Below are 201,977 nucleotides of genomic sequence, written 5' to 3' on the forward strand. Positions count from 1 at the left end.
TTTTACATACACACCACTACATCAAAGTATTTCCATTCTTTTGAAACATTTAGCTTCACAATTAAATTTGTCAAGCTCAATGTTTGATTTCAGGACTGTAAATTAGCTAACAAAATTGCTTTATTCTTACACCAATCGCAAGGAGATATAAAATAGCAAGTGTACAGAGCTCTTCTGGCAAATGAATGTTTATTCCGACGTTTCGACGTCCTATACAGTTTTATTTACCCTGATGAAGGCGACCTGTATAGGACGTCTAAACGTCGGAATATAATTACATTTGCCAGAATAGTTCTTTAAACTTGATGTTATGCCTGGCAGCAATAGCTTAGATATAAAATAGATTGAAGAGGATATGGTCTTCACAAAGCCTTAATGTATCTGTCAATTCTATGCAGTATTACCATTTCAAATAACCTGTTTTCTATAAATGTCTTTAGAACCCGACACAAAAGTCAAAACGGTCTTCCTGTCCAGACTAAAATCTTAATTAGTCTTTAAAGTTGTACAGCTCTACATCTAAACAAATTCACGCTACAATAAAAAAAAATGACTAAAACGCCACAAATAACCTGAAAAGACTTGAATGGCTTAACCTACAATAACTCTTTGTAGTTATGAAAACCGACAAAATTGTTGCCAATAATTTCATGTTAAACTTAGATAAGCAGCTGCCATCTCCAGGCGGATGTTCCTTAATAATGGAAGGTGAGCAAACTTTTGTATGTGGGAGCCAGACAAGTAATAATATTGCGCGTAACATGACACACGAATGTCGGCTACTCAACTGTAAGTATTTGCTCAATGTGAACATGTACAATTGTCAAATAAACTTTGGTACCTGCTTGCTAAAACTTTAACAGTGGGCAGGTTAGGTTACCAACAATCAGGCCCAACCACATTTACAACACAGTCCAAAGGCAAGCGCGCGCACAACAGTTTTGTCTTTGTACTAACGATGTAACAATATTCTTAGTTATAACTGTCAGCGTTTAGTTTTAAAACTATTTGGTGTACAAAAGGAACATAACGCATAAATTCCATCCGGCTGATGAAGAATAAAATACGAATTTTTAATGCGGTTACGGGCCGGACATGAAGCAGTTAGAATGCGTTCGCGGGCCGCTCAAAGCTGAACTTATTTAACAAATGTATTAATAAAGCGTTGATTACGTTAGCCTCAAGTTGTGTTGTTGTTTAAAGCAGTTTGCAATGTAATGGAAAGACCACACAGTTTGTATGTCTATGAGACTGCTTGCTATGAAACTAACTGACTTTTTGAACTTCGCTTTAAACTTTTGGATTTTCTACTACAAAAAGTTTCTTTATAAGGTGTTTAAACATCGATAAAAACATTTGTTGGAATGTTGTCATTTATTTTGCTTTACCCCACTTTTACGTTTAGCTGCTTGGTTAAATCGACTAAAATACGTAACCTACATAGCTAGTAATGTATTATGAAATAGCCAAGCTTTATGTAAACGCAATTTACCCCGCCTACTTAAGAATATGCATTCTATTCCACAAAGTGAAGTCGCTCAAGTTTCTTGCTCAGGAAAACACAGGCGACCAAGGTAGGATTAGAACTCACAACCTCGTGAACACCCAAGGCGGTTGCGCTAACCACTCGGTTTGTATGAAGCCTAGTTGTTGAATCTGTATTCCTTCTTATTTGGAAAAATTCAGTGAACTGTATGGTTTGGATAGCGCGTTGCAAGTTATACATCGCTATAGTTATTTATAACTTTGCGTGATTTAGGGTAGCACGTTGAGCTCGTATTGACTTGCTAATAATGCCTCATCAATAAAAAGCAGGCAAATTGTGGGAAACAAATTGAGGACATAAATGATTGAGGGCGAAAAGTAATATGAAAAGTATAAAGTACAAGTTAAATAAAAAAACACATGGACCGAAAGAAAGTGAAATAAAAGTAAATATTTGTAAAGTTATCAACTAAAACGTCGGTACCAGAAACAGCGTGCATAGCAGTATAAAAAAAGTCTACAAAATAATTGCATTCAAATTTTGTATGGCAACAACATTCAAACATATTTACCAGTCTATACAGTACAAATTGTATTATAAATGTGCCAAATTATTAGTTTTATTTTAATAGATCAATTTATATCAAAACCCATTATTGATTAAACACAAAAGACAACACAAAGTATCCATGTTTTTGTCTTTAAAGCACAGATTTGTCTTCATTAAAACTTCAAACAAATATAAGATTAAACCAGGGGTCACCAAACTTTTTTCACTGCGGGCCGGATAAGTTTAATACTGATTCTCGCGGGCCGTATAGTTTACATGTCTTTCCAAACTCAGCCCGCGAGGCTATTTTTACAGTGGCGCCAAGTTATGGTCTTTCTACAAACCTATTTAAAATTTGGTGTTGCGACTATTAAATTGTGTAGGTCGCCTTTTCTTACTTGCAACGCTTGTATATTACGTCACAAGTAACAAAAGAAGGCAATTGTTTGCGTACAATTAACACTTTTAGTCTTGTCTGTGGCGTAACAAACTGGCTTTAGATCAATCCTGGGCGTTGTGATCCCCGAAACTAGGTAATATCAATTCTACTTATCGCGACAGGAAAACTTTTGTAAGGAGTAGATTAATTTTTGAATGTTACAAAGCTATCGATACGATTTGACAAACCAAAAAATGTGGTGGCGGGCCGGATGAAATGACCTCGAGGGCCGGATCCGGCCCGCGGGCCGTAGTTTGGTGACCCCTGGATTAAACGATACAACTTGGACAGCATAATAAACAATAAAAGTAGAACACGCTCTTTCACTATTATCACGTCATAATTTTAAAAACAGGTGATTTTTTAGCACATTTTACCCTAAAAAATATTTTCAGATATTTCAGTGAAGAAATCCTACTACAAATCATTGTCCCAACCAAAACCTCGATACATCACTGGTTGTGCGTATTCTTTAACCTTTTTAGCGGGATAAAAACCAGTTTTTCTGTTTCTTGCGTTAGTTCCAAAACATCTTTGATCACATTTATAATATGAAGGATTGATGTGCACGATATCTCCAACTTGTAGTTCGATCTCATCGCTAGCGTTTGTGGGTTTGTGTTCGGTTAAAACTTCTTGATATCTCCTAATTCGTTTATAATACATATAATCATCGTCCAAACTGCAAACTGTTAGTGACTCTTTTCTTGACTTCACCAGCATAAGACTGTACACTAATCGACCAACCTGAAATGAAAGTAGCAATAAAAGTATTTAAACATTTTTTTAAACCAAAGTGACAGAATAAATCAAGTCATTTACCTATATATATATTTCCTAACCAAATCTGCAATTTTATCACATCACTGTTAAAAGCTGCCATGTTTTAGGGAAAACATTATTTCATTTTGGTGTTAACATAAAAATTTGGTAGAGCTACTAACACCGGAACTCACAGACTAGCCTGCTAATTTCCAAACGTTGGCGTATAGGCCTTACCTATGGCAATAATTGCTGACTCAGCAAATTGCTGAGCAATTGCCATAGCAAATTGTGTGGAAATGCTGACGGTTAAGGCTATTAGGGTTTAGGGTGAGGTTTCATGATAATAATAATAACAATAAAATCAAGTTATAAACTTATAACTAAGTTCCTATAGTTAAATTTAGTTGGTAACCCTATCCCAGACTCACTGTTAATTTAAATACCTGTGCTCTTTGGAACCTATATAAGAAATTAGCTAAAGTTTTGTGGGTTCAGTTTTTTACGCTATAGTAGCTCTACCGAAATACTTGACTTGTGCTATACAAAGCCCTCAAAGTAAGGTAAGTTACAATATTACTTTATCGGAGCTTGTTTAGCCAAACAACACCAATACACGCTGACAAAAAACTAATCGGGTTTCGTCCCCGTGAAAATATATATGTCAATGTAAGCTCAACATTTGTGTTCACCCACTCACGTTTGAACTGAAAGTCCCAACAAACTGATCACATTCGCTAAGAAGTTGAAGGTCATGAACAATTCCAAAAAAACTTTCCTGTTTTTCCCGCTTCCATAAAGCGGATAAACTGTTTTCATGGATGGTCATTATGTTGTATGTTGGATATCTACATAGGAAATATTCAAAGCATTATTTTCTATTGGACTCTTTTCTCGAAGTGACAGCCTTTTAACAAACTGTGCCTTGCAATGCCTCAAACAAAGTGTAATACGCAATTCCTGTACCTTACTAATTTGTTACCTTATTAATTTGCTATCTGTTTAGCATTAATAACCGCATTATTTTAAGTCACATGTAGGCAACCTCATCACAGTGTTGGAAACTATAGAAGTAATACGTATCCCCTTTTTAAAACCACTTTACTTACTTTCTTAATGCTTCTTTATAAACGCTCGGGTCATCAGTGGCAAGAAACACATTCATCCGGGAATTCCCCGCACGGTGCAGCCCCAACAAGTTGGTCACGTGATACATGTAATCTTCCAGCGAATAGAATTCGGCCTCGTTTATTATTTTGTCGCTCCGGCGAATGTGAAGACTTCAAAATAAATCCGAGAGGTTGTCAATTCGAACTTCGCGACTCATAGCACTATGACGTCACAAACAACATACATTGTGACGTCAGAAACTCACCCGACAGCAGGATTCGAGAAACCGAGTTTCCGCTTGAGCTGTTTCAGATCGACTTTCACGGATGGCTGCACACGAGTGACGTAAGCGAGCACGTGACCGATCCACCAATGGTGTGGGCGATCGTGAGCACCATCCAGTGCCGACTTCAATTGAGTGGGAATAGTTAGAGGGGCGAAGTTCGTGAATGGAATAAAGGCATCTTCTATTTCGAGTTTTACAACCTTATGATGTTCGGTTGTTTCGTGTGAACCATTTCCTGCAAGAAAAGTTGTAAAGTTTGAACTGAAGGTAATGGTTGCGCAGATTTTATTTGTTTGATACAGATTAATAGCCACAGCAAGATCGTAAAAAGGTAATAAATTTTCGCTTTAACTTCGCCAGATTATTGAATAAATTTTTTTGTGAGGCACTTGTAATCAGTAAACAATCAGCATTTCTTTCAGTTGCGTTTCACAGGTTTATGACGCAACAAAGATTATTATCTATAGATGGTAGCTATTGTTGTGTAACATATTTCCAAATATAAGTGGAGCAAGAACCCATTTTTTAGGATATCGGTGGTACGCGAGCACTGCACAAATTCTCCATGTGTTCTAATGTTAGGTACTTAACATTAGAACACACACAGCTATAAAGAACATAAATGCAATGAAACTGAATACTGGGATAAGATAAAAATTAATAAATGACCAAAACAGAATAAATACTGGGATCAGCCCTGAAGCGTCGATGCAGAAAAACGATCACGGCAAATCATTTTTACATCATAGTAGGACAGGTCTAATAAAGACGAGTATGTCGCCAAGTATTCCCATATGGCAGTGGTTCTCAAACTTTTTTTTGTTGCGGCGCCTCTGGAAAAGTTTTCTTTCTGGACCAGCAAATAAAAGTTAATGAGAAACCTTATTATTAAAGTTGTGTTTATCGATAAAACCACCAAAAGCCACGAAACGGAACTATTCTGCGACGCCCTTGGAAAATTGAAACGACGCACCAGGGCGTCGCGACGCACAGTTTGAGAACTACTGCCAAAAGGCAAGGCACAGGCTAGAAAAAATCGAGCCCGGTTGGAAGCCTTTCTGGGACTCGCACTCTACAAGCTGAGCTACACAGGCTTGATAGCCCTTGGCGTACTGTGGTATACTACAGAATTTACAAGTTAAATAAACATGAGCCTAAAACATCGCTCATTATGCAAGGATCGTAGGGGGAGGAATATAAAATATTCGTTAAGAACCGCTGGGTAAACTTTATTTTGAAATGTGCCAAGATGTAGACAGAATTGGAAACTCGAAGACACAATACATTCAGTTTTCTTCCTACAATCCAACAAACCTTGCATTGATGGCGATGTTGCAAGTTCATGTTCATCAACTTCGTTACATGTTTCACTGAGCGGGAGGTAAGCGCTCTCAAACTGATCTTTCGTGTAAGTCGGTGTGTCGAAGTGGAGCTGCAACGTTCGGTTTGTTCCGATCGCCAGAAACAAGCAAATCCCGATATGGTGGATGAGACAACCGTGCCCGCATCCACCAGCAAGCAATATGCAAATGAGCTTGCGAGCCGATTTGCATTGTTTTGGATTCTGTTCGCAAAGAAAACAACATTTAAGACTAGTTTTTTTGTTCCTTGCCGGTTTTGAAGTAATAAAACAAATGTATCTAACTTAGAGTGGTCCAAATCCTGACACGCGAGCCGCATGGCGGGTAGCTTTCGTCCGGCCCACCAAGGCTTTTTGCATGCAATCATCGAAACATTTGCAACAAAGTAGGATTAGCGTATTATTTAGGCCTATGTCAACTGCAATTTATATTAGGCCTGTGTCTACTGCAAATTAAAGTATATATAAAACGCAAGTTGTCCTTAAATTTGTAAGCGATAAAGCCTATGGAGCCATTTTGTGTCCAAATTAATACAGCTGGTAGGCTATAGGCAAAAACACATAAATTGTCTGATTTTTACAAACTGGACGCGAATTTGATAGGCCAAATCGTATAAAACTTTTGAATTCTAACATTTGAGCGCAAAAACGCACACTGGATGCAAATATTTAAAGTTTACATAAAAAAATAAGCGGCCAAATTTACATGAAAAAAGCAATTTAGCTTGAAATATTATACGCTAAAATAATAGAACCCGATATTTTTATTTAATTTGGGAAATAAAATTCGCGTTTAAGCTTTCCAGTTTGTAAAAAAAGACATTTTGCGTTTTATTTGCTATACCCAGCCGCTTCATCGCGTAGAAATTGGTTGGACAACTTGTGTTTTATATAGACTTTAATTTGAAGTCGACACAGCCCTAAATAATACACTTATCAACAAATAGCAGGTCAATATGAATCGATTGTGAGGTAACAAAAGGGCGTTTGCGATATTTGTGTCAGCATAAAAAAGGTGACTATTTTTTTGTTGGAAACATCGGCATTTGCAGAAACTTTAAAGAATTGTAAATGAGTGTTAGCGGATGTGCGTTGTAGGTATTAAAATCGATTAGAATAGCTATTTTCTTTGATACAAAAGAGTTTCTACTTTGTGCCCCCAAGTATTTATTAAACCCCAATGTAGCCCTTAAATCTCTTAGTCTTGGGCCAAACTGATTTTAATTAACACCCAGCCCATGCATTTCAGCAACAGGCATTTGATAATTTTCGCGCCGAAAAGAAAAAAAAATTGTCGAAAAAATTTCCTCGTTTTCGCAGTAGCTTTTGTGGGTGAAACCAAATGTTACCTGAAGTTTATAGATAATTTTCTCAACTTTTTTCCCAACTTTAACCGTCGTTTCAGGGTTCTGACGAACTGTTGTGCATTGGTAATTTTCTGCAAAACCAACCAAAATTATTTTTTAAGTTTAATTGGACAAATAAGATTAAAAACTTTTTAACAAATATTTTTGTTGTTGTAAGTTATTACTACAAATAACTTACGCAGTTGTTTCGTAGTTTACCCTGTGTGAAAAACTAGATAAAAAAACTAAACATTTTAGCATGAAAAACTAGATAAAAAGGCTATACGTTGCACCATAATAAAAAATTAAATTAAAGTTGCAACGATTTGTTTGTCTTGAATTAAAAAATGTTGTGTGACGTAATAACCACCTAACAATAATTGGTAAGTTATGTGTTGTAACTTTCTTTTTTTGTTCTTTTGTTAGGACCAAAATACTGAAAAAGACCGTTATAAATTTATTTCGGTCAGACCGGAACGGAATAAAAATATGGGTCTAGGACGAACTACACAATTTGCCCAGAACGAGTTATATGAAATACTGATACAAATAGGCAAAAAGGTTTGACACAAACTTACTTGGAACGACTCTTTGTGGTGTTTCGTGGAACCTACATTAAAATTTGAAAAAATACCTTTTAAGATTTGTCTGCAAGTTAACCAGGGAGTCAAACCCGAACCCGCGAACCGGCTTTAGCGGTTTATTTCATTAAACCAAAATTTCATGATTTTTCATTTCACCGTAATTCATTACACCCGAACCGTAAATTACATTCTCCTAAAAAAACGAACCGGAGTTAAACCGCTTGCCATATTGATTCAGGTACAGTTCGGATTTACTTGTTATTGTTTATATTTTAACGGTTTCAGGTTCAACGCCAAACAAAACGTAGGGTGGAACCGAAACCGGTAAAAACCTGAACCGGAAAAATAATAATAAGTAAATGCGAACTGAACCTGAACCCAACATAACACAAGCGGTGCGACTCCCTTAAACAAACGAATTTAAAGTTAAAACTAAAGAAGATTGTGAAGGAATTATTACCTCTACTAAAATACTTTCTACACTTACAATAAAAAACGCATTTTTATGTGTGTGTATTCAAGGAGACAACAAATTAGCTAAAAACTTGAAAAAACGCGACACAATACTTACATTTTGGCGTTGTATACGATCAGTGCAAATTGTGAACCAAAAAATACGAAAATTATCACTACAAAAATCGAGGGAAAATATTTTTTCCATCTCATAATGCTTGTGCATAAATCCAACAATCGTTGATCTGCCTGGTAGTTCCAGATATTCAAACAAAACCAACGGTTTTATGTGCTAAGTGAACATTAGCACATGTTGAGTATAGGTCGCAAATAAAAACTGATTATTTTGAAGTATCTTTAATTTGCCTTAAAATAGTTACATACTGTCAATAAAAAAGGGTTAAAGATTTGTGAATGCTATCAATTCAACATCATACACAGTCAACTAGCAATCAGTTACAAAATCAAACCGTTTTGTACGAATTGTATTACACTGCCGATCATGCTACACATAAAAAGAAGTGAACTTTAGACTAGAACAAAAGGGCATTCCAAAAAGCATTCTTAGTTGCAGCTACTATTTGAAGGTCTTTCCTGCTGTCTAACTGCACCAAAAACAGCAACCTTGCACTTTACCCCATGCTTTAAGCTTAGATAAAAGTGACGATACCCTTAATTGGTACAATGCTACCACAAAAAGTTTAGAAATCACTGCAATAAGCTTAGGTAGAAAAAGGTAATTTAAAGTGACCGACGTTTTCCATTCATCTACTAAGGCCTTTGTCCATCAAACAAAAGAAAATAGTGCCGTCTGAATCGAAGCTCACAACGACCGTTTGTTTACATAATCACCGTTTGTCCATACATTCCTTTCGGCCAGGGAACTGAACCGTAAATTCAAGCCTGGCCAATCTCCCAAGTCCAAACAGTGCAAGCAGCCATTTTCTGACAACAATTTTCTAACTTCTGGCGCGATACGAACAAACTTTTTCGAAACTGAAGCTGATAAACTGATAAATATAAACAAACAAAGACATTAACCTGGACAGAAAGTATGAAACAAGACTTAAAGTTAAGAAAGTTAAACTGTTAGAAAGTACTCCTTTTATATCTGCCTGCTACAGAAATCTAACTCTAGTACAGTTACCAGTCGAATGATTGTATTACACTGATAATTAAAACGTTTTTAGACATTTTTAAGTTTACTTTTGTCATTGCCTTCTGTTACAGTAATTTGCTCTAAGTAGATAAATATTATAATACATGCTACCACCCTGAAAAACACAGCTTTTATTAACATGTCCACTTTTGCTGAACCATGCTGTAAATTTTTTGTCGATACTGAACGTAAGACAATCGTTCAATACTAACAAGTAACCACAGCCTCGCCCCAAAAACCGAACACAACCGCTGACCGAAATTTTATGGATGGACTGGTTTACTGACCTCGTTATGCATGAAAAAATTTGCGCAAATTCGGTTCTAAACGGGGGTTTCGGAAAAATTTGGAATAAAATCTAGGCAAAATTTAAAGGCAAGTGCTAAACGCTCAAATATGTTGCACTACAAATGCAATTACGAAAACTAAAAACATTATTTGAAATGTTTATTTTTTATTCCTTGCCGTATTCACCTCCCAAAAAAAAAAAAAAAAAGTAATGCAAGTGGACTCCAAGATTTATTGAGACTCAAGAATACTTTTTTGTTACCACAAACAGTTTGGAACCACTGACTTAGCAGCAGACGTGTTTCGCCAAATAGTGAAACCAAACCTGTCACGGTACTTCGCTCGTCGCTTAGCGAAACGGCTGGTAGCACAGCAAAACATTAATATAAAAACTTTTAAAAGCAACGTTTTAAAGCGTTTCCTTAACGCTTTCTAGCCACCCGTAGTACCATGAATACTCCACTCTACAACTTTTCAAGCATATGCAAACATATGAAAGGTTGAAAACAATTTGTGTTAAAAAGTCTGCCGTACAAACGATGCTATTCTTACAACGGTATGATGCAAAAAAAAACAGCGCAGTCAACGCATAAAAAACAGCAACTTGTTATCTGGCAGCAAGAGATCTACTGGTAACCTGATTCTGGCAAAGCATTTAGGATCTTCACCAATCATTAATAAGAAACACGAACTCTATATTGTCTCATGATATGATATCTAGTTTAAACAACTGGGATTCTAAGCCAATATGTGATAAAGTACTTTGGTCTAGTTCTAGTATTAATATTGATCAGGTTTATATAAGTTGTTGCTGCCAGGCATAACATCAAGTTTTTAGAGCTCTTCTGGCAAGTATTTGACGTACTTGCGTTTAATTATTTTTCCTTTGTTTATCGTGCACTGTACTACGCGCATGCAGTGTTATTTACCCTGATGAAGCAGAGTTGCAAGTCGGGCCGGGCTTTTCGGGCCGGGTTCGGGTTCGGGCCGGGTTCGGGCTTAGGTATTTGTGAGAAAACGGGCTTAAAACGGGCCTGACTTTACGTTCCGTGTCCGCCATTGTTTTTTAAATAAAATCACTCAGCTAAGTAACAATTCTCTGGCTTTGACCTAACGCCCACCCTACTCTAAAACGTATTGTTTACCCCATTGTCTATACTATTGTTCATTGTGTTTGTTATCTTTCTCTTTTTTCTTTCTCATCCTTTGTTGCAAGGTTTTCTTGAATAGGCCTGTCAATCAAAATTTCGGGCCTAAACGGGCTTTGCAAAAACGTTTCGGGTTCGGCCCGGGCTTATACTTTCGGGCCGGGTTCGGGCTCAGATTTCGGGCCCGCTTGCAACTCTGTGATGTGGGCGACCTGTATAGGACGTCGAAACGTCGGTGTAAAAACACAATTGCCAGAAGAGCTATATAAACTTGATTGATCAGGTTTTTATGTTTCTATAAGTCCTTGTATGGGTTGTGCTCAATTCAGACCATATGCCAATAAAAAGTTTTGGCTATCTTGTTCATTACTGACATCCAGCGAAAGTAGATTTAAGCAAAACTACAAAGCCACGTGTTCAGTTCTGCTCCTCTTTGAGGTAATGTAGAAGCGCTGGGTTGTTTAACCCATGGGTTGTGAAAGGATCTGAGATTCAGGACCGAACATAAAAGTATACAGCCCAAAACCAGCCCAAATTACACCCGAAATTTGAAAAAATCAGAACACAAATGAGCCTTAGTCAGGAACTCTGGTTGAATATGTGCTTCCAAAACTTTGTAATCGCGATTAACTCAATAAAAGGAATTTAGGCAAGTTTAATCGCAGAGAATTCGGACAGAGTTCCATCAGAAACTTTTCAAGCGACTACAAGACAATAAATATGTAATCTGTGATTTGTGTTCTAATTACCTACTTCTAGGAGTTGTTTCTAGGTTTGTCAAAAACCACCACAGTAACCAACCGCTTTGCAATCATTACTGAAACTCACAACAAATTTTAATTTGCCATTACGTATTAGATCTGTTTTCCCTCCAGTACTCAGTCGCGCAAAGAAATCATTGTTGCATTGCTCACCACACTCTTCAGTTTTTTGACTAAAATAGGTACCTTTTTTTTTGTTATGACAAAATAATCTGTACGCTTATGTCAGTTGGTTTCAAACACCGGTTTATGGCACTCAAAATGTGCTACCAACAAATCAAACAGTTTCATGAAAACTTGTATTAAAAGCAGCAACATCGAATATAAGTAACCTGTGTAAATAAGTGAACAAACGATTAGTTCTATAATAAACAATGACATTATGAGGTCACAGAAGTTAACGCGTTAATTGAAATTTGTCTGCAGAGAGTTTTAAGTTTTTGTTTTCAAGTTCTTTTACATTTTCCGAGTTTGTCAGCGATGCTTAAATCTATATTCGATAGAATAAAAATTTAGAACGTTTTTTTTTTCTTTCAAACTTACAAAGCCATGGACAAAATAATGTGAATTAAAACTAAGAAGGAAAGGATTGTATAGATTGAACCTTTCTGACATATTGCGACAGAGTAACAGAAAATGTCGCCATACCCAAAATATTGCACCAGGCAGACACCGAAAATTCAGATAAACGTCAAATAAAGCAACGATTTGATGCCCGGAAAAAGTCTATTTATCGTTGAAATGCTTATTACAATAAAAGCAGAAACGGGTATAGAGAATTCTTGTGGACTTAATTTTAGTTTTGCTAATCTCAGAAAAGAGGTTCTCCGGATGTTTAATTCAAACTTTGGTTTTAAATTGATTATAGTCAAAAATATCTCCATGAAAGCTTCTGAAATCACCAGCAAACCAATAAGTACAAATACTAAGCAGTTAAAGCGTCACCCATTATAATTTTTGTTAAACACTTACACCAACAATAACACGCGCGCTTTTGTTAAAAAAAAACGTTACTAAATAATTCACTTTAGTACTTTCAGTTTCGATAGGTTTAGTTCACACAATATAGCATTTCATTCATTCTTCTGTAGTGTTACTAATTGTGACAAACCAAGACTGGTAATTTTGCGTGATGAAGTACATAATCACTGACTGAACCAAGGATAGTGCGGCGAACAGTTCCAAGCCCTCTTGATCCTGTTACAATCACATCAACACCCAGCTGTCCAGCCTTTTCCACAATACTCGACCCTGGACTGCCACCTCGTGTCTCAACGGTCACTGTTATTTTACCCTGTAGGTGTCGGTAAAGAGCACAAAAATGAGAAAATTTCGAGTTTTAAAATTTAAACTCAATTTTTTGGTTATTACAAACAACTTTTGGTGTTAGGAAATACAACACACACTTAAGATTAAACCCATTCTATTGCGCGAATCCGGATTTAGTACACTATCGTAACTAGAGTTTCGGAGCAAAATGATACAATTCAGTATTGTGTGTAAAACATTGCAATGTTTCGACAGTTTATATTGTCATCGTCATGTAAAATAAAATTAACAGAAGGAATGCAACTTAGTGTCGCACAACAGTAAAGAAAGTGGCGACGCAATGTTTAAGATAAAAGTTGCGAAGTTTTAAACTGAAATATTGCCTTGTATCTTTTTGCTCTGAATATTTAGTTAAACATGTACATTTCGTACCCAGAGATAAATGGTTTAAATCAGGGGTGGGCAACCTTTGTCACTGTGGGGCCAAACACAATTGCGATGATTAGATCGTGGGCCACACCTTTATATAACACAAGGGATTTTACTTGGTTGAATACCAAATATGCAACAGCCCACCACAAGTAAAATTCACACAACCTTAAATCAAGGCCCGCAGGTTGCACACCCCTGGTTTAAATAAAACGAAAGAAAAAATGATTAACAGTTCCAACTAAAGACAACAACAACAACAACAAAATTTTGATACCGGTTCATTTTTGGTGAGTTCTATGTATTTATCTTCCAATTCTTTCACAGCGCAGTCATGTTCTATTATTGTTCTCTGCACTTCTTCAGCCAATAACACAGCCACGCCTGTTGGTATATTAAAGTTCAGGCTACATTAAATATTAAAACAGTGGTTTTCAAAGCTGCGGGTCGCAGACTTGATAAATTAGTGAAACGAGACAGTTGCTGCAAAAGCTAGGCTACAAAGAGAAAGCACAATTGTCAGTTGTTTCGTCACAAAAAATTGTTATGTCGACTTATAAGATTGCTATTTGGGGTCAGCGTTTATTTTTTTTAGATGTTTCAAACGTTGAAATGTCTTTGTATTCATAAAGGTTGCATATGTTAATATTAGAAACATTATGAAAAAAAATACTTTAAACACCAGGATACCTATTTATTTCTTGACGAACAGCAAAGATTTCGTCAACAAAATTACTTAAACTCTTTCGACAACAAAAATATTACAACTATTTCGTAACAAAAATAATTTTACTGTCGTAGACTATCGACAACCATCCTGTCTCGTACCTCCAAAAGCAGAATTTGGAATGTCAGGTTTTTTCGCGTGACTGAAAATATATACCTCGTTTTCGGGTTTGTGAATTGTTTCGAAATACCCTGAAAACATAAATATGTAGTTTAGTAACTAGAATTAGCAAAACCGAAAAAAATCGAAATACACTACGTTTTAGCCGGTAGAAACCCTTTCTTTGTAACGTGATTGTTTTGCAAAACAAGCTACTAAAAACTGAAATTCAAAGTATTTTTTTAAACAGACATTTTTTAGCTTTAGCGTCGTTGTAAAAATATTTTTTAAATAATTAAGTTCCTTTTGCAATATTCATGTCAAATCTGCATCGAAAAGCCAAATCCAAACGTGAAACTTACATTTGCAGCATTTTTCTGCTCCTGCGCTTGCATCGACCGCTATCAGCACCTTCATTGTATGGTTGTGATTCACAAACAAATAACGTTACTATTTTAATGCTACAAATGATCTAGAAATGTAAATAAGAAGGTTTGGGATATTTTTTTCATTAGGTCTACAATACTTGATTAGCGACTGCCTCAAAGATATAGAATTTTTGATTTAGAACCAAACATAAACTAGACAACATAAACATCGTATTGTATTGTAAAATCGTAGTAACTCTTTCCTTAATAATAATGAAATCTCCGTGCAAGTAAAGCAAAGGACTGCGACGATTCTGGGTCATTAATACATGACCACAGGGAATTTTAAACAAAAACAGCGACTGATTTAATGTTTTTTTTTACTCTGAAATTTCCTGCGTTGTTACAATTACAAACAACAAGGTTTCTTTTTCCTGCTGACGAGTTTTACCCGATGTTTAAGCCCATAAAACTGAACAAACCACCACACGTAAAGTCCATAAACACACTAAAACGATATCAATAACCGTGATCGGTTTTAAAGTCGTGAAACTGTTTACATTTAACGGGTAGTTGGATCATATACAGTCATCGCGTACTTTAACATGTCGACCTCCAGTCTTACAGCTTTAAGCTTATTACCTCAATACAACAATAAGCTTACTGCCAGCTGGACTTGGTGTAGTGCAAAACAAACTAAAGTTGTCCTTGAACTTGACTGACACCACTTAACATTGTTAAAGTTGAAACGTGGTGGTACTGATAACGAATATAACGGCCCAAATATATGTAAAAGCGACATGCTACTGTTAAAACGTTTCCGTAAATGCTCATGTAATCATCAGTATGTTCATTTTGTTATTCAAAAAACTAACACGCTATATCGATTCATAGTTATGCATTATCTCAATGATACTGTCAAAAGTATGTCCAATTAACACGTTTTTTGCAACTTCATTGGCGAATTTATTTAGTAAAGCTTTATGAAAGTCCATGTCTTGTACACCTTGCACACAACTAAATGATCATACGCAACGTCGAAGTAACTTTTGAGTATGTTTCCGACTTCATCATACTGGGACCAGTGGTGGCTCTTAGCATTACTTGTTACTGTCAAGTGTCAATGGACTTTTTGTAACAGAACCGGCTGAAAAATATGACTTTTGTGATAGAACCGACTGACAAAAAATTTGAATCCCATCACTGACTGTAACCAAAGCTCAACCGTTCCCATTTGCACTAAGCACCGCCTACATTCACACTAACCGCTCAATAACTCCTCTCTAACTTGGCCGAAAATCGACAGGAACAGGAAATTGCTACCCTGTGCAGACCGCGATGACAAACAGTTCACGAAGCGTTGACAGTTGCACCAGAAAATACCAGCTACACACAAACGTTAACCTACTTTAACACAAAACTTCGAGCAACAATAGGCTGCACGTCAGGTTACAGGTACAGGAAGAAATTGAACAGCGTCTGCTCAAGCGTTGAACGTCTGCAACAGACAGGAGGTTGACGAACTGCACGTAGCAACTAAGAAAAAACGACAAGCGATACGGTCTACTAAGCACGCGCACGCCCGCATAACAAGTCACGTGATTATACCGGCTTAAAAACGTGACTTTTGACACCGCAGGGAAAAGGTGGTAAACAAGTTATAGCGCGTTATAATGATCGTTGTAAGCAAGTAGGACTTTATATTTTTTCATGTTTTTCGCTTATTGGGACAGTGTTGTAATTAGGACCGGCTTTTGCCTGACGGGTTCGGGCTTAATAAGTAGGACTTGATTCGGGCCTGTCTTTACACTAGGCCAGTGTTTCCCAACCTATGGGTCGCGACCCAAAGTTGGGTCGCCTGACAATTCTGTTGGGTCGCCTGTTTTTGTGGCAATAAAAGCATCTACTCCTTGACTTCGTTTCGTAGCGTTATTTTATTATTTCCCAAGGCTATAAATTGTTGCCCAATAATAATTTCATGACAATTTAGCGTGGTGTTTAATTCTGATTGTGACGTCATAATGTTTGTGTGAGATCACTGTTAAGCGTTGTCTGGCTGATAATCGTTTGAGCCAGAGCAAAGTTGGTTAAACATAAACGAATATTATTTGTTTGAATTTTCAAATTGGCGCAGAAATTTTCGAAAAGCTTCCCTGATTTACAAACAAAAATCATAAGAAATAGTAAGAATGTATGTTTATGGGTCGCAAGAATCCACAAAACCAAATTTTGGAAAGTATTTGGGTCGCGACAAAAAAAGGTTGGGAACCACTGCACTAGGCCACATTTGTGTCGTAATCCCCTATTGGCAAGCTAAAATTTCAGTGCTTTCTTTTGACAAAATTTGGGCCTGGACCTCCGGACAAAAGTTCTATTCCAAGCCCACTCATTATTCTGTATTCAACATGGAAAAATAGGCATACAAGGTTGATCAAGATAGCCAAGCAACTTTTTCTGGTACTTAAATGTTTTTGTAACTAAAATGTACATGACGTATACGATGTTGTCCCCCCAAAAAATTGGAAATGCAAAATTCAAGCAGCCGAAATTGTAGGTTTCATAAAAGTGCTACGTTGGTTAAAAAAAATTCAAGAATCTTTAACCCAACATGAATTGCAACTTGAAATATAATCATAGCCAACTTGTTTTCATTTTCAGCTGGGACCTTAAAATATACCAAGCCTACATTGGATGAGATTTGAACTTACAACTCTATGTTGTTATGATGAATACAACTAAGATTTTTGCTTGACTCGGTATAATGGGCCTGGTGTAGTATGTTGTTATGTCAGAATTCCATGTGTCGAAATGCAGCCTACCCACGTTTTGAAACATTTTTTGTGTATTTTGTTGAAAAACGAGTTTCTTTTATTTGAAGATTGCTGCACATATTGAAATTTGCAGTAACATGAAAATCACCACGTTAAAACGAAGGCACGTTTAACGTAAAAATGGATTGAAATCATCAATGCATTTGAATCGCTACACAATGAAACAAAATCACACATATTGAACGGGTTAGTGGTCTAATCCTTTTAGTCAAGATTATGTAAAGTACATGAAATTTGCTACCAAGTTATTTTTGAAAATTTATTCCAAAAACGTATGACGTATTTCAGCAAAAATCGTCATCGCCCTTGAGCTATGACGCAAGCATTTACAAGTATGACGTCACAAACAACAAACTATAGCGTGTGATAAACACGGTGGTACTGATATGAGTTTTGAATTGGAAGCATGTTGAAAAATGGAAGGTCTGTTTTTTCGGGAGTAACAGTTTCTCTAAACTTTGCATGCAATGTGTTACAAAAACTTTAATTTGCACGAAACGTCCCATAAAATTAGAACAAAAAAATAACATTTGGCCACTTTTCTTCAACAAAACATAACATTTAAATGAGAGTAGGGGCCACAAAAATACAAGTGTTGCAAAATATAACGTAGGTTAAAATTAGACGAGATGTGAGCACCATGTGAAAAACACTAAATTTATTGTCTTTTGAAATCGTTGGGTAATTAAAATTGTATCTTGTATCTTGACAATAACAACAACAATTGTTACAATGTTTCTGTACATTTGTCACCTGAAACTAGCTTTCTCGTAGTTTTTCTTTTTTTGATTTCGACGATTTTAGGTCAGTGGCGGGTAATTGCTACAAATGTCCTAATTTCGGTTTTAGTGACAAACTGTGATTGGAATTTTCGAATGGTGAATAACGTAATCACTGACGGAGCCCAGAATTGTGCGTCTGACCTTTCCCTGACCCCGTGTGCCTGTAACAATGAGGTCGGCTTCGAAATCTGTAGCATGTCGACAAATCGCGTGTCCAGCCCCTTCGTCAGTTGTTTCAACTTCAGCGATTATTTTTTCCTGAACAGTGAAGTCATAAACGAGTTATTTTGATTGTACAGGTTTACAATGTTTTAAGCAACGAAAACATAATGTACAGCAATTGCGTTTGAAAGGCGGTTCTTAACTGAGGAGTGCAAAACCTGTCCCCATATAAAGGGTACAAGCATGGTTAGCTGTTAGGGTATGAAATGAAAAAAATACTTTCTCGTAAGTATAAAAGGGGATTGCCAGAACTGGTAGGTGCTTTTAAAGAAGTGTCGACCCTAAGGTTAGAAAGAACTGCATTAAACTATGGACGCATTAAAAGAAAACCCTTTCCTCCTAAGACTGATAAGTCGAGTTACATAGTTTATCGCATTTAAACAAGGACTATTTAAAGGAAAACGATTCAGATGTTTGTTTAATAAACAAAATAGCCTCCCCTTACCCCATAAGCCTTGCATTTCGTATTCAGCTCTTCTGTCAGTTTCAGGCATTTTTCTCTGTGTTCTTTGATCATCATTTGTACCTCTTCATACATTAAAACCGGAACGCCTGTCACAAAATTTAACTTTCACAAAACTGAAAAGTCACTAAAAGTTACTAATACGTATTTAAATACATTTTACACAACACTATGTCCAATGGCGGGATTCAATTTTCTTGTCAGTCGGTTCTATCACAAATGTAATATTTTTCATCCGGTTCTGTTGCAAAAAGTCATTGACAGTAACCAGTAATGCTAAATGGTTCGCTGGTCTCATAAAATTTCGTGAGACGGTTCTATAGAACCGTTGCGAACCGGCTGAATCCCACCACCGCCTATGTCATAAATTTTCTTGTCCCAAGCCATATTACATTTTGAAACAATGTGCACTTTTTAGAGCTAACTTATTAATATAATAGATGTTGTTGTATTTTAAGCTATATTACAAGTATTAAGTATACAACCTAATTCGTCACCTCCAAACAAAGAAGTTGGAATATCCGGTTTATCCACGTGACTAAACACTTTTACGTCATAGCAGTCTTTGTGAAGGTTTTTGAAATACCCTGAAAAAACAAAAATTATTTCAAACATCTGTTGAAAAACTTTGCCGACAATAGTGCTTTAAAACCGTACAGCTTGGTCACTAAAGTAAATATAGACGACTATAATTTGAACTAATGGATAATATGTACATTTATTTAAGATATAAATGTTGCACGATTTACTAATGGCTGCGACTGTAAACTGTTAAGTTTACTCTTGCCATTTGAAAAACAACTTAGCTAAAACACATAAAGTTTAACTTGAAGTATATTTAATTTGTTGCATTTTAGAAAAACTTACATTCAAACGCTTTGTCCGCATTGGCGCTGCCATCGTATGCCAGTAAAACCTTCATACTTATTGCAGAGAATATATTTCGTTTTCTATCGAAGTTACTGAAAAGCCCTTAACAGTTCTGCTTCACTGGAAAATACGTTAAAGTTATACGGCTGCACCAGGCACAGACTGCAAGTCAAACATTAACCAAGCGGATATGGCTGACGAGACAGTCAAACAAGGTCAAGTGAAAGAAAAAAGGCCCTAAAACCTGCTGCTTTTCTTTGTAAAATGTGGAGTACTGCGAACTGGTTTTGACAATATTAAACGCATTTGAGGCTAAAATAAGCTAAAAACGCAACTTTAATGCTTTTACAGTATGTGGCAATTGGTAAAATGGTAACGAACTACCAAGTTACAGTGACTTTTCATCTGCTAACAGCTACTTATACTTTATACAAACCTATGTTTCACATTACTTTTGGCGCACCTATACAGTTACAGTAAATTGCAGCGCTTTGCAGCTAAAACTTAGTTCCAAAGGCTGTCTACATGACCTGTTGGTAGCAAACTCTCATGCCCATTACTGGTTACGCACACGTGTACACTCTGGTTAAAAACATGTCTGCCGTTTCAGTTGCTCCTTGAAACCCCTTTTTTCTAAAATACAAACAGAACTAAGGCACCTACAAAATCAGTACTCAAGACTTTTCCAGCAAATTCTAACCTCATACTGTATATTTGAACACATATAGGGCTACAAACTTTTGCACAAATCGCAATTAAAGTCACAAAGTTCAGCAATTAGCTAACGCTAGCTGACAACGTGGTGCTCATTGCACACTAGATATCAGTCACCTCGCCCACAAAACGCCCAATTCTGTTCCTGTCAATCGTCACAATGGGTCATTATATAGCGCCGGGCATTCGAGAACAGCGTGTTCAACCGCACGTAGGCAAAGCGCGAATGCCCGGCGTTGTTGACAAAATTGCTGCACTCTACAAAGTGGACTGAGCTGTTGTGAAGTGTTAAACGTTCATTCTGTCACGTACGCTCTTTGTTCCAACAAAACATGTTTGTGACGTAAAAATTCCCTGTGTGATCTGCTGATGTTTTGTTGATGCTCAATTTTTATTGCTGACTTGGTCCAATATTCAAGAATGCCTTGCTTTTTCGTTTAAAACGGCCTTTGGACATTTTTTGCCATGTATCATCGTGCAAAATCCAACAAGCTAGGCTTACTTGATTTATCCACATGTGAACAACAAAAAATACAACCAGAAACATAAGAAAGTCTGTTACATAATCCAACACATACGCATTGACAGATGAAGTAACCTGTTTACACCAGCAATCTGCCATTTCTTTACTTCGCATTCTGCCCTATTTATGCAGATAAAATGATACGCTGCTGTGAATTCCAATCAATACGTTTCTGTTTCTTTTTTGCTGCAATCTGTTTGCTACAGTTAATATGTTCACAACAGCAATGAGAAATTAAATTACAGAACTAATTCTGTTCGCTACTTTTTTACGTTCTAGACTTGAAATTGGTCTCTACTAAAACCATAAACACACCAAAAATGTTGCGACATCTACTAAAAAATGTATACCCTTTTCAAAATTTAAACTGACTATCAAACGCATTCGAAACGACGGTTTCATAATGTTAGTTCCACACAAATACGAAATCTAAAACGAGCATTGAACTCCAAAGCCAACTGCTGGGGCAACCGCCTTCCTCAGTATTTATATACAAACCGCTTGGTGTTGTTTTTTCGTGGGTAAAAACCTTTCATAGAAATACTACCAGTATATTCGGAGAAAACACATTTCATAAAATTATCAACCGAAAAAATCGACACCCACTTAGACAAAACTGGATCTTTTGTCAACAATCCAATATCCGTTTATTTTTAAAATCCTAAATAAGCTACAATAAACAAACCCGAAAACAATCCGCAATGAAGTACATTTCTGGGAGACGTTGAATAAGCTTAATTACTAGTTTTTTTTTACTTTTTGGTTAGTTTGGAATATTTTATCAGCCAAGTTAAAAAAAAAGTTTTTGCAAAGAATGGCGAACAAAAACTTTTTGTATCTGCAACCTGTAGGGTTTTCTATAGGCTACACGTAAAATTTAAAACAAATAATTTACATTTTAGGAGTTACTTTTAAGTTATCAAGCACTGTTTTTGCTCAATAAAAACCACGAACACACGTTTTAACGTAAACTTAGCGTTTTGTGGGTAAGACAATGGTTTAATGCAGTGGTTCCCAACCTTTTTTGTTACATTCCTCCCTTTGCTTATTTTCAAACTATTCATTCCTCCCCATAAGAAGAAAAACAAATATAACATAAAAAATTATAGCAATTTGAAATAGACCTTATAATTAGGGATGTCCATTTCAGAATCCTTTACAACCAGTTCCAAATGTGAACCGGCCCAAATTATAATGAACATAATAATGTAGATACAAAAATATTCCAATGTAATTTTTTTACAGTTTTTATGAAATTCCTCCCCTGAACTCATAAAATTCCTCCCTGGGGAGGAATTCCTCCCCGGTTGGGAACCACTGGTTTAGTGAGTGTCCCAAACAATAAAGATAGGCCTACTATCTAAACTTGTTTTTATCACAGCAAATTGACAGTGAAACTTCCATGCATACTTGAAGTGCAAAAACGGTACTTTTGCTATGTTTGAGTAAAGAAAAACGAAAACCCATTACTCTTGCCGTCATAAAGCGATGACAAAAGTAATACATCGTAAAACTCAAGCGGTTAAAAAATGTAAAACGCTTTTCATAATAGCCCCATTGTAGTCTACAAAGAGAAAAACAATTTGAAAAACGTATTTACAGTATTCAATCAAATACGCCCGACCTACAAAGTTCTGGTCGAATCACTATGGATTTCACTATCGGGCGAAAAAAAAACGTACGAAGTAAGCTACAACACAGTTTTGCTATACATCTCAGTAGGCTAAGTGTGCTGTAAAATTAAAGACTTTTGCACGAATACTAACAACAATAATGTGTTGCATGACGACTTTTATTACGCAAAGAAACGACTCATTGTTAATTGCACCAATATGACACCAAAATAATTCGAAAAACAGTTTGCATCTTACAAACATTCAGTGACCAATAAGAAGACTGCAAAATTTCACAAGTAACAAACACAATACAGAAAAATTTAGTAATGTACTTTCGTTAAACAGGTTTCACAAACAAACAATTGCTTCATTGTGTTAACGATACACATTTAATGACGAAGTAAAAGCCGAAATAGACGTAAAAAGCAACAACTAATCAACAGATCCGTGTTTGGTGTTACGATGATTTGTTCTTTACAATAGGGTAAGTACCGATAAAAACTACAGCATATAAATCTACAACAGTGCTTCTGTAAATAGGATTCACAAACTACGAGGTCTTTTTTAAGAGTTGTAAGTTTAACAATGCTTCATTGGTACCGATTTAATTTTTTTAAGCAAAAACGCGATGGTACAATTAATTACAAGTGGACGTTATTTAATAAGTACGTAAGATATTAAGTTCAAAATGCAAAACAATGTTATTTTGCTCTTTATGAACCCTACAAGTCTGGATTTACGTGTGACAAATAATAACAGGGATTTTAGCATGATGCAAAACATAATCACTAACGGATCCCAAGACGGTACTAGAAATTTTTCCAAGCCCTCTGGTTCCAGTGACAATAAGACCGGCCTCTGAAGACTCTGCTTTTTTGATAATGTTGCAACCAGCACCGCCGTCCTGAGATTGCACTGACACTGTGATATTGTCCTGTGAAAATTGCACGTTTACTAATAATATTTTTCGCAACAAAATTAATTTCTGTATGAAGACCAGCAACCCTCGAGTAGAGTTTATTTCGCCAGGCAAATCGTAGCAGAACAATTGCGGTAAAATATTCACCAAGCCGGTAATAGCTGCGGAACGTTCAGACGTTAAAAAGCGCGACAAAGTTGAGGATACAATTGGTGGATAGATGGTAGATGCGCTGCAGCTACACCGTTACTACAGGCTGCTGCAACGCGGACAGTTTATTTTGCAATATCCTTCATCGCTTGCAACGTTGAGAGTTCAAAACCCATCCCAAGCTAAGGCAACTAAAAGTGTGACAAAGTAAGTTTTGATTTGCAGCTTACCCCATATTGTTCACATTTCTTTTTGAGTTTTTCTTTCAAATCATGACATTCCTTTTTGTGATTGGCAATAAGTCTATCTATCTCCTCGTGTGTCAACATTGGCATGCCTGAAATAATATAGAAATCATAATTCAATGTTTGACTTTTATAAATTGAAAAGTTATGAAGCATCTACAAACCTCCCAGCCATGTTTTCGGAATGCCAGGAATTTTTGCATGACTGTAAACAATAACTTCATTCCCTTCTTTGTGGATGTTTGCAAAGTAATCTGAGAAAACAAAAAACAATTTGAAATCTGTTAAACAAGTAAGTAGGACATAGTATTTTTTTTAGTTTTGCAAATGTGTTTTTTCTTTTTTTTCTAAGGAATTTTTTTAAAATTAACCAAAAGTATTTAACACTAATGTGCGCATCCCCAAAACCCAATTAATCAAACACTACCTTAAGAGAACACAGTAAAATAGAAAACTTACAGGTAAGGGCCTTGTCAGCATGATCACTTCCATCAACAGCAAGTAGAACTTTCATTTTCACAAATTTTGGCAAAATCTACCACTTAACACAATTTCAAGTTTTTAAGCTTAATCTGAAAAACATAAATTGAACACTTACAGAAAGTTTGCAATGGAGGTGTAGATTAGACCACAAATTTACACTTTTACACATTAAACACTTGCAAAGCAATTTTTTGAACATGGTAGTGTATAGATTGCACAATGAAACATGACGAAAATTTGAGCAAGTCATGGGCACCAGCATTACTCAGCAAATAACGACTACAATAAGTCAATCAACTGAAGAAATACCACAACGATTACAATCAATACATTAGTATTAGGCATTAAACACTTTGTGTGTTACATATTAGGCATTAATTTTAGTTTTTACTAACAACTTATATATCCAATACATTGTCAAACTAATAACACCATTTACCAGAATCTTTACTAAAATCAATCCTTGATGCATACAAAAAATTGATGATTTACACAGAAAACAGTAAAGGTTGTACTCACAATTAATCTACGTATGTACTATAACCCTACAACACAACACACCAAAACCTCTATAACTTAATCCTTAAACACAATTACTGGAACTTGCACATGATGCAAAACATAATCACTAACAGAACCAAGAATTGTTCTTCGAATTGTTCCGAGACCTCGACTTCCAGTAACAATTAAATCAGCAGAAATTTCTTGAGCTTTCTTTACTATGTTTGATCCCGAGCTTCCGTCGTCAGTTTCAACCAACACAGTTGCATTTCCCTAACACATAGAATTAATATAAGTCATATGTTTCCTTTTTGGAATAATTTACAATATGTATAACAAAAACGCCATAATGTAGCTGCATCTTATGAAAAATAAACTAAGAAAAATATACTATAAAAAATAACTTATTCTTTTAATTATAAAACAATACCACAGGTCACAGTAAATGAGGGAGAGAATTCAACATCCTCATTTACAATGCATTTGTATTAAGAGTTTAAATTGTGTGTACAGGTCACTTACAAAAGTAAAAATCTTGTAATCACGAATTAACATATTACTAGCCCGTTTTGCATTTATATTAGCAATAATGAAACAGAAAAATTAAAATTGTAACATAGCGAAACAAGTATTACCCCCCTCCAGTTCATACCGTAAACACTTTGCATTTTTCAGTGAGCGCCTTCTTCAGATTGGCACACTTGTGCTTGTGATCTTTGATCATCATATCAAGTTGGGCAGCAGAAATCGATGGCAAGCCTGCTCCGGGTACAAGATTAAAACCTGGGTAGTTGTAAAAATACAGAACACCACCGCATACAAATAACACCGTGTAATTTTACATGCACATGACAATTGCAGAACACTGCAAATTAAATTGCAAACTAAATTGAACAACATGCTTAATGGAGTGTAACTTTGAAACTTATATTTAATGCAATGTTTAGCTGGCAAGTGAAAAATTACATCACACATATTGCATTTAAACACAATTATGGAAAGTAAAAATTTAGGAACAGGATTCTGTCGGTTCTGTCTAGGTCAAAAATATTCAGCATTTTCAAGGCAATTAAGCATTCAAAAAAGTGTTTTGTTTTGGTTAGTTGATTGTACTTGTTAGTAAAAATTATTTTTTGTATTAGTTGGTTAGTTAATAGTTGCAGAAACTGCTAAGTTTTGAATCATAAATATTGCGTTACTTGTATCACCATATGTGTTAACTTAACAGGCAAACGGAAACAGGACCCAATTATGTGGCAATAATTTCTAAATTACCTCCCAATGCTGTAGCAGGAACTTGCGGAGGATCACAATGGCTGTAAACGAAAATTTCGTTTTCCTCTTTGTGCAGATTTTCGCAATACCCTAAATTCATTAATTTTTAAAGGTTATAAACAAAAAGGAACAAAGCATATGTTTGTACCATCATTAAAACTGTAGCAATGGTTTTGTGCTTAATATTACTATTAAAATACATGACTTTTAATTTTTACTAATACAATCTTTACAAAAAAAATATCGGAAAAGCGCCGAGTCATTACTTAGGCCTTGAAAATTACAACAACGTTTTATTGTCACATCATACTTACAATCAAACGCCTTGTCAGCGTGATGACTGCCATCCATTGCAATAAGTACCTTCATTTTTGCAGAAGATTTAGTGAAGTATATAATTGTTCTGTAAAATATCTTCAAAAACACGATATAGAAGTAATTTAACTGCTTTCAAACTTTAACTACCTGCAAACAACTACCGAGCACAAAAAGTCACCGGCGGCCACTGCAAAGAGGCGATCTCGCCATTAAATATTAGCTCAACGAACCGCCCCAGCTTTCAGACTTTGCCTTTTTATGCAGACTGCTCTCGCGTTTGAAAACAAGACGCACGTGTTTGGTCACGTACTCAACGTTCGACCTGTATGAACCTCGTGCGTTTGCACGCGCGGTCGCTCAAACTTCGTGCACATGCACGCAGCTTTGCTTGAAAAAGAATGAAAACGCGTTGTAGGATTTCAAGAGGTGTGTCAAACATATGGACAGTATCACACGTAGGCACTTTTTGCCGTAAACAACCACTCGTAAAACTATGCAAGATGACCCAATTTAAACGAATTTTCGCAACGGTAGCTGCTTTGATTTAACGTATTTTTGACCAAATGATCTTATAGCCATCTTAGTTAATTCATTGGCGACAATTCGTCTTTATCAAAAGAAAGTCTGCTTATTAAACACAGTTTACGGGTTTTTACATTTTGTTTATAACTCAACAATTAAATGATATTGCAACTGGCAGTAGTGCCCTGGAGAGGAAAAATTGTGCTGGCGCGAGACATATATGTTCTGATTCTGACCTACTTCTGTCTGCATGATAAAACGTAAGTTATTTAGCCGTTTAATTGTGTTGACTGTTAAAAATTAGTAAATTTATTGCAGTCATATATACACTCTGATGTTGCATAAATTACCAAAAGTTAGTAGGACGAACACTGCTCAAAGTCGATTCGTCGCATGATAAGTTTCCTTTATTCATTACATAGGATACGTTTGACAAATCGATTACTCACTTCAAACGGATCCGGCAACTCGATATATTTGACTTGTTGCTTACTGAGGACATCTTACGGAAAGGGTAATCAACAAAAGTTTTTTTTTAGTGGATTTTAACAAAACAAACAAAACAATGTAGAAATCAACGAAAACGAAAACAACAACAAAGTAAATAAATCTGGTGATGACTAAAGATTTTTATGATAGAAACGATTTAAAAAATAAGAACTTTTTTCAAATTTACTCAAAAAGGAAAGAAACATGCAGTACAAAGAGAATATTTTGCTTGGTAAAGGAATGGAATCAAAATTTGTTACAATTGTTTGGTGCGGTAATTCTGGACTCTGGAGTTTAATAAAAGGAAACCAAAAAAACTTTTGAACCAAATCTGCGGGCCTTAAATTATGACGTCATATAGCGTTTTCTCTGCACATCTCCATTCCATTCTCGATCTCGTTTATTGTTTTGATCGCGATTTGGAAAAGGACGTTGGATTGCTATGACATTTAGATAAACGGTAGACCGGGTGGACAATGTTTTATTGAATAATTCAAACAAACTATTGCCATTAACTGAATAGTTAAAGACCATCTTGGGATTCTTGGTGTTATTTACTCAGCCATGTTTCATTCGAGATTTCAAAACACGACTCCATACAATTTAACAAACAGGAGACTTACCACAGAGAAGAGACAAAAAAGGAGAGGAGTCAGTCCAAAGTAAGTTTTGTATTCTACAATTAAAGCAATGTAGGAGATAATTGAAAACAACCATTTCAAACAATAAAAAATCTGATTTCATATTTTAATTGAATTGGCTTTTCATTTATGCAACACTCCTTTTGTGGACTTGGTTAAAAAAACAAAATTAAAACATTTTGAAATGCTTGATAGATTATATCCACGAAAACTGTTGATCACTGAAGAAAAAGTAGCAGCAGATTTGTGCAATCTTTGCATCAATGAAAAGTGGCAGAGGAACCAACATCAGACAAAACTGAGAAGAAACTCATATCGGCAACGTACTGTGTCGGAGATTGAGGAAGGGTATGAAATATCAACTGGTTCTAGATTGAAAAAGAACCAATAAGCTGGATTTGTTTTCGCTTTTATTTCATTGTTTATTGTTTAATGAACATTGCATGCAAGATTGCGGTTGTTGTAGCTGCATTATTGTTGGTCCCTGAAAAATTAGCTTTTTTATGATGCAAATACTGTTTTTAAAAAATATCAGTGCAATGCTTAAATTTATTCATAGGTCTTGTGTGGAATGTACTCAAGTTTTTATTTATTTTCAAATATTTATGCCATCATTGGTGCAGTGTTTTAATGCTTTCTTTTTAGTTTGGAGCTGAGCTCAGATGAAGAAACGCAGACCAACGACATCAAGATAACTATTTCTGATGAATTTCGTAAACAAATAAAGACTTTCAAGCATGACCTACTGGTTAAACAAACCAGCCAAGACCTTAAACTACCACCGACTGTGAAGTAAATATTAGCAAGTTTTGAATGAATGTTGATGTTGTCATTATATCATGTTAAAAAAGAGAGTACTTGCATTAAAAGACTATGTTGTTACGATTATATGACAAACACTAAGGGACATGGCTGATATATATATCGAAAAAAAGATTTATAGACCCCTTTTCTATTTTATCTTATTAAGAGTTAATATTTTTGCATAGCAGGCTCCTAATCCAACAAACTTTAAATATGTTTTTTGTTTTTGCAGGCCCGATTATTCAATGGCTGTAGTTTTATGGAAACCACCAAATGGAATTGTCCCTGACCTTATAAAGCACCTACCTCCAGATGTAACAACTAATAATACTGAAATACCTAACACTGATAAAATGATCGAAAACAAAATGATGCTGGAAGAACAATGCACAGAAAATTCCTTTTCAAGATTGCATTCCGAACATCAAATGCCGTATCAAAACAGCCCAAACTGGCAAAACAACTTTTTTTCCTCTAAACAATTTGATTTATTGCATAATAATGAACTTGATGAGGATATGATGGAGTTATGACATCACATGGTCAATATTTTTGTGAATTTTGCCGTTATGTTTGTCTGTACTTGCTTGTCCTATTTCTTTTTTGCAAAAGAATATTGCTTTCTAAAAACACTGCCTGTTTTATAATATAATTGAGCTTAGAAAAATAGTAATGAGGTCATAAACCGTTAACCAATTTATCACCCAAGTTATTAACTGGGATTCAAGGGGATGTTTTATTTACCTAGTGGTTAAGGGAGACAGAAAAGTAAAAAGGTAAAGAGTCCTTGTTCAACTGAATCCCAGGTTTGATAAAGTTGTATTAGAAATTCAGTGGCCATCTTACGAAAGTGTGGAACCTCAAAATGTTGTTCATTATGTTCACAATAGCAATAGCTCTCACTTTCTATCACTCCTTCAGTTGACTGTACCAAGTTTTTAATTGTAACTACATATATATTTGCATATTGAACAAAAATTAAACACTATAGCTTCGCAACACAAATATAAGTAACAACGTAAACATCACAATAAGACTTAGAAATTTTACAATCCGTTTGTAGGAGGATACTTTAGGTTGCACAGCTTTCACTATCTCATTGTTTCGCTTGAAGATGTCAATTTTTTCTTGCACAATTGCGTCTTTGCATTCACGAGATATTTCCATTTTGTTGATGGAGCCTTTGATGTGGTTTTTCATTTCAAGTCGGGTAACATTAGCCGGCAAATCAAATATTGCTAATCCTTCCTCTCCACTTATTCCAAGAGTATTTTTTACAATTCTCCGAATAATGAATCCCCCACTGATGATAGCTGTGTAGGAAGAAATGATGTCATTAATATAAACTCAACAATTTAGACTCAAAACATACAAATTTGTACATAAACTATTTACCGTTCCGTAACAGTTTGAAAAACATAAAACCTAGGTATGCAACATCATGTTGTCTTATACACAGATCTTGGCTTGTATTTTTTATGAAGATGTACCACTACAGGTTTTACTGCATCTTTGCAGAATCCAAAGCTACATTTGTTGGGTGTAGAGCAGTGGTGGGATTCAGTCGGTTCTATACAACCATCTCATGAATTTTATGATATCAGCGAACCAGTTAGCATTACTGGTTACTATCAATGGACTTTTTTTAACAGAACCAGCTAAAAATATGACTTTAGAACCGACTAACAAAAAATTTGGATCCCACCACTGTCTGTAAAGTTATTCAAAACTAGACAAAGTTACGAGACTGTTAGGTAGCAAAGACCATAAGTTTAGTTTTGAATCAAACCAAACATGCATAAATTACAATAAACATGGTCAAATTTTATGCAAAACAACGAAAAACTTCCTACCCAAATACATGGTATGAATATAGGCCACAAGAAGCAATGGATTTGTTTTCGAGACTTCCTGAATCCTTGAAACATAGCGCAAGACAGGATCACTAGGTTTTACAAACTCTCTCCATCCAAGTCCACAATAAAACCCCAGATCTTCCTCAAATGCTTTGCTTCTTCTCAGTTTCTCAGTCCATAAACTAGCGATGTAGTCATTTTGCTGATTTGCCTGCACAGCATCTTCTATGGCTTTAAAAATACAATAGAAGTCTCCAAGAACTTTAGCATACAACTTGGTATCGGTAAGCACCACTGCAAGTTTCAACTGGACAAGACGATCAGATGTTTCGTGAATTTTGCTTGATTTGGCCCGAAGTTCTTCACAAAAATCCTTAAATTCATTTGGGTTTTCCATTTCATGCCACAAACCAATTTTATGACATTTTTTAGGAACAGAATTAATGAGACAATAATAAACTCTGGTATAAGACAAAACAAAATGTTTGACATTGCAGGGAAAGACAATTATTTTTGTTTTAGGGACGTTTTTAACTCGCATCGAGAGTTAATACAGCCTGGACAGCAATGTAAAGTTTCATGTATAAAAAGGTTACAGTCCAAGCAAAATATAAAACCACAATTTGTGCAAGTATGTGCTGTCGACAGTGCGTGCTGTGCGAGGGTTTGCAAGCATGAATAGCACTTGCTTGGTAAATTTGCAAAACTGTCATTCACTTTGGTTTCATTGAACGAGGGAAGGGGAAATAGGTGATGATAGGAGCGAGCTAAGTGTGGGGCAGATACAAGGGTCAATGAGCATACAACACATTGAACAGGTAAATCAGAATACTTTGATTGACATTGGGGGCAATAATACCCACCAAATGTGAACTGTTTTGTCGACATGCACATTGAAATTTTGCCAGATTCTTTCGATGAAACATGAGCCGGAAATCCCATTTTAATCAAAGAGGACTCTGTCAACATGCCACTAGGTGGGGATATATGATCATTGAGCATGTCCCCAAAATGTGTTTCATCCAAAATCACCCCAAATGTTCCTCCAGTGCTCTTAGTCAAATGTTTGTAGATGTGAACTTCTGCTGAAAGGGCAATTAGACTGCATCGAATGTTTTGCTTTTTCATTCTGTCAATTGTGTCCTGAATTGGACTCGGATCGCAAGTAGTAAGACTTCCCATGATAAAAAGTACTTCACGGCTAGTATGACTTGGCATGTGTTTTAAGGTCTTCTCGGCCAAATCTAGTGAGTTTTGAATTGAAGGCTCACCTGTGCAGCAATCTGAGTTGTTTTTCAAAATTTCATTTGATAATTTTCCTAATGCTTTTAGGTGACTCTGTGATGTACCAGACATTTCACTTAAAATTTCAGCTCGTTTCGATCTGGTGATAATAAAGCCCAATTGACCGATTGGGTTTTGATCAAAAAAGTCTCCCACAAACTTTTCGGCTAGCTTCAGGGTGACAAGACCACGACTGGGTTTCAAGTCTTGGTCTGCCATTGCTTGTGACATGTCTAGGACCATGTAAATGTGGCGCATCATGCCCAGACGAACATTGTGTCGTCGTTTTAGCAGTCTTCTCTTTTTTGCTTTGTCAATTTCATGTTCGATACTTGCTTGTAGCGACCCACTTTCATCCTCTTTCAATGCTTCCCATGTCTTTTCGTAATCCCCCTCCCATCGATAAGCCTTTTCATTTTCGTCCTCCATTTTTCACCACCCAAGGTTTTATACTGGTCAAAATAATATTCCAGTGCAAAAATACAAAGATTGTATAAAGGCTAAATTGGAACTGTAAAAAACATGTTTTTTTACCGAAAATAGTCTATTGGGACTCAAATAAACTGTTTTAAACTGTTCAAACTAAATATCCCAATGCAAAAATACCAAGATTGTACACAAACTGAGTTTTAAATGCATAAAATACATGTTTATTACCTAAATTAGTGTGAGATTTTAATAAACTTGGTTTAAACAGAACAAACTAATTTCTATATCATGCAAAGAGCAACAATTATTGCAAAACAAAACCGAAATCAATGGTGGGATTCAAACTTTTTGTGAGCCAGTTCTATTACAATATTCATTATTTTTTAGCCGGTTCTGTTGCAAAACGTCCATTGACAGTAACCAGTAATGCTAACCGGTTCGCTGATCTCATAAAGTTTTGTGAGACGATTCTAGAACCGGTGCGAACCGGCTGAATCCCACCACTGCCCGAAATATATCACAGACAAACGTTACGTAAACAAACACCTATTTGTGGATATTGACATTTGACAACGTGTATTTACTGTCATTGCATTTACTAAAACCAGGTTTGACAAAACTTACATTTGCCTTTTAAAAAAAAGGCGTAGTAAAACTTATGACATCATTGGCCAAACACACTCGCAAATGACATCATCAGAATGACGAAACACTTTTCCGTCTATGGCGTAATTTAGTAGTTCAAAGAGCGTATTATTTGTATTTTAACAGGTTTAATATATCAAGCAGAAATTCTGTTTAGGTTTTGCAATTTATGTAAACTTTTATTTTGATTTGATCTTTTTGTTTACGCGGACTTTATATCACATGTTGTAATTTAAACAAAATAGTCACCAAAAGACGGTAAACCAAACAACAAATGTAACAATTTATGTGGATAATATATGTATAGTGTGTCTATAATAATATAATAATTCCCAAAGAATATTATTACAAACTTACAAACCTCTCTCAAAGCAAAACAAAGTGATAGGTGTACATCGCATGACTGCATAATATTTCCCACGTGTTCCAACAAATAATATCCGAACTTTCGTCCATTCTATGACATCACTATTTATTCTCTGACGCAAACGTTGCGCAACGCCTCGTGATGTCATATCCCGTGATTTTTGCGAAATCGTGACATCACTGTGACGTAACAAGGACGAAACGGGCAATCGTGTTGTGACGTCACACAGGGTTGTGAAATATAATCGCGTTTTTCCTGTTTTTTCGCCGGTTGAACCAAGAAAGAGATAAGGGCGAGAGAGCGAGTGCGAAAGTGTTGTTGTACTGTCAGCTCTGAACTGTGAATGCAAAACTCTAGGTTACTGTTTGCATTTTGTTTAAATAACTTAATATTTTTTAAAGGTTTTGGGTTTGATTTAAAACCATAACTCACTGTCTATTTTTATCTGCCCAAATTATAGGTTGCATAGTATTTGGTAGTTGGTTTTTTTTAGAAGGTATTTTATTTTTTTGCAAGTTATGTAATTAGGCAGCTGCGCTAGGGTATTGCATTATAATTAAATTACAATATAAGGTGTTACCAATATTTCACCAGTTTTGTATTGAACAAAATGGTTTGTGCATAACATTTTAAAAATTGCTGTTGCCGGATGAACTAATTATAATTTATCTTTTTATCAGTGAAAATCTTTTTTGAAACAAGCTCACAAATAAACAAAGTGAAAAATGCTGTGTGCAAGAATTGTTCCAACTACTCAAGCGATTCTTCGAAGCGGCTTCAACACGATGAAGCCATCAAGCTTCGCTGCAATGAATCCTTCTCTAAACGTGGTTGCATCTCGTAACATCCAAACCACTACAGTTCAGAAGGACATTGATTCTGCTGCCAAATTTATTGGCGCTGGTGCTGCAACTGTCGGGGTGGCTGGATCCGGTGCAGGGATCGGATCTGTGTTTGGAAGTCTCATCATTGGCTATGCCAGGAATCCTTCCCTGAAGCAGCAACTGTTCTCCTATGCCATCCTTGGATTCGCTCTGTCTGAAGCTATGGGACTGTTTAGTTTGATGATCGCGTTTTTGATTCTATTTGCTCTTTAGGAGACTTTCAATTTGTCTCCAAAAGTTTCTGATTGTTTTTGTTAAACTAAGATTTTTTTTGAAAATTATTGAGTTACCATTTTGTTGAAACTGTATTTTATGTTCTGTTGTTTTTCTGTTAAAAAGTTCAAATGAATATGAAATTTACAAGCATTTAAATTGTAAGCCTACACTTTCTGTACAGCTATACATGTCTACAGTCATTTTTTTCTGTTGCAAAATAGGTGAAGATGCTTACCAAAAAAGTTGCATTAGGGCTTAGTAAAAATATTCTAGCATTAAATTGTGACAGCATCATTGGCTGTGTGATAGCAGCACGACGATTTTCTGAAAATAATTTTGACATACTTTCTGACGAGGAAAAAAATCGCAAGCAACTCGTGATACTTGGCACAGGATGGGGAAGTTACAGCGTTTTAAAACACATCAACAAACTGAAATATAATGTTATTGTGGTCAGTCCACGGAACCACTTTCTCTTTACCCCACTCCTCTGCTCCACGACTGTAGGAACTTTAGAATTCCGGAGCATAATTGAACCAGTTAGGGGTGTTCATTTTCGCAACGCTCAAGACTTTCATTTGTCCTCTGCTTTGTCGATTGATACGAAGCGAAAGGTTGTGCATTGTCAAAGCGAAATTCATCCTAAAAAGGAATACAACATACAGTATGACAAACTTGTTATTGGTGTCGGGGCTGTAAGCAATACTTTTGGAATTCCTGGTGTTACTGAACATGCTTTTTTCTTGAAAGAGTTAGTCGATGCCAGAAACATAAGGGACAGAATTATATCGAACTTTGAATTGGCAACACAGCCAGAAAGCACAGATGATGACAAAGACCGACTTCTACATGTTGTCATTGTAGGCGGTGGGCCAACTGGAGTTGAATTTGGAGCCGAACTTTATGATTTTCTCACCGAGGATGTTTCACGACATTTTCCTGTTCTGCAGCATAAAGTTAAAGTCACACTAATTGAAGGAAATAAAATTTTAGGCTCATTTGACAAACGCCTGCGTGAGTATGCGGAGAAGAAAATTACCAAGAGGAAACAGTTTGAAATTTTGCAGGCCTTTGTTGCAGAAGTAAATGAAGAGAATGTAATACTTAGTGATGGCACCGTGATACCTTGTGGACTGGTGGTGTGGTCAACTGGGCTTTCACCCCGGACATTCACGAAGCAACTTCCATTTGAAAAAGACAAGTTTGGGCATATTATCACTGACAACAAATTACGCGTTCCTGGCATTGCAGATGAAAGCATTTTTGCACTAGGAGACTGCGCCGATATTGATGTCATGCCTTTGCCAGCGACGGCTCAAGTTGCTGAAAGACAAGGACGATGGCTTGCCAAGTACCTCAACGGACAAACTGATAAAGAATTTGAATTTTCCAATATGGGAATGCTGGCATATGTCGGAGGTTACACAGCTCTTAGTGATTTTAAGCCAAAAGCTCTAAAGTTTACCGGCTTTCATTCCTGGTTGCTATGGAGATCAGCATATCTAACAAGACTTGGAAATTGGAAACTCCGCCTCCAAGTTCCCGTTGATTGGACAAAAACTTTTATCTTTGGAAGAGACATTTCTAGGTTTTAAGTTGGATTGTCCTCGTTAAATAAATATCAGTTAAAAATCGTTTCTGACAAATATTACTAATGCTTTCAATCATATTTTAATGTCCAAGCATGTAAACAGAGTAGTTATTGCACATATGAAACCGTTAGCATTTATGTTTTGGGATGCACTAAACAAAATAATACATTGCTATGCATTTATATAAGTTTTCAAGTGTTTTTTGGATTTATTTCTGAATGATGCACTCATTGCACTGTATATAAAGGTGTTGCGTTATTCTAGTGAATTATTTCTACAGTACTTTTCTTACTTATTACATTTTAATAACTGTTAATCCCTTGCATTAATTTTACTTTAGACTTTAATTTATATCTTGTTTATTGTATACAGCAAAGTTTTATCTGGTAATATGACCACAAAAGTTTTCAATGAAACACCAAGGTAACATATATAATCTGAATAAAATGAATCTTTGTTAGTTCATGCCGTTTTCAAATTTTGACCTTAAATCACAAACAAACACATAATGATATAAATATCAAAACAAAGTTTGTGTGATTGCCCAAGCATTTCCCACATTTTAAAATAAACTATAATAGGTACAGTCTCCTTAAATATGTTATTCACCATTATTCCACATAATACGTAATTCCACATAATTTGTACAGTTACCCATAATATGAAACCAGTCAGTGCTTTTTTAAGTGTTTTCTTTTTGACAAAATACAGGATTTGGTTTGAAGTATCTATACAATTAAACTAATTCATTTGTAATAGTTAGGTTTTATTTATAAGGCACAATCATAGCATGCCCTGCTCATTGAAGGCATTATACCGAATTAGCTGGTCACCAAGCACTCGCAAAGCCTGTGTAGCTCAGTTGGTGGAGCGCGAGTCCCAGGAAGACTCCTTTTCTGGGTTTGAATCCCAGAAAAATCTAACCTGTGCCTTGCCGTATGGGAATGCTTTGGAGACCAGCTGATTCGGTACATGCTTTTAATGGGCCTTACTATAATTTATCAATTTGTATGCCGTGATTGCTGGCCTGCATTGCTGCTTCAGGGCTGATCCCAGTTATGAATTTATGTTCATCTTAATATTTATAAGGCAGGAATCATTTGTAATTGTGATCACTGTAAGGCATATCTTCTCCTGTAAGGCTATTAATAATGAACAAATGTTGTATTTAAAAAAAATATTTGCTCGTTCAGGTTCTGTGAAGCAGTTGAGTTGATCAACGGATTAAATGCTGCAAGATTTCCCAAACTTTTGAACAGAGTTGCTCAGAATGTTCACAACAAAGACTCAAGGGCCTTTTCCAGTGAAGAAGAAGAAAAATTGCAAAGTGCTTTGGATCTGACACCGAACAATCTCAATTTGTTACTGGAAACTCTAGAATTTATTTTTCAACAGGTTTGAAAATATTGTGTGTAAACTTGACACCTAAAACATAGATTATATTTTGATAAAAACTAGGGATGCCATTATATCCGCAAAATTGATTTGAATCGTTACATTGTATACAACGAAAAACACAGACTGATTTAAGAGTATTTTAAGTTTTAGTTTAGTATGTTTTAAACAATTTCTAAGCACAGTTTTTATCATACTATTCATTTTAATTTAGATTTTTTTTACAAATAAAATAAGTCTAGTCCAATAAAACCAGACAGTCTGAAACAAATAATGTTACATTTTTGTATTGCCTAATAATAAAACCATACTACCCATCTTGTTTAAAATTAAACAGTCCTTATTGCCACAACTTATTTTTAGGCTGCTTACTATGCAATGAAGCCCGCAGTCTTACATGAACATCTGCAGTCTGTAAACGTGGAATCTGATCGATCAGAGGCCATCGTAAAAACATGGATGGCACATGGCAAAAGTACGGTGGAAAAGTTGAAAAAACATTCATTCGCTCCCCAACAGGTGAAACCCTAACTGTTTGCTTGTGCTTTATATTTTATAAATTTAACAGAATTCTACTTATTTATCTCATATATTTTTTGTATTATATGATTATGTCATGAATCACTTGTATTAAAAAATCACTTGCTTGCAATTCTTTAACAAGTTTCACCAATTTTTTTCTGTGCTTCGTTTACTTGGTGATAAAAACTAGTGTTTATCAAGAAAGTCAGTGAAACATACCAACAAAATGTAAATCTTCGAAAATGTTCAGTTGGCATTACTACATCTTTTTTTCATTTTGTATTGCATTTAAAGTCAGTAAAACAAAAGTTTTATTTTTTAATTATTTCTTTACCATTTTTCAGTTGGATAGTGTGGCGTGGAGTTTCAATCTTCAGCTTGGTCAGAACTCAAAATCGAACATGAAAGAAACAAACGCAGTGTTTCATTTAAACTTATCCAACAACAACACTCAAAGTGTAACAGATAAAATTGTGCTACAATTCAACCATAAGGAACTGCTAGAGTTTCACGAAAAGGTTTGTTTGTGTGCAGCAATTATTTTATATTTCTTAGTAGCTGTATAGAGAACATAAACAGCCCAAATAGATGTGAATACAGCATTGAACCCACCTCAAAAAAGGTTGCAGCTAAAACTAAATATATGGCTTAAAAGGTTGGGCAAACCTTTTAGCAGCAGTTTTTAAGGTGGGTTCTGTACATCACTTTTTCTTACATTTATTGGGCTTTTTGCGTTATCCTAATGGCTACCAAGGCTGCTGTCAAAAGGTTTGGCCAACCGAAACTTTGATGCATAAGTATAATATGATGTCTATTGTTTTGTGAACATTTCAGCAAATGCTCATATCATTGTAAGTTTGTGTATAAACAACGCCACGTTTTAGTAGAAGGTTTACCTACTAATGAAACTACCGTATTTACTCGATTGTAAGCCGCATGTTGAGGTGCTAAAAAAATAATGCTAGAATTTTTGATAGTATTGTTTCCTAATACATCTTTCTGTTGTTACATAGCATAACTATTTGCCCATATATGTTAGTTACGTTAATAACTGTACCCAACAAAACGTATATCGACGTATAATCTGTACATGGAGATGGATACATGTTTTGAACCCCAAATAATTCAAAACGTTTGAGTGTAGAAATAATTTCGGTATAAAATTAAAATGTAAGCCGCCCTCGATTATAAGCCGCACAAACGGCAGCTAAAAAACAATATAAGCTGCGGCTTACAATCGAGTAAATACGGTAATTAGTCTGTTTTCTGACATTTTATTGAACATGTTTTATGTTTCAGTTGGAAACCATACAAAGTCAGTTGGATTCATTAAGTTGATCGTCCACTTATTCTGCTGATGATGATTCCATGTTTTTAAGTGCAATATTTGTCAATATTTACGCATTTTCATTTCTTATTGTCTGGTTGTGTTTTTGATGTGAACAGTCACTTAAATAAATATATTACAATTTTTGTAGACTTCTGAAAACACTGTTTTTCTATATTGTCAATTTTTAGATACCCTACTTTATGTTGCAACACATTTTTTTAAATACTCAAGGAAATTGCTTACCCAAAATTTACATCAAGGATCTGAATTAGGCAAAAAACATAAGTTTTAACATCTTTTGGGAGTGAAGAAATGGTTTGCCTGATTTGATCTGTATTGTTTTCACTCTGTCACACTGTTGTCATACTCCTAGCAATATATCTAATGAGGATCTTATGAAGATGATCAGGAAACTTATAGAGAAAACAACAACACAAGACAAAGTACCAAGAGCCATCAGATTCATATAGTATTGTGCATGGGTGGCCAATTTGTTTGTCACAGAGATGGATGAAAACTTTCTTAATCATTCACAATCGGTAATAACTGAGCAATTTTCTATGATGTGGTTTATATTTATGATTTGTAGTCCTCAGTTGCATTTCCTCAATGAATTTCAATTGTTAATTTGACACAAACACATAAACTGTAGTTGTTATACATACAGTGCTACCAAAGTTATAATCATTTTTGGTCATAGTTCACTTCAGTGATGATTTAGGTCACCTGATATGCTGTTTAAATTAATATTATTTATTTGTTTGTGAATGAATAAACAAATAATTTTCTAATGGAGAATTCAGTGGCGATCAACCAGTCAAGTGTGATCGACATGTTGGTCACACGCAAGGTTGGAGGTATGTAAAACCTAACAAATTACTTTGTTTCGACCTCGGACTTCATTGAGTAAAAAAGTCAAACTAAGCAAATACATGTCTTCAACCCAAAACTTTTGTAAACTTGTACTTAATATCGCCAAAAAATCAAATTGGGAAAAGTTCTACCAGGAATAGTTTTTTTTTTATGCTGGGCAGATAAATTAGGTAGTGTTATGCAACTAAGCACAACACTATATTTAAGTACTCGGTATCGAAGGTATATACATGTGGTACTCACTTTAAGATCTGGTATCGTCCCATCACTAGTCTGATGGGTCGATTGTGATTGACAGGTTAGCCACACCTGGTATAGTTTGTTGCAATGAGACCTCAAAATTTCTCCCCAAGTAAAACAGGCAAACAAACAACTTTGGTAAACGTGTATAACCAAAACTTCCCAATTTTATTGTGCAAGCTTAACCGGTAATTGCACAACCAAGAGCTAAACTCAGTATAATTTGGCTACAAAAAAAAGAATTAATTATTCCAACAATTAAACAATATCTGATGTAAATCAAAGCATTTTCGTCATTTCTGGAACAGCTTTAAATAAATCTTCCACTAATCCAAAATCAGAAACTTGGAATATTGGCGCTTCTGGATCCTTGTTAATGGCGACGATCGTCTTGCTGTCTTTCATCCCAGCTAGATGCTGAATTGCACCCGATATTCCAACAGCAATGTACAGTTCCTGCAAAAATTAACTTTTGTTAGAATGAACATAAATTGATAACTGGGATCAGCCATGAAATGTTCATGCAGACCAGTGATCACAACACACTGTTTTTTAAATCAGGCACATTAAAGGCCTATTACTAAATCAGTTGGTCACCAAGCATTCACCACATGACAAGGGGTAGACTAGAAAAATCTAGCCTGTGGTGGGATTCCAACCCACAACAGTAGGCTTTCCGTTACCCTAGCTACACAAGCATTTTTCTTTGGGGGAAATTTTCACATTTGTTTCGTGTAAACTACTCAGCTTAATGTACAACGTTAAAGCTCAATCTAAAATGAGTGGCACAAATTTAAAAGTAAGGATTTTGAAAGTAGTGTGATAGTTTGTGATCATGTAAGCAAAAATCACACCCATTTCAAGCAAAAGCTGACCATAGCCTCATTATACCCAATTTGTGTGTGCAGACGGTTATATTTTGCATCAAGAATTTTGCAATATTGCTGCATTTTGTAAATCCCAAACACTTTATATGTAATGATGCTGATCATTAATGGATTGTCTTAAATTTATACATGGGTATAAAAAATTGAATCGTTAAAACCAGTTTCTTTAAAAGTCAATTACTTACGGGTGCCACAATTTTTCCTGTCTGGCCAACTTGCATGTCATTTGGGACGTAACCGGCATCAACTGCAGCCCGGGAAGCACCAACTGCCGCACTCATTTTATCAGCTAAGTCATACAGAAGCTGGAAATTCTCGCCATTTTTCATTCCACGACCTAACATGATACAGAGAACAGAATTGTCAAACACAAAGAAAATACACCCAAGTATTGCTTTGTAATGGGTTGCAATACAACCATGGATATCAACAGTGTTTAATGTTTCAATTACTTTGATTTTTACACATGGTTTGTAAATAGATGTTTCATCTCTAGGAATATGTAAAGTTGATAAAAGACCCAATTTTAAAAGATTTTGATGTGGTTTAACATCTACTATGTAGTCTATTGGGGAGAAATGAAAATGTTTTCAATTGTCAAGGGTGGAAATTCTCGATAAAGGCTAGGTTTAAACAATCACTCCAGTTAACAGGTATGTCACATCCAAAATAAAATACTAAAGTGATACTTCATTAGTGATGAAAGCATGGATAAGAACCTCTGGCACATTAGTGATGATGTAACATATTGTTTACTGCACACAAGATAGTTATGTAACACCGTACCTCCAGATATAACGACCCTGGCAGCCGTGAGTTCAGGTCGGTCACTTTTACTCAATTCTTGTGAAAGCCAAGCTGACAACGAGTTGGCTTCAGTTTCTGGGGCTGCAACAGAACATTTAACAACTATAAAATGTAGTAATGTTGTGTGTAAGTTAACTGTCGAAGGAAACATTCTTTTTCAAATTTTATCAACTTGGTGTAAAAACAAAGAACACCTAAAAATGTGTAACTAACAAAAACATTACACAAGCTATTGCTGCCAGGCATAATATCAGTTTATAGAGCTCTTCTGGCAATTGTATTTTTATACCAACGTTTTAACAATCATGCACTGTATTACGCGCATTCAGTGTTATTTACCCTGATGAATGCGACCTGTATAGGATGTTGAAATATCAAAAAAAAAACTACAGTTGTCAGAATAGCTTTATAAACTAAGCAAAAACTATTACTGTGCTTGTGCAGTTGTGTTTGCAAAACAGATGGTAACGATAAAAAACAATTCCACACAACACAAATACCTTTTTCAACAACACCGCTGCCTCCACTTGTTTGTGCGGCTTCAAATGAGGTTCCACGGACTGTAACAACTTTCACATTTGCACTTGATTTTACTGTTTGGATTGCATTTCCTGAAGATATATCGAGTAAGATAAATCGAAATTTATTTTCCTGAATATGAATCTAAAAATCAAATAGCTTCAACCATTATTATGTAAATAGTGAAAAGATATAGCATTTAATAATCATTTTACAGCTAAGATACATATTTCCGTTGTCTGTGGAAAATATTACAAAGTTTCATTAACAAGAATTGTGACCTACCTAAAAAATTGCATTGTTATGAAGTGCCGTTTAAATTCTGAAATACAAAACTTTATCCAAACATTACCTGCATAGATTGTTCTGACAAAAGTGTCGGCTGACTTAACTCCAATAATATCGCTAATTGGTTCAACGTCGAGTTTTGCTGCCACTCGAGGGAGCAAACTTTTGCCGAAAGCACTTGCACCAGCGAGAATGTGAGTAAAGCTCGATGACGACTGCAAGTTTTGGACTAGTGGTGTGAGAGCTTCTGCCATACATCCCTTGTAATTTCCACCTTCTGCCACTAATACCTTTGAAACACCCTCGACTTTGCTAAGAGCTTCAGCAGCCTGAAAAAGTATTTCAAAACTGTTTTATCACTTTAGAAATATATAAATAAACGGGTTAATATTAAAATGTAATAGTAAAGAAAATAAAGAGGCCTAAATAAAAATGCTCTTCAGCTACAATACAATTACAACAATCATGTTTGTTAAATGTAAACTAAATGCTTATTTTGTATATTCTTATGTTTTTGCTGCTTGTGCATTTTTGATTGTGTGCTCACAAAATTTCATTATTTTTTCTCATTCTGAAGAAGAATCCCCACTGGACCTGGTAGGCAAAAGTCAGCAAAAAACTCTTGAAAAACATCTAATACTTTGATTAGTATTACACCAGTTGAGTGACAATTTTGTTAAATATGCAACCTGGTTGGACGAAACACATTTAATATTTTCTATTTAAATAGTATCAGCAAAAAATGTTACTTACCTTAGCACAATTTTCTCCTGCAATGAGACATGAAATATTGCCACCAATTTTCTGGGCTGCAGAAACTGCGTTAAGGGTAATTGGGGTCAACGAATCATCTGATTGTTCAGCAATCACCAAAGTGCTTTGAAATCGTCGACAAACGTTAATTAACTGCAATATAAAACATAAATAACTTTGCTGTTGCACGAATAGCAATTATTGCAAAATGTTTACTTACACGAGATTGGTGAAAAGAATTTCTTGCTAACGCAGGCAACATTTTCGTTTTCAAACTTGCAAATGCAAACTACTTTATGAGAAAATAAAATAAAATGTGTCCCCTCAACTGTAACATGGAAATCATATTTTGACACCTTTATATCGGATGAGCTGAAGACTAAAAGATTATAATTTTTTGCCATTTTGTAAGAAAGAAAAGTAGAAAGTGAGAAAAAATGTTGCGTCAAAACAACTTTTATACATTATCTAGCTTTTAAAGGTAATGTTTTTGTAAATACAAATAAGTATTGCTTCCTATTATAAAAAGACTATATAACAAATATTTCCATACCTTAAATTTACTTTATGATTTTGATCGGTATTTTTTGATTAATTATTGTTGTACAAAGCACAAAAAAATTAACCAAAAACAAAAATATTTTTATGATTTTTGTGTTTGACTGCTAAAAACACATGTGACGTCATAATGCCAGGGCGATTGTTTTGTGATCAGCTGAGCGATTCTCTCTTGCGTCATCAGTACGTGGGTTGAGGTCGTTCCGTCACAAACAAAAAACAACTCAGGCTTGTGTAAATTTGGTGTCTGGAATAATGTGGGATTCTGATTTAATGAGAAGTTTCCGAAAGAGCATAATTATCAATCAGTTATAGGTTTAAGAGGAACTCTTTAACAAAGTAGCAACTCATATTTACTGAGTTTTTATAATTGTTTTTGTGTGAGTTATTTTCAAGCCTTAGCCTTCCAGCGTTTAGATCAGGTTAAACAATGTGTAACTATGTTTTTCAAATGTGTTTTGTCTCAAAGACCAAGTTTGTACCAAAGGAAATGTTTTGTGTTTCAAAAATGTGTGATGATTTAGTTCAATAAGAAGTTGATTGTATTTTCGCAGATAAAAACTGTAAACTTGTTGATGAACTTTAAAATGATCTGTGGACATGAGAAAGACGTTGGAAAACTACAACTTACAATATTTAATGCTGCCAAAGAGGGAAAGTTAAAGCAAATCAAAGTATGAATATAATTTTTTTTAATTTCAAGTTTTATTACATAATCACCAACAAAGCCATTAATTATAAACAGGTTTTGATAATGATGTGATTAACAGTCATATCAATAAAGTGCTTGGTGCGATGGTTCCTTTAAATATCTGTTGTATGATATAAACATAAACAATTTGGTGTATGTTTCAACAATGCTTGAAATAGTCCAAAAATGAAGAATAATTCTGGCTAGTTAGAACAGAATACTACCACAACAAAAGTTAGTCACACATCTCTTTAAACATTTAACAAAGGTAATTTGGGAGTGATACAGAATAAAAACTCCAAAACAATGGCATGCCACCCATATTTTATTATCATACTTTGGAGTTAATATTTTTATTTTCTTAATTGATTTGTACCCATATATATATATAGTGTTTTAATTTTTACTTAAATCACAATAGCATTACTTTATTTTATAATTAGAGTGTTCTGGCCAGTCTTCCAATTTCGAAAGTGAAAGCGGTAACATCGGCAAAAGTAGAAGGTTCAACTGCTTTAATCAGCGCTGCACGAGAAGGACATGTAGACATAGTGCAATATCTCATCACAAAATGTCACACAGACTTACAGCAGTGTGGTTCTGTTGTGTTCGACGGGGAAACAATAGAAGGTATGAAACTTGAAAGTTCTGTTTAGTTTCAACCAAACCATATATGTAGGTTCCTCATCTATTCTGTATATAACAGGAAGCAGCGATAGAGTGTTTTTGGACCAACTTTTACTGTGTGTAATAATAAAGGACACAATGTATTCTTCCTTTAAAGTGTAGCCAAAATTACAGTGTATGTAACTAAACACAACAGGACCTGTGTATTATATGACTACATTATAATAGTGTATGTATAATGTGAATGGTTATAACTGTATGACAAATACCTGTATAACATATGTGCTTGTGATTCATTACATTTTTGCTTGTAATACTAAAAGACAGCCATTGTGTATTTAATAACTTCTCAAAATAATTTGAAAATTGATATATTTTTATTTTTAAACAAACTAAATCTTTTTGGGAATAGGTAAGGAAAGTTAAAACCTCTGTTGTACAACTTAAAATAAATAAATCACATTATATTTGTCCCTTAAGTACACCCTATTGCATTATTTGCATGTTACTTGATCTTGTAAAAAGTTTGGTGACAGAATTTCATGTGATTGTTTGTGCGATATTTTTAGATGCACCTCCGTTATGGTGTGCAGCTGCAGCCGGACACTTCGCTGTAGTGAAATGTCTCGTACAACACAAAGCAAACCCGAATTGCACCACCCAGACTAATTCAACGCCGATGAGAGCAGCTTGCTTTGATGGACATCTTGGAATTGTAAAATACCTCCTTGACCACAAAGCAGACATAGAAATTGCTAACAGGTTAATATTATACTGAAATGTTTATTTGCACTAAGGGTTGGTCTGTTGCTTTAAGGAAAAAATTTCAAAAATGAAAAAAAGTGACATTTCTTAAGTTTTACTGATTAAAATATTTCACATTCTTGTTAGTTGCAGACAGTACACACTGTTTCATGTTCTATAATTGTTGCTTTGTAGTTGGATTTTTAACACATACAAAGTTTGGCAATTGTTTACTTAAACCTATATTGGTTTATATACTTGGTACGGAACCACTTTGGTTTAAAATAGTTGAAAGTAACCAATGTTGTTGAATCCACATACAGACACCAACATACTTGTCTGATGATCGCCTGCTACAAGGGTCACAAAGAAATTGTGCAGACCTTATTAGAAGCTGGGGCTGGTGTAAACAGATGCAGTATAAAGCGAAACACAGCGTTACACGATTGTGCAGAGAACGGCTCAGTTTCAATCGCAAAGTTATTACTGAAACACAATGCAAAGTAAGGATTACCGTATTTACTCGATTGTAAGCCGCCCTCGTTTATAAGCCGCCCTCGATTGTAAGCCGCATGTTGAGGTGTTAAAAAATAATGTAAGCCGCCCTCGATTGTAAGCCGCACGCTGGAATTTTAGATACGATTGTTACTTAATACATCTTTCTGTTGCTATATGGTATGAATATTTGCCCATATCTGTTAGTTACATTGATAAATGTACCTGACAGAACATCTATCGACGTATAATCTGTACACACATACATGTTTTGAACCCCAAATAAATAAAAATGTTTGAGTGTAGAAATAATTTCGGTATAAAATTAAAATATTAGCAGCCCTCAATTGTAAGCCGCCCTCGATTATAAGCCGCACGAACGGCAGCTAAAAAAACAATATAAGCCGTGGCTTACAATCGAGTAAATATGGTAAGTAAAACTTTGAAGTGAACTTACACAATACCAATTATCTGTAACATATTTTTTGTTTCTTTGCAATGCCACTACTGAAGAAATTAATAATTTTTGATTCTAAAATATCTTAAATAATTTTATAACCTTAAATATGCACAAATTAAACAAAAAATGTAATGTTGCTTTAGTTGCAGTATGCAAGGCTATTGGAGGTTATTCTGCTACGATTGTCAACTGAAATTTTATCATTGTATATTGTTTTAGGATGCAGAAAGACAGCCATGGCATGACACCCTTAATGACAGCGGCAGTCGCCGGTCATGTTCAACTTGCAGACTTTTTCTCTGGTTTACCTGACACACCAGCAGTTGAAAAAATCAACTCCAATGAACTCTTGGGCGCCACCTACCTGGATAAAAAGCACGACTTGAGCATGGCTTTCAACTTCTGGAAAAAGGCGCTCACATTAAGGTGTGTTTTAAAAGTGGCTGGAGAGGTTAACTGTGTCTAGAGAAACTAGATCTTTTGTGGCCTTGTCTTTTGTAATGGACTTGTAGCGATAGTCACTTAAATATCAAGCGAACTTCGCTTGTTTTATTCAACTTACCAACAATTTTTTATGTCTATTTAAGCTGTTGTTTTTATCAATATGCGTAGGAAAATTTCTCTATGTAGTGTTCTAAAAAGTTGTTTCTTGTCTTTGATAAGTGCACATATATCTCATTCAGAGCTCTTTCCAACACTCCACTTCGAACTGATGAGTTTGAAACGATAGCTGCGTATGGAAATGTGAGGGAACCTACTACAGTGGAAGAACTCGAACAATGTCGTGCTGATCCGGAGCGATCAAGGATGATTTCTCTACTTATCCGAGAAAGAGTTCTTGGCCCGAAACATCCGGACACTTCATATTATATAAGGTAAACAAATAATGTACATAATGCATCGATCTATTACATGATACCTAAGCTGCAGACAGTGCACACTTTTCTTTAAACAAACTGGAGTGCTATAATGTGGCTACACCAGCCTATACAGCTAATGTTTTGGCACCAGTTGCACTAATTTACTGGACAAAGCAGTATTCACTGTTGGCGGTAAAAACATATTAAAAAGGTTTTTTAAAAACAGTAGCTTGTCTCGCACTTAAATATAATTATAAGTTTAATTTCGGAAAACAATTGTTCTATTTATTTTTATTTTTAAAGCATTTGATGTTTGTTGCTATAATATAAAATTGCCAAATAGGTTGTTGTTTTTTTGTTTGTGTGGATGCTGTTATTCATACAGTACGTAACTGTGACAATATTTTCAGTTTGAAGTACATGAAAATCATATTTTGTTCGCTGGTAAACATGTTATTGGCAAATATTGTTGAGTGTCTAATATTGACATTCGTGGGTTTGGGTTTAAATGAAATATCTTGAAAACATTTTTTTCTTAGAAGTTTGATCATAAATTAACACAAGTGTGTCAAAGTGTTAATTTGATGAACATATATATTATAACTAACAAACTAACTTAGATGTTAAAAAACCCAGATGTTTAATTAACTCAAAGAATTTCTCAATATTTTTTAGAGTATAAATATTTCAGTTCGTAGTACAAATGTTTGCAAAAATTATATAATACCAGTGAAGAAGTTGCTGCCATAAAACATAAAATGGTTTAATTTTAAACAAAAATAACAAATAAACATTGTTTAGATATCGCGGCGCTGTGTTTGCTGATTCAGGCAACTTCGAAAAGTGCATCGGATTATGGATGTATGCGCTCGACATGCAAAGAAACAACCTTGAACCATTATACCCAATGACCTTGAGCAGTTTGCTTTCCTTTGCCGAGCTATTCAGTTTTATGCAACAGGTATGACAACAAAATATGTTTCATAAAATTTACTTTTTTTCCTAAAGGAGATGTATTATGTAAATATATATTTTTTTGAGTTGAATGTTTTTGAACACGATGAATTAACCAAACTGTGAAAACAAGCAAAATATTTGTGTTTTAATATTTTCTGTTAAACGCCAAAAATTACACAACATTAATGCATAAAAAATGAGGTATGAGGTCAATCAAATAAATCAGTGTTTTTTTTCAAAAAAAAGCTTACATCACTTTATTGTTGTGTAAGAATCAATTTAATTTGGTTAAATACTGATAGCCAGCATTAAAAATGAGTTACTGCCACAAATAAGAGTGATTTTTCTGTGTTTTACGTGTTGTGCAACATCTTGTCATTGGGCGTCAGTTTTTTATTTAATTTTACAGGGAATTCAAAGGAATGTTTGTTTAGAGTCAAATATATGCCTAAAATTTGGGAGTTAATGTATTTTGCAGAAATACTGGTTATATATAAGCACTTGTGGGTCATAAAGGCAAATGTAATCGAATCATATTTATTTAGTTTTGTAGCTGTACAATTTTGTGCTGGAACAAAAACCTAGACAAGAAGTTATTATAAAGTGCATTACTCTACTTGATTCTGTTGTAATTTATCTGAATTACGTCATTTAAGCATTGACATGACACCGAAAGCCTCAAAAACAGCTTATTAATTGTCACAATACCAAGACAAAGGGCCATTATTCTGCAATCAATTGCAAAGGTTGTATGAAATGCTTCGATGCAATTTTGCCCAATTGGTTTTAATTGGCATCAGCGGTTTTCAATCTGATGCCAGTATTACGTGATTTGACACATCATGCGGTCATTTGTGGTGACTGATATGAGTAATCATGCGCATACCAACCAAGTTTTGTTGTAACTTTGTACATTGGACGCATGAATATGTTTCGTTCATAAGTCTGTATGATACAGAAATAGTTTTGTCCATCTTTAAAACCATGTTTTTTACCAATTTGTTCACATCCACTTTGTCATCCTAAATGAAAGTCAATTTGTTTCGAAACATATTTTTCTAAATATTTTTTTGTTATTTGTCCACACATGTTTGGCAACAGTTTTAAATTGTCAATTAAAACATAACTGTTTGTTTGAACATTTGAATTATGCTGCTTGATAAGTTATAAATGATTGTGTTGTCTTTACAACAAATTTAAAACAAGTCCACTGTAGGTGGGATTAAATTTGTACATTTACATTATTTCAGACATTAATTTCAGAGCAAAAATTATTTCTTAATAGGCCAAAAATTAATAAAGTATTATAAATATCCATAATGACTTGATACATACTAACTAGAAAAGGTTTTAAACATGGATGTGCTATTACATAATGATGTTGCTATACAAGTTTTTAGCATGGCCCATAATCAGTCATATATTTATATTACTGGTTTAATTAGGCCGTGATTACTGTCAACGACTGCTGCAGGTTTTATTCCATGAAAAACTCAGACTGTGTTGTATATTTTTAAAGTAAATGTCAAAAAGCACTGATACCTGATACCCCATGTACCTCTTATACATATCTTTACACTGTGATTAGTTCTATAGTTAAATATAAAATCAATTACAATATTTATATAAAGCAGTTAGGTATTTGACACCTGTATTCATTTAATGACTACATAAGTGGAGATCATTTGGTAGTTTCAGACCATAAAAAAAGTTGTGCAATTCCTGTATGAGCTTTTTTAGGCATAAATTGTAGCTTGTTGTCATTTAACATAAAAACAGTAAGCAAAGTTTTTTATTGTTAGTGATAGGATTGCAGGTGTAGAGAGCTTTTAAAAAATGCAAATTATGTACTATGATGGACTCATTTTACTATATATATATATCAAAAAATTGTTATTTTTTCGAAACAGTACACCCAGGTTCAAATTTTTGTTAGAGCTTGATTAGTGTTTTAATGTCAGTTATGAGAACGAACCTTTTGGTAAGATTTTGTGCTTTTATTAGTATTTTATCTTTATTTAATAACTATTTGTGAGAGTTTTGATTCAATTTTAAACAGCTTTTTTCTTAACTTTTCAACTTAAAGTTTTCTGTTCAAATTAAATTGTTAGGAAAGTAAATAACATTATAATGTTGCTGAAAATTTACTTTTGCATTCTCTATTTGATATCTGTGAAATTACAATCTGTCATAAAATGCTGTAAACAATGACAGAAAATGTGTGGATTTTGGTTTTGTATTGCTGGCTGTGATAGGCAAACATATCATTAAGTTTCTATTATTAGCACTAAAACACATCACATAGTGAATTTGTAACTGAATAGGATTTCCTCATAACAATTTAACATACAAATGTAGACAACTTGCTAAAATACCTTTAGATACTTTAAAATAAAATGTGGGCAATTAAGTTCAGTTTACAGCTAAGGCATTTTGCTTTTAAATCACTTTTGGGCATAAAGAATAATTTTACAGCCCAACAAAATCCTACTAAGCCTGTTAAGAGTTTTTATAACCACAAAATTTGAGTTTTGTTGTTTTAACAAATTGATATCATTTATGCACTGCTTGTCTTACTTTCTATTGGCCATTTAATAAGTTGAAAACACATTTTTGGCTTTGTTTTTATCATAGTCAAGGTTAATTTCCCAAACCTTTTTGCCACAACTAAATTCTTTAATTCATTTCAGGCACGTACACATGACAACACGTCAGTTCCGAAAGCGAAACACAAACAGATTCTGGAAGTTTTGAAGCGAGCAGTGAGTGAAATTCTCCTCGGGCATCGTGCCATGTTGGAAGCAGCCAACACTGAGAAAGGTAACTGACAGCATTGTGTGGGTGTTGCGGTGTCATGTAACAAAGTTTAAAGGGCTGTGGCCTGTTATGAGTAATTAGTTTCCATTCAGTTGTTCAATAAGGAATGCTTTGTGGTGTTAGTTTCGAATTACATAAGGAATTACTTTCAGTTTTTATAAACAGTGTGGAACCTAATCGTTCTGAAAATATTAACAGTTGTGTTGGATTATGTACAAGTTGTTTTTTTGGGATGTAGTAATTAATTTATAATCAATGGTCGGATTTAAATTTTTCGTCAGCCGGTTCTATCACAAAAGTTATATTTTTCAGCCGGTTCTGTTACAAAAAGTCCATTGACAGTAACCAGTAATGCTAACCGGTTCGCTGATCTCATAAAATTTCGTGAGATGGTTCTGTATAGAACCTGTGCGAACTCGCTGAATCCCACCACTGATTATAATGTTTGTGGTAGTCCCAAATATTTAGCTTTAGTTTCTAATGTGCATGGACGTGCAAACATTGTGTTTACTTTTGTTCCTGTTAAAGTTAGTTTGAAGGCTACATATCATTTTCAATATTGAAAACTACCATTGTATTAGATTTGTTACATGTTTCTACTGTCCAAACGTTTTGTAAAACATTCTAAAAATTTCAGACAATGACACAACATCACCTAAGAAATCACCCCGTCGCTCACCGACAAATTCAGAAACCCGTTTGCTCTCCGCTGCCACCAGCACATCATCTGCGCCACCTAATGGAAGTGTACCCAGTCGCCAACAGTCACATCGACCGAATCCCGCCGTCTGCTGCTCGATGTGCGAGGCAAGCAACCAGAGAATTTACCGAGCTATGGTTATTACTTTACACTTGACCGCACTGTCTGAGATTGTCCTCAATAAACAAAGCGATTTAAGTGAAGAACAAGTAAAGCGTGAAAAACAGGAGCGCGGTGCTTTGTTGTATCAGCTGCGAGAAGTTAAAGACCATTGTGACAGAACACTGCTCCATCTTGCTTCTTGTTCTCGGGCTTGTTCGCTTGGCCGATATCCCGTCACGCGCTTTCCTAACCACGACATAGTTGATGTTTTACTCCGTTGCGGTTTCAACCCGAACTCACAGGACAAAGACGGGAAAACTCCAACACATTTAGCAGCTGAAACTGCCCTGAGTTTGAAAATCTCACCATCAGCGATCACCGTAATTGCTCACCTTATTAAAGGAGGAGCCCACATGGATTATGCAGACAAGAAAGGACAGAACGTCCCGGGTATTTTAGGCCCAGAACTTGTTCGAAAGATTAACCCTGTCGGTCATCAAAACCTTCAATGTCTTTGTGCTCAAGTGATTAAAAAACACAACCTCGATTATCAACAGAAAGTTCCACCTTTGCTTGCTGAATGCATTAGCAAGCATTAGGAGTAAGACATTGCAGCTTTTTGTGTTACTTCCACCAGGAGTTGAACATTTTTTTGCATGTTATTTTTGCAAAGTCTACAACTAATCCCGTTCTATCCCATGCTTCTGTTATAAATTGCTTTCAAACTCTTTTGCCAATCCGCTTTGCATGAGTTTAATGGTGAAAATAACGGCCCAAATAGACGTAAAAAGCGACATGCTTTATTGTTCAAACGTTTCGGCAAATGCTTATGCCCTCATCAGTGATATGAAGGCCACATTAGTTACACCTGTTATATACACTTAAACTTTGAATGGTAATGCAATAACAAAACAGAAAATACAGTCTGGTAGGTACAAGCCCAGTTTAGGACCATAAACTAACAGCAACACTAACTCGCTTTATGTTAATTTTTGGCTTCTGTAATGTTTACAACAATTCAAACATCATGAAATATTGGGCTTCATGCAACAATCATGCATCTGTATTGGTTTCTACACAATTTGATTTGCTCGTATTTCAATGCTTCCAAATTTTTAACGCAAGAATGTTCATAGCAAAGGTGGAATTCATTTAATTTTCACCTTTTATTAGCTACTGACACTGCTTGTATGGTGCTTCATTTTCAACGATTGCTTTTGCAGCTGAAGTATTGGCTACGAATGTTTTTTATAGCAAATGATTAAAAAGTCACACCTGTTTTTTAGGTGTTGGCAGATTAAAGCGTTGTACTAAATTTTTGTTGCAACACGCTTTGTTACTTTCGATCAGTTTTTGCTTACAGCTAACATATGGACGAACATTTTAAAACTGTTGTCCCAAAACACAATAAATTTAAATATACAAATAATAATAAAGTGAGTATAACAATAAGTTTTAAACATCCTAGAGACTAAGGGCACTTTCCTTGCACAATTATCTATCGCTTCACATTTTGCCTGTGCCAGTGTTGAAAAGTTCCACTATTTGATTTTCTCATGTACTACTATCTGTTATGTAACACTTGATATGTTTGTTGGCAAACAATGCTTCTGTGTAACTCCGTTTTTTTCGCTGGTCCGAACATTTATTGCCAAGTTTTTGGGGTTAAAACTTTATTTTTCTTTAATGTACTTGTCTTTTTTGTGCACGAATTTTTTACAGTGCTCGGTAATTTGTATTCGCAAATCGTTTAGGTAAATTCTGTCGATAACTGGTTAAAAAGTTTTGGCAAATTCTTTGATGATGCATTGGGTGTCGTTATCAAATAGTTGAAAACCATATGTAATAGTAAAACTGGCATTGGTTTGAACAAAATATAATCACCTAAACTATATGGGAGATTTTAATTTTGTGAACAACTGTTCTATAATACGACTTACCTGTTGAAAGTAACAAGTTTTTGGCCACAAATTTTGGTACTGCCAATTCCAAGATAAAAATCATGCTGGATTTTTATCATTTTAACTTGTAATATTAAACAAACAATTGTATTAGGAAGGTTTAAAATGTCTACATTATGTACATTTCTTATTTCTCTGTGCGATACTGGTAATGTTACCGCAACGACAACGATCAAGCTTTTCACTTTGACTTCCGTGTTCTTTTTTGTATTTATGATTTGTTTTGTCACATGGTGTTCTCAAATATGAACAAAGAAACTAATGTTTTGTGTTTTTGCCAGGAAATGAATGGTTTGTAGAGGGTCTATTACTCTGGTACCTACGATTTTGACACGTTTATTTTTGCGTCCACACACTTTTATGCAAATTTAACAAAGAAAAACACATTGCATTGCTATGTTACAGATAGGAAAATGATAAATGAAAAACAAAAACATAATTATTGCTGGTCAACATAAGTGCTAACATTTACAGCATTTTTTTAATCAATTTTATTTTAAAGTTTAAAAAAAAGTCAACCAAGTATGTGGAATTAAAACTTGGAATTATGCAATTTTTGAGTTAGATTTTAGTTAAGCATCACACACACCTATATATAGATGCAGAGAGGTTTTTCTTGTTTGAATGTTGTTTGGCACGAAAAATCAGTTTTCTATTTACAGTAATTAAGATTGTTCATGATTTTACAAACTTGCTAATTCACACAAACTCTATCCAGTGGTTTTCAAACTTTTTTGGTCGCATACCATTGAAGGATTTTGTAATGCCACCTTGTTTAACTACTTTCCAATTGACAAAGTGAAACATCCCACAAGATGAAAATTTTAAATAGGGAAATAAACAAACAAAAGAAATGCTACATGGTACACTCTTAAATTTTATCCAAAGTTGAAACCATTTTGGGAGCTGTGAATAAAATGTATATTTTGAGATAATAAATAACTGCCCTCTTATGCCACTAGTGGTATGTTGACCACAGTTTGAAAATCACCGTCTTTTGAAACATAAAAAGGTCAAAAATTACACACTGCCAAAAATCATGATAATATGAAAATTTTGCAAAATATTTTACCAGATTACAGTACACTGCTAAAAAAAAAAACGGTTGCAAAAATTGGAACTAACGTAGGATTGCAATGAAATTATACAAAATCCTGAGTCCTTCTTTGATTTTTCATTTAAGCAGCAAGTTGATATTCACCAATCTTCTGTTTGCAGTTGCTCATGTATTGCTTGATCTAAAGATAAGCATAATTTCAAGATTTGACCGTTTTTTTTAATGCCCACAATAAGTCCGCAAAAAAATGTCTGTCTTTTTCCAAAAATGTTTGATCACTTTTTAATATATATATTTCTTTACAAAGTCCAGTGGTCAAGGTGTAAATAAAATTGACAACATTTTGTGCTATACAAAGCAGTTGTGCCCATCCACATAGGTTGACAAAGATCGGCATAAAATTGTCTAATAGAGAATGTGATTTTGACTGGTAAATTTCCAAAACTGTGGTATATATACAAGTATGAAAAGAGCAAAACAAGAATTGCAAAAGAATTTCCCAGCATACATTTACTAGAATTTATTTGCCATTTAGCAACATAATTGCTTCTTTACTCATATTACCTTGGCAAGCATTGCTTCGTTCATTTTTCCATACGTAACAGCAATAAAGATTGAAAGTGCAAGCTGGTACATGGCACATGCTGAAACTATCATGTGGACTTGGAAGGTGGTTTGCTGGAGCAAAAAAAACAAACATTTTAAGCAGCAATAAATGCGAATCAATGTTTGAAGTTAGGCTCTAAAAACCTTGGAAAATAAGTTTCGGTAAGATAATTTGGTAAAAAGCAATAATGTTGTCAGGAACATACTACTAACAAACATTTTAGCATTTACTTCATTGTAATAATGTGTTTTCATGGGCAGGTCATTTTTGATATTTCAACATTTATCACGTGTAGGAGCTTTCCTACCATTTCTGGGTATTCCCCCTGATACATAAGACATTGCACAGCTGCCCCGACCTCAACACCGAGTTCGCATGTCGCAAAAACGCTTGCGATGATTCCAAATGCAAATGTAGCTGTGATCTGCAAATCACGATAGCTTGTGTAAGTTAACTTAAATCACTAAAATGACTTTCTTAACCCAAAGCCACAGTGGTTATATTAGGTTAAAAATATTTTAGGACCCAAACACTAAACCAGATGAAATGCATGATGTGTCATATTGCACTAAAACAGAGGTTCTTAAACTTTTAGGGACAGAGCTATTTTCGACCACAAATGGTTGATGCATTAATTTAAACACATCGCAATTTCCAATGCGATGAAATTGCAAGAAAATAAAAAAAACTACACCTAACTGCAGTACAAGTTCCAACTGGACACTTAATTTATGATGCATTTACTTAAGTTTGATCCCCAAACAGTTTAAAACCAACTCCTGTACTAAATAACTGTACAAGATTCATTTTTGTGCAAACTTTGTTTAACATGACACCAAAGACTTTTTACAGACCTGTGCGTTGTTCTTGGTTGGAACAGACTTGTAACAAAGCGCTCCTGCAACTAAACTCTGAAAAAAAGAAGTGTAATTTCAGTAGAGACAAATACTGATGGAAACAAATCTAAGTGGAAAATAACTCGCAAACATTGATATTGGACAACACTAAGCCTTACTTTCAACAAACTAAAAAGAGGAATTGGTCATCAGTACACATGCTTTAACCCCAGGCTTTTCGGTAAATGATGATGTCATAAACACTTGCTTTGTATTTGCATAGAGTTTGTATTTTTTAGTTTGCTATATTTAATAATGGAGGTAAGTTTTATCTTTAGAAAGCCATTAAGAGTTACAACACAAAAAATGAGAATTTTTGTTCTAAAGGCTGAGTTGGGATTTAAACCAAAAACCTTTCACTTGCATTAAAACTCGTACACAAGATAACCACTCTTTCCAAAACCATTTTTACAAGAGCCTTAGCATAAAATTGAAACAAATTTCCTTATATTTTAAGTTACAAACTTACCATTACACTGCACCATATACCAGCCCCAACCCTTGCAAGGTAAGTGTAGTCGTAAGGTTCACCATATGCGATGTAAACAGCAGGGATCGACAAGGCAATTGCAAGGACACTGATCTTAACCAATGTTGCCTGCAAGAATCACAAAATGTTAAACTTAGGGGATAATTAAGCCAACATGTTGAGGAAAATATTCATGTGTATTAATGGTAACAAGTAATGTTTCATACAGGAAATCAAATTATCTGATTTGAATCACGAAATTTTGACCTTGACTATTGCTTTGCATACATTTTGAGATTTTATGTGTTTCCCGCCTACATACTAGTTCATCACAGTGACTATTTCCTATCATAATCCCTTTTCTGGCATTTATAAAAAACATCACCTAACCAAGGTATGGGGCAAAATAATGCAAAAAGTTGTCATAGAATAGAAAAACCCTTTATTTTAACTATACTTTAAAACTGTTCATATCAAGGGTATGCCTTGTTTTTAAACCTGCTTTTTGGGAGAGAAAAACTCAAAAAGCAGTAATACAAAGCAAAAGCTAGTTGTTCAGTTTAACATATTTTTAGTTTTTTTTTACCCCAGTGTCAGCAGAAATAGCCGTCATATCATTGAAATATTCTGGGTTATCAGCTGAGTTTGCATTGGAGCAGAGTCGACCAAACTTCTTTGCGTTGTGAACACAGATGAGTAGGAGAATGAAAGAAGTAACCAATCCCACAGAAATAAATGCATAAGTCACCTAATACAGAAGTGTTGTCTATAAAGCACTTGCCTGTGACAGTAGGTGTTTCCAGGGCAAATGTAATAAAAACAAAATTTTTCAACTTTATTAAAATCTGTCAAATTTACACAGAAAAATATTTTTTTAAATGTGTCAACTTGTGCTGAAAAACATTTAACACTGGTTACAAAACCATACTTGACAAAAACTATGGGTCTACAATAGGATTAAGTACACTTTGTTGAGTAATCAGTAAGATCATATCTATATGACAGTTAAATTTTTAGGGAAATTCTTCATGCTAATGGTTTCCACTTTCCATATACACATGTTTTTTTCAACTTACGAAGGTGGTTTGAAAATCTTTGCCAGCAATGAGCAGATGAGTGAGCGAATAAACCTGGATGGCAACGACAAAAAATTGAAAGAAACTTGCTGTCCAGTTTGTCACATTGCTCCAGAAAAGCTGTTGAATAAGAATAGAAGAATATAACTGGGTTGAAACATTTTTTACACATATATAAGCTCTATGATGAGCAGTGCAAAATTAGGTGTACACAATATGGAGTGCTAGTGTGTAATAACTTGGAGGAAACATTTTTGCAGCATGTAAAGCAGGGGTGAGAAACCTTTGTCACTGTGGGGCCAAATACAAGTGCGATGATTAGATCACGGGCCGCACCTTTACATAACACAAGGTGATTTTACTTTGTTGCATACCAAATATGCCTTACTACAAGTAAAATTCACATTTGATTCTAGCAGCATATTGTCAGGTCGCAGAAAAATAGCACCAGGCACACTAATCTGCTCAAAAAAATAGGACTCGTTTTCCAGTACATTTAAAATCCAAGCGTCTCTGCGGGCCGCACAACCTTAAGTCAAGGGCTGCATGTGGCCTGCAGACCGCAGGTTGCCCACCCCTGATGTAAAGTTTCACCATACACACTTTATTACTGACTGTGTTATTGCCACACTCCAAAATAGCTTAAAACTAAATATCACAAGACTTCAATATGTGTGAGTAAATGTTTGCTCAGACATTATGAACTGCAGCCAGACAAAGCAAGGTGTTTGCTGGTTCTTGTGTAAGTATTTACAATCATGACGTTATTTACTTACTTTCGTATAAGTTGGTTTGTTAATCGTTGAAAGGACTTTCCATGCAGCTGCAAGGGCCTGTGAAAAGCAAATACTGATTGCAACTGTGATTCTATGCCAAAGGTTGTGTTTTATTACTTTCAGATTAGCATGCAAACAACAACTCCATATTTGTAAAATGCTAAAACTTGCATTATCCAAAACATATGAAGGAAATTGGATCTTAATAATGCAAATGACATGCTAATTACCCCTTCCGTTATGACACCATTAGATAGTCATTGTATGTTGAAACATTTAGGGGAAGATACAATTTTTTATTTATTTCACATATCAGGACTTCATTCATATTCATGAGTTTTGAACAGAGGGCTGGGTTTGCTAATTACAAACATTAAAGAATGGAAGGGCTTTACTTGTCTGTTGATGTACAATATGAATTCAGTTTATTCAATTGGTATAAGCATGTATAGTGGCCCAATTACACTAAAACAATCACCAAACCAAAAACATTAAACTGCTATGGAGCACAAAACAGTGAAGGGCACAATTGGTAGATTATGACTGAACGCTCCGCAGATGCACCGTATTATAAAAGCATTTTGTGAGCTCCTAGAGAGTCAGTTTGGTGCACTGCGAGTATAATATAAATGGGGGGAACAGAGGAACATATTCTTTGATGTAGTGTAATTATGTTGCTAAATTATGTTGACTTCTTTCAACTAGCAAAACAAACTAGACTCAACAATAACTTACAAAGACACTGCACCATATGCCAGGTGCAACTGTGTCCATCAGATAAGGAACGTCACTCCCATAAACTTTTGTCAAAACTCCAAAAACAAAACACAATAGAGATAGCAGTAACTGGAAAATCTAAAAACAAAAATACATAGTAAATGACAGCTGCTACAAAACAACAAACACAGGTTTTCAAAATTGTTTAACTTGCAAAATTTAAAATGCTTAAATATTAAACTATGCATTTATTTTTAAACTACTATAGAAAAATGAGGTAAAAGTTTTTGTAATATTTTTTACATGATATTTGCACCATAAGGTTTTTCTGTTGATTATGTAGTTATTAGAAGATAGATGCAATATATTTTTAAATGTTATTTTAAAAATTGTAATTGCACTAAAATATTTTTTTAAAGAAAGTGTATTATTGAACTACTAATATTTACCGCAATAGTTCTTGCATGGGCACCGAACTGATACTTCATCTTTTTTTCGATTTTCAAACAACGACAAAAAATTCAAAACCCTTAAAAATAATCTTTGAAACAAAAATATATTTGCCAGTTAAGGGACAATGCTAACTTCGTTCAAAAAGCTTAAAAACAAGCTCCCTCGTGTAACACTTCGCCCCCGGAAGCGCAACGCACGCACAAGAACTCAACAAAACTGAACGGAATTATTATTTTGGACTTTGTTTTCAAAAAATTGCAAGACAAAGAAGATGGGGAATTCCCCAAACCGTGATAAATTCATTGCAAGAAAATACCCTGAACAATCATTCGTCCATCAGGTGGCATATTTAACAAATTTGTCGTTCAACTGGTGTAATGCTAAACAATACTAATTGTTGTTTCCAGAACTTGTATTTTTGCTGACGTTTCGCCCACCAGAACGGTAGGGGATCCCGCTGCGCATGTTTGCTCGGATTAGATCATTCATTGCTCTGAATATGCCCTACCGTTCTGGTGGGCGAAAGGTTAGCAAAAATGCAAATTCTTGAAAAACAACTAGTATTTTGTTTAGCATTACACCAGTTGAACGACAAATTTGTTGAATTAATTACTGTCAAAATGCTAAATTTACTTAATTAGTAATAGTATTGACAGTTTTCGCGCAGATATTTGCCAGAGGTTATCTAAAACTGTCGGCTACTCGTCGCATAAACAAAACCAGTTTGGAATGATAAATTTATTTGCCATTTTTGTAATATACATCTTTTACACCTAACTTGGGCTAAGTGCATATTTTTGCAAGAAAAGAAATGGAGTAGTTACAAAAAAATTAAAAATCACACATAAGGCAACTTTCAACAAAATTAAACACACAATTGCACCACAAGAATAACAAGCATTTGAACATTACAGAAAATGTAATTAACCGTTTTCGTTTTTAAAATGATTGCCTGCTAAAGATTGTGTAGAGAAATATACTATTAAAAAACATTGGAATAAATGGACAAAGTTATTCACAACACTGATAACATTGCTCATGAGAGTAAAGAAAATGAATGAACTCTAAAGAATAAGCCAGTAATGAACAGATATATACAAATAGTTCATGTTGATGGTTGTGTAGAAGATAGGCAATGTTTATCGTGCTAAAGTGATTGCAATACTTATTGTAACAAAATGCCAGATGGCACCATTTGTGTAAACTACAGTGTTTAACAGACACAAAAACCCAAGTGGCCGATACAGGATTAGAATCCACAAACTTGTGAGTACCAAAGTGTATATAAAACACAAGTAGTCTAACCTACTATTGTTACATAATAGCCTCATGGACGCCATTTTGTGTCCAAATTAATACAGTGGGTATTGGGAAAAAATACATAAATTGTCTGGTTTCCCTAAACCATAGGAACGCGAATTTGATGGGCTAAATTAAATGGAACTCTTTGGTTGTAACATATGCGTGTCACAATGCAATAAGTTTACATAAAAACTAAGCAAGTAAATTTACAAGAAAAATAGTAAACTCTGAAATTATAGAACCCAGAATTCTCATTCAATTTGGTGAAACAAATTCATGTTTAGACTTTCCAATTTGCAAAAATCAGACAATTAATATGTTTTTTCCTTGTATCTGCTGTATCAAACAATGGGTTGGGCAATTGTGTTTCATATAGACTTTGGTGAGTACAAGGCATTTGAGCACACCACTAAGCCAACTTTTAAACTGTCAGGTTAAGGATTTAAAAAAAAGATTCACACATGTATAATAACGAAGAAACTGTTTGAACTAAATTGTGGGAAACAGAGGCATTACTTGTTATATGGAATGAGGATTATCTCGTTGCTGAGGTTTTAAAATCTTGAAATAGATGGAAAGCATTTATATGAAACAGCAAAAACGTATGTTTACAAAATGACGCACCAGTATACTTTATGCTTGTTGGTCTCCAGTCATCGGATGATACAAAACTTGGTATCCATTTCTCTGCAAAATGAACAGATTCAATTTAAAGAGATTTTTACCCACTATGAGCAAATCTATAAAAGCATGAAGTTTGGAACAATATATTTTTACGAGATACAAAATGACTTTTGTTCATTTGGAACTTTTGTGTTCCATATTTTATGCAAAAGCAAAAATAAATAGTTTGCAATCTGTTGTGGGCACAAGATACTACACTTGGCAAGCAAATCAAATTATTTGATTTTCTGGTTGTGTTTTTTAACAGAGCTAGTAATTTTCAATCTACTGCTTTACATTTTAAACAAGTTGTTAATCTCATATTTTTGTCACATTTTATTACTTTTTAACAAAATTATGAGATGGGTTGCAAGAAATGTATTTAGAATCTGCAGATATAGCTACTGGTTTACAGCATTTTGTGACTGCAGAATAAAATAGAGGGACCACTGAGACTATCAAAATTCTAAACTTTAAAAATAGCCCACACATAAAACTAATTTGCCAACAAAACTTACCTGGGGCCAGCAACAAACAGACCACATATCGCCACATGTCAGCGGTTCAGAGTTTGAGCAACTTATTTTTCCAAACCTTATTGCAATGTACAGACTCAACACAAACTGTGGAAGTGTAATGCCAAACAATCCAAGGTGAAAGAATGTTACACCACCCTATAAACAACAACTTTTTCAAAAACTTAAAAGTCTCATAAAGTCAACACATTCTGCATATGTTTGTGACATACAACGTTTTGATAAATCCCAGAATTATAAATTCCTCCACAAAACGACATCGCCATGGTGACCAGAAGCAACACAGAGGCAACCACAGACCATGTGAAGGTCCATATCACCTAAACAATGTACAACAAAACGCATCAGTTAGTGCTAAAAATAGGGTGCCGTATAAAACTGTGAGCCTGCTTGGCCCACTTTGCTTACACTAAGGCCGCTTAGCCTGCATAAACCCTTTGGCCTGTTTTAGTCTGCTAAGCACTTGGTTAGCCACTGTTCTGGACCTATTTAGTACACTAAGCCCTTGTTATGGCATGGGCTAAGCGGGCTTGCAGTTTTAAAACTTACCACCAAAATAGAAAAAATCCTCATCAAAAAATTGGTTCAAACACAGTTTTAATAGTTTGCACATTGTGAAATTGTGTTGATTAACTCTTAAACATTGTCTTAAAAAATGTACAGCAAAAAAGTATATGCATTGAAAAACAAACATACCAGACATGGAGTTGCTTTTCTCGAAGATAAAATCAGAAGAACACCGAGAGGAATTACCTAAACAAGTAGATTAAATATGAAAACAATTGTTTTTGTAAAAAGTCGACAACACTAAATATGATTACAAAACACAATGTTAAAATTTTTAGCAAAAGTGCAAAACATTACAAAACAATCATTTATGCATATTTTGATCTTAAAGCTAAACATAATCAGTGGTGGGATTCAGCCGGTTCGCATTCTGAAGAACTGTCTCACGAAATTTTATGAGATCAGCGAACCGGTTAGCAACTTAGCACAACTGGTTACAGTCAATGGACTTTTTGTCACATAACCAGCTGAAAAAAAAAAGACCTTTGTAATAGAAAGGACTGACAAAAAATTGAATCCCACCTCTGAACATAACCCAAACAACTTTTAATATTTGAGTTAATATTCAGCGTTCAGTTTAGTTGCATATTCATACCAATAAACTGCACCACACTCCTGCGCCAACATCTAAATATGGGACCCACCAATAACGAAATACTACCAAAGCAATAATTGTAGAAAGGATTGAGATAGCTGACAGCACAATCAATGTTATCTGTAAATACAAGCATAATATTAAAAAAATATTTGTGGTTTGTACGGGTAAAACAACATACTACTGCACAGATTTATAACCGAATGCGTGCGTTGTCAAAAAAGTTTTGTTTTAAAATTACATACCCCAATACTTTTGAATGTGTACTGTATATCCTGACGTTTCTTTAAATCATTCTCTCGATTAGTGACGCTAGTGACATTTTCGTCTTCCATTTTCTTTGTTTTTTGTCTTTCGTATCACGTTTAAACTTGAGTACAAACAGAATTGTGAATTCCAAAAAATTATTGCAAAACAATTCCCCTGATATTTGATAATAATAATTTATTTTCCTCTCATTGGATCAATAGAGACTACGAGTTTGATGTTAAATTATTATTTTATCTTTGTCAGGGAACTCCAGAAATTTATTATTTAATACGTTGCTCCAATATTGAACTGAGATGAATAATGTTTCCCCAAAGCCACGGAAAAGTGGATACGTTGTGATGACAAGCACCTGGCCACCGGACGACTTGTATGTTTGATTGACTTTATCTCGTTCGGTGAAAGAATTTGTAACAACACAATTGCATCAAAACAAACTCCAAGTCGTAAATTGTTGTACATTGATAAAATGTTATGAGCGGGAACAAGCAGTGCGGTAAATGCTGAACGCAGTGCAGCTACTACAAGGCGTTTATATGGCACGAAAAGAAAATACAGTGACTATAGGCAACGTTGCCATATTTCAGTTTGTTGGGTCATTTCCATGTATTTTCCGAGTTATGGGTTCCAACCATGGTCAAACATGGTTGAGGGCAACAGTAGCGTTTCTTGCTTAGAAAAACAAACGACCTTTGTGGATTGTAATCCATATCTCTGCGTACGCTTTGTCGTCGCGCCGAACATTGGGGCTTTGTAACGTTTCGCCCAACCGTCGTAACAGAAACAAAACGACGTTTGGCGTGGTAAGGTATAACCTATGAGTTCCAATCCTTTGTTTTAACGGTGGGAATCATGTGAGGCTATCGATCGCTTTATTCACTTCGGTGTTGATGTGCGTCTCCTTTTCAGAAAGCGACGCGATATCGTCTTTCATTCTTTTCAGATGTCGACGCCGCACTCGTAGGTTAAATAGAAGGGCATCAGTATGTGTGGGTTAATTTTAGCAGATTTAGAATCGAGTGTGTAGTGTCAGACCTGTTCGAGTCAGGATTATAAGTTTATTTTCAAGTTATGTTTTTTCATCGATCATGATATACAACATGTTGGATAAGTGTTATACCGTATTTTTTTTATTGTAAGCCGCCTTCGACTACATGAAATTTTAGTTACCAGACGTCCAGAATTTGGACGTAAAATCTGTGTCCGAAATTAACGTTTCAAACACTCGCAATGTCCGGAATTCTATGATCAAGTAGCCTAAAATCTTAATCCACAGAGTTCTTACAATTCCCTTCCTGGGGCCTTGAAGGTTTGCATTTTAACTGTCATTTGTGTTGTTTTTATGCACGGTGTTTATGATGCACCTTCATTCATGCGAAACGACAAGGCAATTTGGTGATATTTTGGGTCTCGAAGTCTGCAATGCAACAATAATTTGATATATTGACCATTTGGAATAATGGTGTTAACCGTAATGTCTATTTTAGGCTACAACAAAACGCATCCTATTTGAAAAATCTGCAAAACAAGTAACAATATTTAGCATGTAACGCAAGACGTACGAACGGCGGGGATAAAACTTTATAAGCGGCGGCTTACAATCAAACAAATACGGTAACCAAAGTTAGTTTAGTTGTTTACTTTAGTACTTGTTTTATTAATTCCGATCTTGGTGTTGTTACACTGGTAGAGTAAGTAGAAAGACTTCATTAGTAGAAAAGTTGGTTACGTGCAGGTTCATTTCAGCAGAGTTCTCTAGGTTTGGCGTTGTAAGTGATTTAGCTTTTAATTCAAATTTGTTGGTGTAGTAAGAAGTATCGCCTAAAAACCATATTACGCCACGCTTATTGATGGTCCAATCGAATCAGGCCGGTCTTCCAAGCATTCCCGTATGGTGTTTCCCCAAAAAGCTGACATGCGCAGCGTACGAGGCTGGCAACGGCGCTTTTGTAAATCGTAGTAGTGGAAATTACCACTAAAATTACACAATCAGGGTAGTAGTTTACCACTAAAATTACACAAAATTCAGGGTAGTATGGCTAAATCAGGTAAGAAGCTCCACCCATGAATTCCACCATCGTAGGTCTTTAGCCTAGGCCAGTGGTTCCCAAACTGTGGGCCATGGCCCAGTCACTAGGCCACCAAGATATTTTCAATAGACAACAGAGCCATTTGAACAGATTCAACTGTTTTGTTATACTGTAGACATTATGCGCTTTGTTTTGAAAAACATAATATTTGCAAAGAATCCTGAATCTTGTAGCCAAATTTCAGGAGCATGTATCTTATTAAAAATAAATTGCTAGAAACCATTTCGCTTATTGTTGAGTTTTTTTTTTGTGCCCAAATTTACAGAACGTGGCGAGCCACGAATCGCTATTAAAAAGACATATGGGCCACAGACCAAAAAAGTTTGGGAACCCCTGGCCTAGGCTAATAGGTGGTAACCAATATTTGCTCAGCTATTTGCTGTTGTACCTTAAACGTTTCTCAAATAAGTCAAAGAAATGCAGTGTTATGCAACCCCTGGCACGTGTGCCAACGATATACTTTTACACAGAATAAGCTATTGCTGTCAGGCATATTATCGCGCAGCCATTACCACACGGAAATAACAAGTTATTCGGAACACACGAATTAAAAAGTTGCCGAACCCTGTTGTAGACTGCAGACTCTGAACGGCCGACCTGCAAGGCTGAACCTAACAAAAGGGTTTGTGACATTGAATCCCACCCCGCCCTTTTCCACACAAATCACACTTTCCGAATCTTTTGTATTAATCCACAGCGACAACAACCACAGTGTCTTACACAAACAGAAACTGCACTGGGACGGAAACGGTTTTCTAAGCAAGCTAACCAAACACATTGACATATGTCAACGCACAAAAATGCCGTTTAAATGACCCACTCACCAACTATTTTGCGACGCAGGTCAACAGGCACAGTACACGTATCAACAGTTGCAAAAACAATGGTTGCGCGCAATGTAGGAAAACACAGCATGCCGTAAGCCACATGTAAAAAACATGAATTAATTAAGGTAATAAGTCAAATTAAACACTCACCGACAATCACGGGTAACAGCCTTCATTTGAAGATTAATTAGTCAGTCGTCACAATATTTAATTTAGCCTTATTCGTCCCTAAAAAATGCAATGCATTGACGTAAAAAATATCAGAAAATATGAGTAAACCTGCAAAGCGGTAAACTGAGTTGCACAACGCTGCAAGATTTCCTGAACTTACTAAACACTTCACGTTTCGGTCTCCCGGCGTAAACTTTTGCCCTTATTTCTGGTACGCCTCCATCAGGTAGAAGGTTGTGCCCCAGCTTCTTTCGCTGCACATATTTGATCAACTACAGCAGCAGCGTTCAATTATTCAACCGACAATGATCCACGATTCTCCTTCAACTTGTCACGCCGAACACGCAACAGTAAAAATTTCTTAACTTGAAAAAGCCAGGCGATACTCTTTTTTAAACGATGCAACGAAGAGTACCGATGGATGATCCTCTACAACGGACTGCTTCTCTACAACCATATGTATGGAGACTTACTGCTTTTTTACATGACTGAACTCAGCAGGTAATTCAGGTAAAACAATCAGACTTACATGTCGGTGATCCTAAGACTCAAACAAAAACTGCTGACCCCGCAACCAGCATACGTCAATAACGCTTCCGACATCAACCTACGTGACTCCGCGCCCGCTGGATTAAGCTCTGAAGAAACATATGTCTCTAGCTTGAAGGATCACTTTGCATTTAAATCTTGGCGATTCCATTGGCAACGAACGTAGGGAATCATTTTTTCGAGTACCTGATGCTCTGTAGGTAGGCATTGGGGTCTGTCCAGAACACAGACCGAAACACTGGTCTGAACCAAGCTCTCGCCGCATTATTTCATCAAGTTTTACAGATAAAATCGCCGCTGTTCCTATCTAGGCATTGACACTGTTTTCAGCGACGCTAGTCGTCACTTGCCAACAAGAAACACGCAGTGAACACGCGAACCAACGTCGACCACCTCTGAAAAGACACAGCTCTGCATGCCACGGAAGAAGCATCTCCAAAGTGGTGTAACTCCCAACTTGGCTCGTCGCCGAAATTATCGGGCCCAAACCAAAAATAAAGACACAAATCACGAAGATTCAGTAAACGCCCAAGCCTATCTCTCCACTGTTTTCCGATTCGAAAATGCAGTCGTCCCAGCCCATTCTACGCTTTCTCAGACCCCGGAGTAAAAGTTTAGCTTTAAACATGTACCTTGCAACAAATCGTCAGAAATGTCAGCAGTGAGGGTCGCAGTTTCCAAATCAAACGAATTGCCTTAGTTGCCACGAGAGGCCTGCGGTGTTCAAAGTAAGTAATGTGAAGTGACATTACCAGTCTAAACACGCCGACACCTTAGGTAGGTAGCAATGTCGGGACAACCCGGCAGCAATTTTCACGAGGGCCTGGGGCCTAACGTATATATCACTAAGGCTAGTTACGAAGTAGCTGTGATGATAGCTAAAGATCGTTTAAAGAGGGTGCGTTTGTCAAAGTTTGCGTCATGAAAATGGTGGAGAATATATGTGCCCTGATAAAAAAAAAGACACACTGATTTGCAGTAAAGTTAGCGAATAAGAGGAAATTCTTTAAATTATACTGCATAATTTGTCTGTATGCTCTCTGCGTAAAAGTTCTAACATTTGATCACGTTACGGAAACAGTGTTAAAAGCAATCATGCAATGATTTGCGTTTAAGAGCCCTGCGCCACCGCCTGTTTCAGCAGTTTTTGCTTGACATCCAGACAGAATGCAGAGATGTATTTTATCACAACGATGTTAGGTTACTTAGTCGACGGTCGGCAATGCAGAGATTTATCAGAACCTGCGTGGCTTACAGATTTGTTTTTGTTTCGTTGACATAACAGAGCATCGCACTTCAAGGACGAGATGCAACTATTTGACACATTTATACTCACATAAAGCCTTCCGCCTTCAGAACTAAGTTGCATGTTTTTCGAAGACACTTATTTTAAACAGAGACTTGCACCGCAGACTTTCCAGGTTAAAAAAGTTCTTGACAAACTTTCCTCACAACAGAATGTGTGTACTAATAGCTAGGTTTGCAAGAGTTGTAGCATCTTTTTCTGATGAATTCTCCATTCGCTTTTGGGATTTTGCGGCTGTTGAAAAGAAGTCATGCTTTTTCCTTCTCCCCTGACAGTAGATCCAGACGATGTTTCGTCCCAGTTGGAGCTCATTGAACTGTAATGTGATTAGCGAAGAACATCACAAACTTTCTCGCAGCTAGATAAAAGAAAATTTCACACAAAAAAATCCAAAATTTTTTTTTGTTTGGCTCCACGTATTTCCGTGAGCTGACATTTTCGGTAATAAAGTTGAATATTAAGATCAAGATATCCACTCAAGAAACGTTTTACGAATCCACTGACTTTCAACCCGACGTGGAATTTTAAGGAAAATTTAAATCAGAATATCACGCTTCTCACAAATTACGGCGGCAACAGTTTATTAGCAGAACTGAAAGACTGTATTATAAAAAAAAACTGTCTAATGTCGTGAAAAATGTTTCTTGTTGCGTTAGTTAAACATTCGTTAAAACTGTTTGCGCAATAAAACGCATTACCTGTTTTGTGTCATTGTTTATTATTCTACTGCTTTTGTTAGCAGCTTTGAAAACAAAACGACTTTTGTCCAGTCGTGTATTTGTGTTCTAATTCTACGGTTAAAAACTTCGCAAAAAATGTTGTCCCGCGGGCGTCTTGACCTGATAAAGATTGGCCCCTATAAAAAACCTGCAAAATACAAATAACTGACAAATAACTTTGAGATATAAGTCAAAAACATTTTGTCCCTGTTTTACTCCAGGTTTACTTTTTGTCTCTCTGACCAAGCGTTGCTGTCAATAGAATTTACAAATTAATAAAAAAATAAAAAAAGCTGATCAAACTTGCCTACCTGAACAAAATAAAAATGACGTCAGCGAACGAGGTAAGTAAATTCTAAGGATAATTTGTTGCTTTTTTCACTTAGTAAAAGTTAAAAATAAAAAAGTCAACATTTCGTGAAAATGTCGCCTGAACGCGTTTTTCTCTTAATTTCTTTGAGGTATTTAAATGTTGTGTAGACCACTTGTCACAAAACTTCTAACACCGTAATTCATATTTGATAAAAGTTTATTGTTTGCCGATAGTTGGCGTAAAGAGCAATTATTAAATTAAACATTTGGAAGGAACAGTGGTAAAGACCAAGTTTTAAAAGTAAAACTAAGTTTTTTAGTTTCTTATTTTATTAATTTGAAAGATCACTCGCATACTTTGTCTCATGCGAGTGATAGTTTTTGTAAATTCTCCTGTCATGGCATAAATATCTCGTGCGCAGTTACGAAAATTGGACTGTGGTGACATCACTTGCAACCTTGATGAATTCGTGGCCGGTTCAGGAGGTTTCGGGGATGTTATCTTTGGATACCACAATGGGTTAAAGAAGGAAGTTGCCATCAAAGTATTTGAGGTGGCTGGTGGAACACAAAAGAAGTCACTGGCTACGAAAATGTGAGATTGACCAAATACAGAAATCACAATAGCCATATTTATCGAAATATTTTTAGGATTAAAGAAGAAATGGAACACTTGTTAAAAGCAGATCATGAAAATGTCGTTCGAATTTTCGGCTACGTCCAATGGTCTTTCTCAATGGGAATTGTGATGGAATACTGCAAAGGTGGAGATTTAGAAACACTACTAATGGATACATTTAAAGAATTGGGCCTTGCTGTACGCCTTCGCATTTTATACGAAATAGCATCAGCATTGGCTTTCTGGCACAATTTGCCGGACAAACGTTTAATTCATCAGGACCTAAAACCTGGAAACGTTTTGCTTACCAAAGAACTAAGCTGTAGATTGGCTGATTTCGGGGCCTCCGAACTGGCAACTTATAGCATTTCGGCAACTGTGAATCCTTTGGCACGAACTAAGAAAGAAAGGCCACAATACACTCCCTATTACACCGCTCCAGAAAAACTGAAAGACCCCACCATGAAACCAAGGAAGCAGCATGACGTATATGCTTTCAGTATGTTATTGTTTTGGGTCTTGACCCGTAAAGCACCCTATCCACGACTGGCAGAAGAAGAGCGAAAGGAGTTATTAAAACTAATCAAGAAAGGAAAAAGACCAGACTGTCAGGAAATACAGGATTGGATGCAAACTTTGGTCGGTGAAGACAAAGAAATCGTAGAGCAACTCCAACTACTGATGAAGCGATGCTGGGATCAAGATCCCGCAAAACGTCCCACAATGACTGAAATAAAAGAAGAAATAAAAACGTATTTAGACAAACAAAAAACCACCAAGCTACTTTCTCAAGTTTTGGCGACTTTGAATCAAATGAATTTAGACGAGCAACCGAAAGTCAGCGAATGTCGACGCGTTTCTCTTCAGTATTTTTCAACGCGGCTCAGAAGTTTTCAAGGTAGCTTTACATACTAACAGATGTTAGGTTTACACTGATTTTTTAACATATTCCTAAAAACGGATACTTTAATTCGTAGGAACTTGTAGTCATCCTAACCTTTGTTGCGTTTTGCTAATATATTGTTTTGTGTCCGTCTTTTTTAAAGAAATCTGTCACTTCCTCACCAGGCCCAGTAGTTTTTGTGGTAATTAGTGATGTATAGTACAGAAATCTAACTGAACCACTGACGATATTTCCTTTTCAATATTTTCTGCTTTTAGTTCCCTCTACACCAGGTCGCACTGAAGGACAGTCAAGCAAACCAGCAGAGGGCGCACATGTATATCCGTCATCTCAACAAGGGGAAATCCCCTCCTCTAGCAGACAGCAAAAAACAGGTAGGAGATATATTGACACTTGTAGTTTAACTAATACGGCAAACATAAGCATTGCTGACAATTGTTTAGTAATAAACGTTTGCTTTGAAAACTGGTCAAAATGAAAACATTTTCACGCTCCCTTACATTAGGCAAATGGTTTAAAACACATTAACTTGTCAGTAAAAGTGAACATTTTCGCTGTTTTTCATGCAGCCAATGCTTAACTCCACTTGCAGCTGTTTGAAATATATGGAATCTTACGCACATTAGTTTGGTGGAAAGGCAATATTTGTTTAGCGGCAACTGAGACTTAAAACAAAATCAATCAGCAACAGAATTAGCTGATGATCTCTGTGTATTAGTAATCTTTTTCTAATAAAAGCAATACAGTATAAATGTGTAGTAGTAAACCATAGATATTTTAGTTCCCTCCACATCAGGTGACACCGATGAACGATCAACTGAACCAACAGAGGGCGCACAAGACCATCAACAGCCTTTCACCAAAAAAGGAGAAACTTCCGCCAACACCAGACCGCAGCATATGGGTATAAAATGCATTGACTGGTTGAAACTCGTATCAGTTGCATAACAGTGATGAAAATTACATTGCTAAAAATATTCCCTTTTATCGTAAAAACAAATAAATTTACATATAATTTTGTTTTGTCTAGATTCCATGAGACACCGTGCCGAAAGACGTTCTTCCACACTACGAAAAATAATAGATCGTTTCAACGCCACATCACAACAAGAACCAACAGGTAAACCAATCACAAAGTCACATGTTGCACAATACGATTGGAGATCGTATGTTGGAATTTATGCGCATCACCTTGCAAATGCTAATTGCAATTTTTCATTTTCTGTACTTTAACCTAAGTCAGTTCTAAAATCATAATACGACGAATCGTAACTGTTGAGCCCAAAGATGGAAATTATACTTAAACGGTTTGGTGCATATTTTAATTATATTACACATTACTAAACTGCGTATTGTTTTGTAAAAAAACTAAAACAAATTCAAGTCGTTGTTATAAAGCAGACAATATAAATCAAGTCACAAGCGTCTGCTCCTGGTTAGTTTGAAAGTCAATATTTGTCTAGCGCAGTGGTTCTCAATCTTTTACGGATCGCGTACCACCTCGCAACTGTTTCTATCGCAATTTACCACCTAAACCAGTGGTTACCAAGTTTTTTTGTAGTTACCGATCCCTTTTATAAATGTAAAGTCTGCGGACTCTTAACGCAATTTAGCGCAGATCTTTTTATGCTTCACATTTCTTGCATTAGATATTATACGCTTTTAAAGCATTTTAATTTGCATTCATAGTTCTACTTTGGGGATCCGCGAACCACAAGTTGAGAACCACTGACATAAACCCTGTTTGAATAGATAGACTAAGAAATATGCGTATTTTCTCGACCTGACTAGCATAATTAGCAATTGTTAAAGTGAGTCCAAAACACGAGTTTCGCCCAAACCAGGCCTGATTAGTTGGGTTTGCCTAAGTTGCAATTTTAGATCGGCTCTAAATTAGGTACCACAAAAAGCTACTCGCGGGTTTAAATTAAAGTACTGTAGGTTAAATTAAATGACGTTTGTAAAACTACATATTTTTAGTGCCCTACATATCAAACAACACCGAGGAACGATCATCCGAACCAACAGAGGGCGCACATGAGGCAGAACAAATTTATATTCAACAAGGGGAAGAAAAAGGTATGAGATGCATTGAACCTCTTCAATGTATAGTTACGCTGTTAAAATTGCATTAAACCTTCAGCTATTATTGACTAATGCAAGTGTGGGGGATTATGCTTATACATGTTTTTTCTATTTAAGACACAAAACGCTAATATTATAGACCGCACTTTACAACCAAACAATCGCCAGTTTTACATACAAGAACGAGCAAAAACGTTCTTGCCGTAAAATAGACACTCCGATTTAAGCCGTAAGCGTCCATATTTGTGTAGCGACAACCAACACCTCAAAATATTTTTTATGGTAAAAGTAAAGTTTGTCACTAAATCTACTGGTGTTAGTTATCATTCACTTTAAAAATAAAACTTTCGAAAAACAAAAACAAATCAATCTTGTAAGTTATTTGGCATTTGCGAAAAATTCAACCACGGTACGTGCAATCATGATTATGTGTGCACACATAGCGGATGTTTGACACATTATGTTCCTGTTAAATCCAAGTTTTATGAAATCGTGAAATTCTGGTATGTTTCTGGGAAATTGGAAAAACGCGACATGCAGGGGTGATTGGCATGGCAACATTAGCAACTTTGCAATGAGGTTTGTAAAACTTCAATAATATCTCGCGGCACCCTAGTCCAGGGGTCGCCAACCCGCGGCTCCGGAGCCGCATGCGGCTCTTTGATCCCTCTAATGCGGCTCAGTTTTTAGAACTATCTAATCTTTACAACATTTGATTGCAATATTTGTGATGAATATTGCCACACACAAAGGTCAAAAATGTCAGTGCAATATACACTACTGGAAGTTAGCTACAACCGCGCTTTAAAATCATAAAGTCTGAAAGAGGCAAACTGGCGGTTCGCAGCGTGTGTGTGCGTGCGAAACAATACTTATTAAACAAAGAAGTAAAATTGGGGAAAAACAGAACACTTAATGCTACAGGGGGGTTTAATCTGCTTTCACTGCTAGTAAGACTGGTTTACCAATGTTCCTAATGTGGGGAAATGAGAAACTATAGAAAACAACAAAAAGTTGTCGCGAAAAAACGTTTTTGATGTTGCAGCTCCTAGTGTTGTATATATACTATGTGAAACTGGTCCGAATGGCTCTTTGAGTGGTAAAGGTTGGCGACCCCTGCCCTAGACCATTTCAATTGGCACTCCGGTTGGGAAACACTGGTCTAACGCCACGTTTTCTTTAACCAAGCGAAATAATCTCTACTTAACTCAGCTTAATCACAAATCCTCACTTTGAACAAAATAGTTCGTGAGCTTGAGTTTGGCAGCGGGGCATCAAGCGTTGATGCGCTCAGCAACAAGCGCAAACATCAAGGGCTTGGCAACAAGCGTAAATTTGTTGCCCATGCCTTAAACTGGTGATGTACCGAATCGGCAGTTTGCCAAATAAATCGAATCATTTTTGACGTCCCGCGAAGTCGTCCGCCAGGGTATAAACATAAAACATGAGCTTAACTATCAGGCAAAGAGTAGTGTTACTGCGATAGGACAGTTGTGTTGCATTATGATATTAGTTCAGTGAGATGCTTCTTCCGTCGTCGCCAGCCTACAAGTAAATTACTAATCTTCTGGTTTGGTTGGACAAAACGATAATGAATGAAAACAGCTGATTCCGTCGAACAAATTCGGCAAACCGATTATCAAAAACATCACTGCCTCAAACCAATGTTTTAACATATTTTGAGCCACAGAACACATTACGCAATAAATGATATACCTAAAAGTAAACCAACATAGTTTTTACTTCCGTTGGAGCAACTGCAAAATTGATACAGCAGGTATATTAAAAATCTTAGTTTTATAACTCACGACTTAACAAACGTAAAGGCGTTTCGCTCAGGTTTCAACTTTGTTTTTAAATTCACCCCAACTCAACTTACAAATTCACGCGTTGCAACTTACAAATTCACCCATGCCTAAACTAGTCATATACATAACTGGCAAACTGGATACAAGCCGAAAACAACTGGTCGGCAGCTTTGGCCAATAAAATCGGTCGAATCAACTAAATTGAGAGTTGCTTGGTATTAGCAGAAAAAATAAGCTCAAAATTATTTGACATTCGTTTTTGGTTGCTTTCGTTTCTACACATAGTTTTAAATCAAGCGTTCCAGATTTGTACAATAAAAACGTTTTTCAGATATTCCACCATGTGGGTTCACCTTATTCGTTTCGTGACAACCTAATCATTTACAAATAAGAGGTCGCTAAGTGTATGAAACGAAGGTGCATTAAGCTCGTGTATGACATCTTAAATATTTGATGTTTAGCTGTCGTTAAATTCGACTTCAAAGCAAGAGCACCAGATGAACTGACGCTTACTGAGGGAGATGTAATAACCAACATTAAGCAAGCGGTAGATGCTGGGTGGTACGAGGGAACCCTGAAGGGAAAGACTGGAATCTTTCCTGGAAACTACGTCACGGTAAAAATACAGGCTTAACTAAACAGATTTTCGTGCCACGCAAATTTTAAAATAATATAAAAAATGTTACATTTTTCTTCACCTCATTTTTTTACAAAATTAGGCAATTTTTTCTGGATGTGATGATAATAAAACGCAATTGAAATTAAACCTAAAACACACTTAATTCGTAGTAAATGTTTTGCCACAAGTTACTCAACCCCGTAAAAAGTCGACTTGGTCTTGTAATATTTGCACTGGCTTATCTTTAACAATAACTAAACAGTATGAGTGAAAGGTAAATCTAAACAATTCAGTGGTTAGATTTAACTTTGCCGGCACATTACATCGCAATAGTTGACATTACACCACGAGTATTACACGCGTACGTATCACCGGCAAATATCTTACCAACTTATTTTCACAAATGAAGCAAACAAGCGGTTTATGTCATCCACTGGTATGTAATTGAGTTTATCACATATGACCTTTGAAACGAGTTGTCAAACGAAAACTACAGATAACGTAGATCTACTTGTTAAATGGGTAGTTTTTGCTTCAAACGTCAGAAATAAGTTGATAATGCTTGAGTATGCACATATTAAACTAGGCGTGTCCAATCCGTGGCCCGCAGGAAGGTTCTGAGTGGCCCGCGTGGTATTTTTTGAAACGACTCATATTGGCAACTTAATCGCCCACGTATAATTTACGGCGAACTCTCATTACGAAAATTTGGCAGTTATTGTTTGCTTTATTTGTTTGTTAATAAAGTAGTAATACACAATTGTACAAGTTACTTTTATTGCGTCACAATGCGCATTGTTACGCATCACAATTTCTACATTGTTACGTCACAATCTGATTCGTGCTTCAAGAGTCAGTCGGTAATGTTTCTTGGTTCATTGAGACTCGCGCAAAACGCATTTAGCAGTAAAACATCTTCCGCACTCTGCAGTGATATAGATTATGAAACAAAAAGCAAAGAACGCAAACAGAACTTTTCAAGAAATGTTGCCATGTGACTTTAAATCCCCTGTAAGATCAGTAATTTCTGACAGCCATATGGGAAAAAATCGCTTCGCATTGCTCCATCGTCCATCTCACTGAATATTGCCAAACTTGTTAGAGTAAAACAGTGCCAAACTTCACATTGAAATGTCGACGAGTGGAAAAAACTTTGTTGATCTTGGTATGTTTAGAGAAGAATTTCGGTGAGAGGATTTCACGGGTTGGGTCAATTAGAAATTAAAAAACAGCTATTTCTAAGATTCCAAATTAGCAGTAACACTCAAGTGGCCCGCGCAATCATTCGTAAACCGCATGTGGCCCTTTGGTCAAAAAGGTTGGACACCCCTGTATTAAACCTACATAAAACAAATCCATTTTTGCAGATGTGTGAAGCAAACGAAGTAAATGAGAAAGGTACGTGTTTAAGATACATTAGACAAAAACATAAAGGTTTAATTTACGTGTATAAACAAGCACTTAAAAACTTTCTTTAAGTTAAATAATTCTCCTCAAAGTTAAAAACAACAACTTGGAACGCACAAATCAATCAGTGTTTTTTGCCACGTTTTTAAAATCTTAAAAAAGAAATTGCACAACAAAAGTAACTGCGTGTGACAGGTCGGTGAAAGGCCAATCACAGGCCGCCAAGTCATTCTAGACAGGGACAATCGGTCACCTGGAGAAAGATTTTAGGAGAAAAATTACTGTGTAAATTACACCAAGCGCAACAGAAAATAAACATAGCAGCGATACAAGAAACAAAATCGAGAGAATAATTTGGGACGAATCGTTGTATAGGGCAGGGCTTCCCAAACTTTTTTGATCGCGACCCCTTTTAATGTCTATAAATTTTCCGCGACCCTTCACGGATAATATGATAAACATTCAAAAATACGTTTATTGCATTTATTGAAACGACTAATTCGAGGTAAAACTAAAAAACAACCTACCGGTGCAGGCGATACTTGAGTCTTCTACTTTACACGTTTAAACATCGATACCTTTTACGTGCTTTAGCCTCTAGTTTCTGTCACATTGTTTTGCAAATAGGCACTTATCATCTTGGACCAAGTTTAGGCCGTTGCAGTGCTTTGCAAACCGACATTAAACACTGCTTAGAAATATTAAATTTATTACTTATTTTCATTAGAGAAAGTTATTGCGCCACGATAATTAAACGTTAGTCTATATCTCTAAAACTCTGCATGTCATCTTTATGTTGCATTAAAATGCCTGTGTATTTAAAAACAATTGCAATTGTTGCGTTTCAACTGACGTTTGCTCGATCAATGTCGTTACTACAAGTTTGTTTGCGCTTAGCTGGAAACGTTCAAAAACCGACGTAACTTGAACAAAAATGACATTTTGACGTTATACAATAGTCAAGGCCGGAGTAGTGGGGCACCCCGTACTCTACCCCAGTGTATGTAGTACTTTCTGCAAAATTGGTACAGCTCCCTGCGACCCCAGTTTGAGAAGCTGTGGTATAGGGTATGCACATGATTGTCATTGGTCAAATTAGCGAAAATAAAAACAAGGCCAGCAGCATGTAAGTTAATTGCTTGATTGGGCACAGGTAAGCATTACCAAAACCATGCAAGTATTTATTAATGTGGATTATGTTATGTTAGTACTTGGAAGTAATATTTTGAGTTTTTTAAGCCTTAACGTTGAGGGTTCAGTCCTTGGACAAGTGTATGTGTTCAATTGAGAAATTATCGGCTCAAATAGACATAAAAAGCGGCAAGCCCCTAAAGATGGCATGAGCATTTGCCGAACGTTTGAGGTTTACGCAATCACTTACGTTTTAAAGCAACACTATTTACCAATGATTTGATTTTCTGAAACTGCAAAACCTTTTTTTAAAAGTGACCCCTAATCCAAAATAGATTTTTCTTTTCCTTTTAAGTGCGTCAAACCCTTTTCTGGCTTACGCATGTATGTTCCAGTGAAGATTCTTTGACGAGAAAGCATTTGCCAAGTTTTTAAGATTTTTTGTCGAAAAGTCTATTACTTTTCCCTTATAAATTTCACAAACAAAATACTGCTGACATAAAATATCAGATTTTGCACCAAAAATAGTATGACGAATTTTAACTATTTAGCTTTTTGTTGGAAATTCACTTCAACTGTTTGACGTCAATATTACGTCATATTATACACTGCTGATGTGCAAATCATTTTGTAGAAAAGCAAATGTAAGTAGCAAATAAAAATTAAGGAACAAGCAGCTTTTTTATGTCTTTGTCACTTTACTAGAAAAGCTAAACAAGACTGTAGGTGAATTAAGTCTATTTTTGAAACCACAAATGTTTTAGTGCCCTCCACATCAAACAAGTGTTGGGAACTTTTTGTTCGTAAGCAATTGGCATGAAACAATTATTCGTTTCTTATGCAGGCGGAATTAAAGTTGTCAGGTATAGAGCAACTGCGTTCTTGTCCTAAAGTGGGCAATGTAATTTAGTTACCATTTACTTCAGAATAAAATTATCTTGATTTGAAAAAGCAAATCAATCTTGTAAGTCGTTTTGACATTTGCGAAAAAATCAACCACGGTGAAACCGCAGTTAGCAGATGTTTTGACACATTATTTTCCTGTTAAATATTTTAGTTTGATGAAATTGTGGAATTGGGTTTGTTTCTGACCAACTGAAAATACGCGACATGCAGGGGTGATTGCCATGGCAACACTAGCAACTTTGCGGTTTATAAAGGTGCACCCCATGCATAAAAACAGTCTTGCCACGTTCGTATATGAAAGGGGCAAATAACCCATTTACCGGTTTCTGCTACCCATCGTCCCAACAAGCAGCAGAAACCAAGAGTGCATGTCATATCCCCCATCAACACTCACCTGACAGTTAAAGGACTGGAACTGATGTTCACTACAATTCTTTTTTGTTTACCGGCTTTGCAGCGACCACCAGTGGCTAAGAATAAAACAGGTTTAAATAATCTTCTGCTCAAACCACCAAAAATCACCAGAACAGCATGCGCCTTGTTGCTCAGTCATGGGCAAAAAAGTGGTGGAACTTTTATTGTGCTTGAGTGTTACCTCCCTTCTATACGATGCAGAGTTGTAAGTCGGGCAGTTTTCAGGCAAGTTTCTTTAAAGTAACGGGCTTCGTTTCGTTCCTGACTTTACACTCTGGGTCAGGATTTTTTTGAAATAGTTTAACTAGCTGAGTAGCTCGTTAGCAAGTCAAACTTCCGGACCTCAACGGGCTTTTTAATGATTCGGGTACGGGGTCGAATTTCAGGCCAGTTTGCCACTCTGATACGATGTCTTGAACAATATGACATTTTGCTCTTTAATGAGTCAGATGCGTTTTCTTTCACATTTACCTCTTCTCATTCGAAAGAGGCCGTGACCGTTGTCGATCTTACACTTTCTAGCTTGAAAATGCGATAAAGTATCGGGCAATGAAAATCCGTAAAGATATTTGACAAAACTGCACTTCGTAAAACCTATATAGGAACGACGGAAAGTGAGTCATGAAACCAATTTGTACAAGCTGACTGTATTCATACACGGCAAATCAACACCCAAACAAGCAAAATGTTGTTGTCTTACTATTTCTTCCATCTCACAGCTTGGTACAAAGCAGTCTGGCGCCGCAGCCTCACATACAAATTGCTCTGCACGCTCCTAGACAACAAGTCTCCAACACGCGGCCCGCGGTCCACAATTTTCTGTGGCCCGCGGCGTTATTAGCAAATAAAAAGTATATTAATATCTTGTAAAATATCAAGTTTTTTTGTTTAATTCACCCTCAAAGTGTGATGCATTGTTGTTATTGTGAGGAAATAATGCGAATTTAATCTGACCACCGAAGCGTAAGGTTCAAAATCCGTTAAGTTATTTTTGTACACTGTATTTGTTTAGCCTAGGGATAGGGAACGTTTAATTTTGTGAAGGCCAACCAACATTATATTGACACTTATGTAGGCCCTTCTGACTATTTCAGATACCTGTATGCCAGTGGTTTCCAAACAGTGTTATTAACATAACAGACGTTTTGTAATTTTCCGCGGTCCAAGATGAATTCAATGCTAAGATCAATAAACAGCTTAAGTTGAAAAAAACTGACAAGTTTATTTTGTACGCAAAACTAATTTTTTTTCCAATCAGATACCAGGTTACAGAAAAAAAATCCCCAATGCAAAACAAAAACAAACATGCAACTGCATCATTACTTAGCATTGCGTCGTCACAACCTAGTTATTACGTCACACAGACTAACAGCGTAGTTTTGATTTAAATTTTAACACGCAATCGTTTTTTAATGATTAAAATAAATTAATTACCAAAATAATTGTTCCTTAACACTCAAAAACACATTTATTTTTTAAAAAACTTTTGATTTACATGAACCGATGTCAAAGTATAATAGACTGTTTTTTTTTCATGGAACTTAAAATAAAAACATCGTTTTTTATTTCCCTGCAGATCAAACTGACGAATTCAATCAACGCACACAAAAATATGTTGATTTATTAAAAGCAAAAAAGTATGGCGAAGCAAAAACGACAAAACAACAACTTTCAAGGTCAATCACAGGTCAACTGGGGGTCACTGCAGAAAACCTGGAAGAAAAAGCCATAAAATTTAGAAATGAAGGCAAATATTTGGAAGCCATTTTGTTTTTTAGCATTGCAGCAGATTTCTATGTGAAGAAAAATCCCGACTCCGCTGTAGCGAGAAGTGTAGCGGGTTGTGCTTGGGAAATTCGAGAAACAATCAAACTTTTGATGGAAAATTCTGATTCATCTTCGAAGTCGAGAAACACAGAAATCGTGCGCGATCACGTGATCTCACTGATGCATGACATAATTCAGCAAATCCGTGACCTTCAAATAAACGAGGAAATTCGGTGCAAACGGGAGGTTGAGTGTTTGCATAACATTGAAGTGAGTCAACATCACATCGGGGATTTGGCATCGCAGGAAACAACAATAAAACTTGGACTTGAACTTATGGAAACAAAGTTCGGGAAAGAAAGTTCAAAGTATTCAATCCACGGTCACTTGTTGAACAATCTTGGTTCTGTTTGCGGTAAAACTTCACGAATTAAAGAAGCAGCCGAATATTTCACAAAATCAATCGAAGTTTACAAAACAGCGGAGGATTTAACTGAGGAAGAACGAGGAGAAGAGATTGCAATAAGTGAGGAGAATTTACAAGATAACAAAGCAATGTTGAACAAGTGATTAAGTTTGCTGCAAAACACCGAAACTTTTTGTTTGCAACAATTTTGTTTGTGAAACAAATGCTCTTTTTGATTGTAAATAAATGTTATGTTTAATTTGATGTTTTTGGTGCAAAATCGCTATATTTTAGTGACGATTTTTTGTACAAATGTAAAAATTAAGTTTACCTTTAAAACTTTGGTGAGAATTCAAAAATTTCAGGACTTTTCACAAAAGATCATGTTTCAGTTCAAATCTAAAGACATAAAGAATTTGTCAGAAATGCAGAGTTTATTAGTTGTAACAAAGTTGCAGGTTTCTTAAAACGTAGAGCATTTGTTAAAGTGACGAGGCTTCGGTGTAAAAATAAAATATATTGTCCATATAGTGAAATATAATTGAATTTGTATTAATTTTTTATAATATCTTTTTATTAGGACCGCCATTGAGGATAACGTTAAGTTAATATCGAGAAACAACAACCCTTATAAGTTGTATTGGACCAAACACAACCATCTGTGTATTTTTAACAAACCAATGAGTTTCACAAGTAAACTGCAATGCTCCATAGTTGTCAAAATCTCAGATATAGTCACATTTTTCACCAATTTCCATCATGGACCCAGCAAAATTTACATAAATTTAATATTTACACCACTACGTGAAAAAGTATTGCTTACTTTAGTTTTGTGTAAAGTTTTATCATACAAACACAGGTAATTGAGCCAATCTTTTAAACAAAAAACGACATTTATTCAAATAATCAATATATAATATATAGTTGTATAGTTCTTGGAGGCATACATGTGCGAGGAAACAGGTGTAACAATTCTTAGCAACTTCTCAAAATAAAACTTGTAGATAGTCACAAACAGATGTGGTTTTGCAAATATAAACATTAGCATGGTAATACAGAAATCCTTTTTTACATATGTGTTGTAAAACCATAACTTAGCACTTGATAATGAGGAGACTGTCCACAACCAAACATGTAACAGCTTGATAATGTAAGTTTTGTAAGTGTTTTTTTGTCACACAGATCATCTATAATGATGAATCAAAAAAGCACAAATAATTCATTTTTACACAGCAGTTATAGCAAAACCCAACCTGGTTTCAAGTTCTTGCCTTGACTCTTTCTGTTGCTTAATTTTTTTAGTTGACATGACTCCAAATTCCAATTGTTTTAATTCGTTTTTATCACTGTGGACCAAGAGCTTCGTCTTATCACTGTAGCAAGCAAAATAAAACACATGGTAAACACGGGAAAAATAACGCACACAGTGGTGACCGAAAAAATAACGCACACAGAAAAAACGTAACCATTTAAGTGTTGCATTTACTTGAAGTATGATGTCACAATCATACAGTTAATACTTGTGACATCACAACACAATTACCCAATCAGACCTAAAAACCTTACTTTGCTTGATTTTGAATTCATATTACGGTGATTTGTAGCTTCGTTTGTAGATATGACAGTTCCTGAAAGACAAGTAATTAACATTAACAATCCACGTTTTTTTTACTGGCGTCTCTTTCTTGTTTTTCGGTCGGTTAGAAAGCATTACTCAGCCATTTTCTTTCGAATAGATCGGATGAGGAAACGGGTTGTTTAATAATGGAAAAATGATCAGAAACGAAAGCAGAACGTTGTGGAATTTGTGTACTTGTAAAGCCAAATATTTAACTTATAGTCGAGGACGGCTTGCATTTCTATGTCATACCGATAATATTTCCACATCCATGCTTTTTGATTAATTTTCAAATTTATTTTGCATGTAAGCATTACAACATACGCTCTGCAAGGGGAAACTATTTAGCAACATAAAGAAGTATTATTAAACAATAGTACTTAACCTCACAAAACCGCGGCTTACAATCGATGTCGGCTTATTATGGGAGAGTAGGTTTCTTCAGTGAGTAATGGTATTGTGTAGCGGATGTTCAAGTTGTTTGCGCAATAGATTGTTTGCACAAGATACCAATTCAAAAAAGCACATTTAAAACAGGTGAAAAAAATCCCAGCAGGCAGTCAATAGACAAACAAAAGGCTTCTACACCCTGATAAATATTCCAGGCACAAAATTGGGCGTTTTGCCTCTGGTGCACCATCTAGCGAAATATCATTAAGCAGTACACCAACAGTTAGGGAAAAACTGAAATATACTCTGCAAATTAAATAATTTGTTTAGCAAAATTTTACTAGGTACTGCTACGAAACACAATGCCACAAAACAACTCCCATTAATCACCATTCGACAATAAAAAACATGCATGACGTCAGCAAATTCCCGTTTATGTTTTCTGTTTTGTCGTTCTGATGTGTTAATTAAGAGACACAATTACACACAGATTTATACAATATAACTACAGCACAACAAAAACAAATCGTAAATAAAAGCGAGCTTTTGAAACACTTCTAAAGCAGTTTACTATCTGCTTGAAATTCGTCCCTTTCGTTGATCGTGTTCAAGGTTGCTTTATTCTGTACATTCAAATCAACACTGTAATGTGGTTTAAATCCTTACTAATTGTTAGGTAAATGTTTCAATTTCCAATGTTTACAAAGATATTCATAGTATGGGACAGAACACTTTCGACTTTCATAAATAATATTTCAAGCAAGTATTTAGGCACCCAAGCCAGTGGCGTAGCCAGGAAGGGGCCAAAGGGGCCATGGCCCCTCCCAAATTTTGAAAGTTGTATATTGAGAAACGTTAATTTAGTGTAGTTTCGTCCCTCATCATTGTGGTTTCGTCTTTCAACTATCAAAAGAAAACATAAATTAACAAAAATTACTGTTGTTACCAGGTTGTTAGCTGGAATCCATGCTTTTTATGTTTATATAGACATGAAATGAATCAATAAAGCGTTTGGCTGTCCCGTCGAACCAAAGTTTGGCAAGTCACTGGTTTGGTAAAAGCACACCTTACGCCGAGCACTAGCAAAATGTTGTATCAGACAGCAAACGATTTGGCCCCTCACAAGATTCTTGTCTGCCTACACCACTGACCCAAGCAGAAAAAAAGAGTTCGAGAAAATGTTCCCACGACCCCAGAAGTGTTGCTAACAACAACGCTATATGAGTGAACCAGTAAACAAATCCTAGTAAGGCTTATTTTTTAAACTTTGGCTTATGTCTTATTTACTGAATAATAAACAAGTATTTTTACAGAGCTACTCTAAAATACGCAATCTATGAATAAATGCTGACGGTTAGGGTTATTAAGGGTCGGGTAAGTGTTTAAATTGCCATGATATTATGGTTCAATCAATCCCAGCTACCCGTTTTGGGCTAATATTCCCACATGCGATAACATGCGGTGTTTAGTACCAGCTCATGTTCGAATTTTAACCAAAATGATCTAATAATGCTATTGTAAAAACACCTTTCACCGAACCCTAACCATCCACATTTTCATAAGTTTCTTACGTTTTACAAGTAGATTTCCTCTTATAAAGGAGCCCTTACTTACAACGTAGCATAAAATGAAGAAACAAATAATAAGTTAACTTCTGAAAATTCAGTTCTTCATTCACGTTTTTCATGCATTTCATGCTAAGACCAATAAAAACTTTGAACCCCACTGCAGTTTCTTATCAGATCACGCGATACCACTGATCCATAACATTACTTATAAAGTTACTGATGCGTAACAATGATTTTAGTGCCTTTATGTGCGAAGTGTTGGTGTTATTATATTTCAGGATTCTCTACGTAAGACCATCTTACATCCACAACCTTCTGCTGTGTTTAGCCACTAGACTAGTGGTTCCTTAAATGTGGAACACAAAAGATTTTCATGTGGCACACGAGGTTAGTATACTCGGCAAAATATTGAAATATCTAATCAGAGACTACTTGCACACAAGCTTACTGTAGTTAGCAAAAAAAAATCGAAATATCTAATCATTAAAAAATAAAATCGTGTAATTAGTTTAAACTCGTTGAAAATATAAACCTGCGCATTCTAGTCACCACGATACCACTCGCATTGAAGGCGTTTATGATACAACAAACAGTACTATTTCACGATGTTAGTTGTTGTTGTGAAAAATACTTTTTGGGAATGGATACGCGAATACAGGACAAATCTCCTAGTGGAATGCAAGTAGAAAACGTTGGTGTAACAGACGTTTGGCTTTTTGCTTGGCCATTTTTCCGAGAGCAACAATTCATGAGCGTTACTATCAGTCAGAACTTGGTCCCATAACTAATTTTAATAAAGCCTTTGACATCCCAGCCCATAGCGCGTTCTACAGTGGCTGGCCCGACGAGACATTTATGGGCTTCGTGACGTTGTACACTAGAACATACAAAGAGACAGAAAATACCTGCTGTACGAACCCGCACAAGTCTACAAATGGTGACTGCCTTAGGGCTAAGTATCTGTACAAGTGCCGATTTTTCGTTTAAAATTTTGTTGTACTCAAACCAATAATTATGTTTATTGATTGGTGAGTTGAGTTTATTTCGCTTGATGAAAGAAAACATAGCAACACAATTGCACCAAAACAATCACCAAGCCAGAATTAGCTGCACAACGTTGAAATGTTATGGATGGTAAAACAGTTTGGTGATTCATGATTAAATGCGCTGCAGCTTCGCCGTATTATAACGCGTTGTGTGACGGGAGCTCACAAGAAAGTGAGTGCGGCGTGCTGTGAGTATAATTCGACAGGGGGAAGCATTGGTGGGACCAGTCGAGGGTGCTCTACAAACTAACCACCCGTGTTAGGGAAAGATGGTGGGGTTCGACAGGAAAAGAAAACCTGTCTAATAGTTTCAAGCGCCGGAAAAAAAGAACACACCACAAATTCCTAGTCTGCTTAGTTAACTTTTGACATATATGCAGATTGCCGATAATTGGGCGCTGATAAGGTTCTTTACAGTAAATCAGGATACTAGTTTAGTCACTTGAATAAATTAAACCAAAAAACAAAGCAATGTATGAACATTTAATAAAAAAACAAAACAATGTACAATACTACACCACTCTATAACAAGAAATGCTGTTTTTATTTAAAAAAATGTGAGAGAATAAATAAGAACACTGCAAGCCTGTGGGTAAGAGTTGTTTAACTCGAACAAAACAAAAGGTGACAATCGTAAAACATAAGGACTTGTGTTACAACGCAATGCCATAACCGAGTCAGCAAACGGTGCAAAAGAAAAACAGTATAATGTGCAATTAATGCGGCAACAGGTAAATATAAACGCCATATTATTTATTTCGTGGTGGAAATAATATCATTTGTGTATGTGAGCATGCCAAAAAGTGCAAGCGAAGGTGCAGAAAAATGTTTTTTAAAACTCGTGCAAACCTAACGAAGTGACGTTGTGATAAAGTTTGCATTCCTAAGTTGGTCGGGGATGTCATTCCAAGCTTTTGAACCAATGTATTGCATTGATTGCTGATTGACACTAAGCTTATAATAAGGTTTAAAGTAGTTTGATTTGGCATGTGTAGTAATATTACCACAGAAGAATAAAGCAGAAACATAAAATGTTAACAAGCATCATTAATTTTTATTGCGCGGTGTTGGGTGGGTAATGTAGATATACAAGCATTCACATTAACCGGAAAACCACAACAGTAAAAATTACAGGCTATCAAGAAAATTTCTTCCTGTGATTGCAAGCACAATATCACACATAATAGCCCTGGTGCACCACCTAGCGGAATAAAATGCCAGGGTATAAGTATTTTTGAAAAACGCAGGACTAAGAGGTGACGTTTTGTAAATATAAGAACGGTGCTTTGAAACAAGGCTGGTTATCCCACGATATACAACTCAGGGGAAAAATAACTCCTGAACATCCAGAAAAAAATCTCACTACTTCAAACAAGTTTTTTGGACCCTTCGAGTTCGCATCTTTTGCAAAAAATTTCTTCCGTGTCACATATTCGTCGATTTCGGGCATGAGATTCTGCCTGTAAAAATGGTCAGGTAATAAAAATCCAATAGCTCGGTATCCCTGTGGAAACGTTTTATTAAATTTATACAGGATGTGCATGTTTACTTTATGGTCGAGGCAAACAAGTTGATTATGTGATGCAATGTTTACTGGCGGATCTGAAATAACAAACATCTTATGGAAGGCGATTCCGTCTCTGTGAAGTTGGACACGCTGGATGAAGCAGTCGTGCCAAACTCACTCACAGCGTGAGACAGAATGTCAGCGACCACTGAGTTGATTGTCGTGTTGAAAAAATTCCTTGTGGTCCCAGAGTCAGATTCGCACCAGAATAAACACTGGCCCCGGTTGTCGTTGTAAGGCGTCCTTATCTCAGTCGGATATTTATCAAGGCCGCTTGCTGCTTAATAGGACATTATAAATTGATTTGGCAACGTTACACCGAGAAACATTTACCACGAACATTGAATTACTTGTGGCGTCACAAAATAACAAAGAGAGAGTTTATTTGAACAAAATCTGCCTACCGGCCGTTTAGATACGAACATTGTTTTTCCACATATTTCATACGCCCAGTGTTGTCCCAGAACTGCACACTGTGGGTGATAAATGTTGTGTTATTTGCCGGCGTCGATCACAAGTCAAGTAGAAGCGGCGAACAAAATCCGCCAGTGGACGCGGTTGACTAAAGATTTACAATTGGCCGAGGTATTCCCTTTGGTTCATTCTAAGTCAGACACTCGTAGAGTGCGCATCTAAATGGAGAAGGCAAGTGCGAGCTATGCACAGGCGACTGTGAAAAGCGCAGGGAGTGCGCTAAGAAGACCAAACTGTTTAAGTTTCAAAGCTGATAGAATGCTTAAACGTGAGGATTTATGGAAATTATTAAAGGAGATAGATTTTCCAATCAAAAAAGTTCTGGGAATTGGGGAAATGAAAGGAACGCAGGTCGATGTGACCTGCACAACTAGACAGAACGTCTTGGAACTGCAAAACAAGCTCGCTGAAGGAGAGTATATAAAAAGTGTTCGACTATACGAAAGTGATGTTATCAACATTGGGATTGGATGGGTTCCTATTCCCTTCAAAAACGAAAAAATTGCTGAGGCACTGAGCCAACGGTATGGGGAAGTTAAAAAAATGACCCACAGGAAAGACAAAGAAGGACTACTTTCAGGTATGCGTAACCTATCATGGACAACAATTCACGTGTAAATATTGTGGGGAGGTTGGACACAAACAAGTCAATTGTGCTAAACGGAAAAACGATTATCCAGAACTACAAAACAAAAATAACGCACAGAAGAGAAATCACGAAAGGGAGAGAAATGAAACTGGGTCAAACCTTATCAGGACCAGTTCACCTGCGCCACTCGAGCGCGTGGAGCCCACTCCTGATAAGAACTTTCCAACTGACAGATTACAGGTCGTGAAAGATAAAGAAATACAAAACAAACATGGAAACTACGCCAACAACGAAACTGAAACTATCACAGGGCATCTCTCCCCGAGGGTTGAAGATAATAACCCGAACCTTCTACCAATCTTAAAAAGCGAGGTAGAACAAGCCCCGAGATCTTGCCCAACAGCAAGTCGCAAAGTTTATGCGAAACCCCGATCCCACTTGTATGCCCTGAATGCCACACCGAGAGTTTCTTGCCTCCTTTTCTTTTGCTACAAATGCAAGAATGATTTCAGTATCGTAAAGGCCTGTTGCGACGAAGAAACCTCTGCACTGGATCCCATCAACGAAAAAACAATTAACTGTCCAAAGTGCCAAGGGATCATGCGATGGATGCCCTGCTGCCATCAGTTTCAACCGGAGTCAATTCGAATGTGTACAATGCGAAAGGTATTCGATTGCATGTGTGTGTAAAACTATCAATCTCGTTCCACATCTTACAATGAGCAAAGAGTGCTCTAATTACCTTTGTAAATATAAATTGATTCACAGTAGTTGCGGAAAAAAAATCGGCTGAATGCATCGAACCGAGCAAACCATATAGATGCTCATGCGGGTTCGAGTATGAATGGGACATGGACCTAGGGGTGGAACGGATGTGAGAACTGGACTGTTTATGTAGTTAATTTGTGCTTTGTTTGTTTCTAATGTCTATCACTGTCGCTTCTTTTAACGTTGCTGGAATCCGTGACACACCTAAACGAAAATCAATCTTTAAGTACATTAGAGATAAAAAATATCATGTCACCTTTATACAGGAAACTCATTGTTCTCATAAAGATGAAAAACTTTGGCAGATGGAATGGGGTGGAGAAATCATTATGGCACACGGTACAAATCGTAGCAAGGGTGTGGCCATATTATTTTCGAAAAACCTAACATATTCAGTGACTGTCCATGCAGCTGATCCGAACGGGAGGTTTTTGATTACATCGGTCAAAATCGGAAATAGAAAATTAACGATAGCAAATAATTGTTGCTCGTTGGTGGGTTGCTTGGTGGTCGTTTTTTTTCTCAAACTATTCTCATTCCCAAGTTACCCAGCATCTGGTCAATTTAAACCTCCCGAAGTTAAAATCGAAACAGGTTGGGACAAACGACAACCCTATATTACTCAAGAAGAAATTTGTGATGTAATTCACAAAATGCCAAGAAACAAGTCGCCAGGCCAGGATGGTTTACTGGCCGAATTTTATCATATATTCTGGCCGGATATTAAACCCTACTTGCCGATGCCTGGTCCTACACTGAAAAAAACTGGTAAATTTAGTCCAAGCCAAACCCAAGGGGTCGTTACACTTATTCCCAAACCGAGAAAAGGCCCCCTGATAACAACCAATTACCGGCCTACCTCCTTACTAAACACCGACTATAAAATAATATCAAAAGCCATTAACAACAGGATTAAATCTCATATCGACATTTTAATTAGCGAAGATCAAAATGGTTTTATGAAAGGAAGGTATATCGGCGATAAGCTTCGCGTGCTCTTTGACATCATGGATAGTTGTGATTTTTATCAAATTCCAGGGGCGGTACTTATACTAGATTTTTTCAAAGCGTTTGATACCCTGGATTGGAATTATATTTATTCTGTATTAAATGTCTTTGGGTTTGGACAGAATCTTATAAACTGTATAAAATGTTGTTACGCACGACCTACGAGCAGAATTGTTAACAACAACTTCCTATCGTGGGAGATTAGGATCAAAAGAGGTGTAAGACAGCAGGGCGATCCGCTATCTCCAACACTTTTTTGTTGTGTATAGAATGTTTAGCTGCCGCCCTGCGCAATGATTCCTATGAAGGAATACGACTAAACAATCGTGAATTTAAAGTTTCACTTCTTGCTGATGATACTTTAATTTTTTTAAGAGGAGAACCATCCGATTTCGACACAATATTTCGCGTATTAAACACGTTCTCAGGGATGTCCGGCTGCACGATTAACATGGAAAAATCGCTAGCGTTCTATTTAGGATCAAAGCGCTTGTCCAATCAAAAACCCTACGCGGACAAAGGACTCTCATGGCCTCAAGAATCCTTTCGATATCTTGGCATTGAAATTTCCATTAATGACCCCAAACAGTTGTTTTCTTTGAAATCGATAAGATCAGCACAATTTTAAATATTTGGTCCTCACGTGGTTTGACTCTCTTGGGCCGCATCTGTATTTTAAAAACGGTTCATCTAAAATATACAGGATCGCTTGGATCACTTGGATGGCTTGGTGCATTGTTAACACAGCTTGGTGCACCTTTATACCACTTGGCGCACCTGTATAATGCTAGATGCACCTTTACCTAGCGATATAAAGGTGCGCCAAATGGTATAAATGCGCACAATGCGAAAAAAATGCGATTCAACCGATATAAGGGTGCACCAGCTGATATAAATGCGCACAATGCGAAATAAAGGTGCACCAAGTGATAAAAGGGTGAACCAAGCGATATAAATGTGCACCAAGCGATATACAGATGCACCAAGTTATTTTCAGGTGCGCCAAGTGGTATAACGGTGCGCCAAGCTGTGTTAATAATGCACCAAGCCATCCAAGTGATCCAAGCGATCCTGTATATTTTAGATGCACCCTACGCAAACTAAAAACTAAACTGTTTCAGTTTCTGTGGGGTTCGAAATGGGAACGAGTTAAACGAAAAACGCTTATCGTAAACCTGGAACAGGGAGGGGCAAATATGTTAGATGTAGATACTTACATTTTGGCTCTAAACCTCAAATGGGGGTCAAAATATTTCGACAAAAACTATAGCGCCCCTTAGAAACACTTGGAAACAAGTGTCATATCTAAAATGGAGTTAGAATGTTGGTTTCGAGGCAATCTGCCTACAGCATCAAAACAATGCTCGCAGATTATTCTCCTTCGAACAGTTAGAAAAACCATTACTGATTGCAGAAAGCTAATGCAAATAATGGAATCAGCCAAACCCTATTCTAGATCGCTATGTGGGCCAGCAAAACCGTTGCTCTCAAATCTGGAACGTTTTATGTAAAATCGCTCATTAACGCCGGATTTCTGGATCACTCAAACTTATTACATAATGCCGGAGAATATCTATCATATGATGAACTGGCGATACAATTTAATTTTACCCCGAACAATCACGACTATAAAAACTTTATTAAAATGATAGCGGCTCTGCCACCGAATTGGGATTGAACAAATGATAACTCCAGCGAAAAACCAAGTTTGGTAAATTTGTGCAACGAGTTCTTTCAAACATTTCACTCTCTTAAAGCGGTTTATGGCAAAATTAAAAACTATATGACGATTCTCCCTGAAAAGCAAAAACGCAGCTGGGAACGGGAGTTGGGTATTGCGTCAAATACAACCCAGTGGGAAAAACTGTACCAAATCAACTACAACTCGACAATGGAAACCAAATTGCGCTCCCTCCAGATAAAACTGAATTTACGTGCCGTTGTGACCAACGATGTTTTGTATTCATTTGGGGTTACAGATACAGACCAATGTGTTTTCTGTGAAGGGAAACCGAAACGATGAGTCATATATTTTTTACGTGTAATCATGTGCAGAGTTATTGGGAAGAGGTCTTTGCATGGATCTCGGCGAAATTTTTAATTCCTCTTAAAGTTAATCCTGTATACTAGTGATGCACCGAAGTTTCGGTTGGCCGAAACATTTCGGCCGAATCCGTTGTTTTCCAATGTTTCGGTTTCGGCCCGAACTTTTTTGAAAATTCGGCCGAAACCGAACTTTTTTATTGCGTGGAATTAAGGCATTAAATTTCATTTTCGCCCATACGAAACATCATAAATTAACTATTTGTTGTATCTATAAAATACGAGCCACTGTGTCTGCAAAAACTTAGATGTTTAGTAAATCTTACACAATGTGAAAGTGATTTTAGTTTGTCAAAATTGAGTTCACTCGCATCAACAACACAAAGTTCAGTTGAAAACATCCATAAGAAAGGGGATTTTAGGTTCGGCCTGATTCGGCCGAAATTATTCGGCCTCATGGCCGAATATTCGGTTTCGGCCCGAACCTTTTTAGGAGGGTTCGATGCATCACTACTGTATACGCTTTATTTGGGATATTTAACGAATCTAAATTATTGAACTGTTTACTATTGTGTGCACGCTTTGTAATTTATCTTTGTAAGTACGCGAAAACACTTCCTAGACTCTCGTTGTTCCACCACACTGTGAAATCAGTCAAGAAATCTGAATACATTGCGGCTTTAAATAGCAAAAACCTTCAAAAAGTATAAAGCAAAATGGGCAGGTCTTTAATTTTTCGTCGCTACTTATCTATAAGTGCTATTTATTTTATCGCTAGTTTACCCTTCCTATTGTGTATGTTTTTTCTTCCTTGCTAATAAAAGCTCATAAACATAAAAAAAAAGATTTCTCGTGGTTGTTTGACTGCAAAATCTGCCTTTCATGAATTCATCACAATTCTCTGTGAGCAGCAAGTGCCGTCTCGCTACAGTGATTCCTCCTACTAGTTGGTAGTTGTTTTGGAAGGTAGGACTGTAAGCGAAATGGCGTCACAGTATGGGTTGTAAAGTAAACATTTAAAACTTCACCAAGTAAACTGTTTATGTCATCCATGCACATATTGAGATTTAAAATTGACACAAGATTAAGTTAAAAAAGACTCAAACAACTAAATTAAAGTCAGAATGAATCCCACAACAGACTATTAGGTACAAAAAAGTAATAAAAAAACAACTGGTAGATACAAGGAGGTCATTGCTAAACACCAATGCTAAAAATCAATGTGTAAACAAACTGATTATGTTGCTAAATTTAAGGTCATTGTGAAAACAAACTGATTGGGTGTGCAGAAACATGAAACATAGGACCTATAAAAACCCGTACAATATAGTGATTTTAACAAAAAAAACAAAAAACAAAAAAAAAATATGCATCGTATACTGTTAAAGAACAACCCTTGCCCAAAATTGTCAACTTACAATGTGTTTTACAAATTCAAAGACCTTAATATCTAAATATTGCAAACCTTGACTGTGCTGATACTAGAATAGAATGAAAACAGTTGTAAGGTTTTTAATCAAAGTGCTGCTCTGTATTTTCAATGCTGCATCATCCTGCAAAAACCTGTTTGTTTTTCAAACTTATGTAAACAAATAAATTCAAGAATCAAACGTAATAGCTGCAACCAAACCTGACTAAACAACACCAAGCTACACCAAGTAAACAGAATATCCATCACAGATAATACAGGAAAGAATGGGTTAGATTCAAGAACTGAAATGCCCTAGTAAATCTATTCATTTACCTTAAATTTGTACGCACTTGTATGCAATTTATGTATGACATCATATTTATACAGTGCATACTTGTGACATCATAATGAACCGATAGAATCAATTAATTGTTTAAAGAAATATAATGGATTGGTTTTATATGATAGGTTAAAGGTACAATATAAAATTTGTATTACCTGTAAACATAAGTTATTCCCATAACCAAAAATTGCTTCCCTTTTTATTATTTTGTATTTCTGTGCAACGTAACGTTTTTTAGTTTTATCTTTTCGCTAACGCAGAAACTTTCCATTTCCAGTACAAAAATCCCATGAGGGAACATAATAAGTCAGAATACTTTCGCAAGAAGTTAATTGTTACAAATAAAAAGTTTTGAAGATATGTAAAATGAATTTGGGCAGCGGTTACTCGGGTAAACTACAAAGGACCCGCGAAAAATAAGCACAGTTAACGTAGAAAACTAAACTGTAATTATAATGCAGTGATTTTGACAGGAAACTGCGTAATAACTCATAAGCACATAGCAATTAGCAGGTCTCCGCAGTATTTCGTATTAAACAGTTAAATTGAGATACCGATGCAATGACGTGCGCATCCGACAAGAGTAAAGGCTACATATCAGTCAGTGAAAGATAGACAAAACAAGAAGCTAACGTTGCGAAGTATAGGAGGGTTAAAAAAATCTCGCCTAGCACAATGGCTAGCATAGCCCTTATTAGTGTTTCTGTAGGTATTGGCTGGTGAAAACATGCTCATAAAAAGTTGATTCACAAAATTTGTGGGATCATTTTGGTAAAGCAGCCAATAACATCACCCCTTTTCAAAGCAGGATTTTTTATCGGCCAGTTGTAACGTTTTTGTAAATGATGGTTGCATATTAGAAGTTTGTATAAATTAGCAAGACCACGTTTACTTTACATGGTGTAACTTTAACAATTGGGGGCTTTATTAAATTATTATTGCTGGTAGCCTACTAGTCAAAAAATTTTGACGTTGCTAACTGTGCTTGCAATAGCAAAAACGCTGCTTTGTTTGCTTGGTATACGATCCATAGAAGAGCTTGATAAACAAACGTTGGTGAATGCTACGAATCTACGACTCTCACTTTGACTAAGCTTTGCAAATATACGGTCTATACTTTATATGGAATGTTGAGCTGCAATCCAGTGTTATTAATACTTACCACAAACACGCAGAAGACAAGTGTGGACTTAATTCTATTATTAACGCATCCCAGTTTGATTAAACCTGTTGCTCTGTATATTTGTGCAATGGTGCCGCCATACGATCGATTTAAAATGCTCCTCATACATCATTTGTGTACAGTGGATACTGAAACGCTTCTAACTTATAATTAGGAAACTATCTTAGCTGAAAAAGCCATATCGTTTCACAAACCGCACTTTCCATGTTTAAGTTGTTAGGTTTGTCACAAAACCAAACTTCAACGCAACAACAATTGTTCTTGTTTTATAGCAGGTTTGTGCTTGATTTAGGCAGAAAACGTTTAACCTTCAGCCCCTAGCCCTGTACGGTGAGGTGACAACTAATGACGTGACGGTCTCAGCGGGTACGTAAAATACCCATTGTCTTTTTCGAGTGCCATAAACAAGTCGTATCAAATGTGTGGTGTTGTAGGCGCAGGCTTGGTTTAGGCCAGTGGTACTCAACCGGAGCCCATATTCAGGTGCCACGGGTGTAGGGTCACTAGAAACATTCGCCAAAAGATAATAAGCTATTTTTCCATTGTAGCGTAAACAGAGGTGGGATCCAAAATTTTTGTCATCTGGTTCTATGAAGAAAGTCATATTTTTGCAGTCGTATTTTTTGCAAAGTCCATTGACAGTGACCAGTAATGCTAACCGGTTCGCTAAACTCATAAACTTTCGTGAGACGGTTCTACAGAACCGGTGCGAACCGGCTGGATACCACCACTGGGCGTAAACCTTTTGCTTTCGAAATGCACAGAATTAATATCGCTTTTGTCTGGTTTTGCCGTTGTTCCTTGCTTATTATTTTAAGGTTTTAATTTGGGAAAGCAGCCTTTAATTTCAGCAAGTTATGGACAAGAGGTAAATGTGTCGCTGACAGCAAAACACTTTTTTGTGACACAGAAATAATGTCCATTTGTTTTTATACAACAACAGCTCGTGCATTTAGATATATCCTTGCTGAAATATTTTCTCCATAAACTGTCTTGGACATGAATTCGCCAAAAGAGGTGAGCAACTTCTGATAATCTTCTGTTTTTGTTTGTTCCTTTGCTTATTAAACAAAAATGTGACTTAGCAGATTTTATTTATCTGCCCTATTCTGCTATGTAATACCTGATGATATTAGGCCGAGAGTTACGACTTAGGGGGATTCCCTAACGTGTTTTAATTTCTACTATGCTAAATAACTTTAGGGTCGGAAATTGAACTAAAAACCCTTTGTGTGCAGTAGTTGCACAAATTTCCAACGAAACTTAAATCAGTAAATAAGTAAATTGATTGATTAAGTTCTTGGGCTTAGGTGGACCTTGATAAAAAATAGGTTGGCCTTTAAGGGTAGAAATTTAAGGTTTTGTGCCACAGTTACGAGAATTGAATTGTGGTGACATCACATGTAACCTTGACGGATTCGTGGCCGGTTCAGGAGGTTTCGGGGATGTTCTATTTGGATACCACAACGGGTTAAAGAAAGAAGTTGCCATCAAAGTATTTGAGGTGGCTGGTGGAACACAAAAAAAGTTATTGGCTGTGAAAATGTGAGATATGTCACATACAAAACAACATTAGCCATATTGATAAAAAATATTTAGGGTAAAGGAAGAAATGGAACACTTACTAAAAGCAGATCATGAAAATGTTGTTGAAATTTTCGGCTACGTTCAATGGTCTTTCTCAATGGGAATTGTGATGGAATACTGTAAAGGTGGAGATTTAGAAACTTTGCTAATGGATACATCCAAAGAACTGTGCCTTGCTATGCGTGTCCGCATTTTATACGAAGTAACATCGGCAATGGCTGTCTGTCACAACTTGCCTGACAAACGTTTAATTCATCAGGACCTAAAACCTGGAAACATTTTGCTCACTGAAAAGCTTCAATGCAAGGTTGGCGACTTTGGCTCCGCCGAACTGGCAACCTGTAGTATTTCGGCAACTGTGAATCATTTGGCTCGAAGCAAGAAAGAAAGGCCTCAATACACTCCCTACTACACCGCCCCGGAAAAACTGAAGGATCCCACCGTAAAACCCAAGCGGAAACATGACGTGTATTCATTTAGCATGATAACTTATTCGGTTCTTGCTCGTCAAGCTCCTTATGTATATCTGGAAGGCGAACAACGAAGAAGGCTGTTACAACTAATCGAGAACGGAAAAAGACCAGACTGTCAGGAAATACAGGATTGGATGCAAACTTTGGTCGGTGAAGACAGAGAAATCGCAGAGCAACTCCAACTACTGATGAAGCGATGCTGGGATCAAGATCCCACAAAACGTCCCACAATGACTGAGATAAGTGAAGAATTAAAAAATCTATTGGAAAAGCAAAACCCCGAAAACCTACTTTCTCAAGTAGAAAGTATTGCCAGGGAAATGGTTGTCAACCAACCATCCACCAACGAAAGTCGACGCGTCCCGCTACATAATTTCTCACCAAGGACTGGGCGTTTTGAAGGTAAACCTTCATATTAAACAACATTAACAAAAGTATTTTTTTTTAAATATTCTGTTAAACTTTTTGGTACCGTTTACTATACATCTGATCGCATAGTGGAACGAATCTTCTCAACAGCCCAGATACATTGAATCGTTGGAACTTGTCGATATCCACATAATGTTGACAGTTGCATTGTGACCGATAATTTTGTGATACATTTTTAGATTATATCAATAGAACAGAGGGTAGGGAGGCCAATACATCCATAGAAATCACACAACCAAAAATATCAACTGTGGAAGTTTCAAGGGAAATCCCCCAACCTCAGCACCCGGGTATAAGAAAATGAAAACCTAATCGACTGTGTTATGAAATACAAACACATATACGTTTTGAGCGCATTCTGAGGTCGCGTTTGTGTTTAGATTCCAGCAATCCTGCAAGTGCCGAAGTCCAACGCTCCACTGAATCTACAGAGAAAAGTTCCCATTTCAGCAAATCACCACAGCAACACGCTCGTAAACCAACAGGGGGCGCCCAAGAGCTAGTATCATCTCCTTCTCAACAAGGGGAAATTTCCACCAGCAGCGGATCGCAGCAACTTGGTAAGAAAAGTTACCAAAGTTGAACAGAAATGTTTTTGAAATTTTTGTTGTGTTTAGATCAAACAAGACCTGCAAGAACCCTGGTCAAAGAAATTCCCCATTCCAGCAAATCACCATGGCAACCTGCAGGTAAACCAATCACAAATAAACACGTAAAAAGTATGTAAGGCATTTGTTGTAAAGGTGTTACCTCAACTTTGCGCAAAGCTAAACGAAGCCTTCGAAAGCTGTTCGGGATTAATTCGGGAAAAAATCCAACTTCAAGTAAAAGCGCAGGTAATACTCGGCTTACTGGTTTGGAAGAATTTCTTTTACACTGTAACGTTGTAAGTCAATCTATTTGATGTAACACACGCCTACCCATCATACAGTGAATGTAAAGAATCAATCACGACTCAGCATCAAAACATATTATCTTACAAAAACAAACGGTTAGCACCACATACACAGAGAAATAGGAAAAGACAAATTTCCCACACAGATTAAAACTAAAACATGATTCTATTTTCTTTATTCGTGACGCTTTGGTCGAAATTTCTGGCTTTTTACAACAAACCTTTTAAGTTTGACTAAAAACAGCGTAGACCTTTGATCAGAAAATCTTGCACATTTTTGCACTCATTTAAGTGTAAAATTAAATTGTTTGTTAAGATTTTAAGCTGGTTGAAAATACAAAAACGAGCGAATTAAAGTAAATCCTTGTTAACAAGGGAATTTCCAGCCAGTAGAAGATCACAGAAACCACTTATGAGATACATTGACTTGAACTTGTAATTACTGTTGACAGTTACATTGTTGGCTTGTAGCAAATTTTTGTTGAAAGGGTCAAAAGCGACTTAAATATCATTTTTTCCAAATAACAAGTTTTTATTTAGCTTCCATCAAACACCTTGACAAGAAACGCCCCACTTCACCAAGCGAGGAAATTCCACATTCTAGCAGCACATCACCACAGCAACCTGCAGGTAAACCAGTCACAAACAAACACGTAAAAATCATTTAAAAGCCTTTTTGTAAATGTGCCGACTCAACGTTTCTGGTTTTAAACGAACTTCTTTTTAATTTGTTGACAAATATAATGAAGTAAAATGGCATTCATCTTTTTCTTTTTAATGAAAATAGGACTTTTATAGTTTGTCATAAAAATCTTTGCGCGTTGGAACTAATGCGTTGGGTAAAACAAATGAAAAAAGTAGAATGGGGTTAAAATCATTTTAAGTGCATTGTCAGTTTCTCCACCCTGTTCCTGTCTAACTGCTAATTTAAGAATTTATTTCATTACATCAACTACCGGCATTTAGCGAATTTTAGTCTGACGTGGATCAAGTTGTCCCTAACTCGTTCGTTTTGTAAATATTTTAATAAGTTCTTTCTTTGAAACAACACTTTGATTTGATTTCAGATGGAAGCGGCGACACCAATCAACGCATTCAAAATTATGTTGATTTATTAAAAACAAAAAAGTATGACGAAGCAAAAACGACAAAGCAACAACTTTTAATAAGCTTATCATTCAAAAGTCAACTATTGGTCACTGCGGAAAACTTGGAAGCTGAAGCCACCAACCTAAGAGATGACGGCCAATATTTAGAAGCAATTTTGTTTTTCAGCATTGCCGCAGATTTTTATGCGAAGAAAAATCCAAGCTCCGCTGTAGCGGGAAGTGTAGTTGTGTGTGCGCAGAGAATTCGAGAAACAATCGAACTTTTGATGGAAAATTCTGATTCATCTTCAAAGTCAAGAAACCAAAAAATCGTGCGCGCTCACGTGATTCCACTGATGCGTGACATAACAAAGATAATCCGAGACCTTCAAATAAACGGAGAAATTCGATGTTTAGAGGAGGTTTGGTGTTTGTGTAACATTGAAATGGGTCAAGATCACATCGGGGATTCGGCATCGAGCGAAACAACAATAAAACTTGGACTTAATCTTATGGAAACAAAGTTCGGGGATGAAAGTTCAAAGTATCAAATCTACGGTGTTTTGTTAAACGATCTTGGTCTTGTTTGCGGTGAAACTTCACGAATCAAAAAAGCAATCAAATATTTCACAAAAGCAATTGCAGTTTACAAAACAGCAGAGGATTTAACTGAGAAAGAACGAGGATATTTTATTGTAAACAGTGAGCAGAATTTGCAAATATACAAAGAAACGTTGAACAAGTGATTAAGTTTGCTGCAAAGCAAACAAAGTTTTTGTCAGTGACAAAGTTATTGTGGAACAACTTCACATTTTCATTGTAAATAAACTTTCTTTGATTTTCCTGGCTTTGTGCACAATCGTTGTATTTTAGTGATGAATTATTTGTTCAACTGAAAAAAAAAATCTCTGCTTAAAATGCTAATTTAAATTAACGGAGCTCACATGCAATCACATTGACCATTAATTTCCCCATGAACTCTGCAAAAGTAATTTGTAAAATAAATGTTGCAAATTAATGCGATTGGTTCTAGACCAGTGGTTTCCAACCTGGGGTTCACGGACTCAGTGGAGGCAAACATTAATACCACTATTAACCAACAGTACAATATTTTTAAGTTTCCAAACTTTTTTTTTACAATCCTGCATATAAATGCAAACTGTTTATCAAACTTTTGGATGAGGAAAACTTACTTTTTTGTGATTGTTACCTCCATTGTGACATCATAACACACATGAACAAACTTATAGTGTGTAGTGCTTTATTTCAAGTATTGTACACCAGAAAATTTATTTCTTTGTTGCGTTGACTGCTACAGTACAGAACTTCGTTGAGATTTAAGTACTGTGAAGATTGATTAGAATTCTACCCCAAAAAGCGAAAGTACAATAACGTATAATGCAGGAAACGAAAAACATAACAAGCCTAAATTGTGTTGGGGGTCCACGGACCTATAAAATTTATAAAAGGGGTCAGTGACTACAAAAAGGTTGGGAACCACTGTTCTAGACACTTTATAATCTACAAAAAAAGGTAACAGTGAAACAATGTTGGACAATCATTGTGATTGGTTTATGTTGATTATTGTCACCAACTTTAGCAAGGTTACAATTTTGAACTTATTGAACTAAGTCAAACCCGGATAAAACTTGCAAGTGCTATAAAAGCAGTGGCAGTTTTGAGAGGTAAACACTTGTAATGTTACTGTGTCCGGAAAAATAAACCAACCAGCCAATACCACATATAATATTATGCATTATACCGCATGATGTGTAAAGTGTGAGAATATAAATTACAAACCTTCACCTAAACACCAATAGTTTTATAACAAAAGAAACCAGAAAATTATAATGTACAATAAGGAAATCCCGGCCCAAACAGACGTAAAAAGGGACACGCTATATAATTCAACCATTTTAGCAAAAGCTCATGCCATCATCCGTGATACGAGGGCCCCAACAGTTACACCCGTTTATAGGCTCAAGAGTCACAAAAATATTGATAAAAAAGTGCAAAACAAGCATTGTGTAAAAATGATAGAAAAAAAGATGTCCTGCTCCCGCCCAGTTCATCTTTCTTGATGGCTTCGACTCGTTTATCCGACCAATGTATGTTTTTGGTGAGGGAGTCGATCGCTATCGTCGCTACCTTCTTTCTTTTGCCTGCACCAAATTCAATAGCTCAGATCCACTATTACATAATGACGTAATATACCGAGTGTGACATGTCTTGTTAGTGTAGACCAGTGGTTCCCAAGCTTTTTTCTTTTAAGGCGCATTTTAGAAAAAACAAAAATTATTTGGCGCACTTCGAACATTTGAAGGCACTAACTATGCTGACAAAGGCACTCACTATGAGGTCATAAAGCCGCTATACAGGTCACTCTCATAGTTAAATAGCCTAGTTGAACATCTCAGAGACGTGGAGCATGTTGGCCTGGTGGTCTAAGCACCTGGTACTACTACTCTACTTGATTGATTTTAATTTCAATATTTTTGCGGCACACCTAATGACATCTCGCGGCACACAAGTGTGCCGCGGCGCATAGTTTGGGAACCACTGGTGTAGACTGTGGAGCAATAATATTTGTGTTAATCGTTAATCGCGTGGTATTTAAAATCACTTTGGGTTGCATGCCATCAAAAGTGGCGCAGTGTTAATGTCATATGTGATGCTCAAAAATAACTGTCACGTGAAGTTGTGGCGAAGTGTAAACCACCTGCTTGTGTGCGATGTATGGCGGACAAATGCAGAACTCTTTACAAATGGTGTAACTGCGTGGCCCCTCATATCACTGACAATGGCAAGAGCATTTGCCGAAACATTTGGATAATAAAGCATAAAGCACTTTTACGTCTGTTTGGGCCGATATTTTCCTCATTAAACTTATGAACATGTCAAGTGTTCTAAACAATGTATAATTATATTTTATGTCACAAGAACAGTCCTTGAATTAATCATCTTCCTTTAACTTTTCTCGCACTTGTAAGTTTTCTCACGTTCCAATAAAAACTTTTCCACGTTTAATAAAGCCTCAACTAACGCTGGTTTGTTATACGTGTTTGGTAAAAAAATGCATTACATTTATTCAAATTTATACAGATATTAGTTATTGATCCAAATTTGATTTTCCTGAAGTTTGACCCCGAATGACCAAAGTTTAGATGGCCACACCGAACAGGGCCTCAAATAAAACAAGTTTAATGGAGTATAAAAAGACAATAACATTAGATAACAACGGAGCCCCTTTCAACGTTCCAATACCATACAAAACAAGATCACAACGCTATAGCGTTACGTTTTTCCACCGCACGCATAGCACTATAGGAACAACACGAGACCCAAGCGAGAAATGCCTCAAACTGAAAACGAAACATGGGAGTCCCAGAGTCACGTGATCCTAAAGACCAATCACTTATTATCGCGTGATAGAAAAAGCTTTGTTTCGTGCAAAACAGATAGCTTACGAATTTGCGTGAAACTGAAGTCATAAAAGATCGGTTGATTCGGCCGAATTTATTCGGTAAAACTGACGAATATTCGATTTCGGCCGAACCCAAATTTAGCCGATTCGGTACATCTCAAATAAATATGCATTCAAGTAAAGCATAAATAACAACGCTATTAGGCACACCAACTTACCGGTAAATAAACCGGGTTGCAACAGTATAATGCACAACACAACGTTTGCAGGTTCACCTTGGGTTCGCTACAATATAAGACAACGTGTTGTCAATAACTGGTACTGAACAGGCAAATCGTAATAACATAGAATGCTCACCAGTAACTCAAGTCTTTACACAGCTCAAATATCACCGTCGACAGTTGGCATATTATCAGCAAACTTCCTTCTTTACATACAAAAAAACACATACCAGTTAGTTACCTATTACATAATCACTTTCACGCGGTCAGCACATAAAGCAGACACTAATAAACGCAAACCATGCGGTCTCGCACAAGGTAATTGCGCCACAATGGATTTGACGTCACAATGTCATTGTTGCGTCAATAGCAATGCCAGGACGATATTTCTGGCACCCGTATATAACAACTTCCACTAGAGGCAAGAAATCTTACACATAAAAACATTCACCCGATGCGTGGTTCGAAAGATTCTAATCCCGCTCGATAAAAAGAGAATATTTTGCGTAACACAGCCGATCTTAATCGGGGACATCGAAAAGAACCGGGTAAAACAGTTTTTTGCCCTCCTCGCTTGATTTTAATTTGATAACCGGTTGAGGGAAAGAATAAGATTACGTAAAGCAGGTGTGACAAACTTAAAAAAATAATTTTGAACCCAATTTAAACTATATGTGTTGTGTTTAAAAAGAACGAAATCTATGCAGTCGAGTAATGATGTTTTGGCAAGTTTGGCAATGTTATTACTATATTTGCTATTTTGTGTAATTGAAAGAAGAAAAAATTAAGTTTTTTTTTCACTGCCTTTAAACATCCTTTTCCATAAATCTCTAGCTATTTAGGGTAATATTTTTTTTCAAGGAAAAAATGTTTTTTTTGTTTCAAAAGATATGTTTTTTTGTTGTTCAATTTTGTTAAATGCACAAAATTAGCATACGGTACAACTTTTTAAGATTTCTGTGTTGGACTGCTAAAACACATGTGACGTCATAATGCCAGGGCGATTGTTTTGTGATCAGCTAAGCGATTCTCTCTTGCGTCATCAGTATGTGGGTTGAGGTCGTTCCGTCACAAACAAAAAAACAACGCAGATTTGTGTAAATTTGGTGTCTGGGATAATGTGGGATTCTGATTTAATGAGAAGCTTCCGAAAGAGCATAATTATTAGTTAGTCATAGGCTTAAGAGGAACTCTTTAGTAACTAGTAGTAACTCATATTTACTGAGTTTTTATAAAAAAAATTAGTGTGTTATTTTTAAGCCTTACATCGTTTAGATCAGTTTAAAATATTTGTAACATTGTTTTTTTAAAATATTTTTGTTTCAAAGACGGAGTTTTGCCATGAACCACGGTTCTTACTACCACGTAGGTACCACCTGAGCTCTGAGCCCTTGTGTTGAAGAAATTCCCCTGCAGGCAAAATTTATTCCATCACAATAACTGGCACCTTGACAGTGGCGTAGCCAGGTTTTCAAAATTTTCAAAGTTGTATATTGAGAAACTTGAATTTAGTGTAGTTTCGTCTCTTAACTATCAAAGGAATACATAAATTGTCTGTTGTCGTCAAGTTGTTAAACGAAATCCGTTCTTTATATATATTTGTGCAAACATATGGCCTTTACGCCGAGGGTTAGCAAAATCGGTATTGGATAACAAATTATTTGGCCCCCAAAATTTTCGGCTGCCTACGCCACTGCACCTTGACGTGGTGTGGTGGCTTTTTACTAAGATCAGTTCCCTGTCTCTAATTAATGCTTTATAAGTTTTTCTTACAAAAGTGACGTTCCAAACACTGAATTTTGAATAGACCAGCCCCGGAATTATTAAATGTTTTAGTGTTTGTGAAACAATTTGTTTCGAGTTATCCAATCTTTCGTAGTTATTTACATTTGAAATAGCGGGCTTGGATAAAGATTTGAATAGTTTCCTACAATCGCTTTGAGGAGACTTGAAATTTAAAATTTAATTGAGTTCAGTTCAGTGGAGTTTATTTCGCCTAGGAAAATCGTTGCAGTTCAATTGCGCTAAAATATTCACCAAGCGGGAAATAGCTGCGGAACGTTAAGACGACAAAGATGTGGACACAATTGATGGATGTAACTTAATCACGGCAAAGCAAACCTTCAATATTTTCCTGGCTAATCTAAACCCTCAAAAATGAAACTGCAATATACGCGTAAATACATAAACCAACATTTTCTTTCTTCGCTAACTTTATAGGTTGTAAGCAAGTGGATTTATGACATTACATAATAATCAAAGTTGCATTGACTATCTGATTTATAAGTTAATTCCACGGGAAGCAAACAGGATTGTTGGTCCGCATGGATTTTAGGCTGGCTGGTTAGTAAAATAAGAAAAAATGGAATTAGCGAATAATATGGTAAATCTAACAATAAATAAATTTATTTATACAAGCAACGACAAGTGCTACGGAAAGTTTACGGCTAGTATCTCAGGTGCCGACACGGACTTTTCCGGGAAGACGTATACTATAGTCTGGCGCTAATGTAGGATGAACAGTACAATGACAGTAGTAGAATGAGTGCATTGAAAACCGAACTGCTTGAGTTTCAAGCTACGAAACAGGTCAAGAGAGAGGAATTACCTTATGAAGGAAACAAACTTTCCTTAAAAAATAGTAGAGCTGAAATGAAGGGCGGATGTAACCTGCACAACAAGAGAACAAGCTTCGGACCTTGCAAGATATTACTGGAGGTATCGTATGTACAAACTCGAGGCTTTATAAAAGCGATGAGAATAATGCAGGCAAAATTTCCAAATGCCTTAATTGTTAAAAACATGGAATAGCACTATGGTAAAGTAAAGAACATAGTGCATAGAAAAGACAAAGAATGACTTTTTTCTGGAATGAGGATACTCACAATGAACAACTTTGATCGAAAAAAAAACTATTCTCGTCTACATTCGTCACCTATCATGGACAAGGAATAACCTGGAAACACTGTGGAGAAACAAACCGCAAACAGTCTGCTTGTGCCAAAAGAAAAGAAGATTGTCCTTTGTAAAAACTGGCAGAAACAAAAACAAAACGCAAACAGCGCCGCAAGTAAGAAAATTGGGTCACGCTTGTAAACCCAGATCTCAGATAAGGGGGTGACGACTCAACGCCTCCAGCCTGATAGTGACCCTGTCCCAGACCCTGGAGCATCACATGATGTTGAACAAAACAACCAAGAAGAACATTAGACCTTAATTATTGCCCCAGGAGTGACGCGAAAACGCCCTCGTAACAGTCCAACAGAATTTCAGGACAGTAAACCTCGTAGTTTGTGCGAGGACACAATCCCAGGAAAATGCCAGCTGCTGGAGTGCAAGCTGGAGAGGAAGCATAGGCCTTTTCAACAATGTCTCGGACGCCCTTCTGCAATCTCAACTTTGGCTGTAGCGAGGTCGAAAATTTGTGGTCATGAAAGTATACCAGGTGCCGACATAGGCTTTCCGTTCTTAACTCGGCCGCTTGAAGCGGGTCGAGATTCGACGAGGTGCACCCCTTTGTCGGTCTCTCACCCGAAATGTACTTGAGCTTTCGGCTCGAAACTTGGCACGAATATTCACAAGGCATTTAACTTTCCACTCACTTTGCTCTCACCCCACTCATCCCACCGACATACCCCCAGGCATTATGGCGTCACACTTGGACGAAAACTCACAGCTTTTCAGAACCTGTTTGAATTTTATAACAGTATGCATCATATAAAAATAACATACAAATTTTTACTATTATGAAAACCTGAAATTGAAGTAATATACTACTTTCTAATTTGATGAAGACCTTTCGTTGTAGTTACCGCAACGTTGACAAACTTTAAATTTTGTTTGTCATTGTACCTATAAGTGAGCATACGCAGATCATCGGCGAGCGAGAGGTGTTCAGCATAAGCGAGTAAGTTTGGACGTTGAATATATGTACGTAACGTGACCCGATTGAGGTAATTTTTTGCATGACGTCATCCAAAGCCTTGATGACGTCACACACCAATTTTCAGCTTTCTGCGATGGTTATTTCGTAAAGTGGGAAATTTTTGTCAGGCGTTAGGGAAAATGTGTGACGTCACAGTGACGTCATTATATGCGTGACGTGTCCGCACTATGACATAGATAATCATATGTAAATGTCATTGGTGTATGTACAGGTATGACGTAGTTCTGACGTGTGGTCATGAAAGTATGTAAATGTCATTGGTGTATGTACGGGTGTCGGGTATGACGTAGTTATAACGTGTGGTCATGAAAGTATACCAGACCCCATATTTGTGACATTAAAATTGTATGATTAAAAAATTAGCAACAATGGCTTGTAGCTGCAACTGTAAAAAAATTATTACCTGCCAACACAAGTAATTCTCTGAGCAACACTTTAATAAAAAAAAACATTTTTTTGATTGCTTTTTGCAAAAGTAAATATATTTCTTTTAGTCCCTTTATTTGCAACTTTTCATTGCAGACTGCAAACATCCCATGAGGAACGGGCACAGACGCATTTTCACTAAAGGGACGGATGTGGTATTTGTTTGCATAAATTCGTTTTGGTTCGGCCATTAGGTTTACCTTACATAAACACAAAATACTTCCTTTTGCACAAAATAACATAAACATAGTAGAAGGGTTAATATTTTTACTGGAACCATTATACCTTTGCTTACATCGCATACCGCTTGTACGAAATACGTCGAAAGTGCGCCACATTAATTACACAAGCACCAGTCAAGCGTGTTGGAAAAGCTATTATCCCAATTTGTGCTCAACCAACTGGAAACCAACTGGATTTTATTTTATCATTTAACAAAGTTTAGGTTAGCTGTAACTACAAACACAAAGCTTCAAAACAACCCTCAAAAAACTAAATTTGAACTGCCCAGATAAGAATTGAAAATTAGATGATCAATGCGATTCGATCAATGAAAAAGTACACAGACTGTTTACTCACATAATATTTGTCTGATGGTATCGGCAAGGTTCGTGAATTTATAGCGGTGTTTAACAATTGATGCTTGCTACAGTAATGGGTAAACCTTTGTCATTTTGCATATTAGACTTCGATAATTGTAGTTTCATTACGCAGTGGTTGCTTAAATTGTCAGTTACGAGTAAAGATAAGGATATAAATATACTCAAGTAACATAAATGCCTATCGAATATGAGCATAGCAAATAGTTTATGTGGTAACAAACAGAACAAACACAAATACAGAAAACCACCAAGCTACTTTCTCAAGTTTTGACGACTTTGACTCAAATGGATTTGGACAAGCAACCGGAAGTCAGCGAAGGTAATTAACGATAATCGTTTTAGCAAAGTAATTCCAAGCGGAAACAGACCCTGGTATGAAATCTTCTGACTTGTAGGAATTGTAGTTATCATAATCCTCTTGATGTATAAGGTGTTGCTCTTGGTGCACAATTTGTCCTAAACAACTGACGATTTAACTCATTTATTATTGGAGGTTAGGTTTAAAGATCACCGATGCATAAATGTTTTTGAGTTTGTTTGCAGCAGCCAGCGCACAGACTAACCACTGAATCATACAGGTTGATACAAACACTTGCGCAATGTAAACAATCGAGTTTCTATCGTTGTGAGACGATACCAGGACCCTACGTTGGTTACCCGTCACGCCTCAGTGGTGTTCTACTCCGACCCGCCAGCTTTATATTTGCAAAGTGACGTGGCAGACTCGATTGAAAGCACGTTTTGCCTCCACATCTATATTTATTCTTTAGTTCAGTATCATTTGTCGGTAGACTTTTTTTTCGACTTGCACGTTGCCGCAAAGGTATCGTAAACGCTGCTTCATATGGTTGAGATACGTTACGTAGCATAGTTTAAATAGAGGAACGTGGCAAACATTCTTATTCCTAAAGGGGTAAGAATCTTCTGATAATATCTGCTTTGGTTTGTTTCTTTGTTCTTTGAATAAAAATGTATCTCAACAGGTTTTACTTTTATAATCAGGCTGCCAGGTCACACAACAAAACGTTTTTCTCAATTTTAATTTTACGTTTTTTAACCCGTTCCTTTTCATGCTTTGTAATTGTTTAATTGGATGATAATCATCAACAACGAAGCTGTTTCAACGAAAGTCAAGTAGAAGATTTATTAAAGCTCCGACTATACATTTAGGGACATTTCTAAATATGTTGTATGATTTCCAACACCCTTCATTGCTATTGCCTTTACGAGTTATGAAGAAGGGTTATCAATTTTATAGAGCTCTTCTGGCAAATGTATTTTTACTCCGATGTTTCGACGTTTTATACAGGTCGCCCTTGTCAAAGTAAATAACACTAAATGCGCGTAATGCAGTGCACGATAAAAAAGACTATTTCTTAAGTCATGAAATATTCACCAACGGGGCAACACAATGAACATCAAAACCAAGTCAGCGAAGACCGACGCGTTCCTCTTCAGTTTTTTTTTTTAACGAAACCAAAAGTGTTTACGGTAAATTAATAAGCTTACAGACAATCACTTTCTTTGAGGTAATTCTACGTAGAAAACAGACCGGGGTAGGAGATACTTTGACCCATAGGAACTTGTAGTTATCATAATCTTGTTGACATGCCAGGTGTTGCCGATGGTTTTGTTGTGGTCCGTTTTTATTGAACCTGTTACTCTTCATATGACCCAGTAGTTTTAATGGTAATTAAAGATGTATTAGTACAGCAATTGTCCTGACTCACTAATGATATAAAACAAAAAAAAATTTTGGTTTATAAATCTAATTCAGTTTAGAATACATACACGGTGTTGCCGAATGTTTTGTTGTGGTCTGCTTTTATTAACTCCTACCGCATAGGACAGCAGCTTGTAGTTAAAGATTTCCTGTAGTATTGATGATATTACACATTAGATACTTGTATTTATTATTTGTATTTCAGTGCCCTTCACATCAGGTGACACCGAAGGAGGGTCAAGCGAACCAGCAGAGGGCACACAAGAGTATTCGGCATCTCAAACAGGGGAAATCCCCACCTTTAGCCACCAGGAACAATTAGGTATGAGATCAATTGACTAGTTAAAACTTTAAGTTGAACTGATTAGGAAGTTATCAATATCAAACCGCAAGCGTCAGCTGCCGGGTTGTAGGAATGTCAAAATGTGTCTGGCGGCTACTGACACAATTACTGTTTTGTGTCTTTGGCACTTTACTAGGAAAACTACACAAGAATGTATGTTAAATTAAAGTCTCTTGTGAAATCATAACGATTTAGACCAGCGGTTCCCAACCTGTGGGTCGCGACCCCAACTGGGGTCGCCTGACAATTTGCCTGGGGTCGCCTAAAGGAATGGCTCCCAACTCATTTTAGGCCATAGACTAATTTAACAAATAAAAAACAAAAGAACTGGGCACCGCATTCCTTCCCTTCATTGTTTGTTAAAGTATGTAAACTAGTAACTACATCTGGGGTGGATCTTTAATTTTCGAAGACTTAAGTGTTTTCACAAAATGCTAATTATTGCCTTGTATTACGTAATAATACTGCATTCACATAATCATCAAGTCAGAACCTGCCAACTTGTTTTGTATTCTCGCGATAATATCACTATCCTCCAATTATAACTTAATAGTCAACAGAACTAAAATTTAATTTGTAAAATTTCAGGCAGTCAATGATGCATCGAAAGTCAAGTATTAGGAAAAGAAAGTATAGTGAGAAATAAATTTTGCGGTATTAAGAAGTCAATTTTAATGTATAGCCTACTAATTTTATCCCTGGGGTCATAGGCGCCGTATAGGCGGTGGCTGGGTGGTGGCGAACACCGTGGATATTTGGGTTTGTTTGTATCGGTATCTTACGAAACACCGTAAAATCTGAACAAATTTGGGAACAGTTTTGCTTTTGAACAAGGGTGCTGACGAAAAAGCAACTATTTTAGTTGGTGCCTTACTTGTATGACGTCAAACACACAATTGTTGGCAGTGAATGATTGGCCACTATGGTGTACAATGCGATAAATGGTCACTTTGGGTGATACAAAAGCAACGACTTGACGAAACTGTTTCTAAACATTGCTAAACCAAAAAAACGTTAACGCGAATTGTTCCAAATCAATATTATTTTAAAAACATTTTTTTGTTAAAATTGACGAACTTTGCTTTTTATTAAATGTATATTGGGCTTTGAGTTGGAGCTCGTTTGGCTACACGCATTAGTGACGTCATAAAATTGACGTAATAATTTAAATCCACAACCTTGCATTTTTGTAAAACTCGGCGCCTATACGTGGGGTCACCGCAACTTGGGAACTGTTTTAAGGGGTCGCGGCACCAGAAAGGTTGGGAACCGCTGTTTTAGACAGTGTACACTGTTTCGACCTGTAAGGTCTCATCGGTGCAGTATGGGACAAGAGAGCAACAGGCTGAAAAGTCATTACACTGAGCTAAAATCACTTTGGACCCCAAGCAGTTGCTTGGCCAGTGTGAGCCAGTTTCCTTCATACCCAGTTGTGGCATCAAACAGAAAAGGTGATTTAATGGCTTTTCAGCCTGTGGCTCCCAACAAACTGGATGACTTCACTAGCCAATATGCCATATCTTTCGTCACTAGATGCAGGAGACCTTATTGATCGAAAAAGTGTGCATTGTCTGCAGTTTATCATTTATTGGCTCAAAGCATTTTCAAATTTTTTAGTGCCTTTCATATCAGACAACACCGAGGAACGATCAACCGAACCAACAGAGGGCGCACATGAGGCAGAGCAAACTTTTATCCCACAAGGGGAAATCCCCACTAACTTGCCACAACAACCAGGTATAAGATACATTGAAACGTTCAATGTGTTGTTATGCCAATAATGTTTGTTATATTTTTTACATTAAACCTAATCTTTTGATTAATTCAAGAGTGGGGAACTTTTTGTTAACAATTGTTCGTTTCTCACAAAGCCCGAACTGAAATTGCTTTTAAATCATGTTACTGACACGTCAAACAGTTTCACTCAGTAAAGAGACAATTTGCCATCTAATCTCTGTGGGTTATTATAGGTTTTATCTACATGAAAAACTGGACAATATTATTCATTAAATTAAGGTACATAAAAGTAAACCAATATAATTTTAGTTCCGTCTACACCAAGTGGAGTCATTAACAGAACAAGCAAAGAAACAGAGGGCGCACAAGAGGTACGGTCTCCATCTTCTTTTGAGAAAGGAGAAACTTCACAACAACCAGGTATGATATTCATTACCTCGGTAGTTGGCTAAAATTTAACTATAACAGCACTTTTGTTTGTTTTGGATGAAGGTGGCGAATTTAGGCAACGCATCAAAAATTATATCAATTTGTTGAAAGCAAAAAAGTTTGACGAAGCAAAATCGACAAATAAGCAACTTTCCAGTTTAATCAAAAGTCAACCAGGACTCACAGCAGAACTACTGCTAAAAATAGCCACAAAACTTCGAAATGGCGGCAAATATTTGGAAGCCATTTTGTTTTTTAGCATTGCTGCAGATTTCTATGTGCAGAAAAATCTTACCTTTTATGAAGCGACAAGTGTCCCGGTGTGTGCGGAGGGAATTAAACAAGTAGTCAAACTTTTGATGGAAAATTCTGATTTAGCTCTGAAGGCGAGTAACAAAGAAATCGTGCGCGCTCACGTGATCCCACTGATGCATGACATGACCCAGCAAATCCATGACCTTGAAATAAACGAGGAAATTCGGTATAAAGTGGAGGTTTGGTGTTTGCATTACATTGAATGGAGTCAACGTTACATCGGGGATTTGGCATCGAGGGAAACAACAATAAAACTTGGATTTGAACTTATGGAGACAAAGTTCGGGAATGAAAGTTCAAAGTATCTAATCTACGGTGTCTTGCTAAACAATCTTGGGGCTCTTTGTTTTGAAACTTCACGAATCAAAGAAGCAGTCGATTGTTACACAAAAGCAATCGAAGTTTTCAAAACAGCGAACGATTTAACTGAGGAACTACGAGGAGAATTTGTTGCGACTAGCAAAAGAAGTTTGCAATCAATTCAAGCAGGGCATCTAAAACATTTAAAAGAAGACTTGAACGTGCGTATATTTTGCAGCATTATTTCATCGCCGCATGTGAGCACTTGTCTACCTCATACCCTAAAACACTAAATGTTGCATTAATTAAATATAACGGAATATAAATGTTCAAAAAGTTTTTTTTATGGAACTAGTGTTAAAGTGGATACAAATGTAAAACAGACCATTGTAGTCAATACATGTGTTTGAATAGCAGTAAAATTAAAACACCAAAATTAAAAACCGAATCCACACCTTTCCCGTTACTACGTTTATGATCAAACCCTTGTTACACAATAAGGAAAATCTTTTTCCTTATAGTTATGTTGCTTAAACGAAATGTTTGTTAAAGCAGGAACATCTAAGGCGAAGGAAATCTTCTAAGGGTCACCATGTGTTGATGTCGTCTCAATCTGGTGATACTTTTAACTTAAGTACGAAAACTCAGATGCGTTCTCATGTAACGATATCACGACATCTGGAAAAAAATATCCCGATATCCTCATTAACCAGATGTAAAGCAGAAGCAAAAAAGGTCAGTTGTGCTAACTAAGACTTTATGCACACTGGTAAAAGCTTTTTTCAACCTTTCGCAAACAGAGAGATTTTGTTCACACTGATTCACGAAACATCGGTAAAGCAGGGGGAACGTTAACAGCCGGTGGTTGTCAAATTAAAATTCCAGAAGGTGCCTGTGATGAGGAAGTTAACATTGTAATCACTTCGCTTTATGGATTCAGAAACTCAAAAACCCAGGTGATATTCAAGACTTAAAATTAATTAGGACTAGCCAAGTTTTTCGTTTCAGTAAGACGTTGATTTTACGTTATGACTAAGTATCTATCTATTTAAATTTTGGCCATGCAAATTTCACAATTACCAGATGTTAAACTATTTTTTTAAATTTACGTCCAATTCTTGCCTTTTCATTTCTCCCAAATTGAAACGAAAAGCAAACATTTTTTTTCCTTTTTTGAAAAGATTTCTCCAGTAAACAAAGTAAATGCTTCGGTTGGCCGACTTACTCCGATGTTGGAATGTGAACCAGATGGTTTCAAGTTCAGGAAACCTATAGAAATCACACTTCCCACGTGTTACAGGAATGTCGAAGCATCTCCTGTTGCTGTAACAGTAAGTAAGCTTGCTAGTGGGTGGCTATTATGTTTGTCATGGCAAGGCATTTTTACATATTTCCAGATATTGTTACATCAATTCTAATAATTAAAGTCATGAACATTTAATCACCTTTTTTAAAAAATTTTGATAAAGATTCGCCACAAAACGACTGACTCCGACTGGGAGGTCCTGACACAATGCTTAATGGACCAAACAACGCGATCGTTCACCTTCCAAACCGAGCACTTCAGCATGTATGGCATTGCACACTAATCAGTATAATGTATGTTTGTTTGTATTACTAATTAAAACACTTGTATGAAGCTATGATGTGATCTGCACTGTTGGGAAGTTTATTGGTTTGATGAAAGAGACGGCAATCATCCTGGCAGTTTCTCCTTGCGTGGAAGACATCGTATCAGAAATTGTGGCACATGTGATTATTTGTGACAACATTGAGTCAGCGAAAGATGTGACGCCCCTTAACATGGTTTTCGACAAGATTATTCTGCTGAGGCTAGTACTTAAGACAAAAATGTATGATATTTTTTGTTGAAAATAAACTAATGACATGCAGAAACCAAAGACAAGATGTTCAAATCCAAGTTAGTGCTGGAAACGCGGTAGCAAACCCTGATGAACATATTGCTATACTGGAGGGCATCAGAGATTCCTGGCAGTTTCGCCTGACGAGACCAGACGGCGAAAACTGGAAAAACGGGATTAAGGAGATAAAACTGGAGATCAGTTTTAACGATCCAAATCTACGGGATATCGTCAAGTCTGTTTTCGTGGAAAAACGTCATTTAAGTGAGTAACAGATAATACTTGTTTCAAACACTCTCAACTTGTTCAATTAAAAGTCAACATTACAAAAAACATGGCACAGCTTAAAAAAGCAACATCAGACAAAATTACTGATATTAAATCTTTGTATGTGTGAAATTCGCGTTGCCTGTTGTCATTAAAGTTCTGTTGGTTATTAGAAGGCATAGGTTTGGGTAAAACACTTTGAACGTCGGAATTTCTTGGTTGAAAACTTGCGGAGTTTTAGCTGACTTAAATTGTGTCTTGGGCATCCAGTTTAGTTTGCATCATGAAAAATACCCATGTATTCAATTCTATTATAAAACTGTTTCCATCTGACAACCGTTTTTGTTTTCTCTAAATTTGTAATTTTTAGTAAATTTGTGTAAATGTGACAACTTTAATTTCTATCTTTAGCTCCAACTGGACCGAATCAAGTAACCAACATCGATGCGAGAGGCGGTTCGTTAAGATTTTAGAAGAGAAAGTCTTCACACCTGAATATTTCACTTTTAACATTTTCCCTACTTATCCTCTTAACAAACGTACACTGAAGCGAACACAACTCTCACAACAGAAAAATTAAAACAAATTGTTGCTAACTGACTGTCACATGAAATGTATAAACAATTGTGATTACGATTTTTTCTTGTAGGAGTAGGCCTGTAGCTTATGGTGACAAAATCAAGTTCCTCACCTTCAAGAGTTTTTGGCGGCCCGCGAACCACTCGGAAATCATCTGTTTTTCTCGGGCCGTAAAACGTGTTGCACAGCGTGTAAATATGATGCATTGATTCCACAGTAGTGATAGCGAAATGAATGTAACGTTTTTATAAAAAGATTTTAAAATGGCCTCTTGTGGGAAGTGGGATTCAACGATTGTGATTGTTACACCGTATTTTTCGATTGTTGTGTCATCGTACGCCGTGACGTTTAGATTTTTGTTTTTCAGGTGCCTTTTCAATAAAGGTTTTTAATTATTTTAGGGGCGTGAACAGAATAAACATTTTTAAATTCGAACATTTTTTGTTGGGTTGAATATTGTAACCCTCAAGTTACTTCGAAGTTTTCTTTCTTTCAAAGAAGGCCCCACGAGAATTAGGCGATGCAAGTGCGCGGAACCGGGGCCCATAAATATCAAAACTAAAAAGGACAAATACGTTTTAATGTTAACTGTTTCTTGTACCAGTACATGTTTTTTCTTTCGGTACTTTATGATGTAGTTGTCTTACTACAATTTGATGAGATAATGTTCTACATGATGTGTTATAACACCGTGAAATTGCAAGGATTGTATTCGAGTTCGGCGAAAATGCAACACCTGCAAACGAGCCGATTATTGAGCTGCGAACGTCATGACGTGTTTACACTTTGTACCAATGCAAAGTGTATACTACGTGCAAAAAAGTCCCGCCATAACAGTTGACAAGCAAAACGACTCTCTCCTGACATCTAGCGAACGATCGCAAACCAATTCCCAACTGTTCCAAGCGAGCGTGACAAGATAGACATTTTCTCACTGCCGAACGCGCTAAGCACGAAATCACACATTGTTTCTCTGGTGCACCACCTAGCGAAACAAATTGTCTATGTTTGAGTATCTTTAGGCAGAGAACTATGTGTCCTGTAGTTAATATAAATATGATGATTTTAAACAAACCCGAGATAGACAACCCGAAGACATAGTCCAAACAAGTCCTTTAGACACTTTTCTCCTTTGGTTCGCATCTTCTGTCAGGTGAAATTTTCGTCCATGTCACATATTCACAGCTCATATCCTGCCTTGACTTTAGGCATGAGTTTGTGCCTGTGAATTGTTTTAGGAAATAAAAACTTCAATAACCTGGAAACCTGTGACTAAACGTAACGGCTTTGTTGTAGCGACCCCTGTCGCCTAATTATTTCTCACGAAGCGTGACGTTTGCCCTTTTCTTATTGCGCGTGTTTTTGCCTTTTTCGTTTGGTGCGCACGTTTGCGATGCGTTTGGTTTCACGCGTCGTTCTTTTATTTGCGATTGAAATAAACGGACGCTTCATTGTCATGTTAACATAAAAACATAAATGTTTTGTCATGTAAACATTTAAACGAAATGTTTAGTTAATGGCGAATCTGAAATAACAAACATCTTATTGTGAAGATGGACACGCTGGATGAAGCAGTCGTGCCAAACTCACTCACAGCGTGAGACAGAATGTCAGGGACAATTGAGTTGATTGTCGTGTTGACGAAATTTCCTTGTGGTCCTGGAGTCAGATTTGCACCAGAATAAACACTGGCCCCGGTTGTCGTTGTGAAACGTCCCTCGTGCCAGACTGATATTTTGTACCTACCGCTTGACAATAAAGACAAAATGTCAACTTTGTGAATTGTTGCGTCGTATCTATGAACCATAAAGCTAATGTAAACCATCCGGAACAACAGGCCACTTAGTGGCGCGATGTGCTGTCAGTTGTCCAAAGAAGAGGGATTTTAGGTACTTAGTCAAGTCACTCCGAGAAACTTACGATGAACGTTAAATGTTTGTGACTTAGTATCTTAAGACAGTTCAGGTTGGTCGTACAAGACAATATCTCGGGGGTATCCACAGTCAATGTTAGGTATAATATTGCCACAATTAAAAAAATGCCTTAAGTACGACAAACCGCATTCAATTCTGTATGAAAAGCATCTTAGTATGAGAAGCAGTGGTATAAACCAGATGCCACTGACCTTTTTTAGGGGAAGTTATATAAATAGTTTACAAAAACCGAAATTGTGGTCTTTCTGCCGTCTTATTTGAAGTCAGATGGCGCGACAAGTTTGAAAAGGTGCGAAATATAAAAGAGCCACTTCTATGGAATAACGCTTCTTTAATCAGTTACAGGTAACAATATAGGCAAATGGACAACCATGATTTGTTAATTTCATGTGTGTTGCAACAAATGTCGATAATTCTGCGAAACTAGGTGAAAGCAATCCAATATGTTGTTGCGGCATTACTTTGCATGGAGTATTTTAAGTTTCAATATTTAATTTAAGCTCCATTTTATGTACATTTAGCTTCTGTGGCAATTACTCGGAAATACTCCATAGGGATCGTTAACTACAGTGATTTTAACACAAAACCTTCGCAAAGGATAAAGTAATAACAGCAAAAGGATAAAGTTGTAACAGCAAAAGTTGGCACGGCGGCGTATACGAGTTAGACACCTCTGGGTTATCAGGTTTAATAGTGGCGAAAAACAAACAATTTTTCTTGTTATTGTGTAATACACACCTTTGATCTGTCCGACGTTTACCACACTTTCCAATCGCCCAATGTTGCGTATCTTTGTGGGTTGTGCTTGTGACTTGTATGAACCTATTAGCCTGTGGTATTTGCCGGAATCAGTGACAAGTCAATGCGCGGTAACGAATCCGCCAGTGGGCGCTGTTGGCTTACGTTTTAATATCGGGCGGGATTTTCCCGTTGGTTTGGCAGCAAAATCTGCCCTTCATGAATTCATCACATTCCTCAGTGAGCAGCAAATGTCATCTCGCTACAGTGATTCTTCTCACTAGTTGGTAGTTGCATAGAAAGGTAGGACTGTAAGGAAAATGGCGTCATAATGTAAGTTGTTAAGACACATTTAAAGCTCCACCTAGTAAACCATTTATGTAATTCCATGCACTTAATGAGAGTTAAAACTGAAAAGGGATTAAGTAAAAAAGATACAAACAATTAAATAAAAGTAAGAATGAATCCTTACAGATTTAATGTACACAAACATAATAAATTAATAAGGGGTGGACAAAAATGTATTGTTAATCTTCGGTGCCACAAATCAATGTCATAACAACTAACTGTGCATGCTTAACAAAGTTTCAATGTAAACACAAACTGCCTCGATCGACAAAACACGATCTGCAGCATCTATCAAACAAAACATAGTTTTAGCATTTGAAGTGTTGAGTGAATACTGCTTGTAATTTGTACCTTTGCACAAGTCAAAAAAATGGAATACCAACCTGTAAACAGGCATGATGACCATTTAGTGTCCGAATCAATCTAGCAAATCAGTGATTATTATCACAACAGCATTTCCACTCTGGTCATCAGCAGTCAAACCTTTTTGAGAAGTTAGCAGCCAAGCTCCATAACCTGGTACTGAAAGTCAACAGTTTTGAATGAACTATTACAAATTAACACAAGAATCAATGCAAAAAAATACACTGACCTACTTCTGTTAACAGTAAAGATTTCATCCATAAATTTGTATCCAAAAGGGTCATTTTGAATCTTGTTCCCACCAATCATAACTCGTTTGGCCAATTCATGCTTTTTCTGCTCTTTAGTGAGTGGGGTATTGTCATGCTATCAATGCTCTGGATTGTTACATCACTGAGTGGTAATATTGTTGGTGCTGTTTAAGAAATATTACATTAAGTACACAAACTCATATTCAACCCACAATGGTCCAAAATTAAATGCAGAAAGCCCCCAAAAAGTTAAACCATTAAAAAAGTGTCATTTGGAAAAGATAAGGCAAAATAACATATATTATCAGAATAATATAACTGTTGAAGAACATACCTCAGCCAAAAGAAAGAGGAATTTAGGAAAAAAATATAACAATAAGTGGACAATTCCAATCTTAGAATCTACCTTGTTCGCTCAGAAACTTAAAAAGTATAAAAAATAGCAGTTTGGTTTTGTTAGGTGCATAACAGATCAAATAATTATTGATTATAATCAAAGCCCTAGCAGCTAGCACACTTAAAAAACATATTTGCATTTCACCATATTGTAACATTCTGAAAATAAACAGTTTACAATTTTAACCATTCAGGGGGTAACACAACACAAGTAAAACCAGACTAAACAAAAAACTGAACAAAGTAGAAAGTACAAACTACAAACCAAAGAGATAAAGAGCTCTAAAACAAGAAATAAATGAGTTTGATAGCTGAAAACTGCCTGTGATTTTCAGAAAATCGCTTCTGGTTTGTATGCACATTAAGTATGACATCACATTCACAGTTTCACACAGTGTACATTTGTGACATCACAATTGTATGATTAAAGAATTACCCGTTCAACAAATACGATGACTTGAGGCTGCCAAATGCAAACTTGCAACAGTGGAAATTTAATTACCACTCAAGTCTCAACACAAGTAACACCCTGAGCATTTCTGATTGCGTTTTCATTATTTTGTAGTTCTGCAAAAACATTTTTAATTATTTTACTATTTTGCAACTTTTCAGTGCATTATGAAAACATCCCATGAGGGAACGGGTAAAGTCACGAAGTTGGACGAAAGTAAAGAGTGTAGTGGCCGATTTTGTATTTTTCGCATTGCTTGGTGCTTTGGTTAGATTTGTTCATTAGTTTTACATACACAATAGACTTCCCTTTCCAAACAATAACATCAACCAAGCAGAAGGTTTAGTATTTTTACTGGGACGAGAAAACCCAGAAGTTGGTTATATCCCAGAAAAAGTTTGGTGAAGTATTTGTAGTGAATCCAGCAAATCTAATCTCATGACTTTTGCTCACATCGGATACCGCTCGTACAAAATAGGCCAAGTGTAAGCCCAAATTGCACAAGCACCAGTCCAGCGTATCGGAAAAGCTATCATCCCAATTTGCTCAAAACACACAAAAAATGCACGAAACACCTTTGTTTCCTTCCGCAACTGGTTGATTTTTGCAGCTGTGTGAAGTGGTTTTCGTGCCAAATTACCTATGATATATATATATTATACTTCGTTTGCCTTGCTAATGTACCTGTAAACAAAATACAACCAAGAAAATATGGCAACGTTTAGTTTTTTCTACTCATTGGTATTTTGCATGGAAATAAAATGTAGTTGCTGTAGCTAACAAATTACAATCACAAATATTACCAATATACGCCATGTGAACAATCCGTAGAACGAATAATTAAGGTTAGAGTATAAAAATCACCGATTGCCACGAGCTTTTGAGTTGTGTTTGCAGCAGCCAGCACATAGCAAACACTAACATCAGAATCACTTAGACTGATACAAACACTTGCGCCATGTGAACAGCCGCGTTTTAATCGTTGTGAGACGATACTTAAGCCCCTACGTGAGTTACCCGTCACGCTTTAGTGGCGTTCTACCCCCAACCCACCAGCTTTATTGTTTGCTAAGTGACGTTTTGACCTTTAGCTCAGTATAAATTAAATTTGGCCGGTAAACTTTTGTTTTCGACTTACACGCCCTACGATATCAGAAACGCGGCTTCATATGCTTGCGATACATTACGTGGCAGAGCCTGATAAAGGAACGTGACTTACTCTAAAATAAGCTTGGAAACACATAACATGTTATTTTAGGTCGTATTTTATACATGTCAGTTGCGGAGTCTGACTGCAAAACAGGTCGCTCCATAGAGTTGCGGCTGTTCCAAGCAAAAATGACAACTTCGGCATTTTAACCAACAAGCATAAAAAACCAAGCGGATTTTTATTTTATGATTTAACAAGTTTATTTTAACATTTAACAAAGTTTACTAACGCCAAGCTTCAAAACAACCCTCAAAAACTGGTTTGTGAACGATTAAATTGGACTGCTGAGATAAGAAATGCAAATTAGATGAATAAAGCGATTCGATCAATGAAAATTTGTTGGTTGTTATTCTGTGGTAGAATGATCTGTTATTAATTGCTGCGGAGCTTTTGCAGAAAAAATGACAAAAATGGGAAATTTTACCACTTGAACAAAATACTTATGAACCACCTTGCCGACTGCTCACGTGACAGCACATGAGTACACAAACTGTTTGTTCTCACATAATATTTGTCTGATGGTATCGACAAGGTCCGTTGCTTTATAGCGGTGTTTAACAATTGTTGCTTGCTACAGTAATGCTCGTCTGGGATTCCTTTCAACACCAGTCACATTTTGATACGCCCTATGCTTACACTACTCCCAATTGTGCCTCAAACGTGGATCAAAGCCGCTAATGCCGGTGGCTCTGCTTCCATGACCAATAAAATCAGTTTGCAGCAGAATCGAAAGGTTGGCGCTAACGCTTTTCGTATCTGCAACATTTCCTGTTGGTGGTTCGACCAAATGTTCAATGTTTGTGTTTGTTAAAGTTTAATTTTTACACCCTGTTTTTCTTTTGCTGTCCACAATGGTCGATCAGAAGATAAATTATTCAATTGCATGTGATATGTTAGATATGTTATTTACCAATATAAATATTGTGATATAAAACCCAATTTATCATGAATTTTTGGTTTTTAATTCAGTGCACCTATCATAATATTGTGTATGAAGGAAATGTCGAATAATTTACCGCACCAAATCGCCTGTGCAACACTGTCTAGTGATTTGTTATATTTATCGTTCTTTTATATTACTTAAATACTAATTAGGAAAAGTCCCGTTGGCTAAACGCTTTGGAAAACCTTCTTCACTTTTTTCAGCAGACATCAAGTTCTATTTCCTTACGCAGTGGTTGCTTAAATTGTCAGTTACGAATAAAGATAAGGATCTAAACACATATTCAAGTAACATACATGCCTATCGATTATAAAAATAGCAAATAGTTCATGTGCAAAATCGATTTAATAAGAAGTGGAATATACATGTTTGCAATGTAGAGGAAACCCACCTTTCTAGTTAGTCATTGTGTTTACCATACTTTGCGGCTCAAGTTAGCTTTGTGCTAAGAGTTTGGCCGTCGAACATCAACTGATGACGTCACTTCCAACGCGACCGTCTGAGCAACTCGAACAAGTATTGGACTCGCGGACCGAATTGTTTAATTAGCGTTGCGCAACAAATATGTTACGGTTAAAATTATCTTGTTACCTGCAAATAACAATCCATGCGTGGATTTTCTTTCTTTCACGTCAGTAACATGTAGCAATAAAATGAAATAAAGTAAAAAGTTCATACAATCCTTCTTAGCTTTTTTTATATTTTTCGACTATCAGGCGACAGGCCGAAAACTAAAAATTGCCCTTTGTCGTGTCATTATGCACAAGACGAAAGGCATTAGCAGAAAAGCGGAAGCTTTCTTTCATTCGTTATTGTTCAACGCGAAAGCCGAAGGTATCCGTTTTGTTAGTGTGCTTTTTGTTTGCAAAGACGCAGTTTACAATTCACATAGTTTGTAATTCATGATGCCCCATAAAACGACGACTTGTTATTTCACAAACTTTAAACTTGGATACTTGTATTTGTTGTGGTGGCATTTCAAGATTCATTGAATAACTTTGAACATTTCGTATAAACATGACGCAGTGCTCGTGAAAAACAAAAATAATTTAACCTGTAAAGAATTGTTTGAAACTAGTTAATAATAATTAAGCCGCAAGTACCCGCTACCAGTTTGCAGGTGAAAGTAAACATTTGTCCAACTTTAGCTGATAGCATCCAGTTTGTTTCATAACAGGAACGGAACAGTTTGTCAAGCAGGATTTTGTGCAAAAAAACTTCAATTGATTTACAATGGCTTCGAAAAACGAAGTAAGTAAAACTAAAAGTACAAGCTTAAAGGCATGCAGAATTTTTTTAAACGTTGCATTAGTGTTTTTTTAAAAAAACTGTTGCCTATTTAAGTTTATGTTTTCGAAACATGTAAATGTGCAAATGCCTTTAATTCATAAAAACAGTTTCACAAGTAAATATCTTTGTTTCTGAAACAGTTTCGAGAATTGGACTGTGGTGACATCACATGTAACCTTGATGACTTTGTGGCCGGTTCAGGAGGTTTCGGCGATGTTCTATTTGGATATCATAATGGGTTAAAGCAAGAAGTTGCCATAAAAATATTTGAGGTATCTGGTGGAAAGCAGGAAAAGGCGCGGCTTGAAAAAACGTAAGTTATGAGATTTGTCATTTTCGGTGGCGCAGAAATAATGCAAACATGGTAGGGATGTACTTTTCAATGATGGGTTGGTGCTTCAACTTTTGTAGAGGAATTTTGTGACGAAGCGCAAATAACTTTTAAAAATGATCATTTTAAAAACTCTTTCTAATTTTGAATTTTGTGTCTACTTGCTGGCGCAGTGTGGATTGATGTGTGTTGTGAAAGGCGACATTGTTAGTCTTTGCGAATAACCGAAGATTACAAAAACGACGTATCGGGTCTGTGTGATGTTTGATAAATTGTACTCGTTGTTATTTCGTTAATTAAGAAGACATACCAACCCACCGGTCCGTGCCGGACTTTGCATGTGGTCACTTACACAATACAGCTGATTAAAAAAACTCATTTCCCTAGAATCAAAGAAGAGATGGAGCACTTGCAGAAAGCAGATCATGAAAATGTTGTTCGGGTTTTTGGCTATGTCAAATGGACTTTTGCAATAGGAATTGTAATGGAATATTACAAAGGCGGGAATCTCAAAGAGCTACTTCAGGATACGTCAAAAGAACTCGGCCTTGCTTTGCGCGTTCGTATTTTATACGAACTAGCATCAGCAATGGCTTTCTGTCACAATTTACCCGACAAACGTTTAATCCATCAGGACTTAAAACCTGAAAATGTCATGTTTACTGAAGAGCTCCATTGCAAAATTATCGATTTCGGGGCCTCCGAACTGGCAACCCACAGTACTTCGGCAAATGTGAATCCTTTGGCACGAACCAAGAAGGAAAGGCCGCAATACACTCCCTACTACACTGCTCCTGAAAAACTGAAGGACCCCATTATGAAACCGAGGAAGCAGCATGACGTATATGCTTTCGGCGTGTTAACTTACTGGCTTCTTGCTCGCAAATCTCCCTATCCACATCTGACCGGCGAACAGCTAAAAAAGCTTTTGCAGCTAATCGAGAACGGAAAAAGACCAGACTGTCGAGAAATACACGATTGGATGCAAACTTTGGTCGGTGAAGACAGAGAAATCGCAAAGCAACTCCAACTACTCATGAAGCGATGCTGGGATCAAGATCCCACAAAACGTCCCACTATGACTGAGATAAAAGAAGAATTAAAAAAACACTTAAACAAACAAAACACCACCAAGGTACTTTCTCAAGTTGTAAAAACTTTGACTCAAATGGGTTTGGACGAGCAACCGCAAGATAGCGAAAGTCGACGCGTCCCACTTCATTATTTTTCACCCCGATCCGGAAGCTTTTACTGTAAGTTAACAAACAGATAATATACTTTGATTCGTAGGAACTTGTGGTTATGCTAATCCAGTTTGCCGATTGTTTTGTTGCGGTCTGCTTTTTATGAAAACTCTTACTATTCCACCACATACAGAAGTTTAAACGGTAGTTAAAGAATTTTAATTTTATTTTCAGTGCCGCCCACTGAAAAAATATCAGGTGGCAACGAAGGACGGTCAACCGAACCAACAGAGGGCGCACAAGAGTATCCTTGGTCTCAACAAGGACAGATCCCCACCTCTAACAGACAGCAACAACCAGGTAGGAAGTATTTTCGCTGTTTTGTATGCAGCCAATGCTTAACTGTACTTGCAGCGGTTTAATATCTGGAGTCTTACGTACATTAGTTTGGTGGAATGTCAATATTTGTACACCTCAAACAAAATCAATCGGTAACAGGACACTTTGTTTGCAAATTTCTTACTGTGTATCGGTAAAATTTCCCTTCAGAAAACAAAACAGTACAGAACAAATGTGTCTAGCAGTAAACAAAAATATTTTAGTGCCATCCATATCAGGTGACATCGAGGAACAATCAGCCGAACCAACAGAGGGCGCACAAGAGCATGCACAGTATTTTTCCCAACAAGGAGAAATTTCCACCAGCAGCAGATCGCAGCAACTTGGTATAAAATGCATTGACTGGTTCAAACTTGTATTAATCGTTTACCAATGCTGAAAATTACATTGTTAAAAAATTTTCACCTTTTTTAAACGACATTTGTTTAAAAATGCATGTAAAATATCAATTTTGTTTAGATCCCATCAGACCTAGTGCCGAGGGACTCTTTACCACGGTAAGAAAGTTCATCGCACGTTTTAACAGCACACCACCACAACAACCTGCAGGTAAACCAATCACATTTCCACACGTGGAAATACAATTCCAAACTGATTGGAGATCGTATATTGGAATTTAAGCGTTTTCGTTTTCTATACTCAAACTTCAGCTAGTTCTAAAATGATAATACGGCGAATTGTAACTGTTCAGCCCAAAGGTGGAAGTTATACTTCAAATGTTTGGCGCAGATTTTATGTTATATTGCACATTACTAAACTGCTTATCATTTTGTAAGAAACAAATTCAAGTCGTTATTAAGCAGTCAATAAGAATCAACCCGCAGGCTTCCGCTGCCGGTTCGTTTGAAAGTCAATATTTGTCGTGCGGTTACTGACACAATTATATTCGGTAACTGCACAGTTTGTACGAAATATTTTTGTGTTTTGTCATATTACTAGGAAAACTAAACAAGACTGTAGGTTAAATTAAAGTTTATTTGTAAAACCACATATTTTAGTGACCCCCATATCAAACACTGAGGAACAATCAACCGAACCAACAGAGGGCGCACATGAGACAGAACAAACTTTTATCCAACAAGGGGAAGAAAAAGGTATCAGATGCATTGAACCGTTACAATGTATAGTTAAGCTGATAGCATTGCATTAAATCTTCAGTTATTGTTGACCAATGCCACTTTTTGTTCGTAAACAATTCGTATTCAACAATCATTCGTTTCTAATAGAAGCGAAATTAAAATTGTGATTGAATCATATTATTTCTATCGTAGACAAAATAAAAACGTTAGTATTGTAGACCGCACTTTTAAAACCAAAAAGTATATAGTTTTACATACCAGGAGGAGCAAAAGCGTTCTTGTCGCAAAGAAGGCAATGCGATTTAAATGACGTAGGGGTCCCCTGCCAGTTCGCTGGAAAGCCAATGTTTGTATTTCGCATGGTAAGGTAGCAGTTTGCCACAAAATCTCTTGGAGTAAGTTACTATTTACTTTAGAAATAAAATTATCTTGATTTGGAAAAGCAAATATTTGCATTAGATGAAATCGTGGATTAGGGCTTGTTTTTGGCCGATTGAAAATATTCCAGATGCAGGGGTGTCGTCATGGCTAGCGGACTGACTTGTCATCCAAAGACCGCCAGTCCGCACTTTCCACACGGTATAGTGACATTATTTGTTCGGCTATCTGAGCCAAAACAAATCTATAAGGTATGCCGTTCTTGAGGTGGCGTAACCTTCTTGACTTACCGTTACTGGTCTTGAGCACAAAGCTGAGGATGTGGACAAGCTCCATGATCATATTGACTATGTGCTTGTCGGCAACATGCGGAGCAGTTTGCAGTTAAGGCCGCGGTGCCAGACTGTGTCGTAGGCAGCTGTCTAGGAAAACAGCAGCAGCCTCATTTTCGCTTCGAAGCTTTCCTCCAGATCTTGTGTGAGTAGAGTGGCTTGGTCCACAGTTGATCTTCCGCGTCTGAAACCAGTCTGCTCCTGGGGAAGTTGTTGATCGTTGACTGGCTCGACACGGGTGGATCAAGCGCTCATAAACTTTAAATGTGATGCAGAGCAGAGAAATGGAAGCGATGGATCTTTGCTGCATCGAGAGTTTTGTTTGAACTTGGGGTTGCAATTACTATCGCTTTCCTTTAATTTTTGTAATCTTAAGTTGACGCACGCAGGAAATTACACAACCCTGATTTCAGCTCGGTCTCCCGGTATGAAGCAAAATCTCTGGGCAAAGGTGATCTAGGCCCGATGCTTTACCAAGCTTCAGATGTTGAAGGACCGCATACAGTTCTGCCATGGTAGTCCCAAGAGAGGTTGGCGTCCGGTCTATTGGCCTTTTGAAAGGCTGAAACTTCCTTGGCCACGTGCCATGATGATTCGCGAATTAATGCCGTAAAGGTTCCGTCCCTGACAAATTGTGAAGCGATGACGTTTTCGGCAATTGGACACTTTGACGGAGGAGTCGTCGAGCTGCCAGTGAGTCTACTTGTATGCTTCATGCACTTTCGACTGGAATGTGTAAAGTCAATGGACTCCACCGCTTCGGCCCAGCAATGTCGACGTAGTTCGTTAAGATAGGATAGCAACAATCTGGCAGCTGCGTCCGTCTCGGTACCAAGGGGGGCACTATAAAGGCAGTCGCACACGATGCTGCTCGTGGTTGATTTTACGTGTTTGCCTGCAGTGATCTTTCGGTGTTAAAAGAGGGAAATTTTGGCATTACGCGTTGCTTTGGGAGTGGCTAGGTCCGAATTAGTTCCAGTATTCCAACGGGCAGAGTGGAAACTGCAGCCAACCTTAGGATGATAAAGTAGGATGACACCAGCGTTGCTGGCCGAGTTGCCCCCGTGTCGTGTACTGACTGTTGAAGTCAACTGGCTGTTTGCGTGGATAGCGGCTTGTACACGTTTACGATGTGATTACTGCAGACGTTGGTGGAAGCCATTTGATCTCCGATGATGTTGGGCGGGACGGCGTGTTCTGCTAGGAATAAATCCCGCCAACACAAAATTTGGAAGTGTTAGCTTGTCCGATGTTGTCCGATGTGTTTCCTGAAGTAGGATTATCGAGCCGTTGTTGTTATTGCTGTTCGATGACGTTAAGCTTGCATGAAATGGATCCTTTCACATTCAACTGCATGATGTTGAACCCACTATTACTACAAGGGCTTCCCCGTAGAGGTTATCCTTGGTTTGACGCCTGGCTATTTTGTGGATGTTTTCTCCTAGAATTAGAGCGGTAGTCCTTATGACAGCATCTGTTCGGCATCAGAGGTCGTCTTTGCGCAGAGGACTAAATGCCATAACATGAGGGACCACGGGTAGGCTGCTGTCATCTCTCCCCAAAGAACCCATTTAACGGTTTCCCCTATCCATCGCCCCAACAAACAGCAGAAAAACAACGGCCAAACATTTGACTAGTGGAAATTACAAAAAATCAGCACAAATTTATAAAACTCAATATTAATACGTAACAATGCTGGTAAATCAAAAGAAACACAACAGTGAAAGCAAAGTAACAAACCTTCAAAAACAAGTAAGACAAATTAGGTTTGATTCAAAAATCTAACTCTATAATAAAAGAAAACTATGTAATCAAAGGTGACGGTGTATAAGAAAAAAAATAAAAAATAACAGTGTGCGTGAGCGCTCATTATAATCATGCTGTTGAGATAGTAGAGAAGATACGTGACATACCAACCTCAATTGAAAGTTTGTGTTTTATGTGATCTAAAAAAAAAACTTTTAATTAAACAACCCATTTTGCCTATATTGCATTATTTTCCTATAAGTATCTAGGTCGTTTCGTTCAGAAATGTGTTTTAAACTGACACCACGTTAAGAAATCAGGATTGGGAAATATAGTTTATTTTATTGATTATTATCTATATTTTCCCCTATCGTTTGCATGTTATTAAAAAAACAAAATTTTGTTTTGATTTAAAAAGGTAACAAAAATGTCAATAGAAATGGCGCGTGGCTCTGGTGAGAAAAAATGACAAATTTATTTTACTGGGAAAAATAATTTTGTTTAAAATCAGTTACCAGGTTGGAGAAAAAAATCCTCCATGCAAAATAAACAAACGAGCAACTGTAGAAATAGCACAATTATGTCGTCACAAACTGGTAATTACGTCATATAGACTAACATCAGAGTACTTTTAGATTCTAATTTTAACACGTGGTCGTCTTTATCGGTAATATATCAAAAAATAATTAATAAACCAAAATAGGCATTTAACATTAACAAACACATATTTATCTCCAAAAAAGTATTGCTTTACATGAACCAGTGTCAAAATTTAATTATTTGGTTTTATTTATTTTTTATTTCATGAAACTTGAAAAACATCATTTTTTATTTTCCTGCAGATCAAACTGACGAATTCAATCAACACATTCAAAATTACGTTGATTCATTAAATACAAAAAAGTATGACGAAGCAAAAATGACAAAACAACAACTCTCAAGGTCAATCACAGGTCAACCAGGGGTCACTGCAAAAAACCTGGAAGAAAAAGCCACGAAATTTAGAGATGACGGAAAATATTTGGAAGCCATTTTGTTTTTTAGCATTGCCGCAGATTTCTATCTGAAGAAAAATCCCGACTCCGCTGTAGCGAAAAGTGTAGCTCTGTGTGCGATGAGAATTCAAAGCACAATCAAACTTTTGATGAAAAATTCTGATTCATCTTCGAAGTCGAGAAACATAGAAATCGTGCGCGATCATGTGATCCCACTGATGCGTGACATGATTCAGCAAATCCGCGACCTTCAAATAAACGAAGAAATTCGATGTGAATGGGAGGTTTGGTGTTTGGGTCACATTGAAGTGTGTCAACGTCTCATAGGGGATTTGAAATCGAGCGAAACAACAATAAAACTTGGACTTGAACTTATGGAAACAAAGTTCGGGAATGAAAGTTCAAAGTATCAGATCTACGGTGGCTTGTTGAACAATCTTGGTGGTGTTTACGGTGAAACTTCACGATTCAAACAAGCAATCGAATGTTACACAAAAGCAATCGAAGTTTACAAAACAGCGGAGGATTTAACTGAGAAACAACGAGGAGACGAGATTGCAATAAGTGAAAGGGGTTTGCAAATATGCAAAGCGAAGTTGATCAAGTGATTAAGTTTGTTGCAAAACAACGAAAGTTTTGTCAGTAACAGAATTATTGTGAAAGAAGTTTACTTTTTTACTGTAAATAAAATTACTGTTTCGTTTTCTCATCTTTGTGCACAATTGCTGTATTTTAGTGACGATTTTTTGGTACAAATGTAAAAATAAAACTTACTTTTCAAAAAATTGATAAGAATTCAAAAATTTCAGGAGATATTTCACAGAACATCATTTTCCAGGTAAAATCTAAAAAAACAAAGAATTTTTGGTAAGAAAGTTGCAGGTTTGACAATTTTTTTTTAATAATTAAAAACTCAAAAAAGCATTTGTTGAAGTGATGAGGCTTGGGGGTAAAAATAAAAATGTATTCTCCAAATGAACTGGGTTGCAAGTGTATTTATATTAGTTTTCAAAACTTATTATGTATTTTTAACTTTGCCATTAGGACTGCCGTTCAGGATTAAGATAATTTTTAGTTAATATCAAGAAACAACACACCTTTATAAGTTGCATCGGACCAAACACAACAATCTGTGCATTTTCACAAACCAACGAATTTCCACAAGTAAACTGCAACTCTATGTTGATTATTAGATGCTCGGATATAATCACATTTGTCATCAATCTCAACCATGGATCCTGAAAAAGTAAATTTAGGATTTATCCTACTAGGAGAACAAGAAAGTAAAAGGATAAATATCTTGCGAGCAAAAAAACAATTTCTATAAACATGGTTAGAAATGAGTGCAAGTGAGTTTTTAACATTTTATTATACAAACACAAGTAATTGAACCAATCAAGGGTCGCAAACCTTTAATGCTAAAAAATACATTTCTTAAATGCATCAATATGCTTGTCTTAAATGGAAAGGTATTTTCTTTAGTGCTTGGAGGTGTACATGTGTGGGGATACCTTATCATATTGATATTTGCTTGAGATCATTCCTTGTGTTTCAATTTGTTTTTTGTCGATGTTTAGTAAATAGCTGTTTAGTAAACCTTACTCATTGTGAAAGTGATTTTAGTTTGTCAAAATTGAGTTCACTAGCATTAACAACACAAGGTTCAGTTGAAAAACCTCAATAAGAAAGGAAATTATTTGACCTTGAGGCCGAATATTCGGTTTCGGCCCGAACCTTTTTAGGGGGTGACACTAAAACGCTGAATGGGCGGGACGGGCGGGACGTCGCGGGAGATGGCGGGACGTCCTGAAAACCGTTAAATATCGGGTTCAATTGCAGACGGTTAGAGCTATTAAGGTTGGGATAAGGTTTTATAATAGAAAATCATTAAAAAAAAAAATTCCGCCGGACACTACATTTCGCGCCTGAAACGTCCCGCCATCTCTCGCAATGTCCCGCCATAGCATTTTTGCCTAATGTCAGGAAATAGTTGAATAAGTTTTAGGCAGGGACATTTTTTGATTCATATACTATTATAAAACCTCAAGCTCAACCCAACCCTAATAGCACTAACCGTCAGCAATTAACCCGATATTTAGCGGTTTCCGCGACGTCCCGCCCATTCAGCGTTTTAGTGTCACCCTTTTTAGGCTGGTTCGGTACATCACTAGCTGTAACCACAGATTTTATATTCCTCTAGTTTAGATCATCTTCAATATAACTCTGTTTAAAAAATATATTTTAAACAAGGTCACTGTGACCAGAAAAATAACGCACACAGAAAAAAGTGAGCTTTTAATATTTGTTTGCACTTAAAGTATGACGTCACAATCATACAGTAAATACTTGTGACATCACAACACAATTACCCAATCAGACCGAAAATCTTACCTTACTGGATTTTGATATCTTATTAAGGTCAGTTGTAGCTTCGTTTGTGGATTGACAGTTCCTGAAAACACATTTCAATCCATGACCAACAAACACATTTTTTGTTTCAGGGGCTAGCCTGGGTGTAATCATGATCACGTGATACCCCTGATGCATAACGGTAAGCACTTAATGTAAAGCGGCAGGTCCTGAGTTACAAAAATAACAATCAAAATGGAACGCGCTTATGACGTCATAACCACACTCCCGCACTACTTGTTTAAGCTATTTGCTACTTGTTGCACAGGGTAAATGATGCGGTATAAACATTTTTTGCTATATGTTTCAATATTTTTAGTGATTTTTTTAAAGAAAATATTAGTATATAGATGTAAAACAAGGATAAATGAAAAAGATAGTCGCTGTCGGACTTTAAAGTTAAATAATTAATTAGGCTTTTAAGTGTTTGACATTACACAAAAAATTATTTTAATTGGCACCAAGAGTACCGGATTAAGGGTCTGCTGGCCTGTAGGCACTTTTTATATGTGGCCCGAAAATCAGGGTTGCCAACTAATAAATTAGAATTATCAGTTTTGCCACATCATTGTCACAAAGATCGTCGTTGCAACTATAACTCAGGGTACCGTGCAAAAACTTGGTCATATGCCTAACTAAATTACAACTTTGCGCGTTTTTGCGATTGAAAACGCGTTAACTAGTTTTTGGAGGTCAATCTTACCGAGTAGATCACTTTCAATACACAAAATAATTATTTTGAAAACATGACTAAATTTCTAATGATTGTAAAGTGGCCTGGATTTTTGACTAGCCTGTATAGGCACGATCCTACTTTGCCTAATGGTTAATCCGGCACTGGGCACCAATGTTGGTTCTTAGCCACAATACAAATTTCTAATCATATACCCAATGTGGAGTTTATCCAGTAAAATTGCACACAACATTTTTTGCATTTTGGCTGCATAAAATGTTAATATTTGTTATAGCTTGTGTGAGCTTTTTACTGGTTACTTTTAACTTGTATGGCAATGTTACATAAAGAACTGTTGCATTAATTTTATTTTGCAACAAATTAAGATGCAGTACATAGTTGTTAAAAACGTCATGCACAAATTTAAATTACAGTATAAAACACAGCAGAACCAAAAACCTGTTTAAGATAAAATAATGTCTTTCATTTTGCAAATAAGAACATTTGTTCTCCAGGGATGCTGAAGGGATACAACCACATGCACACTATTTTGCAATTTACTGTTTGCCAAACACAAAGAAAATAATGCAGAAAGTTTGAAAATTCATTTTCATTGTTGCTTTACTTTTAAAGTTGGTTTTAAATTTCTCAATTAATATGATGTTATAGTCTTATAATAGTAGTCAAATTTTGTAGATTGTTTACTTTTGTTAAGCTTTCTCTTTTTTTTTCAATTCACCATAGTATGCCTGTCATAAAATGTTTAGTTGGGTTGGCTTGTACCGATTTTTTAGTTTGGGTAAAATAGTGGTAGAGCTAGAACATATTTGTAGTTCTTGGGTCACATGCAAACAGCAAGCATCCTGACAATGACAAAAAAGAAAAGAAACATTTCAAAGTAAAACTGATGTAAAATACTGCAAAGTTTGACTGGAACTGTACTTGTCACACTTTTATCTTCAAACTTGTGTGTTTGGAGCAACTTGGAGGTTCATCTGAATTGCCGGAATATTTCAATTTGGGAGTTTTTTGTTTTAAAGTAACAAGTTTGCATTTCAAAACCATATAATAAACCGATTTTAGATGTCCTTTATCACTGACTTTGGTGTTTGGAAAAAAGTGCTTTTCCTTGTGAAGATTTGATAAGGTTTGGCTATGACAGTTCAGTTGGTTGGCATCCAGCAGGTATATGAGATAATAGATTGATCGTAAATAGAAAGTATCTGTTCTCCCAGTAAATCTCTTATTTATTTATCTAAAAAATAAAAAAAATAGGCGGTGGCATGTATTATTAGGAATTAGGATATGACTGGCATGCATTAGCTTTTATAAAATTGGGCTATACTGTACACAAACTTACCACAAGTATACTTGTATCATATATGATGACATAGTTGGCGCAGAAGTCACAGGACACAACAGGTTTACTTAACAACAGCGCTCCTGTATGTACAGATAACAGATAAGTCTAAAAACCAGACATTTTTACTTAATAATGATGCAATAATCACAAAAACATTACTTGTTACTTACCACTAGCAGGCTACAACTGAAAATTGTAGAATCGACTACTGTTCGGTGTAACTAGGCGTATCACAGCATTTAACAAAATGGACTATATATTGTCGTATGATTTCCACGTCTCAAAAAACTTAGATGTGATCGGATATATTTTGAAACCAGTCGCTGAATGCTGTATCGCATTCATGTACTGTCCGATATCCACCTTGTAACTTGGTTGTGGGGCATTTTAGGACAAGATGGTCTGTGTCTTGCTTATTTGCTCCACAGTGTGGGCATTCCGAACTCGTTCTTTCGCCCCAGCGTTGAAGCATGTGGGCAGTGCGAGCGTGTTTTGATCGCACTCGGTTCGCTGCTACCCAGTGACGTCTATGTGCTAAGTCGAAACCTGGCAGTGGAGTTGTTGGGTCGTCTACTAGCTCTCCTCCAGCGGGCATGTTATTAAACCAATATTGTTTCCATTCTTCAGTCATATCGAAAGTGTTGTCAGTCTCTAAGTTGTAGATTGGATGCCTGGATTTTAGTCTACGTGTTTTTGGTGCTTGTCTTATAATTTTGGTGAGGGGAATTTCCTCTGGAAGTGTTTGAAGATTCTGTATCATCTTCATAGCTGATGCTCTGCGTCGTAAGTGTGGGGGAGGTATTGCACTCATTGTTGGTAGCCAAGTAATAGGGGTGGATTTTAGAGTTCCTGATATTATTCGCATTGTTCTGTTCAGTTGGATGTCCAATTTTTTAGTGTGAGTACTACGCTCCCATGTTGAAGCACAGTATTCTGCAGCGCTATAACACAAAGCCAAGGCAGATGTTCTCAGGACTGATTGACTTGCTCCCCATCTAGTGGCTGCTAGTTTGTTGATCAGTGAGTTTCTAGTTTTTATCTTGTTTGATAGTTTCTGCAAATGTTGTCTATAATTTAAAGTTCTGTCTAATGTTATTCCAAGATACTTCGGATTGGGGTCCGTTGGCAGTTGCTTTCCATCGATTATAATATTGAGTTGTTGGTTTGCGCGGTGATTGTCCAGGTGGAAAAGAGTTGTCACTGTTTTAGTGGTGTTCATTTGTAGATACCATGTCGTGAAGTATTCCTGGAGAGTGGTGAGATCAGCTGTGAGTTGGTTTTGAATCGTTGTTAGACAATTTCCTTGATAAGTTAGTGCCCAGTCATCCGCATAGCCGAATTTAAGACATTTGGTTTTAGGCATGTCTCTGATGTATATGTTGAATAGTGTAGGGGACAGTACGGAGCCCTGAGGTACCCCGTTTTTTATTTTAAAAGTTTTGCTGGTGTCGGAACCTACACATGTGTAGAAGCGACGAGTACCTGTCATTTTTGATATGATTCGCAGCATGGTTCTGCATTTTATTATTTTGGCTAGTTTTAGTAGAAGACCATCATGCCATACTGTATCGTAGGCAGCTGATAAATCTACGAATATGGCTCCAGTTGTGTTTTTTAGTTCATATCCTGTTTCAATGTGTGATGTTAAAGCAAGGACGTGTTCACTGGTGCAACGATGTTTTCTAAACCCAGATTGTTCAGAGGGTAAGAATGGTTCGACTAGTGGCGTTATTCTGGCAAGTATGATTCTTTCCAAAACTTTGTAGGTGCAGCATAGAAGAGAAATTGGCCTGTAACTGCTTGGGTTGGTTGGATCTTTTCCTGGTTTCAAAATTGCTATCACTTTTGCTATTTTCCAATCTTTGGGAAGTTGTCCAGTTTGAATAATGTCTGTCAATGCGGTCCTCAGCCATTGAAGACTGTTATTTCCTAGATGTTTCAGCATTTCTGGGTAAATTCCATCTATTCCAGCAGCTTTGCTCGCTTTTGTTTGCTTTAGCGCCTCTTTTAATTCTGACATTAGTATATGTGATGACAGGTTGGAATCTTCCGTGTATGTGCGGTATAGTTGTTGATATTCTTTTCTTACAGATTTTTCAAAAGTGTGGTTTGGTTTATGGTGTCCTCGTTGTTTAATTTCCTTTGCGATTTGGTTTGCACTTATCGGAGCTGCAGTTTTGGGCTTTGATGTTGAATTAAGGTCCAGTTTATGTAGAAGTGCCCATGCTTTACGGCTTGAGTGTTTGAAGTCGAGATTTTCAACTGTACTGATCCATCTGTTTCTCCTGTCTTTATTAAGCGATGATAATAGTTGGTCTGCTGTATTATTGTCATTTGTTTCTTCGTAAGCTTTGAACAAGGCCTCACTTTCTTTTGACCAGCAGGGAACATACCTTTTTCGTCTACCTCTTGGAATGTAGCGTCTTGCACTTTTTAAAACTAGTTTGTGAAATCTAGGTATTGTTTGAGCTGATGGAGGAATATGGATGCATGTCTGGTCCACGGCTTTAGCAAAGTTTTCCCAATCAGCTTGTTCGAAGTTCCATCTGTTTTTTGGAAGGGAGTTGATGATAGGAATTTTTAATCCAACTGTAGTTATTATGGGCCGATGTTGGCTATGTGGAAAGGAGGGCAGAATTTCTGTAGTTGCTGGCAATGGATCAAGGTTATCGTTTTTTGATACGAGGCATAGATCTGTTGAATAATCTTTGTTCCATCTTGAGGAATGAAAGGTACCCTGGGTTTTGGGGTCGTATAGTAGATGAAGATTTGTGTCATTTATCCATTGTCCTAATTGTTCGCCTGCTTTGTCGTTTTCATTATATCCCCAGTCGGTGTTGTGGCTGTTAAAGTCCCCAATGTAAACAGTGGGGCGAGGAAAGGGTTGGAGAGGAGGATTCGGCCATTCTTTGTTTGGTGGTTTGTACAAGTTAACAACCGTTAGTTCTTTGATTTTTACTGCTGATCTGTGAGTGTTGTTGGATGTTAAGACTGATTGCAATTCTGTCACTTCAGAAGGGTTTTTGGCATAGGTGCATATCCCGTATTTGTCATGGCAGATTTTTGAAATAAGAGTGTATCCTGGTATTCGGGTCTTTGATTCCGGTGATGTTGCTGTAGCGTGGGTTTCTTGGAGTAATGCGATGTCCACTCTGTGTTGGTGGAGGATTTTCCCAAGATATTCGCATTTGGGCATTGAACTTCCCTCGATGTTAAGTGAAAGGATCTTAGTCTGGTTACAGAGTTCAATGGAGCCTAACTTATTTTTCGAACCTGCTGGGCTCTGTGGGTTGTCAGCAGGAACGCGAACGTTTTTATTCTGGGCCACGTTCGATCCAGCATTTTGTTTCATTTCTTTGTAAAGCATCATAGTAGGTAAGGTAGTTATTCAGAGATGTGTACCCAGGATGGCGCATTGCCGTTTGGGTACCGGGTTGGACTCGATCTTAGTGATTGTAAGCCCCTACACCAACGACAAGGTGTCGAGTCCCTTCGTAGGGGACAAAATGGACTGCGATGTTTTAAGCCTAAAAACCGAAAACCCCTCGCAAAAAGGATTTGCTGACTTTTCAAAAATAACTTATCGGTCGTTGCAGTACATTTACCTCCAATTTGCTACAGCGCATAACCTCGATAGGGGTCACGCACAAAAAGGACGGTGTCTTTTAACTCACCTAATTGACTATTTTCGCTCAACAACTAATTTAAGAGTTGAACTGGGCTTAAAACACCATTTTTAGTATTTCGCGCCAAATTTGCTAATTCCTTCTTGACAACCGTAACTCAGGGGTAGAGCTACTAACACCATACGTTTCGCCCGATCCAAAAGTGCCTAATTTTCGATAGGTGACGTAAAGAGCTGAATTATTTATTTAGCGGCTATAAATGGGTTGGTTTGGGAAATATTTACATGAAACTTTTACATTAGTAACTAATTTTTTGGGTTAGTTTTATTGAATTTTAAGTGCTAATACCTTACCCCAACCCTAATAGCCCTAACCGTTAGCATTTTTTTAGATATATCGTTTTGAAAATTCAGCACTTTTGGATCAGGCGAAACGTATGGTGTTAGTAGCTCTGCCTAACTCAGGACCTGCCGCTTTACATTAAGTGCTTACCGATGCATAACATTACTTATGAAATTACTGATGCGTAACAATGTTTTTAGTGCACTTATAAGCGACGTGTTGGTGTTATTATATTTTAGAATTCGCTGTGTTAGACCATCTTACATCCACAACCTTTTGCTGTGTTTAGCCACTAGACTAGTGGTTCCTTAAAAGTGGAACACAAAAGATTTTCATGTGGCACACAAGGTGAGTATACTCGGCAAAAATATCGAAATATCTTATCAGAGACTACTTGCACACAAGCTTACTGTAGTTAGCAAAAGAATATTGAAATTTCTAATCATTAAAACAAAAATCGTGTAACTAGTTCATACTTGTTAAATATAAAAAAACTGCGCATTCTAGATCAGTGGTCGTCAACCTATGGGTCGCGACCCCAAGTGGGGTCGCCTAAACTTTTTCTGGGGTCGCAATAAGTCGCTTTAATTTATTGCATTTTAAAATTGATTACAGAAAATAAAACTAATATTATGTTCTTTTAGATCGCAACTTTTGGTCTTGTTTTGTGGTACAGCTTGCTACCTCCTGTTGCAATTAAATCGTGGTAGTGAAAAACACAAAATGCCTTTATCGCGTAACAATGGGTTTGGACAACGTGTATTATGACTCAACACTATAAGTTTGTAATATTTAAGGTGACACCAGAACGAGTGAATAGTTATTTATGTAACGTACCCAACTATGTCAAATTTTTCTAATCCCGTTTTCAACCACGTGGCTGTGTGAAGCAGGATTTAGTGCCACGAGTGTATTAGAAACGAAACATTGTAATCGATTGGAAGTGGAGCATGACATGCGGTTAAGCTTGTGCAAAGTCAAGCCGCGGCTTCAAAAACTTGTGTATACCATCTCACTAACAGTGCAAACTAAATGTTGAACAATTTGACAAATTTGTGTTCCGAAAATTGGGTTTATGTCTTAAATGAAACGGCTTAAAAACTTTTTTCGCAATACTTTTGGACAGCCATTTTTTCGGAATACTTTTGTATCGCCATATTTCTTTGTAATTATGTATAGTTTGTGCACTTGTTTCAGCATTACTTAAAACATTTTTCTCAGAGTTGATAAAAATGGGGTCGCATGCAAATTCTGATTTCATTTTCCCTTAAATTGGGGTCGCCTATAAAAAAGGTTGAAGACCACTGTTCTAGATTACTTCCACTCGCATTGAAGGTATTTATGATGCAACAAACAGAATTGTCACGAGGTTGGTTGTTCTTGTGGAGATTACTTTTTGGGAATGGAAATGCGAATACTGGACAAGATCATCAAGTGGTACGCCAGTAGAAAACGTTGGTGAAACAGGCGTTTTGCTTTTTCCTTGGCCGTTTTGCGAAAGCAACAATCGATAAGCGTTACTATCAGTCAGAACTGGCTCCCATAACTCATTTTAACAAAGCTTTTGGCATGTCAGGCCATTTCCGCAGCGCGTTCCGCAGTGAATGACTCGATGAGACATTTGTGGACTTCGTGACGTTGCACACAGGAACATACGATGAGAATGAACATACTTAACCTGCTGTAGGAACCTGCATAAGTCTACAATTAGCGACTGCCCTAAAGGTTGGGATTGGGCTAAGCATGTGTCGACTTCTATTTAAAATCTTGTTGTACTCGAAACAATAATCCTGTTAATTTTTTTTTACCTTTTCACTTTATTGGTGAGTTGAGTTCATTTCGCTTGGTGAAAGACAACATAGCAACACAATAATTGCACTAAACTAAAACAATAACCAAGCCAAACGTTGAAATGTTGGAGCGCAAAAACAGAGAAGAGTACAATTTGTGAATCATGACCGAATGAGCTGCAACTACACCTTATTATAAGGCGTTATGTGACGGAAGCTCACAAGAAAGTGAGTGTGGCGCGCAATGAGTATAACTCGACTGGGGGAAGCGTTGGTATGACCAGTCGAGGGGCCCTAAAACTAACCGCCCGTGTTAGGGAAAGAGGGTAGGGTTCGACAGGAAAAGAAACCACTGAAAGAAACCACCGAAAGAAACCCTGTCGGATAGTTTCAAGCGACGGAAGAACAAACCACAAATCCCTAGTCTGCAATAGTAGTTAACTTTTGACATATATGCAGTTTGTATTGTCGATAAAAGTGTTTGGGGCGCTGATAAGGTCGACTTATAGTAAATAAGGGTGCTAGTTACATAAGTCACTTTAATGAATTAAACACAGACAAGAATGCATGAACATTAAATAAAAAAATAAAACAATGTACAATACTACACCACTCTAACAGAAAATGCTGTTTTCATAAAAAAAAACTGTGAGAGAATACATAAGAACACTGCAAGCTTGTGGGTGAGAGTCGTTTAACTTGAACAAAACTGTACAAAAGGTGACAATCGTAAAACATAAGGACTTGTGTTACAGCGCAGTGCCATACCCGATTCAGCAAATGGTGCAAAAGTAAAGCAATATAACGTGCAATTAATGCGGCAACAGGTAAATATAAACGCAATATTATTCGTTTCGTGGTGGGAATAATATCGTTTGTGTATGTGAGTGTGCAAAACAAAATGCAATTAAAAAACTTAATAAGATATTATGTGTTCAAAACTCGTGCAAACAAAACGCAGTGACGTTTGTGATAGAGTTTGCATTCCTAAGTTGGCCGGGGATTTCACTCCATGGTTTTGGACCAATATATTGCTGATTGATGAAAGTGCCATAATAAGGTTTAAAGAAGTTTGATTTGGCACGTGTGAAAATATTTGCTCAGAAGAAAAAGCAGAAACATAAGCGGTTGCGCGGTGTTGGGTGGATATACAAGCATCCACATTAGCCTGAAATCACAACAGTTAAAATTGAACGTTATAAGAAAAATTCTTCCGGCAAATGCAAGCACAACATCACACATTGTAACTCTGGTACATCACCTAGCGGAATAAAATATGAGGGTATGAGTGTTTTTAGAAAACGGAGGACTAAGAGGTGACGTTTTGTAAATATAAGACCAGTGCTTTAAAACAAGGCTGGTTATCCCGCGATATACAACCCAGGGGAAAAGTAACTTCTGAACATCCAGAAAATAATCTCACAACTTTAAACAAGTTCTTTGGACACTTCGAATTCGCATCTTTTGCAAGTTTAAATTTTCTCCCATGTTACATACTCATCGATTTTGGGTGGAAACGCTTTGTTAAATTTATACATGATGTGCACGTTTACTTTGTGGTCGAGGCAAACAAGTTAATTATGTGACGCATTGTTTACTGGCGAATCTGAAATACAAACATCTTTGGAATGCGATTTTGTCTGTGTGAAGTTGGACACGCTGGATGAAGCAGTCGTGCCAAACTCACTCACAGCGTGAGACAGAATGTCAGCGACCACTGAGTTGATTGTCGTGTTGATGAAAATTCCGTTTAGTCCCGGAGTCAGATTTGCACTGGAATAAACACTGGCTCCAGTTGTCGTTGTAAGACGTCCCTCGTCCCAGTCGGATATTCCCGTCCCAGTCGGATTCAGCTTGCTGCTTAATAGAGAATATCAATTGATTTGATGACGTCACACCGAGAGCATTAACCACGAACATTTAACTACTTGTGACGTCATAAAACAACAAAGAGAGAGTATATTCAAACAAAAATTTACTTACGGGCTGTTTAGATACGGACATTGTATTTCCACATATTTAATACGCCCAGTCAGGGTTTTATTAAGGTTTGGTTTGGGTGACCGCTAAGTAGTTTGAGGAGACCGCAAGTGTTTCATTTAAATACCGAAAAATAGCCATATTTGCTTAAACGAAATTTTGGGAAACCGCTGGATAAATTACCGAAACGGTCCCCCAAAACACCTTAAAAAAACACTGCGCCCAGTGTTGCACACTGTGGCAGATAAATGTTGTGTTATTTGCCGGCGTCGATCACAAGTCAAGTAGAAGCGGCGAACAAGATCCACCAGTGGTCGCTGTTGTTTCACGATTGCATCGAAACAAACACTTAATACAAAAAAATGTTAGTTACGTCATATCCATGTACCATAACGCCGATGCGTCAGTTTCAAAAAAATGGTGACGTCATTCCGAACTTACACGATAAACGTATTGTCAATATATAACTTGTTTATACATTTGATACGCCCGACGTTTCCCCTCTTTCGAATCACCCAATGTTACGTACCTTTGTGGGTTGTGAACTTATAAGTCTGTGGTATTTGCTGGCATCAGTGGCAAGTCGATTCGCGACAGCAAATCCGCCAGTGGGCGCTGTTGATTCACGATTTACATTCGGTCGGGGATTTCCCTTCGGTTGTTCGGCTGCACAATTTGCCATTTCATGAATTCATCACATTCCTCTGTGAAGAGCAAATGTGGTCTCGCTACAGTGATTCCTCCGAGGTAGGACTGCAAGGAAAACGAAACATTGCTAAGCAAACATTAAAATATCCACCAAGTAAACTATTTATGTAATTCCATGCACATAATGAGAATTAAAATTAACACAACATTAAGTTACAAAAGATACAAACAATAAAATTAAAGTCGGAATGAATCCCTTCACAGACTATTATGAATCAAATGTAATAAATAAACAAGTAGCAGACAAAATAGGTCTTTTTAAACATCAGTGACTCAAATCAATGTCATAATAACTACTATGTATATTCAATTTAAGGTTATTCTAAACAAACTTTCTGGATCAACAAAACATGAACTGTAGCATGTACAAAATACAACATGGCATATAAAGTTTTGACATTGAAGTGTTAAGTGAATATCGCTTGCAAATTGCATTTTTGCAAAAGTCGGAGTGAAAAAAAGTGAAATGCAAACCTGCAAACAGACATGATGACTTTTTATCCTAATCCAATCTTGCAAATCAGTGATTATTATCACAACAGCATATCCACTCTGGTCATCAGCAGTCAAATCTTTTTGAGAAGTTGTTGATCCTATATCAGAGAAGAAATCTTGCATAAAATAGACATACTCTACATATTCAACCTACTATGATCCAAAATTAAATGCAGAATTCTATAACTGACTAAGATTATGTAAAACCAATATAAAAGTGTCATTTATAAAGAATAAACTTAATAACAAAATTACCACCGCTAAAATTGAAAAACTTAACACAAAAAAGACCAACTGCAGTTTACAGTAACATTTTATCCAAACATTTTTATCCAAAAGTCATTTAGGATCTTCTTCTCATCCAATAAGAGTTTATTTGCCCAATTTTTGCTTTCTAGCAGATTTCATTAAAACTAGCCAACGTTTCGATGTCTGAATATAAAAGTGTTATTTGGAAAGGATAGGCTCGTTACAAGATATAAATCAACATTTAATATCAGCACAATATAACTTTTAAAAAACAAACCTCAGCCAAGAGTCATTTTTACAGAGGAATATTGATTGCAATATGTGGGATGTGGACAATTCAAACCTTATATGTTTAGGCAGAAACTTGTAAAGCATGAAAACGACATCAAGATTTTGTCTGGAAATGGATCAGCTAATCAAATTCCTTGCACAGTTACATAACATCTTTGCATTTTTCCATGTTGTAACAATCTGGAAAATAAACAGTCTTAATTTTCAAACTTTTAAGAATCAGGTTTGAAACAACACACAAGGAATCAAACCAAACTAAACAACACAGCTGAAAACATACCAAGTATCAGAATAGCTGTTGATGAAAATGCAAGAAAAATGTTGGATAAATTAAACTGAAAAATGCCTAGGCTTAAATCATTGTTGAAATTCGCACGCACTTTGTCTGCACTGTAAGTATGACACCATTTTAACACAGTGCTTATTTGTGACATCATAATGGAATAACTGAACATTGAAGCATCAGCTGTTCATTGAGTAATATGCTAGTTTTTATTTCATGGGTTGTGGCTGCAATCGTGAAATTTTTATTACCTGTCAACATAAATAAGTACCTTAATAACACATCCACAAAAGATTTTTTTTCCTGATTGCTTTTAGTTATTTTTTGGTCATGCAAAAGTAATACTTTCGTTTGGTCTTCTTCTTTGCCAGTGCAAACATCCCATGAGGGAATAAGTAAAGTTACGAAGTTAAACTGAAGGGATGTATTTCGAATTTTTTAGTGTTTTTAAAGTTGCTTGGTTCTTTCATTAGGTTTACATAAACAATAGACTTCCCTTTCCACGAAATAAAATAAACAAGTAGAAAGGTACTGATAGCATAAAATCTAGAAGTTGGTCTTATCCCGTAAAGGACTCATATTTGTATATTTGTAGTCAACCCAATTAATCTAACATCATAAATATTGCTCACATCTGAAGTGGCTTGTAGTGCGCAATATTTTTACGTGAAACGATAGGATTATTTAGCCACGCAAACACCGTCTGGTACAACCTAACAACGGTATAACTGGGACAACGGTTGTAGCGATTTCCACACGGTCGCTGCCTGTCTGGACGACACGGGTGGCGTAAACACGGCCAAGCTGGCGTAGACGATAATAATCTATATTGGTGACTGCCTCCTGGCCTCCAATCCGTTAAAATTCCTTCCACTTGGCTTCGAATATATTTCCATAGGCCTCGCGGGTTTGATGCTGGTGTTTTTAGGGCTCGTTCCAGTAAAAATACTGGGCCGAATTGAGCTCTCCCGAGAAGGGATGTTCAGCTCGGGACTGTATGAACTCGTCGCTTACTGCAGCCGGGCGCGTATGCTCGATATCCAATATACGCAGGATACTGATAAATCCGTTTGAGGCACCTTTCTTGGATGATACAATACTTCCCTCGTGACCGGCTCCTGTGCGATCAGGCGAAATTGCGTCGTCCAGGTCGCGATAAGTCCGGACTGGGGAAACAGTTTCCTTGTTTCGGGAGTCGACTGACGCCGACGCGCATGCAATAAGTGAATTAGGTTGTTTAAACACTTGTCTAAAGTGAACTGGTCTTCTGAAGACAGCTCAGCATAACTAGCTAGAATTGCATCCACATCCAATAATCATAAGGTTGAGGGTCAACGTATATATTTGATAAATCCGAGTGCGAAATAGCATTTGCCACAACACTCATCGTTGGCAGACAGTGATGCAGAAATGGAAGCGCTGCGCTAGTGCCCACGCAGTAAGACACTGTCCTATCTATGTTTGTTTAACCGATGAACTATTCTGTTTTCCCTTTTGCCTCTAGCTTCGGGCGCTTGCCCATTCCGCTATATGGTCGCGTGCTGAACTCGTTTCCCTCATTTTTTATAAGTTCTGTTTCTGGTTATATGTTTATTTGTACACTTCTCAAATCGGCTAAAAAGCCAACGCGGGCTGGTCGACTATAGTTGCCCCAGTTAACCGAAGGCGCTATATACATCAATCTTTTGACCTGGTTGCAAAGTTTTTTATGTCCTAACGTCTTTGATTAGAACAAAACTGTTTGTCGTTTTTCGAGTGTTCGATAAACTTTGTAAGTCCCGGCGCTTCAAGTTTACCCCAAACACTTCGTCAGTTTTCGAGCCTAATCTGAACTGACGCAGGTTAGCCTTTTCTTTAGCTCCTGCCTATCCAAACGTTAACATAAAAATGGCATTTTTTACCAAAATCGCGGTTTATACGGACATGTGTGAGAGGATTTCCCACCAATATAAGCGGTCAAGAGGACATTCATTGGTCAGGAGGAATTCGGCGCCTTTTATGGAGCGCGATGTATATTGTGTGACGCTTTTCAGCTCGTTCGCAGCTAAGTTACGGCTTTGATATATACATATGAGTCTGCCCTACGTTATAAATTATTGCATAGAACCGCTACATCCGTTACCACCAGTCGTTTATGTTGCGTGTTCTTGTAATCTATGGTTGACGCGTAAGAAAAATTATGATTGAAAGTTGCCTTATTTTAAATTGTTCGTTCATTTTTATCTCTCCATTTTAGCGTTGACAGTTTGATTAAATTTGCCATTGCTACAGGTCCAAGCAACAGTAGCGTTTCTTGTTTAGAAAAACAAAACCGTTGGATGGTGTAATCTATATTCCTGCGAGCACTTCGTAGTCGCGCCGAACATTGGGGCTTTGTAACCTTGCGCCCAACCGTCGTAACCGGAACAAAACGACGAGCTTTTGTTCAATGGTGGGAAATATGTGAGATGCCGACGCCGCACTCGTAGGTTAAATAGAAGGGCATCATTATGTGTGGGTTTATTTCGGCAGATTTAGAATCGAGTGTGTAGTGTAAGCTCAGTTGTATCCAGGATTATAAGTTTATTTCAAGTTATGTTGTTTCATCGATTATGATGCATAACCTGCTGGATAAGTGTTATACCGTATTTATTCGGTTGCAAGACGCCTTTTATTATATAAGCTGCAAGGTGTGGTGTTACCAGACGTACGGAATTAGGACGTAAAATCTGTGTCCAGAATTAACGTTAAAACACTCGTAATGTCCGAAATTCTAGAGTCAGGTAGCCTTAAGTTCTAACTTGCAATAGTTTTTACAATTCTTTTCCAGAGGGTCTCACAGGTATGCGTTATAACTATTATCTGTATTGTTTTTGATGCACGATGCTACCTGCATTCAGTAAAACAACAAACAAAATATCAGTATGAATTCTCGAAGCCTAACAAAAATCTGGTATATTGACTGTATGAAATAATGTTGTTAACCGTAATGTTTATTTTCGGCTACAACCAAACAGACTCTATTTTGACAATTTGCAAAACAAATAAAAAAATTTGGCATGTAAGAAAATGACGCACAAACGGAAGGGTAAAAAACTTTATAAACGGCGGCTTACAATGGATAAAATACGATAGTGGAAGTTAGTTTACTTGTTTACTTTAGTATTTGTTTTGTTAATTCAGATCTTGTTTTTGTTATACTGCGCTGGTAGAGTAAGTAGAAATACTTTAGTTTGTTATGTGCAGGTTCATTTCAGCATAATTCTCTAGGTTTTGTGTTGTAAGCGAATTAGCTTGAAATTCAAAAATGTTATACTTTAGTAAGAAATATCACCTAAAATAACATATTACGCCATGCCTATTGAAGGTGTCTAACCGAACCAAGCCGGTCTACAAAGCATTCCCACACGGCGTTAACCTAAAACGAAGCTGACATGTGCACCGCGCGGTGCTTTTAGCGGGCTTACACCGCCAGATAAAGCGTCAGCCCCGGATCCGCTGTATCGTAGTTGTGGAAATTGCCACCGAAATTGGTGGTCCACAAAATTCACAGCGGGTTGGTTTAGCTTCCCGCAGTAAAATAAAATGAAGCGAAGGTTCCACCCATGAATACCACCACTGCTGGTGTAAAGGTGGTTATTCATATTTCCTTAGTGGCCACTTATTTACTCTTGTACCTCAAATGGCTCTTCTGTCATAATTTTTTATCTTCAAAATGATTCTTAAATAAGTCAAAGAAATGAATGTTGGAGAATGTAGACTTTGGACGGCCGACCTACAAGACTGAACTTTGCCCCGTGGAAACACCCCGCATTTTCCCACGCAAATCACACTTCACTGATCTTGTGTAATTACTCACAGTCTTACACAATCCGGAGCGGCACTGGGACGGAGACGGTTTTCTAACCAAGAAAACCAGACACACTGACATAAGTCAACGCACAAAAAAATATCAATGGCCCACTCACCAACTATTTTGCGACGCAGGCCAAAAAGTATAGAACACTTACTTACAGTTGCAAGACGATGAAACAATCGCTACAAGCACTATAGGAAAATACAGCATGCCATAAGTCACACATAAAGACATGAATTAATTTAGGTCACAAGTCAAAATTAACACTTACCAAAAATCACGGGAAACAGCGTTTACTTGTTTAATTAGTCAGTCGTCACAAACATTTAATTTAGCCTTATTCGTCTCTGAAAAGACAACACAAACGAATTTACTGATGTAGTAATAAAGTCACCTCACTCGACCACGTTGTACAGTACAATAAACCAATCATTGCAACATGCAGACAATAACGTTCCAATTTTACTGTTACGCACATGGCGATTGTAACGTCTTAGCAGGTGTAACAGTAGGAAAAGTTAGTCATGTAAAACTAACCGCGGAGGTGTAACACAATATATAACCCGACCACCAACTCGAAGCACGAGTCAAAAACAGTTGGATTCAATTTGAACACGTGACGTTTCACAAATGTTTGCGAAAAATGGCCTTTTTCCAACGCAGCAAATTTAAAGCTAACATACTTTTGCTGCACATATTTGTTCAATTTCAGTTCGGCAGCATTTAATTCTTGGTACGGTAATCCACGATTCTCCACCACAGCCTTGTCACGCCGAACACGCGACATTAAAAAATTCTTATATCGAAGCAGCCAGGCGATACTCTTTTTCAAACGATGAAACGAAGAGTGCCGATGGATGATCCTCTCAACAATGGACTGCTTCTCTACGACCATATGTATGAAGAACCCTGCGTTTTTACGGGAACTCAGCTGGTAGGTCGGGTAAAACAATCGGACTTACATGTCGGTGATCCTGAGACTCCACCAAAAACTGCGGACCGCGCAACCATCGCCCAGGCGTTACTAACGCTTTCGACGTTAACCTCCCAACTTTGCACATCGCCAAAATCGTCCGGCATAAAACAACGAGGAAGACACAGGTCATGAAGCTTCGGTAAACGCCCAAACCATTCTCTCCACTGTGTTGCTTCCAAAATGGGGCATCCTAGCCAGTGGAGGGATGCACATTTTTTGTCAGACGGTTCTATCAAAAAGTCATGTTTTTTTCAGCCGGTTCTGTTACAAAAAGTCCATTGACGGTAACCAGTAATTCTAACCGGTTCGCTGATCTCATAATTATGTGATCTCACCACTGATCCTAGCCAATTCCACGCTTGCGCAGACCCTGGAGTAGAAGTTTAGCTTTATGCGTTTAAGATGAAACAAATCGTATATGGGCAGCCGAATATTTGTGTTCTATAAATTCTACGGTTAAAAACAAAAAATGTTGGTCTGCAGGCGTCTTCGCCTGATAAAAAATGGCCTTCATAAAAAACTGACATGTAACATTGTGATAAATGTCAATGTTTTAAAACATGTTTGTCCCTTTTTTACTCCAGGTACACTTTTTGTCGTTTCGACCAAGCGTTGCTTTCAATAGAATTATGTACAAATTACAATTCAAATCTCTTACATTTCTACTGCTGGCTTGTCTTCATATATATTTCTTTGGCTGAGCGCAAAAAAAACCGAAAACTAATATGTTCAAAACACAATAAGCAAGCTATTTCTGTTCTTACCAGCTTCAAGTGAACGGGGGACAATTTTGTTGTTGAAAAGTGCATTTTGCGCCCGATTGCTCATCCCTATCCTAATAAGGACTGAGGGTGGGTATTGACTTCGAAACTTAGGACAATTACAGTGTAGGATCGTGGGTTCAAGTCTCAGCGGAGGCCAGATTTTTTTCATCCTATGCCTCGTGATGTGGGAATGCTTGGTACCCCTGCTTGGTATAACGACTTTAATAGGTCATGTATAAAATGGTTTCTGTGTACAGTAATTGTGTCATGATTGTTGGTCTGTATAAACGCTCCAGGGTTTATTCCAGTAACGTATATGTGTTTATTTGTGTAGTGAAAACTTTAGTTAAGATTTGCCTACCTGAACAAAACAAGAATGACATCAACAAATGAGGTAAGTAAATGCTGAGGATATTTGTTGCTTTCTCAGTGAATATTTGGCTAAAAGCGTGGGAATTTATCTTGATATGTCCGATATGGTTTGCATTCAAGTGATTTATTTGAAAAAGCTATGAAAACAAACGAGCCAAATCCAATTAGAAAGCCACTGACACCGTAAATCACATTAGATAAAAGTTTACTGCATGCCCATAGATGGCGTAAAGAGCAGTTAATAACAGCGTATTGTTAAGTTTTTCATTTACTTATAATGTAATCATTAATACGCAACGTCACTCAGTCAAAGCAGCCTTAACTGTTTCGTAGAATTTTTTTTTAAACCAGGTATTTATAAAGTGCTCTTTGTGCAAACTTTGTCTGCTGTGAGTGATAATGTTTGTAAATTTTCCTGTTATCATGTAAATCTCTTGTGCGCAGTTAAGGGAATTGGACTGTGGTGACATCACTTGTAACCTTGACGATTTCATGGCCGGTTCAGGAGGTTTCGGGGATGTTATATTTGGATACCACAATGGGTTAAAGCAACAAGTTGCCATCAAAGTATTTAAGTTGGCTGGTGGAGCCCAGGAAAAGACACAAGCCACAAAAACGTAAGTTATAAGAATTCCTACACAACACAATAAAATCGCCACAGGCACTTTATTCAAAATATGTTCTTCAGAATTAAAGAAGAAATGGAACACTTGCTGAAAGCAGATCATGAAAATGTCGTTCGAATTTTTGGCTACGTCCAATGGTCTTTTGCAATGGGAATTGTGATGGAATACTGCAAGGGGGGAAATTTAGAAACACTACTAATCGATACATCCAAAGAACTGGGCATTGCCGTACGCGTTCGTATTTTATACGAAATAGCATCAGCAATGGCTTTCTGTCATAATTTGCCCGATAAACGTTTAATTCATCAGGACTTAAAACCTGGAAATATTTTGCTCACTAAAGCACTAAGCTGTAAATTGGCTGATTTTGGAAGCGCCGAACTGGCAACTTATAGTATTTCGGCAACTAGGAATCCTTTGGCACGAACCAAGAAAGAAAAGCCTCAATACACTCCCTACTACACCGCTCCTGAAAAACTAAAGGATCTTCTCACAAAACCTAACAAGGAACATGACGTTTACGCATTTGCTATGATATTATACTGGGTTCTTGCTTGTAAAGCCCCGTATCCACGTCTGGCAGAAGAAGAGCGAAGAGAGTTGTTAGAGGAAATTAAGAGAGGAAAAAGACCAAACTGCCAACAAATACGGGATTGGATGCAAACTTTGGTCGGTGAAGACAAAGAAATCGCAGAGCAACTCCAACTACTGATGAAGCGATGCTGGGATCAAGATCCCACAAAACGTCCCACAATGACTGAAATAAAAAAAGAATTGAAAACGCGTTTGGATAAGCAACAAACCACCAAGCTACTTTCTCAAGTTTTGACGACTTTGACTCAAATGAATTTGGACGAGCAACCGCAAGTCATCGAAGGTCGACGCGTTCCTCTTCACTATTTTTCAACCTGGTCCGGAAGTTTTCATGGTAAAATAGTAATAGAACAATAGAAAATTATTTTAACAAACGATAACTCCCACCCATAACAGAATACATTACCCAGGTTGGAGATAATTTGTCTCGTAGAAACTTATTTTATCCTAATAATGTTGTTGGTTAAGATGTTGCCATTTCTTGTGTGGCAATTTTAACTGTGGTAGTAAAATCTTTCTTATTTTTAGTTCCTTCCACATCAGTTGACACCGATAGACAACCATCGGGACCGACAGAGGGGGCACTAGAGCAAGTGCAATCTTCTTCCCAACAAGGCAAAGCTTCTACATCCAGCAGAAAACAGCAGAAGGGTACAAGATCTATTGAATGGAATTTCGCTCAACTGATAATGTCAACAGTTACATTTATGACACTTTTTAGCTGTTTTGAGTGTAGAGCAATATCAAACAAACGTTTTGTGTAAATTTTTAATTGATTTAGATCCCACTAGTCACGGTACCGCGGAAAGCTCCACTACACCAGTACAAAAGTTAATTGCTCGTTTCAACAGCATATCAGCACAGCAATCTGGAGGTATAACCATCACAAATTCACACTTTGCACAAATTGGTCCGTGTTTTGATTTTCGTGCACTTGACGTTACAAAAGCTAAGTATATGATAAGACGTGAAAAAGAATAGGAAGAAATAACCATTTACAAGCAACAATCCAGCACCAGTTTGATAAAAAATAAATTTTACTAGTTCTAAACCACGGGGCAATGGACTCAAAAGAAAGAAAATATGTTTTCGTGGGTCCAGAACCTTTAATCTGTTTTGATAATGACACGTTTTATTGCGCTAGTTAATGGTTGGTATAAAGCACAACCATTTCGAGAACAGAAAAGGTTAAGAATCACTGGCAACTGACACAGTTTCACCTGAACGTTTTAACTTTTAACGGAAAGTTTTTAAATGATAACTTGACAGTTGTTGGGAATTATTTAGGAAAAACAAAACATAATCAGAAAGGAAAACACAAACTAATCTTGCAACATAAATTAAATAGTGTATATTTGTAAAACATGTTTTTAGAGCCATCCACTTCCGATGACGCAAAGAAACGTTCTATCAAACCAGCGGGGGGCGCACCAAAGCAATCACAATCCCGTTTTTCTCAACAAGAAGAAATTCCCACCACCAGCAAACCACAGGAACCTGGTATGAGATGCATTAACTCGGGAACTTAGAGATAATTAAACATGTTGATTGAATTTATTACATTTGATTACTCTGTGACAAACGTATTTGCAAACATTTTTTTTGAAAATCATCTTGTTCGAATTTATAATCTTTAGATCCTATCATACACGATGATGAGAAAATGCCCATTGCACCACGAGAGGAAATCGCTCATTCCAGCAGCACATCACCACAGGAACCTGCAGGTAAACCAACAACAAAGTCATAGTTTCTACAATAGCCCGAACATGGATGTTTGTAAAGCCGTCAATGAAAATTTATTTGCAACAAGCCACAACCAGTTTAATGGAAAATTAATATTTATCTAGTTCTAAACACCGAGTCAATGGACTCAAATAAGGAAAATCAACTGTAGAGTTTGTGTGTGCCAGGTCTACCCCACGGCGTGCAAAATATGTTTTTCTTCAATCTGGTTTCATAAGTACACATTTTTTATTGCGTACCATAATGGTGAATGTGAGATTTTTAGTTCCATCCACTTCAGATGACAATAAGGAACGTTCTGATGCACCAACAAGGGGCGCACAAGGGTCATCATAATTTTAACGATTTGTTTGCATTGGATGAATGATTTTTCTAAAATACTATTTTATTCTTAATCTATGTTTTTTAGATCCGTTTAGAGACGGTGACGAGAAAAGACTAATGCCACCACGTGAGGAATTCGCTCATTCCAGCAGCACGTCACCACAGCAACCTGCAGGTAAACCAACAAACAGTTGCTAAGAGTTGCAAATGCACCTTTTCAAAACAAAAGAAAAAAGTACAATCACCAACAGAAATATTGTCTATATGTCGTCAAAGAAATATTTATCGTTTAAAATTCTATTTTTCTGTAGATCCTATCAGACAAAATTCCAAGAAACGCTCGACAACATTCTTACAAAAGATATTCCCCCGTTTTGGCAAAACATCACCAAAGCAACCTGTAGGTAAAGTGGATTTGATCTTGTGTAGCCTACTGGCATCCAAAAGCTGCAAATATAACGTTTTTTGTTGTCCGTATTTTTTTCCGAACTTAACAGCCAACCAGTTTTGGTATGGGAGCTTATCCTGTTAACGGTTATGTTTTAACGAGTAAAAAAGCGTTTCCGAATTTGTAAACGGTCAATTGTCAATTTACCATTTTTTTAGATCGTATCAGTCACGACAGAAACTTTAGATCTTGCAAACACTAATTTAACTTTGTTTAAACCTTACCGTTGTTAATGATGCCGATTGCAGCACCTTTTTTGCTGTCAATCAAAAATTAAATCGAAATTGTCGTAATAAACTTCGTGAATCCTATAATATGAGTTTGACGTCATAAATTTGTTTTTATTTATTTTCGTCACAAAACATGAAGCAGTGGAACTTTTAGGTGCAGCGGGCGTGAAACAGCAAAAATGTTTCCAACGAAATTCGAAATTTTGTCAGAGCGTTCTTAAAAATTATTGATTAAAGACGGGCCTACGTGATATCAATGAGTGGGTTAAAGCAAAATTGTTAACATATTGGAGAAGAGATGTTACGCCCAAAAGTGTGATTTAGCCTACGTCTGTTTATATCTTATCTTAAATTATCCAAAAATTAAACCACTAATTTTGCCTAAATGCAACTATTTTCCAAAGTAACTATAGGGTATTTTGATCCATAAATTGTTTTAAACTTACACCACGTTAGAATTTTATCATTGGGAAATAATATATTCGTATTATTCCTGATACTAGGCCTGCTTTTAAAACAACAAAATTCCTGTTTGTATCTTAGAATGTGACAAACATGTCAATAGCTCTGGCTCTAGTGGGAGACAAAACTGACAAGCTGATTTCGTACAAAAAATAATTTTGTTTAAACTTTTTTACTAAATTGGAGACAAAATGTCACACTGCAAAAAACCAAATATTTAGCATTATGTCGTCAAAACCTTGTTATTATGTCAGGGTTATTTAAAAGTTAAATTTAAAATTTTTTGGTATTTAACACTAAAACACATTTATTACTATAAAATGGCTTTACATGAACCGGTGTCAAATTACGATCAGTTTTTTTTTTTTGTTTTTTATTTCTTGAAACTAAAATAAAAACATCTTTTTTTATTTCCCTGCAGACCAAACCGACGAATTCAATCAACGCATTCAAAATTATGTTGATTTATTAAAAACAAAAAAACTCGACGATGCAAAAACGACAAAACAACAACTTTTATGGTCAATCACAGGTCAACCGGGAGCCACTGCAGAAAATCTGGAAGAAAAAGCCACGAAATTTAGAAATAAAGGCCAATATTTGGAAACCATTTTGGTTTTTAGTATTGCCGCAGATTTCTATGTGAAGAAATTTTCCGACTTTACTGTAGCGAAAAGTGTAGTTGTGTGTGCGCTGGAAATTCGAGAAACAATCAAACTTTTGATGAAAACTTCTGATTCATCTTCGAAGCCGAGAAACACAGAAATTGTGCGTGTTCACGTGATCCCACTGATGCGTAAAATGACTCAGCAAATCCGCGACCTTCAAATAAACGAAAAAATTCGATGTTATTGTGAGGTTCGGTGTTTGCATAACATTGAACTGAGTCAATATTACATCGGGGATTTATCATCGAGGGAAACAACTATAAAACTTGGACTTGAATTTATGGAAACAAAGTTCGGGGATGAAAGTTCAAAGTATTCTATCTACGGCTCTTTGTTGAACAATCTTGGTGATGCTTTTGAGAAAACTTTACGATTAAACGAAGCAATCGAATATTACACAAAAGCAATCGAAGTTTACAAAACAGCGGAGGATTTAACTGAGGAACAGCGAGGAGAATATATTGCGACAAGTGAGGTTGGTTTGCAAGAAACCAAAGCAAAGTTGAACAAGTGATTAACGTTGCTACAAAACAACTAAAGTGTTTGTCTGTGATAAAATTATTGCGAAACAAATTGATACCGTAAATTAATTTTATGTTTAATATTATGCTTTTTTGTGCAAAATTGCTTTATATTAGTGACGATTTTTTGTACTAATGTAAAAATTATACTTACTTTTCAAAAAATTGATGAAAAATGTTTTGGGGAGATATTTTACTTTATAGAATATAGCAGCTTGAGAATATAAGTTTTGTAAGTATGTTTACGGCACACAGATCACATATAATGAGGAAGCGCAAAACATGTTTTTACATCACAGCAGGTATGATTAAACCCAACCTGAAGTTTTTGCATAACCCTTTCTATCTGTCGCTCAATTTCGGCTTAAATGATTCCAAGTGTTTCAATTTGTTTTTATCGCTGTGGACCAAAAGTGGTGATATACCGAATCGGCTAAAATTTCGATTCGTCCGAAACCGAATATTCGGCTAATCATTTATGACGTCACGCGCAGTCGTCAGTACGCGTTTGTCATGAAAACATAAGTTCATCTACCAGGCAATTAGTGCAAAATGGTTGCATTTTTTCATCATTTTACTTCTGTTGGGTGTAAAATTGCCTCAAGCATGATTACTAACCTGGCAAAGAATTACTGATTTTTTGTCTACACTAGGAAAAACGAAAATGTGTTAAAAACTAGAAAAGTTTTCGTTATGGTGTAGTTTGAAAGATTGCGTGGTACCTTACTGAGCAGAAAAGACACGTTCAGCGATTTAAATGTAAGTTCGCGATTCGGTTTCGGCCCAATCGCAACGAATTATTCGGCCGAAACTGAATCTTTGCAAAAATGGCCGATTCGGCAGAATACATCCGGCAAACCGAATGTTCGGTACATCTCAAATCAAAAGGTACTGATCACTGTGTCATGCGAAATGAAACACATGACAAACAACATTGGAACATTCCAGCAAACAATACATTAACCACTAAAGTGTTCCCGGGCTGACATCTGGCGGACAACAGCTAAATGTCTGATTGCAAAGCAAGTCGCCATATGGGGTTGCGATGCCCTTACGGGTGAAATATATATCGTTAAATAACATTTGTTGACTAATTTTGATTAGAAAGCGCTGTTGCTTCATCAATTATTCTTACAGATGATTCACTATTTAATCCGTGATCGTCGACAGAAGATGCCTACTATTTACGGGAAAGATTCTGTAATAAACACTAAATGCCATTTTACATTAAATAAACCAAGTAATATACTTTTAAATATTGATAAAGCGATTCATGGCACGAAACAGAAAACTTTCGACTCTATTAAAAAATATCCAAGTAAATATTTAGGCACCCAAGCAGAAAAAACTCTCTGACCAAATGTTCCCACGTCCCCGGAAGTGTTGCTAACAACAACCATTGATTTCCCAGTTGCCAGTTGTATGAGTAAATTTTTGTTTGTTAACAAATCCTAAAAAGGCTAATTGTTTGAACATTAGGTTAGCTTAATTTATGTCTATTTTACAGTGCACAGAACAAGCATTTTTACAGCCTACTTTATAACAGGCAATCGATGCGAACTAATAAAGCGTACGAAAGTGCTGACGGTAATAGGGCTAACAACATTGTAGCGAGGTGTTTGTTCGAGATACATGAAAATAGATGAACACAACGTACGAATACGTAGCATAAGACGAGAGTAAAAGAAAGAAAGCAATCTGTCCGGTTCGCTGTAGGATGCGAGACACGATAATCGTAGCGAGAGAAACAAAATGTTTACCGAGTTCACTCATTTCCTCACGTTTTGTTGTCGTACAATATCCCCAAGCTGTAGATGAAATATTGAACCTGATTTTGTTAAAGCTAAATGTGTAAGTTACTGATGTAATATTGCAATACAAAACCCAGTATAACATGCGTTTTTTGTTGTAAATTTGGTGATTTGTTTTGTTTATTCCTCCTTTTGTTCTTTAAATAGGCTACCTATAACAGGAAAAGTGCATTTGGCTTAGCGATGGCATTTCTTGTGTAAAAGATTAGGCGTTTTTGCATGTTGCCTAGGATTTCGCTTAACTGTACTTGCACCGGTTATTATCTGGAATCTTACGCACATTAGTTTGATGGAAAGTCAATATTTGTTAAGCGCCAACTGACACTTCAAACAAAACCAATAGGCAACGGGACACAAGGTTAGCAAATACCCTCTGTGTGGTAATGATAATTTCTCACGAAAAAATAAACTAAATAAGTTATAGTCATTCTCGGTATTGAATAGTTTTGTTTTGATCGTTTTAGTTTCCTTAGAACCTGGTTTCATAAATTGTCAGTGCCGAATAAAGATAAGAGTCTTAATGAATTTAAGTAACAGATGAGTTATATCGGATATGAGTATAGCAAATGGTGTATGAGGTATACTGATTAAATAAGAAGTAGAATATACAAGTTAGCAATATATAGAAAATGGGCCTTTCTAGTTAGTCATTGTGTTTACCGTACCTTGAAGTTTAAGCTAACCCTCTGTGCTAAGAGCGTGACTTTCGCTGCTCAGCCGTTGAATATCAACTGATGACGTCACTTCTCACGTGACCGTATCAGGTAACCCCAACAAGAACTCGACTCGCCAGCCGATTTGTGTGATCAGTGTAGCGTAAAGTTGTAGCAGCTCAATGAAAATTAGGCTTCTGTTGTTAATTTGAAGGAGCGCTAATATTTGTTTAATTCCCGCTGATATCAGCTGTTTTCACAGCAACAGGTTGTCAGGCTGAATTTTGTGTAAAACTTTAATGATGTTACGATGGCTACAACGAAACAAGTAAAAGAGAAACCTTACGAGTTTAGTCGTTTTAGTTGCAAAGTTATTTGATTAACTTGACATCATTGTAACCTCAAATTCGTGGCCGGTTTAGGAGGTTTCGTGGATGTTTAATTGAAGACCAGAACAAGTAAAAATACCAGATCGAGTTTAAGCAGGACCACTAAGCTAATTTCAATCTTTGACGAATTTAACTCAAATAGATTTGATTAACCGCAAGTAAGCGAAAATTAACCGGTTACTATGAACAGATCGCCACCCAGAACCAAGAGATTTCAAGGTAAAATAACAAAAAAAAATGTTTTCTTGTAAATAGATTAACTTTAAGTAGAAATAGATTACAGCACTTGTATACAGGATCAATTGAACTGTAAGAACATACAGTTGTCCTAATAAAGGTTAAATTTATTAAACGTATCTGTATTGAAATCGAGGGTGGCTGATAAGGTGACCTTAGGGTCTTTCGCCACTCTGCCGCTAAAACAGCACAAAAATAAACTTACTATTTTTCCTAAGAAACTGCAACAACATTACGAACTTAAACTAACTTAAAATGGTTTTAGGAAAACTGAGGCAGAAGACGGACTGTTTTTGTAATTATTATGCCAAAATTAAAATTTGTTCAGATCCCATTACACATGATGCGGAGAAACGCTTTACCGCATCACTGCAACAATTAACCGCCCGTTTCAACAGCAAATCACCACAGCAAACCACAGGTAAACTAGCCACACAGCAACAGCGGACTTTTTTTAGATCATAACGCATTCAGACGTTGCTCGCCCGCTGAGGAAGAAATAAAACAAACATTCAAACAATTAAATGACAAATATAAGTTAGTCCGCTTTATATTGGAAATTGTGACTGAATTATTACCTCTCATCACACGTTGCGGATCTGTAAAGTATATTGTAAAACAAAATTAAAATCGTTGTTGTAAATTAGAAAATAAGGTTAAAACAGCAACCGTGCTCTGCAAGTTTGATAAGAAGTCAATGTTAGCTGCACCAAGTTTTCAAAAACAACCAGTATTTTTGTCTTGCACTACACCAGTATAATTACAAGTATGTTAAATAGTGGAATTTTTTTGTTCAGTATTAGCGGTTTGTTCAGTATTAGCGGCAACGCCAGCAACTAACACCTCAACAATTTTAATTCGTAACGATGAAACATTTGGGTAGTGGCAATTAAAAATAGATTTTTAAGAATTAGGTTATGATAACTGAAAATAATTCTAGTGCAATCAGCCTACGCGACGGGCAACAAAACCCGCGTTAAAACCCTCAGAGTCAGCTAGGGATAAAACGAAACCATCGACTGACCCTATGTGCAGAACGGTACCTGGCACATCTGCATGAGTTGTGTTGCTGCTTGCACGGATGACTGAGTTTTTCATGTTTTTCAGGAGATCTTCATAGATCCAATCAAACATCTAATAATCAAAGCCAACCAAAAACAAAAACCAAACCTTCCTTGCCCCCGAAACCCTCACTTTTAAACCAGAGCCTGAGCCCCATTAGTTCCTCGGCCCCGACTAAACGCCAAGTTTACACCAATAATGGAAAGCAGATTTTTCATTTGATCAATTTGCGAATAGAGTTGTTACAAGCAACCTCTAGTTTCCCTGTGAGCAGTAAGCAAGGTGAAAGTGTCACTTCATTGCCTAAAGGTATTTTGTTTCTGTGTAACTTAATGTAACGTTGTCTATACAGACAAATTCTTTTAAGAACGATATATTAACGCCGCACTCAGATGTTTATGCTAGGCAACATTATACTTAATTACACAGATTTAACTCACAGTTACTTAAACTGATTTGTCATTTCCAAAGCATGTAAATAAGCTCGGATGCCGATAAAAATTCCAGCCAAGCAGGCTTTGTTTGTGCATCCAAATAGCATGTGTATTTGAAAGCCCTCCACAATTGGTGGCACCATAAATCAATCAAGTAAACCATTAGATGCCACATAAGAGTGATAACTCCCACCACCAGTAAAACACGGTACTCGGATATGAAATACATTAGTAGGTTAAAATTTGTAGTTGTTTTGTACATGTGTTTTAAAAGTAAAGTAATTTCGAAATTATCTTTATTTAGATTCAACCAGTAAAGGTGGCGAAAAACGCCCCCCACGAGAGGAAATTGACCATTCCAGGAGTACATCACCACTGCAACCTGCTGGTAAGTTTATTTTTTGCCAATTAAATCACAAATTTATGTTATTTATTAGAAGTTGAAAATAAATTACGATATTATGTTCTATCACAGGCTTTGGAGCTACAAAGCATTTTTTTAAAGCAAATTTAAAATCATTGTTATAATCGTGTCACGGAAAGTTTGTTATTGGACCGCAACCTGTTATAAGATAAATTTGTAACTTTGAATTCGTAGTTATCGGGAAAGCTTAAAGCTACATTAAGATTTTCAGATTTTTGGGTAAAGTAATTAATTTAGTGTCATTTATGTTTAGATCCAATCGTCACCAAGAAGCGTTCCATCACATCACTACAACAGTTTATCGCTCGTTTCGACAGTACATCACCACAGCAACCTGCAGATAAACCAATTACAAAGCAGCACGTTGCGAAAAGTAATAATTCGTCTGTTAACTTTAAAGCGTTTGACCTTGCAAACCCAAAGCTTCGGTTATCAACTATACTTTAATGGAAGTCCAACGGTTCTTAAATTGTTCAAAATTAATAAAGCATAAGTATGTTGTAAGTAGGCATAACAACGCCTTGTCTCTGTCAATCAATTCAATACTTGCAGCGGATTTGCCTAATAGACTTAATAGTATCAGGAAACTAATTTTACTCTTAAGCTGAAAATTCTAAGTACTTGGTTTGGCGAAATAACATTTAACACCACGCGTTGCTTAACTGCAAATCGTACACTGCTGGTGGAAAGTCAACATTTTTCCAACGAAACCTAAAACCATTTCACTCGGTAACGGGACAGTTTAGCTGAATGCATTTTGTCATTATACAAGAAAAATTAACAGTGCATTGACTTTTATCAAACTTATTGTCTTGTGAACCAACAATTTTTTTAGTGCCCTCCACATCAGGTGAGAAACAATCCACTAAGCCAACAAAAGGCGCACGTAAGCTCGTAAAGACACGAGAGGAATTTCCCACCTTCAAAACACAACAACAGCAACCTGGTATAAGATGTATTGAAACGTTGGAAAGTAGTTATCGTTTAAAATATATAACTGGCAACGCTAAAAAATCAGTGTTTTTAAACAACATTTTTGAACGAAACATTTGATCAAAATTAATATTTGTTTAGATCCAATCGAACACGATGACGAGGTACGCTCCATCGCATCATTAAAACTAATTGCCAGTTTCAGTAGCACATCTCCACAGCAACCCACAGGTAAACTAATCACAAAGCGACGCGGTATAAAAAGTATTACCTCGTCTACTGACTTTTAAGTGCTTGACCTTGTAAACAGAATATTTGTATTAGTATTTTCTTGACACCTGCAATGCAGTTAAAACAGCACTCTCATTTTTCTCAGATGGAAATGTCGACTTCAACCAACGCATACACAGTTATTTTGAGTTATTAATATCTGGAAACGCTGGAAAAGCAGAAAAGATTAAAAAACAACTTTTAAAATCAATCGAAGGACTACCAGGGCTCACCGCGGATAACTTAATCAGAAAAGCTAAAAAACTTCGATATGACGGCAAATATTTGAAAGCCATTTTGTTTTTTCGCATTGCCGCAGATTTCTATGCGAAGAAAAATCCTCACCTTACTGTAGCGAGAAGTGTAACTGTCCGTGCATTTGAAATTCGAGATACAATAGAACTTCTGATGGAAAAATCTGATTCAACTTTTAAGTCAAAAAACAAAAAAATTGTGCGCAATCACGTGATTCCACTGATGCACGACATGACTCGGCAAATAAGCGATCTTCTAATTAACCAAAAAATTCGATGCGAATGGGAGGTTCGCTGTTTGGGTTGTATTGCCTGGAGTCAATATTACATCAGGGATTGGACATCGAGCGAAACAACAATAAAACGTGGACTTGAACTTATGGAAACAAAATTTGGCAATGAATGTTCGAAGTATCGAATCTATGGTACCTTGTTGAACTATCTTGGTTTTGTTTGCGAGGAAACTTCACGACTCGAAGAAGCAGACGCAAATTACACAAAAGCAATCGAAGTTTATAGATCAGTGAGAGATTTAACCGAGGAAGATAAAGAAGAAAGAATTGCAAAAGGTGAAAGGTATTTAAAATCCAACAAAGCAAAGTTGGACAAAATTACAAATTTGCTGCAAAAACAGTGAAAGTTTTGGTTCGTAACAAAGCTTTTGTGAAACAAATTCACATTTATGTGTGTAAATAATTTCATGTTTGATTTTTTCACATTAGAAGCTCGTATATTTTCACATTTGTCAAGAATTTCCATCATGGATCCTGCATTTAATATTTACACCAATAGGGGAACAAGAGATTTATAGAACAACTGTCCCATGCATGCAAAAATGTAGATTTAATGCTATACAAATGGTTCTAAGTGATTTTTGTGGAAAATTTTATCCTACTTTATCCTCATATTTGTGGAAAATTTTATCCCAATTTTAGTTTGGTCGTTATTCAAATCTATAGTTCCCCCCTTCAAATTCAGCTTGCTAAAATATCGTTTACATTAACATTTCAATGTAATTCTTAGAACAGAAATTCTCTCGATTATAACTTCTATACTAGTCTATAGCCTTTAATATTCCTGTGTGTACCTCTTTGTACTACATATTCAGTGTGAATTATTATTTTTAGCTCATGCATGATAATTGCAGCAATAACACATAGCACGAACTACCAGTAAGAGATTGATATTGTAACACAAATTCCCCCTCTACAAATTACAAAATTCCTCTCTAGTGGGGAATCCCCTCGCCTGGTTGAGAACCACAAGCATGAGAATTGTAAAACCATTACATAGCAAAACTTTTGCCAGTTTTGGCCTGTCCCTAACCTTTCGAAAGATATGCACAGCTGCACCTGGAAAAGAATTGGAGTTCCTCGACGTTCTCCATGTTACGTCCGACACCACCGCAACAGGTTTTACAACTAAAGATTACGTTAAACCTACGGCTGTATCCCGTCGTTTTTTAAATGGATTTTCGCACCATCCTCCTTGCCTATTCAAATCAATTGTTTTTTCGGAAGCAGTACGCATGCGCCGCCTGAATGAAAATGATGCCGACTTCATCCACAGCCTTAAGAGGTTGCAGCCAAAATGTATACTTTCTTGCTTTCCTAAGAAAATGACTTCGGACATAATCACACTAGCTTCCACCTGGAAACAACGGTTTGGACCTAATACTATGCCGCAGGAGCCACACAAAAGAGTTGTCTGGGCTACAAATTTTCCACGCATCCTTCACCTGACAGGCAAAGAAAAAGCGCTGAAACCCGGGGCTTGCATTACGTTCAAACGTCCCAAAACACTGGGCGCAATACTATCAAAAAAGCACGTACTGGATATGTCGAGTCAACAGGCTGGTGGATATTCACGACCATGCGGCAAATGCGCATTGTGTGGTTGTAGAAAGGGGTTCAAAGCTATGGTTCCTTCCGTTTCCTATGTCACCACCCCTTCCAACCACTCTATTCCTCTAAGGCAACAACTGACATGCAAAAATTATGGCATATACGTGGCCACCTGCACCACATGCAAAGAACAATACGTGGGGCAAACGAAAAACCGTTTGAGCACAAGATGGAACGCACACAGATCAACGTGGCGAACAGGGGACGTAACAGACAGCAAGAGCAAACAAACCGGACATATCAAGTTGGTTTTCGGTAATATTTGTTGAAGAGCCGCCTATGAGCCGGTTAGATATTTGTGAGGACAAATGGTTGAACGACCTAAAGGCGACCATAAACATACAACCAATGATTTTGCCACAGGTAAAATAATCAGCTTTCTGACACCTTGTACGCACGACCCCTTATCACTTAATGACGTCATCACCTTCTTACATGTGTTAGTTTTTTCGTTTGCTACCGGCCCCTTTATTGCCACCCCCCATTTTAGCAGTCAGTCAGCTTTGGTGTTATTTGCAGACCTTCTCCATTGTTTTTCATCGCTTTGGTCTGAATTTGCGGCTGTTACTTGCTTAGTATTTTACCGTTTTAGCTTTTATGTGTTTTTATCGTTCTTTTCTTTTTAGACGGAAACTGACGATGCCAAAATAGGCGAAATTAATATTTCTGTTTTTCAAAAATAAAACGTTACACTGACGCTGATCGTCTGCTGCTCTTTTTGAGTACATTTTGTACATGTTTTTTGATTGATTTTTTGATTTTGTGGTTCTGCAAAAGTAAATATATTTCTTTCGTTTTTTTTTAAAATTTTCAGTGCAAACATCCCATGAGGGAACGGGTAAGTCACGTAGTTTCACTGAAGGCCAGGGACGGATTTTTGTATTTTTTGCATTGTTTCCGTTATGGTTTAAATACACAATAGCCTTCCCTTTCCACAAAATAACATAAATAAAGTAGTAGGGCTAATATTTTTACTAGTACCAGAAAACCTAGAACGTTGGCCTGATTCTATAAAGGGCTCGGTAAAATATTTGTAGCCAACCCAGTAAATGTAATATCATGATTTTTGCTTACATCGGATACCGCTTGTGCGAAATATACCAAATGTACGCCACATTATTTACACAAGCACCAGTCAAGCGCGTTGGAACAGCTTTGCGCTCAACACAAAGAGTACAAATCGTGGTAAATCCGACCTAAAGCCCGTTTACACTATGCTTAGTGACGTCGAACCCAACCTTAGCTTGTAACCCCTTCCGTTTACACTGCGATTTTCGGTGCATACCTAAGTTTATTAAATAACATGCTCGACGTCATTTATAGCTATAATAACAACTGTCGATGACCATTAATATATTGTTACCTGTTTTAGATTCGAATAAGGTTTGTAGGGATCTAATGACATTTTGTTAGTAATCATTTTGCATCTTGGTAATCATACAGGGGTTGTTTAGGATGTTGATGGTGTATAGATTGGTGGCATTTTTTTCTTACTTTCGTGTTTTACAGCATGTAGTCCTTGTTCTGGGTAGCTACATTTTAAATGCACTTAACTACTTGTAATATTCAAACACGAAAAGCACAACATGCAATCATAACAATGTGATATGTAAATCAGTTTGAGGCAAATAGAGTACCATCATTTATTTTTGGATAATAACTAAATATTTTTGAATCAGAAACCCACACATAGCGACAACACAAACCGTTTGCGCAGGTTGAAGATGCTTGACGTTAATACGCAGAAACACTCGCTCAGTTATACCAGTTTGAGCTCCCAAAATCAGTCAAGCGCGAAACCAGACAGTAAACCTGAAATAAACAAACTTAAGATTGGAAATATATTTTGCATGTTTCAACGCGTTTCGCAACTCGAACCTATTCGTATTTTGTGTGTGATATTAGGATGCAATTGTGTGTTTGGCAATATTTTCCACAAACACGCAAATGACAAGTTTAGACTTTATTCTGTAAATAACGCACCCAAAGTTGATTTAACATGTTGTAGTGTTTATTGTTAGGCTGCCGTTTATACAAAAAACATTTGTCTTTTATATAACCAATGTTGGATATTGCAACGCTTATTCTTTTTATTGAAGATCTATACTAGACCAACATACAGCCTTGAAGTTTTACAAACCACACTCTCCTTGCTCAAGTTGTTAAGTTTGACACAAGACCAAGTTTTAACGCAACAACAATTCTTGTTTTCGAGCAAGTTTGTAGTTTTTTTTCACCGGCAAAAACGTTTTACCTTCATCCCCTTCTTTCTTACGGTCTGATGGCGGTGGTCTCGGCGAGCTTGTGAAAAACACGGTTCCTCTTTTCAGCTGCTGTAAATAAATCGCAGTCGTGTTGACGGACCAACCTTTATTTAGGCGACTGCACTTGCGCAGTACACACAGAGTAGGCCTAAAATTGTGTTTTGCGAAATAAATGGTATTATTCCCGAAACGTACATTACGAAAGGAATTGGTGACGAGCGATAACACTTTTAAAATAGCTTGTTTTCTCACTGGCTTGACGTTTTTAGTCTTTCGTGTGGGTCAGTGGTAGCGACCAAACAAACGAATGTATAAAAAGTTCAATGAATGGGTGGAGGCGATGAAAGTGACGATGACAGTGAAATATTTATATCTGACACAGAACAGTTACTTGAGCATAGTGCTACATAAGGTTGTGTGCTTGACAAGCCCGGCGAGTCTAATGGGTTTAAATACAGCATCTCAACGACAGCAAATTTTCGGCAGAAAAGCCAAAGAAAAGAAACCGCGTTAGAATTGTCCGAATAATTGTTCAGTTTACCATTCCACGCTGTTGTAATCAAGTTGACAACACAGACATTTTTCTCGCTGAATATACCAAGCACAACGTGACAAATTATAACTCTGGTGCATCGCCTAGCGGAATAGCCTAAGCGCTCAACCACCATATAATGTTTTTTCTTTCTTTGTGTACTTTACTAAATGCTGAGCCATAATGAATTTGTGGCAGTACCGTGTTTTCGTTCTATACATCTTGTCGTTAAAGTGCTATGAAAAGCTTTTGCCTTAAACTGCATTGCTTAATTAAGCCCTTGATGGGTCTCGTGCATCACATTTTAAAACCACTGTCGTGTTGCATTTTAAACGTCAGGTTTAAGCCAACAGCGTAGATGAGAGGTAGGACATGGATGAGAGGTAGGAAGGATTTTTAGAGCAGTAAAACATTCACTCGCGCGCAAACTCGATGAAGTAATCAGCTAACAGTTGCTTACACCTCTGAATGTGTTATAATATCTGATCTGAATGAATGCTTCAAGGGCTAATCTCAACAATGTACATGTGTTTATTTGTGTAGTGAAAACAGTCAGGACTTGCCTATCTGAACAAAACAAAAATGACGTCAGCGAACGAGGTAAATATTTGCTTATGTGTTGAGGTTATTATGTTATGTTTGAGGTTAACATATGTTGAGGTTATTTTTTTTTGTTTTTTGGGGAGCAAGATTTTGGCCAAATGGCCCGGCGCGCCTTACCCATTTTCAGACATAAATAACCCTGATCGCGATTCGTACCTGGGAGTGTCCTGGGTTCGAAACCCGTCAAAAAAGAACTGTGATCGGTAGAGATTGGGGATTTGAGCTAAAATTGCTTTTTTCTGTTCCTTTGTATGTTGTTGATACGAAACATCACCTGCGAAGCTGCATCACCCCTAGATATTTTTACCTGATATTTCTACTACAATATACAGCAGTACTACTTAAATAGTTCATATAGAAAGAGTAAAGATTACCAAAGGTCCGGTCACTTTTGTCAGAAATGCAACTGGGCACTAAACATGAATTTACTTTCTCCCTTCCCCCGCTTTGTTAATTGTATAGTGGAAATGTCGACCATTTTTGTCACAGTTGGGCAAATCAGATTTTGGAAAGACTTATACTACGTTTCCATGTCGCGAGTTTGGGCCAAGTATTTGGGCCATGTGACCATATTTGGAAGTGAAAAACATGACGCAGCAAAATTACTTGGCCCAAACCGAATTTTTTTAGGCCATCTAATTCAAGTGGTTTAAACTCAGTTTAGGCCATGTATGTTTTGGGCCATGTTTTTGTTGTGAACCGTTTACATGTATTGCAAGCTTGAAAGTGCCGAACAGCGCAGTTATATTCGAAAGTTGAGTTAAAACATTATATCAGAGCTTAATTTGGAATTGAGAAGTACTTTTGCCAACGGATGTATATTGCTAGCATTCAGTATAGTGATTTGAAAGGCATTACAGTAGATGTATGCATGTAAATATGAACAGAATTGAATAATAAGTTGTGCAACCTGTACGCCATGAATTATTTCAGGACAAGATTCAGCACTACAAAATCACGTTTCGTTTTTGTTGGCAATGTCAGGAAAAGCTGATGATACTTAATTTTATAAGATACAGGTGAGTTAAAATCCTCAAAACATTTTATGAACTACATTTAAATCTTAGTTATTATGTGAAACAAGTTCCATCACTTTTGCTATTTCAACATAGTTTGCATAAAATGCCCTGGCAGGCAACATGAAGCAACTTAATCTAAATCAGTCAATTGGCTTTGTTGCAATACCTAATTGTTGATTATTTTGTATATGGTCATGTGTTTACTGAAGGAACAGCCATTTCTTCAATGATTTGGGTGATGCTGACCCAGTCCACTCAATACTTACTTTACAAGATCATACTTAGTAGCAACAGGGTAGTACTTAAAACTATCATTGAAAATACTTCCGAAAGGTTGTGGTGATATGAATTTTGTAAATTGTGATATGTACATCTTCTGTCTATTTTTCTTGTTCTGGTGCATCAATTATTGGTGACTACTTTATTGAAAACTGTTTTTAGCGTTTTAATTATATTCTATCATTTCTGTGCATTGACTGTGTAATAAAATCACCAATGGTAGTTTAAAAATTGTTCAAATTTTTGTATTGCAAATTGAAAACAGACAAAATAGAGTCACAGTATTAACACAATCACTTCATTCGCATACATAGAGAGAATCATTAACTGGTTTGCTGGAAAAACAGCTTGAGTTCTTGCAAGTGATTGAGTAGTTCTTGGTTGTCAAGCCTAAAAGCAAAAATTAATTTAGTAAATAACTGTTTTCTGTTAAGTGTAAAGAAACAACAGTTAGATTGTTGCCTTTATTAAACAAGAAAAGAATGTGTAGAAGCACACATAAATGTTTAAACACCAATAACACATAACTGTGCAAGGTTGAAATAAGTCATTAAAAAATGATTACTAACACAAAATAAGCAAGTCTTACCAAGCACAGTGCATCTGGTCCTTCTTTGATAAAGGTTGTTCTTACTTTAAAACTTCCTATTACTTTGTTTATCTCCAAAAACTCTAATACATCAAACTAGTTTCTTAGTAATAGACCTGCTCATTTTAGATAACAGCAGTATCAACTCTCTATCTGTAGAAGCTAATTTTCGTAGTTTTTTCAAATCCTAATTCACTCAAGTCAGCTTACGATGAAGAAGTTAATTTGTAGGCAGCACAGTTTGTTGTTTTTATTACATTCCAAAGCCTGTTTACCATATTTCGTTTTAGTTTCGAATCCCGCGAGGCAGGCAACAGATCGCTGTACCACGTTACGCTTGACTGCGTTAGCGACATGGAAACACGACTCGTTTTTGGCGCTAAATTCAAAACATGGACATAACAGTTTGGGCTAAGCCAAAACGCGACATGGAAACATAGTATTAGACTCCTCAAAGTCCCTCGATCAAATGCTATGCGAACCTCAGTTTAAAAACTATCGCTAAATAGCAATGATCAAGTAATTAACACACAAATAATTGTCTATATGTTGCCGTAACCAAATGACCGTCAAACGCCTCAAAGGTCCGGATATGGACCGGGGTCCGCCATTTGAGAAGCCCTGCTATATCGAGATAACAATCATACATAAAATTTCTTATGCATTTCCCTACTTACTTCAAAGGCACAAAATTACCTGTAAACTTTGAAAAATGATGCACTGGCACTGTTTGCATCAGAAAATATTGTTTTAATTATAATTTTGAAATCAAGAAGAAAATTGTTAATGCCCAAATTATTGTGTTTGGTTTGTCGCCGTGCAAGTAAACAAAATACACAAATGATACGGTCTGTTGTTTACACTCATGTGCATTAAGGCGTGACGAAAACACGTCACAAAGTAGCTGCAAGTTCAAGCGTGTATTATTTTTTTTTTTAAAACTGGGAGCAGCACCCCCAACAATTTTAAGCACGAGTCGCCTTTGCCAAATAGCCTAAACCAGTGGTTCTTAACCTTTTTATAACGGCCGAACCCTTACGATATTCTTCAGCCTTTGGTCGAACCCCAAAGTTACATCCCAGGTTTTTGCCCCATTTTCTTTGGTGGGTCATAATTAGTTTTTGTTCAATCGTAATGGCAACAGTTACTGTTTGTCATTTTGTTCAATTCTGACATAATACAGTAATACAAGCCACTTGTTTCATAAGTGCTTTAATACCGGCAATTTTTTGCTTTACCAAAATAAAGCATTGTATCTTTAGCATCTGTACACAAACATGAAAAAGATGAAGAAATAAGTTTTTGCTGTCAACAAAATTTCGTTGTGTTTCTGCTTAGGAACAACGCGAACAATGCTCTTTGTTACGTCAAAAAAGAAATTAAAACCTTAGTGCAGGGGTGCACCTGCATCGCAGATTCTTATTTCACCAACGACCGCCTGCTTATTTTTGTTTTGTTGATATTATGTATTTACCATCTAATAGCGCCCAAAAAGCCCAAATTAATTTCTAGCTCGGTACACAGATTGGCTGCACAGCGAGGAGATCACTTAAGTGTTTATTATGTCATAATCTATATTGTGATGCTTGTGGTACCTGTTTTGTTCGCATTGTTGGCACACAATAGGCGTACAAAACGTCTGATACATATAGTTATTAGGCTGGTAATACTCTTTTTAGTGCCACAAAAACTGTTTCGAGATGTTTAAAACAGCCCTGCCTAAGTTTAACCTTCCAGGGTTTTGATACACTAAAGTCAAAAACGAGTATTTGTATTGCACTTCAAAAATACGTTCGATCGAACCCCAGGGGTTCGGCAACGCCGAATCCCGGTTAAGAACCACTGGCCTAAACCGTTTCACAGAAATTTCTTTTGAAAGAGGTATTAGTGCTCTTTGCGTTTTATACCTATTTTTTTACCAAACTTTGTCTCATGTGAGTGCTACCATTTGTATATTCTCATCTCTTCTGTACAGTTACGGGAATTGGACTGTAGTGACATCACGTGCAACCTTGATGACTTTGTGGCCGGTTCAGGAGGTTTCGGGGATGTTCTATTTGGATACCACAATGGGTTAAAGAAGGAAGTTGCCATCAAAGTATTTGAGGTAGCTGGTGGAAAAAAGAAAAAATCACTCGCTGTGAAAATGTAAGATTTGTCACATACAAAACCACCTTAGCAAAATTGATTGAAATATTCTTTAGGATAGAGGAAGAAATGGAACACTTGCTGAAAGCAGATCATGAAAATGTCGTTAAGATTTTCGGCTACGTTCAATGGTCTTTCTCAATGGGAATTGTGATGGAATACTGCAAAGGTGGAGATTTAGAAACACTACTAATGGATACATCCATAGAACTGGACCTTGCTGTGCGCCTTCGCATTTTATACGAAATAGCATCAGCATTGACTTTCTGTCACAACTTGTCAGACAAACGTTTAATTCACCAGGACCTAAAACCTGGAAACGTTTTGCTTACCAAAGAACTAAGCTGTAGATTGGCTGATTTTGGTTCCGCCGAACTGGCAACATATAGTATTTCGGCAACTGTGAATCCTTTGGCACGAACCAAGAAAGAAAGACCACAATATACTCCCTACTACACCGCTCCGGAAAAATTGAAGGATCCCACCATGAAACCAAGGAAGCAGCATGACGTGTATGCATTCAGTATGTTATTGTATTGGGTCTTGGCTCGTAAAGCACCTTATCCACGTCTGGCAGAAGAAGAGCGAAGGGGGTTATTGGAATTAATTAAGAGAGAAAAAAGACCAGACTGTCGAGAAATACAGGATTGGATGCAAACTTTGGTCGGTGAAGACAGAGAAATCGCAGAGCAACTCCAACTACTGATGAAGCGATGCTGGGATCAAGATCCCACAAAACGTCCCACAATGAATAAAATAAAAAAAGAATTAAAAAAGTATTTAGACAAACAGAAAACCAAGCTACTTTCTCAAGTTTTGACAACTTTGACTCAAATGGATTTGGACGAGCAACCGCAAGTTATCGAAGGTCGACGCGTTTTTCTTCATTATTTTTCAACCAAGTCCAGAAGTTTTCATGGTAAAATATTAAACACACAATAGCGGTAACTTCCGCGAGAAACAGAATACTTTACCCAAGTTGGAGATAGTTTGTCTCGCGGAAACTTATTTTATCCTAATAAAGTTGATGAATAAGATGTTGCCAATTGTTGTGTGGGGATTTTTTATTATGTTCTGTGGTAGAAAAGTCTTTAATATTTTTTAGTTCCCTCCACATCAGGTGACACCGATGGACAATCATCTAGACCGACAAAAGGCACACGAGAGCAAGTACAATCTCCTTCCTATCAAGACAAGGTGTCTCCATCCAGCAGACAAAAGAGGGAGGGTATGAGATATATTGAATTGAATTTCGTTCAACAGATATTGCCAACAGTTACATGTGTGACACTTCTATCTGTTTGTGTTGCTGAACATTTTCAAACAAACGTTTTGTGCAAATTTTAATTGATTAGATTCCACCAGTCACGTTGCTGCAAGACGCTCCTCGACGTCAGTACGAAAGTTAAACACTTTGGGGTGTATCGTGTAATTGTGCACTTGACGTTACACAAGCTAAGTTCATAATGACATAGCGTGAAAAATAATAAGAAAACATAAAAATTTATACGCAACAATCCAGCACTAGTAATCTTATTAACTTTTAGTAATCTTATTTAATTGACAATAGCTGAATATTCGGTGACAAACGATTTGTTTGCATTGGATAAGTGATTATTTTAAACTATTATTTTATTCTTAATTGATGTTCTTCAGATCCAGTTGGACACGGTGATGAGAAACGCCCCACTGTACCACAAGAGGAAATCGCTCATTCCAGCAGCACATCACCACAGCAACCTGCAGGTAAACCAACAAGCAGTTGCTAAGAGTGGCAAATGCACCTTTTCAAAACAAAAGAAAAAAGTACAATCAGCAACAGAAATACTGTCTATATGTCGTCAAAGAAATATTTATCGTTTAAATTTTTTTTTTGTATATCCTATCAGCCAAAATTCCAAGAAACGCTCGACAACATTCTTGAAAAAAATATTCCCCCGTTTTGGCAAAACATCACCAAAGCAACCTGTAGGTAAAAATGTTTGATCTTGTGTGCTGGCATCCAAAAGCTGCAAACATAACGTTTTTTGTTGTCCGTATTTTTTGTCCGTGCTTAACAGCCAACCAGTTTTGCAATTATTATGGTTCAAGCAACGAAATAGTTGATTAGTTTGTTGTCAATCACATATTGCAACACATTGCCAACTGTCAATTAATTTAATAATTGTAACTAATTTGCTGTGGGGATCTTAATGTAATTCCACATGTTTGTTGACGTCGATACTAATATCTACTCTTAACTACCAATTAAATTGTTGTAAAAAAATCTTTTTTGAGATTTTTGTGTCTTTGCCAGTTTATTCCGTGAAAAAACAATCCAACAATCCAACAAAGGGCGCACATGAGGCAGTACAAACTTAATTTTAACAAATGGTAATTCCCAGAAGCAGCTATCTGGTATGACTGCAATGACTTGTTCGAACTCATCCTGTTAACAGTTATGTTATAACCACCGACTAACGAGTAAAAAAAACGTTTTCGGCATTATAAACGGTCAATTGTCAATTTACTATTTCCTCAGATCGTATCAGTCACGACCCAAACGCTCGATCTTGCAAACACTAATTTAACGATGTTTTTACCTTAACCAGGGTTGCCATTGACATGGATCCCAAAATAAGGACACCCGAAAAATTAAATTTTAGACAAAATGAAGCCAACGTTTTAAACAATCTTTACACTGCTATGAGCCATGACATATTACATGCCATATATGTTACCAGAAATAATCCATTTAAGCAACTCTTTGTTCGTAGAAAATACGAGTATCTTACGAGTTACGACAGCTCCGGTCTAGGTTTACTTTTACTTTAAGCAGGAATCTGATTGTTATTTCGGTACAAAATAAGGAATCAGATCAAAAACAAGGGCATTTCTATAAATAAGCACAATAAATTTTACTAAAACATTGCCCTTCGAAATAAAGCCGATGGCAACATCTTTTCCACTGTCAATCAAATCATTAATTAAAGCGAATCGCGGTAACAAACTTCGTGGAAATCCTAAAATATGAATTGACGCCATTAATGCCCCTGGTGCGTGATGTACACTGCGTGGAATTTATCTTGTCTTTGTCATATATTGCATAAGATAAAACCTCTAAGTTTCCTTTTTTATTTATTTGCATCACAAAAACATAAAGCAGTGGAACGTGTGGTCGCAGCTCAAGTTTAGTAGGCGAAAAACGTCTACAAATTTATTATTTATTTCTTATTTTTTGGAACTAAAGGAAAAAATATTTACTTTTTTGCAGACGGCGAATTCAACCAACGCATTCAAAACTATATTGATTTATTAAAAACAGAAAAGTATGACAAAGCAAAAACAACAAAACAACGACTTTCAAGGTCAATCACAGGTCAACCAGGGGTCACTGCAGAAAACCTGGAAAAAAAAGCCACAAAATTTAAAAATGACAGCAAATATTTGCAAGCAATTCTATTTTTCAGCATTGCCGCAGATTTCCATGTTAAGAAAAATCCCGGCTTTGCAGTAGCGAAAAGTGTAGCGATATGTGCAGAGGGAATTCGCGACACAATCAAACTTTTGATGAAAAATTCTGATTCATCTTTAAAGACGAGAAACAAAGACATCGTGCGCGATCACGTGATCTCACTAATGCGTGACATGACTCAGCAAATCCGTTGCCTTCAAATAAACGGAAAAATTCGAAGTGAAATGGAGGTTTGGTGTTTGCATTCCATTGAACTGAGTCAATATTACATCGGGGATTTGGCATCGAGGGAAACAACAATAAAACTAGGACTTGAACTTATGGAAACAAAGTTTGGGAATGAAAGTTTAAAGTATTCAATCTACGGTTACTTGTTGAGCAATCTTGGTGTTGTTTGCGGTAACACTTCACAATTCAAAGAAGCAATCGAATATTTCACAAAAGCAATCGAAGCCTACAAAACAGCGGAGGATTTAACTGAGGAACAACGAGGAGAAGAGATTGCAAAAATTAAGAGGGGTTTGCAAATATGCAAGGCAAAGTTGAACAAGTAATTAAGTTTGCTGCAAAACAACTAAAGTTTTGTCTGTGACACAATTATTGTGAAAGAAATTCACATTGTAAATATATTTTATGTTTAATTTTTTGCTTTTGTGCAAAATTGCTGCATTTAGTGACGATTTTTTGTACAAATGTAAAAATAAAACTTACTCTTCATAAATTTGATAAAAATTCAATGTTTTGAAGAGACTTTTCATAGAACATCATTTCCAGGTAAAATTAAAAAAAAAGAATTTGACGTAAATGCAGAGTTAACTAGTTGTATATAATTGCAGGTTTCTTTAAACATAGCGCATTTGTTTTAGTGATAAGGCTTTGGTGTAAATATAAAATGTTTTTCCAGACGTAGTGAAATTCAATTGTATTTGTATTAGTTTTTTTTAAAAAAATTGTCATGTATTTTTAACTTCGCCATTAGAAACGCCATTAAAAATCACGATAGTTTTTAGTTAATATAAAGAGAACAACAAACTTTGGTTTAAAAGTAAAATGATTTGGCAGTTTTTGCATCTGACCAACCACAGTTTTGGTTAGTATCGAGAAACAACAAACCTTTATAAGTTGTATCGGACCAAATACAACCATCTGCGCCTTTTTAACACCAACAAGTTTCCACAAGAAAATTTCAACTGTTATTTGGTTGTCAGAAGCTCCTATATAAGCATTTTTGTCACCAGTTTTCACCACGTTTCCTGCAAAAGTTAAACTTATAATAAAATCACTAGGTAAACAAGAGAGTAAAGGGACAAATGTTGTTTGCTCTAAAAATTTGAAACTAAATTCTATAAACATGGTCACGAGTGAGTTTTTAGTTTTGTGTATTTTTTTTTCATACAAACACAAGTAATTGAGCCAACCAAGGGTCACCATAACCCTTGAAACTAGAAGAGACATTTGTTTATACTTTCACTATCTTTGATTTAAAAGGAAAGGGTTTTGTATAGTGCTTGGAGGCGTACATGTGTGAGGAAACAGGTGTAACAATTCTCAGAAACATCTAAAAACACAATTCGTCTGTCTGTTTTTCGTCACACAGATCACGTATAATGATGAATCGAAAAGCACAAAACAAGTCTTTCTTACTTCACAGCAGTTGTAATCAAACCCAACCTGGATTTGAGTTCTTGCTTTGACTCTTTCTGTTAATTTTATTTTTGCTTTAGATGATCCCAAGTGTTTCAATTTGTTTTTATCGCTGCTGATCAAGAGCCTCATCATACCACTGTATGAAGCAAAGTAAAACATTGAGGAAAAATCAATAACTTTTTTTAATGTTTTTTTTTTAACTTTTAATGTTTGCATGCAATTAAAGTATGACATCACAATGAAAGAGTACATACTTGTGACATCACAAAACAATTACTTAATCAGTTCCACGACAGTTTCTTATCTTTTCCGAGTAGGTGATCACGTGATCGCACTGATGCGTAACATGGTCCAATAAATTCGCAACTTACAAATAAAAGAAGAAATGCGATGTAAATGGGAGGTTTGGTGTTTGCATTACTATGAAATGAGTCAAGGCAACATCAATTGTGACGTCATTGTGTTTTTGTTGCGCAGAATTCGCTGTGAGCGAGCAAAACCATCTTACACCTACAACCTGTCGCTGTGTTTAGCCACTTGACCAGTGGTTCCCTAATTGTGGTACACAAAGGGTTTTCATGTGGCACGCAGGCTTACTACATGGTTGGCAAAAAATCTCGAAAAGCGTATTATTAAAAATTATAAAGACATAATTTGTTTAAACTGATTAAATATAATCTGCACATTCTTGTCAAGATTTTATTATTATTATTGTAGAGGCCCCTCCGCGCCTCAACATGTGACGACCGGCCGATAATAAAATTACCTTGTCGCCTCCATAAAAAAGGGCATGTTTATCCCTCCAAAATAACTAAAACGGTACGAAAAAAAAACTTAGTGCAAGGCAGGGCGATACAGTACATTTTATCCTTCATTTCAAAGCGGAAGTAAATGAGAGGGGGTGTTCAAACATAGACACGATAATTCAGCAAATATTACTAAACACAGGTTTTAGGTACAGTTGACATAAGTTATTATTTCATAAACGTAGAGTGACAACACATGGTACAATTACACATAAGATTTGTATTACAATATACACAATAGTATGTATAGCGAAAGCGTAATAAATAAGGAGCGGTAGTTCTGTTCTTTACGTGGCTGCGTAAAAGTAGTCCGTGCCTAAACCGAATTTCACTTCAATATAATTGTCGCCGTATTTTTTAACAAAGGTTTGTATTCCTGTTTTGAAGGTAGTGAAAATTTTGGCGGCCATTTTGTTTGCAAAAGAGTTTGTATTATGCAGATGCTTAAGCAAATCTAGTTTTTGCCATTTTTTGATGATTTTAGATCGCCTAATTGCAATTATTTTAATTTGCCAGAGGGGTGTTTCCAAATTGTAATCATTTTAGCAAAGTTTGCTATTTGAGATTAAGTTACTAATAGGACACTTCGTTAGAAGGTGTTCTATGTTATCGTTTCTATCCTTACAGAATTTGCATCGATTAATTTTGATTGAACCATCCCTCATTATAAATCGATTTTTGGAGCGATCAAAATCACCCCATTTAAACGCTTTGTGTATGGTTAGAAACGTTATTTGTCGCTCCATGTTGCTGAAAAAAGGACCTTATTCCCTGTTGGAGAAATACTGCCCGTTTCCAACTGTAATCATCGATGGTTGTTGGTGTACAATCGACTTCTTTTTTTCTTTATTAGCTCATAATAAAAATGGCGTAATTTGGCTTTTTTCCAATTGAATTCTTCATTTTCATCAATTAAAAGTAAATAGGTTTCATAAATTTGGGTCCAGCTTCTATTTGGTTTCCAGGCTTTGGGTGTGGTATTATCGAAAAGCGAGGGTTTTATCTGTTTTAATTTCGTGCCGAGATTATATATTGCCCAGCGCTGCCAGATTTCACAAATATTTTAGGAATTAATAAATTCTTGTAGTTTTTCAAGCTTTAACGCATTTATTTTTGTTTCCAAATCTGGGAGTTTTAACCCGCCTTTATTTTTTTGCGATATTAGTTTCTTTCGGGCCATTTGCTCAATTTTTCCTGGAAACCAAAAAAAATTCATAGTTAATTTCTTTGATATGGGTTTGGGTTGGGTTTACAACTGTAGCCACAAAAAGTATCTTGGGGAGAATAAGTGTATTGATTATCGCGATTTTACCGATAAAGGATAGTTTGCGTCGTGCGAAGGTTGTTGTTATATATATATGCTTTGCATGCCGTATAATGGGAACACAATTTTCTCGCGTGTCTTTTGCATTTTAGTCCAAGTAGTAAGTTTTATGAAGTCAGGGTATAGTATACCTAATTCGTCATGTAAAAATTGGGATATTGGGAGTATTTCTGTTTTATTTTGATTAATCTTTGTCCAGATGCTTGATGATACAAATTCATAATGATAAAAATTTCTAATAGGGATTGTTTATTGGAAACGAGAAATGTCGAGTCATCCGCATATTGTTCGATTTTCGCTTCTATTTTACCAATTTTTATTCCGTTTATTTGTTGGTTATTGTTTACTGCTTGTATTAGCACTTGGCATACAGTCACGTAAAGAATCATCGATAAGCCACACCCTTGGCGGACTCCTCGTTTTATAGATATTTTATTTGTTTTTCTTCCGTTTACATTGACTGTTCTCGTGATATCTTTGTGTAAAATTTTGATCCAATTTCCGGTGTATATGTTAACGTTTAAAACTTCCAGAATTTTGTTCACAAAATCATGATCCACGGTGTCGAATGCTTTTTCTATGTCAATTTGAATTAAGGCCAAAGGGGTTTGTTTTTGATAACTATATTCGATTGCGGTTTGGATATTATAATGAATGTCCTGGATGTAGCTTTTGTTTAGTCCACATTTTTGCTCGATGCTAATTTTGTTATTAAGTTCATTTTAACGTCTTTTCGCTACTGTTTTACTAATTATTTTATAATCTACATTAAGTAAGGAAATTGGTCGCTAGTTTTTTATTAGAGTTTTATCTTGCTTTTTAGGAATGAGTTTAACGCTTGCATTTTTCTTGCAACTTCAATTGTTATTGGTGAGTCTATTGGTTCTTCTGGAAACGTAGTAATTTGGGAAAGAAAATAATTTGCGCCGATACATTTCTCGTGTTTTCCGTTTGCCAAAGGCTTTTATAGTAGTGTTGGACTTACTGTGTGAGTTTATCTTCATCGGTAGTTATTTGGTCGTCTATTTTTAGGGATCTGATACTCGAGTTTTCCTGTTTTATTTGTTCTGTGTTAAAGAAAGACTTATCAGGTTTCTCTTCATTACAGAAATCTTTGATTCGGTATTTTTTTATATGTAAGAAAAGTATGCTTAGAGTAGATTCCCCAGTCTAACTTCTCAGCTGCGCAAATTGCTTTGTGCCGAACTCTGCCGGTACAGGGAACAGAGTGAGGCGTGTCAATGGCTTAGGAGGGTAAAAGCTCTTCAAGATTAGAGTGTAATGGGTATGTGTATCATCATGATAGCGGAAACCGTTTTTGAATTTCCTGTGAATCTGTGAGAGCTCATGTGTGCATTCCTCAGCGAAAGTAATCTTAAAGATTGACTGGCGTCGGTTTGCACACCGGCAAGCGACCAACATCTTCTTGTATGCATACAAAGGTAGTCCCTCTAGATAAAACATCGCCATAAATTCTTCAAAACGGCAGTTCTGCTTCGTCGTTATCTGGATATGGAGCGACCTAAACTCGTCAAAGAAGTGTTTAAGACCCATAGTAAGAGTTTAAAGATGACTCCGAGATATTGGGGGAGAGAAGAGAAGAGCCCTATAAGGGCTACAACTTTTTACAAACTTTTGCCATGTTCAACCACGTGATGGCGCGTTGAGTTACCCCAAAATTTATTTGTAGACTTCGCGACGTTGTACGACAGAACATACATAAAGACAGAAAATACTTAACCTACTGTAGCGTAAATCTACGATTGACGACTGCCATAAACGTTGGGCTTAGTATCAACACATGTGTCTCGTTGCACTCGAAAGTTCGAAACAATAATCCTGTTTATTATATTTTTACCTTTTTCACTTGATTCGGGAGTTGAGTAAATTTCGCTTGGTGAAAGAAAAAAACAAACATAGCAACACAATAATTGCACTAAACTAAAACAAACACCAATAAAGGTGCTCAGGGCGTTCATAAGGTCATGAACAATAAATAACAAAAATGAAACAATGTACAAGACTACACCACCATAAACACAAAATGCTGTGTTCATTTGAAAAATAAAAAACAACACCAATTAAATTAAACAACTATGAGGGAATAAATAAGAACACTGCAAGCTTGTTGGTGAGAGTTGTTTATCTTAAACAAAACTGTACAAAAAGTGACAATCGTAAAACATAAAGACTTGTGTTACAGCGCAGTGTCACACCCGAGTCAGCAAACGGTGCTAAAGTTAAACAATATAACGTGAACTAATGCGGCAATAGTACAATATAAACGCTGTATTATTTGTTTCGTGATGAAAATAATATCATTTGTGTATGTGAGCGTGCAAAACAGAATGCAAGTAAAAAACTTAATTGGATAATAGGTGCTCAAAACTTGTGCAAACAAAACGCAGCGACGTTTGTGATAGAGTTTGCTTTCCTTAGTAACATATTGGTCCAAAAGCTTGGAATGACATCCCCGACCAACTAAGGCAATATGTTGCATTGGTTGCTGATTGACACTAAAGCCATAATAAGGTTTAAAGGAGTTTAATTTAACACGTGTGGTAATTTTAGCACAGAAGAATGAAGCAGAAACATGACATGCTTACAAGCATATTTAATTTTTTTTTGTGCGGAGGGGGGGGGGGGATGTAGTGCGGATATACAAGCATTCACATTCCTAAAAAAACAAAACAGTAAGAATTGAAGTTTGTTAAATGTTTTCTTTCGGTGATTGCAAGCACAACATCACACATTATAACCTTGGTGCACCACCTAGCGGAAAAAATGTAAGGGTATGAATATTTTAAAAATCAACAACGCAGGACTAAGAGGTGACGTAAATTGGTAAATATAAGAACGGTGCTTTAATACAAGGGTGGTTATCCCGCGATATACAACCCAGTAGAAAAGTAACTTCTGTATATCCAGAACAAAATCTCAACACTTCAAACATGTTCTTTGGACACTTCGAGTTCGCATCTTCTGCCAGTTTAAATTTTTTCCCATGTCACATATTCATCGATTTTGGACACGAGTTTCTGCCCGTAAAAATGGCCAGGTAATAAAAACCCCATAGTTCAAAGACCCTGTGGAAACGCTTAATTGAATTTATACATGATGTGCATGTTTACTTTATGGTCGAGGCAAACAAGTCATTGTTTACTGGCGGATCTAAAAAATAACAAACATCTGATGGAAGGCGATGCCGTCTCTGTGAAGATGGACACGCTGGATGAAGCAGTCGTGCCAAAATCACTCACAGCGTGAGACAGAATGTCAGCGACACTCAGTTGATTGTCGTGTTGACGAAAATTCCTTGTGGTCCAGGAGTCAGATTTGCACTGGAATAAACACTGGCCCCGGTTGTCGTTGCAAGGCGTCACTCGTCCAAGACGGGACATTTTGTGCCGCTTTATTCTAAAGATTCTAAAGAGAAAAATGTGTTTCGTGACGTCATATCGATGTACCATGATGCGATAGCCAATTTTCAAATCGTCGCGTGTTCTAACCGGGAACAACTTGCCGCTTGGTGGAGTAATGCGCAGTAAGTTGCCTAAATAAAGGAGTTTTTTATTTAGTGACGTCATTCCGAGAAACTTTTACAATGAAGATTATTTGTTTGTGACGTGAGATCTTACGACGGTTCAGGTTGGTCGTACGAGACAATATATTATCACAGGGGTGTCCAACAGGTGGCATGCGACGTATTTGAAAATGCCACGCAAGTCAACGTTAGGTCTAATAATCGTCACAATTGCGACAATCGACAATGAATTCTGACCCAAATTTTGTTTTGTGAAGCATTAGTGTCAAGGGGTCATTAAACGTTTTGAGAGCGGGCCGTATAAATCTGGTAGTGGTGCGCGAGGGACAAATAGTTTTACAAATCTTACAGACCGCAAAAGTTTGTAGATATTCTGCCGTCTTATTAGAAGTCGGTTGGCGCGACTAGTAAATTGCAAAATTGTGTGGAATATATACGAGTCACTTCTACCGAGTAATGCTTCTTTATTCAGTTACAGGTAACAAATTACAAATGTTTCCGGACAACTATGATTCGTTATTTTTCTTTGCGTTGTAACAAATGGTGGTAATTCTGCGAAACTAGTTGAATGCAACCCTACATGTGGTTGCGGCAATACCTTTGCATGGAGGAAATTAAGTTTTAATATTTATGTCAATCTTTATTAGATACATTTAATCGGAAATGCTCGAAAGGGACCACTAAATACAATGAACGTTTGTACAGAATGGAACATAGAAATTGGCACAGCAGTTTGTACGAGTTCGATACCCCTAGGTGATCAGGTTTGAATAGTGGCGTAAAACCGACAAGTATTTTTGTTATTGTAAAATACACACCCTTACGTCCGACAATTACCACACGAATCTACCAATGTGACGTACCTTCATGAGTGGTGAATTCAGTGGCACGTCGGGGCGCGTTAACAAATCCGCCAGTGGGCGCTATTGATTTAAGATTTAGTCTCAGTAGGGAATTTCCCGTTGGTTGTTCGCGAAATAAATTTGTCCTGGGCCCATTTATTAAGTGCCGTCCCACTTAAGTGATTTCTCATAGTTGGTAGTTGTATAGGAAGGTAGGGCTGTAGGGGAAATGAAATCACAATATAAGTTGTTAAGTAAACATTCCACTAAGTAAACGGTCACACATTAAGAATTGAAATTGCACAGCCTTAAGTTAAAATAGACAAAAACAATTCAATTAAACTTAGAGCGAATCCCTTCACAGACTAATATGAATTAAATGTATTAAATAAACAAGAGGTGTACAAAATAGGTAATTGCTAAATAAAAAAATACACAATACTACATCTATAAAAAAAATAAGACAGTATATGCAGATTTGGCATTGGAAATGTTATGTAAATATTGCTTGTAATTTATACTTTTGCACAAGTCGAAGTAAAAAAATTAAATGCAAACCTGCCATGATGACTTTTAGTGTCCGAATCAATCTTGCAAATCAGTGATTATTATCGCAACAGCATGTCCACTCTGGTCATCAGCAGTCAAACCTTTTTGAGAAGTTAGCAGTCCAGCTCTCTAGTCTGACACTGAAATTCAAAAGTTTTAAATAATTTTACAAATTAACAAAAGTATCAATGCAAAACAACAAAAACATTAACCTACTTCTGTCAACAGTAAAGATTTCATCCATAAATTTGTATCCAAAATGGTCATTTGGAATCTTGTTCTCTTCCAATAATAATTCATTTCACCAATCCATGCATTTTCTGCTCTTTAGTGAATGGGTCATTGTCATATAATCAATGATCTGTACTGTTACATCACTGAGTGGTAATGTAGTTGGTCCTATATAAGAGAAGAAATATTATATAGAGTAGACATACTTATATTCAAGCTGCAATGTTCCAAAATTAAATGCAGAAAGCCCCAAAAAAGTTAAACAAATGAAAAAGTGTCATTTAGAAAGGATATGTTTAGCACAAGATACAAAATAATATCTATTATCAGCATAATATAACTGTTGAAGAACAAACCTCAGCCAAAAGTCTCTTCTTAAAACAGGAATTTAGAAAAAATAGATCCCAATTTATTTGTATCTTGAATAGACACCACTAGACACCACTACGCTATCGCACACAGCGACATATTTGAAGAACATTTAGACATCGCTCAATGTTTTTTTGTGCAGTTCGTACAAAAACCACCGGTTCATTTATTGGACATTTACGAGGACAAATGGCTAAACAAAAGTGGTGCAAGCATAAACATCCAAAAAATGGTTCTTCCTAGAGTAAAATAACGTCCTTCGCCTTCCCCTCCAGTTTGTTTGTGTTTATATCGCCTTATCTCGTCAACCAGCGTGTTTTCTCTGCCTGTGGATTTTTATCGGACGATAATATACAAGTTGCCTTGTTTCCTCCCTCCGGCCGCGCACCTGTAATGTATTTTTTCTTTTTCTTGTCTGTTCGCTTGTTTGATGCGGTAGTGGTTCACTCGGTGCGTTGGTTGCCGCTGCAGCTTGAGTAACGTTTTTTAACGTTTTTTACACTTTTATTAGTAGGCCTTTTATGCATACTGTTTTCATTAATTTTTTATGAATCTTTCTGCTTGTTCGTAGATACTGACGATGCTGTAATAGCGAAATATATATATCTTTAAAACCAAAGGGTGAACGACTAAGTGATTTGTCGGAACTTACATCTATTGCTATAAGGATTTTTAGTCTTCACCCACCAAGCAACGGACTGGGTGATTCGAGCTTTAAGTTTCAATTACGAGTATCACAAGTTATACCCCGAGCATTTCTGATTGCGTTTTAATTATTTTGTAGTTCTGCAAAAATAGTTTTATTTATTTTACTATTTTGCAACTTTTCAGTGCATCGTGAAAACATCCCATGAGGGAACGGGTAAAGTCACAAAGTTGGACTAAAGATTGTAGTGTCGGATTTTGTATTTTTTGCATTGCTTGGTGCTTTCGTTTGATTTGTTTATTAGTTTTACATACACAATAGACTTCCCTTTCCAAAAATTAACATCAACCAAGCAGAAGGGTTGGTATTTTTACTGGGACGAGAAAAGCCAGAAGTTGGATATCCCAGAAAAAGTTCGAAGTATTTGTAGTGAACCCAGTGAATCTAATCTCATGACCTTTGCTCACATCAGATACCGCTTGTACGAAATATACCGAGTATACGCCCCAAATTGCACAAGCACCAGTCCAGCGTATCGGAAAAGCTATCATCCCAATTCGCACAAAACACACAAAAAATTGCAAAAAACACCTTTGTTTCCTTCCACAATTGGTTGATTTTTGCAGCTGTGTGAAGTGTTTTTCGAGCCAAATTACCTATGATATCTTATACTTTGTTTTCCTTGCTGACGTACGTGCAAACAAAATACAATACAACCCACAAAATATCGACAACGTTTAGTTTTTTTACTCATTGGTATGTTGCTTGGCAACAAAATGTAGTTGTAGCTTACAAATTACAATCACAAAGATTAGCAATATGCAAAAAAGTAATAACCTGTAGAACGCGTTTCCGCAGAACGATTAATTAAGGTTTGGGTATAAAAATCACCGATCTACAATTGTTGAGTTGTGTTTGCAGCAGTCAGCACCACAGAATCACTTAGATTCATACAAACAAATGCGCCATGTGAATAATTGCGTTTCGATCGTTGTGATGATAGTTTAGCCCGAATGTTGGTTACCTGTCACGCCTCAGTGACGTTCTACCCCAACCCACCAGCTTTATTGTTACAAAGTGGCGTGGCAAGACTCGACTGAAAGCTTTTTTATGCCTCCACATCTATTTTTAACCTTTAGTTTTGAACAAAAATGCCGATAGCTTTTGTTTACGATTTACACGTTGCTAACACTGCAAATATGAGAAACGTTGCTTTGCATGCTTGGGATACGTTACGAAAAAGAGTCTGATAAACGAACGTGGCAAGGTTGGTAACACGCTCAAAAAAGAAATACATAAGATGTTTGTTTAAAAGCGTTTTTAAAATTTTGAAACAACTCATGATTTTTTTACTAATGAACGTTGTATTTTCACAGCAGCACAGCATAGTGTTGTCATAATGGTGTTTTACAACTCACCCATAACATATTCGAAATTTAAGTCGTTTAGTTTAAGACACAAGGCCAAGTTTCAACGCAACCACAATCGTCTTCAGCCCTTCCCTTGTGCGGTCTGGTGACAACTAATAACGCGGCGGTCACGTCGAGTTTCGATCGTTGTGAGACGACCCTACATTGGTTACCCGTCACCCCTCAGTGACGTTCTACCCCAACCCATCAGCTTTATTGTAGCAAAGGCACGTGACGAGACTTGACTATAAGCTGATTTATGCCTCCGCGCCTAACTTTAGCCTTTAGTTCAATATCATTTAAATCTGCCGGTAGACTTTTGTTTTCGACTTACACGTTGCCCAAAAATTTTAGAAACGTGGCTTTGTATGCTTGAGATACCTTACGTGGCAAAGCTTGATAAACGAATGTGGCAAAGTTAAGTAATGCTGCTGTTCTCACTATGGATTATGCTTAGCAGATATAAATATCATTCTTAAGGCGTTTGGTATTTAAACTATTTCGTTATGTGTTTGCCAATAGTTACCACACAAACCCAGCTGACCAGTTTGGACTTTAGTGCAGGGGTAGGCAACCTTTTAGGCGACGCGTGCCAATTACTTGTTGCTTCTGTGTGTTAATGACCCCGCGTGCCAGCGTTTCTCTAAATAATAGTTGATCGTGCCAGCAGATATCAATAATAAGAAAAAAGCAGTGTTTTGTGCATGTAAATCTGAATAAAAACTATAAACAAGCAGTGTAACAGGTTAAATTGTTCCTTCAATATAAACACGCAAATCGGTTGGCGTGCCATGAAAAACCACCTCGTGCCAGAGGTTGCCGACCCATGCTTTAGTGTATTATTAACGCATCCAAGATTAATTAAACGTGTTCTCCTGTTTATTGGTGTGGTGACGTCTATAAATAATATTGGTATCTTTTATAACCAATGTATGTTGGATATTGCAACGCTTATACTTATTATTGAGTAACTTCCTTAGCCCAACACAGCCATGAAGTTTAACTAACCACACTTTCTAGGTTTAAGTTGTTCGGTTTGACTCAAGGCCAAGTTTCAACGCAACAACAATTGTTCTTGTATTTGTCGTTTTTTTCACCGGCAAAAACTTTTTACCATCAGCCCCTACCCTTGTACGGTCTGGTGACAACTAAGAACGTGGCAGTCACGGCGAGTACGTGAAAAAACACCGTTCCTCTATTCAGCTGCTGTAAATAAGTCGCATTCATTCATACGAGTCGTGTTGTCGGTCCAACCTTTATTTAGGCGACTGCTCTTACGAAGTAGAAATAGAGCAGGTCTGAATTTGTAGTGTTTTGCGCATTAGATTTTGTTATGTACAAAACGTATATTACGAAAGGAGTCAGTGACGAGCGGCAATACTTTTAAAAAAGCTATAGTCCTCTCACTAGTTTGAGGTTTTAAGTCTTTTGTCTGGGCCAACCAACAGAATCACATAGATTGATACAAACAGCGCCATGTGAATAATCGAGTTTCAATCGTTGTGAGACGATACCTGAGACCCAAAGTTGGTTACCCGTTACGCCTTAGTGGCGTTCTACCCCAACCCACCAGCCTTATTGTTGGCGAGACTCGACTAAAGCTCTGTTTGCCTCCACATCTATTTTTAACCTTGGTTCAGTACCAATTAAATTTGCCGTTAATAGTTTTTGACTTATACGTTGAATTACAATATGGAAAACGCCGCACATCCTATATGTTTGGCAACATTTAAAACACGAACTCAAACAACAATTTTGAAATTTATTCGATTTTTAAACAACTAAGATTGATAAAAACGAGTTACTCTGTTTGTTGGTGCGGGAGGACCTCAATAAAATGTATATGTATTGCCTGTTGTCCCACATTTGAGTAGAAGCTGTCGAAACAATGGTATTTCCACAGAAATAAAAAAAAACAATAAAACAAGAAACAAAACCGTTTATACGCAAACACAATCGATGTTTTCAAAGAGGCGCTTTTTTGCTTTAAACCTCAGGCCCTACCCTTAATGGTCTGGTGACAACTAATAACCGGCGGTCTCGGTACGTAAGTGTAAAGCACCTTTTATCTTTTCCGAGTGCAGTCAATAAATCACATGATTTATATGAGTTGTATTGGTTTAAACAGTCACATGTAGTTGCGATCTAGTTTGATTAAATGAAAGCCGTGAAATAGAAAAGAAAGCGTTTTGGTCATCAGAGTTTGCTTGCTATTCAAAAAAATTGTCACTTGAGAAACGTGTATTGCGAAGGATTGGAGTCGGAGATGCAGAAACTTGTTTCAGTCAGTGACAAGATAAATGTGTGGCTGTCAGCAGGGGTCAAGAGTCAAAAAGTAATAAAACAAATTTGCTGGTGCGATACATTGTTTGGTCCCCGTTGGAACCTATATGTAGCCAAAAAAATGTATCGAAAGTTGGAGATCTTACACGTATATTCGACAAGGGTAATATTTCATAGCAACAATAGAATATTGATGCTTATTTGCTAAAGAATCTTTAAGTATGATATTTATTGGCACTGGTGTTGCGACTGCAGACCTAACTTGTAGGGCGAGGTTATCAACAAACACATAAAAAACATCAATTTGTTTTTATGCAGCAAGAGCTTCTGCAGTTAGATTCATTCTTTGCTAAAATATTTTTTAAAACTGCCTGAAACATGACTTCGCCGAAAGAGGTAAGCAACTTCTACAAATTTTTTTCTTTTGTTTGTTTGTTCATTACACTAAACAGGTTTTATTTGTCCACCGTATGAAAAAGTATAGTTTCAAATTAGACTACCGGGATTCAAATAAATTTGTTTTAAATTTTTCTTTTAATCCTAAAGTATTTTCGTTCCTTCCTATTTTGGGAGGATCTACTAACACAGAAACTCACACCACAAAAAGTTTCTTAAATACCGATCGATGGTGAAAAGAGCGCAGTTATTCAAATTACAATTGCGTCTGGGGTAGGGTTAAATGAATGAATTTAACATAAACTGGGTTTTTGGGCTGATTTCAGTGTTATTGTGAAACCTCAGACCAACCCCCATAGCCCTAACCGTCAGCATTTTTTTTACAAAGTGCATTTAAGATTTTTGAGTGCGCTCTCTGCCGGAATTATTTTTGAGTGCGCACTTTACTGGAAATTAGTAGGCCTGTGATGTAAGGTCCTGTGTTAGTAGCTCTAAGGCCCTTTTGTGCTTTCTAGTGACTGATAATGTTTAGCTAAGAGTTAAGTTTAGGAGGACTTACTGACATAATCCGCTTTCTTTTTCTATATAAACCATTTTAACACTCTGAAACTAGTCGATAACTATGTTTTACTCAACTCGCTCTGACTTGTCTGATAAACCTAAATTTGTAGCAGAGAATTTGTTTCAAAAACAAATCTTGCAATGTAAAAAACTGGGTTTTAAATTACTCAGCAATTACTAAAGCCCAACGGGATTTGAATCAAAAACTTTTCGTTTGCAAACCGGTTGAACAAAGTTTTGAATAACATTGGTTAAGTTAGTTGTATGGCTTGGTTGGACCTCAATGAAATATACGTTGGACATCAGGGGTAAAAACATAATCTTTCTGTGTCACAGTTACGGGAATTGGATTGTGGTGACATCACATGTAACCTTGACAAATTCGTGGCCGGTTCAGGAGGCTTCGGGGATGTTATATTCGGATACCACAATGGGTTAAAGCAAGAAGTTGCCATCAAAGTGTTTGAAGTATCTGGTGGAACCCAAGAAAAGGCGCGGCTTGAAAAAACGTAAGTTATACGATTTGTTATATAGAGCGGTGCAAATCTATCGCAAATATGGAAGAAACGTACTATTTAAGATTAATTTTGTGTTGATGACTTCACAACAATTTGTAAAATATGATAATGAGGTAACAAATCGAAATTAAATTTTAAAAAATGGCAATTTTGAAAACATTTGCTAATTTTATATATTGTGCTGGTGTATCTGGTATATGTGTGGACTTACAAAACTAGTTATACCTCAAAAGCTTCGTCCAGCGGCATTAATTCCATGGACTACACGATAATGACAAACTACTGCGCAATCTTAGATGAATTAACCAGCAAAGCGCGCCAGCCATCGTGACTACTAATCTTGGTTGGCCTGCTTGATTTCCTGATGTGTGGTGCGAGATGCGACATTTTTAATCATTGCTAAAAACCGAAGATTAAAAAGCGAGGAATGCGGGTTGTGTGACGTTTGATAAATTGTTTTCAATCATTTTGTTGAGGGGACATACCACCTCACCTGTCCTACCGAGATCTTTGCTTTGCGTTATTACATGCACAAAACGTAACATGCAGCTGAAAAAAAAACTCTCTTTTTAGAATCAAAGAAGAAATGGAACACTTGCAGAAAGCAGATCATGAAAATGTCGTTCGGGTTTTTGGCTATGTCAAATGGACTTTCGCAATAGGAATTGTGATGGCATATTACAAAGGCGGGAATCTCAAAGAGCTACTACAGGATACATCAAAAGAACTGGGCCTTGCTTTGCGTGTTCGTATTTTATACGAAGTAGCATCAGCAATGGCTTTCTGTCACAATTTACCTGATAAACGTTTAATTCATCAGGACTTAAAACCCGAAAATGTTATGTTTTCTAAAGAGCTCCATTGCAAAATAATCGATTTTGGCGGGGCCGAACTGGCAACTTACAGTATTTCGGCAAATGTGAATCCTTTGGCACGAACCAAGAAAGAAAGGCCTCAATTCACTCCCTATTACACAGCTCCTGAAAAACTGAAGGACCTCAGCATGAAGCCTAGGAAGCAACATGATGTTTACGCATTTTCAATGATCATCCACTGGGCACTAAATCGTAAAGCTCCGTATCCACGTCTGACTCAGGAAGAGCGAAGAGAGTTATTAGAGGAAATCAAGAAAGGAAAAAGACCAGACTGCCAGGAAATACAGGATTGGATACAAACTTTGGTCGGTGAAGACAAAGAAATCGCAGAGCAACTCCAACTACTGATGAAGCGATGCTGGGATCAAGATCCAACAAAACGTCCTACAATGACTGAAATAAAAGAAGAATTGAAAACGCGTTTGGATAAGCAACAAACTACCAAGCTACTTTCTCAAGTTTTGACAACTCTGACTCAAATGGATTTAGACGAGCAACCGCAAGTCAGCGAAAGTCGACGCGTCCCTCTTCACCATTTTTCACCCCGGTCCGGAAGTTTTCACGGTAAATTAATCGGTCAATACATATAAATTTATTATAATAAGAAGTAACCCCGAGTAGAAGCAGATTTCCTTGCCCGAGACGCTTTGGAACTGGTAGTCAAAACAATTAAGTTGAGAGATAATGTGACAATGTGATCTGTTATATTTCTTGGCGGTTCAGAAGTTACACAGTAACATAAAAAAATCTAAAGGTATTAAGTCGTTTTGTCATATCACCCATCTATATTTCAGTGCCCTTCACATCGGGTGGAACCGAAGGACGGTTAAGCGAAACAGCGGAGGGCGTACAAGAGTTGCCTTCTTCTCAGCAAGGTAAAAAATCCTCCCAGAGTAAAAAAAAAATAGTAGGATTTAACAATGTCAATTGTTTTTTCGTATAAAACCTTCAGCATCCCCGTACTAGAACTAGGGTGAGATGCTCAGTTTATGAAGCCACCTGACTACTCGCGAGGCCGCACTAACAATTTTGTGTAATGTAATCCCAAGGTTTGGTTCTTACAACGGCAAAACTATACAGAGCGCACTTTTAGAGCTAAATGTCCGCAGGTCTTCCATTTCCGATCTGATCAATCAAAACTATTTTTCATTGATTAAACTTTGTTTTATTTGTCGTAACATTGCTGTTTGTTCGATCGTTTTTTAAAACTTTTGAGATTTAAAAAAGGTCAATATAAAGCCGTAACAGCCCTCTGCCAGTTTGTTGTAAAGTCAATATTCGTCTTTTGGCAACCGAACGTCAAACAATTTCACTCGGTGCACAGACGATGTTTCAAATAAATCTTGGTTTTATTTCTCTCGGAAAGCAAGGCAAATGTCTTCACTAAATAAAGATATCTATAAGCAATCAACTTTCAGGCCCCTCTACAACAAGTGCGGCCATAAAAAAGACAATTAAACCGATATATGAAGCACAAGTGGTACGGTCACCATCTTCTTCTCAACAAGGGGAAACTCCTACATCCAGGAAACCGCAGCAACTAGGTATGGGGTGGACAAAACGATAATGGAAATTCCGATAATTTAGAAAATCATTATAAATTTACCAGTTTTTGTTTTACCTACTTTAAGTCGCGGAACACTTGGCGCATATTAAAATCAATGTCACACTCAACCAATTGATAACGGACCCACGCAATTATATTTTTAATATTTCACGACGAATCTGTTTGTTACACAAAAATAAATGATGTAAATCACGAAGAAACATTCAAACTGGTGATAGCGGAGAATTACTTTTATGAAAGAAAAGCTATTTCTGCCATTTGTGTTAAACTTTGAAAATCACTGCCTTAAACGACAGCAAACATGCGTTGCCAGTATGGTGGAAAGTCAATATTGGTTTAGCGGCAACTCGTATAACTTTACGAGGAAATAGGTCCGAAAATAAGTTATATATTTATTAAAATATGTATAGGCGAAAACAAAAATCATTGTAGGTAACACAATAGCACCAATACTTAACCAACAATGATTTATTGTCATTAGCATCAGCCGGCACCTCACAGAAAAACAAACAATTGCCTTCTTATGAACAAGAAGAAACTCCAACTAGCAGCAATGCACAGCAATCGGGTATGAGATACGTTGGCTCGTAGGAACTTCTAGTTATTGATAAACGTATTGTTACCAAGAATACTTATAGGCAGTGAGAAAAAAAACACATTTCACCCATTTGTTTGTTCAGACGCCATTAGAAACGATGACGAAAAATTCAACCCGTCCGTACAAAAGTTGATCGCCCGTTTCAACAGCATATCACCACAGCAACCTGCAGGTAACCAATTATGGACACGTAGAATCAAATAATTGGGACTTGTGTGCTTGTTTTGAAGCTTATGACCTGACTAACGCAAATGTGTGTGAACGACCGCGATTATGCCTGAGCCGGTTTAAAGTTATTTCTCGTAACATCAATAAACTTAGCTTTAGTTAAGCAACAACCTGACAGCTAAGCAGTTAGGATGCACGTAATTTCGTAACTGGGATCAACCCTCAAGCGTTTATTCAGATCAGTGATAACGGCGTAGTTATAACTAAATCACTAGGATCAGTCTTTTAAACGCGGTATACCAAACCAGCCGATCATTCCAAATGGCAAGGGCTCTGATGGGACTCGAACCCACGACAGAGTCTTTCTTGGACTTGCAGGCAACAGTGCTTGTTTCGATATTTGACGGGCTTACCGCTGAACTTGTGAAGTTCAGTTGGTTCATATTATTCCACAAAGAGTCCAGATATCCAAAAAATAATAAATGAAGTAAATCGCGAACATTCAAACAGGTGATAGTGATTACTTTTCTAAAAAAGTTTTTCTGGTCCATTGTGTTAGAAGTACCAGGATATGAGATGCACATGTTACCTGGACCAAAAACGCTTTAAAGAACCTGCTAATCTAATATATTCTATGCCCCCTTCCAATTCTGTAAACGAAGCCCTGCGATTCTTCCTAACTTTTCCATAGGCTAATAAACATTGTATCAAGTTAAATATACTCTATATATAAAAAATAACCACGACGTAAAGTCAAATCGATATAGCAAATCGACCTTTTACTAAACGTCCCTCAAAACACTGCTGTCTGCCGACCGGAGGTTGACCAATCATAGGCCAAAACAATTTATGAAGGTTACTGGGCACATCCGAGAGCGACAACTATTTATGCGAAAAATCCAGCGAGGTAATGCGAAACAAAGCACGCAACTAGAACGAACAGTGAAATAAATCAAATAAGACAATATTACGTGAAAATCTGCAATTGAGAGAAATAAATAAATATGTAGCGCTGAAAAGGTAACATAAGGAAAACACATTGGAAGGTTACCTACAGAAAACCGTCCTACTTCCAGCAGCTCATCACCACAGCAACCTACAGGTAAACCAATCACAGATAAAGTCGTGCCCTACGCGTTTGACATGAAAACATAAGTTATTTACCAGGCAATTAATGTTTCGTCCTCATTTTAGTTCTGTGGGGTTTGACAGTGCCTTAAACATTATTTGCAGCCCGACAATGCATTGCTGTTGCAGTCGGAAAAGCGATATTGTGTTAAAAATATAATGATTGACGCGATTTTAGTAGGTACTAAGCAGAAGAAAAGCGTTAACGCTTTACATGTGTGTTTGTAAAAGACTCGGTTTCGGACGAATCGCAAAAAATTATTCGGCCGAAACCGAATCTTTGCAAAAGTAGCCGATTCGGTTGAATAAATTCGACAAACCGAATATTCGGTACATCTCCAGTTAACACGTTACAGAGCGCTAAAAAGTGTCGGGTACAGTTAGTGGATAGTGGCATTATGCATTGTATCTACACTGTATTATGAGGTGTTATGTGACAGGCTCACAGGAAAGTGAATGTGGCGCAGAGTGGGAATCTCACGACTGAAAGGGGTCAGGGGGCTCGATGGAGGAACCAGTCGCGAGGCTCTACAATCTAACCACCTGTGATTTATTGTTTTTGATAAAACTCGACTTAACATCATGTCTTATTGCGTAGTAACAAACTTTAACGTTTTATCATGAGCTAATATTCAAAAAAAGACAAAAAAATTAAATTTTCTAAAAAAGGTTTTTACCTCCGAAGTCAGTTTGTTTTGCCATCGTTTTCCACAATTGTTGGTGCCCCAACCCGTTTGGCCCATAGAAGCTTGTTCATGTCCACTAGATATTGGCTGCACATGGTTCCAAAATCAATATCCTCATTATGATTCAAAACTCTACAAACAAAAATTATAATTTAAAAATTTGGTCTTGACATTTGCTATTGATCGAGATGTTAAAATGGAATTCGTGAAAAATCTGTCTTACTGTAAATCCCAAAAAACATTTTTTGTTAAACTATTTTGTTTTACTTGGAACATATTTCAACAACGTACTTTTCGTTTATCGTTTAATGGCAAATCGACTTAAAAATATTCGTCTTTATTGTGGTCAGATGTGGAGGTGTTACGACGAATGGAAGTTACTTATTCCTACGAACCAGGAAACGCCGATGAACTGCAATTGAAAGTTGGTGACATAATCGACGTGTATAATGATGTGGGTACCTATGGTTTAGTATTTATTGGATCCCAATGCTACATTTTCACTACAAAAATAAACAACACATAAAAAATGTGAAATACCATGTTATAATGTACAACGTTACACCTATTTTGTAATAAAGCGATTAATGAGTCCACAAGACCAGTTTCTACAAAAACGGTTACACTATGGGGGAACAATTATTTCTGATTGATGTAACATTGTTTGTCTTTTTTTACCAGTCAAGTGATTGGTCAAGTATTCTAAACAATGTTAATTTAAAAAATGTTTACCAGTTTCATGAACATGGGTAAATTCTTGGGTAAATTGGTAGAAAATAAAACTTTAGATAGGTTATAAAGCTTTTGTGTCAAACTTTTTCTGCTTGCAATTACACAGGAGGAGGAAGGTTGGGCCAGAGGTCGATGCAACGGAAAGGAAGGAGTTTTTCCAACAAACTACGCCACCACTCTTGAGGAACTTGACTCACCAACAACATCAGCAGCATCTCAAAACACTGAAGAATCAGCTCAAGAAGAAGCAAAAAAGGCAAGTAATTTACTGAAGTTAAATCCTTATGTTGGATTGTAGATTGGAAACCTACAACGGGCTTTTTATCTTAAAACTGTAATCTTGTTTGGAAGTTTATTAACTGTGCCATTTACATTGGGTCCTATAGTTTCAAATTCTGTTTAAAAGCCTGATTGTTTCTGTAGGAAGAAAGCTTCACCGTGTCCTTATAAATATTGCTGTTTATTAAATATTTTCGTTCAATCCTATATAGCTGTGGACTTTTTTAGAGGTTAAACCAGATAGCGCAGTGTGAAGTGTTTTAAGGTCAGTCGTGGACACCGGTTAGATTACATTTGTTCCATTGCATGTAATGCTTACTTATAAAGTGAACTTAAAAACAGATGTGGGAAAACTTTCGTTGTAATATATATTTTTATACCCAGATATTGGAAATCAAGGAAGTGAAAAATACAGGTAAGTGTAAGAGATGTATGGATAGAAATGAACGAAAGCGTTCATGAGAAAACGAATAATTTCCAAACGAGTAGAATGTTGGTGTACAGTTTTCATATCGTCGCCTGATTGACATTTTGATATAACACAACTTGACAACTATTTGATTTTCTTACTTTCATAAACTACAAAGCCTTTCACCAGGATAAACGAGGCCCTTATCAATTTTTAAGTGCGACGAACCTTCCTACAGCATTATTCCATTTCTGATGAAAATTTCAAACTTTAATGTTTTGCTGAAAGTAGATTAGACGAGAAAATAGCAACAACATAAACTAGTCGATTTATATCTATTGGTTTCATTCCAGGGCTTACCGAACTTTAACTCGCCTTTATAATTTGTAAACGTTTTTAAACATACAGTAACCCGTCAGCGTAGGTTGGCCTTTTCGCTGTTATGAAGCTTACGCAGCCAACTCTCAACTGCACTTGCAACTGTTTAATATGTGGAGTCTTACGCACTATATTTTAGTGGAAAGTTAATATTTGACAACTCAAACAAAATCAATCCGGCACTTCTTTAGCAAATAACCTATGTTTATAAGTAATATTCTTCTGTTACAAAACGAAACAATACAGTATAAAAGTGTCTAGTAGTAAACCACCAATATTTTAGTGCCCTCCACATCAGGTGACACCGAGGAACGATCAACCGAACCAACAGATGGCGCAAAAGAGCATGTACAGTCATTTCCTCAACAAGGGGAGACTTCCACCAGCAGCAGCCCGCAGCAACTGGGTATAACATGCATTGACTGGTTGTAACTTCTATCAATCGTATACCAATGCTGAAAGTTACATTGTTGAAAGTTTTCACCCTTTTTTGAAGAACAATTACAAAATCAAAAATAAATTTGATTTTGTTCAGATCCCACCAGACGTGGTTCCAAAGGACTGTTTACGACGGTACGAAAGTTTATCTCACGTTTGAACAGAAAATCACCACAACCACCAACAGGTAAACTAATCACATTATGCACAAAATGATTGCAAATCGTGTGTTGACATTTAGCGCTTGACTTCTCAAATCACGATTTTTCGTTTTCATACTTAAGCCTCAACCAGTTCTGCAATAAAAATCCCGGTTTTTGCATCTGACATAGTAATATAAAGTTGTTTTCGTATTCAGCCTATAGTTAAAAATCGTATTTCAACAGTTTGGCAAAATATTACGTCATATCACACATTGCTAAGCTGCAAATCATTTTGTGAAAACAAATTCAAGTCGTTAAAAAGTAGCCAATAAATTAAGCTCACAAATAGTTATGTGGCCATAATTACACTGGGTAACTGGACAGTTTGTAACAAAACGTTTCTGTGTCTTTGTCACGTTGATAAAATAACTAAACACGACTGTAGGATAAATTAAAGTCTATTTGTGAAACCACTTATATTTTAGTGCCTTCCACTTTAAACAACACCGAGGAACGATCAACCGAACCAACAGAGGGCGCCAATGAAGCAGAACAAACTTCTATCCAACAAGGGGAAATCCCCACCTCCAGCAACCAGCAACAACCAGGTATGAGATACATTGAACCGTTACATTGCGTAGTTATGCCGGTAACGTTTGTTATAAATTTTTGCATTGAACCTTTAACTTCTGTTAAATAATGCCAGGGTGCGGAACTTTTTTGTTCGCGAGCAATTTGTATTCCACAATAACTCGTTTATCACAGAGGTCGAATAGAAATTGAGTTTTAATCATGTTACCCCTATTTAAGCCTTAAACCGTTATAATTGGGGACCCCACTTTTTCCCTCAAGAAGTCGATGATTCCACATGTCAAGACGAGCAAAAACGTTCTTTTTCTAAGGTTGGCAATGAAATGTAAGCCACAAGCGTCCGCTGCCAGTTTGCTGGAAAGGCAATATTTGTGTAGCGACAACCAACACCTCAAAATATTTCACATAGTAAAAGGGCAGTTTGTCACAAAATCGTTGGTGTTAGTTATTACTTTAGAAATAATTTAATACTATCTGGACAAAGAATTTCAATCTTGTAAGTTAATTTGACTTATGGTACACAATTCAACCTAGGTGAAACCACAGACAGCGGATGTTTTGACACATTATGTTCAATTAAATTGTGGTTTTAGGTTTGTTTGTAGCTACTTAAAAATTCTCGAGATGTGATTACCATGGCAACATTAGAAAATTGGCCATAAGGTTTAAAAACTTCCCACCACACAGAAAACTCGCCACGCTAGTATATGAACCATTTAACTGTTTCCGCTACCTATCGTCCCAACAAACCGCGGAAATCAAAAGCATGTCTTATTACCCACCAGAATTTGACAGACATTTAAAGGCCACCCAAAGTTTACCTTCCCCTCTTTTTTTATTTATGGGCTTTTGCATCGACCTCTAGTGGCTAAGAAAAAAACAGGTTTTAAAAATCTTCCACTCACATCATCGATAATCACCAGCACAGCATTTCACGACCCGTTTCTAGCCGGATGGTTTTTCCACGACCCGTTTCTAGCCGGATGGTTTTAAGCCAATTTGGTTTCAGTGGCTAAATCCAAGCCGACTATGTTTATGTCACCTTCAAACAATCCCATAACCATTCACCATGGCTGTCATGTTTTGATTTTTATGTTGAATCTGTCCACATGTTTGCATATCTTTAACTTAAACACTTCTTTTGGGACCAAACCCAAACATTACTCTTTATCTTTAGTTGGTACTTGGTTGTCTACTTGCAAAAATACACAACTGAAATGAAATCAGTTGTGATTCGTGCTTCAAGCTTTGAACCAAGGGTCAACCATATATAAAGTGTAATGGTTTGGGTTGTGCTAAAAAAGAAGTGATAAAGTTAAAGATATGCAAACATGTGGACAGATTCAACATAAAAATCAAAACATGACAGCCATGGTGAATGGTTATGGGATTTTGTAAAGGTGACACACAAAGTTGAAATTACTAGTGACTTATATACAGGCTCTATGTAACATACAAGCAAACACTGACATAAGTAACAACATTGTTTTTGTTTTATTTAAAATAATGCTGGTAATCACAGATGTTAATGTAATTGTTAAAGTACATTAAAATTCATGACAAACACTAAAAACTTGTGTAGTAATAAAAAGGTGAAATGAAAATGACATGTTGAAACAATGGTATACATAAAAACAACAACAACAAAATTTGGTTATATGTGTAAGAATTGGTGGAGGATGTGCACACAAAAAATGGCATATCAGACGCTTATGACAAATTGAGTAAATCACCTGCATTTGTAGTTTACTAAACATTGTGTGATGTACTAAGCTGGGCAACATACAGGGATATGCATAAAAATGGGTATTCCAAATAAAACATGTGATATAAAGCAACTGTACAAAAGTTCTACAATCCATACAAAGGACTTTCCATGTCAAAACACTTTCTCTAAAGAAAATTTCTTTTGCTTCTCTTTTTTCCTGTGTTT

General features: G+C 36.6%; 23 protein-coding genes, 3 long non-coding RNA genes and 4 pseudogenes across 32 annotated transcripts; 15 read left to right on the top strand and 15 right to left on the bottom strand.

Annotated features, from left to right (window-relative positions):
• Positions 1 to 1,754: 1,754 nt before the first annotated feature.
• LOC145214435 (alpha-(1,6)-fucosyltransferase-like) lies at positions 1,755 to 9,731 on the bottom strand. The gene is made up of 8 exons (XM_080082961.1): positions 8,494 to 9,731; positions 7,917 to 7,948; positions 7,342 to 7,430; positions 5,947 to 6,196; positions 4,612 to 4,867; positions 4,346 to 4,516; positions 3,937 to 4,084; positions 1,755 to 3,221 (listed from the first exon to the last, which is right to left on the bottom strand). Exons 1-8 carry the CDS (start codon positions 8,586 to 8,588, stop codon positions 2,892 to 2,894), a joined length of 1,371 nt encoding a protein of 456 aa, XP_079939087.1. The 5' UTR covers positions 8,589 to 9,731; the 3' UTR covers positions 1,755 to 2,891.
• Positions 9,732 to 12,013: 2,282 nt separating this feature from the next.
• LOC145213950 (universal stress protein YxiE-like) lies at positions 12,014 to 14,729 on the bottom strand. The gene is made up of 4 exons (XM_080082363.1): positions 14,618 to 14,729; positions 14,258 to 14,347; positions 13,707 to 13,813; positions 12,014 to 13,025 (listed from the first exon to the last, which is right to left on the bottom strand). The coding sequence occupies exons 1-4, from the start codon at positions 14,670 to 14,672 to the stop codon at positions 12,828 to 12,830; spliced, it is 450 nt and encodes a 149-aa protein (XP_079938489.1). The 5' UTR covers positions 14,673 to 14,729; the 3' UTR covers positions 12,014 to 12,827.
• Positions 14,730 to 17,468: 2,739 nt separating this feature from the next.
• Positions 17,469 to 19,974, bottom strand: LOC145215117 (universal stress protein YxiE-like). 2 transcript variants are annotated; one of them, XM_080083767.1, is made up of 4 exons: positions 19,789 to 19,974; positions 19,407 to 19,508; positions 18,904 to 19,010; positions 17,469 to 18,494 (listed from the first exon to the last, which is right to left on the bottom strand). In XM_080083767.1, the coding sequence occupies exons 1-4, from the start codon at positions 19,841 to 19,843 to the stop codon at positions 18,300 to 18,302; spliced, it is 459 nt and encodes a 152-aa protein (XP_079939893.1). In that variant the 5' UTR covers positions 19,844 to 19,974; the 3' UTR covers positions 17,469 to 18,299. The 2 variants fall into 2 exon arrangements, with proteins under 2 accessions (XP_079939893.1, XP_079939894.1); XM_080083768.1 differs by having other exon boundaries at positions 19,419 to 19,508; positions 19,789 to 19,970.
• A 2,828-nt stretch (positions 19,975 to 22,802) lies between these two features.
• Positions 22,803 to 24,534, bottom strand: LOC145213632 (universal stress protein YxiE-like). The gene is made up of 4 exons (XM_080081993.1): positions 24,418 to 24,534; positions 24,123 to 24,212; positions 23,944 to 24,050; positions 22,803 to 23,578 (listed from the first exon to the last, which is right to left on the bottom strand). Exons 1-4 carry the CDS (start codon positions 24,470 to 24,472, stop codon positions 23,381 to 23,383), a joined length of 450 nt encoding a protein of 149 aa, XP_079938119.1. The 5' UTR covers positions 24,473 to 24,534; the 3' UTR covers positions 22,803 to 23,380.
• Positions 24,530 to 26,780, bottom strand: LOC145213629 (universal stress protein Sll1388-like). Of its 2 annotated transcripts, none has more exons than XM_080081990.1 (4): positions 26,532 to 26,780; positions 26,218 to 26,307; positions 25,595 to 25,725; positions 24,530 to 25,215 (listed from the first exon to the last, which is right to left on the bottom strand). In XM_080081990.1, the coding sequence occupies exons 1-4, from the start codon at positions 26,584 to 26,586 to the stop codon at positions 25,018 to 25,020; spliced, it is 474 nt and encodes a 157-aa protein (XP_079938116.1). In that variant the 5' UTR covers positions 26,587 to 26,780; the 3' UTR covers positions 24,530 to 25,017. The 2 variants fall into 2 exon arrangements, with proteins under 2 accessions (XP_079938116.1, XP_079938117.1); XM_080081991.1 differs by having other exon boundaries at positions 25,595 to 25,701; positions 26,532 to 26,777.
• Positions 26,781 to 27,751: 971 nt separating this feature from the next.
• On the top strand, positions 27,752 to 29,621 carry LOC145213626 (uncharacterized). The gene is made up of 4 exons (XM_080081987.1): positions 27,752 to 28,208; positions 28,383 to 28,535; positions 28,833 to 28,979; positions 29,224 to 29,621. Exons 1-4 carry the CDS (start codon positions 28,111 to 28,113, stop codon positions 29,522 to 29,524), a joined length of 699 nt encoding a protein of 232 aa, XP_079938113.1. The 5' UTR covers positions 27,752 to 28,110; the 3' UTR covers positions 29,525 to 29,621.
• A 291-nt stretch (positions 29,622 to 29,912) lies between these two features.
• Positions 29,913 to 31,244, bottom strand: LOC145213625 (uncharacterized). The gene is made up of 2 exons (XM_080081986.1): positions 30,845 to 31,244; positions 29,913 to 30,304 (listed from the first exon to the last, which is right to left on the bottom strand). The coding sequence occupies exons 1-2, from the start codon at positions 31,242 to 31,244 to the stop codon at positions 29,970 to 29,972; spliced, it is 735 nt and encodes a 244-aa protein (XP_079938112.1). The 3' UTR covers positions 29,913 to 29,969.
• A 63-nt stretch (positions 31,245 to 31,307) lies between these two features.
• Positions 31,308 to 32,729, bottom strand: LOC145213621 (general transcription factor IIH subunit 2-like). Its single transcript, XM_080081982.1, has one exon. The coding sequence runs from the start codon at positions 32,558 to 32,560 to the stop codon at positions 31,355 to 31,357; it is 1,206 nt and encodes a 401-aa protein (XP_079938108.1). The 5' UTR covers positions 32,561 to 32,729; the 3' UTR covers positions 31,308 to 31,354.
• Positions 32,730 to 34,227: 1,498 nt separating this feature from the next.
• Positions 34,228 to 34,893, top strand: LOC145213633 (uncharacterized; annotated as a pseudogene).
• On the top strand, positions 34,845 to 36,501 carry LOC145213618 (putative NADH dehydrogenase). Its single transcript, XM_080081981.1, has one exon. It carries the CDS (start codon positions 34,900 to 34,902, stop codon positions 36,265 to 36,267), a length of 1,368 nt encoding a protein of 455 aa, XP_079938107.1. The 5' UTR covers positions 34,845 to 34,899; the 3' UTR covers positions 36,268 to 36,501.
• A 74-nt stretch (positions 36,502 to 36,575) lies between these two features.
• LOC145213627 (COMM domain-containing protein 10-like) lies at positions 36,576 to 39,654 on the top strand. The gene is made up of 5 exons (XM_080081988.1): positions 36,576 to 36,687; positions 37,458 to 37,659; positions 38,023 to 38,178; positions 38,526 to 38,699; positions 39,481 to 39,654. The coding sequence occupies exons 1-5, from the start codon at positions 36,656 to 36,658 to the stop codon at positions 39,517 to 39,519; spliced, it is 603 nt and encodes a 200-aa protein (XP_079938114.1). The 5' UTR covers positions 36,576 to 36,655; the 3' UTR covers positions 39,520 to 39,654.
• A 1,119-nt stretch (positions 39,655 to 40,773) lies between these two features.
• On the bottom strand, positions 40,774 to 44,198 carry LOC145213623 (electron transfer flavoprotein subunit alpha, mitochondrial-like). Its single transcript, XM_080081984.1, has 7 exons — positions 44,099 to 44,198; positions 43,879 to 44,031; positions 43,190 to 43,454; positions 42,819 to 42,929; positions 42,298 to 42,399; positions 41,697 to 41,848; positions 40,774 to 41,080 (listed from the first exon to the last, which is right to left on the bottom strand). Exons 1-7 carry the CDS (start codon positions 44,138 to 44,140, stop codon positions 40,904 to 40,906), a joined length of 1,002 nt encoding a protein of 333 aa, XP_079938110.1. The 5' UTR covers positions 44,141 to 44,198; the 3' UTR covers positions 40,774 to 40,903.
• A 762-nt stretch (positions 44,199 to 44,960) lies between these two features.
• On the top strand, positions 44,961 to 55,112 carry LOC145213617 (protein fem-1 homolog C-like). The gene is made up of 9 exons (XM_080081980.1): positions 44,961 to 45,110; positions 45,571 to 45,757; positions 46,324 to 46,516; positions 46,822 to 47,001; positions 47,673 to 47,879; positions 48,137 to 48,328; positions 49,115 to 49,274; positions 51,961 to 52,090; positions 52,725 to 55,112. The coding sequence occupies exons 1-9, from the start codon at positions 45,012 to 45,014 to the stop codon at positions 53,486 to 53,488; spliced, it is 2,112 nt and encodes a 703-aa protein (XP_079938106.1). The 5' UTR covers positions 44,961 to 45,011; the 3' UTR covers positions 53,489 to 55,112.
• A 58-nt stretch (positions 55,113 to 55,170) lies between these two features.
• LOC145213624 (uncharacterized) lies at positions 55,171 to 61,012 on the bottom strand. The gene is made up of 10 exons (XM_080081985.1): positions 60,898 to 61,012; positions 60,467 to 60,586; positions 59,732 to 59,788; positions 58,956 to 59,075; positions 58,466 to 58,627; positions 57,880 to 58,008; positions 57,369 to 57,425; positions 56,822 to 56,938; positions 56,472 to 56,585; positions 55,171 to 56,088 (listed from the first exon to the last, which is right to left on the bottom strand). The coding sequence occupies exons 1-10, from the start codon at positions 60,934 to 60,936 to the stop codon at positions 56,029 to 56,031; spliced, it is 975 nt and encodes a 324-aa protein (XP_079938111.1). The 5' UTR covers positions 60,937 to 61,012; the 3' UTR covers positions 55,171 to 56,028.
• Positions 61,013 to 61,624: 612 nt separating this feature from the next.
• LOC145213628 (uncharacterized) lies at positions 61,625 to 64,974 on the bottom strand. The gene is made up of 6 exons (XM_080081989.1): positions 64,810 to 64,974; positions 64,565 to 64,684; positions 64,099 to 64,155; positions 63,615 to 63,722; positions 63,385 to 63,540; positions 61,625 to 62,890 (listed from the first exon to the last, which is right to left on the bottom strand). Exons 1-6 carry the CDS (start codon positions 64,897 to 64,899, stop codon positions 62,837 to 62,839), a joined length of 585 nt encoding a protein of 194 aa, XP_079938115.1. The 5' UTR covers positions 64,900 to 64,974; the 3' UTR covers positions 61,625 to 62,836.
• A 5,845-nt stretch (positions 64,975 to 70,819) lies between these two features.
• Positions 70,820 to 76,855, top strand: LOC145215658 (uncharacterized). Its single transcript, XM_080084391.1, has 8 exons — positions 70,820 to 70,837; positions 71,228 to 71,400; positions 71,457 to 72,322; positions 72,586 to 72,702; positions 73,125 to 73,232; positions 73,359 to 73,448; positions 74,309 to 74,407; positions 76,683 to 76,855. Exons 1-8 carry the CDS (start codon positions 70,820 to 70,822, stop codon positions 76,853 to 76,855), a joined length of 1,644 nt encoding a protein of 547 aa, XP_079940517.1.
• Positions 76,856 to 82,303: 5,448 nt separating this feature from the next.
• LOC145213635 (uncharacterized) lies at positions 82,304 to 84,648 on the bottom strand. The gene is made up of 4 exons (XR_013856860.1): positions 84,438 to 84,648; positions 84,125 to 84,244; positions 83,203 to 83,270; positions 82,304 to 82,411 (listed from the first exon to the last, which is right to left on the bottom strand). It is a non-coding gene; the product is annotated as an uncharacterized LOC145213635 (long non-coding RNA).
• Positions 82,411 to 83,135, top strand: LOC145213631 (uncharacterized). Its single transcript, XM_080081992.1, has one exon. It carries the CDS (start codon positions 82,577 to 82,579, stop codon positions 83,033 to 83,035), a length of 459 nt encoding a protein of 152 aa, XP_079938118.1. The 5' UTR covers positions 82,411 to 82,576; the 3' UTR covers positions 83,036 to 83,135.
• Positions 84,649 to 89,667: 5,019 nt separating the features above from the next.
• LOC145213620 (uncharacterized) lies at positions 89,668 to 91,001 on the top strand (annotated as a pseudogene).
• A 1,875-nt stretch (positions 91,002 to 92,876) lies between these two features.
• Positions 92,877 to 93,922, top strand: LOC145213622 (uncharacterized; annotated as a pseudogene).
• Positions 93,923 to 97,878: 3,956 nt separating this feature from the next.
• On the top strand, positions 97,879 to 102,097 carry LOC145215669 (uncharacterized). Its single transcript, XM_080084411.1, has 8 exons — positions 97,879 to 97,896; positions 98,252 to 98,424; positions 98,479 to 99,341; positions 99,548 to 99,658; positions 99,749 to 99,907; positions 99,986 to 100,057; positions 100,112 to 100,204; positions 101,331 to 102,097. The coding sequence occupies exons 1-8, from the start codon at positions 97,879 to 97,881 to the stop codon at positions 102,095 to 102,097; spliced, it is 2,256 nt and encodes a 751-aa protein (XP_079940537.1).
• Positions 102,098 to 107,537: 5,440 nt separating this feature from the next.
• LOC145215676 (uncharacterized) lies at positions 107,538 to 115,110 on the top strand. Its single transcript, XM_080084421.1, has 5 exons — positions 107,538 to 107,714; positions 111,871 to 112,015; positions 113,654 to 113,773; positions 114,083 to 114,193; positions 114,266 to 115,110. The coding sequence occupies exons 1-5, from the start codon at positions 107,538 to 107,540 to the stop codon at positions 115,108 to 115,110; spliced, it is 1,398 nt and encodes a 465-aa protein (XP_079940547.1).
• A 268-nt stretch (positions 115,111 to 115,378) lies between these two features.
• Positions 115,379 to 118,925, top strand: LOC145215075 (uncharacterized). Its single transcript, XM_080083724.1, has 6 exons — positions 115,379 to 115,552; positions 115,618 to 115,773; positions 115,999 to 116,148; positions 116,287 to 116,387; positions 116,458 to 116,943; positions 117,358 to 118,925. Exons 1-5 carry the CDS (start codon positions 115,418 to 115,420, stop codon positions 116,687 to 116,689), a joined length of 774 nt encoding a protein of 257 aa, XP_079939850.1. The 5' UTR covers positions 115,379 to 115,417; the 3' UTR covers positions 116,690 to 116,943; positions 117,358 to 118,925.
• An 8-nt stretch (positions 118,926 to 118,933) lies between these two features.
• Positions 118,934 to 122,158, bottom strand: LOC145215076 (uncharacterized). 2 transcript variants are annotated; one of them, XR_013857199.1, is made up of 5 exons: positions 121,494 to 122,158; positions 121,138 to 121,323; positions 120,929 to 121,067; positions 120,198 to 120,506; positions 118,934 to 119,273 (listed from the first exon to the last, which is right to left on the bottom strand). It is a non-coding gene; the product is annotated as an uncharacterized LOC145215076 (long non-coding RNA). The 2 variants fall into 2 exon arrangements; XR_013857198.1 differs by having other exon boundaries at positions 118,936 to 119,273; positions 121,142 to 121,323; positions 121,494 to 122,157.
• Positions 122,159 to 123,844: 1,686 nt separating this feature from the next.
• Positions 123,845 to 128,513, top strand: LOC145215679 (uncharacterized). Its single transcript, XM_080084424.1, is given in 9 exon segments — positions 123,845 to 123,949; positions 125,308 to 125,372; positions 125,374 to 125,410; positions 125,590 to 125,762; positions 126,168 to 127,033; positions 127,199 to 127,324; positions 127,567 to 127,689; positions 127,823 to 127,912; positions 128,362 to 128,513. Coding segments are annotated over 9 exon segments (1,737 nt in total).
• Positions 128,514 to 131,817: 3,304 nt separating this feature from the next.
• On the top strand, positions 131,818 to 132,672 carry LOC145215680 (uncharacterized). The gene has a single exon (XM_080084425.1). It carries the CDS (start codon positions 131,818 to 131,820, stop codon positions 132,499 to 132,501), a length of 684 nt encoding a protein of 227 aa, XP_079940551.1. The 3' UTR covers positions 132,502 to 132,672.
• Positions 132,673 to 136,627: 3,955 nt separating this feature from the next.
• On the bottom strand, positions 136,628 to 139,705 carry LOC145215681 (uncharacterized). Its single transcript, XM_080084426.1, has one exon. It carries the CDS (start codon positions 139,703 to 139,705, stop codon positions 136,628 to 136,630), a length of 3,078 nt encoding a protein of 1,025 aa, XP_079940552.1.
• Positions 139,706 to 142,635: 2,930 nt separating this feature from the next.
• On the bottom strand, positions 142,636 to 144,100 carry LOC145215695 (uncharacterized; annotated as a pseudogene).
• Positions 142,691 to 145,991, bottom strand: LOC145213634 (uncharacterized). Of its 4 annotated transcripts, none has more exons than XR_013856859.1 (5): positions 145,872 to 145,991; positions 145,259 to 145,377; positions 144,606 to 144,829; positions 144,080 to 144,424; positions 142,691 to 143,956 (listed from the first exon to the last, which is right to left on the bottom strand). It is a non-coding gene; the product is annotated as an uncharacterized LOC145213634 (long non-coding RNA). The 4 variants fall into 4 exon arrangements; XR_013856858.1 differs by having other exon boundaries at positions 142,691 to 143,953; positions 145,806 to 145,991; XR_013856856.1 differs by having other exon boundaries at positions 145,806 to 145,991.
• A 44,964-nt stretch (positions 145,992 to 190,955) lies between these two features.
• Positions 190,956 to 199,491, top strand: LOC145212045 (uncharacterized). Its single transcript, XM_080080078.1, has 12 exons — positions 190,956 to 190,973; positions 191,871 to 192,043; positions 192,626 to 193,491; positions 193,722 to 193,802; positions 194,346 to 194,471; positions 194,976 to 195,062; positions 195,175 to 195,282; positions 196,291 to 196,362; positions 197,425 to 197,528; positions 197,916 to 198,062; positions 199,156 to 199,278; positions 199,408 to 199,491. The coding sequence occupies exons 1-12, from the start codon at positions 190,956 to 190,958 to the stop codon at positions 199,468 to 199,470; spliced, it is 1,968 nt and encodes a 655-aa protein (XP_079936204.1). The 3' UTR covers positions 199,471 to 199,491.
• Positions 199,492 to 201,977: the final 2,486 nt, after the last annotated feature.

The sequence above is a fragment of the Phallusia mammillata genome, chromosome 2, assembly GCF_965637545.1.
Source record: "Phallusia mammillata chromosome 2, kaPhaMamm4.hap1.1, whole genome shotgun sequence".
Classification (NCBI taxonomy): Eukaryota; Metazoa; Chordata; class Ascidiacea; order Phlebobranchia; family Ascidiidae; genus Phallusia; species Phallusia mammillata.

Bases quoted from the DNA above. Each gene is read 5' to 3' on its own strand.
- LOC145215658 (XM_080084391.1), top strand. The intron at 73,233-73,358 runs GTATAAAATGCA...TGTTTTGTCTAG, and splicing joins CACCAGACCGCAGCATATGG to ATTCCATGAGACACCGTGCC. The intron at 74,408-76,682 runs GTATGAGATGCA...TTTGATGTTTAG, and splicing joins TCAACAAGGGGAAGAAAAAG to CTGTCGTTAAATTCGACTTC.
- LOC145213628 (XM_080081989.1), bottom strand. From the start codon at position 64,899: ATGGAAGACGAAAATGTCACTAGCGTCACTAATCGAGAGAATGATTTA. The intron at 63,541-63,614 runs GTATGTCACAAA...TGTTGTTTATAG, and splicing joins CTGGGATTTATCAAAACGTT to GGTGGTGTAACATTCTTTCA. The intron at 62,891-63,384 runs GTAAGTTTTGTT...TTCATTTTGCAG, and splicing joins CTGTTTGTTGCTGGCCCCAG to AGAAATGGATACCAAGTTTT.
- LOC145213621 (XM_080081982.1), bottom strand. From the start codon at position 32,560: ATGGAGGACGAAAATGAAAAGGCTTATCGATGGGAGGGGGATTACGAA.
- LOC145215681 (XM_080084426.1), bottom strand. From the start codon at position 139,705: ATGCTTTACAAAGAAATGAAACAAAATGCTGGATCGAACGTGGCCCAG.
- LOC145213631 (XM_080081992.1), top strand. From the start codon at position 82,577: ATGGAAAATTCTGATTCATCTTCGAAGTCGAGAAACACAGAAATCGTG.
- LOC145213627 (XM_080081988.1), top strand. From the start codon at position 36,656: ATGACCACAAAAGTTTTCAATGAAACACCAAG. The intron at 38,179-38,525 runs GTGAAACCCTAA...ACCATTTTTCAG, and splicing joins ATTCATTCGCTCCCCAACAG to TTGGATAGTGTGGCGTGGAG. The intron at 38,700-39,480 runs GTTTGTTTGTGT...TTTATGTTTCAG, and splicing joins TGCTAGAGTTTCACGAAAAG to TTGGAAACCATACAAAGTCA.
- LOC145213629 (XM_080081990.1), bottom strand. From the start codon at position 26,586: ATGAAGGTACTTATTGCAATGGATGGCAGTCATCACGCTGACAAGGCG. The intron at 26,308-26,531 runs GTAAGTATGATG...TAATGAATTTAG, and splicing joins CGCTGACAAGGCGTTTGATT to GGTATTGCGAAAATCTGCAC. The intron at 25,216-25,594 runs GTATGAACTGGA...TCTATGTGTTAG, and splicing joins AAAAATGCAAAGTGTTTACG to GGAAATGCAACTGTGTTGGT.
- LOC145212045 (XM_080080078.1), top strand. The intron at 193,803-194,345 runs GTAAAAAATCCT...ATCAACTTTCAG, and splicing joins GTTGCCTTCTTCTCAGCAAG to GCCCCTCTACAACAAGTGCG. The intron at 194,472-194,975 runs GTATGGGGTGGA...TATTGTCATTAG, and splicing joins CAGGAAACCGCAGCAACTAG to CATCAGCCGGCACCTCACAG.
- LOC145215680 (XM_080084425.1), top strand. From the start codon at position 131,818: ATGACAAAACAACAACTCTCAAGGTCAATCACAGGTCAACCAGGGGTC.
- LOC145215075 (XM_080083724.1), top strand. From the start codon at position 115,418: ATGTCGTCTCAATCTGGTGATACTTTTAACTTAAGTACGAAAACTCAG. The intron at 115,774-115,998 runs GTGATATTCAAG...TTTTTTGAAAAG, and splicing joins TCAGAAACTCAAAAACCCAG to ATTTCTCCAGTAAACAAAGT. The intron at 116,149-116,286 runs GTAAGTAAGCTT...ATTTTGATAAAG, and splicing joins CATCTCCTGTTGCTGTAACA to ATTCGCCACAAAACGACTGA.
- LOC145213626 (XM_080081987.1), top strand. From the start codon at position 28,111: ATGTTTCATTCGAGATTTCAAAACACGACTCCATACAATTTAACAAAC. The intron at 28,209-28,382 runs GTAAGTTTTGTA...AATGCTTGATAG, and splicing joins AGGAGAGGAGTCAGTCCAAA to ATTATATCCACGAAAACTGT. The intron at 28,980-29,223 runs GTAAATATTAGC...TTGTTTTTGCAG, and splicing joins AAACTACCACCGACTGTGAA to GCCCGATTATTCAATGGCTG.
- LOC145213625 (XM_080081986.1), bottom strand. From the start codon at position 31,244: ATGGAAAACCCAAATGAATTTAAGGATTTTTGTGAAGAACTTCGGGCC. The intron at 30,305-30,844 runs GTAGGAAGTTTT...CTTCCTACACAG, and splicing joins TATTCATACCATGTATTTGG to CTATCATCAGTGGGGGATTC.
- LOC145215117 (XM_080083767.1), bottom strand. From the start codon at position 19,843: ATGAAGGTTTTACTGGCATACGATGGCAGCGCCAATGCGGACAAAGCG. The intron at 19,509-19,788 runs GTAAGTTTTTCT...TTGTTTTTTCAG, and splicing joins TGCGGACAAAGCGTTTGAAT to GGTATTTCAAAAACCTTCAC. The intron at 18,495-18,903 runs GTAAGGGGAGGC...TTCACTGTTCAG, and splicing joins CGAAATGCAAGGCTTATGGG to GAAAAAATAATCGCTGAAGT.
- LOC145213623 (XM_080081984.1), bottom strand. From the start codon at position 44,140: ATGTTGCCTGCGTTAGCAAGAAATTCTTTTCACCAATCTCGT. The intron at 43,455-43,878 runs GTAAGTAACATT...ATACTTTTTCAG, and splicing joins CAGGAGAAAATTGTGCTAAG to GCTGCTGAAGCTCTTAGCAA. The intron at 41,081-41,696 runs GTAAGTAATTGA...TAATTTTTGCAG, and splicing joins CAGGAAAAATTGTGGCACCC to GAACTGTACATTGCTGTTGG.
- LOC145214435 (XM_080082961.1), bottom strand. From the start codon at position 8,588: ATGAGATGGAAAAAATATTTTCCCTCGATTTTTGTAGTGATAATTTTC. The intron at 4,517-4,611 runs GTGAGTTTCTGA...TTTATTTTGAAG, and splicing joins TTCTCGAATCCTGCTGTCGG to TCTTCACATTCGCCGGAGCG. The intron at 4,085-4,345 runs GTAAGTAAAGTG...TTTCCTATGTAG, and splicing joins TATAAAGAAGCATTAAGAAA to ATATCCAACATACAACATAA.
- LOC145213624 (XM_080081985.1), bottom strand. From the start codon at position 60,936: ATGAAGTATCAGTTCGGTGCCCATGCAAGAACTATTGCG. The intron at 57,426-57,879 runs GTAAGTTTGTAA...TCTTTTTTTCAG, and splicing joins GTATATGGTGCAGTGTAATG to AGTTTAGTTGCAGGAGCGCT. The intron at 56,089-56,471 runs GTAATATGAGTA...GCTTATCTTTAG, and splicing joins ACGAAGCAATGCTTGCCAAG to ATCAAGCAATACATGAGCAA.
- LOC145213632 (XM_080081993.1), bottom strand. From the start codon at position 24,472: ATGAAAGTTCTACTTGCTGTTGATGGAAGTGATCATGCTGACAAGGCC. The intron at 24,213-24,417 runs GTAAGTTTTCTA...TTGTTTTCTCAG, and splicing joins TGCTGACAAGGCCCTTACCT to ATTACTTTGCAAACATCCAC. The intron at 24,051-24,122 runs GTTTGTAGATGC...ATATTATTTCAG, and splicing joins TCCGAAAACATGGCTGGGAG to GCATGCCAATGTTGACACAC.
- LOC145215676 (XM_080084421.1), top strand. From the start codon at position 107,538: ATGAGTGCATTGAAAACCGAACTGCTTGAGTTTCAAGCTACGAAACAG. The intron at 112,016-113,653 runs GTATGAGATCAA...CAAATTTTTTAG, and splicing joins TAGCCACCAGGAACAATTAG to TGCCTTTCATATCAGACAAC. The intron at 113,774-114,082 runs GTATAAGATACA...ATATAATTTTAG, and splicing joins TAACTTGCCACAACAACCAG to TTCCGTCTACACCAAGTGGA.
- LOC145213950 (XM_080082363.1), bottom strand. From the start codon at position 14,672: ATGAAGGTGCTGATAGCGGTCGATGCAAGCGCAGGAGCAGAAAAATGC. The intron at 14,348-14,617 runs GTAAGTTTCACG...TTATGTTTTCAG, and splicing joins AGCAGAAAAATGCTGCAAAT to GGTATTTCGAAACAATTCAC. The intron at 13,814-14,257 runs GTACGAGACAGG...ATATACCAACAG, and splicing joins TCCAAATTCTGCTTTTGGAG to GCGTGGCTGTGTTATTGGCT.
- LOC145213618 (XM_080081981.1), top strand. From the start codon at position 34,900: ATGCTTACCAAAAAAGTTGCATTAGGGCTTAGTAAAAATATTCTAGCA.
- LOC145213617 (XM_080081980.1), top strand. From the start codon at position 45,012: ATGAACTTTAAAATGATCTGTGGACATGAGAAAGACGTTGGAAAACTA. The intron at 48,329-49,114 runs GTAAACAAATAA...AACATTGTTTAG, and splicing joins GACACTTCATATTATATAAG to ATATCGCGGCGCTGTGTTTG. The intron at 49,275-51,960 runs GTATGACAACAA...AATTCATTTCAG, and splicing joins TATTCAGTTTTATGCAACAG to GCACGTACACATGACAACAC.
- LOC145215669 (XM_080084411.1), top strand. The intron at 99,659-99,748 runs GTATAAGAAAAT...GTTTGTGTTTAG, and splicing joins CCCCCAACCTCAGCACCCGG to ATTCCAGCAATCCTGCAAGT. The intron at 100,058-100,111 runs GTAAACCAATCA...TTTGTTGTAAAG, and splicing joins ATCACCATGGCAACCTGCAG to GTGTTACCTCAACTTTGCGC.